Here is a 246,300-nt window from a genome sequence, read left to right on the forward strand (position 1 = left end):
TCGCTGGAGACGTCTGCTCCTCCCACTCAACCCTGTCCCCATCTGGGGCCTCTTTCCCTCTCCTCTGAGTTTCAGCTGAGCGGGACCAGCAAACATGCTGCTGCTGGCAGCACTTGTGGCCACTGCCGCTTGGTCTGGTAAGTCCTTCTTACTTCATCCACATTTTCCTCACAGGCACACATGGTTGTACTAACAGGTATTTTCGCCAGTCACTAATTACCACTGACTATCACTGACTTAATAACTAAATTAATTTCTCCTTTTCTCTCTCTCTTTTTTTTTTTTTCTTTTTTTAATTTTTTCCTAGATGCACTTACACAGGAAATTCCCATACAGACCCCTGTATCCATAACCAAATCTCAAGGCAGTACACGTGTGCTGTGTCATTTTAAACATGTCTCTGCAAATTTTGATAACACCATCATTCACTGGTACCAACAGAAGGGGAATAAAGCCCTAGAGTGGATGTTCTACGTTACAACAAGGATTACAAGAGCAGATAAGAGCTTCCAAGGGCGCAGGTATACAGTTGAAACAGTTTCTGACCAGAAAATGTGTACTCTCATAATAAAAAGTATAGTTCCAGATGACACAGCTACCTACTACTGTGCCTACTGGGACTCTCACTATGACAGAAACCCAGCGATCACCTCGACCAATACTCCCTCGGAGGCTCAACCACAAACGATTTGAAAGATCCCAAATCACTTCCCCCAGAGTGGATGAGCTGCCTGGCCTCAACACACAGGCTCTGCACAGCCAGGACTGGCTCGGCGCTGAGCCACTCCTTCGAGGGGGCAGCTGCCAAAAACTGGGGATTTCGACAACGCAAGTGGAACGTGCAAAGGGAACAGTGAAAGGTGAATGCGTAACCCAGCCTCAGCACCTCCTCTTCCCCTGGTTTTACTGAAGCAGGGAACTGGTTATAAGGATTTCTTTACTGGATAGGGGAAATCTTCCCTGCTGCTGTTCCTGGAAATAGCTCAGCATGTTGTTCTGGAGCTTTTCAAAGCCCGTGGTTTGACACAGAAAACTGAAAGAAAAATTTCCCTTGAAAGCTTGAGTGCTTTCAAAATCAAACTGAGATGAGGGGGAAGACTCCCTCTGTCTTGGAGTGAGAAAGTCCTGGGGGCATAGATCGGGGCACTTACTTGATAGGGCTGGGAAAATTACGTGTTGAGTAAGCAACTGGTTTGTACTTCAAGAAAGGAATGTGGCAGCAACAGCATCAGGAAACTGTCATTATAAAGCCTATTCTTGAGACATTCTTAATGGGGAAGCAGTGGAGATGGAGTCAAGCTGGGCAGAGGGCTGCTCATCAGCAGGTGTTCAGATCTCAGCACTGAATGTGTAATCACAAGATTCGGGCTTGCCAGATAAATGCCAGATGATAGAAAAATTCCTAAGCCCATGTGCAGCGTCAGATTTGGGAATCATACACTGCTTGATGAGAAAATTAGATACTAAATAAGCACAAGACATAGAAAGATGTTTATAAATATAAAGAGGAAACTAAAAATAGGAATGTGAGTGTATTGCTACCGATATCCAGAAGATGTCATGACTAGAAAGCATTTCTGTTTAAGCTAGTGAGCTAGACACATATCCCAGGTGCTCAGTTCTAGTGTGGCACCCGGACCGTGGGAGGTGGCTAAGTACAAAGACAGCTGCCCCTGATGGGTAGAGAGAAAGGCTGCTTTCTCAGGGATGTGGGAAATGGCAGGGGTAGGGCCAGGGACCAGAAGGCTTATTTGAGGGCTGGGCATGCTTTTGCTGCATATTTCTGACTTTTAAATTACTGCAGCTTTCAGTGACAGTTTGAAAGCATTGCCACATCATTTGCAGCATGGGGAAATTACTCTTCCCATGCCCACCACCACAGGAAGAGGGATTTCAGGTGGAAGCTCTCTTATCTCGTCTCTCCCTCCAAGAAGCAAAGATATACCCAGGTGGAGATGAAGCAAGAGGAACCCAGGCTAAAAGTGAGGCACAAATCCATAAGAGTGGGCAAGGAGCTGCTGCAGCAACCTACCTGTGACCGTGCTACAGTGCGTGCAGATGGCCACGAGGCAGCTGCCGTAAAGCCAAGCTGTGTCTGCTCACACCGGGCTGAATTCGGGGAGCTACAACGGGCAGTGGCATCCACCTGCAGGGCACCAGCACTTGCAGGGAGGTTCCCAGGGGCAAGGAGACCCCTGGCCCCCAGGAGCTGGAGCCACGCAGAGGAGCTGCCATTGGGTGTCGGGTGCCTGAGCCACTCCTTTCTGCCCCTCCAGCGCCTGCTCCTTCCCTCCCTCTCGCCAGGGACCAGGGACGGACGCACTCTGCCCGGGCCAGGTCACGGAGGCAGACTCCACCTCGTGCCATGCTCATGCTGCCGCTGCAGGTGCTTCTGGCTGCTGCAGCCCTTTGCTGCTGTAAGTCGTAGGTGCGAGCTGCGGGGTCGGGGAGCCCGCGGGGGTTGCCCCTGCTGTCACCACAGTGCTGTTCCTCTGCTTTCCCTTGCAGATGGAGCCGCGCAAAGCCTCTGGCAGCCAAAACCTTCCGTGCGCAAAGTGGCATACAGCACTGCGCGGATCGACTGCCACTTCTCGGGGTCAGACTTTCCCAATGCCTACATCCACTGGTACCAGCAGAAACCCGGGGAAGCCCCACAGCACCTTCTGTATGTGCAGACAGGGGCAGCTGCGTACTACAACCAATCCTACAGGGAAGCTTTTGGGGCCGAGAAGAAGAAGACGGAGCCCATCTGTACTCTCACAATAAAAAGAGTCACAAAGGAGCAGGAAGCCACCTATTACTGTGCTTACTGGGAGAGCACAGCCGTAGAAAACCCTCAGGCAGCCGGCACACAACCCAGGCTGTGCTCCCCACCACAGGCAGGCGAGGGCTGCAAACCTCACCTGGCTGCAGGCTCCTGCTGGCCTGGCTGGGCACACCTGCAGGAGCTCCCGAGGGTGGAAGACGTGGCAAAGAAAGGCCCCAACATACTTTATGTCCCGCCTGCATCTGGCACAGCCTCATTGCACGTCAACAAGACAAGTGGTTTTTCCTGCTCGGATCCACTTGGCCAGTGCTCGACACTGGCTCCGAGCCTGTCCCCGCATAGAAGCCCTACGGAGGTCAGCGACCATGTGGCTGCTGAGAGCTTTCGTCCTGGCAGCTGCTTTCTCTTGTACGTGCCCTGCTCACCCCACTGCCTGCACATCCCGGGGGAAGCTCTGCTGCTGCTTCAGCCTTGCATTCCCCATTTCCCTCTTGCTTTCCTACAGGCAGCCCTGCACGAGCCTTGCAGCAAAGCCCGGTATCTGTCACCAAGCCCGAAAGCAAAACGGTGCTCATCACCTGCCACGTCTCTGTCCCCGACTTTGACAAAGCTTTCATTCACTGGTACCGCACGAGGCCTGGGGCAGCTCCTGAGCGCGTTGCCTACATGGCATCCACGCTCTCCCTTGCGAGCCGGGAAGATGAGGGGAAATTCAGCATCGAGAAGGACGTGGGCAAATCTCTCTGCACCCTGACGGTGACCAAAGTCACCTCGCAAGATGCTGGTACCTACTACTGCGCCAGGTGGGATGCACAGCAGTAGAGAGTCATACGCAGCCTGCACAAAGATGTGCTCCGCTTCCTGGACCAGACCCTGAAACGCCCAAAACCTCAAGGAACATGCCCACCCTGCCTCCCCATCAGCCCCAAGCCCATCGAGCACACTTCTCAGGCAGCGGGGCATCAAAGGCGCTGCAGGGCTGGTGCAGGCTGTCCAGATGCTCTCTGTGGCTGGCACCAGCAGAGAAGTCATTTCACTTCAGCAACAAAAAGGGGATTTCCCCAGGTATGGCAGGAGAGAGAGAGAAAAGGAAGAAGAAAAACCTTACAGCACATGTAGCACTGAGGTATCAGTTGCACCTCGCAGAAGAGGGAAAGCTCAGACACCTGTCACAGCTGTACAAGAACAGAGTGCCCCTATTCAGCTGGGAAAGCCTCTGAGCCCAGGTACTGCGTAGCAGCTTCCAACTCCTCTGAATGCAGCAGTAGGTTGCTCCAGACTACAAACGACCGCTACCATTCAGCAGGGTTTGGCGGCGCTGCTTTCCTGCAGCATTACCTGCCTGCTTCCTGGGGCCCCTCTCCCCAAGGCCCCCAAGTGAGTCACATCCTCTCCTCAGGCTCAGCCCCCTGGCCCTGCTGCAGAGGCAGCATCTTTCTCCCACAGCCGGAGGTGAGCGAGCGCCATCGGGATGCTGCCGCTGCCAGTCCTGGCTCTGGCTGCAGCCTGGTCACACGCGTTCCCCCTCTCAGGAGGGCAGCGTGGGGAGCAGCAGCAAGTGGCTCTCATGCATATGACCATGTGCAGGTGGCTGGCAGTGCTCGTTGTATTACTTTCTCTCCTGTCCGCTGGGCAAGCACAAGTGCTGCTGCAACAGCGTCAGCCATCTCTCACCAAAAGGACGTCTTCGACTGCAGTGATCGATTGCAAAGTCGAGGGCATAGATGACTTCCAGGGTGCTTACATCCACTGGTACCGACACATACCCTCCAGGGCTCCCGAACGGCTTCTGTATGTGACCTCAACAGCACAGATTTCCTACGACAAGGATTCCTACAAGGACAAGTACCACTCTTCTAAAAGAGGCAAAAATACCTGCACCCTGTCAGTCAAAGACATACGTGAGGATGATGAAGGTACCTACTACTGTGCCTACTGGCAGTCTCACAGAGCGAGACAATCGTAGGCAGCCTGTGCAGAAAGGCGGCTGCAGCCTGAGTGGCAGGCGTCCTCTCAGATGCAGGGAACCAACGTTACCTTCCTGTAGCCACCTCTCAGCTCCTCAAACGTCCCTCCTGGGGCATCCCTTCCACTGAGGAAGGAAGTCTGAAGAGTTGACAAACAGAACAGGCAAGAAACGCAGTGCGCTGAAGCCTCTGCGGGCAATATGCACTGGGGTGGGGCAAAGGAGCACCCCTGTGGGTGATGACACAGAGAGGTCCATTTAGGCAGCACCGCTTACACAGTCTTTGCTGAAGGTGGATGCTTTCCCAACATGGTCTGAGCTAGCAAAAAAAAGAAACAACAACAAAGTAAAGGGCACAGGGAGGGAGCACAGAAGGGGCGTATTTCCACTGAAGGTCTATCCTGGGAGCCCTGGAGCCAGCCAGCTGGAAAGCAGCTTTGCAGAAAAGGACCTGCCTGGATGTCTAGTGAAGGAATGAGAGTAAACATTGTGCCCTTGCTGCCAAGATGGCTGTCAGTACCCTGAGCTGCATGAGGCAAAGTGCTGCAAGCAGGCTGGGGGAGGTGATCCTTTCCCTTTGCTTGGCATTGCATTGGCTCCACCTGGAGCGCTGAGTCCAGTTCTGGGCTCATGAAGGGACTGATGAAGCCAGGGATAAAAGAATGGGGGCTTGCTTAATCACATTAATGATTTCTAAAAAAAACAATCGTAATTATTAAAGCCAGGAATGAAAGAATGGGGGCTTGCTTAATCGCATTGAAGTAGATATTTCGGAGTGTCTTTTCTTACTAGCCAAAATAAGGAGTCTTGGGGCCCCTCACAGAAGATGTTTCCTGACAAAATGGGGAACCTGTCTCAAAAACCACCTGAGACCGAGCTTGTGGTTTGGACAAGAGCCAAGGAGCAGCTGAGTCTGTACAAAGGCAGGGGGTCAACCAGCGGTGATGAAGAGGAGTTATCGGCCTTCATCCCCACAACCCCTAACGACCACCACCAGAAGGCACTGCGCAGGTGCAGATGGGAGGAATTTATGGAAAAAACTCCTTGGAGCTAATTCTAATACAAAGCAGGGATAGGTTATGAATATGTATAGGCGTATTGGGAAACTTCATGCATATGTAGCTTTTGTCTGCATATAACCAAAGCAAGTTGCCGTGTTAAGGTGCACATGCCTTTGGGAGCTATCCCGCATGTGCCCGGCACCAAAAGAAACCACATACCTACTTTATAACTCGTTTGCTTTCAGTTACAGATTTCTTCCACAAGTCATTTTAGCGAGCCAGCCAGGAGGCTCTCTGCCTGCCCACAGGAGTGGCCACGCTGTGGACGTCCTAGCGCGCACTGGGTACAATTCCCTGGAGGAACTCCGTTCCTCGGCTGCTCACTGTGGGGGCAGACCATGACCTGCTGGACTGTGGACAAATGGTATGTGTAACAGTACAGGAAGGGCATGTAAGTTGTACACATGTCTGGGGCAGCTGGTAAATCACACGGAAACATCTGGCGTGCAGCATAGTCCCCGTAAGGGAGGAGGGTACCCTACAGCCTGACCAATAGACTAGTCAATGGGGATTTGCTGGCCGATGGAACAGCCGCTAGTGATCTTGGGAGTAGATTGAGCAAATCCGAGGTTACCGCTGCATCCTGGTTTTGGGAGCCAGGGCAGACCAGCTAATGACTATAAGACGCAGAAGGGTAAGCTGGCCTCTCACAATTGTGACAAGTTTACCTGGGTCATGTTTGCAGCTGCTGGAGGGATATTAATTGGAGTGTTACTAATTGTATGTATTATTTGTAGATGTCTGGGTGTCTCGTGTTGAAAGCATTTGTGTAAGTGTATGTGTTTGAGGCAAAGTATTGTTGTGAAGTGAGTTACTCCATGAGGAACACAGCCAGAGATGATACAAACAAGTTTACTTAAGTGATATATTCTTTTGGTATGACTGAGAAGTGCACGGGGCCTCTCTGTGTGATTGCATGATTGTGCTGAGTGAGTGAGACGCAGCATCGCTGGGAAGCGAGTGTGGAGTTCCGATCTGTGGTTCCATATTCTCCACGAGGGGAGCGTCCGGAGATGAATGAAGAGCGTGACAGACCGAAAAGAAGTGCTGTTTTATCCAAGTGTTGACTGGTGATGCCCAAAATTCGGGCCCAGCAGTGCATCTTGTAATCCTATTTTTTGTATTTAAATGTTTTGAGTGTGACAAGTAGTGGGAGCATTATCTGAGTAAAAGTTTAGAAGTTTTGGTATATTCAAGGTGGTGTTTGGTCAGTGTCCCAGGTATTAAGGGGGGGAGGGGGGGCTGATCATCAAAGCAGTAGAATGGAGAGTCACTTCTTTGGTGGTTCAGGCTTGAGTCCTGGGAATTTGGTAAGAAGGGGGAGAGTAAATTTATTTAGGCCTCAATACCTTTTTAAGCCCCCATACTGATGGATATGTAGGAGTGATTCCTTGGTTGGTGGGGGCTTACTAACAAAGTGCATGAGAAAAATTGGCATTCAGCTTGAAGTTCAGTCCTGCTGAAAGGTAAATTTTGTGAAAAAGGTGGTATTGTTTGTCTGGAAGACAGAGGGCTGAGTACTTCAGGTGTTCTCCCAAATCCCTGTGGATTTATGAGTGGAACGGGGCTCACTAAGAATCTGAAACAGTAAAATTTGTATGTGGAAGGAAGAGTTTAATCCCAGGCAACTGGGACGTTTGGGAAGAAGATTAGGAAAAGACAGTAAAAACCTGCAATAAAAAGGTTTGCGTGGAAATTGAAACAAGGGAAACCAACTAATAAGGAATAGTAATAAATAAATAAATAAAAGGGAATGGGAAATCAAGGAAATGGGTAATATCCAAAGCAAAGACTTTTTAAAGAAAGCCTCCTTGGGTGCCTATTGGCACACTGGACGGATATTGTTAGAAATGGGGGCACAGAAAGCAAGAGGACTTTCACCAAGTATTGCAATCTATGGTGGCCACTATATAAGCTAAATGGCCACTTTATGGATCAATTGACTGTAACGCTATCTGGCAGTTAATGTTGTTTTAGAGGAGAGAAGGAAAATAGGATGAAATGTTGCATACTGATATGTTGTTTCAACATCTTAGAGGGAATAGGTATGGAATTAGGTTGGCCCCTGACTGAGCCTTCAGTGTTGGTATGAGAGAAGTACAGGCTGGAGAAAGATAAAAGGAGTGTTAAAAGGGTTGTTGAAGGTGTTAAAAGGTGTGGCATGTAGTATTTGACAGAGCTGTTTGAAGTTGAATGAGCAGGGAAAGAGGATGGAGGAGTGTTAGTAGTTCTGCCTCAATCAGAGGCTGAGATCTCAAAATCATGGGTGTGAGCCCTCTGGGGTAGAGGGATCATGGTGGGTCCAAGAGAGATGTCATGGAAACAGGAAAAGGCATTTTTATTTGCAATGCTTGAAATTTAAATTGGGAAAAATGATTGGAATTCATCAATTTTTATACTTACCCAATTTGCCAAGGCCCTTCTTAGGAAGGGACTTGCTGGGAAAACTGGATGCAAAAATTTCTTTTGAACAAGGACAGTCAAGTTTGGTTCATGGTACTAGATTGAAAGGATGCGTTTTTCTGCCTTCCTGTGGCAACTGAAAGCCAGAAACTCTTTGCTTTTGAATGGGAAAATCCTAACAGAGGACGACAAACTCAGCTTACTTGGACTGTGCTACTACAGGGGTTCAAGAATAGCCCCACCATATTCAGGAAACAACCAGTCTGTGATCTTGAAGCGTGAAAGACCTCTTCAGGAAAAGGGGACACTGTTGCAATATGCAAATGATAGCGACTGAAGAAGAAAATGAATGGGTATAAAGGACTTACTGATGTTTTTCAGCACTTGTTCTGTGAACCCAGCCTCTTCCCCTACTCATGATTGCATGAAGACCATGGACACAATATACTCCAGCTGACCAGACTTAAAGGATACATCCCTAGAAGATGTGGAGGATTTGTATATAGATGGCAGCAGCTTCGTCCTCCAGGGATTTTGCCTCACAGGATATGCGGTAACAAACATCAGCCCCAAAGGTGGAAATCATCACCTTGATAAGAGCTTGGTCATTTGGACAGATTTGAAATATGCCTCTGGCGTGGTCTATGCGCACGGGGAAATTTGGAGGGAGAGAGGACTTTTATCTTCCTCAATTAAACGTGCAGAAGAGGCTGATAGCAGTTATTAGGGAAGAAGGAAAAAGGAGGCCTAGACAGGAACAGCCCTGGCTAGGCAAGGATCAATGTGTCTTATGCAAGACTTTTGGGCATTGGAAAAATGAATGCTTGGAATAGAAAAGAAATGGAAAAGAGAACCAGGGAAGGGAGGTGGTGTTTGCGCATGCAAAAGGTGACTGGAGAAGACCGGGGAAATCTAACCCAGCAGATCCACTGGTTATAAAAATGAAGGGGGGAAAGGAGGTGGAATGAATGGGAGATACAGGGGCAACTGATTCATTTTAAATAAAGCACTAGTACCTGTAGGAAATGATTATGTCATAGTAAATGTTATGTCATAGTAAAAGGAGCAACTGGCCAATCAGAAATGGCATACTTTTGTAAACCTGTAAAGTACAAACTTGGGAAACAGTGGGACAGTCAAATTTTATATATGCCCAACTCTCCGGAATCACTCCTGGGAAGGGACCTACTGGAAAAATTACAAGCAACCATATCATTTTAAAATGGGGAGATTGTTCTGGAGGTAGATGACCAGAGGTATGTGGAGGTATTAAGCCTAATGATATCGACAAACCCTAAAATGAAGGAAGAGGTTAATGAAGACATCTTGAGTCAGGTATTCCTGGGAATATGGGTAACTGAAGTACCAGGGAAGGCAAAAATGCTCCTCCAATACAAATCAAACTTAAGGAGAGGACAGCCACTACCTTTACACTGTCGTGGTGAACCCATATACTTTACTAACATGCTTAACACCAGAGCCAACCTGGTTTATCGTTTTAGATCTGAAGGATGCCTTCTTTTGCCTCCCTCTCCATGAGGCCAGACAGAAAATCTTTGCATTTGAGTGGGAAAGCCCTAAGAGTGGGTGCAAAACACAGCTCACATGGACAAGGTTGCCTCAGGACTTTAAGAACTCGTCTACCTTGTTCGCAGAAAAACTTGCAAAGGACTTGGGACCTGAGAAGCCCCACCAGAAGAAGGAAGGCTGTTGCAATACACAGATGACCTCCTAATAGCCACCCAGACAGAAGAAGCATGTGTGGCCTGGATGCTTCTTTCCTCAGAGTAAACCAAAGGGGAGCCAGTACACCACGACTGCCTGGAGACCATCGACCTACTCCAGCCGTTTGTGGAAATCTGGTTCACTGATGGGAGCAGCTACATCACCAGTGGAAAACGACATGCTGGGTATGCAGTTACCACTTGCAAAGAGGTAATAGAATCTGGACCTTTGCCAACAGATACCTCTGCACAAAAGGCTGAGATAATTGCTCTGACCCGTGCCTTAGAAATAGAAAAAGGAAAGAAAATAAACATCTATACGAACTCAAGATATGCACTTGGGGTTGTACATGCACATGGAGCCATCTGGAAAGAAAGAGGACTGTTGAACTCGCAAGGGAAAAACATCAAACATGCAAAAGAAATAATGCAATTACTGGAAGCAGTTCAGCTGCCTGAAATGGTAGCAATAAGGCATATTAAGGCACACCAGAAGGTGAGCTCAGAATTGGAGGAAGGAAATGATCTGGCGGACAGAGAGGCAAAAGAAGCAGCAAAAGGCAAGGTAACAACTGAGGGAGCCCTGATTCCAGACAGGGAAATTAGCCTAGAAAGTAAGCCAGTATATAAGAAAAAAGGACAGAAAATTAACCAAAAGTCAAAAGGGAGAGTATAACCACGAGGGATGGTCTATTACCGAAGAAGGGAAAGGGAAATTAGTCACCCCCTCTAATTTGCTATGGTCACTAGTAAGGGAAGAACACCGGAAAACTCACTGGGGAATAAATTCCCTATATAACTATCTGATTGGGAAAATTACGTCTAGGAATTTGTATGCTACTGTCACACTAGTAACCCGACAATGTGACCTCTGCCTCCAGACCAATCCCAAAAATACCACCAAACTGAAATTGGGCCAAATTGGGAAAGGCCATGGGCCTGGATAACAGTGGCAGATTGACTTTTCAGAACTTCCAAGAAAAGGGGGGTATCGATATTTGTTGGTATCAATGGATACCTTTTCAGGTTGGCCAGAAGCGGTACCCACTAGAACTGCCAAAGCCCGAGAAATAAGCAAGGTATTGCTACAAGAAATAATACTGCACTTCGGAGTTCCAGTTACCATATCCTCAGACCGGGGACCACATTTTATTTCAAATACAGTGCAGCAAATTAGTCGGTATTTGGGCATAGATTGGGAACTGCACACTCCATACCACCCTCAATCAAGTGGTCAAGTGCAGAAAATGAACCATTTGATCAAACAACAAATTGTAAGGTTAGGACAAGAAGCTAACTTGTCCCAGCCCCAAGCTCTCCCACTAGCATTGCTGCAGATTCAGACTAAGCCCCGAACTAAAGAAAAATTAAGTCCTTTTGAAACACTTTATGGGAAGCCATACAGGGTCCAGAAGGGAATGTCTGCGTAGGCTGGGGAAGAGATGCTGATTACCAGTATGGTAGCTTTGAGTAAACAACTTAGAGAAATAGAAAAACATGTGGCTGGAACTCAGAGTAGAGAGCTGGGTGGACTGGTGCATGACATACAGCCTGGAGATTATGTATATGTCAAGTCTCTTGCAGAGAAAACGTTGAAACCACAGTGGGAAGGGCCATACCAGGTGCTCCTTACTACCTTTACCGCAATTAAGATCATTAGGGAAGGAAGTGAAGGCATTTTCCTGGTTGAAGTCTGAAAGGCTGTTTGGGACAATGCTAACAATTTTGAAAGAAAATTTCAGTCCTGGTGGATGCTGGTAAACTTTACTTATGACCCTATCGCTCATACGGCTACTGCTTTTGTACTTACCATACGTAATGCCACGGTTTATGTTATTCACCCCATTATCGCACCAGGGTTAAATCATGAAGAAATGGTACTTTACTCCTTTGAAAATAGGACATAGGCAAGGATGGTAAGTGGGAAATGGCAGACTGTAGATCTGGAATCATGTGTTACCCGGGAACAACAAGGATTTCTCTGTGAAAGCAACACAATTGATGCTCAGGATGTGTGTCTTGACACTGAACAAGGTGTTTACCACTTTGAAATTCATCCAAATACTAGTCAAAAGACTGTGCTTATATATATTGGTCAAGGCTGTGTGTGTTTAAGGACTGCATGTACCTCTGTAGAAGCAGATAAAGAAAATACAACTCTCCCTAGAAAAAATCATTCTAACTTTTGTATTTGTAACTTTGTTAGAATTGTTGGATGTGACTTTTTATATCTAGCACCAGTAGTATCCCACCAGTTGATTAAATCTAATAACATGCTGTATAGTGCACTTTTACCCGCACCAACTAGAATGAACCTCACCTTCATAAGACAATTAACCAAACACCAAAATTTGGCCAGTATTCTGAGAAGTATCGAGGAAAGTGGCAAAAATACATTAATTACTGTCCATCACGACATCAAGAAAAGAAGCAAGGTTCTACAACAGGTGAAACAAGGTGCTAGTCATCACTGGTGGGATGCACTCTTAGGGTGATCACTAACAGCAAATGGTATTCTCAATATATTGTGTCACACGATCATATTCATATTGATCTTAGTTGGTATAAGTCTAGTATTGTCTGTAATTGTACTAATCTCGAAATTAAGAATGTTCTACTGGACAGCCACACTGATTTTTTGCTGCATGTCCATGGTATGGCATTAAGTGATCAGTACCAAGTTAGGAATATTTGCCACAAGTAAAAGAATTTGCTAATTTCTAAAAAAAGGGGGGACTGAAGCCAGGGATAAAAGAATGGGGGCTTGTTTAATAGTATTAATGATTTCTAACAAACAAACAAAAAAAATCGTAATTATTAAAGCCAGGAATGAAAGAATGGGGGCTGGATTTATCACATTAAAATAGCTATTTCGGAGTGTCTTTCCTTACTAGCCAAAATAAGGAGTCTTGGGGCCCCTCACAGAAGATGTTTCCTGACAAAATGGGGAACCTGTCTCAAAAACCACCTGAGACCGAGCTTGTGGTTTGGACAAGAGTCAAGGAGCAGCTGAGTCTGTACAAAGGCAGGGGGTCAACCAGCGGTGATGAAGAGGAGTTATCGGCCTTCATCCCCACAACCCCCGACGACCACCACCAGAAGGCACTGCGCAGGTGCAGATGGGAGGAGTTCATGGAAATGACTCCTTGGAGCTAATTTTAATACAAAACAAAGCAGGGATAGGTTATGAATATGTATAGGCGTATTGGGAAACTTCATGCATATGTAACTTTTGTCTGCATATAACCAAAGCAAGTTGCAGCGTTAAGGTGCACATGCCTTTGGGAGTTATCCCACATGTGTCTGGCGCCAAAATAAACCACATACCTACTTTATAACTTGTTTGCTTTGAGTTCTTCCATGAATCACTGGGGCACCTGTCTTAAGAGGAGATGCTGAGAGAGCTGGAACTCTTCAGACCGGAGAGCCCCTCAATGTCTATAAATCCCTGAAGGATATATCTCTGGGTAAAGGGCCAAGAGCCAGTCTCCATCACATGGTGCCCTGTGAGGCAATGGGCACCAACAGAAACTCAAATGAAATGAAAATCAATCTGAGCATAAGAAAACCCTTTCTGACCATGAGAGCAGTCCAACACTGGAATGGGTTGTCCCGAGAGGAGGTGGAGCCTCCATGGGGACCCACTGGAAACAGTCCTGGGCCACCTGCACTAGGCAACCCTGCTTAAACAAGAGATGCCCTTGGGGGCGTTAAGAGGCCCTTGACAACCTCAGCAGTTCTGATATTTTCTGAGCCTGGGGCCCATGGGTCAGCAAGAGACCTGCTATTGAATACTGCTGAAATGAACGACCTCCTCTGCAGCGTGGAGATCTGCTCCATGTGGGACCCATGGGCTGCAGGGGGACAGCCTGCTCCACCAGGGGCCTCTCCACAGCACACAGGGGAACAGCTGCTGCCTGTCTGGAGCACCTCCTGCCCTCCTGCTGCACTCACCTGGGGTCTGCAGGGCTGGTGCTCTCTCCTCGCTCTCCCAGCTGCTGTTGTGCAGGAGTTTCTTTTTTCCTTTCTTATGTCTGCTCTCACAGAGGCAGAAACAGTGGTGGGCCAGTGGCATGTCTCTGTCCTTATCACTTTGCAAACTTTCCTCAGAGGGTGGTTTTTCCTTCTAGATGGATTTTCACTGGAAATTCCCATACAGAATTCTATATCCATTAGCAAGTTCAATAAATTTTCATGACTGTCCTGTGAAATCAAAAGCTTACCAACAATATTTGATAGTACTGTCTTACACTGGCATAACTTGAAGGAGAATGAAGCTCCAGAGAGGCTACTGCTCTTTGCAGTAGGGAAAACTTCAGTGGAAAGTGGCTTTCAAAGAGACAGGTACCGAGCTAAAAGGGTTTCCGAGCAGAACTCGTTTGTCCTTATGACCAAGGATGTCATTCCAGATGACGCTTGCATGTACCACTGACAAACACTTTGGTGATGAGAACATTGTGCCTGCAATGCCCAAGCATTTCTAAGGAAAAACTCTTCCTCTTCCCCACTGCACTGCCCTTGCTCCCTCACTACCAGTGCTGCGAGAAGGAGCCTGGGGGACACATCCCTGTGGCTCGATGCAGGGGCTCTCCAGCTGCCACCCGAGGGAGGCACCTCCTCCTCCCACGTGGCACAGCTCAGCCTGACCTGGGGACAGTTTCCTTCTGTGAGTCTCAACTGGGAGAACAGAGAGCTCTGAGACATCTGCGTGGGACACGTCAACATGCTGCTGCTGGCAGCACTGGTGGCCACAACCACTTGGTCTTGTAAGTCCCTCCTAGTTTATCTTACTTTTCCTCTGTGCTAAGGAAAATGTTCCCAAATCCCAGATTGGCATTAATAGCATCATATCTCCTATCCTCTCCTCTCCTCTCCTCTCCTCTCCTCTCCTCTCCTCTCCTCTCCTCTCCTCTCCTCTCCTCTCCTCTCCTCTCCTCTCCTCTCCTCTCCTCTCCTCTCCTCTCCTCTCCTCTCCTCTCCTCTCCTCTCCTCTCCTCTCCTCTCCTCTCCTCTCCTCTCCTCTCCTCTCCTCTCCTCTCCTCTCCTCTCCACCCCTTCCATTCTGTTCTCCTGTAGATGGATTTGCACAGGAAATTCCCATACAGACCCCTGTATCCATCACCAAATATCAAGGCAGTACACGTCTGCGATGTCATTTTAAAGACATCTCTGCAAATTTTGATAGCACCATCATACACTGGTACCAACAGAAGGAGAATAAAGCTCCAGAGTGGATGTTCTACATTTCAATAGGGACAACGAAAGCAGATAAGAGCCTCCAAGGTCGCACGTATACAATTGAAAGGATTTCTAAACAGAAAATTTGTACTCTTACAATAAAAAACATAGCTCCAGATGCCGCTGCTACCTACTACTGTGCCTACTGGGACTCTCACTACAGCAGAAACCCAGCGATCACCTCGACCAATACTCCCTCGGTGGCTCAACCACAAACAATTTGAAAGATCCCAACTCACTTCCCCCGGCGTGGATGAGCCGCCTGGCCTCAACACGCAGGCTCTGCACAGCCGGGACTGGCTCGGCGCTGAGCCACTCCTTGGAGGGGGCAGCTGCCAAAAGCTGGGGATTTCGACGCAGCAAGTGGCACGTGCAAAGGGAACGGCGAAGGGTAAATGCCTAACCCAGCCTCGGCACTTCCTCCTCCACTGATTTTGCTCAAGCGTGGCATGGAACTGGTTGTAAGGAATTCTTTACTCAAAAGGGCAATTTTCCATGCTACTATTCCTGGAAATAACTGAGCTTGTTGACCTAGAGCCCATGGCTTGACACAGAAAACCAAAAAAGCGAGCCTTAAGCAGGAGGACAGTGCTTTTTCACATGTTAGTTTTACAAAGCAAAGATTAAGAAAATAAAAAAGGTCTCTTTTTGGGTCAGGGTTGGATATTTTTCAGCCTCCATGTTGTAAGAACTCCTTTGCCAAGTTTTTCCTGTGTTTACCATCTCCCTCTAACCAGAGCTGGATGGTGGACCTGACTCTATACAAGAGCTATCTTCCCTTTCCAGATGATGTTTTGCTGGTTGTAGTGGTTTTACCCAGCTGAGAAAATGAACTCCACCACAACCACTCTCTCACTGCCCCTTCTCAAAGGAAAGCGGGGGGAAAGTATGATGGAAAGGGCTCCAGGCTTGACTTAAGGACAAGGACATCACTCACCAATTATTGTTATGAGTAAAGGAGACTCAATGTAGAGAGACTAATAAAATATAATGCCTATCACTAGTAGTCTAGCACAGTGAGAATTAAAAGTAAACTCAAAACACTTTCCCCCTCTACACCACACCCATGCCCCATCTCCTGTGTTCTCCGCCCAAGAGTCAGTCACGTGGGAATCGGAAATGGGGGCCCAGATTCCCATTTTCTCACACTTTGTATTAGGAACAGGAGTTTGCAGCTGGTGGGAGCAAGAAGCCACCCTTGGACTGGCAGTCACTGTGAGGGCTCAGACCTTTGCAAGGCAGACCATGCAGTCAAAACACAGCTGAAATAAGAGAAAGAGCCCCGTTCCTTGCTAGGATTTTGCATAAACCAGGATATGGCCTCTCCCAAACTTGGTTTGTCTCCTGATGTGGGGGACATTACCATCTTTCCAGGCACATTGGGAGTTTTCAGATCACACAAAAGGATTTCACTGACTCTCCTGAGGTCAGTAGTAGCTTGGGTATGGACCTTTTTACATTTTTGTTGCAACGGTGTAGCCTTCCCCATCCCCACCCAGCAATGGTAAGGAGCGGAGACACCACCATTGGGTGTGCCAAATGAGTCATTTCCTCCCCAGAGCTGTTTGACTCCTTCTCCACCTGGAGGGCTTTATAACCTTCCTGCCCCTACTCCAGTTCCACACTTCACCCAAGTAGGCAGCATGCTGCTGCTGTCCATCCTGCTTGCAGCTTCTTGTTGGTCCCGTAAGCCCTGTTCCCTTTCTCCTCTCCTTCCCCTGTGCGGAGAACACAGCCCCTGCTCCAGACTGCAGACGTTTCGAGCCCTCACCAAGTTTTCACCCAATTTCACCCCATTCCCTTCCAGGTGGAGACACGCAGGCAGTGCCAGTGCAAACCCTGGTGATGCGGACTCTGGCAGAGGGAGGCTTGGCCAGCATGGCATGCTGGCTGATGAAAGAAGACACCGTGCACTGGTACAAGCAGCTTTCTGGGCAGCCACCCAAGAGGATACTGTACGTGCCAGGAAAAAAACCTATATTGTATGATGTAGCTGATGAAAAAAAGTATCAAGTGATGAAACATGCCTCTGAACCTCTCTATAGTCTCACAATATATCATGTAACCCAGAGGGATGCAGGCACCTACTATTGTGCATACTGGTATTTTGAACGCATCACAGCGTTAGATGGGCCAAGATAAACCATACAAAAAGGTACTTGGCACTCCGAACCACAAGCTCTGAGCTCTGCCCCAACACAGACACTTCCTCATTCAGCCCTGCTCTGATGATTTTCTGCCTCAGGGTAGGAAAAACAACTACACATGGCCCCATCAATTGAGGGTACAAATAGATGTACCCTGTCAAGATGGAGACTTGGGAAAAGTACTCACCTGGCAGTGAACACAGCCTGTCTGTGCCTCATGAACAAACATCAGCTGAAGATTTCTATTCTTTTTATTGAACCCGTGCAGCAAGAACAGCAATGTATCTCCATACCTCTGGTGCTCTCTCTTGAAATAAGGTATGCGGGTGTAACAAGAAGATTGCATGGTTTGGTAGACTTTCCTTCCCATTTTCCTGCTGTCTTCCTTGGCATTTCAGTCTCTACAAAGTCCTACAACAGACCAGAAACTCCACTTTTATCATCACAGTTTCTCCCCTGAGGTGTCCAGAAGAGAAGTGAAGTCCTCCGCCATGGGCTATGCCTCCAACAAACAGAGGGAGACGGCAAGGAGTTCATCAGCAGTAGTCAGCATGGATTCACCATGGAGAAGCCATGCTTAACCAATCTGATAGCCTTCTATGATGGGCTGACGAGCTGGTAGATGAGGGGAGAGCAGTGGATGTTGTCTACCTTGACTTCAGCAGAACTTTTGGCACTGTCTCCCATCACATCCTCATAGGCAAGCTCAGGAAGTGTGAGCAAGATGAGTAGGCATTGAGGTGGATTGATAATTGGCTGCGTGGCAGAGCTCAGGGGGTTGTGCTCAGTGATGTAGTCTAGTTGGAGGCCCGTAGCTAGCGGTGTCCCCCAGGGGTCAGTACTGGGTACTGTGTCATTCAACTTCTTCCTCAGTGATCTGGGTGATGGAACGGGGTGCACCCTCAGCAAGTTTGCTGAGGACACAAAGCTGGGAGGAGTGGCTGATACCCCAGAGGGCTGCGCTGCCATTCAGAAGGACCTCGGAAGGCTGGAGGGTTGGGCTGAGGAACCTCATGAACTTCAAGAAGGGCAAGTACGGGGTCCTGCACCTCGGGAGGAATAACCCCAAGCACCACCACAGGCTGGGGACTGACCTGCTGGAGAGCAGCTCTGCAGAGAGGGACCTGGGAGTCCTGGCAGACAGCAGGCTGACCACGACTCAGCAGTGTGCCCTGGTGGCCAAAAAGGCCAACGGTACCCTGGGCTGCATTTGGAAGAGTGTTGCCGGCAGGTCAAGGGAGGTGATCCTCCCTCTCTACTCAGCCCTGGTGAGGCCACACCTGGAGTTCTGTGCCCAGTTCTGGGCTCCCCAGTACAACAGGGACATGGAGCTACTGGAGCGAGTTCAGAGGAGGGCTACGAAGATGATGAGAGGACTGGAGCACCTGTCGTATGAGGACAGGCTGAGAGAGCTGGGCCTGTTTAGACTGGAAAAGAGAAGACTGAGGGGAGACCTCATTAATGTTTTTGTGTTAAGGGATGTAACTGATTAACCATTATGAGTCTGGTTGGGTTCAGGGCACTGAACTATCATGGTCACGGATTCACCAACAATATAGCACACCCTCACTCTGCTCACATTCATTGAGATCTATCACAGTTAGGAACAATGCAATTAAGTGCAATTTATTACACCAACAGGTACACAGGTTCTTTGGATTGCCAGTAATAAATTCACTGTCTGCAAAAGCAAGCTAGCATGCATTAAATACACAGGTACACAGCATAGCTATGAACGCGTTATAAGGCACAAAGACTCTAGAGATTTCTAAGTTTCCACAGAGACACCTGGTATATCCAGGTGTTCAAATCTTACCCCACGGTGTCCCAGTGTGGGAGGAAGAGAGGCTCAGCCTGTTGACTGATCCCAGAAGTCAGAAGGTATCCTTCATGATGGTATCTCCCCGAACGTCCCCTCTCTCTTATGCCAATTTATATCATTTTCTACCTTTTCGGTGGAGCTTGAATGACTCTAGTCAAGCATATCTTGGTTATGATTGGTAAAAAGCTTTCTCACTTTCGTTTACAGGTATAGGCTCCAAGAAATTCAGAGTGCATGCTCAGTGAGGGGTGGTCATACCTTGGAGGCGGGTATCTTTTGGGATGGAGGTGTGTTTTGGTATTATAATGATATTGTAATGGGCAAAATTCACTGGAGTACAGCATTTGAGTTGTTGTCTCAGGGTAACAAATGTGCAGCTTACTGGTCTCGGTGTGCACAAGAACAATCGAGTCCTCCTCTTGTCACAGAGCCCAGCCGTGGTGTCTCCACTCTGCACTACCGTCCGTACTGTTCCTTAGAGTCAGCACACCAGGTTGCCCCAGTGCGATAGCATCTAAGGTGGGAAGCCTAGGGAATGCTTAGGTAGTGCAGCCACGCTCCATGCTGAAAGCTTCTTCAATGCTGGACACTTTCCTTAAAATGTGAATATTAGTTTAATTTTCCTAGTCACTTTAGGCAATTACTCCACAAATGTCTATAAATATCTGAGGGGAGGGTGTCGAGAGGATGGATCCTTTCTCTTTTCAGTTGTGCCCAGCGACAGGACAAGAGGCAACGGGCACAAACTGAAGCACAGGAGGTTCCAGCTCTATATGAGAGGGCAATACTTTACTGTGAGGGTGACAGAGCACTGGCACAGGTTGCCCAGAGAGGTTGTGGAGTCTCCTTCTATGGAGATATGCAAACCTGCCTGGATGCCATCCTGCACACTGTGCTCCAGGTGATTCTGCTTGGTGGGGGGATCGGACTAGATGATCTTCAGAGGTCCCTTCCAAAACTGCCCATTCTATGATTCTCTGGTTCTGTGAAGAGAGGCACAGTTTCCAATCTGCTTCTCTTCCAGCTATTCTTTCCAAGAAGTGCTTGCAGCTCACCTCAGCTTCAAAACCCAAACCCTGCAGCTGTGCATTTCCTCCCCACACAAAACCACAGGCGAGGCGCCTGCTCCTGGGGATGCTGCTGTGGTTGCTGCAGGTTGATCCCCATGAGCTGCTGCAGTGGGGGCAGCACAGGCACAGGGGCATTTCAGCAGGCCGCAGCTGGGTGGCCAGGCTGAGGAAGCAAGACATGTTCCCTGACAGGGTGGGGACATGCCTCCTGCCACTGCGGGGGACTGCACACACTCAGTGCCCACCAGGGTGGACTCTTCTCACAGAGGCCACCTCTGCAGCCCCCTAACTAGCAAACCCTTGCCACGTAAGCCCAGTATACTCTCGCACCTCACATGGAGCAAGAGGTAAAGTCAAGAATCTCCAATGTGCATATTTCCAGGAGCAGTAAGGGATAAGTGCAGAGCCAGTGCAGCACCACTCTTGATTTTGTGGTTCTTTGCACCAAGTTCCCATCATATTTTATCCCACTCACATAGCCACAAACATCTTTTCCAATAGCGACAGGTTTTCAATTCAGACTGCTTTGCCATGAAGGCAGGAAACCAACAGCAAGCCGTTTAATGATCTAAGACCTACAGATGCCAAGTGCTTCAACAGAAAACGGTTAAAATTCTTGATGATGTGAAAGCAGCCCTTCCATCAGGCACTTTTCTCACACTTTGTATGAGGAACAGGATTTTGCAGCTGGTGGGAGCAAGAAACCACCCTTGGACTGGCAGTCACTGTGAGGGCTCAGACCTTTGCAAGGCAGACCATGCAGTCAAAACACAGCTGAAGTAAGAGAAAGAGCCCCATACCTTGTTGGGATTCCTCATAAGCCAGGAGTCGGTCTCTCCCACACTTGGTTTGTCTCCTGATGTGGGGGAAATGAAAATCTTTCCAGGCACCTTGGGTGTTTTCAGGTCCCACAAAAGGATTGCACTGACTCTGCTGATGTCAGTAGTAGCTTGGGTATGGACACTTTATACATTCTTATTGCTGTGGTGTAGTTTGCCAGAAAATTTAAGCAGCAGCAGCCTCCTGACCATCCACCTCAACCCTCCCAAACCAATGATAATGAGTGGAGACACCACCATTGGGTGTGCGAAACGAGTCATTTCCTCCCCAGAGCTGTTTGACTCCTTCTCCACCCGGAGGGCTTTATAACCTTCCTGCCCCTACTTCCGTTCCACACTTCACCCAAGTAGGCAGCATGCTGCTGCTGCCTGTCCTGCTGGCAGCTTCTTCTTGGTCCCGTAAGCCCCGTTCCCTTTCTCCTCTCCTTCCCCTGTGCAGAGAACACAGCCCCTGCTCCAGACTGCAGACGTTTTGAGCCCTCACCAAGTTTTCACCCAATTTCTCTCCATTCCCTTCCAGGTGGAGATGCGCAGGCAGTGCCGGAGCAAACCCCAGTGTCGTGGACTCAGGTAGAGGGCCGCTCAGCCAGCATGGAATGCCAGCTAACGAAAGATGACACCGTGCACTGGTACAAGCAGCTTCCTGGGCAGCCGATCAAGAGAATACTGTACGTGTCAGGACAGACACCTTCGTTTGATGACAGCTCTGACAGACAAAAGTATCAAGTGAGGAAGCGTGCCTCTGAACCTCACTATTTTCTCCAAATAAATAATGTAAACCAGAGGGACGCTGGCACTTACTACTGTGCATACTGGTATTCATATCAAGGCATCACAGCGTTAGATGGGCCAAGATAAACCATACAAAAAGGCACTTGGCACTCCAAACCGCAAGCTCTGAGCTCTGCCGAAACACAGATACTTCCTCATTCAGCCCTGCTCTGATGATTTTCTGCCACGGGGCAGGAAAAACAAAACATAGCATGACAACTGCTAAGTAGAGGATGTTAATAATCAGGATATTATTTCCAGACTTACACATCTCTGTAACATGCAGAAGCTGCAGGTCCCCGTCAGTCAAGAGTACAAGTAGGGAACATTGCTGACTTGAAGACTTGAATATATGGAAAGCACTCACCTGGCTGTGAACACAGCCTGTCTGTGCCTCATGAACAAACAGCTGCTGAAGATTTCTATTCTTTTTATTGAACCCGTGGAGCAAGAACAGCAATGTAGCTCTACATATTTGGTTCTCTCTCTTGAAACTAGGTGTTTGTCTGTAACAAGGAGAGAAGACAAATGATTTGGTAGACCTTCCTTCAACATTTTTCTCCTGTCTTCCTTGGCATTTCAGTCTCTACAAAGTCCTACAACAGACCAGAAATGCCACTTTATCATCACAGTTTCTCCCCGGAGGTGTCCAGAAGAGAAGTGAAGTCCTCAGCCATGGGCTATGCCTCCAACAAACAGAGACAGACAGCAAGGAGTTCATCAGCAGTAGTCAGCATGGATTCACCATGGAGAAGACGTGGTCCCTGGTGGGGTGGGGAAATGCCTTCTGCCACTGCAGGGGACCGCACACACTCAGCGCCCACCAGGGTGGCTTCTGGGCTGGGAGCTTCACGCCCTGATGTACGGCTGCAGCTGCTCTTACTCTCAACCCCTTCTCAGCAGCTCTGCCTCAAGTTTCCACATGCCACGCTCCTTGGACTTACCAGTCTTTCTGTAAAGCTGATGGGATGCCAACGTCCTCAGCAACGTGAGCATTCCCAGGTCTAAGTCTTTTCCCAGGCTGCGGTGGGTTCTCTGTAAACGTAGCCCCACACGGTTGCTCCCTGAAGAGCCATCGCTGGAGACGTCTGCTCCTCCCACTCAACCCTGTCCCCATCTGGGGCCTCTTTCCCTCTCCTCTGAGTCTCAGCTGAGCGGGACCAGCAAACATGATGCTGCTGGCAGCACTTGTGGCCACCACAGCTTGGTTTGGTAAGTGCTTTGTACTTTATCTTGCATTCCCTCACAGGCAATCATGGTTGCACTAACAGATATTTTCCCAAATCCTTGATTGCTGGTTAAAAACATTATTTCTCCTCTCCCTTCCCTTCCCTTCCCTTCCCTTCCCTTCCCTTCCCTTCCCTTCCCTTCCCTTCCCTTCCCTTCCCTTCCCTTCCCTTCCCTTCCCTTCCCTTCCCTTCCCTTCCCTTCCCTTCCCTTCCCTTCCCTTCCCTTCCCTTCCCTTCCCTTCCCTTCCCTTCCCTTCCCTTCCCTTCCCCTTCTCTTTCCTTCCGAATTCTCTTCAATTCTCTTCTCTTGTAGATGTATTTGCACAGGAAATTCCCATACAGACACCAATATCCATCACCAAATCTGGAGGAACAACACGCCTGCAATGTCATTTTAAAGACATCTCTGCAAATTTTGATAGCATCATCATTCACTGGTACCAAAAGAAGGAGAATGAAGCTCCAGAGTGGATGTTCTACATTTCAACAGGGACAACAGCAGTGGATGAGAGCTTCCAAGGCCGCACGTATACAATTGAAAGGGTTTCTAAACAGAAAATTTGTACTCTCATAATAAGAAGTATAGTTCCAGATGACACAGCTACCTACTACTGTGGCTATTGGTACACTCACTACGGCAGAAACCCAGCGATCACCTCGACCAATACTCCCTCGGAGGCTCAACCACAAACGATTTGAAAGATCCCAACTCACTTCCCCCGGCATGGATGAGCCGCCTGGCCTCAACACGCAGGCTCTGCACAGCCGGGACTGGCTCGGCACTGAGCCACTCCTTGGAGGGGGCAGCTGCCAAAAGCTGGGGATTTCAACGCAGCAAGTGGCACGTGCAAAGGGAACGGTAAATGGTAAATGCCTAACCCAGCCTCGGCACTTCCTCATCCACTGATTTTTCTCAAGTGTGGCATGGAACTGATTGTAAGGATTTCTTTAGTGGAAAGGTGCTTATTTCCATGCTGCTGTTCATGGAAATAACTCAGTATGTAGTCCTGAAGCTTTTGAAAGTAAACCAAACAGTAAACCAAAATACAAAACTTTAACCTGAAGATCACTGTTTTCTGAAGTATTAGTTTTACAAAGAGGAGATTAAGAAAATAAAAATGGTCTCTATTTGGGTAACAGGATTGTTAGAAACTGTATTAGCCTGTTTTCTATTGCATTGAGTCAATAAATTGCTTTCAATTTTCTTTTAGAATCCTGGTAGATACACGGTGCACTTTCAAAAAAATGTTTAAGTTTTACTTGGACTTATTACTCCCAGTGTTTTTAAAGTTAAAATTTTCTTTGCAATGTGTGAGTAGATGCTCCTTAAGGGCTGGCACTGGTGCAGGTTTGAGTGCGTCTCAGACTACCGTGGCTTTTCAGGAAGAGCTTGGGTAAATGTGAAATTTTAACATGCAGTTTGAGATATAAAACCTTTTGTCAGAGTATTAGATTTGTAAAATTTACAAAAGTAGGTGTAAATACCTGTTCCGACTATTTTTGGATTCTTTTATCCCCCTTCAGTGCAACCTCTGCTATCAAAGGAGAAGTGTTTTTTTCACACGGTGAAAATGGAACGCTTGGTTTCTAATTTTAAAATGTGTATAAACTGTAAAAAGCACAGGGCAAGGTAAAATAAAATATTATGCTAAAAAAAAGACGATGCTTGGCTAAGCGTGAGCCAGAAGCGTACAAGGTGGCCAAGAAGGGCAACGGCATCCTGGCCTAAATTAGAAATAGTGTAGCCAGCAGGAGCAGGGAGGTGATTGTCCCCTGTACTCAGCTCTGGTGAGGCCACACCTCGAGTGCTGTGTTCAGTTTGGGGCCCCTCACTACAAGAAGGACATCAAGGCCCTGGCGCATGTCCGGAGAAGGGCAACAAAACTGGTGAGGGATCTGGAACACAAGTCCTGTGAGGAGCGGCTGATGGAGCTGGGGTTGTTTAGTCTGGAGAAGAGGAGGCTCAGGGGAGACCTCATTGCACTCTACAACTTCCTGAAGGGAGGTTGTCATGAGGAGGGTGTCAGAAATGGCCACAAGTTGTACCTGGGGAGATTTAGATTAGATATCAGGAAAGACTTTTTCTCTCAAAGAGTGGTCAGGCACTGGAACGGCCTGCACAGGGAGGTGGTGGAGTCACTTTCCCTCATGGTGTACAAGAAGTGCCTGGAAAAGGTGCTACAAGATAACGATTTAGTAGCTTAGTGAGTAGTACCGGTGATAGGAGGACAGTTGGACTAGAAGATCTTGTAGGCCCTTTCCAAACTTGTGTTTCTGTCATTCCACGATTCTAAATTTTTCAGACTCTGAACTGTAAGAACTCCATTCCCAGGTTCAGCCTGGGTTTGTCTTCTCCTTCCAACCAGACCTGGATGGTGGACCCGAATCTATACGAGAGCAATCTTCCCTTTCCAGCTGATGTTTTGCTGGTTGTGCTGGTTTTTCCCAGCAGGGAAGATGAAATCCACCACAGCCGCTCTCACACCCCCTCCTCAAAGGAGAATGGGGAGAAGGTATGATGGAAAGGGCTCCAGGCTTGACTTAAGGACAAGGACATCACTCACCAATTATTGTTATGAGTAAAGGAGACTCAATGTAGAGAGACTAATAAAATTTATTGCCTATCACTAGTAGTCTAGCACAGTGAGAAATGAAAAGGAAGCTAAAAACACTTCCCTCTCTCACCACCTCCCCCATTCACCATCTTCTGTGTTCTCCACCCAAGAGTCAGGCACACGGGAACAAGGAATGGGGGCCCAGATTCCCACTTTTCTCACACTTCGTTTTAGGAACAGGATTTTGCAGCTGGTGGGAGCAAGAAGCCACCCTTGGACTGGCAGTCACTGTGAGGGCTCAGACCTTTGCAAGGCAGACCATGCAGTCAAAACACAGCTGAAATAAGAGAAAGAGTCCCATGCCTTGCTAGGAATTCTCAAAAGCCAGGATATGGCCTCCCTCACACTTGGTTTCTCTCGTGATGCGGGGGAAATTACCATCTTTCCGGGCACCTTGGGTTTTTTAAGGTCCCACAAAAGGATTGCACTGACTCTGCTGAGGTTGATAGTAGCTTGGGTGTGGACCTTACTGCATTTTTGTTGCAGTGGTGTATTTTCTCTACAAAAAATTAATCAGCAGTAACCCCCTGTTCCCTGCTCTCCCCATCCCCACCCAGCAATGGAAACGAGTTGAGGCACTTTCCTTGGGTGTACCAAACGAGTCGTTTCCTCCTCAGAGCTGATGGACCCTCATAACAGATGACGCTTGCATGTACCACTGACAAACACTTTGGTGATGAGAACATTGTGCCTGCAATGCCCAAGTATTTCTAAGGAAAAACTCTTCCTCTTCCCCACTGCACTGCCCTTGCTCCCTCACCACTAGTGCTGCCAGAAGGAGCTTGGGGGACACGTCCCTGTGGCTCAATGCAGGGGCTGTCCAGCTGCCACCCGAGGGAGGCACCTCCTCCTCCCACGTGGCACAGCTCAGCCTGACCTGGGGACAGTTTCCTTCTGCGAGTCTCAATTCGGAGAACAGAGAGCTCTGAGACAGCTGAGTGGGACACGCCAACATGCTGCTGCTGGCAGCGCTGGTGGCTGCAACCACTTGGTCTTGTAAGTCCCTCCTAGTTATCTTACTTTTCCTTGTTGATAAGGAATATCTTCCCAAATCCCCGATTGGCATTAATAACATGATATACACTCTCCTCTCCTCCCCTCCACTCCCCTCTCCTCCCCTCCCCTCTCCTCCCCTCCCCTCCCCTCCCCTCTCCTCTCCTCCCCTCCCCTCCCCTCTCCTCTCCTCCCCTCCCCTCTCCTTTCCTCTCCTCTCCTCTCCTCTCCTCTCCTCTCCTCTCCTCTCCTCTCCTCTCCTCTCCTCTCCTCTCCTCTCCTCTCCTCTCCTCTCCTCTCCTCTCCTCTCCTCTCCTCTCCTCTCCTCTCCTCTCCTCTCCTCTCCTCTCCTCTCCTCTCCTCTCCTCTCCTCTCCTCTCCTCTCCTCTCCTCTCCCATTCACTTCTCTCGTAGATGGATTTGCACTGGAAATTCCCATACAGACCCCTGTATCCATCACCAAATATCAAGGCAGTACACGTCTGCAGTGTCATTTTAAAGACATCTCTGCAAATTTTGATAGCACCACCATACACTGGTACCAACAGAAGGAGAATAAAACTCCAGAGTGGATGTTCTATATTACAACAGGGAAAACATCAGTTGAGGAAAAGGGCGCACATATACAACTGAAAGGGTTTCAAGAAAGAAAATTTGTACTCTTACAATAAGCAATAGAATTCCACATGACACAGCTACCTACTACTGTGCCTACTGGGACCCCCACTACAGCAGAAACCCAGCAATCACCTCGACCAATACTCCCTTGATGGCTCAACCACAAACGATTTGAAAGATCCCAAATCACTTCCCCCAGAGTGGATGAGCCGCCCAGCCTCAACACGCAGGCTCTGCACAGCCAGGACTGGCTCGGCACTGAGCCACTGGGGCACCTGCCAAAAAGGGGGATTTCAACGCAGCAAAAAACGGGCAGCTGCCAAAAGGTGGGGATTTCAACGGAGCAAGTGGCACATGCAAAGGAAACGGTGAAGGGCAAATGCCTAACTCAAACTCAGCACCTCCTCTTCCCCTGGTTTTACTCAAGTGAGGAAACTGGAATATTCAAGCAGGGAACTGATTGTAAGGATTTCTTTACTGGACAGGGGAAATCTTCCCTGATGCTGTTCCTGGAAATAGCTCAGCATGTTGTTCTGGAGCTTTTCAAAGCCCGTGGTTTGACACAGAAAACTGAAAGAAAAATTTCCCTTGAAAGCTTGAGTGCTTTCAAAATCAAACTGAGATGAGGGGGAAGACTCCCTCTGTCTTGGAGTGAGAAAGTCCTGGGGGCATAGATCGGGGCACTTACTTGATAGGGCTGGGAAAATTACGTGTTGAGTAAGCAACTGGTTTGTACTTCAAGAAAGGAATGTGGCAGCAACAGCATCAGGAAACTGTCATTATAAAGCCTATTCTTGAGACATTCTTAATGGGGAAGCAGTGGAGATGGAGTCAAGCTGGGCAGAGGGCTGCTCATCAGCAGGTGTTCAGATCTCAGCATTGAATGTGTAATCACAAGATTCGGGCTTGCCAGATAAATGCCAGATGATAGAAAAATTCCTAAGCCCATGTGCAGCGTCAGATTTGGGAATCATACACTGCTTGATGAGAAAATTAGATACTAAATAAGCACAAGACATAGAAAGATGTTTATAAATATAAAGAGGAAACTAAAAATAGGAATGTGAGTGTATTGCTACCGATATCCAGAAGATGTCATGACTAGAAAGCATTTCTGTTTAAGCTAGTGAGCTAGACACATATCCCAGGTGCTCAGTTCTAGTGTGGCACCCGGACCGTGGGAGGTGGCTAAGTACAAAGACAGCTGCCCCTGATGGGTAGAGAGAAAGGCTGCTTTCTCAGGGATGTGGGAAATGGCAGGGGTAGGGCCAGGGACCAGAAGGCTTATTTGAGGGCTGGGCATGCTTTTGCTGCATATTTCTGACTTTTAAATTACTGCAGCTTTCAGTGACAGTTTGAAAGCATTGCCACATCATTTGCAGCATGGGGAAACTACTCTTCCCATGCCCACCACCACAGGAAGAGGGATTTCAGGTGGAAGCTCTCTTATCTCGTCTCTCCCTCCAAGAAGCAAAGATATACCCAGGTGGAGATGAAGCAAGAGGAACCCAGGCTAAAAGTGAGGCACAAATCCATAAGAGTGGGCAAGGAGCTGCTGCAGCAACCTACCTGTGACCGTGCTACAGTGCGTGCAGATGGCCACGAGGCAGCTGCCGTAAAGCCAAGCTGTGTCTGCTCACACCGGGCTGAATTCGGGGAGCTACAACGGGCAGTGGCATCCACCTGCAGGGCACCAGCACTTGCAGGGAGGTTCCCAGGGGCAAGGAGACCCCTGGCCCCCAGGAGCTGGAGCCACGCAGAGGAGCTGCCATTGGGTGCCGGGTGCCTGAGCCACTCCTTTCTGCCCCTCCAGCGCCTGCTCCTTCCCTCCCTCTCGCCAGGGACCAGGGACGGACGCACTCTGCCCGGGCCAGGTCACGGAGGCAGACTCCACCTCGTGCCATGCTCATGCTGCCGCTGCAGGTGCTTCTGGCTGCTGCAGCCCTTTGCTGCTGTAAGTCGTAGGTGCGAGCTGCGGGGTCGGGGAGCCCGCGGGGGTTGCCCCTGCTGTCACCACAGTGCTGTTCCTCTGCTTTCCCTTGCAGATGGAGCCGCGCAAAGCCTCTGGCAGCCAAAACCTTCCGTGCGCAAAGTGGCATACAGCACTGCGCGGATCGACTGCCACTTCTCGGGGTCAGACTTTCCCAATGCCTACATCCACTGGTACCAGCAGAAACCCGGGGAAGCCCCACAGCACCTTCTGTATGTGCAGACAGGGGCAGCTGCGTACTACAACCAATCCTACAGGGAAGCTTTTGGGGCCGAGAAGAAGAAGACGGAGCCCATCTGTACTCTCACAATAAAAAGAGTCACAAAGGAGCAGGAAGCCACCTATTACTGTGCTTACTGGGAGAGCACAGCCGTAGAAAACCCTCAGGCAGCCGGCACACAACCCAGGCTGTGCTCCCCACCACAGGCAGGCGAGGGCTGCAAACCTCACCTGGCTGCAGGCTCCTGCTGGCCTGGCTGGGCACACCTGCAGGAGCTCCCGAGGGTGGAAGACGTGGCAAAGAAAGGCCCCAACATACTTTATGTCCCGCCTGCATCTGGCACAGCCTCATTGCACGTCAACAAGACAAGTGGTTTTTCCTGCTCGGATCCACTTGGCCAGTGCTCGACACTGGCTCCGAGCCTGTCCCCGCATGGAAGCCCTACGGAGGTCAGCGACCATGTGGCTGCTGAGAGCTTTCGTCCTGGCAGCTGCTTTCTCTTGTACGTGCCCTGCTCACCCCACTGCCTGCACATCCCGGGGGAAGCTCTGCTGCTGCTTCAGCCTTGCATTCCCCATTTCCCTCTTGCTTTCCTACAGGCAGCCCTGCACGAGCCTTGCAGCAAAGCCCGGTATCTGTCACCAAGCCCGAAAGCAAAACGGTGCTCATCACCTGCCACGTCTCTGTCCCCGACTTTGACAAAGCTTTCATTCACTGGTACCGCATGAGGCCTGGGGCAGCTCCTGAGCGCGTTGCCTACATGGCATCCACGCTCTTCCTTGCGAACCGGGAAGATGAGGGGAAATTCAGCATCGAGAAGGACGTGGGCAAATCTCTCTGCACCCTGACGGTGACCAAAGTCACCTCGCAAGATGCTGGTACCTACTACTGCGCCAGGTGGGATGCACAGCAGTAGAGAGTCATACGCAGCCTGCACAAAGATGTGCTCCGCTTCCTGGACCAGACCCTGAAACGCCCAAAACCTCAAGGAACATGCCCACCCTGCCTCCCCATCAGCCCCAAGCCCATCGAGCACACTTCTCAGGCAGCGGGGCATCAAAGGCGCTGCAGGGCTGGTGCAGGCTGTCCAGATGCTCTCTGTGGCTGGCACCAGCAGAGAAGTCATTTCACTTCAGCAACAAAAAGGGGATTTCCCCAGGTATGGCAGGAGAGAGAGAGAAAAGGAAGAAGAAAAACCTTACAGCACATGTAGCACTGAGGTATCAGTTGCACCTCGCAGAAGAGGGAAAGCTCAGACACCTGTCACAGCTGTACAAGAACAGAGTGCCCCTATTCAGCTGGGAAAGCCTCTGAGCCCAGGTACTGCGTAGCAGCTTCCAACTCCTCTGAATGCAGCAGTAGGTTGCTCCAGACTACAAACGACCGCTACCATTCAGCAGGGTTTGGCGGCGCTGCTTTCCTGCAGCATTACCTGCCTGCTTCCTGGGGCCCCTCTCCCCAAGGCCCCCAAGTGAGTCACATCCTCTCCTCAGGCTCAGCCCCCTGGCCCTGCTGCAGAGGCAGCATCTTTCTCCCACAGCCGGAGGTGAGCGAGCGCCATCGGGATGCTGCCGCTGCCAGTCCTGGCTCTGGCTGCAGCCTGGTCACACGCGTTCCCCCTCTCAGGAGGGCAGCGTGGGGAGCAGCAGCAAGTGGCTCTCATGCATATGACCATGTGCAGGTGGCTGGCAGTGCTCGTTGTATTACTTTCTCTCCTGTCCGCTGGGCAAGCACAAGTGCTGCTGCAACAGCGTCAGCCATCTCTCACCAAAAGGACGTCTTCGACTGCAGTGATCGATTGCAAAGTCGAGGGCATAGATGACTTCCAGGGTGCTTACATCCACTGGTACCGACACATACCCTCCAGGGCTCCCGAACGGCTTCTGTATGTGACCTCAACAGCACAGATTTCCTACGACAAGGATTCCTACAAGGACAAGTACCACTCTTCTAAAAGAGGCAAAAATACCTGCACCCTGTCAGTCAACGACATACGTGAGGATGATGAAGGTACCTACTACTGTGCCTACTGGCAGTCTCACAGAGCGAGACAATCGTAGGCAGCCTGTGCAGAAAGGCGGCTGCAGCCTGAGTGGCAGGCGTCCTCTCAGATGCAGGGAACCAACGTTACCTTCCTGTAGCCACCTCTCAGCTCCTCAAACGTCCCTCCTGGGGCATCCCTTCCACTGAGGAAGGAAGTCTGAAGAGTTGACAAACAGAACAGGCAAGAAACGCAGTGCGCTGAAGCCTCTGCGGGCAATATGCACTGGGGTGGGGCAAAGGAGCACCCCTGTGGGTGATGACACAGAGAGGTCCATTTAGGCAGCACCGCTTACACAGTCTTTGCTGAAGGTGGATGCTTTCCCAACATGGTCTGAGCTAGCAAAAAAAAGAAACAACAACAAAGTAAAGGGCACAGGGAGGGAGCACAGAAGGGGCGTATTTCCACTGAAGGTCTATCTTGGGAGCCCTGGAGCCAGCCAGCTGGAAAGCAGCTTTGCAGAAAAGGACCTGCCTGGATGTCTAGTGAAGGAATGAGAGTAAACATTGTGCCCTTGCTGCCAAGATGGCTGTCAGTACCCTGAGCTGCGTGAGGCAAAGTGCTGCCAGCAGGCTGGGGGAGGTGATCCTTTCCCTTTGCTTGGCATTGCATTGGCTCCACCTGGAGCGCTGAGTCCAGTTCTGGGCTCATGAAGGGACTGATGAAGCCAGGGATAAAAGAATGGGGGCTTGCTTAATCACATTAATGATTTCTAAAAAAAACAATCGTAATTATTAAAGCCAGGAATGAAAGAATGGGGGCTTGCTTAATCGCGTTGAAGTAGATATTTCGGAGTGTCTTTTCTTACTAGCCAAAATAAGGAGTCTTGGGGCCCCTCACAGAAGATGTTTCCTGACAAAATGGGGAACCTGTCTCAAAAACCACCTGAGACCGAGCTTGTGGTTTGGACAAGAGCCAAGGAGCAGCTGAGTCTGTACAAAGGCAGGGGGTCAACCAGCAGTGATGAAGAGGAGTTATCAGCCTTCATCCCCACAACCCCTAACGACCACCACCAGAAGGCACTGCGCAAGCGCAGATGGGAGGAGTTTATGGAAATGACTCCTTGGAGCTAATTTTAATACAAAGCGGGGATAGGTTATGAATATGTATAGGCATATTGGGAAATTTCATGCATATGTATCTTTTTGCTGCATATAACCAAAGCAAGTTGCCGCGTTAAGGTGCGCATGCCTTTGGGAACTATCCCACATGTGCCTGTGTTGCGGTTCCGCTCGAGTGGGCAGCCGAGCTCCACCACAGCCGCTCTCTCACTCCCCCTCCTCAAAGAGGAATGGGGAGAAAATATGTGAAAAGGGGTCAAGGGTTGAGATAAGGACGAGAAAATCACACAATAATTATTGTAACAGGCAAAACAGACTCAGCATAAGGAGATAGTAAGATTTATTGGTCATTACTAACAAGCTAGAGAAGTGAGAAACAAAGGAAAGAAACCAAAAGCACCTTCCCCCCCATCCACCCTCTTCCACCTCCTCCCCCCAAGCGGCGCAGGGGAACGGGGGAATGGGGGTTATGGTCAGTCTACAGCACTTCTTCTCTGCCGCTCCTTCTCGGTCACTCTCGTCCCCTCTGCTATGGGGTCCCACCCATGGGATGCAGTCCTTGATGAACTGATCCGGCGTGGGCTTCCCACAGGCAGCAGCTCTTCCAGAACTGCTCCAGATATGGGTCCGTACCACGGGGCCCATCCCTCAGGAGAAAAGTGCTCCAACCTGGCTCCCCTACGGGCAGCAGCTCCTGCCGGGTCACCTGCTCCTGCGTGGGCTCCTCTCCACGGGCTACAGGTCCGGCCCGGAATCTGCTCCGGCAGGGGTCTTCCACAGGCGGCAGCCTCCGTCGGTGCAGGGCCACCTGCTCCACCGTGGTCTCCTCCACGGGCTGCAGCATGGAACCCTGCACCACCGTGGTACTCCATGGGCTGCAGGGGGACATCCTGCTTCACCATGGTCCTCACCACAGGCCACAGGGGACTTCTGCTCCGGCGCCTGGAGCACCTCTCCCCCTCCTTCTACACTGACCTTGGCGCCTGCAAGACTGTTTCTCACTCCCTTCACTCTCCCGGCTGCTGTGTGGCGCAGCGTTTTTTTCCCTGTCTTAAATATGCTCTCACAGAGGTGCAAAACAACATCGCTTATTGGCTCAGCTCTGGAAAACAATGGGGCCCTTCCCAAACATGGGGCAGCTTCTAGATCTTTCTCACAGAAACCACCCCTATGGCCCCCTGCTACCAAAACCTTGCCACGTAAACCCACTACAGCCCGGCGCTGAAATAAACCACATACCTACTTTATAACTCGTTTGCTTTGAGTTCTTCCATGAATCACTGGGGCACCTGTCTTAAGAGGAGAGGCTGAGAGAGCTGGAACTCTTCAGACCGGAGAGCCCCTCAATGTCTATAAATCCCTGAAGGGGGTGTAAAGGGCCCAGAGCCAGGCTCCTTCACATGGTGCCCTGTGAGGCAATGGGCACCAACAGAAACTCAAATGCAATTAAAATCAATCTGAGCACAAGAAAACCCTTTCTGACCATGAGGGCAGTCCAACACTGGAATGGGTTGTTCCGAGAGGAGGTGGAGCCTCCTTGGGGACCCACTGGAAACAGTCCTGGGCAACCTGCTCTAGGCGACCCTGCTTGAACCAGGGTTGCACTTGGGGGCCTTAAGAGGCCCTTGAAAACCTCAGCAGTTCTGGTATTTTCTGAGCCTGTGGCCCAAGGATCAGCAAATGACCTGCTATTGAATACTGCTGAAATGAACGACCTCCTCTGCAGCGTGGAGATCTGCTCCATGTGGGACCCATGGGCTGCAGGGGGACAGCCTGCTCCACCAGGGGCCTCTCCACAGCCCGCAGGGGAACTGCTGCTGCCTGCCTGGAGCACCTCCTGCCCTCCTGCTGAACTCACCTGGGGTCTGCAGGGCTGGTGCCTCTCTCCTCGCCTCCTCCGCAGCTGCTGTTGTGCAGGAGTTTCTTTTCCCTTTCTTAAATCTGCTCTCACAGAGGCAGAAACAGTGGCAGGTCCCTGTCCTTCTCACTTGTAACCTTTCCTCAGGAGGGTGCCCATTGCTGCACTTATTCCTAAATTCCTGAATTCCAACTAACAAGATTATTCACCTCTTTTCTCCTTATAGATGGATTTGCACTGGAAAATTCCTGTACAGAATTCTATATCCATTAGCAAGTTCAATAAATTTTCATGACTGCCCCGTGAAATCAAAAGCTTACCAACAATATTTATAGTACTGTCTTACACTGGCATAACTTGAAGGAGAATGAAGCTCCAGAGAGGCTACTGCTCTTTGCAGTAGGGAAAACTTCAGTGGAAAGTGGCTTTCAAAGAGACAGGTACAAGCGCTAAAAGGGTTTCCGAGCAGAATCGGTGTGTCCTTATAACCAGGGATGTCACTCCAGATGACACTAGCATGTACCACTGACAAACACTTTGGTGATGAGAACATTGTGCCTGCAATGCCCAAGTATTTCTAAGGAAAAACTCTTCCCTCTTCCCCACTGCACTGCCCTTGCTCCCACACTACCAGATGCTGCCAGAAGGAGCCTGGGGGACACATCCCTGTGGCTCGATGCAGGGGCTCTCCAGCTGCCACCCGAGGGAGGCACCTCCTCCCTCCCACGTGGCACAGCTCAGCCTGACCTGGGGACAGTTTCCTTCTGCGAGTCTCAACTCGGAGAACAGAGAGCTCTGAGACAGCTGAGTGGGACATGCGAACATGCTGCTGCTGGCAGCGCTGGTGGCCACATCCACTTGGTCTTGTAAGTCCCTCCTAGTTTACCTTACTTTTCCTCATTGCTAAGGAAATCTTCCCAAATCCCAGATTGGCATTAATAGCATCATATCTCCTCTCCTCTCCTCTCCTCTCCTCTCCTCTCCTCTCCTCTCCTCTCCTCTCCTCTCCTCTCCTCACCTCTCCTCTCCTCTCCTCTCCTCTCCTCTCCTCTCCTCTCCTCTCCTCTCCTCTCCTCTCCTCTCCTCTCCTCCTCCCTCTCCTCTCCTCTCCTCTCCTCTCCTCTCCTCTCCTCTCCTCTCCTCTTCCTCTCCTCTCCTCTCCTCTCCTCTCCTCTCCTCTCCTCTCCTCTCCTCTCCTCTCCTCTCCTCTCCTCTCCTCTCCTCTCCTCTCCTCTCCTCTCCTCTCCTCTCCTCTCCTCTCCTCTCCTCTCCTCTCCTCTCCTCTCCTCTCCTCTCCTCTCCTCTCCTCTCCTCTCCTCTCCTCTCCTCTCCTCTCCTCTCCTCTCCTCTCCTCTCCTCTCCTCTCCTCTCCTCTCCTCTCCACCCCTTCCATTCTGTTCTCCTGTAGATGGATTTGCACAGGAAATTCCCATACAGACCCCTGTATCCATCACCAAATATCAAGGCAGTACACGTCTGCAATGTCATTTTAAAGGTGTCTCTGCAAATTTTGATAGCACCATCATACACTGGTACAACAGAAGGAGAATAAAGCTCCAGAGTGGATGTTCTACATTTTAACAGGGAAAACATCAGCGGAGGAAAACTTCCAAGGGCGCACGTATACAATTGAAAGGATTTCTAAACAGAAAATTTGTACTCTTACAATAAAAACATAGCTCCAGATGCTGCTGCTACCTACTACTGTGCCTACTGGTACTCTCACTATGACAGAAACCCAGCGATCACCTCGACCAATACTCCCTCAGAGGCTCAACCACAAACAATTTGAAAGATCCCAACTCACTTCCCCTGGCGTGGATGAGCCGCCTGGCCTCAACACGCAGGCTCTGCACAGCCAGGACTGGCTCGGCGCTGAGCCACTCCTTCGAGGGGGCAGTTGCCAAAAGATGGGGATTTCGACGCAGCAAGTGGCACGTGCAAAGGGAACGGCGAAGGGTAAATGCCTAACCCAGCCTCGGCACTTCCTCATCCACTGATTTTGCTCAAGCGTGGCATGGAACTGGTTGTAAGGAATTCTTTACTCAAAAGGGCAATTTTCCATGCTACTATTCCTGGAAATAACTGAGCTTGTTGACCTAGAGCCCATGGCTTGACACAGAAAACCAAAAAAAGCGAGCCTTAAGCAGGAGGACAGTGCTTTTTTCACGTGTTAGTTTTACAAAGCAAAGATTAAGAAAATAAAAAAGGTCTCTTTTTGGGTCAGGGTTGGATATTTTTCAGCCTCCATGTTGTAAGAACTCCTTTGCCAGTTTTTCCTGTGTTTACCATCTCCCTCTAACCAGAGCTGGATGGTGGACCTGACTCTATACAAGAGCTATCTTCCCTTTCCAGATGATGTTTTGCTGGTTGTGCTGGTTTTTCCCAGCAGGGAAGATGAAATCCACCACAACCACTCTCTCACTCCCCCTCCTCAAAGGAAAGCGGGGGGAAAGTATGATGGAAAGGGCTCCAGGCTTGACTTAAGGACAAGGACATCACTCACCAATTATTGTTATGAGTAAAAGAGACTCAATGTAGAGAGACTAATAAAATATAATGCCTATCACTAGTAGTCTAGCACAGTGAGAATTAAAAGTAAACTCAAAACACTTTCCCCCTCTACACCACACCCATGCCCCATCTCCTGTGTTCTCCGCCCAAGAGTCAGTCACGTGGGAATCGGAAATGGGGGCCCAGATTCCCACTTTTCTCACACTTTGTATTAGGAATAGGATTTTGCAGCTGGTGGGAGCAAGAAGCAACCCTTGGACTGGCAGTCACTGTGAGGGCTCAGACCTTTGCAAGGCAGATCATTCAGTCAAAACACAGCTGAAGTAAGAGAAAGAGCCCCGTTCCTTGCTAGGATTTTGCGTAAGTCAGGAGATGGCCTCTCCCACACTTGGTTTGTCTCCTGATGTGGGGGACATTACCATCTTTCCAAGCACCTTGGTGTTGAGGGATTTTTGAGACAGCAAGAATCCCATGGCTTGCTGTAGCTGAGACAAACCAAGCTACCAGGGCAAACTATGAGAAGTTCCCATGACAGTGTTCTCACATCACCCAATTGAGGAATTCAGGAAAATATTGTTACCAGTAGCTGGCCTCAAGGACAAGGTCTATGTGACTGCTAATCACAAGGGGGTTGTTTTCTTGCAGGTGGGGTTGTTTTCTTCTAGTTGTTTGTCTGAGTGCTTTTGACCAATAATCTTGTGTGAAACACTGTCCACCCCTGTTAAGTTCACTATAAAAGATAGGCTATTCGGGCAATAAAATGGAGCATGATCTGACTCTACTGGTGTCTGTCGTGCTTTCGGCCGTGCTTCCTGCAACACCTTGGGTGTTTTCAGGTCCCACAAAAGGATTGCACTGACTCTCCTGAGGTCAGTAGTAGTTTGGGTATGGACCTTTTTACATTTTTGTTGCAACTGTGTAGCCCGCCCCATCCCCCACCCAGCAATGGTAAGGAGCGGAGACACCACCATTGAGTGTGCCAAATGAGTCATTTCCTCCCCAGAGCTTTTTGACTCCTTCTCCACCTGGAGGGCTTTATAACCTTCCTGCCCCTACTTCCGTTCCACACTTCACCCAAGTAGGCAGCATGCTGCTGCTGCCTGTCCTGCTGGCAGCTTCTTCTTGGTCCCGTAAGCCCCGTTCCCTTTCTCCTCTCCTTCCCCTGTGCGGAGAACACAGCCCCTGCTCCAGACTGCAGACGTTTTGAGCCCTCACCAAGTTTTCACCCACTTTCTCTCCATTCCCTTCCAGGTGGAGATGCGCAGGCAGTGCCGGAGCAAACCTCAGTGTCGTGGACTCAGGTAGAGGGCCTCTCAGCCATCATGGAATGCCGGCTGACGAAAGAAGACACCGTGCACTGGTACAAGCAGCTTCCTGGGCAGCCGATCAAGAGAATACTGTACGTGTCGGGACAGACACCTTCGTTTGATGACAGCTCTGACAGACAAAAGTATCAAGTGAGGAAGCGTGCCTCTGCACCTCACTATTTTCTCCAAATAAATAATGTAAACCAGAGGGACGCTGGCACTTACTACTGTGCGTACTGGTATTCATATCAAGGCATCACAGCGTTAGATGGGCCAAGATAAACCATACAAAAAGGCACTTGGCACTCCAAACCGCAAGCTCTGAGCTCTGCCGAAACACAGATACTTCCTCATTCAGCCCTGCTCTGATGATTTTCTGCCACGGGGCAGGAAAAACAAAACATAGCATGACAACTGCTAAGTAGAGGATGTTAATAATCAGGATATTATTTCCAGACTTACACATCTCTGTAACATGCAGAAGCTGCAGGTCCCCGTCAGTCAAGAGTACAAATAGGGAACATTGCTGACTTGAAGACTTGAATATATGGAAAGCACTCACCTGGCTGTGAACACAGCCTGTCTGTGCCTCATGAACAAACAGCTGCTGAAGATTTCTATTCTTTTTATTGAACCCGTGGAGCAAGAACAGCAATGTAGCTCTACATATTTGGTTCTCTCTCTTGAAACTAGGTGTTTGTCTGTAACAAGGAGAGAAGACAAATGATTTGGTAGACCTTCCTTCAACATTTTTCTCCTGTCTTCCTTGGCATTTCAGTCTCTACAAAGTCCTACAACAGACCAGAAATGCCACTTTATCATCACAGTTTCTCCCCGGAGGTGTCCAGAAGAGAAGTGAAGTCCTCAGCCATGGGCTATGCCTCCAACAAACAGAGACAGACAGCAAGGAGTTCATCAGCAGTAGTCAGCATGGATTCACCATGGAGAAGACGTGGTCCCTGGTGGGGTGGGGAAATGCCTTCTGCCACTGCAGGGGACCGCACACACTCAGCGCCCACCAGGGTGGCTTCTGGGCTGGGAGCTTCACGCCCTGATGTACGGCTGCAGCTGCTCTTACTCTCAACCCCTTCTCAGCAGCTCTGCCTCAAGTTTCCACATGCCACGCTCCTTGGACTTACCAGTCTTTCTGTAAAGCTGATGGGATGCCAACGTCCTCAGCAACGTGAGCATTCCCAGGTCTAAGTCTTTTCCCAGGCTGCAGTGGGTTCTCTGCAAACGTAGCCCCACACGGTTGCTCCCTGAAGAGCCATCGCTGGAGACGTCTGCTCCTCCCACTCAACCCTGTCCCCATCTGGGGCCTCCTTCCCTCTCCTCTGAGTCTCAGCTGAGCGGGACCAGCAAACATGCTGCTGCTGGCAGCACTTGTGGCCACCGCAGCTTGGTTTGGTAAGTGCTTTGTACTTTATCTTGCATTCCCTCACAGGCAATCATGGTTGCACTAACAGATATTTTCCCAAATCCTTGATTGCTGGTTAAAAACATTATTTCTCCTCTGCCTTCCTTCCCTTCCCTTCCCTTCCCTTCCCTTCCCTTCCCTTCCCTTCCCTTCCCTTCCCTTCCCTTCCCTTCCCTTCCCTTCCCTTCCCTTCCCTTCCCTTCCCTTCCCTTCCCTTCCCTTCCCTTCCCTTCCCTTCCCTTCCCTTCCCTTCCCTTCCCTTCCCTTCTGAATTCTCTTCAATTCTCTTCTCTTGTAGATGTATTTGCACAGGAAATTCCCATACAGACACCAATATCCATCACCAAATCTGGAGGAACAACACGCCTGCAATGTCATTTTAAAGACATCTCTGCAAATTTTGATAGCATCATCATTCACTGGTACCAAAAGAAGGAGAATGAAGCTCCAGAGTGGATGTTCTACATTTCAACAGGGACAACAGCAGTGGATGAGAGCTTCCAAGGCCGCACGTATACAATTGAAAGGGTTTCTAAACAGAAAATTTGTACTCTCATAATAAGAAGTATAGTTCCAGATGACACAGCTACCTACTACTGTGGCTATTGGTACACTCACTACGGCAGAAACCCAGCGATCACCTCGACCAATACTCCCTCGGAGGCTCAACCACAAACAATTTGAAAGATCCCAACTCACTTCCCCCGGCATGGATGAGCCGCCTGGCCTCAACACGCAGGCTCTGCACAGCCGGGACTGGCTCGGCACTGAGCCACTCCTTGGAGGGGGCAGCTGCCAAAAGCTGGGGATTTCAACGCAGCAAGTGGCACGTGCAAAGGGAACGGTAAATGGTAAATGCCTAACCCAGCCTCGGCACTTCCTCATCCACTGATTTTTCTCAAGTGTGGCATGGAACTGATTGTAAGGATTTCTTTAGTGGAAAGGTGCTTATTTCCATGCTGCTGTTCATGGAAATAACTCAGTATGTAGTCCTGAAGCTTTTGAAAGTAAACCAAACAGTAAACCAAAATACAAAACTTTAACCTGAAGATCACTGTTTTCTGAAGTATTAGTTTTACAAAGAGGAGATTAAGAAAATAAAAATGGTCTCTATTTGGGTAACAGGATTGTTAGAAACTGTATTAGCCTGTTTTCTATTGCATTGAGTCAATAAATTGCTTTCAATTTTCTTTTAGAATCCTGGTAGATACACGGTGCACTTTCAAAAAAATGTTTAAGTTTTACTTGGACTTATTACTCCCAGTGTTTTTAAAGTTAAAATTTTCTTTGCAATGTGTGAGTAGATGCTCCTTAAGGGCTGGCACTGGTGCAGGTTTGAGTGCGTCTCAGACTACCGTGGCTTTTCAGGAAGAGCTTGGGTAAATGTGAAATTTTAACATGCAGTTTGAGATATAAAACCTTTTGTCAGAGTATTAGATTTGTAAAATTTACAAAAGTAGGTGTAAATACCTGTTCCGACTATTTTTGGATTCTTTTATCCCCCTTCAGTGCAACCTCTGCTATCAAAGGAGAAGTGTTTTTTTCACACGGTGAAAATGGAACGCTTGGTTTCTAATTTTAAAATGTGTATAAACTGTAAAAAGCACAGGGCAAGGTAAAATAAAATATTATGCTAAAAAAAAGACGATGCTTGGCTAAGCGTGAGCCAGAAGCGTACAAGGTGGCCAAGAAGGGCAACGGCATCCTGGCCTAAATTAGAAATAGTGTAGCCAGCAGGAGCAGGGAGGTGATCGTCCCCTGTACTCAGCTCTGGTGAGGCCACACCTCGAGTGCTGTGTTCAGTTTGGGGCCCCTCACTACAAGAAGGACATCAAGGCCCTGGCGCATGTCCGGAGAAGGGCAACAAAACTGGTGAGGGATCTGGAACACAAGTCCTGTGAGGAGCGGCTGATGGAGCTGGGGTTGTTTAGTCTGGAGAAGAGGAGGCTCAGGGGAGACCTCATTGCACTCTACAACTTCCTGAAGGGAGGTTGTCATGAGGAGGGTGTCAGAAATGGCCACAAGTTGTACCTGGGGAGATTTAGATTAGATATCAGGAAAGACTTTTTCTCTCAAAGAGTGGTCAGGCACTGGAACGGCCTGCACAGGGAGGTGGTGGAGTCACTTTCCCTCATGGTGTACAAGAAGTGCCTGGAAAAGGTGCTACAAGATAACGATTTAGTAGCTTAGTGAGTAGTACCGGTGATAGGAGGACAGTTGGACTAGAAGATCTTGTAGGCCCTTTCCAAACTTGTGTTTCTGTCATTCCACGATTCTAAATTTTTCAGACTCTGAACTGTAAGAACTCCATTCCCAGGTTCAGCCTGGGTTTGTCTTCTCCTTCCAACCAGACCTGGATGGTGGACCCGAATCTATACGAGAGCAATCTTCCCTTTCCAGCTGATGTTTTGCTGGTTGTGCTGGTTTTTCCCAGCAGGGAAGATGAAATCCACCACAGCCGCTCTCACACCCCCTCCTCAAAGGAGAATGGGGAGAAGGTATGATGGAAAGGGCTCCAGGCTTGACTTAAGGACAAGGACATCACTCACCAATTATTGTTATGAGTAAAGGAGACTCAATGTAGAGAGACTAATAAAATTTATTGCCTATCACTAGTAGTCTAGCACAGTGAGAAATGAAAAGGAAGCTAAAAACACTTCCCTCTCTCACCACCTCCCCCATTCACCATCTTCTGTGTTCTCCACCCAAGAGTCAGGCACACGGGAACAAGGAATGGGGGCCCAGATTCCCACTTTTCTCACACTTCGTTTTAGGAACAGGATTTTGCAGCTGGTGGGAGCAAGAAGCCACCCTTGGACTGGCAGTCACTGTGAGGGCTCAGACCTTTGCAAGGCAGACCATGCAGTCAAAACACAGCTGAAATAAGAGAAAGAGTCCCATGCCTTGCTAGGAATTCTCAAAAGCCAGGATATGGCCTCCCTCACACTTGGTTTCTCTCGTGATGCGGGGGAAATTACCATCTTTCCGGGCACCTTGGGTTTTTTAAGGTCCCACAAAAGGATTGCACTGACTCTGCTGAGGTTGATAGTAGCTTGGGTGTGGACCTTACTGCATTTTTGTTGCAGTGGTGTATTTTCTCTACAAAAAATTAATCAGCAGTAACCCCCTGTTCCCTGCTCTCCCCATCCCCACCCAGCAATGGAAACGAGTTGAGGCACTTTCCTTGGGTGTACCAAACGAGTCGTTTCCTCCTCAGAGCTGATGGACCCTCATAACAGATGACGCTTGCATGTACCACTGACAAACACTTTGGTGATGAGAACATTGTGCCTGCAATGCCCAAGTATTTCTAAGGAAAACTCTTCCTCTTCCCCACTGCACTGCCCTTGCTCCCTCACCACCAGTGCTGCCAGAAGGAGCTTGGGGGACACGTCCCTGTGGCTCGATGCAGGGGCTCTCCAGCAGCCACCCAAGGGAGGCACCTCCTCCTCCCACGTGGCACAGCTCAGCCTGACCTGGGGACAGTTTCCTTCTGCGAGTCTCAATTCGGAGAACAGAGAGCTCTGAGACAGCTGAGTGGGACACGCCAACATGCTGCTGCTGGCAGCGCTGGTGGCTGCAACCACTTGGTCTTGTAAGTCCCTCCTAGTTATCTTACTTTTCCTCGTTGATAAGGAATATCTTCCCAAATCCCCGATTGGCATTAATAACATGATATACACTCTCCTCTCCTCTCCTCTCCTCTCCTCTCCTCTCCTCTCCTCTCCTCTCCTCTCCTCTCCTCTCCTCTCCTCTCCTCTCCTCTCCTCTCCTCTCCTCTCCTCTCCTCTCCTCTCCTCTCCTCTCCTCTCCTCTCCTCTCCTCTCCTCTCCTCTCCTCTCCTCTCCTCTCCTCTCCTCTCCTCTCCTCTCCTCTCCTCTCCTCTCCTCTCCTCTCCCATTCACTTCTCTCGTAGATGGATTTGCACTGGAAATTCCCATACAGACCCCTGTATGCATCACCAAATATCAAGGCAGTACACGTCTGCAATGTCATTTTAAAGACATCTCTGCAAATTTTGATAGCACCGCCATACACTGGTACCAACAGAAGGAGAATAAAACTCCAGAGTGGATGTTCTATATTACAACAGGGAAAACATCAGTTGAGGAAAAGGGCGCACATATACAACTGAAAGGGTTTCAAGAAAGAAAATTTGTACTCTTACAATAAGCAATAGAATTCCACATGACACAGCTACCTACTACTGTGCCTACTGGGACCCCCACTACAGCAGAAACCCAGCAATCACCTCGACCAATACTCCCTTGATGGCTCAACCACAAACGATTTGAAAGATCCCAAATCACTTCCCCCAGAGTGGATGAGCCGCCCAGCCTCAACACGCAGGCTCTGCACAGCCAGGACTGGCTCGGCACTGAGCCACTGGGGCACCTGCCAAAAAGGGGGATTTCAACAGAGCAAGTGGCACATGCAAAGGAAACGGTGAAGGGCAAATGCCTAACTCAAACTCAGCACCTCCTCTTCCCCTGGTTTTACTCAAGTGAGGAAACTGGAATATTCAAGCAGGGAACTGATTGTAAGGATTTCTTTACTGGACAGGGGAAATCTTCCCTGCTGCTGTTCCTGGAAATAGCTCAGCATGTTGTTCTGGAGCTTTTCAAAGCCCGTGGTTTGACACAGAAAACTGAAAGAAAAATTTCCCTTGAAAGCTTGAGTGCTTTCAAAATCAAACTGAGATGAGGGGGAAGACTCCCTCTGTCTTGGAGTGAGAAAGTCCTGGGGGCATAGATCGGGGCACTTACTTGATAGGGCTGGGAAAATTACGTGTTGAGTAAGCAACTGGTTTGTACTTCAAGAAAGGAATGTGGCAGCAACAGCATCAGGAAACTGTCATTATAAAGCCTATTCTTGAGACATTCTTAATGGGGAAGCAGTGGAGATGGAGTCAAGCTGGGCAGAGGGCTGCTCATCAGCAGGTGTTCAGATCTCAGCATTGAATGTGTAATCACAAGATTCGGGCTTGCCAGATAAATGCCAGATGATAGAAAAATTCCTAAGCCCATGTGCAGCGTCAGATTTGGGAATCATACACTGCTTGATGAGAAAATTAGATACTAAATAAGCACAAGACATAGAAAGATGTTTATAAATATAAAGAGGAAACTAAAAATAGGAATGTGAGTGTATTGCTACCGATATCCAGAAGATGTCATGACTAGAAAGCATTTCTGTTTAAGCTAGTGAGCTAGACACATATCCCAGGTGCTCAGTTCTAGTGTGGCACCCGGACCGTGGGAGGTGGCTAAGTACAAAGACAGCTGCCCCTGATGGGTAGAGAGAAAGGCTGCTTTCTCAGGGATGTGGGAAATGGCAGGGGTAGGGCCAGGGACCAGAAGGCTTATTTGAGGGCTGGGCATGCTTTTGCTGCATATTTCTGACTTTTAAATTACTGCAGCTTTCAGTGACAGTTTGAAAGCATTGCCACATCATTTGCAGCATGGGGAAACTACTCTTCCCATGCCCACCACCACAGGAAGAGGGATTTCAGGTGGAAGCTCTCTTATCTCGTCTCTCCCTCCAAGAAGCAAAGATATACCCAGGTGGAGATGAAGCAAGAGGAACCCAGGCTAAAAGTGAGGCACAAATCCATAAGAGTGGGCAAGGAGCTGCTGCAGCAACCTACCTGTGACCGTGCTACAGTGCGTGCAGATGGCCACGAGGCAGCTGCCGTAAAGCCAAGCTGTGTCTGCTCACACCGGGCTGAATTCGGGGAGCTACAACGGGCAGTGGCATCCACCTGCAGGGCACCAGCACTTGCAGGGAGGTTCCCAGGGGCAAGGAGACCCCTGGCCCCCAGGAGCTGGAGCCACGCAGAGGAGCTGCCATTGGGTGCCGGGTGCCTGAGCCACTCCTTTCTGCCCCTCCAGCGCCTGCTCCTTCCCTCCCTCTCGCCAGGGACCAGGGACGGACGCACTCTGCCCGGGCCAGGTCACGGAGGCAGACTCCACCTCGTGCCATGCTCATGCTGCCGCTGCAGGTGCTTCTGGCTGCTGCAGCCCTTTGCTGCTGTAAGTCGTAGGTGCGAGCTGCGGGGTCGGGGAGCCCGCGGGGGTTGCCCCTGCTGTCACCACAGTGCTGTTCCTCTGCTTTCCCTTGCAGATGGAGCCGCGCAAAGCCTCTGGCAGCCAAAACCTTCCGTGCGCAAAGTGGCATACAGCACTGCGCGGATCGACTGCCACTTCTCGGGGTCAGACTTTCCCAATGCCTACATCCACTGGTACCAGCAGAAACCCGGGGAAGCCCCACAGCACCTTCTGTATGTGCAGACAGGGGCAGCTGCGTACTACAACCAATCCTACAGGGAAGCTTTTGGGGCCGAGAAGAAGAAGACGGAGCCCATCTGTACTCTCACAATAAAAAGAGTCACAAAGGAGCAGGAAGCCACCTATTACTGTGCTTACTGGGAGAGCACAGCCGTAGAAAACCCTCAGGCAGCCGGCACACAACCCAGGCTGTGCTCCCCACCACAGGCAGGCGAGGGCTGCAAACCTCACCTGGCTGCAGGCTCCTGCTGGCCTGGCTGGGCACACCTGCAGGAGCTCCCGAGGGTGGAAGACGTGGCAAAGAAAGGCCCCAACATACTTTATGTCCCGCCTGCATCTGGCACAGCCTCATTGCACGTCAACAAGACAAGTGGTTTTTCCTGCTCGGATCCACTTGGCCAGTGCTCGACACTGGCTCCGAGCCTGTCCCCGCATGGAAGCCCTACGGAGGTCAGCGACCATGTGGCTGCTGAGAGCTTTCGTCCTGGCAGCTGCTTTCTCTTGTACGTGCCCTGCTCACCCCACTGCCTGCACATCCCGGGGGAAGCTCTGCTGCTGCTTCAGCCTTGCATTCCCCATTTCCCTCTTGCTTTCCTACAGGCAGCCCTGCACGAGCCTTGCAGCAAAGCCCGGTATCTGTCACCAAGCCCGAAAGCAAAACGGTGCTCATCACCTGCCACGTCTCTGTCCCCGACTTTGACAAAGCTTTCATTCACTGGTACCGCATGAGGCCTGGGGCAGCTCCTGAGCGCGTTGCCTACATGGCATCCACGCTCTTCCTTGCGAACCGGGAAGATGAGGGGAAATTCAGCATCGAGAAGGACGTGGGCAAATCTCTCTGCACCCTGACGGTGACCAAAGTCACCTCGCAAGATGCTGGTACCTACTACTGCGCCAGGTGGGATGCACAGCAGTAGAGAGTCATACGCAGCCTGCACAAAGATGTGCTCCGCTTCCTGGACCAGACCCTGAAACGCCCAAAACCTCAAGGAACATGCCCACCCTGCCTCCCCATCAGCCCCAAGCCCATCGAGCACACTTCTCAGGCAGCGGGGCATCAAAGGCGCTGCAGGGCTGGTGCAGGCTGTCCAGATGCTCTCTGTGGCTGGCACCAGCAGAGAAGTCATTTCACTTCAGCAACAAAAAGGGGATTTCCCCAGGTATGGCAGGAGAGAGAGAGAAAAGGAAGAAGAAAAACCTTACAGCACATGTAGCACTGAGGTATCAGTTGCACCTCGCAGAAGAGGGAAAGCTCAGACACCTGTCACAGCTGTACAAGAACAGAGTGCCCCTATTCAGCTGGGAAAGCCTCTGAGCCCAGGTACTGCGTAGCAGCTTCCAACTCCTCTGAATGCAGCAGTAGGTTGCTCCAGACTACAAACGACCGCTACCATTCAGCAGGGTTTGGCGGCGCTGCTTTCCTGCAGCATTACCTGCCTGCTTCCTGGGGCCCCTCTCCCCAAGGCCCCCAAGTGAGTCACATCCTCTCCTCAGGCTCAGCCCCCTGGCCCTGCTGCAGAGGCAGCATCTTTCTCCCACAGCCGGAGGTGAGCGAGCGCCATCGGGATGCTGCCGCTGCCAGTCCTGGCTCTGGCTGCAGCCTGGTCACACGCGTTCCCCCTCTCAGGAGGGCAGCGTGGGGAGCAGCAGCAAGTGGCTCTCATGCATATGACCATGTGCAGGTGGCTGGCAGTGCTCGTTGTATTACTTTCTCTCCTGTCCGCTGGGCAAGCACAAGTGCTGCTGCAACAGCGTCAGCCATCTCTCACCAAAAGGACGTCTTCGACTGCAGTGATCGATTGCAAAGTCGAGGGCATAGATGACTTCCAGGGTGCTTACATCCACTGGTACCGACACATACCCTCCAGGGCTCCCGAACGGCTTCTGTATGTGACCTCAACAGCACAGATTTCCTACGACAAGGATTCCTACAAGGACAAGTACCACTCTTCTAAAAGAGGCAAAAATACCTGCACCCTGTCAGTCAAAGACATACGTGAGGATGATGAAGGTACCTACTACTGTGCCTACTGGCAGTCTCACAGAGCGAGACAATCGTAGGCAGCCTGTGCAGAAAGGCGGCTGCAGCCTGAGTGGCAGGCGTCCTCTCAGATGCAGGGAACCAACGTTACCTTCCTGTAGCCACCTCTCAGCTCCTCAAACGTCCCTCCTGGGGCATCCCTTCCACTGAGGAAGGAAGTCTGAAGAGTTGACAAACAGAACAGGCAAGAAACGCAGTGCGCTGAAGCCTCTGCGGGCAATATGCACTGGGGTGGGGCAAAGGAGCACCCCTGTGGGTGATGACACAGAGAGGTCCATTTAGGCAGCACCGCTTACACAGTCTTTGCTGAAGGTGGATGCTTTCCCAACATGATCTGAGCTAGCAAAAAAAAGAAACAACAACAAAGTAAAGGGCACAGGGAGGGAGCACAGAAGGGGCGTATTTCCACTGAAGGTCTATCCTGGGAGCCCTGGAGCCAGCCAGCTGGAAAGCAGCTTTGCAGAAAAGGACCTGCCCGGATGTCTAGTGAAGGAATGAGAGTAAACATTGTGCCCTTGCTGCCAAGATGGCTGTCAGTACCCTGAGCTGCGTGAGGCAAAGTGCTGCCAGCAGGCTGGGGGAGGTGATCCTTTCCCTTTGCTTGGCATTGCATTGGCTCCACCTGGAGCACTGAGTCCAGTTCTGGGCTCATGAAGGGACTGATGAAGCCAGGGATAAAAGAATGGGGGCTTGTTTAATCGCATTAATGATTTCTAACAAAAAACAATCGTAATTATTAAAGTCAGGAATGAAAGAATGGGGGCTTGCTTAATCGCATTGAAGTAGATATTTCGGAGTGTCTTTTCTTACTAGCCAAAATAAGGAGTCTTGGGGCCCCTCACAGAAGATGTTTCCTGACAAAATGGGGAACCTGTCTCAAAAACCACCTGAGACCGAGCTTGTGGTTTGGACAAGAGCCAAGGAGCAGCTGAGTCTGTACAAAGGCAGGGGGTCAACCAGCGGTGATGAAGAGGAGTTATCAGCCTTCATCCCCACAACCCCCGACGACCACCACCAGAAGGCACTGCGCAGGCGCAGATGGGAGGAGTTTATGGAAATGACTCCTTGGAGCTAATTCTAATACAAAGCGGGGATAGGTTATGAATATGTATAGGCGTATTGGGAAACTTCATGCATATGTAACTTTTTGCTGCATATAACCAAAGCAAGTTGCCGCGTTAAGGTGCACATGCCTTTGGGAGCTATCCCGCATGTGCCCGGCACCAAAATAAACCACATACCTACTTTATAACTCGTTTGCTTTCAGTTACGGATTTCTTCCACAAGTCATTTTGGCGAGCCAGCCAGGAGGCTGTCTGCCTGCCCACAGGAGTGGCTGCGCTGTGGATGTCCTAGCGCTCACTGGGTACAATTCCCTGGAAGAACTCCGCTCATCGGCTGCTCACTGTGGGGGCAGACCATGACCTGCTGGACTGTGGACAAATGGTATGTGTAACAGTACAGGAAGGGCATGTAAGTTGTACACATGTCTGGGGCAGCTGGTAAATCACACGGAAACATCTGGTGTGCAGCATAGTCCCCGTAAGGGAGGAGGGTACCCTACAGGTTGACCAATAGACTAGTCAATGGGGATTTGCTGGCCGATGGAACAGCCGCTAGTGATCTTGGGAGTAGATTGAGCAAATCCGAGGTTACCGCTGCATCCTGGTTTTGGGAGCCAGGGCAGACCAGCTAATGACTATAAGACGCAGAAGGGTAAGCTGGCCTCTCACAATTGTGACAAGTTTACCTGGGTCATGTTTGCAGCTGCTGGAGGGATATTAATTGGAGTGTTACTAATTGTATGTATTATTTGTAGATGTCTGGGTGTCTCGTGTTGAAAGCATTTGTGTAAGTGTATGTGTTTGAGGCAAAGTATTGTTGTGAAGTGAGTTACTCCATGAGGAACACAGCCAGAGATGATACAAACAAGTTTACTTAAGTGATATATTCTTTTGGTATGACTGAGAAGTGCACGGGGCCTCTCCGTGTGATTGCATGATTGTGCTGAGTGAGTGAGACGCAGCATCGCTGGGAAGCGAGTGTGGAGTTCCGATCTGTGGTTCCATATTCTCCACGAGGGGAGCGTCCGGAGATGAATGAAGAGCGTGACAGACCGAAAAGAAGTGCTGTTTTATCCAAGTGTTGACTGGTGATGCCCAAAATTCGGGCCCAGCAGTGCATCTTGTAATCCTATTTTTTGTATTTAAATGTTTTGAGTGTGACAAGTAGTGGGAGCATTATCTGAGTAAAAGTTTAGAAGTTTTGGTATATTCAAGGTGGTGTTTGGTCAGTGTCCCAGGTATTAAGGGGGGGAGGGGGGGCTGATCATCAAAGCGGTAGAATGGAGAGTCACTTCTTTGGTGGTTCAGGCTTGAGTCCTGGGAATTTGGTAAGAAGGGGGAGAGTAAATTTATTTAGGCCTCAATACCTTTTTAAGCCCCCATACTGATGGATATGTAGGAGTGATTCCTTGGTTGGTGGGGGCTTACTAACAAAGTGCATGAGAAAAATTGGCATTCAGCTTGAAGTTCAGTCCTGCTGAAAGGTAAATTTTGTGAAAAAGGTGGTATTGTTTGTCTGGAAGACAGAGGGCTGAGTACTTCAGGTGTTCTCCCAAATCCCTGTGGATTTATGAGTGGAACGGGGCTCACTAAGAATCTGAAACAGTAAAGTTTGTATGTGGAAGGAAGAGTTTAATTCCAGGCAACTGGGACGTTTGGGAAGAAGATTAGGAAAAGACAGTAAAAACCTGCAATTAAAAAGGTTTGCGTGGAAATTGAAACAAGGGACACCAACTAATAAGGAATAGTAATAAATAAATAAATAAAAGGGAATGGGAAATCAAGGAAATGGGTAATATCCAAAGCAAAGACTTTTTAAAGAAAGCCTCCTTGGGTGCCTATTGGCACACTGGACGGATATTGTTAGAAATGGGGGCACAGAAAGCAAGAGGACTTTCACCAAGTATTGCAATCTATGGTGGCCACTATATAAGCTAAATGGCCACTTTATGGATCAATTGACTGTAACGCTATCTGGCAGTTAATGTTGTTTTAGAGGAGAGAAGGAAAATAGGATGAAATGTTGCATACTGATATGTTGTTTCAACATCTTAGAGGGAATAGGTATGGAATTAGGTTGGCCCCTGACTGAGCCTTCAGTGTTGGTATGAGAGAAGTACAGGCTGGAGAAAGATAAAAGGAGTGTTAAAAGGGTTGTTGAAGGTGTTAAAAGGTGTGGCATGTAGTATTTGACAGAGCTGTTTGAAGTTGAATGAGCAGGGAAAGAGGATGGAGGAGTGTTAGTAGTTCTGCCTCAATCAGAGGCTGAGATCTCAAAATCACGGGTGTGAGCCCTCTGGGGTAGAGGGATCATGGTGGGTCCAAGGAAACAGGAAAAGGCATTTTTATTTGCAATGCTTGAAATTTAAATTGGGAAAAATGATTGGAATTCATCAATTTTTATACTTACCCAATTTGCCAAGGCCCTTCTTAGGAAGGGACTTGCTGGGAAAACTGGATGCAAAAATTTCTTTTGAACAAGGACAGTCAAGTTTGGTTCATGGTACTAGATTGAAAGGATGCATTTTTCTGCCTTCCTGTGGCAACTGAAAGCCAGAAACTCTTTGCTTTTGAATGGGAAAATCCTAACAGAGGACGACAAACTCAGCTTACTTGGACTGTGCTACCACAGGGGTTCAAGAATAGCCCCACCATATTCAGGAAACAACCAGTCTGTGATCTTGAAGCGTGAAAGACCTCTTCAGGAAAAGGGGACACTGTTGCAATATGCAAATGATAGCGACTGAAGAAGAAAATGAATGGGTATAAAGGACTTACTGATGTTTTTCAGCACTTGTTCTGTGAACCCAGCCTCTTCCCTTACTCATGATTGCATGAAGACCATGGACACAATATACTCCAGCTGACCAGACTTAAAGGATACATCCCTAGAAGATGTGGAGGATTTGTATATAGATGGCAGCAGCTTCGTCCTCCAGGGATTTTGCCTCACAGGATATGTGGTAACAAACATCAGCCCCAAAGGTGGAAATCATCACCTTGATAAGAGCTTTTGAGCTGGCAATCATTTGGACAGATTTGAAATATGCCTCTGGCGTGGTCTATGCGCACGGGGAAATTTGGAGGGAGAGAGGACTTTTATCTTCCTCAATTAAACGTGCAGAAGAGGCTGATAGCAGTTATTAGGGAAGAAGGAAAAAGGAGGCCTAGACAGGAACAGCCCTGGCTAGGCAAGGATCAATGTGTCTTATGCAAGACTTTTGGGCATTGGAAAAATGAATGCTTGGAATAGAAAAGAAATGGAAAAGAGAACCAGGGAAGGGAGGTGGTGTTTGCGCATGCAAAAGGTGACTGGAGAAGACCGGGGAAATCTAACCCAGCAGATCCACTGGTTATAAAAATGAAGGGGGGAAAGGAGGTGGAATGAATGGGAGATACAGGGGCAACTGATTCATTTTAAATAAAGCACTAGTACCTGTAGGAAATGATTATGTCATAGTAAATGTTATGTCATAGTAAAAGGAGCAACTGGCCAATCAGAAATGGCATACTTTTGTAAACCTGTAAAGTACAAACTTGGGAAACAGTGGGACAGTCAAATTTTATATATGCCCAACTCTCCGGAATCACTCCTGGGAAGGGACCTACTGGAAAAATTACAAGCAACCATATCATTTTAAAATGGGGAGATTGTTCTGGAGGTAGATGACCAGAGGTATGTGGAGGTATTAAGCCTAATGATATCGACAAACCCTAAAATGAAGGAAGAGGTTAATGAAGACATCTTGAGTCAGGTATTCCTGGGAATATGGGTAACTGAAGTACCAGGGAAGGCAAAAATGCTCCTCCAATACAAATCAAACTTAAGGAGAGGACAGCCACTACCTTTACACTGTCGTGGTGAACCCATATACTTTACTAACATGCTTAACACCAGAGCCAACCTGGTTTATCGTTTTAGATCTGAAGGATGCCTTCTTTTGCCTCCCTCTCCATGAGGCCAGACAGAAAATCTTTGCATTTGAGTGGGAAAGCCCTAAGAGTGGGTGCAAAACACAGCTCACATGGACAAGGTTGCCTCAGGACTTTAAGAACTCATCTACCTTGTTCGCAGAAAAACTTGCAAAGGACTTGGGACCTGAGAAGCCCCACCAGAAGAAGGAAGGCTGTTGCAATACACAGATGACCTCCTAATAGCCACCCAGACAGAAGAAGCATGTGTGGCCTGGATGCTTCTTTCCTCAGAGTAAACCAAAGGGGAGCCAGTACACCACGACTGCCTGGAGACCATTGACCTACTCCAGCCGTTTGTGGAAATCTGGTTCACTGATGGGAGCAGCTACATCACCAGTGGAAAACGACATGCTGGGTATGCAGTTACCACTTGCAAAGAGGTAATAGAATCTGGACCTTTGCCAACAGATACCTCTGCACAAAAGGCTGAGATAATTGCTCTGACCCGTGCCTTAGAAATAGAAAAAGGAAAGAAAATAAACATCTATACGAACTCAAGATATGCACTTGGGGTTGTACATGCACATGGAGCCATCTGGAAAGAAAGAGGACTGTTGAACTCGCAAGAGAAAAACATCAAACATGCAAAAGAAATAATGCAATTACTGGAAGCAGTTCAGCTGCCTGAAATGGTAGCAATAATGCATATTAAGGCACACCAGAAGGTGAGCTCAGAATTGGAGGAAGGAAATGATCTGGCGGACAGAGAGGCAAAAGAAGCAGCAAAAGGCAAGGTAACAACTGAGGGAACCCTGATTCCAGACAGGGAAATTAGCCTAGAAAGTAAGCCAGTATATAAGAAAAAAGGACAGAAAATTAACCAAAAGTCAAAAGGGAGAGTATAACCACGAGGGATGGTCTATTACCGAAGAAGGGAAAGGGAAATTAGTCACCCCCTCTAATTTGCTATGGTCACTAGTAAGGGAAGAACACCGGAAAACTCATTGGGGAATAAATTCCCTATATAACTATCTGATTGGGAAAATTACGTCTAGGAATTTGTATGCTACTGTCACACTAGTAACCCGACAATGTGACCTCTGCCTCCAGACCAATCCCAAAAATACCACCAAACTGAAATTGGGCCAAATTGGGAAAGGCCATGGGCCTGGATAACAGTGGCAGATTGACTTTTCAGAACTTCCAAGAAAAGGGGGGTATCGATATTTGTTGGTATCAATGGATACCTTTTCAGGTTGGCCAGAAGCGGTACCCACTAGAACTGCCAAAGCCCGAGAAATAAGCAAGGTATTGCTACAAGAAATAATACTGCACTTCGGAGTTCCAGTTACCGTATCCTCAGACCGGGGACCACGTTTTATTTCAAATACAGTGCAGCAAATTAGTCGGTATTTGGGCATAGATTGGGAACTGCACACTCCATACCACCCTCAATCAAGTGGTCAAGTGCAGAAAATGAACCATTTGATCAAACAACAAATTGTAAGGTTAGGGCAAGAAGCTAACTTGTCCCAGCCCCAAGCTCTCCCACTAGCATTGCTGCAGATTCAGACTAAGCCCCGAACTAAAGAAAAATTAAGTCCTTTTGAAACACTTTATGGGAAGCCATACAGGGTCCAGAAGGGAATGTCTGCGTAGGCTGGGGAAGAGATGCTGATTACCAGTATGGTAGCTTTGAGTAAACAACTTAGAGAAATAGAAAAACATGTGGCTGGAACTCAGAGTAGAGAGCTGGGTGGACTGGTGCATGACATACAGCCTGGAGATTATGTATATGTCAAGTCTCTTGCAGAGAAAACGTTGAAACCACAGTGGGAAGGGCCATACCAGGTGCTCCTTACTACCTTTACCGCAATTAAGATCATTAGGGAAGGAAGTGAAGGCATTTTCCTGGTTGAAGTCTGAAAGGCTGTTTGGGACAATGCTAACAATTTTGAAAGAAAATTTCAGTCCTGGTGGATGCTGGTAAACTTTACTTATGACCCTATCGCTCATACGGCTACTGCTTTTGTACTTACCATACGTAATGCCACGGTTTATGTTATTCACCCCATTATCGCACCAGGGTTAAATCATGAAGAAATGGTACTTTACTCCTCTGAAAATAGGACATAGGCAAGGATGGTAAGTGGGAAATGGCAGACTGTAGATCTGGAATCATGTGTTACCCGGGAACAACAAGGATTTCTCTGTGAAAGCAACACAATTGATGCTCAGGATGTGTGTCTTGACACTGAACAAGGTGTTTACCACTTTGAAATTCATCCAAATACTAGTCAAAAGACTGTGCTTATATATATTGGTCAAGGCTGTGTGTGTTTAAGGACTGCATGTACCTCTGTAGAAGCAGATAAAGAAAATATAACTCTCCCTAGAAAAAATCATTCTAACTTTTGTATTTGTAACTTTGTTAGAATTGTTGGATGTGACTTTTTATATCTAGCACCAGTAGTATCCCACCAGTTGATTAAATCTAATAACACGCTGTATAGTGCACTTTTACCCGCACCAACTAGAATGAACCTCACCTTCATAAGACAATTAACCAAACACCAAAATTTGGCCAGTATTCTGAGAAGTATCGAGGAAAGTGGCAAAAATACATTAATTACTGTCCATCACGACATCAAGAAAAGAAGCAAGGTTCTACAACAGGTGAAACAAGGTGCTAGTCATCACTGGTGGGATGCACTCTTAGGGTGGTCACTAACAGCAAATGGTATTCTCAATATATTGTGTCACACGATCATATTCATATTGATCTTAGTTGGTATAAGTCTAGTATTGTCTGTAATTGTACTAATCTCGAAATTAAGAATGTTCTACTGGACAGCCACACTGATTTTTTGCTGCATGTCCATGGTATGGCATTAAGTGATCAGTACCAAGTTAGGAATATTTGCCACAAGTAAAAGAATTTGCTAATTTCTAAAAAAAGGGGGGACTGAAGCCAGAGATAAAAGAATGGGGGCTTGTTTAATAGTATTAATGATTTCTAACAAACAAAAAAAAAATCGTAATTATTAAAGTCAGGAATGAAAGAATGGGGGCTGGATTTATCACATTAAAATAGATATTTCGGAGTGTCTTTCCTTACTAGCCAAAATAAGGAGTCTTGGGGCCCCTCACAGAAGATGTTTCCTGACAAAATGGGGAACCTGTCTCAAAAACCACCTGAGACCGAGCTTGTGGTTTGGACAAGAGTCAAGGAGCAGCGTAGTCTGTACAAAGGCAGGGGGTCAACCAGTGGTGATGAAGAGGAGTTATCGGCCTTCATCCCCACAACCCCCGACGACCACCACCAGAAGGCACTGCGCAGGCGCAGATGGGAGGAGTTCATGGAAATGACTCCTTGGAGCTAATTTTAATACAAAGCAGGGATAGGTTATGAATATGTATAGGCGTATTGGGAAACTTCATGCATATGTAACTTTTGTCTGCATATAACCAAAGCAAGTTGCCGCGTTAAGGTGCACATGCCTTTGGGAGTTATCCCACATGTGTCTGGCGCCAAAATAAACCACATACCTACTTTATAACTCGTTTGCTTTGAGTTCTTCCATGAATCACTGGGGCACCTGTCTTAAGAGGAGAGGCTGAGAGAGCTGGAACTCTTCAGACCGGAGAGCCCCTCAATGTCTATAAATCCCTGAAGGATATATCTCTGGGTAAAGGGCCAAGAGCCAGTCTCCATCACATGGTGCCCTGTGAGGCAATGGGCACCAACAGAAACTCAAATGAAATGAAAATCAATCTGAGCATAAGAAAACCCTTTCTGACCATGAGAGCAGTCCAACACTGGAATGGGTTGTCCCGAGAGGAGGTGGAGCCTCCATGGGGACCCACTGGAAACAGTCCTGGGCCACCTGCACTAGGCAACCCTGCTTAAACAAGAGATGCCCTTGGGGGCCTTGAGAGGCCCTTGACAACCTCAGCAGTTCTGATATTTTCTGAGCCTGGGGCCCATGGGTCAGCAAGAGACCTGCTATTGAATACTGCTGAAATGAACGACCTCCTCTGCAGCGTGGAGATCTGCTCCATGTGGGACCCATGGGCTGCAGGGGGACAGCCTGCTCCACCAGGGGCCTCTCCACAGCACGCAGGGGAACTGCTGCTGCCTGCCTGGAGCACCTCCTGCCCTCCTGCTGCACCCACCTGGGGTCTGCAGGGCTGGTGCTCTCTCCTCGCTCTCCCAGCTGCTGTTGTGCAGGAGTTTCTTTTTTCCTTTCTTATGTCTGCTCTCACAGAGGCAGAAACAGTGGTGGGCCAGTGGCATGTCTCTGTCCTTATCACTTTGCAAACTTTCCTCAGAGGGTGGTTTTTCCTTCTAGATGGATTTTCACTGGAAATTCCTGTACAGAATTCTATATCCATTAGCAAGTTCAAGAAATTTTCATGACTGTCCTGTGAAATCAAAAGCTTACCAACAATATTTGATAGTACTGTCTTACACTGGCATAACTTGAAGGAGAATGAAGCTCCAGAGAGGCTACTGCTCTTTGCAGTAGGGAAAACTTCAGTGGAAAGTGGCTTTCAAAGAGACAGGTACAGCGCTAAAAGGGTTTCCGAGCAGAACTCGTTTGTCCTTATGACCAAGGATGTCATTCCAGATGACACTGGCATGTACCACTGACAAACACTTTGGTGATGAGAACATTGTGCCTGCAATGCCCAAGTATTTCTAAGGAAAAACTCTTCCTCTTCCCCACTGCACTGCCCTTGCTCCCTCACTACCAGTGCTGCCAGAAGGAGCCTGGGGGACACATCCCTGTGGCTCGATGCAGGGGCTCTCCAGCTGCCACCCGAGGGAGGCACCTCCTCCTCCCACGTGGCACAGCTCAGCCTGACCTGGGGACAGTTTCCTTCTGCGAGTCTCAACTCGGAGAACAGAGAGCTCTGAGACATCTGCGTGGGACACGTCAACATGCTGCTGCTGGCAGCACTGGTGGCCACAACCACTTGGTCTTGTAAGTCCCTCCTAGTTTATCTTACTTTTCCTCTGTGCTAAGGAAAATGTTCCCAAATCCCAGATTGGCATTAATAGCATCATATGTCCTCTCCTCTCCTCTCCTCTCCTCTCCTCTCCTCTCCTCTCCTCTCCTCTCCTCTCCTCTCCTCTCCTCTCCTCTCCTCTCCTCTCCTCTCCTCTCCTCTCCTCTCCTCTCCTCTCCTCTCCTCTCCTCTCCTCTCCTCTCCTCTCCTCTCCTCTCCTCTCCTCTTCACCCCTTCCATTCTGTTCTCCTGTAGATGGATTTGCACAGGAAATTCCCATACAGACCCCTGTATCCATCACCAAATATCAAGGCAGTACACGTCTGCAATGTCATTTTAAAGGTGTCTCTGCAAATTTTGATAGCACCATCATACACTGGTACCAACAGAAGGAGAATAAAGCTCCAGAGTGGATGTTCTACATTTCAATAGGGACAACGAAAGCAGATAAGAGCCTCCAAGGTCGCACGTATACAATTGAAAGGATTTCTAAACAGAAAATTTGTACTCTTACAATAAAAAACATAGCTCCAGATGCTGCTGCTACCTACTACTGTGCCTACTGGGACTCTCACTATGACAGAAACCCAGCGATCACCTCGACCAATACTCCCTCGGAGGCTCAACCACAAACGATTTGAAAGATCCCAACTCACTTCCCCCGGCGTGGATGAGCCGCCTGGCCTCAACACGCAGGCTCTGCACAGCCGGGACTGGCTCGGCGCTGAGCCACTCCTTGGAGGGGGCAGCTGCCAAAAGCTGGGGATTTCGACGCAGCAAGTGGCACGTGCAAAGGGAACGGCGAAGGGTAAATGCCTAACCCAGCCTCGGCACTTCCTCCTCCACTGATTTTGCTCAAGCGTGGCATGGAACTGGTTGTAAGGAATTCTTTACTCAAAAGGGCAATTTTCCATGCTACTATTCCTGGAAATAACTGAGCTTGTTGACCTAGAGCCCATGGCTTGACACAGAAAACCAAAAAAGCGAGCCTTAAGCAGGAGGACAGTGCTTTTTCACGTGCTAGTTTTACAAAGCAAAGATTAAGAAAATAAAAAAGGTCTCTTTTTGGGTCAGGGTTGGATATTTTTCAGCCTCCATGTTGTAAGAACTCCTTTGCCAAGTTTTTCCTGCGTTTACCATCTCCCTCTAACCAGAGCTGGATGGTGGACCTGAATCTATACAAGAGCTATCTTCCCTTTCCAGATGATGTTTTGCTGGTTGTAGTGGTTTTACCCAGCTGAGAAAATGAACTCCACCACAACCACTCTCTCACTGCCCCTTCTCAAAGGAAAGCGGGGGGAAAGTATGATGGAAAGGGCTCCAGGCTTGACTTAAGGACAAGGACATCACTCACCAATTATTGTTATGAGTAAAGGAGACTCAATGTAGAGAGACTAATAAAATATAATGCCTATCACTAGTAGTCTAGCACAGTGAGAATTAAAAGTAAGCTCAAAACACTTTCCTCCTCTACACCACACCCATGCCCCATCTCCTGTGTTCTCCGCCCAAGAGTCAGTCACGTGGGAATCGGAAATGGGGGCCCAGATTCCCATTTTCTCACACTTTGTATTAGGAACAGGAGTTTGCAGCTGGTGGGAGCAAGAAGCCACCCTTGGAATGGCAGTCACTGTGAGGGCTCAGACCTTTGCAAGGCAGACCATTCGGTCAAAACACAGCTGAAATAAGAGAAAGAGCCCCGTTCCTTGCTAGGATTTTGCGTAAGTCAGGAGATGGCCTCTCCCACACTTGGTTTGTCTCCTGATGTGGGGGACATTACCATCTTTCCAGGCACATTGGGTGTTTTCAGATCACACAAAAGGATTTCACTGACTCTCCTGAGGTCAGTAGTAGCTTGGGTATGGACCTTTTTACATTTTTGTTGCAACGGTGTAGCCTTCCCCATCCGCACCCAGCAATGGTAAGGAGCGGAGACACCACCATTGGGTGTGCCAAATGAGTCATTTCCTCCCCAGAGCTGTTTCACTCCTTCTCCACCTGGAGGGCTTTATAACCTTCCTGCCCCTACTCCAGTTCCACACTTCACCCAAGTTGGCAGCATGCTGCTGCTGCCCATCCTGCTTGCAGCTTCTTCTTGGTCCCGTAAGCCCCGTTCCCTTTCTCCTCTCCTTCCCCTGTGCGGAGAACACAGCCCCTGCTCCAGACTGCAGACGTTTCGAGCCCTCACCAAGTTTTCACCCAATTTCACCCCATTCCCTTCCAGGTGGAGACGCGCAGGCAGTGCCAGTGCAAACCCCGGTGATGCGGACTCAGGCAGAGGGAGGCTTGGCCAGCATGGCATGCCGGCTGACGAAAGAAGACACCGTGCACTGGTACAAGCAGCTTCCTGGGCAGCCGCCCAAGAGGATACTGTACGTATCAGGAAAAAAAACTACGTTTGATGATGAAACTGATGAAAAAAAGTATCAAGTGATGAAACATGCCTCTGAACCTCTCTATAGTCTCACAATATATCATGTAACCCAGAGGGATGCAGGCACCTACTATTGTGCATACTGGTATTTTGAACGCATCACAGCGTTAGATGGGCCAAGATAAACCATACAAAAAGGTACTTGGCACTCCGAACCACAAGCTCTGAGCTCTGCCCCAACACAGACACTTCCTCATTCAGCCCTGCTCTGATGATTTTCTGCCTCAGGGTAGGAAAAACAACTACACATGGCCCCATCAATTGAGGGTACAAATAGATGTACCCTGTCAAGATGGAGACTTGGGAAAAGCACTCACCTGGCAGTGAACACAGCCTGTCTGTGCCTCATGAACAAACATCAGCTGAAGATTTCTATTCTTTTTATTGAACCCGTGCAGCAAGAACAGCAATGTATCTCCATACCTCTGGTGCTCTCTCTTGAAATAAGGTATGCGGGTGTAACAAGAAGATTGCATGGTTTGGTAGACTTTCCTTCCCATTTTCCTGCTGTCTTCCTTGGCATTTCAGTCTCTACAAAGTCCTACAACAGACCAGAAACTCCACTTTTATCATCACAGTTTCTCCCCTGAGGTGTCCAGAAGAGAAGTGAAGTCCTCCGCCATGGGCTATGCCTCCAACAAACAGAGGGAGACGGCAAGGAGTTCATCAGCAGTAGTCAGCATGGATTCACCATGGAGAAGCCATGCTTAACCAATCTGATAGCCTTCTATGATGGGCTGACGAGCTGGTAGATGAGGGGAGAGCAGTGGATGTTGTCTACCTTGACTTCAGCAGAACTTTTGGCACTGTCTCCCATCACATCCTCATAGGCAAGCTCAGGAAGTGTGAGCAAGATGAGTAGGCATTGAGGTGGATTGATAATTGGCTGCGTGGCAGAGCTCAGGGGGTTGTGCTCAGTGATGTAGTCTAGTTGGAGGCCTGTAGCTAGCGGTGTCCCCCAGGGGTCAGTACTGGGTACTGTGTCATTCAACTTCTTCCTCAGTGATCTGGGTGATGGAACGGGGTGCACCCTCAGCAAGTTTGCTGAGGACACAAAGCTGGGAGGAGTGGCTGATACCCCAGAGGGCTGCGCTGCCATTCAGAAGGACCTCAGAAGGCTGGAGGGTTGGGCTGAGGAACCTCATGAACTTCAAGAAGGGCAAGTACGGGGTCCTGCACCTCGGGAGGAATAACCCCAAGCACCACCACAGGCTGGGGACTGACCTGCTGGAGAGCAGCTCTGCAGAGAGGGACCTGGGAGTCCTGGCAGACAGCAGGCTGACCACGACTCAGCAGTGTGCCCTGGTGGCCAAAAAGGCCAATGGTACCCTGGGCTGCATTTGGAAGAGTGTTGCCGGCAGGTCAAGGGAGGTGATCCTCCCTCTCTACTCAGCCCTGGTGAGGCCACACCTGGAGTACTGTGCCCAGTTCTGGGCTCCCCAGTACCAGAGGGACATGGAGCTACTGGAGCGAGTTCAGAGGAGGGCTACGAAGATGATGAGAGGACTGGAGCACCTGTCGTATGAGGACAGGCTGAGAGAGCTGGGCCTGTTTAGACTGGAAAAGAGAAGACTGAGGGGAGACCTCATTAATGTTTTTGTGTTAAGGGATGTAACTGATTAACCATTATGAGTCTGGTTGGGTTCAGGGCACTGAACTATCATGGTCACGGATTCACCAACAATATAGCACACCCTCACTCTGCTCACATTCATTGAGATCTATCACAGTTAGGAACAATGCAATTAAGTGCAATTTATTACACCAACAGGTACACAGGTTCTTTGGATTGCCAGCAATAAATTCACTGTCTGCAAAAGCAAGCTAGCATGCATTAAATACACAGGTACACAGCATGGCTATGAACGCGTTATAAGGCACAAAGACTCTAGAGATTTCTAAGTTTCCACAGAGACACCTGGTATATCCAGGTGTTCAAATCTTACCCCACGGTGTCCCAGTGTGGGAGGAAGAGAGGCTCAGCCTGTTGACTGATCCCAGAAGTCAGAAGGTATCCTTCATGATGGTATCTCCCCGAACGTCCCCTCTCTCTTATGCCAATTTATATCATTTTCTACCTTTTCGGTGGAGCTTGAATGACTCTAGTCAAGCATATCTTGGTTATGATTGGTAAAAAGCTTTCTCACTTTCGTTTACAGGTATAGGCTCCAAGAAATTCAGAGTGCATGCTCAGTGAGGGGTGGTCATACCTTGGAGGCGGGTATCTTTTGGGATGGAGGTGTGTTTTGGTATTATAATGATATTGTAATGGGCAAAATTCACTGGAGTACAGCATTTGAGTTGTTGTCTCAGGGTAACAAATGTGCAGCTTACTGGTCTCGGTGTGCACAAGAACAATCGAGTCCTCCTCTTGTCACAGAGCCCAGCCGTGGTGTCTCCACTCTGCACTACCGTCCGTACTGTTCCTTAGAGTCAGCACACCAGGTTGCCCCAGTGCGATAGCATCTGAGGTGGGAAGCCTAGGGAATGCTTAGGTAGTGCAGCCACGCTCCATGCTGAAAGCTTCTTCAATGCTGGACACTTTCCTTAAAATGTGAATATTAGTTTAATTTTCCTAGTCACTTTAGGCAATTACTCCACAAATGTCTATAAATATCTGAGGGGAGGGTGTCGAGAGGATGGATCCTTTCTCTTTTCAGTTGTGCCCAGCGACAGGACAAGAGGCAACGGGCACAAACTGAAGCACAGGAGGTTCCAGCTCTATATGAGAGGGCAATACTTTACTGTGAGGGTGACAGAGCACTGGCACAGGTTGCCCAGAGAGGTTGTGGAGTCTCCTTCTATGGAGATATGCAAACCTGCCTGGATGCCATCCTGCACACTGTGCTCCAGGTGATTCTGCTTGGTGGGGGGATCGGACTAGATGATCTTCAGAGGTCCCTTCCAAAACTGCCCATTCTATGATTCTCTGGTTCTGTGAAGAGAGGCACAGTTTCCAATCTGCTTCTCTTCCAGCCATTCTTTCCAAGAAGTGCTTGCAGCTCACCTCAGCTTCAAAACCCAAACCCTGCAGCTGTGCATTTCCTCCCCACACAAAACCACAGGTGAGGTGCCTGCTCCTGGGGATGCTGCTGTGGTTGCTGCAGGTTGATCCCCATGAGCTGCTGCAGTGGGGGCAGCACAGGCACAGGGGCATTTCAGCAGGCCACAGCTGGGTTGCCAGGCTGAGGAAGCAAGACATGTTCCCTGACAGGGTGGGGACATGCCTCCTGCCACTGCGGGGGACTGCACACACTCAGTGCCCACCAGGGTGGACTCTTCTCACAGAGGCCACCTCTGCAGCCCCCTAACTAGCAAACCCTTGCCACGTAAGCCCAGTATACTCTCGCACCTCACATGGAGCAAGAGGTAAAGTCAAGAATCTCCAATGTGCATATTTCCAGGAGCAGTAAGGGATAAGTGCAGAGCCAGTGCAGCACCACTCTTGATTTTGTGGTTCTTCGCACCAAGTTCCCATCATATTTTATCCCACTCACATAGCCACAAACATCTTTTCCAAAAGCGACAGGTTTTCAATTCAGACTGCTTGCCATGAAGGCAGGAAACCAACAGCAAGCCATTTAATGATCTAAGACCTACAGATGCCAAGTGCTTCAACAGAAAACGGTTAAAATTCTTGATGATGTGAAAGCAGCCCTTCCATCAGGCACTTTTCTCACACTTTGTATGAGGAACAGGATTTTGCAGCTGGTGGGAGCAAGAGGACACCCTTGGACTGGCAGTCACTGTGAGGGCTCAGACCTTTGCAAGGCAGACCATGCAGTCAAAACACAGCTGAAGTAAGAGAAAGAGCCCCATACCTTGTTGGGATTCCTCATAAGCCAGGAGTCAGTCTCTCCCACACTTGGTTTGTCTCCTGATGTGGGGGAAATGAAAATCTTTCCAGGCACCTTGGGTGTTTTCAGGTCCCACAAAAGGATTGCACTGACTCTGCTGATGTCAGTAGTAGCTTGGGTATGGACACTTTATACATTCTTATTGCTGTGGTGTAGTTTGCCAGAAAATTTAAGCAGCAGCAGCCTCCTGACCATCCACCTCAGCCCTCCCAAACCAATGATAATGAGTGGAGACACCACCATTGGGTGTGCGAAACGAGTCATTTCCTCCCCAGAGCTGTTTGACTCCTTCTCCACCTGGGGAGCTTTATAACCTTCCTGCCCCTACTCCAGTTCCACACTTCACCCAAGTAGGCAGCATGCTGCTGCTGCCTGTCCTGCTGGCAGCTTCTTCTTGGTCCCGTAAGCCCCGTTCCCTTTCTCCTCTCCTTCCCCTGTGCAGAGAACACAGCCCCTGCTCCAGACTGCAGACGTTTTGAGCCCTCACCAAGTTTTCACCCAATTTCTCTCCATTCCCTTCCAGGTGGTGACGCGCAGGCAATGCCAGTGCAAACGCCAGCAATGCGGACTCAGGCAGAGGGCCGCTCAGCCAGCATGGAATGCCGGCTGACGAAAGAAGACACCGTGCACTGGTACAAGCAGCTTCCTGGGCAGCCGATCAAGAGAATACTGTACGTGTCGGGACAGAGTCCTACGTTTGATGACAGCTCTGACAGACAAAAGTATCAAGTGAGGAAGCGTGCCTCTGCACCTCACTATTTTCTCCAAATAAATAATGTAAACCAGAGGGACGCTGGCACTTACTACTGTGCATACTGGTATTCATATCAAGGCATCACAGCGTTAGATGGGCCAAGATAAACCATACAAAAAGGCACTTGGCACTCCAAACCGCAAGCTCTGAGCTCTGCCGAAACACAGATACTTCCTCATTCAGCCCTGCTCTGATGATTTTCTGCCACGGGGCAGGAAAAACAAAACATAGCATGACAACTGCTAAGTAGAGGATGTTAATAATCAGGATATTATTTCCAGATTCACACATCTCTGTAACATGCAGAAGCTGCAGGTCCCCGTCAGTCAAGAGTACAAATAGGGAACATCTCTGTTAAGTTGAAGACTTGGATATATGGAAAGCACTCACCTGGCTGTGAACACAACCTGTCTGTGCCTCATGAACAAACAGCAGCTGAAGATTTCTATTGTTTATTGAATCCGTGGAGCAAGAACAGCAATGTAGCTCTACATATTTGGTGCTCTCTCTTGAAACTAGGTGTTCGTCTGTAACAAGGAGAGAAGACAAATGATTTGGTAGACCTTCCTTCTCATTTTCCTACTGTCTTCCTTGGCATTTCAGTCTCTACAAAGTCCTACAACAGACCAGAAATGCCACTTTATCATCACAGTTTCTCCCCGGAGGTGTCCAGAAGAGAAGTGAAGTCCTCAGCCATGGGCTATGCCTCCAACAAACAGAGACAGACAGCAAGGAGTTCATCAGCAGTAGTCAGCATGGATTCACCATGGAGAAGACGTGGTCCCTGGTGGGGTGGGGAAATGCCTTCTGCCACTGCAGGGGACCGCACACACTCAGCGCCCACCAGGGTGGCTTCTGGGCTGGGAGCTTCACGCCCTGATGTACGGCTGCAGCTGCTCTTACTCTCAACCCCTTCTCAGCAGCTCTGCCTCAAGTTTCCACATGCCACGCTCCTTGGACTTACCAGTCTTTCTGTAAAGCTGATGGGATGCCAACGTCCTCACCAACGTGAGCATTCCCAGGTCTAAGTCCTTTCCCAGGCTGCAGTGGGTTCTCTGCAAATGTAGCCCCACACGGTTGCTCCCTGAAGAGCCATCGCTGGAGACGTCTGCTCCTCCCACTCAACCCTGTCCCCATCTGGGGCCTCCTTCCCTCTCCTCTGAGTCTCAGCTGAGCGGGACCAGCAAACATGATGCTGCTGGCAGCACTTGTGGCCACCACAGCTTGGTTTGGTAAGTGCTTTGTACTTTATCTTGCATTCCCTCACAGGCAAACATGGTTGCACTAACAGACATTTTCCCAAATCCTTGATTGCTGGTTAAAGACATTATTTCTCCTCTGCCTTCCTTTCCCTTCCCTTCCCTTCCCTTCCCTTCCCTTCCCTTCCCTTCCCTTCCCTTCCCTTCCCTTCCCTTCCCTTCCCTTCCCTTCCCTTCCCTTCCCTTCCCTTCCCTTCCCTTCCCTTCCCTTCCCTTCCCTTCCCTTCCCTTCCCTTCCCTTCCCTTCCCTTCCCTTCCCTTCCCTTCCCTTCCCTTCCCTTCCCTTCCCTTCCCTTCCCTTCCGAATTCTCTTCAGTTCTCTTCAATTCTCTTCTCTTGTAGATGTATTTGCACAGGAAATTCCCATACAGACACCAATATCCATCACCAAATCTGGAGGAACAACACGCCTGCAATGTCATTTTAAAGACATCTCTGCAAATTTTGATAGCATCATCATTCACTGGTACCAACAGAAGGAGAATAAAGCTCCAGAGTGGATGTTCTACATTTCAACAGGGAAAACATCAGTGGAGGAAAACTTCCAAGGGCGCACGTATACAATTGAAAGGGTTTCAAGAAAGAAAATTTGTACTCTTACAATAAGCAATATAATTCCAGATGACACAGCTATGTACTACTGTGCCTACTGGGACTCTCACTACAGCAGAAACCCAGCGATCACCTCGACCAATACTCCCTCGGAGGCTCAACCACAAACGATTTGAAAGATCCCAACTCACTTCCCCCGGCGTAGATGAGCCACCCGGCCTCAACACGCAGGCTCTGCACAGCCAGGACTGGCTCGGCGCTGAGCCACTCCTAGGAGGGGGCAGCTGCCAAAAGGTGGGGATTTCGATGCAGCAAGTGGCACGTGCAAAGGGAACGGTGAAGGGCAAATGCCTAACCCAACCTCAGCACCTTCTCTTCCCATTCCGTTGCTCAAGTGTAGCAGGGAATTGGTTGTAAGGAATTCTTTACCAGGAATGTGCCATTTTCCATGCTGCTGTTCCTGGAAATAACTCAGCATGTTTTCCTGGATCTTTTCAAAGCCCGTGGCTTGAGAAAGAAAAGTGAAATAAAGGAATTTAACCTGACAGTCAGTGCTTTATTATGTATTAGATTTATAAAGAAAAGATTAAGGAGAAAAAAAAAGTTCTCTTTTTGGGTCATTGGGTCAGGGGGTTGATATTTTTCAGACTCTGAACTATAAGAACTCCATTCCCAGGTTCAGCCTGGGTTTGTCTTCTCCTTCCAACCAGACCAGGATGGTAGACCTGAATCTATACAAGAACAATCTTCCCTTTCCAGATGATGTTTTGCTGGTTGTGCTGGTTTTTCCCAGCTGGGAAGATGAAATCCACCACAGCCGCTCTCTCACTCCCCCTCTTCAAAGGAAAGCGGGGAGAAAGTATGATGGAAAGGGCTCCAGGCTTGACTTAAGGACAAGGACATCACTCACCAATTATCGTCAAGGGTAAAGGAGACTCAAAGTAGAGAGGTTATTGAAATGTATTGCCTATATTGATCTTGTAGACTAGCACAGTGAGAAATAAAAAGGCAACTAAAAACACTTTCCTCCCCCACTCCCCACCACCATTCACCATCTTCTGTGTTCTCCCCCCAAGAGTCAGGCACACGGGAACGGGGAATGGGGGCCCAAACCCCTGCTCCTGTGTGGGCTCCTCTCCATGGGTGCACCTCCGGCCCAGGGCCTGCTCCTGCGGGGGCTCTCCATGGGCCGCAGCCTCCTCCAGGCCACATCCACCTGCTCCACTGGGGGCTCCTTCACCCATGGGGGGGCTGCAGCGTGGAGATCTGCTCCATGTGGGACCCATGGGCTGCAGGGGGACAGCCTGCTCCACCAGGGGCCTCTCCACAGCCCGCAGGAGAACTGCTGCTGCCTACCTGGAGCACCTCCTGCCCTCCTGCTGCACTCACCTGGGGGGCTGCAGGGCTGGTGCTCTCTCCTCGCTCTCCCAGCTGCTGTTGTGCAGCAGTATTGTTTCTCTTTTAGTTCTCTTTCTTGAATCTGCTCTCATGGAGATGCAGCCACTGGTGGGTCAGCAGTGGGTCCCTTTTGGAGCCTTCTGGAGCTAGCTTTTACCTGACATGGGGCAGCTCCTGGACTCTTCTCACAGAGGCCACCCCTGCAGCCACTCAGCTACCAAATCCACATTTTGCCCCCACTCACGTAGTCACAAACATCTTTTCCAATAGCAACAGGTTTTCACTTCAAACTGCTTTGCCATGAAGGCAGGAAACCAACAGCAAGCCATTTAGTGAACTAAGAGCTACAGATGCCAAGTGTTTCACCAGAAAATGATAAAAATTCTTTCTGATAATAAAGAAGCCCTTCCATTAGGCACTTTTCTCATCAGGCACTGTATTAGGAACAGAATTTTGCAGCTGGTGGGAGCAAGAAGCCACCCTTGGAATGGCAGTCACTGTGAGGGCTCAGACCTTTTGCAAGGCAGACCATTCGGTCAAAACACAGCTGAAATAAGAGAAAGAGCCCCGTTCCTTGCTAGGATTTTGCGTAAGTCAGGAGATGGCCTCTCCCACACTTGGTTTGTCTCCTGATGTGGGGGACATTACCATCTTTCCAGGCACATTGGGTGTTTTCAGATCACACAAAAGGATTGCACTGACTCTCCTGAGGTCAGTAGTAGCTTGGGTATGGACCTTTTTACATTTTTGTTGCAACGGCGTAGCCTTCCCCATCCCCACCCAGCAATGGTAAGGAGCGGAGACACCACCATTGGGTGTGCCAAATGAGTCATTTCCTCCCCAGAGCTGTTTCACTCCTTCTCCACCTGGAGGGCTTTATAACCTTCCTGCCCCTACTCCAGTTCCACACTTCACCCAAGTTGGCAGCATGCTGCTGCTGCCCATCCTGCTTGCAGCTTCTTGTTGGTCCCGTAAGCCCCGTTCCCTTTCTCCTCTCCTTCCCCTGTGCAGAGAACACAGCCCCTGCTCCAGACTGCAGACGTTTTGAGCCCTTACCAAGTTTTCACCCATTTTCTCTCCATTCCCTTCCAGGTGGTGACGCGCAGGCAATGCCAGTGCAAACGCCAGCAATGCGGACTCAGGCAGAGGGCCGCTCGGCCAGCATGGCATGCCGGCTGACGAAAGAAGACACCGTGCACTGGTACAAGCAGCTTCCTGGGCAGCCGATCAAGAGAATACTGTACGTGTCGGGACAGACACCTTCGTTTGATGACAGCTCTGACAGACAAAAGTATCAAGTGAGGAAGCATGCCTCTGAACCTCTCTGTAGTCTCCAAATAAATAATGTAAACCAGAGGGACGCTGGCACATACTACTGTGCGTACTGGTATTAATATCAAGGCATCACAGCGTTAGATGGGCCAAGATAAACCATACAAAAAGGCACTTGGCACTCCAAACCGCAAGCTCTGAGCTCTGCCGAAACACAGATATTTCCTCATTCAGCTCGGCTCTGATGATTTTCTGCCACAGGGTAGGCAAAACAACAACGTAACATGACAGCTGCTAAATAGAGGATATTAGTAATCAGGATATTATTTCCAGACTCACACATCTCTGTAACATGCAGAAGCTGCAGGTCCCTGTCAGTCGAGGGTACAAATAGGGAACATCGCTGTTAAGTTGAAGACTTGGGTGTACAGAAAGCACTCACTTGGCAGTGCACACAGCCTGTCTGTGCCTCATGAACGAACAGCAGCTGAAGATTTCTATTCTTTATTGAATCCATGGAGCAAAAACAGCAATGTATCTCTACATATTTGGTGCTCTCTCTTGAAACAAGGCGTGTGTCTGAAACAAGGATAAAGTCTACATGGTTTGGTAGACCTTCCTTCAACATTTTTCTGCTGTCTTCCATGCCATTTCAGTCCCTACAACATCTTACAACAGACCAGAAACTCCACTTTATCATCACAGTTTCTCCCCTGAGGTGTCCAGAAGAGAAGTGACGTCCTCAGCCATGGGCTATGCCTCCAACCAACAGACAGACGGCAAGGAGATCATCAGCAGTAGTCTGCATGGGTTCACCATGGAGAAATCATTCTTGACCAATCTCATACACTTCTACAATGAAATGCCCAGCCTGCTGGATGAGGGGAGAGCAGTGCAGATAGTCTGGGGACTTGATTAAAGCCCATGACACTGTCACCCCTAAGAGTCTTAGAGAAAGGCTGTTGATGTGAGGGGCTGGAGGAGGAGACAGAAAGATGGGCTGAGCAGCTGGGCCCCAAGGGTGGTGATCAGTGGCACAAAGGCCTCCTGGAGGCCACAAACTAGCAATGTAACCCAGGAGTCAGTTCTGGGTCCAGTCCTTTCTAACATCTTCCCTAATGCTTTGGATGACGGGACAGAGTATTCCCTCAGCAAGTTTGTAGACAACATCGACTTTGGAGGAGTGGGGGTCATGCTAGACTTCTACTGTCATCACCAGAGGGGCATGCTGCCATCCAGAGGCACCTTGTCAGGCTGGAGTAATGGGCTGACAGCAACCTCACCATGTCTGGAAAGGTGCCGTGCAGAGTTCTGCACCTGGAAAGGAACAACTCTGGGCAGCAGAGGGCCAGCCAGATGGCGATCAAATTGTAGAAAAGGCCTTAGGGTCCTGGGGGACACCAAGCTGACCAGGCGCCAGCGATGTGCCCTTGCTGCCAAGACGGCTGTCAGTACTCTGAGCTGCATGAGGCAAAGTGCTGCCAGCAGCTTAGGGAGGTGATCCTTTCCCTTTGCTTGGCACTGGGGAGGCCCCACCTGGAGTGCTGAGTCCACTTCTGGGCCCCACAGCACTGGAGAGACTTGGCACAAGTGCAGAGGAGAGCCATGAGGAGGATCAGAGGGCTGCAGCACCTCTCCTATGGAGAAAGGCCGAGAGAGTTGGGGTTGTTCAGCCTGGAGAAGAAAAGCCTCTGGGGAGACCTGACAACGGCCTTCCAGCACCTGAAGGGGGACTCACAAAAACTCTTTGTTGAGAAGAGTTGTAATGGGATAAGGAGAAATGGATTTAATCTAAAAGAGAGTAGATTTACATTCAGTCCTAGGAAGACTCTTTACTATGAGGGCGTTGAGGTAGTGCACCAAGCTGCCCAGAGAAATTGTGGATGCTCCGTAACTGGAAGGGTTCACGGGCAGGTTCGATAGGGCTTGGGGAAACCTGGTGTGATGGGAGGGGGTCCTACAGGACACCTCCTTATGAGGGAGCATGGCGATACGACAAGGGTAGTGATGGGAAAAGACATAACAGTGTTAAACTAAAAGAGTAGATTTAGACTTTGGGAGGAGTGGGGGAAACATGGGGAGGGTCGTGCTGCCATCCAGAGGCACCTCGTCAGGCTGGAGAAATGGACTGACAGCAGCCTCATGATGTGTAAGGGGGACATACAGGGCCCTGCACATGGCACATGTTTTCTGCTTTTCTTTTCCACTCTTTCTTTCCAGGAAGTGCTTGCTCCTCAGCTTCAAAACCTAAGCCCTGCAGCTGTGCATTTCCTTCCCACACAAAACCACAGGCAAGGCGCCTGCTCCTGGGGATGCTGCTATGGTTGCTGCAGGTTGATCCCCATGAGCTGCTGCAGTGGAGGCAGCACAGGCACAGGGACATTTTGGCAGGCCGCAGGTGGGTGGCCAGGCTGAGGCAGCAAGAGGAGGTCCCTGACAGGGTGGGGACATGCCTTCTGCCACTGCGGGGGACCGCACACACTCAGCGCCCACCAGGGTGGCTTCTGGGCTGGGAGCTTCACGCCCTGATGTACGGCTGCAGCTGCTCTCACTCTCAACCCCTTCTCAGCAGCTCTGCCTCAAGTTTCCACATGCCACGCTCCTTGGACTTACCAGTCTTTCTGAAAAGCTGATGGGATGACAATGTCCTCAGCAACGTGAGCATTCCCAGGTCTAAGTCCTTTCCCAGGCTGCAGTGGGTTCTCTGCAAACGTAGCCCCACACGGTTACGCCCACAAGAGCCATCGCTGGAGACGTCTGCTCCTCCCACTCAACCCTGTCCCCATCTGGGGCCTCCTTCCCTCTCCTCTGAGTCTCAGCTGAGCGGGACCAGCAAACATGATGCTGCTGGCAGCACTTGTGGCCACCGCTGCTTGGTATGGTATGTCCTACTTACTTTGCAATCTTTCCTCAGAGGGTACCCATTGCCGCACATCTTCCCAAGTCCCTGAATTCCAGGTAATAAGATTGTTCCACATTTTTTTTCTAGATGGATTTGCACAGGAAATTCCCATACAGACCCCTATATCCATCACTAAGTTCAAGAAAACTGCACGGATGTATTGTGAAATCAAAAACTTAAAAACAAGTTTTGATAGTACTGTCATACACTGGTATAAGCGGAAGGAGAATGAAGCTCCAGAGAGGCTACTGTTCTTTGCAGAAGGAAGAACTTCCGTGGAAAGTGGCTTTCAAAAAGACAGGTACAGAGCTGAAAGGGTTTCTGACCAGAATCGGTGTGTCCTCATGATAAAGGATGTCATTCCAGACGATGCTGGCATGTACTACTGTGCCTACTGGGACCCTCACAATGGTAGAATCTCATAGACCATCAAGGCACAAAACTCCCCCAATGTCTGAACCACAGGTTTGTAGCTTCCTCACTCCCCCAGTCTTCTCACTCCATCTGGTATCAGCTGCAGAAAGGCCAAACCCTTGTCTGCCTCCCAGAATGAGCAGCTAACACTGCACAACTGTCATTTTCGAAGTTTGAGCCATCATTAACACTGTGGTCTTCAGGCACACACATACCATTTTTAAGGGCAAGGTAACTCATCACTACCATAAGAATTAGCACATCTATACTGGAAACTCACCTGTTCTGTCAGTGTGGTTTGCCCAGCATGGCAGATATCTGGTGTTCCTTGAGGAAAGCAAATGTTTAATATTGATGTTCCACTCCAGCTGCTGTTCTCTGCTAGGAAAGCAAAGGCAGGAAAAGAGGAACAATGTTCCAAAGAAAAGACTTTGGAGACGGGCACATCATGCCTGTCACTCCCAAGTAATTCTAAGGACAAGATCTTCCTGTCCCCCTCTATAGTCTGTCCTCATCTGCATGTAAGTGACTACAAGTCCCTGGGAATATGGTTTACGTTGTTTGAGTACCACAAAATCCCACACAGATAAAACTTAAATCAGAGATTTACACTCTCTTATCTACGACAGATGAAGATGTGCCCTTTGTAAAGTTCCTTCTATGCTTGCTCCCTGACCACTGGTGCTGCCAGAAGAAGCCTGGGGGACACATCCCTGTGGCTCGATGCAGGGGCTCTCCAGCTGCCACCCAAGGGAGGCACCTCCTCCTCCCACGTGGCACAGCTCAGCCTGCCCTGGGGACAGTTTCCTTCTTCAAGTCTCAACTCGGAGAACAGAGAGCTCTGAGACAGCTGAGTGGGACACGCCAAAATGCTGCTGCTGGCAGCACTGGTGGCCACAACCACTTGGTCTTGTAAGTACTTCTTAATATACTTTGTGTTCCCTCATAGGCAAACATGGACACACTAATGAGTATCTTCACCAACCCCTGATTAATAGTTAATGACATAATTTCTCCTCTTTCTTTTTTTTTTTTTTTTTTCCCCAGATGGATTTTCACAGGAAATTCCCATACAGACCCCTGTGTCCATCACCATGTCTCAAGGAACTGCACGTCTGCAATGTCATTTTAAAGATGTCTCTGCAAATTTTGATAATACTGTCATACACTGGTATCAACAGAAGGAGAATAGAGAACCAGTGAGAATGCTCTACATTTCATCAGGGACGACAACAGTAGAAAACAGCTTCCAAAGAAACAGATATATAGTTCAAAATCTTTCTAACCAGAAAATTTGCATTCTTATAATAAAAAATATAGGTCCGGATGATGCAGCTACCTACTACTGTGCCTACTGGGACTCTCACTATGTCAGAAACCCGGCAATCACCTCGACCAATACTCCCTCGGAGGCTCAACCACAAACGATTTGAAAGATCCCAATTCACTTCCCCTGGCGTGGATGAGCTGCCTGGCCTCAACACGCAGGCTCTGCACAGCCGGGACTGGCTCGGCGCTGAGCCACTCCTTGGAGGGGGCAGCTGCCAAAAGCTGTGGATTTTGATGGAGTGAGTGGCACATGCAAAGTGAACAGTGAAGGGCAAATGCCTAATCCAACATTGGCACTTCCTCATCCCCTGATTTTGCTCAAGTGAGGCAGGGAACTGGTTGTAAGAATTTCTTTACTGGAAAAGGGCTTATTTCCATGCTGCTGTTCCAGGAAATAACTCGGGACATTGTCCTGGAGCTTTTCAAAGCCCGAGGTTTGAAATTAAATTTGAAAAATTAGTCTTCTTTTAGTTTAAAAGTTAGCAGCTCTGGAAACAAAATGATATTTGATTTATTCCTCAAGAGATATGGAGATGGGCATTATTGTTCTCCCTTTTTGAGATGTTTTTGTGTCTTTCCCCATCCTTGTTGCTTTCACTGTCTGTCTTTACTGCCTTTCAGCATAGTAGAGATGCATCTGAGTCACTCCACAAAGCTGTAGGCAGTGTTGCCAAAGCTAGTGCCAGAGATAAGAGATTTTTATTTGAAAACAGCTGTCCATATTTATGTCCCTTAAGCAATGCATCCCTCACAGAAACTGCTTCATCACTGATGTTGACCCTCATGCCTGACAAGTTTTTTCTTTGCCATCAAGCCTTTTTTTAGTATTTTCCTTTACTGCAGTGTGCTGAGACTCTCCACATTTAGTTCCTTGAAGTATAGCTCATTAAATATTAGTGTGATGGGATGAAAACATGATACGACAATTTCAAGTAGGTGGTAGTTCTCCAAAATGACTATGGTTCAGTTTTGTCCTACTCTTATTTACAAGCCTGACTCATGCAAGGGAGCTTGACGAACTATCTACAATGAACAGTCTTTTGTTGTCTGTGTTTCTTCTAGTGATACCTCACAGATACTCAGTGTTGTAGACACAGCCCACCCAGGGGATGCACCAGCAGCACCTTTCTCTGCCTGTGTCACTCTTGCCATTGCTTTGTGGTTGCAAATACAAACATAGAATAACAGAATTATTTAGGTTCAAAAAGACCCATAAGATCATCAGTTTCAACCATCCACCTAACACCGCCAAGTCCACCATTAAAACATGTCCCTAAGTACCACATCTATACATCTCTTAAATACCTCTAGGGATGACAACTCCAACACTTCCCCGGGCAGCCTATTCTATGTTCCTGCCCAGGAGAATTTAGCCTAGACAGCTGTTTTGTGCTACATCTGATTAAACCAAGTGACCTTCACCCTCAGTCTAGTTCCTCTCTGTAGGCACAGGCAGTAATTTCTTAATGTTGTTTTGTAGTCAGTATGGCACACAAGACGTACTCAAATTCAGTTTCTTGTAAATGGCAAACGAAACATGTGGGTGGTTTGATTGACAGTACCAGGGCTTTCTCAGATGTTATCTTGGGATGTTTTGTAAGAACCCAATGTGCAAAGGGAAAGCCCCCTTCTCTCTCCAGTTAGTAAATGAAAAGGTATCAGTGAACTGATATTTCAGAGTCTGGAGTGACTCCAGGAGATGGATGGATAACAACCGCATACTGGGAAGAGAAAATGCAAGGTGCAGCACATGGACACCTTCACAGTGGACTGCAGAGTGGTTTATAGAGCTGGCTCTCCCTTATTTCCTTCTGTTAAGTTTTATTAAGACAGATAAAACTGAAATGCATCCTAGTACTACCTGATTGTACTTAATGCCAGATGAGAGGTGGGGTATACCTGTGGGAATGAGTAGGATCATGACCTGAAGATACGTGTTTGGTTTTTTAATACAAACATCACTGTGGGCTTACTCGATCTAAAATTGAAGAGGAAAACTTCACCTAATTCTTAAGCATTAAATGGAAGAGTTGGCTAGCCTACTTGGAACACTTTTAGAAAGAGATTTGCTCTGCAGGTAATTAGATATCAGCAGAAAACTGGGCACAAGTCTGAAATTCCTGACATTCGCCCACCAGCCAATGCCTGGCCATCCTTCAAGCAGTCTCCCAGGTGCAGATTGGGAAAAAAAAAAAAAAAAAGAAAAAAAGGAAAAAAAAAGGAAAAAAAAGTTGTTTTTATTCAGCAATTGCACATCAGGAGAGTACTTTAGCTTATTGCAAAGTCAAAACATAGTGTGGACCACATGGATTAAATACTTCGGTACAGGAACTAAGCTAATTATCTCCGGTAAGTATTAACATTGATCTGATTTTCACAAAGTCACTTGGGTTCTCAGGTTGATAACTAAGAGTGTAAGGGTGTAGGGAAATTAATTTCTGCCTGATAGATCACATTTTTTTATGTGACCGGTGCATGGGGCTCAGGTTGGGTGGGTTGATGGGCAATAAATATATCAACCTAGGGGACAGAGAAATCACCTCCACATCAGTTACTGAACACTTATTAAGGATGGCAGAATGGAATAATGAGGTGAGGGGCTAAAAGTCGAAATATTGGGTTGGGTTCATTCCTCATTCTGTTCTGGGACAGAAAAATGAACTGTGTGAAAGTTTAAGAACTACTCTCAGTACAGCAAGACAGAAATGCAAAAACTTGCTTATTGATAGAGGTGGCTCAGCCTAAATTCATTGGGAAGGAAAGTTGCCTGGAATTTAGTAAATTTCTAGTTCCTGGCTCTACTGAAATTAACTGGCTTCCTTTTGTATTCATACTGCTGTTAATTGTGTTAAAGCTGTACAATCTATTGTATGAATGCCACTAGCAGTATAAAGCAGATAACAGTGCCTACAGTATGCTGCTCAGTTAATACATGAGAATACCAAGGTTAGTATAAATGAGTCAAACTGTAAAAGGCAGAGGAAACTTGCACATTTTACTACAGATTGCAATTAAATTATGCCTGTGTAGAGTCGGGCGTTTTTGCCAAAAGAAAACAGTGTAACTACTTTCAAGAAGCACAGACTTAGTAAAACACATCTTAAGTGTCAGTAAGTTTTGTTTAGAATATGGTTTTAGAATATGGGCATGTAAAATATGGGCTTCAAAGTAAGAATATGATGAAAACTAATCCAAGGTACTTTCACACAGCAAGTAATTTTCAGGATAGAACGCTTCTAGGAAATAAAAAATACCTATCTATCTAAACCAACAAATAACTAGTAATTATTTTTTATTTCCTTTAGGAATGATAATATAATCACATTTCTTCTTAAAGCAGGAAAAAGAGGTTACTTTATAGAAAAGGTAGCAGACTAGAAGCAGCAGATCTTTATTAGAGAAATCCCAGAACTAAAAGGATAGATATAAGTAGTTATAAGCATGACACAGCTTTCTTCTCAGAAAATGGTGTATTTAAAAACCCAGACTTTTTACTCATCACGAAAAAATAATAGCACTTCTAAATATTCCACTCCAGTCCATGTTAAAAATTAAGATATTACACTGGGCAAGATACTACCAACCTCTAAATTTGAAAGACATTTTCTGTAGCATGTGAAAGAAAAAAGAAGTGCAGTAGATATTGCTAAGCAGTATCAGACTGTGGGATGCTGATGTTAAAATATTTGGAAGTGGAACTAAGCTTATTGTTTCAGGTAAGTGTGAAACATAAAATTTACTTTTTCTGAAATGCATTTCAATAGTTAGATATTGTTTGTAAGCTGTGCTCTGGTTTCTTAGCTTCTGCTAGTTTTAACCCTACTGAATGCTTTGCAGAATTTCCCCCATAAAGAGCATTTCCAGATGCAGAACACAACATCATTTTTTTATTTATGTATGAAATTGGGAAAATGAAGCAATTATTGAAGTGTAGATGTATAACTAACCCTCTTATTATTTTCTTCTTAAATATGAATTTAAATATGGTAAATATAGCATTCAGAGAACTAAAAGATATTTTTGTCTTTAATGATGCATACTCAACTTCTGTGATATTTCTAACTCATTCTGAAAGAAAATGTCAATTTGGGGTTATGCAAATTACTTGAAGAGCAAGAAGCTTTCTTTTGGGATTATGTCTGACCATACCAAATGACAGGAGTTATCTCAAGTATGTCCAGAACTGTCTGAAGATATGCCTAATTGAAAGGATACTCTTTCTTACTACTTTTTGCAGAAACCTCTTGCTATCAGTTATGATTATTATTATTAAGAATGCCTACCTGTGGAGACACTTTCCTTCCCTCCCAAAATATTGGCATACTTAATCAAATTATCCTGCATCAAGTAAACTTCGGCCGCTTTGATACTTAGCATCTGAGATGAAAGCAGTTTGCCTAATTTTGTCCATCTGATAATGGTTTCTAGTTAGTGGGAATTTTGATGTTGATTTCAATCCAGTCAGGGTTTTGCTTAATATTTGCACAACAAAAACTTCGATCCGGAATTTTGTGCTGCAAAGATCTCATCATAACGTTCGCTAATTCTAGGACTGATTTTATGGAGCTTTAAAGGAGCATTTTACTTAGCTAATAGAACTAATACATCTTCTGCTGGTGCTGCCTCTCTCCATAGAGCAGATATGGAACCAAGGTGCTTAGTACTGTCCACCTAAACTTTCAGAAAACTAATTTTAGTTGAGATGAAGCCTGCCCATTTAAAAACATACCTGTCCTCAAAATCTCCACACACTTTTTTATTTTCTTTTTGGTAAAGTTTAGGTTGCTGCCCCTTTTCCATGACCTAAAAGTTGATTAAACAGCAAATCTGTTTGTCTTTAAAAAATTGTATTTACCCATGTAGTGCCATGTGTCCTTGCTGCTAAGATGGCTGTCAGTACCTTGAGCTGCATGAGGCAAAGTGCTGCCAGCAGCTGAGGGAGGTGATCCTTTCCCTTTGCTTGGAACTGGGGAGGCCCCACCTGAAGTGCTGTGTCCAGCTCTGGGCTCCACAGCACTAGAGAGACATGGACATACTAGACAGGGTCCAACATAGGGCCATAAAGATGATTAAGGGATTGGAGCATCTCTCATACACACAGCAGCTGAGAGAGCTGGGACTGTTCAGCACAGAGAAGAGGAAGCTCGGGGGATTCAATCATTGTCTAGAAATAACTGAAGGGAAGGTGCAAAGTGGACAGAGCCACGCTCTCTTCAGTGGTGTCCAGTGCCAGGACAAGAGGCAATAGGCACCAACTGAAACACAGGAGGTTCCCTCTAAACATCAGAAAACACTTTTCTGCTGTGAGGGTGAAGGAGCACTGGCACAGGTTGACCAGAGAGTTTGTGGAGTCTCCCTCTTGGAGATCTCCAAAAGCTGCCTGGACATGGTCCTGGAAAACCTGCACGAGGTATCCTTGCACAGGTATCCTACCTGGCCTGACAAGGGAGTCAGGCCAGATGACCTCCAGAGGTCCTTTCAAACTTCAGACATTCTTTGATTCTATTATATAAAGAATAATAGATCTGTAATGTTATTGCAAAGACTTTATGCACTGTGTCTGGTTATTACTACAAAGTGTTTGGCACTGGTACAAAGCTCATCGTGTCAGGTAAGTCACTTTCTTTAACGCTGAATCTGTATGACCACACCAAGCTTCTACATTTTATTTTAGTGTCCCAGAGGACACTCTGCTTGCTTAGAGCCTTGGTCAGTGCCATCCCTGCCTGGGTTTTTAAGCTTTTCATTCTGACCTTGAACCCTGTTGATTTGTAACGCAGTAGTCTAGGATCACAAATATACTGAGGAGCTAGTTTGTGTCACTTATGATCGTATTCCTCCTTAGAAATTTGGTGGAAAATGGCCTGGCGTAGTTTCCAGAGCCCTCATTCTTTCTTTCAGCTACTGAAGAATTAAGCATGGAATCAAGCAGCTGTGAATTAAACATTTAAAAAAAAATAAAAATTAAATCCTCTTCTCAATACAAATTCAAAGAGCAATTTGCAATGGCCATTGCTTTTTTAGTTAGACTAGTAGAAGTGAGATAATATGTGCCTAATTATTTCTGTCACGTACACAGCACTTTGGCAGTAGAAATAAACTTCTTTTTGTTTACTAAAACATACATGAAGAAGTGATCTGTTTTTTGTCTCTCCTGCAGAGACATGTATTTGGATGGTAAATTGAGGATAAAAATCTTCTTTTTCCCATTAAATGGTATTTTAAATGCTGTAACCCTGAGGTAGACTACTACAGAAACAGAAGGCAGAGGAACTATCACTACCAAATATTGTAAGCCTGATTAAATGCAACTTATATTAGCATGCCAAGAAAAGACTGTTTTTGATGATTCCTATCAGAAAGACTAATTGAATCAAAACTACAATTTAATAGAAATGTCCACGTCAGAACAAATGTGTTGTTTTAAGTGAAAGTCCTTACCTTGTTAAGCAGGTAGTGATCATTTATTTAGTATCTATATTTTAAAATAATTTATTTTCAAGCATTTATCTAATCCTGCAGGATTCTATTTCTTCTACAAGGGCCAAAGCTCTTAACTGATTGTTAATCAGAGTAAAAGGGGATGGATTTACGTTGTGCTTATGAACAGGCAATTCATCACAAATCGTCTTTTCAGTGATGAGTACCTAACATTAGCTCAATAATGAAAAGAAATGGAGAAGACCAAGACAGGATCTTCATGCAATTGAATCATCACACTTTGAGCTTGTGCAGAGTCTTTTTCCTTTGAAAGAGCCATATGTATCAAAAGCCAGTCTCAACAACATGTAATTAACTTGATTTTGTTCTTTTTGGTCTCTTATGATTAGCTGTGATCAACACAGAGTTGCTGTAGACTTACGATAATGCAAGTAAAAGAAGGGCTGGGGTTTGAGAGATGGGTTTGATGTTTGCATTTGGAGGAATAGATTAGTTTCTAAAAGCTTCCAACAGAATGTGAATATTAATCCAATGTCAACACTCAATGAAGGATTTTTGTGTAAGTGTCTTTTCAGAGAATTTAGACAAGGGAAGCCAAGACTGAACAGCAGAGTGACCCAAAAACCAAATCAATTTTTCCCTCAAGGACGCAAGTGGAGTAGCTACACTACTCAGCATGGGGATGTTCTCCCTGTCTCTCCTCTTCTGCTACATCTGCAGCTGTGGCTTTCTGGCACCTCACAAGCATACTGCCAACTTTTTCTAAAGTAACATGGAGAATAATCTACTAATATTTCTAGTAAATAAATTCACAGCAGAAATTACAGCAGAAATATTTTATGTTAACCTCTAAATATTACTGAGGTATCTACCTCGATTTCATCAAATGCATTGAAGTTCACTAGTTCAAAAAGCTACAATTATATTTTGCAACCATATATTATAAAATATTTCTTGCTTAGAGGTAGTTTATACTTACACTTATTTATATATAATCTAAGTTGGATCTAATATATCATCTAAGTTGGACTAAAGTGATTTTAACTCAACAAGGTGAAGACTAATGCATGCATTTGTAGGCTTTTATTTTATTTTATTTTATTTTATTTTATTTTATTTTATTTTATTTTATTTTATTTTATCTTATTTTATTTTATGGAGAAAGACATTAAATACTGAACCAAAATCCCTCAGACTTTAAAGTCCAAACCAGTATTATGGGGAAAGGACGGAGTGTTAAATAAATAAGGGAAAATGTCGCCATTCAAAGAAAACTGCAGAGCCAAAGTCTCTTTTCAGGATTACCATTACTACATACATTTGCTAAAGACTTTAGCAAAAATGTCAAGGATTTCGTGGGCAGGAAGACAAATTCACTATCCCTTTCTTTCAAGACAATCTAGAGGAGAGATTATGTGATATGCTATATTGAAAGTATAATAGCAATGACAAAAAAGTGATACGGAATTTGCAATAGCAGATTTCATCTCTTTAGCTCGGGGTAAACAGTAGGACTTCATATAAACCACGAATTTCTGACATTCTAACTTCTTTTGGATACACTGTGCCACATCCCTTGTGTTCCCTTGTGCAAGGCTAGGGAGCCCAGAGTGGAGGGGCTGGGGTAACTCAGAAACACGGCTGAAGATCACCCCTTAGCCTCAGAGCAGGTGGAACAGAAGAGATATATGGAAAAACATTGTGGATGTGAACAGATACCTTAAACTATGTCTGAAGTTCTGCATATCTCAATTTGTTTGAGGATACAGTCTTTCCCCATTAATTTGTTCTTAAAAAGCCTGTTTATTCCAGCAGAGGAGAACTGAGCTCTCTCTGATGCACCTCAGCACAGGTTAACTGCAGGCAGGCAATAAATAAATAAACAAAATATTAGCTTGTGGGGTGAAATCCTGGACCTTCAGAAATGTTGCCTTTGATTTCACCTTAACCAGGATTTCCTGTAAGATGCACGTGGTTTTCCCTGCGGATAAGCCAGTAGGTCCTGGAGACAGACGTGCATGGGAGTAATGCTGAAAAGTTGATGCTTCTCAGCAGCATGCATAGATGTATGTGTGATGTTGTCTTTTTGGCATTGACAACCTGTGGTATCATCAGTACTCTGTAGGCAAGTGTGCCAGGAGCTGAGGATGAACAGTCCCAATCCCACATACACTTAAACAGACTGCAGTGAGCTCAGCATGCAGAGGGTTGGGTCCAAAATGAGTAAGCATCTCTCCAACTAGGCTTGAGAAGAGTGGTGGCTGTTGACTGCCTGGCTCAGATTTTCTGCAGTGTCTTTCATTACTTCAATTAAGCAGTGGTCTAAGGTTTGTTCTTGCACACCATTTTCTGTAATAAGATTCATTTTTTCCTCTAAATTATTTAATAAGCAAGCATAATCCTTCTTAATTACAACAATGCCAGTGATACAAAAGGACTATCTAAACACCCCTTCCAGTTACCTCCATGAATCTTCTGCATGTACAATATTTCATCTTTATATTTGGTAACTCAAAACCATATTTATACTACATAGAAATTAGACATGGATTGCTGAGTAATAGTGTGTGATAAGTTCCTGCTTTTGTGTGTGAACAAATTGAGCTAGAGAAACAAACTGTAAAATTCCATATCATCAAAACAAGGACTGATTTTGCAAAAAGGTGATGAAAATATGCTTGATCAACCTCCAGGTCCTTTGGATCTTTAGAGACCTTTATGTTAGTGCACAGAGAAATATACATAAAATTCATATACATAAAATTCATTAAAAAGGAGAACTTTGGAGAGATTGAAAGAGACAAACAAGGGTCTTAAGGTGAGTGCTTAAGATTGTGCATTCAGTTTCATATCATACAGTCATTTAAATGAACAATTTTTAAATCATGTGGTCAAAAGCACTCACAATCCCAGAAGGAGAATTAATTTTCTTTAGAAAAATATCCAGAGGGTATATGGTATTTCAATCCATGCCACAGAAATGAACTTTTATTTGTTCTGATATTTTTTAAACAAGTGATAGCAAAGATTAGTTTGAAATGGAGTTTAATGTGCATAACAATAAAGGCTATTTGAGAGTAGCAGTATTAGCTGAAAATAAACTCTCATTTTCTAGCTTTGTAGCCAAATATGTAGACTCTTATTATTCAAATGTTGGTTCTTATAATCTAATATTAGTATGGCTAAAATGTCGCAAACGGTTTGTGTAAGGAAATATAGCAATGTGGGCAATCTGGTCTTTGGCACAGGCACTAAACTCATCGTTTCCAGTAAGTACTTTGAAAGACTGTTTTTGTACATTTTGTAATGGCAAAGCTGGGGAGTGAAGCTTGATAGCTATTTCTTTAAAATACCTGGGGAGGCTTGCACTAGGTGATGTTGTTATCAGTGATAATGTCTGCAGCCGCTGGCAGCAGGACCTGAACGCTGTCTGTGTGCTGAGTGCTCTCGGCTCCCCATGACTTGAAGGGGACCCAAGGAACTCTCGGTATCTGACGTGATTACTGCATTTTGTGGGATCATCCATCACTAGGCATCGTTGTTATCAGTGATAATGTCTGCAGCCGCTGGGACTCCAGAAGAGTCTGTATATTGTATAAGCAACTGTGAGTTTAGACTATTTGAAGCAATTCTCGTCTTTTGATGTTGAGTTTGATTTGCTGTACTATACTTATAAAAGCCTTTATTCATTTTAGTTCTCTATGAAATACCACATTTAAAACTAATGTTGAAAGTCACATTTTCTATTCCCAGTTATTCAAACGAGTCTTGTAACTGTTTTTGTTTGTAAATCATTACCTACTGCTTGGGTTCATCGAAATAACACTTGATAGAAAATGTGTTTGAATGCCAAGTACAGTCAGCTCAACCAAAAGCTTATTCTTACTTCAAGGACAGAAACAGCTGTAATTCACCCATCCTCTTACCTAAAATACCTTTTGTACATGAGATGTTTCTATCCCCATCCTACATATTCATAACTAACTTGAGAGCTAAAATTGTTTATTTATTTTACTGCTCTTAAGAAGTTAAGAATTTATATTTTGCAGTTGAGTATCCAGAATTTATTGCCATACACTACTGATATTCCAGCTCTTTATTTTGTTATTTATTTCCCACAAAATCCAAATCCAAACTAAAAAAAATCCTAAACAATTTGTGTAAGGAAATATAGCAATGTGGGCAATCTGGTCTTTGGCACAGGCACTAAACTCATCGTTTCCAGTAAGTACTTTGAAAGACTGTTTTTGTACATTTTGTAATGGCAAAGCTGGGGAGTGAAGCTTGATAGCTATTTCTTTAAAATACCTGGGGAGGCTTGCACTAGGTGATGTTGTTATCAGTGATAATGTCTGCAGCCACTGGCAGCAAGACCTGAACACTCTCTGTGTGCTGAGCACTCTCGGCTCCCCATGACTTGAAGGGGACCCAAGGAGCTCTCAGTATCCGACGTGATTACTGCATTTTGTGGGATCATCCAAGCAAGGAGAATTAAAATCTCAGCTTAAACTTGCTGCTCTAGAACAAGAACAGTCAGATTTTAGCTTAAGACGTATCTGCAAGTTATATATACTTGGTTATATGTTATTTTAAAAGACCTACACCTACTCAAATCTGTCTTAGGGAAGTGTTCAACAAAGTAAACACCAAAAATTTTGTAAAGCATAACTAAAAAAAAGAAAAAAAAAAAAAAGTCGAGTGGAAGGACTTCAATAACTTTACAGATCAGCCTAAGAATACATCAAAATCTAGAGAGTTGTGTGTTTTCATCCTTTTTTCCCCTAAACATACTTACAATTTATGTATGTATATATATTCACACAGAAACATACATATATTCATGAATAGAGGCAAAACATATATTGTTCAGTCCTCCTTTGTCACCCATTTACCTGTGTGTGCATATGAGACTCTCACATGCACACTTTTACAGTTAGTTATTCAAGCAGTGTGTTTCCTCAGTACTGTGATATAATTTCGGTGTTTCATTTAAGCCAGGTGCCTAGGGTCTTTTTATGGTAAATGGAAAGGCAGTGGCTATTCTAGAGGTGGAAAATATTGTGTATTAATACAAGTGTCTAAAACGGTCATAATGAAATAGGAAATGGGAGCATCTCTCTCTGTCTCTCTATTTAGATATACATAAAATTCATATATATAAAATATCAAACTAGCCAATTAAGACCACAAAATTATGCAGGGTACTTTTCTAAGCTTTGAAAATCTAAAAAAATATCTAAGACAGTCATGAAGCTTTGCAGAGCACAATGTCACTGAAACAAGAGCTACATCATGGTCTTCTGAATATATACAACTCTGGAACAAATAAATCGTTTTGAAAAAGAATTTAATCTTGTATTCCTGGAAGGTCTGATGAATAGAGATACAATTAACTCCTAAATCAACAAGTGCCATAAAATTGTTAGAAAGTTTATTTCTGGGTACAACAGAAAACTTGGTCCACATTTTCATTTCAATGACAGCTGTCCAAAATGAGGGAAATCCATAATGTGTTATCATTTTGAGGGCAGGCAGTCTTATGCTTTAGTCATCTTTGTTTTTAAAAACTAAATATGAAATACTCTAAGATTGTTATAGAATAGCTAGATCATTTAAAGAAAAGTAGAAGCATTTTGACAGAGGTAGAAGTTTATATTAATGTGTTTTCTCACAGGGCGTGAAAACTGCACCACTCAGACAGATCACTCTGTAAACTGTGTATCCCACTGTTGAAAGCCAGTACAAAGATATACTCAAGAATCTAGTGGGAGAGAGTGGTTTAAGGAGATGAACAATAAATCTGTTCACTGCCTTTAAAAAAATAAATAGCCATACCTTCAATACAACAAAAGTGAAGTTTGAAAACTGCATCTAGTTTTCACTTGCAGTTAAGCATAGACAAAAATGATCACCCATGAGGTCTGCCTATACGTGTATGGCAGAAGTTTGCATGTGTAACAAAAGCAGTCTTAATTTGCTATCCACTTTGATGATATCAAAAAGACTTCTTTGTATAGACAAAATGGGGCTGATTTGGACTTCTAACAACATAAGTTTTATTCCAGAGAGACAGGTGAAATGGAGATTAGCTACATTTAGTTTGTGGAAATGGCTCGCTTTTCATTTAAGATATATTCAGCTATGTTTGTACTAAACAAGTTTTACAAAGCACATCACCTACGAGAAGCCTGGTACAGGTAGATACGCTATTTGCATATAGAAATCTTATTTGGATATTGCATGTTCTTCTGCTTTTGTTTAGTTTAATTTTGTGTGTTTTTTTCTTCTTTTTCAGTCGTGTTAATTCAAACATTTACACAAACCTAGTATTAGAGGAACAACAACAGCCCCCCTAGATCCAAACCATTTTGTGATTTAATTTTCCTGCTTTTTTTTTTTTTATAAAAATAAAACATAAATGAAACACGTAATGAAACATAAATGAATCACGTAGAACTTCTAAATAAAAGACAAAATTTATTGCCACATGCTACTGACAGAATTTATTGTCACACACTATTGATACTCCTCTGTTTTGTTATTTCTTTCCCTCCAAATACAAATCCAGACAAAGTAAATTCTAAACCAGAGAACTCTGAAATCCTGCAGACGAAGCATAAAGATCAACTTCTGTATGTTTGTCTTATTGAGAATTTCTACCCAGAAGTTATTCGGGTGCAATGGGTTGATGAAGCAAATAAGGAGGTAACAAAAAATGTCATAAAAGGAGACGTCTGGAAATCTACAAATGATAAATACTCAGTCAGCACCTGGTTAACTTTACCAGGGAATACGACGAACAAGAACTATTATTGCAAATATGACCATGAAAGTCAAGAGAATTTTAAACTCCCCATTCAAGGTATATACTACTTTTTTATTATTTATTTTTCATTCTACATATTATTATGTCTTTTTGATTATTTATTTATTTTTATCGTTTGAATACAATTAGAGAAATAATGATGTATGATGTATATCCTTATTGCTGAAAGCTTCTGTGTTCCTAGGCACAACAATACTTAAAACACACCAGTAAAAACTACCAAAGCCCTCCCAGGAAAAGAAACCCAGTCTGTACTGTGAAGGTCCCTTTGTAACAGGAAAAGAGCAGTTCTTTAATGTCACCAGGTGTTAGTTAGAATTGCTCAAAAGGGTCTACACTGAGCCAGGTCAGTTACTTGACAGTACACAGAATTTCTTCAAAACAGCAGGTTCAGACTGCAGCTATCTGCTATCCAGGGCTTGCAGGCATAAATCCCTCTGACATTAATCACAGCTATAATAAATTAAGGAGTTAAAAATAAGGTTGATAGGCTTTTAAAACAATGTTTAAATATATTACTTTTTCATGGTCTGGTGGCAGTAAGGTAATAGCTTAAGAATAACGTAAGAAAAAAAAGACCGCATATAATTGTTAAAAGACTGATTGTGAAAAAGACTGTAAAATTTTAAAGAAAAGAAACAACCTATGATAAATTGTTTAAACCTGTGTTTAAATCAAGATAATAACTTTAGGACAAATGCTTATTCTAGTTAGGTGAATCTTTGCTAAGTACCTACCCTTTTCTAAGTACCTACCTCTGTTCAATTTACTATAAATGAGTACAGCTCCACCCCATGAGAACACAGCCATAAATATTACATTTCAACCTTCCAAATGTATTCTGACAAAAATATGTACTAAGATTATTTTGACAGAGGTATGTGCTTAAGCATATGTCTCAATGAATGTAAGTACCATAACCAAGAACAAACACAAAATTGCTGCTTTAAGCACAATATACATGTATTTTATTTTACAGAACAATCCATGGCCAAAATAGCAAATTCCAAAGAGGAAACATCAAATCATACTCTCTTCAAGACTTTTTTCAGTGTTGAGCAACAAATAAAATAATTGAGGTCTCTTCTGATCTGAATTATTCTGTGCTTCTGCTAATACTAAGTTCTGGGAAGAGACTCCAGCTACTTCAGTGACAATCAGGTGGTCAAACCGGTTTGGAAATAGTAGTTTGGAAATAAAACTGGTGCTGCCAACAGCCTTATGGACACATTCACTAAAGGGCACAGGCAAAGCTCCTAGTTAAGGCAACAAACACTTACTACTACACAAATATTTCCTGCCTTCAGTTCTCTCTGAAAATGAATCCTACTGGTGAACACCTGCTCTTCAGACAGATCTTGAATATCCTACTTTTTTTTTAATACTAACTTCACACTTCACTGTTTACATTAGCTCTTCTTTTCCCCATTTCTCTGTTAATGTTTATTAAACTCAAAGAAAAGCCTAGTTTGGACATTTAAACTCTTTCCATTAGATTCTTCAGAGACTCCTTCTCAGGAAGAGTACTGCAGCACATATTCTGGAAACAGCACCGTTTTTTACAAAGGTAATGAGAATTAATTAAATGGGGAAAGAAATGTGAGAGTTGCATATTGCTGTGTGCGCTCCTGAAAATTATATTTCTAAATAGTCTGCAGGAAATATCCAAAGTTCTGGGGCTTGCAATTTAGAAAGGCTTCTGTGCTACACTGCATTAACACATTGTGGGATATAAAAAGGTGCTCTAGGTCTTTGGGCTTTGTTAGCCCGATGCAGATGTTGTTTGCACTACAGTACTAGATCATTAGCCTGCATTAAGGGCCACTGCTTTAAATACCTGGTGCAGTTAAATGCTGAGTGCTTCACCTGACGCTCCTTCAGACTAGCAACTGCACAGCACTTGGGACAAAGTAATTTTCTTTTAGCTTGAATGGGGATTTAGGAAATATTGTTTAAAAAAAAAAAAACAACAACAACAAAAAAAAAAAAAAAAAAAAAAAAAAAAAAAAAAAAACAGATGTAAAAGAATTTAAGCAAAAGCTGTGCTACCAGTGGTGAAAGAGCTAGAGTCTTTCTTGCTCTGCAGGTTCTTGTACTGCAGGTAACAATAACATGGCAGTATTGTGAGATGGTCTAGTGCTCAGAAACCCTCTCCATCTAGAAGTTACGAGCAGTACAGACCCGCTCAGAGGACAGTCAGACATCGTATTTGTTTACATGCTGTCCACCGCAATCCTTGTAAACACACCACACGGCCTTGTTTTTTCCTGTCTTTTAGGAGGTTGTACGATACTGATGTTCAACAAGATTTTTCTGTCTTATGTTTGTTACAGATTACTTGATGTACAAGGCAGCACATCTAGTATACCTCATCCTTTTTCTGAAAAGCTCCATGTACTATGTCATCGTACTCTTCTTCATATACAGAATGAGGACTCCAGCTAAGCTCCCAGGAAAGAAAACATAAATGTTGGTGTTGGAAAGGTTTACAAAATCATCTTCAATTTGCTTTGCTATTTACTTGTTCACATAGGCTCCCCTGCCCTCAGTGCTAAACACACCCAAAAAAAAAAAAAAAAAAAAAAAAAAAAAGTCCAAAGAGAACTTACTGGCATTAGCGTACAGGGCTTGCTGCGGTTTACCGATAGTGTTTTCCTATCAGCCTGTTTTTTCTCACTTTTTCTGAGTAATGAACTGAGAGGGAGGTGGTCAATCGGAGTAAGGCTACATAGCTTGTGTTTTAATAGAAATTGTGTATTGCAAGATGAAGGTTCTAATACTAAAAGTGGTTTTGGATGCATAAGTTTAGAGCATATAAACATATAAAGCAGAGGTGCATTTTAAGATTGCTTTTAAGGCTTAATTAGGAGCATTTCAGTGCTGTAAACTCATAGATTCATTTTTGCATTCAATGCAAAATAGGTTCATAGGTTCAATGCAAAATAGGTCATAGGTTCATTTTTGCATTCAATGATTTATTGCAACCTGTATGTATCCACCAAATCAGGACCGGAATATTCTGTAATGATACATGCTTTAAGAGAATCAATTAAACGTGATTTTAAAAAGCAAGCATAGTATTTTGTAAGAGTTAGATGAGTAAAAAAGCAATTCGAAGTTGCACATCTACAGAAATTTAAGAAATTCACCAGGCCACAGGGCAGTACTGTAACACAAAATAAGAACCTGCACACCATATTTTTAAAGATGCAAAATGATTGCAATGATCATTTTGTTTAGAGAAACCTTTTCAGATTGAGCAAAACCTTAAATCTGATTCTTCAGTGGAGAAACTGTTTTCACAGTAGAGGAAAAATTCTCAGATGTTGGACTTCAAACTCTTCATCTCCAAGTTGTGCAAATTAGTCTCTTTCACAATCCCGTGGAAAAATTTGAAGTAGAATCGTTGGGGTAAAGTGCTTGTTCATTTTGGGGCTAACCATTTCCACAAGTTCGGAGATGAATGCCTGTACCGAATCTGTAATGATGAGAGCAATAAAAGCTTTTCTTCAGATGTATTCTTGAGACCTATGTTTGTTTTATGGCCTATAGTAAGGTGTTTCGAAAACTTGATTCTCCATCCTCATATGAATTCCTCAGGGAATGAAGGATCCTTAAAACCATCCATTTTTTGCTCTTTCAGATTATTAAATGGGAAAACTGTTTTACACGGAATAATAAAAGCTGACCCATTAAATATTTGCAATTGAACAGCTAAGCTGGGAGGAAACATCATGCTGTTACAACAGGTCCATTTTCTACAGCTCATGCCAGTGCAAGAAGAGGAAAACCTAAAAGAGACAGTTCTCACAATCAGAGAAAGCTATTTTACAAAGAACATATTGAAACCAATGCAGCTACTTAAGACCTTCAGTGTTACAGTCTTCAATTTGAAGAAAGTTTGGAAGTCTAAACTTTAGCCAAACTCTCCTTGAGAACTAGTTGATATCCTATGTTATTATTTGTTAAGGCTTGACTTTAATACAAGGGTGAGACAATAGCTGTAAAAGTATTTTGGTGAATGCAGTTACTGTAGATTTCAGTAGCATTGTTAATATCACTGTCACGGCCTCCCACTCTACTATCCCTGCTAGTCCATCAGGCTAGGCAAACACTTGATTGCTTTAATGAACCAAGATTACTTTTAATAAAATGATCCCCAGATCCCCTTGTCCCACCTCATACGCAAAACTCAAAGATGCTGTCCCTGTTGAACAAGCAAACAGAGAGAAAAACAGATATTTAAGCTCTTTGCACAAGGAATGCTGAACAACGTTGAGCATAGCTCTCACCTCACAGTTTATGGGGCTTCTCAAGTGCATGGATTGAGGTTTTTTATTTGCAACTGCTCCTGAAGTGTAGTTATACATGCATATACTGTTCACACCAAGCCTTTATTCTTATTTATTTAGCCCAAATAAGAGGCTAAGCTGATGTTTTAAGCCTTGGGGTGCTGGAGGGGGTTGTTTGCAGGAAGGTTTGGTTATTTAGTGGAAAAACCCTGTAAACTGAACCAGTCACAACTGGTTCAGAGGAGGTGGGCCACGATGAGAATGGGTGATAAGCTGAGGACAGTTAGACCACAGCCGTCCTGTCTTTTACCACAGTGTACTTCTAAACCATACTGATGGAAATACAGAGTGATAAAAACCACATGCCTAAGTTATATATATAAAAAATAAAGTGAAGCTTACCACTCATTACGCATGTTGGTCTAACTGCATGCTTATGATATGTACATGTAAGAGCTACTGCTGCTGCAAAAACATGGGTGTTGCAGGAAGTCTGCAGGATATGCATTTTTATTTATCATTAGTGAATGCCAGAGTTAGATAAGTTAGTTAGATCTAAGCATAAACTTTTGCTGTCAGGACTTTATTAACACTTGAAAGACATGTCTTCTAAAATACATCTTACCACTACTGATTTTCGGTGATTTCAAGCTTCTACAGGTATGAACTTCGCAGCTGCTCTACCTCTGTGACAGAGCTACAGAATTAATAAACATGCTAGGGAAATGGTTACAGGCAATTTGGTGCTTCTAATGAAAAGACAGAATGGAATCCACTCTTGGCTCTAAACCAAAAAGGATTAATGCACAGATGAATATATTTGTGGAAAGGGATTTTCAAGGTATTCTTTATCTTGCTAGAAACATTCTGTGTCCTACATTATACAATAACTTGCATGTTTGAGAATACTGATTTCTCAGCTATCAAAATGCCCTAGAATAGGTGATATGGAAAGTAACCCACGGATTCCTCTCACATGTAGTTGTAAAGGAGAAAGATCTGCATAAGGATTATAGCAGCCCAACAGATAACTTCTGTTGATGCTTGTTACCAACACTTAGAAATTTTAAAAAGAGATCCCAATAGTAGACTATTGAATTTGAGATTCTGAAACTGCTGGGGCACCAGCACATACTCTGAAGTGCTGAGCAGATCAAAAATCTCAGAGATATTGTTTGAGGATTTGTTCCTTTGCACCTGAAGACATTGAGAGGATAAAAGATCAAATGACAATAACAAATAACTTAGTTTTATAATGATTAGCTTTTACCTACTGCATCCCAACAATCATTAAATATAATTCCAACAGAAAGAAGTTTTACTTCATTATACTACCAATCTCTTAATTAGATGCACATGACAACACTTCCCACTAATTACCTATTCACTTGGAAGATCATTTCAGGTATGCATCATGAACAAATATTTTCATAACAGCTGGGAGGTAAACTAATATGCATATGTCAACAAGATACTTCTCCGTAAGATATTAGAATATATGGGAACCATTCCCTTTACTTTTTAATTAATAATTTCTCTCAGCAGTCCCTTCAGCAGGTCATCTGTAGACTCTGTTGCTGCAGTTTCCAATTCCCAACAACTTCCCCCACAGATTTTCTTTCTGTAACAGATTGAAAAAATCAGGATGAATGACAATGCAAGTCAAGGCAACAGATATTGAATATGGGGAGGCTCAAAGGAAGAAGCCATCTACTGTTCCCAAAGTGAACTAAAAGATTTCAAATCAGAACCTTCATCTTCTTGACAAGATTTAATTCCTCCCATATCTGGAGCTTTGCCACTTGTAAAGTGAACACATGGCAAGATAATCCTGAAAATAAGTCAATACCAAAATGAGGAAATAAATTTTCATATGTAACTGAAGTGTGCTACAAAAATCTTAAGACACACCTGGTAGAATGTTGCCCATTTGTGTTCAACAGAGTGAGAAGGGGAAATACTGGCATAGTTTTGTCCATGCAATGTTCAAGATGAGAGTATTTGTCCTAGACCTAAACTAAAAAGAAAATATCTTCCTAGCACTACTGCACTTCCATCTCCAGAGAAATTTCTTCCACCACTTCCAAAAGAAACACCAATACCCAAACAGTTCAAAGAGTTGATTCTCCCCCTATATTTAGCATTAGTGTAGTCTCACCTTGAATATTGTGTACAGTTCCGGTCTTCACAACATAAAAAGGATATTAAGGTCCTTGAAAACATCCATAGCATAGCCTCTCCTATGGAGGAGAGGCTAGGGGCACTGGGGTTGTCTAGTATGGAGAACAGAAGGCTGAAAAGACACCTCATAATCTCTTCACAACTTCCTGAGAAAAGAAAGTGGAGAGGGAGGTGCCAGTTTCTTCTCCATGATACCAATGACAGGACACATGGGAACAGCACAAAGCTGTGCCACGGGAAGTTCAGACTGGATATAAGGAACAATTACTGTGATGGAAGTCAAACACTGGAATGGACTTCCTAGAGATGGTTGATACCCCATACCTGTCAGTGTTCAAGAGACGTTTTGATGGTGCTTTCAATAATATGCTTAAATAATTGGTTAGTCCTGAAGTCAGTCGGTTGGAATAGATGAATCACCAGAAAACAGCTGTTACACATTAAAAAAAAAAAAAAACAATGAAATTATTAATACACTGTGTTTCATAACACTATGCTATGGGCCCAATAATGCCAGGGGACCCCTTTAGTCTGTACATACGATTCACAGAAAGAGGACGTCAGTGGAAACTATGGTTATGAGTTCCCAACAAAGTCCAACTGTCTCCCATTCAGTGGATCCATTCTGGATCAAAGGAGTGGCAAGATTCCCCAGCACAATGTTCACCTTGGTAACAATCACTTCTTAAAGCCTACACAGCTCATTTAGATACAGAACTTACTACATTAGACACACCTGCAGAAATACAAGACCCATTTCTGATTATTAAAAGAATTAGAGACTCTACTATTCTACAGGGAACTGCCTGTTCCAGCACAGCTCAGGAAATGGGAATGCATATAGCACACCGTGGTTGGGTTAAAGGGAAATTTGGGCTTAAAGTGAAATTAAGAAAGTATAGTTGTCAATGGCAAGGGGTGCTGCACCACTTCTTGACAGGCTGCCCTCACCTATTCATGATGCACCATCATGAGAAATGGCTGGACTTGTTCTAAGTACTATTTCATAAACACAAGGATTGTGTCAGGTCTAGTCATTACAGTAATGCTTGTTCCCTTTACCCAGGAATGGATTAACACTCATGTGGTGAGGTGAGGAGTGCTGGGTGTGGACACCTCCTCCAGCTGTACCAGCCCAGGACTGCTGCTGCCTGCCCAGTGCCCAGGGACCCTGTGTTTCTGCCTAGGCTGAGGGACATTGCTGCTTTCCCCTCCGTGGATTTCAATGGTAGCACTGCTGAGCATGCAGGCGTGCATCAAACACAGAACAGCAAGCCAGCCAAGGGATGTGATTCATCTCCCCTACTCTGCACTGGTGTGGCCTCACCTTGAGTAGTGTGTGCACTATTAAGCACCACTGTAAAAGAACATAAAAAAGAGAGGGACAGCCTTTGTAAAAGTCATGGGGAGAGGACACAGGGGGAGTGGCTGATGTCACATGGTTTAGAGAAGCACAGCTTCCAGAAAGCTCCACCTTCCTCCTTCACAAGGGGGAGGAGGTAGAAACATCTGCCTGTGGAGGTTGCAGGGACAAGATGTCTGCCAGGGCGTGCTGGCCACTGCAGGCGGCCTGACCCCTGTGGGCACACTTTCTGCATGGCATGCACCCAGCGCTGGGCTGCTGCCAGGGCCAACTGGCCACTCTGCCAGAGGCCCATCGTGGCCATCCTGTGCCTCTGCTGCACTCCCTGGGTGATGCCTCCACCCACAGGTCCCAGGGCAGGTTCCAGAAGTTTCCAACATGGAGCCAGGGCTGTGGCCTCGGGGCCAGTAGTGGTGGAGCCCTTCCAACTACCGCTCCCACAGTGTCTCGCCTGGGCACAGCAAGCGCAGCCCCTCCTGGCCCCGCCGGTGTGTCTGCAGCTTCTCATGGCACTGGGAGCAGGATGGGCGCAGATGGCCCCAGTCCCTGCAGGACATCAACCCCAAGGGCACATCATGGCTGTGAAGGGACAAGCAGGAGCCAGGGGCTGGCAACCACGCAGGCCACCAAGCCGGGCCCCACATTTGAGCCGGCAGTGGGGCCTGGCCTGGGGCCAGGCTGGTGGCAGCAGCCACAATTACTGTTTGATTAAATTACTCTTTTCCACTCTGCAAAGCATCTGCCTGCAGTTGTTCATGTGGCATCATGTGGAGGGGGCTGAACGCAGCCCAGCCCTGCTGCCTGAGCCCTCTCCACAAATTGGCTTGGGGATGTCGGCTGCAGATGGGATCAGATGGATGGGTGGGGAATGGCTGCAGGTGGTGGGCACCACTGGGGGTCTCAAGGATGGGAAGTCATTTGTGGGATGGGAAGTCATTCCTGGAGGCCCCCAGGGACAAGATGTGCCCCATCTGCCTGGGCCCACTAGCCTACGCAGCTCGCCTGAACCCCTGCAGACACTCCTGCAGAGCGTGCATCCAGTCGTGGGCCGCTCACAGAGCCACCTGCCCGCACTGCCACCAGCCCATCATTGACATTGTGTGGCTGGTGCTGCACTCCCTGAGGGACGCCTCAGCCCGCCAGCCCAGGGGCAGGTTCCGGCCCAGGGGCAGTTTCCAGCCCAGAGCAGGGCCAGGGCTGAGGCTTCAGGGGCAGCGACAGCGGAGCCCCTCCAGCTACCGGTCCCACAGCATCTCGCCCGGGTTTAGCCCCTCCATACTCCAGCAGCATATCCGCTACCTCTCCTGGTGCTGGGAGCAGGACAGGCGCAGATTGCCCCAATCCCCATGGGACACCAACCCCAAGGCTGTGCAGGAGGAGACGGGTGCTAATGACCATGTGTGCTGCTGGGCCAGGCCCCTCTTCTGAGCATTTTGGGGATGTGCACTGTGGATGGGAGAGGATAGACGGATGAGGAATGGCTGTGGATGGTGGGCACCTGTAGGAGTGAGGGAAGTCATTTGGGGGATGGAAGATTATCATGGGAATGGTAAACTGGGTGATGGGAGCAGCCATGAAGTGACCATGCTTTAATGGGACAAAGGCTGAGAGAAAATGTCTCCTAAAACACTGAGAGAAGAAAATGCCTGCCTGCTTGGGAACTGCCAGCCTGGGAACCATACAAAAGGGTGCAGTCCTTCAGGAATGGACTGCTCCAGCATGGGATGCTCTCCACAGGCTGCAGGGGAACTTCTGCTCCAGTGCTTGGAGCACTTCCTCCCTTCCATCTTCACTGACTGTGGTATCCGCAGGGTTGTTTCTCTCACGTTGCCTCATTCCTGTCTCTCAGATGCTGTTGCACAGCATTTTTCAGCCTTTCTTAAATACGTTATCATAGAAGTGCCACCAGTGTACACAGAAGTGCCAGCCTTGGCCAGTGGAGGAGGGTGGGTCTCTTTTGGAGCCATCTAGAACTGGCTCTTCTCTGACATAGGGCAGCTCCTGGTCTCTTCTTACAGAGGTCACTGCTGCAGTCCCGTGCTACCCAATCCTTGCCACATAAGCATAGTACAGATGCTGTGGGATGAGGTTGGGCCTTGATGCTGGGAAGTGGGCCTGGTGTGTGAGGCTGCGAGATGGGGCTAGGATGTCAGGCTGCAGCGTAAGGCTGAGATGTGAGGATGGGACATGAGGCTGCAAGCTGAATTAATATGTTCAGATGGCAGCAGCAGATGTTTTGTTGCTGGGCAGGGCCAAATGCAGGCACCTGTGGCATGGCCACGACTGCACCATTAAGCAAGTTCAATGGCTTGGGGAATCATTTAAGGCTGGAAAAGACCTCCCAGATTGTCATTGTGGGGCCCCAACACCAACCCCTGGGGGAACACCACTGGTGACCAGTTGCCCGCTGGATTTCACTCCATTCACCACCACTCTCTGGGCCAGACCAGCCACCCAGTTTTCAACCCAGCAGTGTTCCTGTCCAAGCCATGGGCTGCCAGCTTCTCCAGTAGAACACTGGGGGAGACTATGTAAAAGGCCTTGCTGAAGTCTAGTTAGACTATATCAACAGCCTTTCCCTCATCCACCAGGTGGGTCACCTGGTCCTAGGAGGAGATGAGGTTGGTAAGGCAGGACTTTCCTTTCATGAACCCATGCTGGCTGGGCCTGATCCCCCGGTTGTCCTGCATATGCTGTGTGATTGCATTCAAGATGACCTATTCCTTTGCCTTTCCTTGCACTGAAAAAACATGAAGAAAACCCTAATGAAAAGCTACGACCAAACCCCACAAAAATACAATGCAAAATGCAACATTGAATCTGAGGAGAAAAAAAAAAAAACACATAGAAAAACCACCCCAAATCCACTGCAAGATCAAAAAGAAAAAATAAAAAGATCAAACAGAAAAAATAAAAAGAGAAAAACAGAAAAAGAGAAAAACAGAAAAGCCACTACAAAGCCCCCAAAAATCAAATACAAAATCAAACAGAAATCTGAGAGAAAACCCTACCAAAAAAAAAAAAAAAAATCCACTACAAAATCCACTGCAAAATCAAAAAAAAAAAAAGAAAAAAAAAAAGAGAAAAAAATACAGAAAAGTCACCACCAAATACACATACACATACAAAAAAAAAAAAAAAATCAACTGCTAAAACCAACAAAAAATGACAGAAACCCTAATGATAAAAACACCACTAAAGCCCAAAAATCCAAGGGAATAACCTGGGGAAAATAATATAGAAAAGCCACCAACAACCTCCAAACAATATGGAGCAGAGATGCCTTGATCCCCTTCAGTCCCCTGAAAGCTTGCTGGTCTGGCCAAATTTGGCAGATCTGCACCCATCCTGCAGGTTTATCCCAGTGTCAAGAGTGGGTCATGTCCCATGTAAGAGCTTCGTGAGCTGTTCGAGGCAATGATGTGTTCTGCAGCAGTGTGGGTGATCGCACTGATGTTTGATGTCTGAGGGGTTTCTTGCATGGTATGCCCTGATTCCCCCTTGCCCCTGAAGTGTCCCTACACAACAGATAGGATACTCTGGGGCTCAAAAAAGGGAGGGTGTCAATAACAGATGGTCAAGACCCAGGAAATGGCAACCATGGTGGTCCAATGGTGGACCATCAAACCACTTGTGTAAGATCCAGTGCCACAAAAAAAGCACAGAGGGTGTTGGCAATTGGAGATGCCTCTCTGAGAGAGGAAAAAGTATAAATAAATAAATAAATAGTAAAAACAGCTTGATCTCTTCCCTTCAACCCAAGCCTACTAATTTCTTCCATTCTGTATACTCGAAGTTTGTTTCCTTCTCTTGTCTTGTGAAGCCACTTCAGCACAGAATGAGTTTTGGCAAACATCAACAGATGTCAAAGTCATCAAGATAAATTTTAACCACACGCCCAGAGGGCCAAGGCTTCAGTGCATTAGTCAAGTAACTACGAAAGCTGGGAGGTTTCCTTAGAAAGCATCATTTTATCCCACCCATGTCCCTGGGAAATCAGAGCAAACCAAAACAAAACCAAAGAGCAGACTTCAAACTATTTCCTTGGGTAAAGGGTCTCTAGATCTCTCTACATTAGAGCTCTCTATAGAGTTTCCTCAACTGATTTAAAAATTGAAGGGAAGAAAAAGACTCCAAAACCGGAGAGGTCTTCTCTGTCACATTGACTTGAGCTAACTTTTAATCCCGTGTTGAACTGGAGAGACATTTAGAGAGTAACTTGTGAAAGTACAGCAGGCGACTTTTATTTAACACAATTGATAAAATCACTAAGGTGGCCTCCTGTAAAACAGTTTGGGGGTTCATGAGACTAATGTAGGCCAGACTGAAAGCACAGAGCTACCAAAACACAACAGGGAAATGAGGAGGCTATTACATAAAATACAAGGAAAAAACACGTGTACAAAATGTAATGAAATAAAAATTCAGCCTTGTTGTGATTATCACAATTGTGACGTTTCCTTCAAAAAACATACGTGAGCAAGGGAAAAGGAACCTATCCATGTTGAAGGTAGAGCATGACCAGTCAAGCAAAGACCAGGGATTCTTCAGTCCAGAGGACTTCTGATGAAGCTGTGTAAGCATCTTGGCAGTGTGAACACTACACAAGACTATGAAGAAGACAGGAGTCCCACTTTTTTTTTTTTTTTTTTTTTTTTTTTTTTTTTTCGGGGGGGGGACCATTTTCCTGCAATTGACTTTGCCTTTGCAGACCTAAAGCAAACCAAACATTTTGAGCATTGCAACTGCAAGGTCAGTATCCAAGGGTGCTCAAGTTCATAACACTTAGATGGACTTTGTTGAGGGAAAAAAAAAAAAAAAAAGCAGAGTCCAAAGGAACAGTATCTGCAAGAGTGCAAGAGATACAGCTCCATGGCTTGAGCACAGCACCATGCTATCTGCTTTGCTTGCTGAACCTCAACTTTTCTACACAAATGCTAGTAATCACCATAGAAAGAAAGCATTTTATTTTATTTTATTTTATTTTATTTTATTTTATTTTATTTTATTTTATTTTATTTTATTTTATTTTATTTTATTTTTGTCAATTAGCTTCCAAAAGCTGTTACATTTGTAAATTCAGCCCAATAGGAGAACCCTTCTGAAAACAGCTGCAGCAAGCAGAAAAGGTAGCAATTTGTTAAATACATCTGGAAATCCGTTCTACTGTAAAACAGATGACTTAACTGGGCTACTAGCAAAACCTGTCAGCAATCTATCCCCGTCTTGGAAGTCTGGGATTGATAACAAAGATGTTTTGAATTCTGTCATGTCTTTTGAGCTGGAACTGTGGGCAGGACTGGAACTCTGACTCATCCTGGAACTCAGTACCACTCAGGCATGCCATCTGCAGTCCAAAAACACATAGAAAAGGCCTCGATGACCAGCATTATTACACAGGCACACATGAGATTTAAACACTGCAAGTAATCGCTTACTTGCATCATTTACAGAGGAACAAATTTAGCAGTCTTGCCTCACTTCTTCTAAAACTTTCATTACAGACAGCTCATCCTCTCTGTCAGTAAACTAGGAAACGTGTAGCACAGTGACTCAAACCCTGCCTATGAAGAAGCCAGGTTCTAAATTTTTAGCCCTCGCCAATTTGTAGTACCCACTGAAAAAGTTCTTGTTGCAGAAAGGCTGCTCTGTCCTGGCAGAGTTGGGAGGATGTCTCTGGAGAGACAGCAACTGCTTTTGCAACTGGCATTGTCAGCACCTTCCAGCTTTCCCTCCTGACACTGCTCTCTTCTTACCTGACAGCCTTTCACATACAGCTGCAGGCTCAGCATCTGAATTCAGCTGAGCAGCTGCAGAATCTATTTGCCTCAATTTAAGCTCCATTTCTCCCACTCTTGTATTTCTTGTTGAGAAACACTGGGATTTGTGTTTTCACAATATTATATTGTTCTAGGCTTTCCCCAAGCCTAACTTCCTGCTCTTTGAAAAGGCTCTTATGGAATGAGGTCTCATTTGCCTGTCTCTGGAAGGGAAAAATTGTACGGGCACACTGCACAAGTCTTCATTTCTAAATAGCTCTGCCTCAGCAACATACTTGTGTGGAACACCCTGCCAGAAAGCACATCCTCTTCGCTTGGAGAAACAGCTCCCAGCTCTGGCACTGTGTTACCAAGATAGAAGACAATTTCTTTTCCACGCAAAGAACAAAGAGTCCCACTGAACTACAGATTAACAGCCCAGAGATTATTTGTTCACTTTGTAAATCTATCAGTCAGACCAACAGCAGAGTTTTCTAAAATGACTCGCAAGTTCCAATCCATGGTCACCAACATAAGCTCAATTGCATGCAGTCTCCAAAAAGCATCTACATAAACACTGAGTTAGAGCCACAAGGGAGTGTATTTCTCTAGTCAGCTGTTCAGTAGGTGGGGTCACTAGGAGGCAGGGATACAAGTCAGACCCTTCAAATTCTTTTCCCATTCTGCCAGGCAATTTCCCTCAAAACAAACATGCAGCCTTTGCTGGTATCAGGATCTGCTCCTCATCACAGCTAGTACAACCACAGCTACAACCATACAGAATTTCTCAGTTCTCATATATTATCTCACTGTTCCTACAAGAAAGTATTCGTGACACAGTTACAGGCACAGTCCTGCTCCTTACTTCAGGACAGAGGATTGTCCAATACATTTCCTCACTGTACTCTGGGGTGTTGATCTGCTGGAGGGTAGGAAGACAGAAGGACCTGGACAGGATGGCTCGATGGGCAGAGGCCAATGGGATGAGGTTCAACATGGCAAAGTGCCAGGTCCTGCACTTTGGCCAAAACAACTCCATGCAGTGCTACAGGCTTGGGGCACACTAGCTGGAAAGCTGTGTAGAGGAAAAGGATCTGGGGGTGCTGATTGATGCTCACCTGAACATGAGCCAGCAGTGTGCCCAGGTGGCCAAGAAGGCCAACGGCATCCTTGCTTGTATCAGGAATAGCATAGCCAGCAGGACCAGGGGGGTGATTGTCCCCCTGTGCTCAGCTCTGGTGAGGCCACACCTCGAGTACTGCATTCAGTTTTGGGCCCCTCTACAACTCTACAACTACCTGAAGGGAAGGTGTGGGGAGCTGGGGGTCGGCCTCTTCTCACAGGTAGCTAGTCATAGCACTAGAGGGAATGGCCTCAAGTTGTGCCAGGGGTGGTTCGGGTTGGAAAAGAGGAGACGTTTCTGCTCAGAAAGAGCAGTCAGGCACTGGGGCGGGTTGCCCAGGGAGGTAATGGAGTCACTGTCCCCAGGGGTGTTCAAGGAAAGGCTGGATGTGGTGCTGAGGGACATGGTTTAGTGGGTGACATTGGTAGTAGGGTGATGGTTAGACAGATGATCTTGGGGGTCTTTTCCAACCCTAATGATTTATGACTTGCTCTGATTGAAGTTGTGTTGGTAAATAAACAACCTGGAGCTTCAGGTAGTGATTCTCTCCCCTTAAGCAGCAAAAGGCATCATAGGCTTTTCTCACTTATTGCTTTTCTTCTTTCTGCAAAGACAGAGCTAGAGCTCTGTTGTTGGCTTGGATGTTCTTCAGTCACATGTAGCTGCTGGCTGCAAGAAAACCACCCACCCTTACACACCAGAAATTAAAAAGAATAAGGACAGGGCAAATTAGGCCCATGCTGGGCCTGCCCAAGCCAGAGGCCCTGCTGCTGCTCGAGGCCTTGTAGCCAGCTCTGGCAGTGGCAGGAGGCAGGGAGCTACCACTGGGAGCAGGGGCAGGCCAAGGGAACAGCAGGTGGTGAACAGCAGGTTCTGACCCATAGCTGCAGCCTGGGCCTTGTTCCTAATGCTGGCCCTGGCCTGTCAGGAAGGAAGGAGCCCAGGCATCCAACACCTGGCACAGCTCTGGCACCTGCAGTGTCCCCAGCCCCATTGCCATCCTGGGGATATGCATTGCCCTGCCTGGGGTGAAGATCTGGTTTTTGCGCATGATATAAGGAACCTGGTGTAAAAAGTTGAGCAAGTAAGGTGCACCAGAGGCTGCTTTTTGCTGTGTGATATCCCACAGATGAGAACAACAACCAAAATAAACAACAGCAAATTTTTAGTTTCTCTTTACCTTTTTGGTGTTGTCATCTTCCAGCATTGTTCTTTGGAGCCCCTACAAAATGCTAACTGAATCTTTCCGCCCAGCCCCAACAACCCCCACCCGACCAAGCAAAGCCCCTCAAGCTTAGGGGGAAGAAGAGAGTCATGCTTGGTGTTAAAAATTACACGCTTAGTAACAATGCTGGTATTATACCACTTCACAATCATCCTTACACCGACTTTCCTCTAAATTTGCACCTTTACACGGAAATAATTAGGCATAATCCCCCATTTAAGAGACACTAGCAACCTTCTTTGCCCCCTTGCAAGTGAGTTTCTCTGAAATTATACAATATAATTAAATTCCACTGGCTTTTTTTTTTCCCAACCAAACCCCAGTCATTCCAACCAAAAATAATAACTTTATCGTTGTGAGTTGTCCATGATTATGGCTAATGCATTTGGCCAACAAGCAATTTGTGGCTTCCTGCAAAGCTGGTAAAGTCTTGTAGCCATTATTCATTTGTCTGTCAGATACACTCATTCTGATTAAATAAAGTCTGGTTACCTAAAAAAAAAAAAAGAAAAACAAACAAAAAAAAACACTTACAATGCTAAAAAAAAAAAAAAGCTAAAATGGCTTAAAAGCTATTGTTATCCAAGTGTCATTCCTGGTTTCTTGTACCTTTTCTTTTTCTTTTTTTTCTTTCTTTTTTTTTTTTTTCTTTTTTCTCTCCTGGATATGCTTGTACTAAAACAAAATAGCCCGTTTGTTTGTTTGTTTTCTCATTACTACTTTTCGTGGTCATCCCAGTGATCTCAGAAACTAGCTGCATCTCCACTGCCATTGGGGTTCATAGTTTTTCAAGCTGTTGCTTCTGATAAGTTCCTATTTCCTTAATCTGCTGTAATGCTGTGCAGCCTGCTGACATCTCCCGTGACACTTAGCAACACCATTCTTCACACCTAGCACCAGCAGCAAAACTAAGACTTTTCTGATCTTTCTGGACTTTGTTAACTTTATTTTAGGGAGATCATAAAAGCACAGAACGGTTTGGGTTGGAAAGGGCCCTAAGCACCATCTATCTAGTTCCAGTGCCCTGCCATGATCACAGGAAGGTGTCCCTGTCCAGTTTGCCCAAAACCCCATACAACCTGGCCTTGAACACTTCCAGGGATGGGGCATCCACCATTTCTCTGGGCAATCTGTGCCAGTGCCTCTCTACCCTTGACCAGATCACACTAGTCTGTCTCTAGTTGGAGGCCTCCCTTTTGGAGGAGGGAGGGTCAGAAAGATAGAGAACTTATCACTGAATTCTGCAGATGTTATCTTAGTGAAGATAAAAACACTCTTCCAATGAGTGGTTATGAGAGGCCAGTCTTTTCCAATGTATTTTTTTCTAGTACCACAGAAAGATTATAATCAAAAGTCACTTGAAATATCAATAATTTGAAGCGTGTTCTTGAATCCAATTGACTTTTAGCCAAAACAATAGATGCTTGATGTGATTAGTATGAAAGTTTTAAATTCCCCTATAAATTAACCTTTTCTAACAAATTATGCCTAGGAAGTAAAGCAGCTCTTTTCTGGAAACTTTGGGACACTTTCTGCTTGTCCTGCATTAAAGTAGAGCACACAAACCAAGTATGCCCTCTGCTGTGTGTGTTTTGCCTAAGCAACAGAAGAGAGCACTTCCTTGTTTCTACACTGCCGAAAGAGACCACACAAGGACACTAGAAATGGAGAAAAGATGACACCAGAAAGAAAGTGACTGCTGCCTGTACTCTTAGGAACTATCAGCACAACCAGCTTATCGACTTTTCAGGAGGAAGTCAGTAAATACCCACGTGCAAGTAAGCAAGCATGTTGATTCTCAAAATTATTATTCCACCAACTAAACGTGATTGCTTGGACTGCTGTGAGAGAAGAAGAAAAAACAAACAACAGACATGAAAGGCAGCACAAATCACCTCACTGCATTACTAAGTCACCTTTTAACAAAAAAAAAAAAAAAAAAAAAGTTTGTTAAATATCAATTGCCAAACTTAGTGCAGTTTCTAAGCAGCGTAAGCTATAGTGGAGGACCATTTTTAAAACTTTAGTGTACCACATTACTAGACAGCCCTTTTATAAATTCTAAGTCATTTGCGAACATTAACTTGCATGATAACTAATAGTACCATAATATCATAGCCTAAAAAAGCTAAGTCAGTTTTAATTTCCAAACAGAAATGTCAGTTACCATAAGGTCATAGCAAGAATTTTGCTGAGATGCATGATTCTGAAATATTTACAAGGAAAATTTAATAATGACACAGGCTCAATAACCATGTTTTGCTCAATAATTGTGTTTTTATTTACTGCTTTTCATTTTTATTTGTATCTGTCCCATATACAAAAGGAGTTCACATGGGACTAGTGAAACAATCTTCCAGGTAAGAACTGTTTTGGAAAAAGGTAGAAAGGTCTACAATTAATTCTTCCCAGAGCAGTTCCCTCAAAGTTCTTTTAATTGCTTTTTAAACTTTGTAATTAAAGAGTCATACTAAGTCACAATCCAGTATTATTCAGTTAGTCTAAACATTGGGAATGTCATGTTTTGCATTCTTTGTCCAAATTTATTTCAGTTCTCTGGTAGCAAGAACTGGGGAAGCACCACAGCTAAAATGGCTACCCTAATAGACCCCTGTAGTAAAAGGCTTTCCAAAAAACTAACAATCTTCATCTTTAAAAAGGATTTACTGATGCTTTGCTTGTGCTCCCAAGTTTCTCAGGATGCTGGTAATTCTGAGCTGATAATTCCTTATCCAACTGTCATAGTTCACTACTGAAGTCACACAGTTGTTTGAGTGCCATGAAATATCCAGCTTCAGAGTGGTTTAGAGGAAGCATACCAAAAGATGTGCTCCCCACCGTATATTAAATAAGGTTTAAGCAGAGGTTTGTTTGTACATGTGAACATCTTCAAAATCCCCAAAATATCGTTTTATCTTCAGAATACACATGGTAAGAACAACTAATCAAGACCAAGATGGTTTCTTCTGATCACATGCACAACATGAAAGCATGAGTTACCAGTACAGACCACTATCTACCTGATCACCAAAATCCAATGGTCTGTTAATGAGCAGGTCTCTGAAGATCTGCTACTTAAAAGGATGTTTCTCAACAGAGAAAGCTTTTCAAAAGCCCAAGAGGCATAACATACCAGCAAAAGGAAAGCAAACTACACTTTTGAAATGCAGAGATGGCTGTTCCTTTGTAAAGGAGCTCTGGTAAAGACAGAACCACTAAAACTCTGGATTACAAATGTCCTGAAATCTGCTTTGCTTTGAAAAATACTCCTGAATGGCAGCAATTTGCAACAGAAAAGGATCTGATATGAGTCCAAAAGAACGATCCTCTTAGGCCAAATGTTTGGCTCATGCTGGCCTCAAGCAAAGGCTAACAGTGGCTAATACCACTTCAAAACTTTTAGATTAAAAAGACAGAAGAATATTTTTATGAAGACCAAAATTTACTACCCTGAAGATTTTATCTTGTTGATATCTCAGTATTTAAAAGAAAACACAAACATCTGGTTTTGGTCAGTAAAGTGTCCATTTAATAAACTCCTTAGCCACATTTCCCATCTCTTCCTCCCACCCTAAAATTTCAATTCACACTTAAGCAGCAGATGACAAATTGATGGTGTACAAACAGAAGTTTAAAATCTGTACTCTTGTACTAAGAGCATCAGGGGCTATTATCTGAGAAAATCACCTAGAACTTGGATGTGCCCATGCAAACAAAGCAGATTTTTATATACAGTCCCTATTTTCTTATAAATTTAAATATTTTACAAAAATGCGTTTTCAAAATGTATAAAGTTTAGTGAACACCCCAAATGTATCTTAAAATAAAACGTTATCTGATTTCAAGGGTTATTTCAACAATGAAGTTTAAATTGCACCAGATAAAAGGCACTTGTGCTGTGTGATGTCTTGAGCAAATGTATGTTAGTTTATAATACAGTGTCTTCTTGGATTCATGCAGTTGTCTCCGAGCATCAAGCATTCATTAAAGCAGCCAAAAGAGATCGTGAGTAAACTTGATTCCACAGTTGTGAGAATATTTTCTATCACTAGGCCGAACATACGGCATTGTGCTCCAGCTCTGACTCTAGAATCAAATGCTACAGAAAAATTGCTGTCATTCACAGGGAAATTCAAACTACATTTCATTCTCTCATAAGTTACAAAAAGATGTATGCCATTTAATTATCAAACTAAAACAACGTTGAACAGCTCGGTGTTCAAGTAGCTTGTGCCAATGAAAGTCTGTATTTAAAAACGAGCTAGGGGCTAGTTATTCAAGGAGCAGTGCATTGTATTTTCCATTTCCACTTCACTGCTGAGATAAAAGCGCAGTCCTATTTGCCTTCATCTTCTCCAGCCTTTTCATTAAGTGGCTATTGGTCATCTCCATCTCTTCTATCTTATCCAGTGCTGTTCTCAACTATAAAACAAAAACAGAAGTTATCATCACTAAGTTTAATTGGACTTACTGCTGTTCATAAGCCTTAACAGAGGAAATCACATCAGGAATCTAATACAACAATTTTTTGTTTTTATTTCTTTTAATTGAAGTACCACATCAGTTAAGGTATGACATTTTAACAGTAGCCATGTCATTACTGCAGCCAGATGAACCAGAATTCAACCGTAAAAAAAAAAAAAACATGAAGCAATTTAAATATTTAACACATTATATATATATATATATATATATATATATATATAAACACATTATATATATACATACATATATATATATATATATATAAACACATTATATATATACATACATATATATATATATATAACACATTCATCCCCCGAACAGTTAGGTGCCTGCAACTTCCCATTGCATGCTATTTAAAGGGTAAGGCCCTCTCTACCACTGGTGGTAGTTGATGGATAGACGTATTCCCATAGGTAGCAGGCATTACACTAGTCATGCAGCAGCTCCTAAGCAAAGAAGATCAACAGTACAGTTCAATACAGCTTCTTCCTAGCTCCCTGTGAGGTGCATGCAGGAAACTTTCCAGGCTAACACTTGACATATGGAGGATTGGCTCCTCAATAATATTTAATGGAAGGATTAGTTTAAAATCATACAAGTTATCATATTGAGAAGAAAATGCAACTTTAGATCATTCCTTTCAAGGAAAAGACTACACTGAATTGTATTTAATACTATTTTTATGTGCTACAGCTGTCTTCTGAATGCAACACACTTGGAGGCCTTCTAAAAACACTTGACAGCAGTAACAGAAGATTTAAAAAGGAGAGCTTGGAGGCAACAACAGAGCAGTTCAAGACTGAAAGTATACAGCCGAAAAGGAAATCAAGTCAATTACCTCTCGCTGAAGCTTCCTCTTTTCAGCTTTGAGTTCATCTTCCACTTTTTCTGCATTTTCTGCTGCATTTTTGTATCTTGCAACCTGTCCCTCAAGTCGCCCAACCTGCAAACCCAAACAAGATAAAAGGAGTGGTTACTCTACCACTCACAGGACTTGCAATACACCCTTCACTGCTTGTGTCCTCCCTTTCAAGGGTTGCAAGAAACAGAGGAGAATAAAATGTAGCACAGGAAATATTTCAGAAGATACGAAAAGTTACAGAACTAAGCAGAGAGTTGATTTGGATAAAGAAAATCAAGAATTGGGGAATACATGGGATTAAAAACAACCCCTGAAAAATGGAAAAGCAGAGACCACATGAAAATGCAAAGGAGAGAGGAGACTGTATCATGACATGATGTGAGAGGTCTTAAGCTGAAGCACAGAGTCCAGTAACAAAGCAGGGACTCAAGACAAATTAACAAATCCTGGTTGGAAATTGCAAGTTTTAAAACCCACTTACTTTTATGTTGTTGTTGATGATTGATATTTTTTTTTCTAGCTCCTTGCTATCCCCCCCAAATCCATAGCACAGCAGCAGGCTACCAAAGACCAGCCATACATCTTCGATTTAAATTCTAGTCCTTTAAATGACTTTTAAGTGGTCTACAGAGAAACTGCTCTATAGTACTGTGTTGCTGATTTGCACTGATTTTCTCACTTTGCTAATGTTATATATGCACATGTACATATATGCATGTATATATATATGTTCTTGAATTTCTAAGAGCAGATCAATATAACCTTCTTACACTTAGGCTTACATATACAGATTTTCTTAAAATGAAGTCCCTCTTTATGTTCTTCAGTCCCTCTTTATGTTCTGCTGTATACATTCATATCTTAGTAACTTAACTCCAGATTTTCTCTTACGGTTAGAATATGCACAACTATTGATTTGCAGGAAATAGGAAAAAAACATATATGTAGTGTTATTCTGTGGAAATCTCAAGAACAAGCAATAAGTTATGAAATACATTTTCATAGTTTTTGTTGGAAAAAATATTGGTAAATGTCTGCAGAGAAAGTGTAATGATATAAACAAATCTAAAGAAGGACTTACATTTTGTTCCAAGGTAGTTATATCTTGTTCAGCTTTTGAAAGTTTAAATTTGTATTCACTAATTTGTCTGTTTGCATCTCCTTAAAAAAAAAAAAAAAAAAAAAAAGGAAAAAAAACATATTACTCAAAGCAACTCTCTGAACTGGCAGCTTTCCTTTTAATTCAAATTCATTAAAAGACCATTTTACTGTGAAGCTTATATTCAGGGTTATAAAGTGGTAAGTATTCTTTCTCAAATCTTTGAGTGTAAGAAAAGGAAACCATTATAACAGTAACCATTATACATACTCTGCATTTCAATTAGTTGCAAGTCAGAACCATTCTCTAAGCCTATTATATCCGGATTCATGCCATCACTTTTTGAATATTTCTGTCGTTCTTCTTCCAATTGCATCTTCAGCTTTCTAACCTGAAACAGAAGTTTCCTTTTGTAAAAAAATCAACTCCCAGAAATTCAGTATACCTAAACATTCAATAGGTCAACAAGTCCAAGTAGTCCTGAAATGCCTGAGATGGTTCTGTAAATGGGAGTAACAGAGCCATGAAGGAGAGGCAGGGAAGCCACTCCCAGGTCTGCGGAAGCAGTTCTTTCCCCATTGCTGGGTGACTGCCATCTGCACATCAGGTTTGCAATGGGAGTAGCAAAAGCTCCCATTCATGATATAAATCTTTTAACTGATTTTCATAATTACGTAGCTGTAGTTATACATGTTTGTATACATAAAAAAAATATTTAATAGTCTTGATTCAATAATAGGATTTACTACCATTTTAAACCAAATAGTCACAGTAAAATTAAAGGGTGTTCTCAGCAAAAATAGGCGTCAACAGCACCATTTTGAATTTGTAGTATGTTCAACTAGAGGCACAAAAATTAGTGTTCTTAACAAATGCCCACTTGATATGTTTTCTTGAATTCTCTATTCTCAATACTGACCTTCATTAAAAACACAGCGACTTGGATCATACTAATCTTTTATTTAAGTAACCGAAGTGATCGAAGAAATAGTACTGCTTGGTAACTTGCAAGAAAGATGCTTGAGCTTATGAGATTGTCATTTTATTGCATTTAGTATTTCTGAATAAGAGAGAAAAATAACCAAGTATGTATACTAAAAAAATTTTGTTGTAACACCAAATTTGTTCTGTAGCACCAGAAATGGCAGTCAGCAGCAAGTTAGTTTCCAGCTAGCTAGTTACTGAACTTAGGGTTCTCCTTAATAACTAAGATCAAAGTCACATGGATAGGGACACTACTGAGAGGAGCTGATAATTCCCAGTAGTCAGCCTGATTAGATGTTGAATATTTAGTTTGGTTAAGTAATTTGATTAAACACCAAAGGTACTTAGTATTTGTTTATTGCTACTATATTCATATTCTGTAAAAGGATATGCAAAGTTACGTTTCTAAAAATAATAGTTTATTTTACCTGGGACAATAGTTCTTCCTTTTCTCCAGCCAGTTTTCGTAGCCGGACATCTAAAACAAAAGAACTCAATTAAAGGAAAAAACAAACAACCCACAACCAGAAATATGTAACTAAGGATGTATTTTTCATAACTTTTAGTTCATTTTCAAAGTAAAACAAGCAAACAAAGCCTCAAAGCTAACAGCACTGTCAGAATAAAACTTCGTTATCTCCCTAACAACATAACACTTCATTAATACTGGAAAAATTAAAAAACTATTAATTCACTGTGTATTTGTATAACAGTTTTAAAAGTAAGGCCTGTGAGTTTAGTAATTCTTCAAAGTAAATTAACAACCAAATGGTCAAGAACAGCCACTTCCAAAACAATTTACTACTGGCTGTATATTCTTTTTCTTGTTTACTCTTCAAGACTGCTATCTCTTCAGGCAAAGCACCGCGCTTGTAAAAAGCATGCATTTCTAGGAAGTTCTATAATTCCTGTTCTCAGTCCACAGAAAAGTACTTGGGAAAGTGTCCACAGGAATGTTTCAATATCTCCAATCATCCAGACAATCAGTTATAGCTACAAAATACATGTACGCCGTCAAACAACACGATGCTAAAATTATAGCAGCTCACATGAAAATTACAACTCTGAGAGTAACAAAGTATAAAGACATTTGTATTTCACCATCATAGAATGACAACAGAAACACCTATCAGATTAATCTGTCTAAACATTTAACTATTATACATAATGTGCAAATATAATGCAAGTGCACAGATAATTTTTTTTTGCTTGTTAACAGTTTTACGTTGAATTGACTTATGCACACAATCCAAAAGCCTATAATTTGGGCAAGTCTTAGTTGTTGTTTTTCTTTTCCAACAGTAATAAAACAAACTGGACCAAAAAAATCTGATTGGTTACAAATGTCCATACATATTGTATTATATTTTTTTTTTTACTCAAAAAACACGTTTGCTTACTCAGGATAAAAAAAAAAAGTTTAAAAGTAGTGTAAGCCTAGAAGGTATCATTTTGTGGTTGCAAATAACAAAACACTGTGAACAAAATGCAAACGACTTAATAAACTCTCTGTATTTCAGGATATTTTTACCTAATGGTCCTTCTCCCGCAGATTCCAAGACTTGAGCAGCTTCCTGTGATACAACTGTTATTGCACCAACCGCTGATTCATGGTTTACATCACCATTTGGTGTGCCATCTGGAATTATAACTAATCCGTGTTTCTGAAAATACAAAAGAAAAACATTTTACTCATTCAAGACCAGTGCTAAAACATAACTGGACAGAAAAGTTTTGAAAAAGCTTTTAAAATTGATTGAAACAATTAAATGAAATGCTCCATTTGTTCCCTAAGGTCAGGTTTTGAGACCAAACAAGAACAGTAACCATTCTTCCTCTTTTTCATTGACCTTGATCTCACGCCCCATTACTGGATTTCTGTTACTGTAAGGTAACTACTACCGACATACCTCTCCTCTCTTCATTGCTTCCTTCAGGTCAGCCAACTCCTCTCTGAGCTCATCTCGCTCATTCTTAATGCAGTCAAAGTAATTTTTCTGTCTTTCTAGGGCCTGGGTTCAGGCAGATACCAAGAAAAAGAATGGCACAAAGGAGAAAGCAGATGACAGATAGCAGAGAGAATTTTTAAAAATAAAGAGCTTAACAAAAGTAAAGAAATTAAAAGGGGCTATTTTATATATAAAATATGCATCTCTGATAACTACCTTTTTACAATTCACATATCTAGCGTGATTGGTAGATGTGTCTCAGCACAATTTTTTTCTCCAAATAGGCCTTAGTAAACTCTACAATAAATATCTATTTAGTACATTTTTTTCATAGGTTTTGATAAACTAAACTGAATACCAAAAGAGTAAGTGATTCTTTTTAACATGGCCAGAAATAATTTTTGCTGGAACTCAATAGACAAAGATCCTAAACCACCATATTCACTGAGATAACCTTTGTAGGGCATAGAAATAGAAGTCTTACCTCATAAAAGACCATTGGACATACAATTCTGACATCCACTTAGAAATGCTAGGTTATAGTTTATTACTCACTTAAGTATACTAACTACTCTTTACTAAAAGCAAAACAATCACTTTTAGAGAAAAGCAAAAGCAAACACTAGCAGTACTACATTAGCACAAGAAAGAATCTCAGCTAAATGTACAATATGGACATCGATGAATTTGCCTACCTATAGTGCAGCTCTGTTACTTGGCAGTTAATCAGACATTTTCACTTGACTGGGCAGAATCCAAGTATTCCATTCAAATTCGGTATTGCATGCATTACAAATCATCCTGACCACTAAGCAGATGCAAGAGCACGCACACGTTTTGCAAAGAAAATTATTTAACTAAACTTTGTGTCATGCATGAATGTTTAGGAAGGAATGATACCATGAAAGAAATGAAGGTGAATACCACTGCATTGATTGCAATTGCTCCACATGGCAATTGCAGTATACTAAACTTTAATAATTATGGAGAATCTGTATATGAGAGCAAGATTTCAATGCATTATTCTATTAATTTCAACAGAAAATTTTTTAAAGTGCAGTTGTAATATTTACTATGTAAATATTAACACTGAATTACCTGTATTTTAAATGTGTGAAAGCATCAGTTGTCACCTGATAGTTTAAGGGTTTACAAGATGTCCTTTTACTTCCTAACACACACTGTATCTCCATAACTACATCATAAACAGGATGAAGAACCTTAATCAGTGCATCATTTTGTGTTCCACTTAAAGATAACGGAAGAGTGGACACAAAGGCCCAAAATCAAGCTCCAGATGTAAATCCTCTACACTTGCCCTATGCTGCTGCTGACCTTCCTAAAACAGCCTCTCTATCCTCCCCCAATAAACAAAAGGGCTGGCAATCAGAAAATGCTGATGGAGAGAGAAATGAAGTTTCTGTAACCATGCATCTCTACCTTCGGAGATATTAATTACTTAAGTTTTTCAACTTTGAATAAAGTTGATAGTTTTTGTATACAGAGAGGTGATAGTGACAGATTTTGTACCTACTCCACTGCTGGAATTCTTCTATAAGGAAGATTAAAAACCAAAAACAGATAAAATCAGGCCAATTAAAGTTCTGTGGGTATCTTTTAATATCAGTGTGACTAAAATATATCCACTCGGCAGAATGCACATTTATCTGAGGTTCTATTTACTAAATATTCCAAAAACCTTCACAAAATCTATACCAAACTCAGATACAGCATGGATAATTTCAACTTGGTCATACATGTACTAAAGAGTAAAATAGCTGTATATTTCAGGAATAATCTAACCTCGATGTTATAATTCAAAAACCTCAAATTGACCACATTTAAAATCAAGTACAATTGTAAATTTCAATCATTTTATAGAACTAGGATAACCTAAGGCGGAAAATGTAAAACTGAAGCTCATGCTATCTTTGTTCTGCTTGCCTCCCTTTCTTCCTCTGAGGTAGCAGTATTGCATACACTTTAACAGTAGGTTATAAATCTAGTCCAAGTACCCCTCTGTGAAGCTGAAATAGAGTAAAATTAGCAAAATAACTTGGGGAGAAAGACACAAAAACTGTAAGCTTTAAAAAAAAATATTAGATAATGTGAGCAAAAAAAGACAACAGCATTATTACATTTTAAGAATTAAGAGATTAAGTTTGAGATAATTAAAAAAATAAAATATATGGGAAAAAAAAAAAAACGAGCACAGACTTTGAGAAAAATTTTAGCTTCCAACTTAGCGAGTGTCCACATACACTAGAAGAAAAAAATCTTTGTCAAACTAGTTGATCGCTCTTTGAACATTATGTAGAGGATAGGCTCTGCACTAACTGTAGTGACATCTTTGGAAGAAAAAAAAAGGATTGCACAAACTGGGACAGTCCAGTACACAAAGACAATGAAGAGTAAACATGGAAGAAATATGGTCACATAATTTAAAATTAAAAAAAAAAAATCTGAAGAATATTCAGGGAAAAAAAAAACATTTAACAGTTGAAATGTCATGTTATGATGAAAGAGAGGATTGCAATATGGATTGAAGGACTAAAACATGAAATAAATACAGACTGAAGATAAGAGAGTATAACTTTTTTTTTTTTTTTTTTTTTTTTTTTTTTTTTTTTTTTAAATCAGGCACCACAAGCTAAAGTGTCTTGAGCTCCAGTGAATACAGCAATATTCAAAGAAATCTGAGTATGTGAAAATCCTGGTATAAAATTTTTTAGTTAAAGAGAGAAACAGCCCTAGAGTTACTAAAGGACACTTCCTTTCTGAAGACTATCCACAGTTAACTCCCTCTTACCAGCAGGTAGGTAATTTATTTGTGGCCCAGAACAGCTAAAAGTTCAGGGCCATATAATTATTGCCGAGAGTCAGCCTGACTCTGAAACAGTTTTACCAGTTTTGGACTGCACAGAAGCAAAACTGACAAACCCTGTCTGAACTAAATTAGCTGTACAGAAAATACCAACTCTGCTCTTCTACCTGTACCACCTTTTGACCTACACAGGAGCCCTACAGACACTCCTCAGAAGGGATGAGGCTGCCAGTGTTTTAGTTTCCAAGTCTTGGAGTTTAGAGTTGGAACCGTCTTAGCACACAACTAATGCACAGTGTCAGCCGGGTTCAGTGTTGCATCCAAACTAAGGCCCTGGAAGGATCAGGAATGTGATACAGAATTGCGCAAGTGTGGCTGCAGAGTCATTTCGTGGCTGGTCGTAGTCTTAGCACCAGGTATGTTAAATGGAAGCATGCTTAACAAGTATTTACTGAGACTTCCCTGCATTTTGACCCTTAATACCTGCAGCTCCCTGCGTTTTCCATTATTTTGGTTCTCTCTCTTATTCAAAATAGTGGAAGGCAAATCATATTAAAATTCACTGTGATTCCTGTGAAAACTGCTAAGACAATTATAAAGGTAGCAGCCAAATCACTAGCAAAGTCTGAAAGTCTTGATTACAGGTTAAAAAAATATACAATTGTATGCATAACAGTCGATGATGTTATAGATTTAGTATTATTCACCATTATACAAGTAAAGATAAAGTGGAGCTTTTTTTTTTTTTTTTCTCTAATAAGAAGACAGACTGAAAAAACATTGTGAATATTCAAACTGGGAATAGCCTTCATTTCTTTGGAGTACACAGCATTCCTTAGCGGGAAGAGGGATATCTGTCTACTTCTAGAATTAAAAAAAATACCTTTCCCCCCCCATATTTGTTTCATACCCCTATTTTTTTATCTTTCCAATTAATTGTCTCCTGGAGATCAAACACCTCTTTGGTTATGCAGTCTATATTCTGCTGCATGCGTTGATTCTCCTGTAATAAATAATATGAGGGAAGAATAAAAGAAGAAAGACAAGTGAAGAAATGGGGAAAAACATTCAAGTAGATAAAGGAAATAAAATAGTAAAAGCAAACCAAGGAGTTTATGAGCATGAGGTTAAAGAAAAAGGGTGTGACTGAGTGTAACATAGTATTTTATTTTCCCTTTAAATTCACGCAAGAAAACTGTGATTTTATTCCATCGTTTCATATTGATTGCAGAATTTAGTACAGCTAGGACTACTTTTCTTTCGTAACAGTTCCCACTGCAGACTGGCGATAACATCCTTTCTTTAGGAGAACAATTAACCTTGGGGTAGTTTTCATATACCTTTAAGTACTGCTTAGGACCAAACATCCTCACCCACCCACCAGCTGCCCCCAGCCCCTTCCCAACACATTCTGTTATTTAGAAAAACAACCTTGTTTATGGAATAAGACGAAAGGGGAACAGCGTACTAATAAAAAGCTTTCTACGTGCATGCTTATAAGTTACTTAAATACATTAGGAAGTTCACTGTCACAGAACAAAACTGTAATTACGTAATAATAATGTTAATGCAAGAAACTTTATTAATGGACTTCTAGCCTGTACTTCCATTCCATAAATTTGTCAGCAGGAAGGTACATAAATATCAAATAAATAAAGCTACCATTTAGCCAATAAGTTTAAAACATTGTATGTTTGCAAGATACTGTCCATTAACAACAAAAAAAAATTAGGAATAAACTGCTGAGAAGCATATTATGTGTATGATGAATTCTTTATCTAGTCTGCCTTCAAAGCACTGCAACTCCAGGCAAAACCAGCAAAAAATATCAGCAGTTTGTCCACAATTTGGAATAGTCAAGTTGCAGCATCTGTTCAAAGAACTTTAGAAATACAGCAAAAGCACAGGACACGTTAACAGAAGAACTAATCCAGGAATTTCATTATCAAATGATATTGATACTGAAATTGATCAATTGATACTGGTATTATCAAGGATAAAAATAAGCCCTTAAACAGTGCAATTATATCTAAGGAACTATTACCATTTTAGAAACTGGGGATGATGTTAAGCCTACGAAAAGGAATCTGGACTAATTAAGCTCATTTTGTATATGACTACTCCTGTTCAAATCTTACACTGTTCTTATTTGCACAGGTTCTATCATTCATTATTGCATATCAACATACCTCTATCAATTCATCTCTCTGTCGAAGGCCCTCTTTAAGTTCATCCAGCTTATGCTGTAGAACACTGCACGTGTGTTTCTGTCTTTCCAATTCCTATATCAAATAAGCAAATAAATCATGAATTTATTTGTGGTTTGTCATACATCTTAAATACAAAGTTAAAAAAAAATACTAATCTCCTTTAACATAACATTACCTAAGAAATTCCTGCAACAGCTTAAGAAATTCCTAGAAATACCTAGTGGCTAAAAATAACAAAGTAAGTTTTAGGTAAGTTTTCCAGATACTTACTATAGAGATTTCATTTAATAAAATTTGGAGGGGAGAGAAAAAATGCCATAAAAGTTTATATAAAAGATCAGTAAGAAAGACTCAGATACTGAATTTATCTCCATATTGTTGGAAAAAAAGCTGCCACATAGATTTTCCCTTTCCAAGAAAGTGTGACAGAACATGCTCTGTTCTGTTCAAATGAATATATTTAACATTAGTGTTTGTTATTAACTAACTTTTTTTTTTTTTAAACTTAAACTCCATAATATGTAAAAGATCTTTGGCCACTAAGATGGACATATTTTTCTGTGAATCCAAAGGTTTTTGACCATTTCTTATTAAAAAGTGCAGGCTTGCTATGATTTATCTTGTTAGTGACCAAAAAGAAAAAAAAAAATCAGTACCTTTGACTTCTCTTCATTTTCCCTGTAGAACTCAGCTATCTGTTCTTCTTTCTCCTCAATGACATCTTTTAGAGTATCCACTTGGTAAACCAAATTGTTTTTCTCATTGTCTAGTTGAGCATTGGAAACCATAGCTTTCTTGTATTTTTCTTCAACTTCAGCTAGTGAATCCTAGAGGCAGTAGAAAGGGTTATATTAGTCTAACTTTAAATATAAAATTATTTTAATTAATTTTTAATTTTATCATTAAAACTGAAGTGTTAGCTATTTCACAATCAAACTTTGCAAACATTTTTGTTTCTGAACAATTATTTGTGTCATGTTTTTAGAGATATGAAGTCACAGTTTGATTTCCATTGTTCAGGTTAAGTTATACCCATCAACCGATAGTTATCGTTACAAAACCATGAAAATTACAAGATAATATTCCACTTGCACTTTCTGCTCTGCCGACTTCATAACTTAACTTACAGGAACAAAGATGTATTATCACAGCTTTACTGCATTTTCAGTGTATGGACAGGAAACCACTTCAGAATTCAGCAACAAATCTGACAAAACTCAAACAGACGACTATAAAAGACTACATAAAAGTCTCTAAGAATATCTTTAACTTAATTTTCATTACTTAAGTAGTGGTGTATACTTCAGATTATATTGAAACTGTTTTATCTTCTGAAAAAAATAGAATAATATTTTCTAGGGAATAGTACGTCACACATTATCATAACATCCATGTTTAGTTATTATGACAGTGGACAGATTATGACATGACATCAGCAGAAGGGCACCAAGCCTGGGTTTTCCAGAAAACCTAACAGTAGAAGTAAGGACTAAGATTTTAGGGGAGAGGCTGGTAACGATCTGATTCCTAAAAATTAAAAATAAAGTTTAAGCACCGAACTCTATTCCATGTCATAATGAATCTTCATTTTGAAAAAGCTGTCTGTAAGGTGCATATTTTCCATTTTATAATTCTATCAATTACATACACTTATACCTCTGTTTAATTCATTGAATTCAGGAATTTTGTGCTGGAGAAATACAGTATTTCAGAAACCCCAGAAAAAATAATTCAGGAGTTGTACAGATCAGAAGAGAAAAGACAACATAAGAAGTAAAAAGATAAGAAAGGTACCATTATTATCTGGGAAATATTAAACTCCAAGTGGCAAAGAAGATTCAGGATAAGATGGAAGAAAATAATGAAAAACTAAAGATCATCTGAAAGTAGATTCAGGTAATTCAAGTTTTAGATTAAAATCACAGAAAACATTTTTTGATAACACAATCATGATAAATCCTGTAATAACTGGTGAAACAAAACATCAGAGACTGCAACCTTCCAATGACTTCCAAACAATAATTTAATATAGAGGTAAAGGAAAATAACATTTAAATGAATGATAGCATCCTTCTATGGGAATATACAGGAATAAAAAAAAACAACAAGAAAAGAGCTAGGAAACAGTGCCTGTCATTGATTGCTTCTGTGAGGGTCATGAGTAGAGTCATATAATGATTTAGGTTGGAAGAGACCTCTGGGTGCCATCTGGCCTAACCTCCTAATTGAAGCAGGGCCTACTGAAGTCAGGCTGCTCAGTGCTTTCTCCAGTTCATTCTGTATGTCTCCAGGGATGTAGACTGCCTTCCCTGTGGAAACTCTTTTTCTTGAAGACCAACTGGAATTTCTCTCCTTACAATGCAACTTTTTTTCTGTTACACCTTGCCCTATCATTGTGTGCCTCTGAAAGGAGCATGCACTCTCTCTTCCCTACCTCCACCCGTCAGGCAGCTGAAACAGCATCTTAATAAAAACCCATTTCTCCCTTACTGTATGCCACGTGCTGCAGGACTCAAGTCATCTACAAGCACTGTAAGAAAGACACCTGTCACTGTCAGTTTGCTTCTAACAGCCTAAAAAAAAATAAAAGAAAAATAAAAAAAGACTTGCTCGAAGCTTAAAAGATCAGATTAAAATGTAAATAATTACATTAATGGGGAAAAATATGCAGTTATGGAAGAAAAATAAGTTAATTTTGAGACAGATGAGTGACGATTGCTTCCAAGAAAAAAAAAAAAAAAAAACACGCTATTCTTAAGTCTCTGATCAATTTAAAAAAAAATGGTACATTGCTACTATTTATTTGGAACCATGCCTTTTTTTTGAGGGATGACTTGTACACATTCCCTATAGTATAAGAGTTACATACAGCTTCAGTAATCTGCCAGTCTTGCAAAAAAATAATACAAATTTAGAAGAATTTTTGAAACGCATGCATGAGGCAGTGGGATGCCTAAGGATGAAGCAGTGGGAATGGACTGGAATGAAAATGGATAATAAGATTCCACATGAAACCTGTATCTATGAAGATACCACTAATAATTCTACCAGCAATGACAAAAGGCTATGCAAATAAGCCTGTTTAGCTAGAATAAGACGATTAAACCTAACAGACATCAAGACAGCTCCATAAAATGCATAAAGAGAAAAATCTCGAGGAAAGAAAGAGTATTAATTTCTAGCTGACAAGGGAATATGGAGAGAGTAAGAAAACAGACATCAAAAAATTTGAAGAACTGACTAAATCAGAACTACACAGACTAGTTTACTGTGCTGATAACCCAGCAGATTTGGAGCCAGGTAGAAAGCACACTGTTAGTACTGCAGGGGTTGGGCAACCACAGTGATATGCTGGTAATGTTACTACAGCTCGCTGTTACTCAACTTCTGGAAAAACAACAACAACAGAACACTTAAAAGAGGTAGAAGCAGGCATCCTACTAGACCTTCAAACACACAAAAGACAAAACAGCTAAAGCAGAGGTTACGGAAAAGGCATTATCTTCTTAATTAGAAAGAAGGGTTCCTGAAAGAATGTCTCTGGATAGCAATATAGCTTAAGAACATATTATTCATTATTATTAATAATAATGTGAAACAATAGCATAAAATGAAATTTGATTTAGTAAGCTAAACATAGGTCAAGATCTCATTGTCTACTGTACTCCTGTGCTCTCTGGCAACTCTGATGGATTACATACAGTAAGTAACAGCACCTAGTGTTATGATTCAGAACTGCAGTCTTAAGACACTGGCAAACATGAGTGTTAGAGAAAGATCCATTCTGAAAATATGATGCAATCTCACATTTTATTCAAAGTTAGTACAATCATGGCTATGTCAAACAATCTTGCCATTCTTCAAATGTGTTAAGGAAAACATTTAGAGCACCAAGAAATTCAAAAAAAAAAAAAAAGGAGCTTTTTAACAACTTTGCTCTTTGAAGTCCTTTTTAATAGTCATATAGCAATATGTTTAAAACAGGATTAGAATGTCTGAGCCTCTCTATCAGTTTGAAAGAGGGTTACTTATCCTCTAAAATTCAAATAATTTTTGCTATGCTGAACAGCTCAAATTACCTATTTTCTCTTCACTATACCATCTAACATGCTTAATATGGAAATTCAAAGAGCAGTTAAATTGCTCTAGTAGCAAGCAGCACTCATTGAATTCTTTCTCTGTATGGATATAAAACAAGTATGTCAAGAGTTCTTTACTTTTATATAGAACCATTCACAATTAGATAACAGGAAAGAGAATAGAATAAATATATTGAAAAACGGTATTATAAGCCACGCAATTTGCTGTATTCAGTTTCCCTTCAGGGCAGAAGGGAGGAAACCAATCATACTTTAGATTAACTGTAAACTGTAAATAAACTGCAAATTTACATAAGAAAAACATACTTGCTTAAACAAGCCAAAATAGAGACAAATTTCATTAACCTAATACTGAAAATACCAACCTATTTGGAGAAAGATAACTGAAATTGCAAACCACAAGCATCAAAAACTTTATTTTTCTATATATAAATATAATTTCTTAATGGCACACTACAAATGATCTGATGAAAAATAACCTTCTTCTCCAAGCAATATGCCTGCACATCTTTCAAGAGTATTACCTCAGTTTTGCTTTATAAAATGTATTACTTACTGAATATTGGAAGACTAATTCTTAAGTTCTTTGTCGTAACTACATCTTTTTTCTATCTTCCACATTCAATATATACCAATTACTTGGAATAGGTATTTATTTACTAACAAAACACTTGAAAAAATAGATTAAACCTCTCATAACCTTGCCACAAAATACCTGCTAAAATATAGAAGTCAATACTATTTTTAACATAAATCAAATAATAATTTTGAACATATATTGAGATAGTATACTTAATATCTTTACCCATATGTCAAACTTAATCTGATGCTCTCTATGCATTAAATGTTAGGTACATGCTTTAAGGAAATTAAAATATCTTGTTAGTAAAGCCATATATAGTTAGTGGAACCAGTGATATCTCACTGGATATCCCATTACCCCAAAACACCCATACAGAATGCATGCTGGGGAAAAGCCCTGATACCTTTAGTTCTTTAAGTCCCTGCATGTATCTCCCTTCTACATCGTGTATCTGGTCCTTAAGATCATAGATATCCTGCAGGACATAGGAATGAACCATTGCATAAGAAGTATGGGGAAATAATTTACAGCTGAAAGAGCATTAAAGGGTTTATATGAATTTCTGTCAAATGCCAAAGCCTGCCATAATTTACAGAAACTATTTAATTCGCAAAATCTAGATGGAAATTAAGATTTTGTTTATGTCATTGAATCCAAGCCACAAGAATTAAAACAGATCTCAAATAGGACACAGTTATTTCAAATTGACATAAACAAATTCCTGTATTTAAAATAAGCTAAACTGTCAGCACCATAAATAATTAGAACATAACAAATGCAATTATCAAGGTAAATAAAAATGTTTTGTTGCGAAAGTTACATTCTCATAACTTTTTCTTACTATTAAGAAACACTTTTGTAACAAAGTGAATTCCTCATAACCCCAAATACAATCTTTAACTAGCTTCAAATTCTCTGAAAATGCTGTTTACCCGTAATTCACTGAGGGAGGCATCAGGATCCAGTAAACTGCTCGTATCTCCACTTCCTCTCCTAGAAGAGTTGCCACTCAGAGGAATCGAATTGCGAGATGATGGCTTAAAGAAGGGAAAACAACGTATCAGGTACAATACTGGGATTTCTGATATACTTGACATTACTCTTTTAAATTCCTTTACAATCATTAATAAATTTTCTCATTTCATCTGTTTCTTAATATTACATTAGAGACAGTATTTTCCTCTGAATATTTTCTAAAACTTATGCTACTTCCTGGTGAAACAAAGGTTTGTTTGCCATCACCTGGTATATGAGCAACTCACACAGAATAGGAACACAGAGATTATCACAGAATTATCTAGGTTGGAAGAGACCTCCAAGATCATCGAGTCCAACCTCAACATGAACAAAGTCATCCACTAAACCATATCACTAAGACATCTAAATGTGAAATGTCTTTTCAAGACCTCCAGGGATGGTGACTCAACCACTTCCCAGAATGTAGCAGCACAGAAAAAAAAACTAGAGGACTTACGAGTTATTTAAATATTTGAACTTAATTTCCAGTTTTCTGTTTGGAAAGTGTTCACAAGGAGGCTGTCAGTGCTGGGAAAACACTGCTAAAATTATTACTGCCAACAGGATTCAGAATGTTTCATAGCCCTAGTATCTTAAAATACTACCTCTCCCTCTGAATATTTCTCCCAGAAAAGGAATTCTGAAATAAACCAATACTTGCTAGAAGTAAGCAAAAGAATAAGAGTATTTTAGATTTTATTTTTAAAATTTTAATTTCAAACTTCTTACCCTTGAAAAAATTTCTGAATGTGATTTTTCACTCTTTTCTTCCAGCTGAAATAGAAAAGGGAAAAAGATTACAATGCACCTTTCACAATGACAGACTACAGAAGCACTATCTTCTTCTGTTCAGAGATATTGTGAAATATTTAAGAACATGAAGTGAAACAATAAAAGAAAAAAATTCCAGAAGTTAACATACATCAAAATATGGTGAAAAATATACAGCCTCAAAACAGTTTTTACCTTTATTGCAAAATAAATGAGTGCTTGTAAAGAAAAAGCCAGAAACTTTTTTTTACAACATCTTCCAGAAAGTCATTATTAAGGTTAAAGTACTGAACATCAGAACAAGTATCACTACTTTAAATTTGAACATAGTAGTGACTACAACACTTGGTGGCATAACAAACATGAAGTTTCATGCAAGTGCACTTCAGACAATCAGTGATACTAGCGTGAATAACCTAGTTATTAGAAAACACATTTCTTACTTCACACTCGTTGGTAAAACGACAAATTACATCAGGGCAACAACAATTCAGGTGAAAGCTCTGAATTATTAAATAATTTCAATTCATATTTTTTGAACTGAAGCCTGAGCAGAAGAATAAATTAAACCGAAATTTACATTTAGGAACCTTTGACAATCCGAATTTGCATTGCATATTTTTAACATTTCTATGAATCAAACTAGGTAAAACTAAATGAAGACCACAACATGTTGATATATTTCCTAGAAGCATGATCTTTCTTAAATCTTGTTTCTCCAAAAACATACGATAGTCCCAGACCCATGGCAACACATGTGGAAGTCTGCTATAATCACAGCAGAAACAAATAGTACTCTGTGAGATCTATTTCTTTCTGTTATGGTTTCTACAGGTCAACAATGCATTTCCATGGCAAATTCATCATCTCCAATGACACCTGCAATTTTTATTTGCAAACACTTGTCACCTGTGTTGGTAAAAATGACACAAAAAATCCAACTGATCTCAAGTATCCATTTGGAAAAACTTAGAACATTATCATATTCTACATTTACATTAAGAGTATGTAAATAACATTGAATATGCAAATTCTAAATTACATTTATGTTATAACAATGATAAAAAACAACTGAGAAGATAGCATAATTGCCAGTGTCTGCCTGCATATTTTCTCTCAGCAGAGTATTAGCTTGAGAGAAGAAGTTTTATTAGGAAGAAAATAAAAGCTCTAATTTAAATTGGAAAAATGGCTGGTCTGTCATACTTGGAGCATATATAGAGATACATTTTGCACATTACTGCAAGTTATCCAGCACTATAAGAATATTAAATCGTCTAAAAGTGGAATTAAGAAATAGTGATTTTAAGGGTACAGTAGCAGTTAACTGGTCCAGCCTCCCATTCAAAGCAGAATGGCTGTGGACATAAATCCAGGTGAGCCATGCTGTTACCTAGCTAGCTTCCGCTAGCTAGGAGTCTAGGAGGATGGAGTCTCCAGCCTTGGTGTCACCCGTGATAGCAGCAGTTACCTCCTTGTAGAGATTCTTCCAGTGTTTAGTGTGAACCTCCCAAGGAACAGCAACCTTGTGCAGCGCTGCTTGGCACAGCTCAGAAGCATTGGGAGCTGCTGTACATCACTACGTAGCCTCCCCTCTGCCCAGCTAAACAAGCCCAGTTCTCCCAGTCTTTCCTCTTACAGCATATGCTGGCCCTGACCACTATTTCGAAGACATGACGAAGAATAGAAATTCCCCTATTTTTTCCACTGTTAAGCACAAAAAATCCGACTACAAGTAACAAAAATTTTTAAAACTATTAGTTAAAATAAAGAAAAGGCAGCTAGGTTTGTCATTAATGATGCTCAGATTAAACAAATGCACGGGAAAATTGCCATCACAATTTTCCTGTGATGAAAAATCCCTCTCCCCCCCCGTGTTTTTTGTTTTTTTTTTTTTTTTTTTTTTTATTGGAGCATTGAGTGCTACATTAAGGAATCTTGACAAAGTTTCATCATGGATGATTGAATACTAAAACACAGTAACAACAGCACACCTCTAAGTATCTATTTTTGTCACCAAACCAAATAATACTATTCCAAAACACCATACGCGTCTAGACATTGTTAACTTTATATAGTGAATTTCCAGAAGAAAAAAAAATAATTCACAGTGAAGAGATGCTTAAGATTATCACACATGAAAAACGTGAAGCGTTAGCACTTGTCACATGCTTCTAGCAACAGGCAAAATCTCCTTAAGATAAAGCAGCATGCAAAGACAAAATACTTTTTAAAAATTCAGACTCCAGACATTTTTATACAAAAGACAGCCACTAGTTTGAAACAAGCCCCAGTCATTCAACAAACCTATGTGCCATTAAATATCTCCAAATTCTTTTACAGCATTTACTCATTTGGAGTACAAAAAGAAAATCCGTGGTTAGTAAGTTTGTTGTGTTCACCACAGTATAACAACAAGCATTGCACTCACACTATTCAAAACTTGGACATCATCTGCATCAGAAACAATGCTTCCCCTGCGGTTGGAACGACTAAAATAATCAGCAGCAGTTTCACTTTGATCAGAAAAATTAGAGGACTTCAAAAGATAAGGAGAAGGTTGAGAGAGAACTGAAGATGATATCACAGAATACAGAATGAACAAAAACATATTTAAAAAGATAGTAAATCAATGTAATTACTGCAATTTATTCCTGCAAAAAATATTTCTAACTGTTAAATATCCATTTCTTCTATATTTTTTTTTATCTAGAATGTTTCCATATGAATAAAGCACATGCCACACATTATGAATACTTTGGTCAGTATATACATAATTTTAAAACACCTGAAATTATCAAATAGTAAACATGAATGGTATGTAGAAGTAAGGCTAACGAGCATTTATTACCAATTCATTTTCCTTGTTTGGAGTCATAAAAAATACAATCAGATATACAAAAAGGTTTTGGATTAATAATGCCAAACAACCTATATAAATTACATTTATTTAAAAAATGAAGTTTGTACATGATAAAAGCAGGTGATATCATAAGAAATCAAGAAATAGAAAAACACTTTCCCAACAAATTATTTTTCTTTAAATCCCTGTCACCACACTACTAACAATCTAATCTGGGATTTCTCTCATTCATAACTTTAAGAGGCTTTACAAAGGGAGATAAACTTCTTCCCCAAAGCTGTATGTCAGGCACCTAAAAAAAGCAAGGAAAAAATTCTAATGCTACACAACACTTGTTGTAAAAAAGGCAAGATATACCTAAACATACTAAAATCATTACAATTGCCATAGGAATTAAAGCAAAATATCATACTAAAAGTATGTTACACGTGTTAAGCACATTACTGTGGACATTAAAGTATACACATGAAAGAAAATCTTTTAATGAACATCTTGAAAATAGTCTTCATCTCATTTCACCATTTAAAAAATAATTTGCAACTTTGTACTTCATATATGTAATTGATGTAGCCTCATCTCATTCTGATTAAAAGAAAGTGAGATGTCTTTTAAGCAAATGGGACCGGTTACATATGAAATAGTTGGTTGATCAACACCTACATCTCAAATTATGCCTACAGTAAATTCAGCAAACAGCTACCTTAAAATAATTAAGGAACTAGAAAAAAATTTGAAAGACAGTATGCAACCCAAATCACTATTCACACTTGCATGCCATGATCAGAGGATTCAGTTTTCTCTATTCCTTCATCTGTACACCACAAGGATTAAGATATATTTATGCATTTTAATAATAATAGCAATATTAAATCCATAATTTATATTATATAAAATAATTAATGTTTTACTAAAACAAGTGCTTGCCTATTTTGCATAAGGAACTTGTATAACATGAATGAAAAATCTGTTCAGTATGGGAAAAAAGTGAAGTTATAATTAAAGCATTAAAAAAAAAAAACAGGATAAAATGAATGACTTATACAAGCTTAAACAAACAGGTACTTCGGCACAATTTTTCTGAACAGAAATGAAGTTTTCTGAGGTTTCAGTTTTTGTTGTTGTTTGTTTTAAGGGGAACAGTTATACCAGAAGGCTGAAGCATCAAATATGGCTTACGTTAAAAAATAATAATGCAAAAAAAAAAAAAAAAAACACAAGACTAAAACCCTAATCAAGGGGCTAATACATTTATTTTCTATCATACAATCTGTAATAGAAGAATATAATGGAACAAAACACACTTAGATTTCTGATAAAATTGAGTGGGCAATGTTCAAATCTTCATGGCAGCCAATGCAAAAGGAAATTTGCAATTTGCTCAGATCCTCCTCAAATATTACCCTAAGAGTTTTGTTTTCGTTACAGATTTAATTCATTACCATTGACTGCCTAAAACATACCTTCAAAAGCCTTAGAGGAAACTACAGAAATTACCACCCCACGGGGTGAAGGTTTCTTTATTGATGTATCCCCTCTCAGAAGGGAGGCCAGTAATGTCAACTAGTAAACTGGTCTAAGAAGCAGGCACACCTCTCTCTTTCTTGACCAGTCTATCAAAACTAATACTCGTTTTAAGATGCAGAGGCACCATGGATTCGTAATTTTCCAACATTGTTTTCTACTCTGATTTCAAGTTATGTCCCATTTTCCTTTTTGATTTACAATGAGTAGTGTGTTGATTTCCAATGCAACACACAAATGAAACCAAAATATTAACAGAAGTACAGAAAATGATACTTACATTATGAATAACATTTTTACTTGGTCTGCTTAATATAGTCCTTTCAGAGTTATTTCATTCAATTGTTAAATAGATATTTTGGACCCTATTAAACCTTCACTAGTGTATCCTGGCATTAACAATATCACAAACGTACTGAGATCTGATAATATAAATTCCTACATATGTATAAAATATGTATTTTAATAAATTTATCTCAATAGGGACTAAGGAGTACTTGTCTTAAGAAATTTATCAGAAACTTAATTGGGACAAATACTATGTTCACAGTTCAAGAGACTTCAGAATTGGATGGTAACACCTCCTACATTTTGGAGCTCCATGAAGAAACGGCAAAATTCCCTTTCTCCCCATGCCTTTAAAAATTCACTCGGAGGTCTGTTGTAGCTGAAAAAACAGTTTCTGACAGATCTCTTTTTAGTCTTTCTCTGTAACATTGTTGAGAATATGTGAAAAATGAAAACAGGACTGAACATTTCAGCTTAACTCATAACTGAACACTTTTTTTTTTTTTTTTTTAAATGTAGCACAACAAATGAGCTGCTGCACTAACAAAACCAATACAGTTGTTCTGGTGCAGAAACATGGTGCAACTATTTACAATCAGTTTGCAGCATGAAAAAAAAGCATCTTTGGAATGACAGTATTAACACAAAACAGATCCAGAACAGTTTTTTCTCATTTTTGAGTACCAATCATCAGAAAAATCAAGCAGGTACTTCTTACATTTGCGAGAGATGATAAGAATGTGTTGTTTTTTTTATTGCTTCTATGCTTTACTATCTTACTGCTAAAAGTTCGTATCTTGCTAAAAATTACATCTGACACATGACATTTTTTGATGCAAAGTGAATATCAAGTCTATGTGTTCATCAATAAAAATGATCCACAGTGTAAATACCCAATCGTTGTGTGTTAGTATCAAGGCATTCAGCAAAACATGCAGAAGTAATGCTCACCACTGGACTACTTCGAATTGAGCTTGCTCTTGAAGAATACCAACTGTATTCAGATGGCTAAAGAGAAGTTATGATGGAAATGTTCATAATTTTCATTGATTTTTGTCTCCAGAAAACAAAGATTTTGAAAGGAAGGAACTAAAAGCCTGTAACACTTACAGTGTGAGAACTATATGAGCTATGCAATCCATCACCACACAAAGACGCCTGAGAAACAGAGGGAATGAAGCACCATTTACAGTCTGTCTGAGAAATAACTGTCACACACTTATGCACTGTAATATATTGAGCAATGAAACTTCATTCTTATTACCTTATCCCATCTACGCATTTTCCAGTTAACATTTTAACTTTTCAAAAGGATGAATAACAGTTTTTAAAATTTCCAGCAGTTTCCTCCCACTAACAGGGATGTCTGTTTCCCAACATAAATCTAAATTTCCCTGAAAAATGGCCAAACAATTTTTAAAGAAAGATATTTTCAGAAGAAAAATATTTAAAGTGAAATATGTTTCTCGTTATTCTGAAGCCTTTAGAAGTTGCCAACCACCCTGGGAATGGAAGTTTTATTGTACAGTCATCAATTTGACTTTGTTAACCCACACATGTTCTCCTGAGGAAAAAAAAAAAAAAGTTTCAAGGTGCAAGGCTGAAATCTGTTTACATAGGATATAATAAATATCCTACGTAAAGGAAAAAGGAAAACGTAAAAAAAAAAGGAAGCTCTGGGCACCAGATTAAATAAAAATTTATAGTCTCATGATGCTTTCTCCCTACCTTTGAAGGGATCTCCAACAGTAAAGAATTATACGCAACAGCAATTATAATGGTCTCATTCTCCCTCTGGATCCTCTAATGTTTTATCAAAAACATGCACAAAATCAAAATGTAAATGATCTCTACTTGCAATCTAAGTGCAAAGTAGGACCTAACTACATAAAAATATTATATAAAAATACTTGACTGTTTTCTTACACAGCTTTAGAATTTCTCTAGATGGCAGTATAAGTTAGATTTGAATTACTGTAGCAGCAAAAGGCATAAAGTTTCAAGCATACACATCAACTTTTCAATAGGGGTTTTATAAAGTTATCTTAGGCATTCTTACAGCATTTCTAGCTGCTGTAGGTTAGGTTTTCATCCTATTACATTTTTGTATGGTTATGAAATTTGAATATGGCATCTTATTTGAAAGTATGTGAAGTGTATTTACCACAAATTTCTGTAATTTCATGACTATGATTTTCCCCATTCAAATGCTAGATATTTTTTATTACACATGCAGTTGTTGTTTAGCATGCTTGGATTAACTTGCTCTAAGGCCAGTGTTCTTGAACACCACTATATTATTCATAAACTTTATGAACATCTGTAAAAAATACCATTAAAACATCAGTTACCAAAATAAAGAGGCAATCTAGCAATGTTAAGAATCTTAAACTTATGCCTCCCAAAAATGAGACACACAAGCTGCATGTATTTAAAAACATGAAATGAATGCACATTTAATATTGTCAAGCCACACAGCCATACAATACAAATTTAAGGCAACCATGCAAATGGCGCTTACGAACCAAACTGATACTTCTTATCAAACCAGTGTTTACAGAAGACACCTATAAAGAAAAGTGTTAATTTAAATTTCTGAGGGCCATTAAAATATCTGAAGAGAAGAAAAATATTCTATCGTGTTGTACTAACCCTGTAATTCCTAGTTGTTGCCACTGGATCACTGTACAGGGAAGATGACTGTAATGTGAAGAATAGAAAAAAAGAAACTTTTTCTCTGTACAGTAAATGTTTTTATCTATTGCTCTGCATTCACCAAAAGTTCTTAAGATTGAAGTATTAAATTTCATAGCTATAACAGAGAAAAGCTTTAAGAAAAGTGTAGAAAAAGATTCCAAGAAAATCCATTATCTTTGAAAGCATGATGTAAAACACTAATAAGAACAGGCTAGAATTTTTATCAAAAGATTTGAAGAAAGTTACATGAAATTCAGTAGCTTTCAAAAGACACATCAATTTCCTTTAGATACTTACTTAAACCTGACCATGAAAGTAGTTGCAGTTGCTGGGAGATGCTACCTATCTCACCAGACTGTTAATTTATCATTTACTGTAATGTAGAATGAAGTAGTACGGTGGTGCTAAATTTTTAATAGGCTTCATATATTTTATGTATTAACAAATGTATATAGGAAGATAAGACAGACCCAAGTATGATACGAAGGAACAGGTTTATTATATCTAAGGCTGCTATAATTTCTTTGATCGTGGTAAAGTCCACTCTGTGGAAGAAAAAATAAAAATAAAAAGAACAGAACAAAGGTCACATCTAAAGATCCTGTGAATTAAAATTCCATCTCAACATTCCCCAAACATTCCCGAGCCCAGAACTTGTACAGAACATTGTCATTTTTTTTTCTGTATGTCAGCATATTCTGTATTGTTAATGTCTTGCCTAAAGTAGTAGTCTTATTACCTCCCTAACAAATAAGAAAGCACTAAAACTTTGTCTACAACGTGCCAAGTACAGCATGAAATAATAATAAAAAAATACAGCTAACTCACTAATAATTAGTACAATTGTTTGCTTGATCTTCTTTCCATTAGATACCATCCTGAACAAGAATGTGGGGGGAAGAAAAATTCCTAAGAATCACATTTCATGATTCTTCAGCATTAGTCCGAATCCTAACACTTTTCTTGATACCAAGCACAAATTCTGAAGCCTAGCAGTCCTGGCTTATTTCTGTTAAACTGGCTTAAAAATTCTGGCTTATTTCTGTTGTTTTCAGACACTCCCCACACAGTCAGTATATATAAGTACATGCAAGGAGAAATTTGATAAAGAGATGTGGTACAACGTGGTGCTTTAAAAGCACTTCAAGAAAGTAGTGCTTTGTATCCCAAGGAGGCAGAAAGATTTATATTATACATTTATTTAAGAACTAAGAGTACAAGAAAAATATTTGTCTGAAATTGCACCTTAAAAGCACACAGAAAAATGCTGTAATACAAGTAACTAAAATGAAATATAAAAATTATTTCAGCCTTGTCTCAACGCAAGCATCCACTGCTGCTCTAACTCCCCTGACACCTGAAGCCAATACCACTTTTATCAGTGTCAATTCCCTCTGAAAAACAGTATCTAAAATATTTCATTTCTTGGCACTACATTAATTTATATTATATACTGTATTTTGTATAATAGCTTTCAGAAGATCACAATATTCCACGTCTTTCTTGTTCAAAACCTCACTGGGACAATGTCAAAGTTTAGGGGAAATACCACCTACTTTAATTCACATCTACATTTAAACTCCCTCTAGGTAGTAGTGGTCAAAGCGTAAACAGAATCACAGAATCACAGAATTTCTAGGTTGGAAGAGACCTCAAGATCATCGAGTCCAACCTCTGACCTAACACTAACAGTCCCCACTAAACCATATCCCTAAGCTCTACATTTAAATGTCTTTTAAAGACTTCCAGGGATGGTGACTCCACCACTTCCCTGGGCAGCCTGTTCCAATGTCTAACAACCCTTTCGGTAAAAAAACAAACAAAAAACACCTATCTTCATTGTGACTGAATAAACCATAATCCAAAGAGGTACGACTTCTAAATTTGAAAAGACCCTTCTACAGGCCCCTCGTAGAACAGTATTTATATTCAGCTGTAATTCCACTGACATGACCACAGCTTCAAACACTCAACTTCAGGTCAGAATCTGGTCAATACTACAGGTTTCTTTTTTTCCTGAAAAGCCATATGCATGCCAGCAAGCTAATAAAGTCATCCATGCCCTGTATTAGTACGGAACCCCACACAGTTAGTGTGTTGGTAATATTATAGCAGAAAACCAACCAAGAAATCATCACGGGAATAAGCAGATTTCTTCTTCGTACTATGACATTCACTGTAAGCATGACTCTAAGAATAAAATTTAGAGAATTAATACCACTAAATAACATCATCTTCAAACATAAAATCTTATGTTTGACTCTAAGATATTTATCACCTGCAATGAAAACACCGAAGAAAATTCTACCTACTTGACCAGAGTAACACACCTTACTTCTATCGCTGTATGAAAAGATGGTAAGTGAAATTACAACCATCCTTCATCTTTGAAGAAGACAGGCTTTGCTTAAGCCTTTCAGAAAAATGGTTAAGCATTTTTAGTCTATTGGTTTTACATTACAGACTATTTTAAGCATTGTACTGTTTGCTTCTTTGCAGCTAATTCAGATGACAATGCTGTTTAAGCAAATTCAGCTTTTTAAACTGCTTATGCACTCCTTTTAGTGGTACTTGGTGCTTGTCTTTGTTTAGAGATGCACACGAATCTTACTTGGCGTAATACCAACAAGAATGTGATGCACTGTACTACCACCTCCTAATGATAAGGAGTTTGTCTTGTTTTGTTTTAAAGTAAAGGTATACAAACTAGTTTTTCCCTAGACTGAAAAAAAGTTGTATTAAGTTTCTATGTGGAAACACAGGATACAAATATATACATAAACAGACATTTTTAGTTTTGTGTTTAAATTATCCACTGTATGTCACATGTAACTACACTTAATGTTTAACAATGACCAATAAATAACAGTGTTTACTGTAAACTGTTCTGTTTTCTGTGTGTTACTTTAGATTTTCTCTCAGGGAAAGTTTACACATGCACTCTATGGAAAGCATTAAGACAATATTGCTATTCTAGATCTGAAAATGATCGTATTAATCTTTTATATTTTTTTTTTAAATCTACTACTTTTAAAAGTAGTAGTTTGTCATTACACCTTTAAAAAAAACATACAAAAATAAATCACACAGCAGACTTCACTCATACAAAAACATGCAAAATGTTAACATACAGGGACCGAGTATCTTGTAGGTCTATCCTTAGCACTGTCATACTGAGATAAAAGAAAAAGAAATTAAAATACTGACGTTGAAGTACAAAAAAAAGTCAGATTTTGTTTTTTAAAAGACTAAGACTTAGCATTACAAGAAAACACTCTGCTAGCTATGAAAAATATATGCATGCAGGAATGCCATTTAACCAACATAAAGGGCATTTTGAGGCTGGAATACTGTTTAACAAAAATTTTTTAATTTCTTCCCCATAGCATACCAATTTGTGAAAAGTGAGATGATTTTGGACGGCAGTAAGTTGTCTGAAATACTTCATGTGGTTTTGGTAATGGCATTTTAAATAATTAAGCAAAATCTGATACAGTAGATTACATTAAACTGAGGCAGCATTTTTTGGGTGATGAAAGTCTCACATGCAAACAGGCAAAGAAGCCTCTAAGATCATCAGTCAGCCCCACAGTCCAAGTGGGGAACCCATGAGGATTTGGGGGCTCTCTGGAGCACCTCAAAGACCGAGGGAGGTTACAGCCCACAGGGCATGGAAAGCATTATGGGATGCACAGAAATATGACCTGGGGATCGGGTGAGGAAAGGGAAGGGTAAAGGTGTTTTCAGAAGGATCAAGTGTGAAGGAGGAGGATAGTGGGATAAAACAGGGATAAAAGGGTCTGCCTGTGCACAGAACACACTTGTGGCAACTGTCCTTGTCTAGCCATGCCCTCTGCATGATCATCAGGCCCATTTGGTCTGTCTTCTTCCATTTCCAACTCCCTTTCTGGGTGCACGGCTGTGTATGAAGGCCCAGGGCAGTTAGTGGACAGACAGAGTGAGGCCAGCCCACATTGCGTATATTTCTCACTAACAGACTTTCTTTCATCTTGGTCAGCCAGAAAAAGGGGAATGGGATGAGGCCTTTCATGGTCAGGTGAATGCTGAGTTATCCTGTCCTTGCTGATCTGTCATCAGCCTTTTAACAAGCAATGTAAATTAAACAGGCACATGTTGCACACCTGTTCTGTGTGTCTGCCTGTTAGGATTACATCCTCAGCATCACCACTACTAGCTGGATCTGGGAACATGGAACTCAAGGGTATTTCATGAAAACAGCTTTGTAATAATAAATTAGTCAGCGTCCCCATGTCTATTGTCACTCAGCAACATTTTAAAAACACGAAAGTAAAAAAATCCATAAACATTGCAAAGTAAGCTTGTTTTTTCCAGTTCAATCACAATTTCACAGGTATAACTCAGTTATTCTGACTGTAAGTAATGCACGAACCAGAGTATTATTATATATGTAATATTCACATACGTACATAACTTAGTATGACTTATTCATTCATACAATTTACAGCCAGTGGAACCTTCTGGGTTGCTGGAAGTATTACCATACAGGACCACAAGATTCTATATCCATTTTAACCAACTTCTTTTTAAAAAATTTGTAATTACTGCCTATAAATGAGTACCCTTGCTATCAGAGAATGGAGACAGATCATACTAATCTAATCATTATCATCACAACACTTAACTTACACCTTTACTTAACTGTAAAGCACTAACAGCCCAACAGTTTACTAACGAATATTTTAACTTGCATTTGAATATTCATTGATAAATTGCCTAAACTACCACAAAGTATACACAAATATAGATTTCTGAAAAAGTAGAATTTTTGGTCACATTTCAGTCTTAAAGATATAATTAGTATAGCAATATAATTTAGAAAAAAAGGCTTCCTGACAGAAATTTTAGCCACACCTTTATACCTACCAAGGCTGATGTTCAACCTTTGTCATTTCATTTTACTTCCCTTTTGGGAATATCAGAAGACGTTAACTCCCTGAAAATTTCAAGCTGAGGCTTTCTTTAAGCCCTTTCCTCTGCTATCACAGCAAAAGTGCTTGATTACATCAGTCATTGCAGCAGTCCGATAAATGCTGTTTTCCTTGTGAAAGCATGCTTTCACCAAACTATTGCTTTGGTAAGTACACACAGAAAATGTTAGAACATGAACACATCAAAGCATGCTCATTCCAGGCTACACACCACAAGATCTCTCCTTCTGGAGGTACTTGTCCTGCTCCTGTGAGACCCACTGATATCCAATGGACTCTTAAGAACAAAATCAAAATACATCAATACATAAAAAGATTAAAAGAAGCTCTAATGGTAACTGCTAATTACTCTCCATCTTCACATATTTTTAATGTTAACTGAACCAAGATAAGAGCAGATCTGAGTAAACCTGTAACATTTCAAAGTTTGTAAGCACCTTCACATTGTATAGACTATGTTATTTTTCCTGTAAATGAATCACTGCTTGCAAAGCGGTTTACACCAGATATTTTGGAAGATTTATCTGGTGAAAATACCTCTGTGAAAAATTGCAGAAGCACTTACTTAACATCAGGACACAGACGATATTATGAAAAATTTAGTTTATCAAAGAATACATTTAATTACACAAACCTATTAGTAAGTGGCTATTATTTTTCTTTTTGAATCAAACAGAAACAGATTATTCCACCTTCCAAAATACAGAAAACCAGCCTGTTTGTTTTAGTAATTTGTCCCCCTGCTGGGCCTCTATATGAAAATCAATGCCAACCTCATTCTAGGCAGATCAATTGAAAACAGGAAAACTTTTACGAAACCTTAATACAACCATTCTTTAGCACCATATAATGACCTAAAGAGGAAATAGGAAAGCCTATACAATACAATAAATATTTTTATTAGCAGCGATTGGGAATAACGTGCATCATTCAGGTAAGTTTTTGCAACTAACAAATTATAAATTCCCATATTCTCAAAGAAATAAACTCCTGCATCATTCTAAACTCTTCTTTAAACTGTATCTTAAGGTACTCCTTCTCTTTCTCCCACTAATACTATAGAAAAACAGTAATACTTGAAGTACAAATAAAACACTTCTGCTCACAAAACAGTGAGCAGATGGCCACAAGCATCATTTGGAATGAAAGCTGAAGCTACAAACTAGCATTACTCATCTTCAGTAAGTGGCACTAATTCTGCGTGGCACTAATACTGAGTCACCAGTAATAATATTTACTTTATTAAATAAAATTTGCCTGTTTGCAGAACTTCTGAGACAGGGAAAAGAGGAAAGATTTTTTCCTATTAGACCACCGTTATCTAAACTAGACTAGTGCTTTATTGTTAATAGCAGCTTCACATCCAACCATGAGATTTGATGTGTAGTAGTAACCTCAGAGATGATTAACAATTTCTGTAGGAATTTCAGAATTCTACCATGTAAGACAAGACAATCAATTCTTACTAACTGGTAATATATGAAGCCTAAGCGAATACAATTATACAGATTAACACAATGTAAAAAAAAAAAAAAAAAAAAAAAAAAGTAGACTAACACTAAAAGATGACAAAAACTGTCATTAAATATAAGTTATTCCAAATAACTCATTGTTGAGCCATGTGTATTTCTAAGCAGTTTCCAAAGCCTACTCAATTATTTTCAGCCATGAAAATATAATCATAAATAGAAAAACATCCAAGTTATTTATTGTATTAACATAGTTAAAGAATTGAAATGACTGAATAGAATGAATTGAAATTAAGATTCTTTTTAAATGCATGGATTTAAATGCATACAAATATGTAAACTGCCTTGTTGAAATTGATGGAGATAAAATGCCAAATGAAGTTTAACATTACACATAACTTAAAATACTGACCCCTAAAACTATTAATACTTAGAAGACAAAGCATCATCTGCTCCCTGGTAAAATTAACACAAAACCCAAATAAAACAGTTTTTAAAGGGCACAATGGAAAGGGAAAAATACACAGTTTGGACACAAACCAAATATGAATGTCGACTGGACCGGTGAGAATACCTGGCCCTCTCTGAATCTTCCTGAGAAAGAAGAAATGCAGAGTTATTTCATGGAAAAAGAAAAAAAAAGAAATCACCAAAGTAGTAGCAAGCAAAGGTGAGCAACATGCTGTTAGCACTTTTAATGCCATGTATTATTTTGAATAACACACTGTGTCAAGTGAACTCACTCAAGTCAGAGAAGTCAGAAGAACTGTGATTTCACCTAGTTTTGGTAAGTGTACCAACACAGTACATATGTTAGGAGGTGAAAATAAGGGAGGTTAATAAAATCAATTAATATTCAGTAGACAAACTTTCTTCTGAGTACTTTATTAACAAAGAAAAATAGTACAGGACTTTTAAGGAAGTTAAAGTCAAAATAATAATAAAAAACCCTATATATTAAAAGTCTTACATTACATTTGTTAACATTTTACAAAGGTATTTTAGCCCTAATAGAGATGATCCTTGTCAATTTCCTGATACATACTTCAGATATTCCTGATATCTGGGGGGTGGACCCGATGATCTCTTCAGGTCCCTTCCAACACCTACCATTCTGTGATATTCTCCTTTATTATCAGAACAAAGCTTCTTAAGCAAACTGATCAATTTTAAGTTCTGTATGTAGTCTATATACAACAGGGGAAAATGATGAACCAACTTTTAAAATTGGGGGGGTGAGAGGGGAGGACAGCAGCACCATGTACTTAAGGCACCTAAATCTCTCTTATTCTGGTTGAAGATCAGGAAATGTTAATTTTGTCTCAAACAAGGGAATACATGAGAAGTTGAACAAAAATAGAATGAATTTTAAAGTAAGCATTAAAATGCTTCAACTTCCATAAGCTTCTCAAATTTTTAGTTTCAATACATACACATTTTAAAAATAATTTTAAAGCATCACATTTGAAAACCAGAACAGGGCTCCGTAACTACGATCTTTCCTCAAACAACTCATTTTCTATCATTTTCAGTATGTCAACCTATTCTGAAGATTGAAAGTCGTTTATCTTCAGAGACAAAAAAAAATCAGCCCCCAAGCCAGCAATGGTCATCTAAGCCTGTAACTGGCTTTCACGCTACTTATGGTCACATGATTACTTCCTATCTTATTACTGAATATATTATCATGTTTAATGTTATTGTGGAACTACTCAAAAAGCCTAGCTAATTCTTGGCAATAAAAGAATTTTGCATCATTTTATTACTCCATCCTTGCACAAGGGGTGCATAAAGAAGAGGGGCATTTCATAATGATGTTTTAGTCCTCTATAAAGTGCATACTTTGAGGTTTAAAGTGAACATTTTTACTATGTAACTTTTGAATGCATCAGTCAGATCACTGTGAATGAACAAGTATACGTTACTAATTTTTACAGCTTGCAAGCAGACAGCTTGCTTCTTAGGTAAGATTATTCTTAGTTGCCTGTGTAACACTTGTCTTTCCCCCAGTTATATATAACTATATTTTGGTAATGTAAAACTTGAGATTTTGCTACAATTTTCTGTACACAGTTACCTAAGTTAGTGAAAAGTCTTCCTTTTCTGATAGACAATCAGAAAATAGAAAGCCAGTGTTAAGTGTTCAGCATATTGGAGCCAAAGGATAAAGTAGCACAGTATATATTGCAAACAACAGCATTTCTAAGCTAGATTTCTAAGAATTTAAGTTCGAAATATGCACTTCATTTAAGAGAGGCTAGGTCTCCTGATCTAGGAAAAGAATGCACATTTGCTTGGAATCTTCCAGTAGCAGAAGTACCTCCTCCAAGTGCAGGAAGAAGGTGGCATTAATTTTGAATTGAGATTGCTCACGGAGGAAATTTTGCTTTTCAGGGGTGGGGAGAGCATTCAAATGTGCATTCCACCAAGAGATATAAAGAACCACAAAGGTTTCTGTTAAGTGACATGAAAACTAATATATACAAATGTCAGCTATGCAAAGAGGCAATATCAGGTAAGCACAACTTTTGCAATTAAGATTGTAATGGCAGTTCCAGGATTTTTCAACAGAAGTGCCAATTAACTGTCATGGCAGCTTTAACTATTTGAACTTTACTTGTGGGATGTCTTAAATCTTCTTGATTTAAATCATTCACAGTGAGCACCACATTAGAAAACAACTAAATAAACACACAAGCTCCCAGCAAAACTCTTTTTTACAAGGCACATGAAGTCTTTGAAAAGAACTCTCTAAAGAGATATCAGATTAAATTAGTATAAACTGTTTTGTAAGACTGTAACTCAACTATTTATATACTTTCCGACTGAGAGGAAACAAAGGACAATGAGCAAAAGGATGAAAGTGATTAAAGGGGCTTTTTTTCGTTTTAAACAAATTGTTGAAAAACAGATTTTATAAGTCATAGAAGTGACTTATCAGTGAAAAAAACTAGCATTTGCAACGTTACTCAAAGAGAAACAAATAAATGCAAGTCTGCCAAGAAAAAGAAAAAAAGTAAAGAAAAAAAGCCACAAAGCCCCAAAATTATCTGTTTACATAGATTGAAACCGAAGTAATTTCATTTTAAATAAAGTAATTAATAAACTGAAGCCAGCACACGGTGGAAACAAGAAGCATTTCATTTCAAGTAAAACATCTCATTTCAGTTTGCCTTTTGCTTCCATAAAGCACCCTGCAAATCCACACCAATACTTAATTTGTGCATTTTTTTTCAGTAGTAAAAAGCAGTTTGAAATGACACACTGCAAACCATTAGTGAATTACGTCCTCCAAATCCTGTTAGTTCCTTGAGTGGCAAAAACATGCACAAGAGGTGGTTTTAGCCTACCATCCATTTCTGGATATGAGCCCATTTTCTATCATATGAATGCTGAGAAAACTACAGAATATAAAAAAAAAAAAAAAAAAAAAAAAAAGCCATTTACAAAATAGTTTAGTCACCACACGAGATTCCTAAATCAAAAATTCAGAAAAATATACATTAATTTCCATGTAATATTCACTATAGTATCAGATATCTATAGACATTAGAAAACAAGGTATAGAATAACCAAAGCAAAACATTTTATAAGTTGTATTTATTACCACAGGAAAAAAAAAAAAAAACAACAAGCATCATTTACACAATTTGAATAATTAGAATAACTAATAAATTCTGAATCTTCTGCACGCCACATAGAATCTGAATCAACTGCAAACACTGCTGAAAATCTGCTTTTTCAATTTTGTTCCCCCTCAAAAAATGCCTTTTTATTGAAAAACAAAAAACAAAACAAAACAAAAAAAGGAAAAAAATAAAATGTGTGGAGCAAAACAACTGTGTGTAAATATCCCAATTCTACTAAGTTGTTTTAAATGAAGGTCCTAACAAAAGCCGTTTATTGTGAATGTTCTGGGTATAATCAGAGGGAAAAAAATAGAAGGAAAACTGCATATCTAAAGTCACATGTTCAAATTATCCAATTACTAAATGTACCATAAATAACAAGCAACAAGCAAAAATAATTCTTTAACTCTTTTTCATGGTTCTTTACCCTATACGTTATTCAGTGTACATTTCAAGTACAGTCAGGTGTATTCATTATGCGCTACCTGTTACCCACACTTACAATGGATCTTTTGCATAGCAACAGATAAAAACTGCCAAAGCACATTAAGTAAAGGTCCTTATAAAAGCACAAAAATGTCACCGGTTGACTCAGACACAAATGTAGCAATTCAAATCCAGACAATAATAAACTTAACATTAGATATTAAACTTAGGAAAAACTATAGATATTGAGCTAAGAGCTGCCAGATGTTGAAAATCCCAGTACAAAGCTGAATTGTCCTGAAAGACAAAACTCAAGCAAGTAAAAAAAAAAATAAAATTAAAGAATTTTAGAACAGGTTTGTAGTAATTCCTGAGAATTTACACTACCTCTTTTTGCTGTCGCTCCAGCTCTCTCATACGTATATCTCTTGCTTCTGCTCGAGCTGCCCGTTTTGCTGCAAGTCTGGCTTCTGCCTACAGGTAAATTGGAATAATTCAAAGTTTGTAACACATTGTGTGTGTAAGTTTGAGCATTCAGTTTAACAACATCTTCACAAAAATACGTTAACATTGTAAAATCATAATACATTTGTAGTCGACAAAATAGAGTTCTCAGAATGATATTTCAGAAAGCACACATAACTAAATGTTTAAAAATGTAAAGTCTCACATCCATAAAGATGTAGTCAAGAGTTACACAACGGTAGAAGAACTAAGTTCAGAAATATTATCACCACTAAATCTAGAGAATTATGTAGGCCTTGCAGACTTGAAGAGATCTTTGCCTGTGCATCCTATTTAAGCAAGCACATAAGTATATGTAGTATCTGGAGCCACAGAAAGACATTCAAACAAAAAAAGGAAGAATGAAAACAGATTTTAAACAACCATTACTGTTCTTGTCGTATTTAAAAGCTCTACTCTCATGGGAATAATTTCAAAAGGCAAGCAGCAATTGGAGGTGGAATTACTTATAATAGCAATCATAAAACCAAATCATTTATTGGGCAACTTAAGACAGACAAATGCACGTTTACAATTTCTGCAGAACTGACTTAACCATTCACTGAAATGGAACTTCCCTAACTTTCCATTTAGGGGCTTACATTCCCCAACACCTTCCGCAGACAGCTCCACAACTTAAAATCCACAGTAAGCCAATTTAATTACCACAGCAGAAAACAAATGCATACCCACAACATTAGTTTTCAGCTGTGCTAGTGGACTGAATTGGCTTGCAGAAGGATCTTATGAACACCAGACTCCACAAATAGAAGGGCAAGATAAACAGCAGTGAATGCTCCCAATGTTCAGTGAAAAAGAGCTCTTAGATCTGATGAACTGCTTGTGAAACCTGGTTATTGGCAGATACAACAATGGATTTCCCCCCTCTCTATCCAGCCTCAACCAAAAAAACAAAACACATTGGTTTCAGACCCTAAATACTACTTCAAATGTAATTTCTTAATTACAAGATGCAAAAAAGATTTTGACATAAAGCTAGAAGTTGAGGAAAACACAAGCTCAAGTTTCTCAATTTTGAATTTTAGTGATCAAATAATGCATTGATGAAAATTTTCACTTTTTTTGAAACATTAAATCACTGACAACAGGTTTGCCACCAAAAATTTCAGTTGTCTATTTAGTGTTAATTACAAGCTTATGACAAACATCAATATTGAAATTCCTATAATCCAAAGCAATTTTATGCAACAAGATTTTGTATTACAAGCAGTTTTTTCTCCTTTTGCCATAGGTACAGCATAGGTTTATGTAAAACATTAAAAACCTATAATAATTGTGAAAACTGTAAATAACTATCGTGCTTCAGGAAAAAGGAAGAGGTATTTAACTTAGAGTTTAAGCTATACTATAGGGACAAAAAATATTTATTAAATAACAAGAAAGAAGGCAAACGCATTAGAACTTTGACACTTAAAATAGTTTGTCTTAACTTCAAGTGACTCGTCAAGAATGTTTTTCTATATTTTCCATACTCAGATGAAGTGATTCTAAGTCAGTGCTAGCACTATTGACTGCCACTATTTTATCATTTTTCACAGCAGAATAAAGCCGCTTCTCTTCCTGTCTGATCCACACAAGAAAGCAAGGGAATCCCCTGCAACAGGAAGTCTTTTCTCCCTTGCAACCCTACTTTGTGATCGTCTGTAATCATAGCTTATGCGGTACGTAAACTTTCACACAGACACGCATGCAGCACAAAGAGAAAGGACTCAAACAGCTGATACATCTGGTTTTAGTTCTGTCTATAGATCGGCAGACATATGCAGACAGCCTTTAGATCACAGCAGGGCTTTATGGTTAAAGATAGCAAGTTTGTTCATTTACTGACTCGTGCTAAAAAACAAGAGCCATTTCACGGCTCTCTCCTAGTCCTACAGCCTAAGTTCCACAGCCATGTTCTACAGTAGAGGGTAAAGTATTTCTTTTCCATTTTACTAAACCCTTCATATAATTCAGAAAAATTCTACAAGCATATTCATTGTAAAATACATGCCTGAAATGGATGAAAAATTTTTAGAGAATTTTTTTTAGCAAAAGCCAGTTCAGTACTACATTAACAATTAATCTGAGCAGCTAGATTCGTCCAACAAGTACACCATTTCAAGAAGACCAAAATGCAAGGCAAGAGACAAATCACATTGAATTCAAAAGGCCATCAAATAATTCTGTGTTTTCAGCAGATTTGTTAGAGAGCAAACTTCATGTTATTAAGAGCATTAATGCAAATCTTGATAACTATGTAACTGAAATTTAAAATTAACATTAATAAAGAAATAATCATTATTCAAAAGGACATCGCTTTCTTCCTAGGTGCTGCTATCTAGTCTGTTGAGTTATTTATTTAAATTATTTAGCTACATTGAAATAAATCCACTAAGTAGTTGTTAGGGGAAATAACTGTGCCACACCAGATTTGAAAAGATGGTTGAGTAGAAAAGGTGAAGCTGTCAGGACTATAAAAGTGGCACAGAAAGGGAATCAAGACTTTTTTGTTGTTGTTGTTACAGTCCTCGTCTCTGTTTCATCTGTTATTTTATATACAGGCTATAGACCAGACAGCAATACATTTTTTACTTATGAAAAATATATTACAATATCAGTTAATTGAGGATAACTTCTTAAGAAGTTATAATATATACCAAATTCCTATTTTCCTGAAGTAAAAAGTTAAACTCCGGACTGTCCATAACCTAGCAAATTTGACACTATTTTAAAAACTTCTTAAGGGGATTTCCACAGCTGCTACAAAGAAATGTGATAGCTGAGCTTTCTTAGTCACTTCAACTGCAAATGAGAGATGAGACAACCACACCTGTTTGATCCACACCAGCATACCTACATGTGTGGATAGAAAGAAAAAAAGTCCCTTGAATATAAATTATAAAAGGCAAATAGGACAAAAAAAGTAGACAATGATCTTGCATGAAATTTATTCAGAAAAACAACCAAGAAAGGAAGTACCAGAGTACAGATAAGATCTCTGTAAAACAAAGAGATTGGGTAGACAGAAGAGGCCCTCAAGACTTTATTTGAATAGGAGAAAAGGGTTAAAAAGTATTACTTAATAATTAAATCCATAATATTTTGCTTTATACATAAACACACAAACAATATTTCTTATCTTCTACCTTCTATCCTAATCACAAAGGTGCTTTCAAACAAAGTAGTTTATTTTATTGCATATATTATAGTAAAATATGCTGGAAAGAGAATGTTCTCTTTCCATTACAGGTGACATAGTCAGTTTCCTTGTTTTCATTAAAAATAATTGCTAACTACTACTTACAGCTATTTAGAAAATTGTCTCTGCTTACACCATTTTTTCTTTTTTTCTGATTTTTTTGTAATATATTCTCTGCCAAAATCTTTCGAAAAACTTTCAAGCTATTTTATCTTCCAGGGATAACAGCTAATTCTTCAGTTACAGACAAAATATTTTTGGCAAGAAAGGGAAGAAATAGAGAAAAAAAAAACAAACAAGAAAACAAAACAAAACAAAAAAACAGATTTGATTTTGAATGCCTTTGTACCGATACTCTAGAGTCTTTCCTTTCTGAAGTGTTTTTTATTTGTGTCTTCACAGCAATGACCAAGTTCTTCACAAACTGAAAAAGCTTACTATTACACTGAATCGGTATGGCAGAAGCTTTCCTCCCTGCTATGTTAAGCAAGCATAACATCTGCCTCCACAGTGTAGACAGGCATTCTTCCTCCTTCCCCTGGCTTGCAAGAAGACAATCACTAGAAAACAATAGTGTTTTGATTTTAGTTTCCATACCATACAGAAGGGGATTTAATCAGATTCAGGATAAAAGCTTCATACTGATAAAATATAGGCTATGCTAAAATATATTATTCACCTGTGGAAAAATATGAATGCTTTAATCAAAACAATTAAAATTGCTTTGTTATGGGCTACTCATTTTCTATTTTTATCAGGGTATATGCAGTGTTAATCCTGTACTTTCCAATGTTCTTGAGTCTCAGTCAAGGAAGTGATTTTTTTTTTTCTTCCACAAGATGGCAGTTGTGAGGGAACCAGCTACCTGTGCTTATTTACCATATTCAGTTTCTGCCATCAGGGTGTTTGAGAGAATACCCAAGACCATGTCAGCTGAAAATTAGGATGAGCATTTTAGAAACGTTCACCACATTTCTTAACATACTACTACACACTGTTACCTCACCAGCCTCATAAAAGCTTATTTCATCATTTCTTACAAAGTGAGCATGCTTTCTCTCTCCTGTTTCTCATGTCTTCTCCATTCCCATGCTCTTTTACCCTCATCTCCTTACTGTCTCCAGGACTCAAGACAGCATAATCATTCATGTGCCAAATGGATTTCTTATTCCTCCTCAGACACACCTTCTATTTCACACCTATTTCTCATGTGCATGCTGTCTCCAGTTGCCCACAAAGCAAATCATAGAATCACGGAATTGTAGGGGTTGGAAGGGACCTCGAGACATCATCGGGTCCAACCTCCCTGCCAAAGCAGGTTCCTTACAGCAAGTTGCCCAGGTAGGCGCCCAGACAGGGAAAGACTATAAACAGCAAAATCTTAATATTCACATGATTAAAGGTTTGGGATTTTTTTTCTGATATGACTTACTCTTCCATTGACTATACAAAGATTAAAAAAATCTCTAGAATACCTCATCAGTAAAGTATCTTTAACAGAACTACTGTTAAGTCAACACTTTGTTTGTCGCTATTCTTAACACTTAAGCTGAAATAGCCAACTTAAAACTATTTGAATGGTCTCTTATTAAAATAACACATTCAAAATTCATCTAGCTTCTACAAAAACAATCTCTGATTGGGGTGTTTTCTTTAAAAAAAAAAAAAAGTTGAAGTTACATGCAGAGAGAAACTGGTACAGACTGACCTTTGAATAGATTTAATATGATGAAGAATAAGTTAACTTGCTCAATTCATGATATAATCTCAAAACCAAAAATGTGACCAAAACATCTGCTCTTGCATGTAAGGCTAGTCTTGGAAAAAAGGTTTCAATGGTATTAGAAGCCTGTTGACAAGAAGTTACTACTGAATATTTAAAAGGAACGCAACAAATTATAAGAACAAATGAAAGTGATGCAGGTGGACAGACACTGTCCACAAGACAGCTTTATAAGCACAGAATCTACATAAAAACAGAAGAGAGAAGACTAAATTCAGCAGTATCTAATGTACATCCTATAAGATAGCCTTGAGAACCTGAACTTTTTAAAAAATTAGTTAATAAACAAAAAAAGGGATTCACATGGAAGAACCTAATCTGGACAGATGCCTGAAGTCACATTAGACAAGCAGTATCTGTTATTTGGAGAGGCAGAGCTTTGAGAGAAAAAGCTGTCTTCTACACATGCATTTATTCTTACATTCTTTGTCAATCTGAGAAAACCTACACCTCCAGAATCCGTTATGACAACTAGAAAACAAAGCCGAAAGTAGCATTAAAGGAACGCTTCATATTTTCCAGATGTGCATTCTTTTATAAAAGATTAGCTGACTTCAAATTAACTTTGCTATAATCCAAAGACATTTATCAATACTCAACTTTCAATGCAAACAAACTATGTTAAGCTTTTTCTTGCAGGGAACATCTGGACAATATATCTACCACCTGTTCCAACAGCTTTTGAAACAAATACAATAAACAGGTAATCCTCCCCGTTGTACCAAGACTTCCAAGCTTACCAACTGCAACTAATCTCTCCTAAAACACAGAATAATACAGAGAGTGGCAACTTGTCTCTCCTAAGACAGAGTGTGTTGGTTCTAGAAAAGTATGCATAGATCCCCATCTCTGGATAGGTGTATACACCCTTTATTCCCTTTGTTTTCATCTCTTTCCTCAATTTCAATGAGCACAGGGAATTTGATGCCAGGAAGAATCAGATGCACCAGGAGGTAGATCCCAGAGAAAGTGGTCTGATAACTCAGAAGTTCTTAGGATAAGTCAGGGATACACAATCATTTCAATGTTGATGTTTTAGCATATTCATGCCATGATTGGTTCAACAGCACGGAGGAAGAGCTTGTCTCAATGCAAATTCGCTCAGCAAGCAAAAGATACAAAAACTCCATACATAATGTTGCTTAAAGGCTAGTGCTACAAGAAGTGATGTGGAGGAGGCACTACCATAAGAGGAAGAGTTTTCTGATACAAAGAGAGAAAATGAAAAAATCTGACCACATCCCTCAAATCCATCAGTAGTGATCTCATCTGCCATTAAATATTTTCATACAAGACAACGTATCAGGTTCAATCAGTGCAGAAAGAAAGGACTCTACAGAAGTGAGTTTATTGGATCAGTTCCAAAGAATTTGTTACCCCAAATTTCCTGGCACACAAACGCTTGTTGGCACAGTCAGGCAGAAATCACTTTTTTGACACATGCCATAAAATGAAGAAATCTTGTCAGTTCAGAGTGGTGAGAAAGATTGAGATTAGTGTCTTCTTAAAGTCTGAAGTTTTGGAGAAAGAAAGGAGAAAAACCACCCCAAAACTTCATAGACTGCACTGGAAGCCTTTGCTAGTATTACAAACTCTGACAAATCCTAGTGGAATTTTGTGACTGCTCTGAATTCCAAAGCACTTCTATGGAGTTTTTCCAGGCAGGTCATCCTTGAGTGCTAGCCTTTTGTTTCAGCATGCTCTGTTTACTGTTTCTTGCTGCCCTGAACAACTTTGAGGAACGTTTTCCTCACAAGGCATCTGATTTGTAGATTAGAGGACTAAATTCAACTGTTCTGAGTAACATCTGCTAAAAAGGTAATTTCAGAAGAGGAAGTTGAAGAACAGGACACCATTTGACAATAAGAAGATAAACAAAACATGCTGCTGAGATAATGGGCTCAGAACAGTAGAGAACATCTACTTTATATATTCGTGCATGGAGAATTGGAATGCCCCATGTCATCAGCATGGAAAATGGAAACATTTCTGCAGCTCCAAATGAGATGTTATTTAAAGACAGGACTCATATTTACTAACTGACCTCTGCTGTTATATCCTGGGAAGTGAATTCTGTTCCTTTAAAGTAAAATACAATTTTTTGGTTTTTATTTTTTAAGAACAAGTTGGCTAATACTTGAATTATAGCAACCAATTCAATGACAACAGCTGCTGTCTGACATGGGATCTAATAGCTAGTTTGTCCAGACCAAGGGATTAACAACCTGACAGTAGTAAAAATTGTGCTAATAAATATTCATGATATCCAACTTTTCACACTGCTTCAAAATTGGACAGAAAGTAGAACTAAGACTCTCAAAATGAAAACTTGATGTGGCAAAACAAACAAAAAAAAGAGATGGTGCTATACACAGCCTCAAAAACATGCATGTAAAGGCAGCAAAACATTTTATTTTAAAATACGTCAAATTCTCTTCTCCCTAACAAGTCATGAAAGATGACCCTAGAAATACAGAAAAATGCCAGAATATTAGAAAGGAGAAAAATAATTCTAATCGGAAAGAACATTTGAACAATTCAAATAGGTTTTAAGATTTATTAATAGACATAAAACAGTTAAAGATATAATGAAATGCCTAACCACTTAAGTGGCAGGATGATAAGCATAAAAATTTTAGTTATATTCAGTATATTTAGATTAATCATGAATGCTGATTGTTACAAACTTTTTGATTGATTTATTTATTTATTAATAGAAGAGGAAGGAAGACTTCACATATTAATCCCTAGAATAGGCACATTTGACTCAGTTCATCCCTGTGACAGAATACCTCCCTCTGTGGGCCTAATATTAATTTAATTTGGCATTAAGAGGGGGATTTTTTCACTTTTGTTTAAATTAAACTCATGCACAAATTTCAGTTAAGGATAGTAGTGATCTAAGAGAACATAAAGCCCTGCAGTAATTTTAAGAAAGACAATATTCCTTATACCTTTCTACTGAGACCATTTTGACTAGACTAAGTTGCAAGCTGACGTTACTTCAATGGAACCATGCAGAGAACAGGTGAAAAGAACAATTAAAGCCAGATTCCTTCTCCTCCTTTAACTGTTTTGCCCAAAATGTAGGAGATGGACCATACAGGACTCAAAGCCCCTCAGAGAACATATGTGACACACTGTCAACTTCCATCAGATCTGGTATGAACACAGCTTTCAGAAAGTTCATAACTAAACAAAAATGACTTTTTCCCTACAGTCTATGATAACTCTGTTTGAAAACACATACAGTAGCTGTTTTCAGACACCTGTCACCTACATATTTTGTCCTACGATACGATGATTTTCTTTCATAGACACATACAGAACAGTGTACATTACAAGGTTGATTACAGTCCACTCTTTGCACTTATTTATGTCAACTACAGTTAGCACATTTGTAGATAACGTAGCTCAAAGCTTCTGTATCCACTTCAATACAAACAATACTAAGCATTTTGTTTCTAAATCCACAGTGTTTCTTCCCAGAAAAACTTAAGCCCAAACAGCAGACTGTAAAACTCTGAATTCAAGACATCTTACTATACAAAGAAGAATTTTATGCCTCTGGGTATCTGCTACTTCTCAATTGCTTTTTTGGCTGGTTACCTCCAGCTGTCTATTTTTAAGCTGCTGATCCTGTTAGAAAAGACCTGGTATAGTATGTATTAGGCTTATTTTGGCAGAAGAGTGACTTTACATTTGAAACAGAAAGCTTGTCAACTCTTCCAAATACATTAAACAACAACTACTACACCTTTAATACTAACAAACTACATTTACCATCTTGGGAATATTGCACACTGCACTGGGTAAGTGTTCAGCTTTCTAGTTTTTAGATTTAAGATAGCAACTAGATTTCTCATTTATCATAAACTAACAATCATTTAAAGCATATATCTGTAAAAATATTTGCTAAGCTTAAATGTGATCCTATGAAGTTACGTTAACCATACAAATAATAAATCATTATGGGAATATTCCAGTAAATGTTTTTTTATTATTATTATTATTATTTTATTTAAAGTATTTCTTATTTCTATTCATTCTCTTTTTTTTTTTTCTAATTATTGAATAATTAATTTGCTTTCATCCCTATTTCTGAATTTGAAACAATTTTAAGTTAACAAACCTCTCTGGCAATGCTGCTCAGAGCTTCATCTTCTGCAGAAAACCTGTCTTTCACTGGAGTTCTCTTCCGTCCTGATCCAGGAGTCCCCATCTTTATTCTCTGATTCTCTATTCAGAAAAAAACAAACAGGAAAAAGATAAGTTTTCAGATCTGGAATTAAAACAAATAAAGAAAGAATGCACACCCTACAAATGTAATAAATTTACAAATTTTTTTACTGTATAATACTCAAACTCACATGTCATTGATATAAACTTCTTCTGAGGTTGTATTTCTGGGAAGGTGTTACCAAAACCTTTTGGAAGCTCTATAACACCTCTTCACTCTACAAGGTGCACGCAGAAGTATTTCTACTGAACAGAAACCGTCAGTTTACCTACAGCTTCAAAGTCTTTGGTTATACACAACTGCCAACTGCTCCTAAGTCTCCTAGCTCAGTAAAGATACTTACATACCCTGTCATTCTTCACAACTCCTAAAAATAAGAACCCCATTTTAATTCATGGACTTGGGAGAACCCATAGTCAACAGCAGGTTCAAGCATTAGAATTACACAGTCATTGGAACTCTCTCCACAACAGAAAAGATTCAGAGACAGAACCTTTTCAAAGCATCCAAGCATTAGTAGGCGTTTATTTACACTTTAATGCAGCTGTTCTCATTCAGCTGCAACTGAATGAGAACTGCAGTTTATAACAGCAGAAGACATTTCTGGAGAAACAAACAAAAAAAAATATTATGTCGCCTAATTTGGCAAACGAAGAAATGAGAAACATTCTAGCATGATATATATCTGGTATAACACACAAAATATCTTCTTAGTCTTCTTCCGAAAACCTTTGCTATCAACCACAAGAACAAAAACGCCCAACATGCCAAAACACAGCATTTGTTTACATATACTGCATACACAGACAGCAAAACATTACTCAAAAATAAATTAACAATGTAAGTTAGGTTTTTTGGTTTTGTTTTTTCTTTCCAAGTATCTCAAAGAAACGCTACTTCCAGGCATCCAGGTCCTTACAAAGGCCAGATCAGAACTTGTTCTTAGTCCAGCTATTTGATACAAGGAAGATAAGCAATCTTTCCACACAGGGCTTGGGAAAACACCTTATTTAGAAAAAAAATCTCCATGCAAATAGAAAAGGTCTAGGAGGGAACTATTATTGGCTACACTTCTGAAAATGAACTTGTATAAAAACTATAGTTCGTACTCCATCTAACCAGGAAATACACAAAGATTCCTTAATAATTTAATCAAACATGAAAAAGCCAGCCATGACAAGAGCTCTTTTTGTGCATGAACATTTCTTTATTTCTTACTCCGTTATCTTTATACAGCAGTAACAAAGCCAAAACATATGGGCTATTTTCTGGCAAAGATATCAAGTAGCATCACAGCTCTTGTTTTTCCTTCTAATTTTAGCTTCTACACTTCTTGCCCCCACCATAATTTTACGCCGCAAGTCCTCTCTTTGCAGGCAGGCCTTTTTTTCTGCTTCAGATTCTGTGGGTATTTTACTATTCCTTGTGTGCTTGCAGGAGGGAAATACTCCGTTTGCTGAAAAGACAACAAAGACTTCAGACTGCACACCCCCCTTCTTAAAAGCTCATGCATAGGACCGACTACTATTATGCAATATAATCTTACTTGTTGCTGTTCTGAAACCAAACCTAAACATACACGATACTGCAGGTGCACAACGACTCCATTGTGTGAAAACCTTAAAGGAGAGTTTGCTGCCTTTGCGGCTGAATAGTTAGGAATAAAAAAAAACACAGTATTTGAAGGGGCCAGAGAAGATGTAGTTCTATAGTCCAGTAATGAGCACTCTCCTGACAGGGAGGAGGGTGAATAAGCACCCCCTGGATTCCATCTATTCCTCTATAGGCTGCTCTTTGAATCTGTAGTGCAGTGTTTGAATAAAACACAAGCATTTGGACTAAGACACAGGACTCATCAGGGACTGTTTTTACCATCTGCCTGTGGCTCATGGTTCGATTTATCTATTCCTCCCCCAAAACATGATTTTTTTGTTTGCTTTATCTGTGCTGTTAGGTAGCAGTGCACTTGCAAGAAGACATAAAAGGTTCCAGCCTCACTCTTACCAGAGGTTGGGATGGTTCCTAGAAGGATGACAGCTGAGCTGAAACTCAAAGCGAGTGGAGACTGAGCTAACACCTGGGACAAGCACCGCCACTGTCAGGCTACTCAGTACGACTGTCTTTTTAGTCTTAAAAAGAAGCAAGCAAACTCGGATTTTGCACTCAGATGAATTTAGATATTCACATCCAGAGAGCAATTTCAAGACGATGTCTCAGGCAACAATTCAAGCTCTGAACTACTGCCTGCTGACCTCGTTTGGGGGAAAGGTCTCCAAAAATCAACATCAACATTCAGTAATCATTCTAACTGGTTTCAAGTAAAAGATCAATTAGTATGAAGTTTTTAAATTTGCATGTTTAGAGTTGTATTACTTCACCAAATATCTACTGCATAAGTGAAAACTGCTGAATAATTGCACACACGATAGACTTGAACTGCATTTGTGGACATCATTTGAACAACATACCACTTCTAATAGACAACTAACTTGAGTTAGTGAATTCAGTGAGATTCTCTTAGCAGGCACGTTTCGGGAATTAAATATAGCAGGTTGTATAGCTATTTTTAGTATAATATGTTTGGACCAACAGTAAGTATTTAATGTATATATAAAGAGCAATGAATGGACAAAAGGAACTCAGGCTCACAGCAGCATGCAGGTGCAAAAGTCCCTGTGTAGCAGAGTGTGGCGTCCCCTCCAGCTATCTGCCAAACTTGCTCACCAAGGATAAGCACAAAACTCCTGACTGAGCTCAATCCTGGAAAAGAAAGCAGGGACTGGCTACCTAGAAGACATACAAATGTGTTGCCTTTGTATACAACAATGAGTTAGAAAAGGCAAAGTTCAGATGGAATCAAAACTAGCAAAGGCTACTAAAGACAACAAAAAAAGCTACCATAAAGACATAGGTACCAAAAGAAAGATGAAGAAAACAGTAGAGGCAGAGGACACATTGGGGGTGCTCACAAGCCCACCTTTAACAAAATTACCTAAATAATAAAAAATTTCAAGATACGAATTTGTGCACATGGTAATCAAATACAGGAGATTGTCTGAGATCGTATTTGCCCAAAACTGGTCAAAATGAAGAGCAAGAGGACCTTCAAGTTAAACAGTAACTAGAGAATTACAAAGAACCATTTGAAACAAAGAGTCAAACTCAAAAAAAAAAAAAAAAAAAGCATTAAAAAAGTGCAAAAATCTGTAGCAGTGAGAGAGGCCTTAGAGAGGAACCAGCAGCAGTGAAAGCCTGGTTTGATACTGCCTGAAGTCCCCCCGCTGACTCTGCATCATGACCTCTGTCCAGGACAGAGGGTGTCCCTCCTGGAGGCTGTGAGCTCCCCCCAGGAAACAGGTGGACAGCACAGGGTGCAAGAAGAAATCAGGCAAATTTAGAGCATCTCCAACAGGAAGGGTGTGTAAACAGAGGCCCCTGGACTTGAAGAACAGAGGACAGTTAAACATTGGCCTGGAGAGACTGAAACCTGCAGACCTGAAGAGATTTAAAACTTGACTGGACAAAGCCCCGACCAACCTGCTCTGACCAACCATGCTTTGAGCAAGGGGTGTCCTCCAGAGATTCCTTCCGAGATACACGATTTTATGATTGTATAATTATCATCACAGACAGCTTTGAAACTAACCTTCAGTACAAGCTTAAACAAGATGTTTTATAAACCCTTGAGAACCTTATCACAATTTCTTCCATTCCACTTAACTTTTAATCAAACTGATGCATCACAGAGTATTTCATGCCTTGTATGATCTGGTACTAACGAGATCTAGTTCTATTTCTATTAAATGTATCAAGATGTTACTTCTCAGAAAAAATTACGTGCCAAATATTTCACAGATGTGAGCAAAAATATTCCTTAGGCACTTCATTTCTGTGACTTGCAGGTTACAGGAAAAATTATTCTGCTGCACGATACAGAACATTGAAAATATGCTGTAGCAGTAGAATTTTCACCGAAAATAACCAAAGAGGACTCCAAAACAAAGCACAACCACACGAAGAACAGTTTTTTACACTGGCCATCTTGAACTGTAGAAGGGAAACTCCATTATAATTTGCTGCTCTCACAGCTCAGCATTCCCAAGTCATGCCTATTACATGTTTGGTTTCTTCACGTAGGCTGTTACCTGTTATATTACACAACTGATGAAGTGACATCCTGTTGTATTTCATTCCAAAAAAATAAAAATAAAAAATCTGAAGTCCCCAGACAAACCAGATCTGTGAGGAAATCTCTCAAGTTTCCTCTCTCATTTTTCTTCACTTCAGACATATATAAATTTTATCTCTTCACCAAGTTTAACATTTCTTCCTGGTCTTATTATTACCTTCTGACTAAACTAAAGGTAATCTGTTTCTCTTTCACTTCCTAAAAAAAAAAAAGTGACCTGTCTTATGTAAAACAAGCTACTCTACATTTTAAGGCCCTATCACTCACCACCTTCAGTGGCACCACCTGTCCTGATGCCTGGGTCTATGCCAGTGTATTTGGCATCGCATACACGCGAGGCATTCAGATACTACAGTGTGAACAGGCTATAAATAAACACCCTGAAACTCTCCTTTTCTCTTTCAAGTAACACCACAAAACACTTAAAAAAAAAAAAAAAAAAAAAAAAATCACCTGTGTAGAAACAATCTCTGTGTATCTGATCCAACAAGAGAAAAGCCCAGCCCTGCTCTAGAACCACTGGCTGCTCAAAGCAGCCTCGCAGTTTCCTAATGCCTGAGTCGGAGCTAGCAGCTCTTCTAATCTGGGGAAGGAAATGGACCTCTTGTCCATAACACCCAGTTTCTTGCACAAACGTAGTTGTCCACTTGCAAAGTCAGTCTTTTGTTCTACTTTAACTATCTGCAAGTGGACCGTAAAGGCGGTTCTGTGGAATACTGTGAGAGCACTGACTGCTCCTGCTTCCACAAATGGCTAACTGCCCCTGACATGTAACATGACAGAGAAATACTACCAGGAAGCTGTTCATTATAAAATATAAGCCAATTGTTATTTCACAGTATTAGAGTACATACATGTCTATGATACACCATTTTATCTGCCTTTTTTTAAGGAAAAAGACATAGCGCAGAGCATTTTCTCAACAAAATCCATGAATGCTAAATATGCTAAAGGAATAAACTCATGAAATACACTAAAAAGAGCAAAACCTTTTTCAAACACCTAACTAAAAAGAAAGAGCTAAGTAGCAGCACTACAATGCAATGATGGAATTGAAATTGAAGAACTTAAATATACTTCTTAAGTTAATTGAACACTTGCCCTTTACTTTAACAGATGAATGCTGGTTATTTTGTAGGTATGGATGGTATGGAAGCTACCATCCTGCAATTAAAGCAAAGCTTTAAAAGTTTACACACACAGCAGAACACTCCCAACCCAGCTATTTTGAAGAATTGTCTCATGAAACTGCAGCTCTAGCAACACAGCTCAATAAACAAATCTGAGGTATTATTATTGCAAACCAGCAGAAGTAGCATTTACATGAGAGGGAATGGAAAGAATCACACTGGAAATCACAAATCTTACACTCTTAGCCTTCAGTGCTTTGTGAGACCAAGCACAAATGGAGAAACATAAATAAAAAAAAAAACTGAATTTAATTATGCAAGACTAACATAAGAGTCTTCCCTAGAAGGACGCACCTATACAATTCCCCTATGCAAGGGCATGTTCCTTGTAATTAGAATTTCTGTTGATGGCATGGACATCAGGCTGATGACACCGACCAGGTGAGCACATGAGGAAGAAAAGGAGGAGCTGCACTTCCACAGGGTGACCATAACCTAATGAAGGGGTGAGCAGGAAAGGGAAACCAGCAGTTGTTCATGTAACGGATTTAAGGACTTACTCAGAGTTTTCATTCATAACAACCTTAATCAGAAAAAAGATTATCTGAAACTACAATCATAGCAAAAAGAAAAAAGAAAAAAAAAAAGATAAAAATACAAATAAAAGAGCCTAGCATTAAAGGAAAAAGCAAAGACAGAAAATTACCATCTGTCAAAAGATTACAGTGCTCACTGTTATGGCAGAGGTAGTTATTCCTGTTCATGAATAGTGTTCCCATTTAAAAAAAAATAAATAAAAAGACAAGAAAACCTGTTTGTCTCAAATCATGTCCCACCTCTGAATCCGTTGGCACAAAGCTTCTGCTCTGAATGAACAAGCTCATGTCAGCCTCTTCAGGAAATAAAAAAAAAGTTACCCTTTGTGCAGTTGTCAGCCTGCATTGGATTAACTGTCACCTTTCCAATCTACCCCTTTAGTGCAGTATATTCCCAGTTTATTTGCCATTTTAAAAGCTGAGAAATACAACTGTTTTCTCAGTTCACGGTATTTAACAACAGAATAGCAACTCCTTAGAGGGCGCTGAAATCCCGTAGTTCCTGAGTGTTATGAAGTTGTGAATAAACAGAAGGTCAGCAATTCAGACAACCAAAAAAAAAAACAACAACAACAACAAAACATTATGCAGTCAGGAAAAGCGCTGCCTGATGGAGCCATAATCTGTGATTATGCCTGGCTAGTGCTGGTGAACCTAAAGCAACGCAAGACAGTAGCTGCACCCATGCATCCTACAGGCCTGTAGGAGTACCAGGCACCTACAGACCCACCAACATACCTTGGTGACCTTCCTCTGTCTTTGCAGATTACTAAACTTCTGAGACAACATCATGCAGCGATACAACTTCAAGCAGTGACACTTATTTTATGAAGCACAAATTCTTTGCCAGTCAGCTGCTAACAGCTGCACTTATTGATAGCATTACCCCACAAGATAAAAAAAATATTATCATCAGTGACAAGAAGTCCTGGCAAAGCTCTCAGCTAAGTCTGTCTTAGGGCACAGGCACAACCTAAAGCATACGTAGGTTTCAGAGAAGCAGCGTAACACAGTTGGACATTTATAGAATCAGTGCTACCATAGATGCTGCAGGAACAAACTAAGAAAATCATATGTGATTTTAAAATATGAGGAAATGACAGTACTTTAATCAACACCATGAAAAAAATTATGGGAATGCACAATGAAAAACAGTCACATGAACCTCCCATGTTTATTCTAAAATGAAGCAACTGACATTTTTACACTGTCAGCTTTTTCAAAATAGGTACCCTTTCTGTCATTTTGCAGAATGATTCATTACTCACTGGGGAAAAAAAAAAAAAAAAAAAAAAAAAACAACAAAAAAAACCACTGCTACTATATGGAGACTCCATTTTTTAATGAATGAAACAAACAAAGAGCCCCACAGTAACAGCCCACGTTCAGTAACAAGCTGCAACTATTTAAGTTATTTTTCCATTAACAACTTAATATTAGAACACGCCCACGCTCTTGCTACAGTTACAGTGCAAGGAAGGGAAGCCACTGCCACAAGCTTCTCCCACCAGCTGGCATCTCCTGCAGAGGAGCCCCTGGTGGCAGCAGCTGTCAGGCCCTTCGGGAGGTGTCCCTTCACCTCCGCCAGCACAGCAGCTCAAACTCACCGTGCCTAATACAAAGGCACCAACTTGTCCACCCGCACAACCCCACACCACTACTCACTATTCAGAAGGACAAAGAACACACAAGGTTACGTAGAAACACAAACTGTCCGCTACATACATCTCCTTGGTAAGCAATTTCCAGATGCTTGCAATAAGAAATTTGGATTACTTTGTCAGAAAGCATCTCTGACAATTTTTATAATGCTACTGAGCCGTGCTGACCTGTAACTTACCACCATTCCCGTTCACATCAGGATTTTTCAAAGGCAACAACACAGCATCAAATCTGTTATCGGTTTCTCAACCTCTCTTGGCATTATGTACCAGAGGAACTCATTAATATATATATATATATATATATATATTATTTTTTTTTAATCATGATCAAAAGGTATATATACACTACAACTTGCTCACCATGTGAAAGCCTAATTTGTTTCCTATTTAAGCCTCTAGTGTGCCCTACGTAGCCTCCTGTGACCTGGAGTCCAATTTAACCAGCACTTTCTAAAACTTCATGTCATCCTCTGCAGAGTCTGAGTCACAACGCAAACGAGCTCCTCTGGAGTCAGTTCACAAGAAGTACTGACGTTTCGGTCAGCGAGCTGACACCTGACATTTCCCACAACAGTCTGATATGCAGAAGCTCTCTGCTACAGCCTTGAGTCGTGTCCAGGTAAAACTGACTTCACACTGGAAGGCAAACACCTCTAAACCTAGGTAATGTAGGACAATGGGAAAAGCACGTCAAGTATGACATACCGCCTTGTGCTGCCAGAGCACCTTTCACCTGCTCTTACATCGTCACTAAACAATTACATTAACCGAGGAAGGAAGTGTACATAAAGAAGATATCTGCTTCTGGGCCCCAATATATTTAAACACTTTAAAGTCAAGACACAATTAATGTTTATTAAACTCACCAGAGAAGCATTCATCTAATCCTACAGGAAGTTTGCTAAAAAAGAAAAAACAAACAAAAAAAGTTCCAGAGATGTTCAAGGCTACGTTGCCACTTTAAAGCAACGTAACTGATAGCACTTTGTGCTTCACGCTGAAGACAGCTGGAGGTCTCCCCGACACGAGGAGGCTGTGACAGTGCTGGTTTTACGCGATTTATCACCAGTGAGGTGCAAAACGCCGCCCTGCCAAGCAACACGCGAGGGATAAAGCTGGACGCCACTTAACAACACGGGGCGCAGATCACCGCCCAGAGCAGTCCCCAGGCTCCTTCCAAGCCCAGGAAGGTGCCCGTGCCCTTACCATCACTGCATTTGCATTAATAGCGGTAGAAGAGAAAAAAAAAAAAAAAATACAACACGGCGATGGGGAGCGAGCCCGAGGCGCCCCAAGGCCAGGCCGAGGGGGCACGCCCTGCGGAACGGCGCTGCGAAGGGGGACGGCGCCGGGACGCGGCCGGCAGTGATTGCGGGACTCCTTCCTCCTCCTCCTCCTCTTCTTCTTCCTCCTCCCTCCTCCTCCTCCTCCTCCTCCTCCTCCCAGGCACCCAGCGGCCAGGAGGCTCCGTGAGGGGCACCCTGCGCCCTGCCCGCTGCCTCGCGGCCTCCGAGCCGTGCCCAGAGCCGTGCCCGGAGCCGTGCCCGGAGCCCGGAGCCGAGCCTTACCTCGCCCCGCCTCGCCCCGCCGGGAAGGGCCCCGCAGCTCCCCGCGGGCCCTGGGCTGGCCGCACGCCGGCCGGCCGGAGGCTGGAGCCGCCCCAGGGCGGGCAGCGGCCGGCGGCCCGGGCCAGGCAGCCGCGCTCCGGCTCTCACGCTTCGCCTTCCCTCCTCCCCGCTTCTTCCCGGCCACGGGAAGCGCAGGAACCGGAGCTGGGGGCCGGGATGGGCCGCGCTCGGCTGCGGGCCGCCCTCCTCTCCCCGCCCCTGCGAGGCCGGGCGGTGGCGGCCAGCGGGGAGCGGCGCCGGGATTCGAACCGGCGGCAGGGAGGGGAGGGGGGAGAGAGGAGGAGACGGGGCCGGCGCTGAGGCGGAGTGCGCAGGCGCAATGCGATAGGCGAGGGGATGGCGGGGGGGCGGGGGCACGTGCGCAATGGCGACACCGCGCTGAGGGGAGCTGGGGGGTGTGGTTGGGGTTTTTGTCCTTTTTCTTCTCGGTTTGCTTTCTGGTTTCACCTCAGGCGCTGGTGTCGAGCGAAGACCAAACAGCCGGGTTCAGCCTCGCAGGCTCTCCGGGGGATGGTCCTGTTGGTTTTGTTCCCCCGCCAATTTCTGTCCTGCTTCTGCCCTCCCTACCTGACCCGCCGTGTGAGGGGTTGGGAGGTTTGCGTGGATGGTGCCAGGCAGGAGCTGTGAGCAAAAATCCTGTGGGAAGTGCTTAAACCCTGTCCCATGCTGCCCCACACGCTGCTGGGTTTACACACTTGCACATTTTACATACAAGCAAACAACAGAGTTCCTAAGGAAATGAAATAACACAGAAATATAGGACTGTACCCATACATTTTACATATAAGCAAACAACAGAGTTCCTAAGAATATGAAATAACACACGGAAATAAAGAACTGTACCATTACATGTATTTCAGTTCATACACAAGTTGTGTTTCTGCTGTGAAACAGACTTGGGATCAAATCTGTAGGCATTTTCTTTAACACTTCTGTCACCAAGTGTGGGTAACTGAGAACATAATGATGATCAGGGGTCTGCTGGAGATGGTATTTCGCATGTTTGAAACTGCATGAGAATGAAAAAGCGCTGTTCGATGACAAGCCGAGTGGCAAGACTCAAGAATATTCCCGAGAGCCCTTGGCAGAGGTCAAATGTCTTACTAAAATAAGCTCAAGTGGATGAACACGAAGGAGAGAAAACGGGACATGCAAGTGAATTAAATCTACTACAGCAGACATGAAGCTACTTCCTTGAGTTTCTTTAGTATTTTATAACTTTCTATTTGAGAAATGCTACAGTGTTTTAGTCTCCTTCCTCATACAGCATGTCCACACCATGCTTATTTTTAACATCGTATTAATTTGTGTTGTAATAGCTGATGATCTCACTGCAGAGAGATGAAGTAGAAAGGAAGTGCTGTTGCAGAGGGAGAAGTTAATCCTGGAACATCAGTAGGAAAGACATGAAAAAAAAAATACTAGCTTTAAAACTACATAGTTATTTGAGGTCGATTCTTACAGAAGGATTCACGTACCGACTTTCAGGGCTTATGGAGAGACTCTTCATTAGCGTCTCAGGTGGTTTTGTTTGGTCTAGCTAGTGGTAGAAATATTTTGTTCCCTCTTGAGTGGAGACTGTGTGTGGAGCCTTGTGAATTGTGTGATGTCCCAGGACTCCATAGGATGACTCTCTGTCAGTAGATTGCTATATAAAGGGGAAAAATGTTTTCAGTTGTTTGTACATTTTTTTCTGTTGAAGCATGGGGATTTGCATACGTTTGGTCTTTTGATATCATAGGCAGCACATTTTTCTTTAATGATGCAGCAAAAGACATGTCTCCTTGAGAGCAGACATGCATTTTTGTGGCTTGAAAGAGCAATTGTTTACTTTACTGAAAAGCAGTGCGCAGCGCAGTGTATACACAGAGCAGCTACTGCAGACAGTGGTACAAGATGTCACAGTAGCGATTCTGAGTTCAGCATCATTAATGAGTAGTTAAACAGTCAGGTTACCTACATTTTAATTATATTTAATTGTAACCCAGAAAATGAAATTACATTGAACTTTTGCTGTGGAATGGCTGCAGTTACAAAAATAAATAAAATAAAATAAAATAAAATAAAATAAAATAAAATAAAATAAAATAAAATAAAATAAAATAAAATAAAATAAAAGTTACAATTCTACCTTAAACAAAACCTTATTGAAGCTACTGTAAGTGTTGTTCTGTTAATAATGTGTTTCTACTAAAAATAAGTAAATGAAGCCCAGTAGAACTCCCTTTGAATGTATTTTGTCTGCACTACTGTCTTTTTATATGGTAGATTAGTATAGATTACTCCTAATATGTTATTTAACCTGCTGATTTACTCTCTCTCTTTTCCCTGGAAAGCTCTCTCTCAAAGTGTTTTGCTCTTTTGAGCCATTTTGTGGGTAAAATCTTAGCTCTAGTTAGAGTAATGATCACCTAAGAAAGTGTATCTGGGATGAATTTATAAGTCTGTTGTATGTTACCTCAATAATGGCAACTTCCTCCAATAATTTGGGTAAAGTTTTAAAGAGATTTTGTCACTGAAGCAGCTTTGATGGGAGAGAATTTACGGAAAAATGTATTTTCCTGCGTAATGTTTACTATTTATGAAGTTTTGAATGTCTTCTTTTCTGTCCTTCTCTTTAGCATTTCTTATCCTCCTGTGAAATTTTAGTTCTTTAAAATGATTCAGTACCAGTTCCACTGAAGCAGTCATCACTACTCAAAGTAATGTTGATTTTCAGTTACATTCAAAAGAATAGGTAAAGGGGTATATGGGTTTAATGTAAAGGGTGGGAAGTAATCTAAGACTTTTAGAATAATAACTGAAATAATTACAAAGGTAAATACATACAGACTGGATGCTGAACATAACCAGGACATTATTTAATAATCTCATATAGAATTCATTGGAGAAATAAAAGACTTATCAGATTTCTTCTGTAATGCTGTTGTATGCATAAGACATTTACCAAATAGTAGGAAAGACTAGAAGGTTTCAGGTAGTGCCAGTAACTGCAGAATCAGTGAGCTTTAGTCTTTCCACTTAACCTCATTTACTCTTAATAGTGCAAAAAATTGTGGGGCACAGTAAGAATTATACATATATGACGCACAAATCTTTTTGGTGCTCTCCGGCAGGAGAATTGTGTGAGGTCTTCTGGGTCAGATCCTTTGCATCCTCAACAGGGAAAGGGTTAGACTGTTTGTTGAGTAACTGTGGGTAGTGTTAACTGAAAATTTGGTATTCACATGTTTTCCCAGAAAAGTGGATTTCCAACTAAGTACAGTCTTTTGCAGAAAACATCTGTTTTCACTGTAGATTTCTTAACTGGGGGCTGACATGCTGGAGAGCAGCTCTGAAGAGAGGGACCTGGGAGTCCTGGTGGACAGCAGGCTGACCACAAGTCAGCAATGTGCCCTTGTGGCCAAGAATGCCAACGGTGTCCTGTGGTGTGTTTGGGAGAGTGTTGTCAGCAGGTCAAGGGAGGTGATCCTCCCCCTCTACTCAGCCCTGGTGAGGCCACACCTGGAGTACTGTGCCCAGTTCTGGGCTCCCCAGTACCAGAGGGACATGGAGCTACTGGAGCGAGTTCAGAGGAGGGCTGCACAGATGATGAGAGGACTGGAGCACCTGTTGTACAAGGACAGGCTGAGAGAGCTGGGCCTGTTTAACCTGGAAGAGAGAAGACTGAGGGAAGACCTCATTAATGTGTATAAATATCTGACGGGAGGGTGTCGAGAGGATGGATCAGGTCTCTTTTCAGTAGTGCCCAGCAACAGGACAAAAGTCAACGGACACAAACTGAAGCACAGGAGGTTCCAGCTGAATATGAGAGGGCACTTCTGTATTGTGAGGGTGACAGAGCACTGGCAGAGGTTGCCCAGAGACATTGTGAGTCTCCTTCTCTGGAGATATTCAAAACCTGCCTGGATGCCATCCTGCACAATGTGCTCCAGGTTATCCTGCTTGGCAGGGAGTTGGACCAGATTACCTCCAGAGGTCTCTTCCAACCTTGGCCATTCCGTGATTCTGTAATTTACCAAACAATTGAAAACAGAGCTCTCTCTGCTTCCTAGCTTTTATTGTCTTTTTGTCTCTAAATTCTTTGTAAAGTCTTTTAGAAATAAGGTAAGCACAGGAATGCTGTGTTTTATGTTTGGAATGTGTTTGTAGGATCACTATGGAATAGTATCCATTTTATACTTGAAAAATTTTAGCACTGGTTTCCAATGATCGGCTCCTTAAATAAAAAATAAGGAGAAGACAGGCATTACTTTGATGGATCCCATTTAGATAACGGTAAATTTCAAAATATCTTAACCGTGTTTGTGTACTGAGAGTTTGCTAGAAGCTTTTTTTTTTTTTTTTAATAGTGAAGCTATAGTGTGAAAAATAAATTTAGAAATTAAAGTCTTATTTTAAAATTTGCATTTATTTATATTTACATAGCACTACATTTAATTTTCATATAACGCTTTTCATTATTATGGCAGTGTAAAAAGTACTATAGATCTAGGTATTGTCATCCTTGTAGCCTTGGTAGATATACTCCTAAATGTATTCGGTTTGTTGGGTACATGTAGAAATACTAACAATTAACTTATGCCTGGTATCATTGTGGAAGACTCAGTCTGTATTACCAAAAAAAAAAGATTATGTAGTTGATTTTGGTGTTGACACACAAACCACAAAAAGGAAATCACCTCACTCATATAGCCGTAGTTAGCCTGAAAAACTAATGAGTAATGTCTAAATTATGCATAAGCAACTAAACATGTGGGTCTTTTAGTATGTGCTCATCTGTATTTTTAGTTGCTTTTTTGACCATTTGTGTGTTAAGTAGACAAGTCATTAGAACGTAAAGCTTAAACATGACTTCTCTCAATACATTTAGATGTTATAACACCTGGAAATCTAACAGGCATTTATCAAAAGTCCCCTATGCCTGATAGCACCACAAAAGAAATTACCTTGACTAACTACAGAGGTCCCTCTGGCTATGCCAAGCTGAACAAGTTATTAACATAACTAAGAGATACCTACTACGATTTTTCATTTCTATGGAAAATACAAAAAGAATTAAAATACTCTTTTTATCTTTGCTTCCTATGTGAAAGACTGACTCCTTTACAATTCTCTTCTAAATCTCAAGAGCACAGATTCCCCATATAACAAAAATAGCCTTCACTGAGCCTTCACCTCATATTCGCCAGCAGCAAAGCTGACCCTCAGCTTAACACATTTAAAAAGCAACCCAGCGGAGTAATTGAAAGGCAGCTTGAGAGAGGTGCTTCCTTTCCATTAGCATTGAGCCTGTGTGCTGCTTGCTGCTTCAGTGCACTTCTTTGTATGTCTGTCATTAATTTGTATCATGCTTTGAAGGTGAAGGTGGATGCTTCCTTCATACAAATAGTGTTAAATTAGAGAAGGAAGAGGAACCCGGAAACTGAAATTTTAAATTTGTCAGCCTCCCCCCCACCCCATTTTTTTTTTCAAAAGAGATTGTCAAATATATGTATTGCTTCTGGAAGCCAGTCAAAGGTATCTTGATATTTTCCTGTAGGCTTTATCACCATTGCCTTTGGCACATTTTTTTTCAGGTCCTGAGTAGATGCTGCCACTTTAGTCAATGGAAGCTATGAATGTTCAATACTCCTGAGAGGAAAAAGCCCAATCAAATTTAGCAGATTCGGAGATTGGGTTTACTTGCTGAACTGAAAATCAGCACATGTAGAAGGTTTGGAAGAGTGGGAATTAAGTAGTATTTGTGTATAACATATGTGCACCCAAGAACCCGACATCAAAAGCAAAAACAGCTTTGACAAATTATGATTAGAGCAATAACTCCAATGCTTGAAATTTTAGGACTATTAAATTTTTTGATTTATTATTATTATTATTTATTTGTATAGTAAGTTTGTTCTTTAGGTATCTTAAGATATCAGAGAAATACTATGTTAGTGGAATTCAAATACTAGAAAACAATGACAAAGGAAAATGTAAAAAGTTGAAAGAAATTTTCATAGTACTTCATTTAAATTCATAGTAATTAATTTAAATTCAATACAGTCTACACCCTGCCTTACTTGTCTGTAAAGTCTAACCAGTTGATTTGGCTTTCATTTAATCATTTACTCATTTACTTTGCTCAGGTTTATAAAATAAACCTGCCCTCTTTAGTCTTTCTTATGACAATATGTGGATCTTTTATTCAGTTACAGGTTGAAACTACTAGAAGACTATGGGTCTAGCTGAAGCAGTAGAAAACTTCCTGAACTGAAAAGTGGATATAATTTGAAAATGTTTCCATTTCCATTTTACATCAGCTGTTTGAATTTTATGGCAAATTTATCTCTGTGTACTTTGTTGTATTTGTCTGAGGGTTGTAGCCTTGATGACCCAGGAGTAAAAAGTAAATCTTTATGTTTCTGTATGTATTGTACAGTTCTGATCTAAAAAACCTTTGTATTCAGTATTTGTTAAAATAGTAATAATAAAACAAGATTATTTGTATTTTCTAAGTTTTTTTTTTTTTTTTTTTTTTTTTTTTTTTTTTTTTTAAGGAAAATCATGCAACTAACCATGATTGCTAAGGGACATCCTGAACTACACATACACATGATACATACACTACTCTGTGACACTTCTTGAATTATATTAGCAAAAGCGTGAAAGATTTAAACAAAGAAACTGCAGAAGTTTCAAGATTCAGAATCTGTCTTCTATTGTTTCTAGACTGAACAAGTATAAAAGCAGTGTAAAAGCAAGCAGATGTCACTGCAAATGTATATACAGCAATTCTGCTTCCAGGCATGATTTAATTCTGAAGAGTGACATGACAGTCTTGCTCAACATTTCTGTAGCATTAAAAAGGAGATCCAGTAAATTTTGTGATGATTCATATCTTAAATATCTTGTACTTTTATTAACTACTCAGACCAACTCAGCTAAAAAGAGAGAGAGAACATACAAACTGGTTTATATTTTCTTGTGCAGACTTGTTTATTAGCATCCAGCTAGGAGAGCCAGTTGGTTTCTTACACAACTTCAATTCAGTTTGTATAGGCATCACCAAGGGCATCACTTTTTTTTTTTTTTTTTTAAAAAAAAAAAAAAAAAAAGGATTACACAATTATGATGAGGACACTGTTTGGCAGAGAGAACTTCTGTTACAGGAAGTGAGGCATGAAGGAGAAATAGTGCTGGTTGACTACGAGAGCCAAGGTTGGGCATGGCAATTTGGTTAAAAACAAAAAATAACCTCTACATGACTACAGAAAGCACACTTGGTCTCAGAACAAAGACATAGAAACTATAATCTTGTTTATAATCAACATATAATCAATGTTTTAACAGTGATTTTTCAAAGCAAAATCATATTTTATATCATACCTTAAGTTTTTATGCAACAGGTCAGTTTTACTACTTTGTTACAAACACCAAATTCTTTTAAGACTGAAATAAATATTTTGAGGATTTACTAGTAAAAATAAAAAAGTTAATCAACCCATTTAAGAATTTTTCTAATCATCAATAGAAATCATAACTTTTATTTGTATGTATATATGTGCATGTACATGCATGTGATACATGTGTGTATATATACAAAAAACAGAACATCCAGCAAATATCAATACTAGGCTAAATGGAATCTCAAACAGGTTATGATGTCTTATGGCAAGCAGTTACTTAAACAACCATGTCATGTTGTTAGTTTGCTGCTTCACTGACAATGTCACAGCATTTTACTAACTCTCCATGTCTGCTTTACTTCAAAACCTTCGAGAAGAAATTTAAATAGCTACCAGACCAGCACAAGTAAAATGCATGCTGGCTTTTCAAGCTTTGCCTGTTTCCTGCGGGAGATACCACAGTTCTCAATTCCTGGTAAGAAAAACAGCTAGGTTCATTTTTAGAACAACCAGTTCTGCGTCTGCATTTATCTGCTTTTATGTTATGGAGAGGACATTTGGCTGGGTTGCCAGTAAAAAATGGTACCGGACATAACCAGTGGGATGATAACTGCTATTGAAACATAAGTTGTTTGATACAACTAAAATTTAGTTGCTGGAAACTATTTAATGGTTATTTTATCATCAAAGAGTATAGTAATATGTCTGGAATATAACCTAGCACAGAGAAGACAGAAGAGAAATGTGGCTTGCCAACTATATAATATGTTGTTATTGTTAAAATGTATACACCTTTTCCTCACACACACACACACACACACACAAAAAAAAAAAAAGCTCTATGAGAGCATTTCTCATGCTCTATGAGAAAAACTAATAAGAAACTCTTCTTTCAGGTTAGCTATTTGCAGGCTGTATTTGTTCATCCTTGTGAGACTTGGAGGAGTAGCATCCAGAAAGGCATCAAGGGATGTTTCCGAAAAAGTCACCTGAGAAATGCTTGAGATCAAGAAAAGAGTTTTAAAGAAGGTGTTTGATACTAGTGCAGTAATCAATATACTTATCCACTTATACAAACTGAAACTCACCTAGCCTTTTCTTAGATACAATTATTTTACTTGCTGCCTGGGTTTTTGGCAACTTTGTGTAAGATTCATGAACAAAACTGAACTAAACTATTTCACATCTGCCCTCACCATGCTACGTTAAGATATGAAGTGTGAGAGTTTGGCTTTACAAATTCTGTAAAATGCAAAATCCAGATGCTTTTAACTTGAAATTATTTCTTTGATAACAAATGAATTGCAAAAGAACAGTTTAGAGCACAACACACTGCCTGGAGAGTAACGCCAGCAGCTGCCTGAGCTGCTCTGCTGTCAGCCCCTGCTTGGCACTGTGCTAAATCTGCACAAGGTCAGGAGTTGGTGAGAGGCAGTGGGGCCTTCCAGGTGCCCCACAGGGAGCACAAGGGCACAACCTAACCTCATCTGGCTGGCCACCCCAGAAAGCTGCTGCTCTCACCATGCGCCAGGCAGCCGGGCGAAACCCCAGGAGTGAGAAGTCGGTGGTTTACCACAGAGAAGACAAAGGACTGGAGCTGGCAGAGGTTTAGTAAGGGTAAGATGAGAAAGAAGGTGCAAAAGTAGAAGCTGTTATCCCTGGGCAGCTGCTGTGAACTCCTGCTGTTTGCAGCCTCCCGCTGGCAGGGAGTAGACTTGCTGCAGTTTGCTATAACAAAAGCATTTGGAAGGGAATCATAGAATCACAGAATATCCTGACTATGAGAAGGATCATAAAGATGTGAGTGTCACTTCACTAGTGTGCTGAAGACCCAATACTTGTACCCTTAACATTAGGCAGTACCACTACTCTCACTGCTCAATACCATATTATCTCCACAGCAATGCCATTTTCAAATCCTTTTTTCATCTGTTCTGTATTTGCGCTGTGAGATCTGATTTTGAGTCCCATGTTTAGAATTCTGTTAATAGCTTCTGTTAATAGCAGTCAGTAACGTGATGGTAAAAAAGCAAACAATTCTTGGCTTTAATTTTAAAAGTAAGAATATCCTTTGTATTTTGCATTTTTTTTTTTTTGTATTCAAATTGTACAATTTGAATTTTGTGTTTCTAAAAATAGGACTATTTTTTACTGCATTGTATTGTACCCAATATCTTTCTCATTCTTAAAGGAAACATTTCATTTAGTAAGCAAGATATTAAAATACATTCAATATATTCATCTTCTCTGCATACATAGGATGCAAATCTCACTTTTCTGCGCTTTCAGTATTTCTATCTTTGAGTAGCCTTCACCTTTGAGAAGTCTTAGTGCTAGACTCAATTAACAAAACAGCAAATTCTCCCATTGCAGCAAAAAATGATTTTCACCGACCAGAAGTAAAATTACTAGTTGTTGTTAATAAAGTTTATTTCACAGGAGTTATTACTGGTTTGCAGTGTAATCTTCCCAAATACATATACAAGGACTCTTTCCCTGCCTCATTATTTCCTTTGCACCAAGTAACAAAGCTTTTGTCTTGATCCTTTCTACTTTTTTCATCTTAGGGTGTCTCTACACAAATGATACAACTGGATTTATGCATACTGAAATCAGTGGTAAGAAGAGACAAAACTGCATTCAAAAGGTGCAGACCTTTGAACTTGCAATTCAGAAGTTTTAGTCACATTTTGTCCAAGAGTGATTAGAAGGCTGGTCATGTCTCTCTGCTCCAGATTGTGTTTGTAGTCTACCACCTATCTGTTCTCTTTGCTCTGAGGCTTCTGTTGAGCAACCGCTGTGTTTACCTGGATGATGTTTGCTTTTCCAGTTTTGGTTTTAGAGACTAGGTATTATCCTGAAGCAGCAATTTCTCCTCTGATCTCCAGAGAAATATCACTTTGCTTCTGAAGATTGTCAGTCTGCTTAGGTAAGAGAAATCGCTTCCAAAACTGCTTGATACTCTAATGGCTGTTTTGCAAAGTGTAAGGCGATAGCAAATAGAATGTTTTATAAATACGCATTGTGTACTCTAGATTACCAACACCACAGAAGCTAAAGCAGCCTCATTCACAGTGGTTTGTTATTTCATAATATTCCACAGTTATCTCCCTACACTTAACCTTCCACTGTGACTCCTACTTGAGCACATGCTAAATAGACCACACCAGAAGACTCCACGCCCGATGTGGTTTGTGGGCAGTATATATTACCAATGAGACTTTCTGACATTGTAGCTATAAAAAATTAAAAGGTTGCAACAACAGAGGTTAGCAAGAACAATATTTAATCTTACCTGCAGTATGTTATTTGCTTTGTATTGTCCCTAATGGACTAGCAAACATTTGGACCGCTTAACTACACATAATTAAATTAACTTTCTTATTGTGCTTAGTTAAACTCATGAAAAGAAAGCAATTTTTAGTATACAGAGGAAGAGAGGAAAATACTGTATGAAACATTTTCAGCACAAAATTCTATGTGGTTTAGAGTACATGTTGAACAAGAATTATGTAATAGCATGACAGTGGTTAATGCATGACAGCAAGTGAAGTTATCTTTCTTACAGTATCTGAATGAAGCCAAAAGGAAGTTATGTCTTCCGTCTAAGTATTTTTGTTCATATTTACAGTATAATTACAATTTTTTAACAGTTTGTAACACTTTTTCTCTTCTCCCAGTATCTTAACTGCAAAAGTATCTTGGTATCGTAGCAGTTTATACTGAAGAAGGAGTTGAACAGATGTATAGGGAGCTACATGATATATAAATAACACTTCTTGCTATTTATGATATTTAGAGGAATGAACTGAATAAGGGCAAAATAATACAAGAACAATACATGGCACTTAACACTTGGAAATCAAAGACTAACTAACATGTATCTATTGTAGTTATTACTACTGGTATGAGAATTACATCTTGGTGCTTCCATGAGTTCTGTGTATTCTGACCCAAATACCCACAGCAGGTCCCGTTGCCTGACTGCAAGGTCTAGCCTTTATCTCCAGTAAATAAGTTAGTGTAGCCTTTCTGTGGATAAGTAGTATCACGTGTTTAATATAAAAGATTTAAACATTAAAAGTCATACTGCGAACTCTTTAATAAGCAGGGACTTACATCATAACTTAATTTCTTTGGTTGCGTTACTCATGCAAATTACTGGTAAATCGTAATAAGAAGCTCACAGTATGGCTTCTGGTTTCATAAGGAGGACCTGGCAGTGTTGAAAATAAAAATCAAGTTGCTTGAAATTCTTTAAATCTAGCCAGACATGGTTTTCTTGTTTTTTATTTATTTTTTAATATATATATATTTTATGCCAAGCTAGTTTGCTTAATGTTGTAGTCCCAAACAAAGTTGTAAAATTGCTAATAGTTTTCTAGGTCTGAACTTTCAGATTCTGACCTCTGACTGACCCAGTGACATTGAACACAGTTTAAAACTGGTGCGGTCCCTGTCAACTCAGCATCTCTTTTGTCAGGGAAAAATCTGATCTCCCACAAATATTTATTTCAAATAAAGTTTCAGGTGCTGGAGGACAAGTCAAGGCGAGCTTAGTTTTTCTTGCTATAACAATTTGAGTTCATACTGCATTTACTATAAATTGCACCATATAATTGCATAATAATTGATAGCTTTCTGAGGCAGTTTGTAACTCTGCAAATATAGCTTTGCAGTACTTTATTTACAAGCATTAAGTTTATTCCAGGTTGTTGGAAAATTCTGGTATTTTACCATTTAGAAAGTAAGTGGTGCATTTTAATAGATGCACTCATCAATAAAGTACATTTTATATTAATAATTAAGCATAACTGTGCTGTGAGCTGTAACTGGTATTTGTTAAGCCAAACCCTGTCTCTGTCTCTGGCCTTTTTGGAATAAGCAAGAACAAACTTCACCAAAGTGTTGAAATAAGGTGAACGAAGTCTGAGAGAGAACAATAGGATAATGATAATTTGAGTTTAATTTGAAATAGTGTATGTTAACAGATAAAGATGCAAAATCCTGTTACTTGGAACATTCTGAACAGTTTGGTGATAGCTTCTTTTTAAGTAATAGTTTTCTCAAATCAAAGAGATGCTTCATGTCTCAAGACTCTGCATTGGCTGTATTTCTTTGCTAAACAGGGGGGGATAACAAAAGGGGACATGGCAGTGGCTGTCATCCTTACGTGCAGGTGAGCTCCTAGAGACTATAAAATAGCATGAGAATACAGGAAGAGAAGGGACCTCTTTTCATTACGTGTATACACAATTCAGTAAAGATGTCTTCTAGACCACAGGGTTAAAACTGTTTTAAATTATAAATCTGGGAGCAGCATCAGACGGTTCATTCAATCCCGTATCTACTATAGAGTTACTGTAGAATTTGAGTCTTCCAGGACCCACTTTACTCTGCCGTAAAACAGCTTGAGTTTAATATAGGGGCACATCAGCAGACCTTCCTAGCACTTGTTTCTAAAGTGCTTCAAGAAAAGCAGATGTTATGCATTTACATTGAGACTGAATAATAACTCTGCTGTAGTAGTTCAGCAGAGGTGATAAAGTATTCACTGTCTTCACCAGCTAGGAAAGTAACTCTTCTCTATGTAGAAGTGCCCCATGGGCCTGTCATTGAGAATTAGATAAGACATTAAACCAATTTCAGGCCTGGTCTCTTCAGCCAGGTATTTCACCCTGCTCAGTGGGTGGCAAGGCTTGCAGTAAATCCTGGGAGCTAGAAAAAGGGGTAAAGGAGGCTAAGAAACATTTCCCTCTACAAGATTTGAGAACTAAGATTAGTAGGGAATTTAGAGTACGACAATACTCAAGCAACAATATGGCAGTACTAGGATATTAGCTTAATCTTAAATTGGTTGGTTGTATTTAGTTTTTTAGTTCTTTAACAACCTATCAAATTATACAGTACTGTAACTGGGAAAAATGCTTCCCGATGCTCTGAAATAGTTGCTTACCTTGATGGCTGCAAATGTTATTCAGGACACCCCTGTAAGAATCTGTCTTCTTATTACTGAGTGACTTTCCTCAGCAGTGAATTCTGCTTTGTGCGGCATCTCCAGTGATGTGGCTTTACAAGTATGATCACAGAATCAGAAAAACCCTAGCAGGGAAATAGTTGTGTTCTATGAATGTGCATATTGATATTCTTAAAGAGCATCTAAATAAGCAGTCATTCCTTTGACCTTTGTACCAGCTGCTGGGAAAGCAAAGAGGAAAACTAAACCATGTGTTTGCAAGAAATTGGGTAGCATCACTTTCTTGTTTAAAACACCAGCAGAAGCACAGAAATTCAAAATAGCTTGCCTAGGGTCAATGAGCAAGGCAGGGGGAGAGCTGGGAATCAAACTCAGGTCTCCTTGAAACCAGCCCACTGCTTTGCCATAAAGAAACTGCCTTCAGTAGCAAGTTCTTTTCTCTTTTGAGATACAAGGTCCCATATGGATTTTTTATATTGCAATTGCAAAAATAATAATGAAAGTAATCAAGTGAGAATCTGCTGCCCACTAATTTAAAACTGAACTCATGACTAGCATCACTGTTGGCATAAAGAGTCTGGTGTTTTATAGCATCATTGGCTCCCTTTCTATAGCATCAAGAGATTTTAAAAGCAAATAAAGTGAAATGGAAGCTAAGAGAAAAGTTTTGACAACCTAGACGAAGTAGACGGGGAATGCCACTTAACCAAGGTAGAAGTAAAATGATGGATTTTTTTTGGTTTTGTTTGTTTGTTTATTTTAGGAACGTAAGACTTTTGCAGGATCAAATCCTGGCCCCTGCTTTTAAATCTCTCTCTGTTTTCTATTCCTGTTCACAAAAAGATCACTTCTGGTCACTCAGTTGAATAAATCCAGATATTTTTCCTCATCTAGTCCTCACTAGTGAATCAGTTTACTGCAGTGGTTCTTAGCAGGCTTCAGCGCCTGAGCTTGCACTTTGTACTTCTGGAAAGAGAGGTGTGTGGCATGAAATGTGATCTCTGAACAACTTTCCCACTAGAGCAAAGAGCTTCTTTTCCCGCCCCAGGTACAGAGCAGCAATGCCTGTCAGCTTTTCCTCACTTTCAGAATTAGTTTCTTGTCTCATCGGTTTAAACAGCTGCAGCCTTCAGGCTGCCTTTCAGCTTTCTCAGACACAGATCTTTTCATAGCTTTATGTATTTTCAACATGCTCACAAATCTTTTTTCTTAAGTCACTCATTATCTTTAATCAAATGGCTATTGATGAACCTTTTTGCTCAGTTTTCCCTTCACTGAGATCAGACCAATAACAGGGCACCATAGGTGAACATGGAAATACACAGATAGAAAACAGACTGTTTGCTAAGCAGCCATCAAGTCAGCCACATGGTAAAGAAATGTAATATTTGATAGCCAGCAGATTACTTACAGCAGCCCATACTTGTACACATACGGATTATATGGTTGATGTAGAATTATTATTATTTTCAGTTTCCTGTTCTGGACATTTTAAAACTCTCATCCCGCCGTTGATATAATTCTGCATTTATAACACAACGACCCTACAGAGGCAGTCATAGTCTTCTGGAACACTGACATCTGCTGGTAGTTGCAAGTCACAACGTTTAGGTGCAAAAGAAAATGGCAATCAAATCAGGCTAGGCAAGCACTCTGAATTTCAAGTCCAGCTTTCATTTTAAGATTGGTAGGGCTCTAATCACAGTAATATAAGTAAAGGATGTACCTTGCATAACTATTTCTCTCCACTCTGTAGGTTGCCTGTACAATGAGTTGTCACTGTTTTCATTGCACTATCAGACCATGGGCTGTTGTTTGTAACCTTTGTGCTGAAGATCAAAATACTTCCTGACTAAAACTTATTACTTATGCACTGTATGTACTGTACACTGTATGAGTGCTTTAATAGCAACATTAATATTTTAAATTTTATATGTAGGAGTAAAACTGCTCCTATATTTATTGCAAAATGTGGCATTCCATAAGTTCACAGAATCACAGAATCACAGAATTTCTAGGTTGGAAGAGACCTCAAGATCATCGAGTCCAACCTCTGACCTATCTGATTACTGCTTCCTTCTGCTTAGGTTTACTTCATTATCAGTTCATATATATATATATATATATACTTTAAAGTAATGCCCTCAATGTCAAATATGATCCAGTAATAGTTATACTTTGTATCAGACACTATTTTAACAACATGATGCTGATGTAAAGAAAAATTGAAGCACTGCTGGTGGCAAACCTCCTTTCAAAAAATATGAATCAACATAAAAAAAAGTTGTAAGAAATGATGCGTTATGTTGCTTTATGTCTTCCCATATTTGAGATAGATGGCTGGATTGAAAAAAATAGCTTTTAGCAAATTCATACATTTTTCACAATGTAATTGGAACTGTGGGTGTGGAAAAGAGTATTGAAAAGCCACATTCATCATTTATGCCCGAGGCTTTCCTGTGACTTCCAGAAAGCTGCGATAACTTAAAGAGAGCGTTTTAAAAATCAGGTCAGACTGCCTAGAGGCCATATGCATGAATACTCCAACCATCATTAGCAGCCAAGATAGTTACTGACTGAGGTAGTATCAGTTCTTTCAGAAAAAGAGCTGCTTGTAAGCTGACTTTGAAATAGCACTTGGTGGGATGACTTCAGTTTAAGATGAAGCCAATTGCTCAACAAAGACCATACATGGGTTCCTGAGCGATCTGAAATAAGACCTCTGGCAATGCAAACCTAGCTAGCTTCTGGCTGCCTCCGTCTCTCCTGCAGCAGCTTCTGTACGTGGGGGACTCAGTACAGTAAGTCAGCAGAAAATTATTTGCTCTTTTGTCAGTTTAGTTTTCTGCAAGATCGACATGCAGCAGTAATGGAGGGAAAGGTCTGACAAGCACTGGCCTGAGCACAAGGTGAGGAACGGGACTTCAGGGATGTGCAGGCTACTGTCGCTGACAATTAGAGAAGTCTAGACTGCTATGAAAATGCAGAATTTTACTTTAATGCTTTGTTCCCATTCCCACGGAGATACATTTACAACTGCTACTGATTCAATTGGGAACAGACCCTTATTCTTAAATATCAACCATACCAGAAATGTTTGCAGAAATACATTTATCTTTCACAGACAGCTCAATGTCAAAGAACCGTTATTTGGTCTGTGTTAACTGGTGTACTGAAGGAAGATGAAAAAGGAAAGGCAAACCTTCACTTTCAATTATTATTGTTAACTTCACACTAGAAAGATCTATTAAAATCAGATCGCTCTTCTAGAAACAAAGTACTATTCAGTTAAATAAGGGACTTTGTCGCACAAAAGGAACAGGAATTAATGTGGTTTCAGACAGTTCCCGCAGGACTTCTGCTGAGTTCGGAGCAAATTCTTTATGTATTGCAATATGTTTTAATCAAACTTGTCCAGGCACTACAAAATTTGAAGGCTTAAAAAAGTGTCTTAGGAATTGTCATATATACCTTCAAAATTTGAAAGATGTATATTCAGAACATACTGACTTTACATATTCCAAGGAAACAATACAGAGCTTTCTTTTGTGTTGAAGATATTTTATGAAAGAATGAACAAAGCTATAAATGACTAAAAAAAAAATGTAAAGAAGAAACCTGACAAAAGTAAGGGAAAGCAGTGGCAGGAGTAGTAGAAGATGCAGTGGAAGGAACATTGAGAGAAAGGAAGAAATACTTTTCTTGCCCCATTGATATGACTTTTCAGATAATCCACTAGAATAATAATACTCTACAAGACAAAAAGCAGCTACAAGCTTTGCCTTTTTATCTGATAGCTGTAAGAACTAGCTTCCTTTTAACATGCATCTAGCTATGAAGTTCACACGCTGCATTTAGTGACTTGGATTTGAAATTAGAGTTTAATTACAGACGCTGTAGAGAATGTGAGCCAGCACAGAGCACCTAGGTATGAGAGACTCACAGATGTGCTGGGAGGGTCTCTCGCTTGCTAATCTGAGAATTGTCCAGCCATCCTGGACATGTCATATCTACATGGAACAGAGACTGACTGAAGTAGAGCGTTTTTGCTTTTTATAGCAGCAGTAAACTTAATCACCCACGTTATCTTATTTCCTTGTGGAATGCTCTTCAGGTATTTTTGCCCTCCTAGTCCTGGAGACTCTTCCTTATACCGCCCTTGCCAAGTCCACCCATAGAAAAGCATTGCAACCAGTCTCTGTTTATCTACAGCTAAACAGACTGAAAAGTAATTTTTCTTCTTACATGTAGCAAAAAATTATGAAAAAGTTTATTTTTATTTTCTTTTTCTTTCTTTCTTTCTTTCTTTCTTTCTTTCTTTCTTTCTTTCTTTCTTTCTTTCTTTCTTTCTTTCTTTCTTTCTTTCTTTCTTTCTTTCTTTCTTTTCTTTTCCTTTTATCTTTTCTTTTTTCTTTTTTTCCCTTATTTTCCTTTTTCTTCTTTCTTTCTTTTCTTTCTTTCCTTCTTTTCCTTCCTTCTTTTCCTTTCCTTTCCTTTCCTTTCCTTTCCTTTCCTTTCCTTTCCTTTCCTTTCCTTTCCTTTCCTTTCCTTTCCTTTCCTTTCCTTTCCTTTCCTTTCTTCCTTCCTTTCCTCTTACTTATTTTGGGGGATCAATGTACATATATATATATATATATATATATCTCAAATGATTTAAAGATGGCAGCAGTGTATTTCAGTGAAAACATTTCTGTAAGTCCGCGGCTACCAAATGCATTCCTCCCAGTACGTTGCCGTGCAGTACAGAAGCTCGCGGCTCAGCATTTCTCGCGAATACGATCGTGCATTTCCGGCCTCTGTGTGGTATCACGGGGATACACAGCAACCCTCATAATTCTCATAACTCTTATAACTGGGTTGATAATTGGGTTCATACACCAATTAGCAGCGCCGTGCCGACCCAGGCCTGCAGGGCGCAGCACCATGAGCCCCCCCCTCCACGGCGGGGCGGCGCCGTGAGGGCGAAGCCGCGAGGAGGGCGTTTTGTGCCTCGCCTCGCCCCGTAGCGAGCGGGCTGCCGGGGCTCCACGTCGGCCGCGCAGGCGCAGCAGCGCCGCCGCTCACCTGCTGCGGGGAGGGGGCCGGGAGGAGGAGGAGGAGGAGGGGGCGGCGGGGGGAGGAAGGCCGCGCCGCGCCGCCATGTTCAAGAAGCTGAAGCAGAAGATCAGCGAGGAGCAGGCGCCGCCGCGCCGCGCCGCCCCCCTGCAGCCGCAGGGCGCCGCGGAGGGGGTGCGTGGGGCTTTGTTTCCCCTCTGGGGCGCGGGGGGTGGGCGCTGGCAGGTGCCCGGCACCGGGGCTCGCCGTGTGCGACGCTGCCCAGGCCGCTGACGCTGGGGCGGAGCAAGGAAACGAGAGCAGGTTTTTGGCTTTTGGGTGGAATGCGGTGGTTTTCTGTCGCTTGGTGCTGCTTGGTGTCGTCTCGGTTGGTCTCCAGTGCTGTTAGGAGGAAAGTGGATTTGGGCTTACAAGCGAAACAGGGCACGCTGCTCGCTCCCCGTGTCGCGTTTCCAAATAGCTTCTGTAAACGAGGAAGGAGGGAGAGGGTTTTGAGGTCTAAAATGCATCGCTGTCCGCAAAGAGCGTGGAATATACTGAATAGACTTCTGTTCCCGTCCTCGTAGCGGACACGTAAATAAGCTGCGTTCAGTTTATTGGGTGCGCTGTCACCACCTGACCATCAGCTGCTTCCTATCAAAGCATTTTCAGCCCAAGTTTTACAGGCATTCGGCACTTATTAGCTCTGTGAGACTTTTACTTGCGTTCATTTTTGCTCTTTCCTATGCCCCGTCACAGGGGGGCTTTGCTTACCATACCCTCTCTCCGTTATTAATAACCTCTCTCTAGGACACAAAACTTGCCATTTGTACTCTGGCTTGCAGTGTCCGAGGCTAAATTTACCAGCCTAAGAGCGATAAATCCAGGGGTAGCATCTCTCCAAGCGTAACATGAAGGTAACACTCATTCTGAGGAGGCCTCTGTGGACCCCCCCCTTTCCGCATGGGCTGTTGGCGAACTGATGTCCCCTCTCTGACTCTGACAGCCTGCGCTCTCCCCCTGCCTGATGAAGGACAGACACAGCAGTTTGTAACTGCTGATGGGGAGAAAAAGCTGCCCCTGCAGTTCGGGGCGGCTGTGTGGGCTCCCCTGCCCTGCCCGCCTCCAGTTTTGGAACTGTGCTGGTCGTTACCCAGGAGCAATGACTGTGCCCGCTGCCCAGCACGGTGCCTCTGAAATGGCTCTGAAGCCTCTGGAGGCCTGAGTGCAGCGGTTAAGGGCATTAAGGGCAGAGTGAAGAGAGGCCTTCAAGCCCCATCTAGTATTGAAGTGTTGATGGACACTTGGAAACCTTTTTCGTTCTGTATGGTGAGGGCTAGAAGTCCCCCCACTGTAAATGGCTGACCTTAAGTTAGAGGGCGAGCAGAAAAGGAGAGCAGGCTACTGGGGCGAGCAGGGTGTTGTCGTTGTTCAGGCTGTACGGATACTTCTGGAGCAAAACTCTTCAGCAAGATACAGAGCTGGCCTGGTTATCCAGTACTAAGCTGGGTGTCTGACTTAAGAAGAGTCACGTTGTCAGGAAGAAACTTTCTCTCTGTTTGGTCTGGCCTGTAAACTGTCACTGACTTTGGTATAACCATGTATTTCCTATGATACCAGACTTAATTAATTACTATCCAAATCTGGCAAAACATACCTATAGGCTTTAGCTACGTCTTCTGTTCTTTCTCTAGAAGACTGACGTTTTTAGGGGTAATATCTCTTCAGTGGACTAATGCACTGTCATTTATGTTTTAGTCAGCTCAGTCATGGTCTTGAGACTAGTATTTTGTGAGGCAGAATTCACATACACAACCTAAATGATGGTACTGCAACAAAGTGCAGGAGATGTTCTGATTTTTATTTTTTATGGCAACACTTTATTAGTTCTGGTTATGTTGTAGCATATACTTAAGGAGAGGTCTTAATTTCTTTTTATGTAAAACTTGCTGATCTTTTAATGTTCACTACATGTGTACTGAAGTTTTATATGTGGATTTAGAAGCATGAGGCTGGCAAGCTACATTTGGATTGGGTCAGCTTGGCTTGTTGTAGCCTTGCTCAGTATGGGGTTGTGAAATTTCTTTGAATAGATGTTTAGTGTTAACAGGAACAACAAGTTTGTGTTGATGTTTTAAAATGTGTCATGTTCTTCTGCTGCCCTTTTGCTTCGCTTAAATTCTATTTTATTTTGACTATTGTTTTTTAAAATCAATTCCTTAAAGGAATGAGATGGTACTCCTTATTTAAATGATCAACTGCCTGTCAATTTGCAAAACTTTGAAGCCTTAATCTTTAATATTTAAAACAAGTATTAAAATGCTAAGGTATTATGAAGTTTGAGTTTCAAATTTGGACCAGGAGGATGACGGTCACAAGTGATCAAAATAGCTTAATAATATTATAAGATAATAGCATAATTTTGTTGCATGCTCTTGTGGCTGTTTCATGGTATTTTCTGCTCTGGAGACTTTGCATTGAGGTAGAACTCCTCACAGACAGTATGTGAAACTGATTGTGGCTTCTTTAAAAGGAAGATCTACCCCGGGCTTTACTGACAAGTTACAGTTAGTCAATGTTAAAATAAATTATGATATGGAAGAATTAGTTCTGAATATTGTTGGTATGTGATCTCTGTGTAGGCCCCTTCCAAGTCCCCTCCACCGACTGACAAAAGAAGCAGAACATCTTCGTTTACAGATCAGAATGACGAAAGCTCCTTAACACCAGACAAAGAGGTCAGCTGAAAACTCATTTTCTGTATTTTTAAGCTTTAACGCTTCATTAAGAAGAAAAATAATCTGACTTTGCTTCCTTGATTAATGCCTTTTTTTTTTTTTTTTTTTTGTTCCTCATTCTCTCTATTTCCTGTGCATTACACATAAGAATAGTCTAATCAGTCATATCACCAATGATAGGACCTGCAGGAATGGTGTCAAGCTGAGGCAGGAGAGGTTTAGGCTGGGCATCAGGAAGAGGTTCTTCACCGAGAGGGTGGTCATGCACTGGAACAGGCTCCCCAGGGAAGCAGTCACTGTACCAAGCCTGTCTGAATTTAAAAAGCGTTTGGACTGTGCACTTAGTCACATGGTCTCAAATTTGGGTAGACATGTGTGGTGCCAGCAGTTGGGCTCAGTGATCCTTATGGGTCCCTTCCAACTCAGGATATTCTATGATTCTAATTTGTAGGTGAAATCCTGGAGTGTTTCATATTAGTGAAACAGACCTTTAAAGCCCTACATTGACACCTTTTAAATCCTTCTCCAGGTTTAAAAATCTTTCTGCTGAACTAGATTCAGTAAACTACTGGGACAGAAGTTACATTCAGAGAGATTAACTTTGTTTTTCCTGCCTCTTTTGTTTGACAAGTTGGACGAGTCCTATTAGCTGTAGAGGTAAGTTGAGGCAGGCTATATATACATGTATATATAAAGTATTTGTTTTCTTGCAATGGGCCCATCCTTAGATTACTATGAACACTACCAGTGATTACAGCTTGGCAATTTTGATTCCTTCACTGGTGATAGAAACAAAAGGAAAGCTATCTTGTGTTGTGTTTTTTTTTTTTTTTTCTTTAGAAATGCAATATTCAGTTTTCTAATGAATTATTTTTTTTTGTTGTTGTTCATGTAGTGTTGTATAAAATGACTTCTTTTTGTCCCTGGAGAGAGGCTTTCTATTAACTGATGCTCTGTTAATGTTGGCAAGCAGCATCATCTGTGATAAATTAACTGCTTTAGAAAGGAGAGCTTGCATTGTCTTTTTTTTTTCCCCAGAGAAAGCAACTTGCATGTCTTTTCTAAATGCAGAAGTTATGTGCTGCCACATGAGAGCTACGTGAATGTGATAAAGGTTAAAAGAATGATTTAGCCAAGGTGTTCAGACGCTTCTAAGCAGCAGAAGCTTAGTGGAATATGAGATAATGTAGCTCTGAGACAGTGACGTTCGTCTGTGTGACTGGTTCATTGGTTTTAGTCTCATTGGCTTGACACTGCCTACGCCTCAATGAAGAAAATCTTCCTCTCTTCAGTGGGAAATGATTAAAGGAAAAGATTAATAAAAGGGATGAGGAGTATTACAACTTACACAAGTACCAACTGCTTTTCTGCTCAAATACAACTCCCACATTGAGTCAAACTCAGAATAGTTCTGTTTTGTTTTTTTGTTTTGTTTTGTTTTTAAAAAAAAAAGACTTGTATTTAATTTTAAGGATGGTTGCTTTTATTCCAGATTTGAAGATTTGTATCCCCGAAAGCTTACCTTATTTTTTAGTTGATTTAATAAAAAATGCTACCTCTCCTCACCGTTCTGCTAACATAATATTAAAAAAAAATAATTGTTGGGCTCTACTGATGTTACCTATATGTGTCAATGTTTCTGCAGTCGTCTTCATTTCTGTTGATTTTTATCTTTTAGTGCTTCATTAAATTTATACTGCCCCAATCTGTTTTTTCCAGTCTGCTTTTCCAGACAAATAGGAGAAGCAAAGAATTCCCCACAAGACATGCCAAGTAATGTTGGAAGAACATTATCATGCTCTAAATACAGTGGTTACACTTGGAATGATCAGAGAGAGAGAGAGATGGAGAAATAAGATTAAGAATGAAAACAGAGTGCTAAAGTGACCTCAGATTTACAGTTATCCCCTGGCATGGGGAACTGTTAGGAGAATTTTACTTACGAAACACATTCTGTAATTAAAATTCAGAAAGTAGCGAAGATGCGAAGGGAGTGAAAATCTCTGCTTTTTAGTAAGAGCTAGTTTCACGTCAAATGGAAAGTTTTACTAAAATAAAGATAAATTTACATCATCAAGACATGAAAGCTTCTTTCTCCAAATATTCCTCAAGTGTAAAGACTGGTTAAAAGCAAATCATCCTTGAAATGTAGTTGTTGGATTGTATTTCAGTAAAACTCAGTTTGGTGGCAGTATTTATGATACTTATAAAAGATATTATATACTATCTCTGAAAATACATGCCCCAATTATATGAAAGGGGAACACTTTTTAAAACATTGTTTTTGTTTGATCATACATATGTTTTTATGTACAGTTGGCAATGGTGTTACAACGAACTAAAGCTGGACAACGTTTAATGTACTGAGAATGAAGAATAACATATACTGAAATGTTTCTGTAGTACATGAATATTTGCTAACCATTTTGGTGTAGGAAACTTAAACAAATAGAACTGTACGGTATTTCATAATTCTTGTATACATCTTCTCCCTCTGGCTTATTACATTTTAGTGTGACTTTAATAAATCCATACTTTAATATTTTTCATGTTAATATTAAAATGTGCAAAAGCTTTGATTTAAACTCAACACTTTTACAATATTTTTTAGAATAAAAAATTACATTTGTAATAGACAATATTAATCTGATCAAAGAGTTATAATAAAACATGCAGGAAAACCTTTTTGCTTTATATTCTAAAAAATATATATTTTTTAACAGAATGTTTTGGGATTTTGAAAAACTTATGTGCTTCATTCATGAAACACTGGCATAAATTTCTTTTATTCCTGCCTGCTTTCTTCTTCAGCTTCTATTTTAATGAAGCTGTGGATCTCCAGGATCTCCACAGAAGCAGTGCTATGGAGAAGCTCATGTATTTATTTATTTTTTGTGTGTGTATAAGGAAAAAGCAGAATTCTGCCTAGTTCTGTATTCTGTTCTTGCAAGTAGCCTGTAAAATACGGCTTTAGTGTAAAATAAAATCATTGATACTTACATAAAAACTACTTCAAGCAGTTTGTGTATCAGATACCTTCTGAGTTGGCCTTGGTGTCATTTGAAACAGCCCTGGATGATTAAAACTTAATTGTTGTTACTTCTAGCCTTTTCCAGGGAAGAATAGTGTTTGGTTTTCAAATTTCAGTTTATTTCATTGACTCTTGAACAGAATTTGAGGGAAAATGTATCATATTCAGTATCATTCCTAGAAGTTCAAAATTTTCTTCTGGTTTAGTATAGTTATTTTTACAAGTCAGGACCACGTGCAGAAAATAACAAAGCTAGTTCTGAGCCATGAACTGAGAGGGAACAGCTGATATCTTGATGTGGATGACCTGGCACTTATTCAGGTCCAAATATCACTCACATCCTCACAAGTGTTATGGAAGTGTGTCAGAGCACTGTATATGTAGCTTTTCTTAGAGCTAAAGATAAACTAGCAATGTACTTTTTAGTCTTACTTCAATTAAATTTTAAACAGTCAATTTTCAGTACTAAAGTATCTTTCCAGCATTGGCTAATAAATCAGGACAAGCAAAGCTGGAAATAAGTTGTCTTCTACCTTTGTTAATGCTGCATCTTTGATTTATTCATCCACTCTGAGGTACTTCTAAATAGATACTCCCATCCAGGGGGTAGCAGTAATTCAGATGTATCTGATTTTTTATTTTTTTTTTTATTTCTGACATGCAAATTTAAAACTGAATTTTGGAGTCTGTCTAGTTCTTATCTAAAGCTTGACTTTTATAATTCTTGATGCATACACAAGTTTATTTAGGTTGCTTATCAAAATAACAAACCAGGAAAGAATCGTTGGATTTATGTATTAACTCATCCTGAAAATGCAGTTCTGTGCCCTCAGGTTCTGGAACTTTTTTTAATTGCAGAGAAAAGTCTTGAACTTTTGAGTTCTTTTGCCAGTATTTTAATACCATAAATGTAAGAGGGATGAAGCATGAAAAGATTGTTAAAGATTGCATGAACCTTCTATAAAATAGATCAGCAAATTACTGATTTTTTTTTTTTTATTTTACAGCTTTTCTGACGTTCCCCACAATCTGGCAAATTTGGGGGTGGGATGGACTTTTTTTTTTTTTTTTTTAAACTGTGGAGGAATGAGTTATCTTTCTTATTAGGAGATGAAACTAAACCATTAGCCTAATAGCTGACATCCTTAGCTCCTTGAACTAGGTCAATAAATAAATACTGGTTTACCTCTTCAACAAGCTTGTAGTATAATCCATTTCCTTCTGTTTTACTGTGCATGTACACAACATGGAAAAACGGTACACATACAATTAGAGAAGCATTTAAGCATTAACATTAGAAATGAACATGTGCCGTGATGCAAATTCATACAGTTAGTGAAGTACAAGTTTGTGTAATAACAGGATAATCTGAAACATGGAACCACTGGTTCTCTTCCTTTTTCTGAAAGGGAATAATTACTGCCACTGGTAATCAAGCAAGCGTTGTATATATGTAATATGCATTAAATCAACTAGTCCCCCCCCCTTCAGAGCAAGGGTACTTGTTAGCACTATAATCCCTGTTAAATTCTGCATTTATTTCACAGCCTGCTAAGGAAGTCATTTGATCCAGCATTCAGAACTACTTTGGCCTACATATCCCATTCATCAGAGTAAAGGAATATTTGAGCATGGTAATTCTTCAGAGAGGAATAGCAAAAACAGTACAAAAGCGTTTCATTCTGGGGTTCAGGAAGTTCATAAAGAACAAGTTAAGGCAACTTAACTGAGGCCAGACATGAGGGCTCCAGAGACTGTATTTCCAGAATTCTGAACAGAGATTATTTCAAAAGAACTATTGTTCTTTAAGAATACTTAAAGAAATGTATCGTCATCTGATCCCAGGTTTCATTATCTAATTTACCTTTTTGTAACTTTTTCTCAAAGGTGGAAATGTTTGTTGTTGGTGAGTAGGATTGTGTTTGCAAAAACAGAGTAATTCTATATTGCGCCAAAAGACCAGCAACATCACAGCTTTAATTTGGTGCCTGAGGTAAAGGTCAGTATGGGACAGAGTTAATTTACCCTAGAGCATGTCTGAAGCATAAAATTCTGCAAGATTTTAGTAGGATTTCTCTAAAAAGCTTTCAAATGTGATTTGATGGTGTTCAGAGGATTAGAGAAGGCTAGTTATAGCATTAATTACAGGTCTGCACATTCTGCCTGTTTGCAGGATGCTTCAGCCCAACTGGATTCCCAACTTGTCTAGTTACATTAAGCACATCAGCTGGTTCGCAACATTATGTGATTATTAATCATAAGTCATTCAGAGCGATCCCCTGAAGTACAAAAATCCATTGTGGCAATATTTACAAGTGTTTAATTTTGGAAGACTATTTTTTCTTGCCTTTTTTCCAGGCATAGGTGAATAATTTTCAGTGACTTCCACAAAAACAAAACAAAAGAAGAAGTCGACAGCTCATATTAAAGCCATGCTCAAGAGTTAATGAAAAAAAAAGAAAAAAAAGTGCAGATAAAAATGGGATATATATTTTTGGAAAGTACTAGGTGTTGTAATTATAAGACTTATTCAACAGCACTGCCTATAATATAGCTGTAAGAACAAAGCAGACAATGAGCTGCTGGAGTAACAAAAATGCTATGAGCAAGTACTTAAATGCTTTCACTGTTGGGCACCCAATATCTGAGAATGGAGGATGAGTTCTCTAATAAGAAGATACAGCCAGTTCTAAGGAAATAACATTCTTGGACCATGATTAAGTGTATTCTGCCTTTGATAGCTGTTTGAAGTGTGAAACTCAACTCTTGGGTAACTCTTAGCTACTGGTGCCTCGAACACTATTATTGTCTTCTACCTGTGTTTGCAGGGTTGCCTCTTTCCCTTTTATGCTACCGTTGTCTTTTTTGCAGTAGACTGAAACAACAGGGAGGTGAAGCTGAGATGATTTAGTGACATCCTTGCCTCAGGCTTCCGATTAACATTTGTGGAACGCAACAGTAGTGTTAATTGCTTTCTACTGTTTGTGTAAACTATTAGTTGCAATAGAGACCCTAGAGTGGTGTGCTTGCAAGCTCAATCAGTATGGCATAAATTCATATTTATAAGCTTTTTTATTTCTTAAAAACGTAATTATTGTGTGTTGAGGTATCATAGGCTTTACAGAAGCTGATAGCTTGGTTCTGCTGATCTTGCCACGGAGGAGTTGCATATGCTCCCTGTCAATTGTCTTCTGAGTAGTTGGAGTGAATTTAACTCCCTCCATTGCTTAAGCTTCTTTGTTGCCTTGCTGGTAAGGTTAGGGGGTTTTGCTTTTTATTTGGGGCAGGATGGTGTTAGGTGAGGCTTTTGTGTAAGTTTACTAGGTAAGCCTCCTGCTAGAACTTTGTTATGCTTATGTGGTCGTGGACTGGAGGGGATGATGGAAAACAACAATTCACAGAAGCTGAACATACTCACTGTCTGAATTTGTTTTTAATTTCAAATGTAGAATAATTTGTTGGAGATGAATAGGAAATCTTCTTAACGCAAGTTGTTTGGGTAATGCAAGGAGTTTGAATTAAGCAAAATAGTTTTATGATGAAATTTCAGTGCTTAATATTCTGAGAAGCAAACATTAGCCTACCATATGTATGAAGTGGTAATTTGAACTCTCTGTGGTTCCTGAAGTTCTATGCAGTCATGTTTTGAAAGTGACTCATCTAAGCTTAAGATAGGTTACATTTTGAAAATGTTTATAATCCTTTGGTTAATAGCATTTGCTTGGATACATGTAGGAGTGTTTTGGAAATGTTGTTTCATCATATTAACTGGTGTTGTCTAAACGTACAAGATATTCTTTGACTTAAAGATTTCATCATCATTTTATTTGTTCTTGAGAATGTACATACTTGTAATTCATGAGATTATCAGTCTTGCTTATAGCATTGCTGCTGTGTGATTACACATAGTATTCGCCATTTCTTTTTCTGGCATATATCTTTTCAGAAGTGTGTGTACAAAATGAAGCAGCTCTGCCCTCCAGGTCCAGGCATTCCACATTCTAACACATTTTCTAAAAGTTTTTGCTATACAAAAATTGCAAGTCATGTAGCATTCTGGATCTTACACGGGAAAATATATTTCCTCTGAATTTGAGGGCTTGTACTAGAGCACTGGAATTAATATAGCAGTTGAAAAAAAAAATCAAACCCTATCTTTTTAGTAATAGAATTGATTCCTAAAATACTATTAGTAACTTTAAATAAAACAAAATTGTTCTGAAATGATGTGAATGGAAAAAAACATATCATGTTTTGTTTCAGTCAACAAAAAACAAAATTCTGAGATCTCAGCTTGTAAGAAAGTTGAGCAGTAAACTTCTGTATGTATGTAGAATTATGGGAAAGGAATGCTTTTGAAACCTGTTACACCATTAAGTTGCATTACATTAAATGTATATGTCCTATTCCAGTATCTCTTTCTGTTCATGGAATTTAAATGTCTTCTCCTATACTGACATGATACAAATGGTTAAATCAGTTCAAGGTTGGTTTTGTTTTTTTGTAAAGCAGTAGTCTGCTAGTACTACAAATAATTCTGTAAGGAATGTGTTTTGTTTGTTTGTTTGTTTGTTTTTGTATGTGGTTAGGATTCCACTGTATAAGAGCAGTGGTAGAGAAAACAAATCATGAAATTTATATTGCTTGTAACTGAAATACTGATGGAATGAGCTTTTCATGCACAACTTTGTGAGCAAAGAGGACTAAGTGGTATCAGAAGACAAGTCATCCACGGAAGCTTAAAATCATCAGTGCCAGTGTCTGAAACACTCTGTTTTGGGCTTGACTAGGATACTTTTCAAAAATTGTATGTTTCTTATACTTCTAAATGATCAAAACTGTATTTTGGCTGTTCTGAAGTTAGTGATCTAATGCATATTTTCTGTTCATGTCCTGCCTTTACCAGTGTCTGTTGTCTCCTTTTTATGATGTTTTTAAATGTGTGGAAAAATTTAGTAGAATATTGCAACGTTTTTTACCTTGTTACTTGATTTATTTTTGTTTTCCTACTTTTTGCATTGAATGACAGCTGCTAGCCGGGATGATAGCAGAACCTGCTTTTCTCTCTGAGTATACTATCTTTGCTTTGGATCCCACCAAACAACCTAAGCCACAGAGTGACGGTGTGGTGAGTCCTCCCACCCCCCTTAGCGATGCCTTTAGCAGGGGGAGGAGAGTACTGTACTAGAAGGCAAACCTAGTGTTGCTTGTGGCTTGTTCTCACAAAGGCATCTTAACTACCCTGTTGCTAACACTGCACTAAATTTCACAGAGGTAGTTCCCGATAGCTCCTGGCTGGTGTGCTGTATGATGTGAATTTATTGTAACACAACAAATTAACACGTTTTCTGTTACACAGGTAACCCTACTTTACCCAAATTTCAAGTAATTGTTGCACAATTTTGTACACTTGTTGCTTAGAATTCATTAAAGCCATTGAAAGTCTTCCTCTTCATTTTATGTATGTCTGTGTCTATTTCAAGATAAATGGATATGACAAGCACTGAGATTAGTTTCTCTGCTTAAAAATTACGTGTCTTTTGCTGTTTACAGTGAAAGCCTCATGCCACTTACTACTAGTAGGTAGCAGGAAATTATTATCATACATAGGCACTGAAATTTGGCTACTTCTAATTGGTAACCTGTCTGCCCTTATTACAAGACTCGAATGTCTCTTCATTCTTGTTAGATTTCATTTTAAACATATATATTTCATTGTCTGGAAATGTTTGCATAGTCTACATGTGGAGAATCTCAGTGAGAAGAGAACAAGGGGAGTGGGGAAAAAGAAGCAGATATAGGGAGGAAAGCAGCCTTCCCATTTCTAGCATGCACATGCAAAGCTGTGTTATTCTGAGTATTGCCACAGAACTGGGATGGCATCTTTCATGTGCTTCTGAGCCATGGCATTCCTGAGCGCGTAATGATTCAAAACAGTATTTGAATTTTAGAGTCCCAAGTCATCCTCAACTCACGATTACCTTATTTTTTTAAAATTTAGCAAGTGCCTTTTTTGCTGGTCATGCAGAGGCTGAAAATGAAAAGACACTGAAAGCTATAACAGGATAGAAATTTGATAAGGAAATAGGCATAGTGTAACACATCATTCTGGGATTGTGTCTCAGGCTAAGCAAAATTGGGCTGAAACTGCTTAAAAAGGTGATCTGTGGAAAGTCTTCATATGTTGGGCTGTGCTTGCTACCTCCGAGCACAGATTCAGTACTAGTTCAGCCAGTCCTCCTGTTCTTGAGGTTGAGCTTTTTGATGAGGAGCAAAGTGGACATTCAGGCTGTGCTGACATCTGTAGTTTTGAAATAGTAGCTAGATTTATTTATCTTAGTTTAGGTATTTTTTATCATATTCAAGGTCCAGTAATAGTTGCTGTTCTACAGATAAGATGAAGCTTTTTCTGCATGAACAGCAGTAAGCGTTTATAGGCTGTTTTTCATGATAATGCAAAATACCACTATTACAGTCGCATTCTGGAAAAAAACACGTTTCTGTGAATGTTCTTATGTTGCCTTTGTATTCCCTTAGTATATACTTCAGTGACTGGAGTCGCTGTCTCGCATATTTTTATTAAAAAAAACCTGCATAAACTGCAAATAATTCTAATGCGAGAATTATAGTTAATGTGTTACCAGTGTGTATTTAATAATGTTACCTGTAAAACTGATTTTGTTCTCTGAACTTCTTCAAAACTCTAGAGCTGTCCTCTCACAGTAAGATTTGGGGGAGGCAGGAGGAAGAGAATAGTGAGACAGAAGTTTATAAGGAAGACAAGTGCTAATTATATACAAATATTAATAATAATAAACAAACAAAAAAACACAGGAAAGAAAATGTATACTAACCTCTTCCTCCTTCCAGAACTTACTCACAAATTTGCAGTACTTGAAGGAGGAGGGAGGAAGAGCAATAACGTGTTTTTAACTACAGACACTTTAGCTTTTGCTCTTTAGGCACATTAATTTATTTATTTTTTTTTACCTTAGAAAGAAATAAGAAGCTAAATTAGTTTTAATTTCAGCAATAGAGAAGTAAGGAAGCAGGAGTGTTGCTAGAATGCCATAATGTGTTCCTGTTAATTTTGAGCTCTGGTTTATACATTTTAATAACAGAAAGCAACCTTTTTATTAATACTTGTAGAAGTAGCTTCTCTCTGGATATAGATACAGTTGTTGTGTATGGTTAGTGGAGGAAAGACTTCTGTTTGTCTCCAGAAAGCCTGTTACTCTTCTGGTTTTAAGACTTTCAAGATGCCAGTGCTCTTTGCTCCTAGTTTCACTGAAACAACTCTTAGGGCTTATGAAAGGTTAGGGCTTTTAAGCTCCTCAAAGCTTCTTGAATCTATACTTATATATAGCAAGCTGTATTCATGCTTACCTTTCACTTTCTGGACACCAGCGTATGACCCTTTGCCCTAGAGCGCAGTGAGTTAGAATTGCAGGAGGCAGAGAAGTGTGATGGTCCAGGTTTTGTATTATATATAACCCCCATGTCCTTCGTATATTTGCTAATGCAATAAATTGTAATTCTAAATCTAGGCTCTACTTTTGTGTACATAGACTGAAAGCAAAGATGTCGGCACAATGAAGAGGAAAACTTTAAATGTGGTGGCATTAGTTTTAGTTTTGAGATGGCATTTTTTAATTTTTGGGGTTCTTAACAGTTGAAAAAAATAGGATCCATGCTTTATGTATTTATAAATACCTTATTAGATTTAATACATGTAATTAATCTTGTGTTCTAAAATGTCTTAAATATTATTAAATTATCCTTGTGAATTAGATATATAAACCCTAAACAGTTCCCTTTTGTTCTGTTTCTGGTAATCAGAATACATGATTGTTGAAAGATGTGCTTGTAGAAAGTCTGCAGTTCTTGGTCAAGTACATCTTTCTTTGTTAGCACTACTGTAATGCAGCAGGTGCCTTGTTACAAATTGTAAAGCAGAAAATAGTTTTTATTTGGATTACTGTTACAGTTAACTTCCCAGTTAAGAAATGAAAACAAATAATGCAGCCCAGAATAAAAGTGTAGGAGTGCTTTAGATTAAAAACCAGTAAGAGCTCTTAATCCACTAGAACTAAATCCACCACAACAATGTAGTGCAGAATGTAAACAGTATGCACAGTTTGCTCAAGCCAGGTGAAATGAAATTTCCAAATCCAAACAGACTCCTTATATGGTTCATAATTGCTCATTTTACCTAATCTGAGTCTGGATGGGTGACTGCTTGTTTCTCTGGCTTCCTTAACTGTCTGGATTTCTTTCTGTGTTATTTTAATACTTTCTTGAGTTTAGTCCATATCAAGCCTTCGATTTTACACATTGCATATGAATTTCAAGGTACATCTTGATTAAAAATAAAAACGTACATCACTTTTAACTGAATTCCTTAGTCTGTATCTCAGTGCTTTTCTTGGAAAAAAATGCATCCAAGATATTTTCTAGTGTTTTGCTACATCAGTCTGACCTGGCTTAAGCACTAGAAAACTGGATCTGTACAGGTTTGGAAGCACCTGAGCATAGGCAAAGCAGGACAGACAGACTGGGCACAGGAATGTCTGAAATCTATAATAAAAATAAAACTTATTTTCAGTTGACTTTTTTCCCTCCTTATTTGTGAGTGCAGAAAACTGTATGTGTCTAGTCTTGCACAGGATGTGTTTTCTGAAAGCCTAATGTTCTTCCTGTGAATGTTTGGAATCTTAAACAACAGGTTTTTATCTTTTTCATCTAAACCTCTTAAACAGTGTTTTTATCCAGGTAGTGTTTCTCCCCTCCCCCTGTTCTTAAATAGAGGGAGATAATGTGATTCCACTGATCCTCATGTCAGCTGTAAACAACACTGGTCATCAGTTTGTTGTTGGTGTTGTTTTTCCTGCTATCGTTTAGGCTTTTTCTGGTGTTCCTTTGATTTGTGCGTAAATGTTACACAAATAATCATTTTGAATAATTAAGTTGGAGATGTCTGTATTTGCAGATGTCTCATACTAATCCATGCACACATAGCTGCTTTGTAGATCTCTATATTGCAGCAGTCTGTTTTGAATTTAACAAACTAGCTTGTTTGCATGAACACATCATAATAAACTTTTTAAAGAAAGTACTAAAAACACAGGCAAGAAAAAAACACAGATGCTGTTTGTAGGAGTCAGTGACTGATAGTCATTATAGTCTCTTCCTTCTAACTGTTGTTTTTCCTCCTCTAGAATTTACCTAAGCAACCAATTCCCAGATCTGCAGAAAACAATGGAAGTGAACCAGCCTCCCCACAGGTACCTATGGGGTTTTCGTTTTGTATTTCACTGCCATGTTACTAATTTAGCGTAAATGCCCAGTGTGTGCCTTCTTCCTGGAGTAGGGATGGATGACAAGTACTTTGGTATGTTTTAAGATGGTACTAAGATTGAAAAAATAGTAATTTCTAACTGAAGGAAAAGAACTGATAATCTTAAAATAAAGTCATCACTTGTGATAATGGTGGAAGCTATTCTTTCATACGTCTCAGAAATAAGTCCAATTTGCCAGAGTGGGATTAGCAGCATTTCCCAGCACGCGAGTTCCAGCATGGGCTACATCATTGGGTAGTGCTTTAAAATCACTTCCATAGCACCAGCACTGTATGCTACCATAGCATGGGCCCTTCTGTTTTAGTACAGCACAGGGACTTTAGTTGCATAAATCAACAATTGCATTTTATGTAAAAACTGTAAAGCCATTTAAAATAAAAAAGGACTGTTTAAGAATACATGCTAGAACTATTGTACAAGGACTTTTACAATAAATTTATTCTCTCAATCATAGGAAAATATCTTTGTATCTTTGAGATAAATACAATCTTCTGTTTAATACATCAAGAAGTGAGTCACATTTATATCCTTTTTTTTTTTTTTTTAAATTTGGGACAAAAGTAAATACAACTATTTATTTCAGTTACATAGTCATTTTTTAACGGGGTTGCACAGGAGCAGATTCTTCCAGGAGCTTAAATCAGAGCTGTAGTCTGTTGAATTTAGTTGCCATCTGAAACTGCCCACACCTGGCAGCTGCATGTCTGTTTTTTCTGCACAGGGAGATGACTCTCCTAAGGGAGTGGTAGCTCTTTGGTGTCACCTCTGTGGTGCTGTTGGGTAACGGTGGTTCCTTGGCCATGGCCATGTCTCTGTTTCCCCAGCGTTAGTGTACCCGCCGGCCTCGAAGCAGCGCACAAGTAACTCCTTGCTTTGGGTTTTTGCAGCCAAGTGACACTCAGTCTTTCGCCCAGCGCCTTCAGCTCCGTGTGCCCTCCATGGAGTCATTGTTTCGAAGCCCAGTAAAAGAGTCCCTGTTCCGCTCTTCTTCTAAAGAGTCCCTGGTACGAACGCCCTCAAGAGATTCCCTGAATCGGCTGGACGTGGATGCAGCCGGTCCCACCTTCGATCCACCTTCTGACATCGAAAGCGAGACTGAGGAGGCCCCAGGAAATGCAGATAGCCTCAGCAAGGAACAGCTACTGCAGCGACTGCGCCGAATGGAGCGCAGCTTGGGCAACTACAGAGGAAAATATGCAGAGGTGGGTAATGTCACTGGATGGAGAGGGAGGGGAAAAATAAGACTAGTGTACTGCAGTAGTGGATAATCTTGTTTTCCTCTCTGGAACAAATGGGATCCTCTTATAGCTAGCAGGGACATTTAATTATAATTGTAAGTCTAGTTATTTTTGGCTTAGACAAGCCAAAGCTGTGCTGGTAATGCAGCACAGAAATGCTTCGCACAGAATTACAGAACGGTTGTGGTTGGAAGGGAGCTCTGGTGGCCATCTGGTCCAAACCCCTGCTCAAGTAGGAGACTATCTAGAGCAGCTTGCCTAGGACAACATCCAGATGGCTTCTGAAGATCTCCAAGGAGGGAGACTTCACAACCTTTTGGGGCAACCTGCAGCAGTTCTCCATCACCCACACAGCACAGAAGTGCTTCCTGATGTTCAGACAGAACCTCTGGTGCTCCTGTGTGTGCCCACTGCCTCTGGTCCTTGCACTGTGCACCTCTGAAAAGAGCCTGGCTCCAGCTTCTTTACACTCTCCCTTCAGGTGTTTGTAGACATTGATAATACACCCCCTGAGCCTTCTACAGGATGAACAATCCCAGTTTCCTCAGCCTTTCCTCATTGGAGAGGTGCTCCAGTCCCTTGATCATCTTGGTGGTCCTTCCTTGGACTCTTTCCAGTATGTCCACGTCTCAATGTACTGAGGGCCCAGAACTCCAAGGTGCAGCCTCACCAATGCTGAGTAGAGGGGAAGGATTGCCCTCACATGACCTGCTGGCAATGCTTTGCCTAATGCAGGCAAGACTACCCCTAGCCTTCTTAGCATTAAGGGCACATTGCTGACTCACGGGTCTGCTTTCCAGCTGGGTGGCCCCCAGCATGTACTGATGCCGAGGGTTGTTCCTACCTAAGTGCAGGACTTTGCATGTCCTCTTGTGGATTTTCATGAGTTTCTTGTCAGCCCACTTCTCCAGCCTGTCCAAGTCCTTCCTTTTGTTCTCTTGTTTGTAAATAATTCCATGCTGTCAGCAACAGAGATTAGCTGCAGGTTACTTGTGTGAGTGGTGTCCTCGGATATCAGTCCAGGAGGGTTTCTGCTGGAAGTCCTGTACTTGGGGCTGGAGTTTAGGACGGTGCTGAGTGTGACCTGTGCTGACGTGATGGCAAATTTACTTTGCTTCTCAAACTTGAAGTACATCTACACTGTGTATTTCACTGCATGCATGTGTCATAGACAGGTGTTTTGTTTTCAGTAATTCAGTTCTGCTCCCCTTAACTTCCAAGTATTCCTATTTATATTTGTCTACTTAACTTATCTGGAAAAGAAAAGCTTTTGAAGTTTATTGTATTTTATTGTATTTTGTTTTATTTTGTTTTATTTTGTTTTATTTTATTTTATTATTATTATTTTTTTTTAAGTATTTTGGCTATTGGTGTCAGAATCTATGGAATCTATGGCATGTATAAGTCAATTACATTGTTCAACATGTATTTAAAAAAAAACTCTTCCATTAATTCATTAATTTTTTACTCCCAGTAGTTTTTCACTATCTTCCTACTAGTATAATAAGGTATATTTTTTAAAAGTTTATATAAACTGTGTTGCTTAGTTGAACATTCTCCAGTTTGTAGATTAACTTTCTCCATCAAAAGGACTTTTTTATTTGTGAGTTTTTCCATTTCTTTGGATTCAGTTTAAAAACTTGTTTTGCTAGAGCTTGGAAGAAAGGTGTTTGAACATATAGTGAGAATTGAAGATTTAATTTTTTTCATTAAAAGAAGAATGCAGTTAGCATCTCAAGAATATGGTATAGGAAACCATCCATGGTAGTTTTAGTTTTCTTTTAAGTGTAAAGTAAGTATGATTCTGAAATGAAAAGTAGCCTTGAATTCTGAAAAATCTTAATTTATTTTCAATAACATTTTGAAGATATGTGGTAACTTAGAGATTTCTGGTTTTGGTGTTTTGCATTTGTTTTCCTTTTTTTTTCCCCAGTAATTAGAAAAGGGTGTATTCCAGTTCCAAGTGCCATTGTGCTACTTCAGCTTTGCACAACTTACGCAATTGTGATCAAATTTTTAATTAAACTAAATTGTGCAGTTACTCATGAAGTTCTTCTGTCAGCTTACAATGAGAAATATTGCTCATTCCCAGTCTTTCTTTGTCTACTGAGTATATGCAAAGCACATGGAATGAGAACATTCCATGTTACACAAACCTTTTATTTGCTAGAGTTGTAAATGTATTTTTTAATGTATAATCACTTTAAAATTAAATTTAAAGTCTCTGGGATGTATACCATTTAAAAACGTACATCCCTCTAGGGTAATTCTCTAGGTTGTAACTTTCTGATGTAGTTGTTTTTAGACTGCCTGTACTAAATCATGAGAGTTCTCAGAGGTACTTTCAGTGAAGGTAGAACTGTGCATGAATGCTGTGTTGCCTAATTATTTTGTCATGTTTATTTTATTTAGCACATTGGAGATATTTTATAAATGAAAAACAAAAGCACAAAAAACAATTGCACAAGACAGTTGCTTTCATATGCTTCTGTCGGAAGAGCTTTCTCAAGTGAAGTGAGGAGTTTAAAAAAGCAGATAGTGATACAACTAAGCAAATTTATTTTGACTGCTATAAGCGAATGCATTATCATCATTATATCTGATTTCTGTATTTTAGCTAGTGTCAGCTTATCAAGTTATCCAACGAGAGAAGAAGAAGCTACAGGTAAGCATTCCTATTCATTTTCTATTACCTGAATGCTTTTCTGAATCTTAAAATGTATAGTGCAATTACAGATTTAACTTTCAGTCTATTGTGTATGTACATATGTGTATGTGTGTAGGTATATGCTTATATGTTCTTGTATATTTTTTATCTAAACAAAAATAAACAAAAGACTCTCTCTTAGCTTGGCATCCTTAAAAATCCCAGATAATACTGGTTTGTCCAAACAACTGTGAAGCTATTGTACTCCTGCATTTTTGATTGCATCAGCTGAATTCAGGTGATGGATTGACATTCCACAGTTGGCAGTTTTGCTAATACTTACACATCAAGTTTGACTGTAAAGAGAAATACAAACATATTAATTCTTCTACTGAAACATAATTTTGTGAGTTTATTTACACTTTGTATCTAAAGCTATATTTAACACACATTATATTTATTCCTTTTTAAGGGCATTCTGAGTCAAAGTCAGGATAAAGCACTTCGCAGAATTGGAGAACTGAGAGAGGTAACTTCCTTTATTGGTTGAATGTTTACTTTCATAGCATACATACAGAGGATCTTTCTCTGCCTAGCTTTTGATTTTTAAATTCATTTTGCAAAATATTTTCTATTGCACAGCAGGGGGTTTTACCACTTGTTTCCATTACCTTACATGGGATTGTTTCTCTGGCTTGTTTCCCATTCAGCAGCTTATTGTCACAATCTAAGAGCAGTTCATAGTACCAACTGAACTGCCTTTCTGTTCACTGTGAAATAGATAGAAATGCGCGTGTTTTTTCCAGTGTTGTTGGGCCCAGCAGTTCAGTACTGTTCAGTAGAACAGTAGAACACTGAAGAAGACTGCAACTAGAATGCAACTTCTAGCTTTTCTGGTATTGAGAAATGCTAATGTTAGGCAAATACAAGTAACAAGCACTTTTTATAAGCTTTTGTGTCTGTCAGGTTCACTGGTTTCTTTGCTGGTTTGTTCTATTTCTTTTTTTTTTTTTTCCTTTTTTTTTTTTAGGATAAAAGTAATTTTAAAAATACCCACAGCATTAGTGACTTGTCAATATTTTTTTTCCAGTTTGCTACAAGTCAAATGTAAGAAATGCATTCTGCATTAAGTGTATGACTATATGTTCCACTAGATTTAGCTTTTCAGTGTTTTAGTACTTAGATATAGATCTTCCAAACTTTACTACAACAGAATTAAAGCATTTTTATGAGGAAAAGGGTTGCATGTGTGCGTACTTATCTTTTTACTCCTTTTGTCATAGCCTTTCGGATTAGAGAAAGATGTATTTGATGTAAATCTATATATATAAACAATACTTATAGAAGTTAAAAATATATATATGGTATAGAATTTATTTATTTTCCTTGTAATTCTTGTAGATTAAAAGATTCCTTCAAATTTAAGACTTAAATTCTTTTATATTGATTGAAAATCTTCAAAACCTAGTTCTTTGGTCTTCTGGAAGACCAAATATTACAACACTAAGTAAAACAGACTTAAAATTACAAATAAAGAAAAAAATTACAACTAAAATGGGAAGTTTCCACTGTGGAAGCTACAGTGTTATAAAATTCATTATTCATTGCTGTAACCACTCATTATCAGAGGCTACTGTATAAAAAAAATAGAAGTTTTCTTCATCATGCACTCTGTTCTTCCAATAAATGAGTTGAGTAAGACAAGATTCTTCTAAGAGGGTCGTGTTAGAATAAGTTAAGTTTCAATGTGAATAGTCTTTCGAAATAAATGTTTCTTCTGCTTACATTAGTATTTTCTTATTAAGAATAATTCTTCAGTGGCAGTCCTTGGTGTTTTGCATCTCTGACAGCAGTCAGAAAGGACTGTTGCATGTAAGGAGGACCTTTCCAGTGTTTTTTAGTGGTTTTTTTTGTTTTGTTTTGTTTTTGTTTTTTTCTCTCAGAAAATCTCTTTGGCTGTTGTTGCACTGAACTTCTTTGCTTTGGAAAGAATTGCTTCTAAAGCTCAGAAGCATGAGAAAGAAGTGTGATCATTAGCTATGGAGAACCAGATACAGTGCAGGGTTAAAAAGTGGACATAGTTACTTGAGAAGCAAGAGGAACAGTTTTCCCAGAAGATGCCTTGCAGCTCTGTCCCTCCAACGTGTGGCTGGGCTCTCAACGTGTGGTTAGCTCTCTCAGCTGCGGGACACAAAGCTGGGATTCGCTGCTGGAAGCAAGGCGTAGGGCGTAGGCAGCAGGAGATGATGAAAGTGGTATTCAAAGTTGGATGGAAGCAAAGCAGGAGGCATCCAGTGCCCCATGTTTTGTCTCTTGCTTGCTTTTTCATCCTTTCTTTGTGCTTTCTGTCATCCTTTGTGTTTGCCTGGCTAACAGAACCCATATGTAGAGGTGGCACTTGCCTTTATACAAGCAACCTTTGCAGAATAATCAATATGGAAGTGTTGGCTTTCTGGGGTAAATATTCCTGTGAAAGACACATGGATGAAGTAAATTAAAAAGTACAAATATGGAAAATGATTTACAGTGCATGCATAAAACATATGGTGCTGATTCTCTTACTAAGAAGTTGAATGTGAGTTAATTCAACATTTAAATATCTTTTTTTCTAACAACTAATTATTTAAATAAATAAGTAAACTTTAAAAGCATAGGAAGTAAACAGAAGAAACCCTTTTGATACAGTAATTTATAAAATCATGTAGATATTACCAATGCGTTTAGGTTACATCTATATGTTTCTAAAGGTGTTCAGCCAAATGAATGCAATGAAGTAGCAAGTAAAAAAATTTTTTTGAAGTTGTTTAGCATTCTCTATCTCATTTGAGACACCTTTCAGGAACAAAAAAACAACTTTCTGTTGTTACAAATGGCGTTTGTCACATTTAGAATACTAGCATATTGAATGAGCATAAAGAAAATTTACAGTTCTGCTGTTTATGTTGATTTAATCTGATGATGAAATAAAGAATCTAGTTTACCTAAGTGCAACTATCAATTTCCAATGTTTGTGTGGAAGACAGTTTTCAGAAACAAGCTTGAAGTGATCATGACACAAAGTTATTTTTAAGAAGGAGGAATCTTTGATAATGGATTAGATCTAGTCTCTTACTATTTTAATGCTGGTAATAGAATTAAATTGTTGTATAGTAAAAGAAATGATTATGATTGTGTTCCGGAGACATAATTGCAATGAAGTATTTTTAATATTTTATAATATATAGGTAAGCTTTTTAAATTCACATTTCAATTTTCATCTGAGACACATTTTTTAATGATTCTTAGGAGCTCCAGATGGATCAACAGGCTAAGAAACATCTTCAGGAGGAATTTGATGCTTCCTTGGAAGAAAAAGATCAACTTATTAGTGTCTTGCAAACTCAGGTAAAACACCTTACCGAAGAGATGTTTTTGAAAACTGCTCTTTCCAAATATTTTTTATGAATTACAGTATTTCCCGTATTTTGTGTCCATGCGTTATTATAAATGCTACTATGTTTTAAGGCTTCTTCAGAATTTATGATTTTCTAGAAATTAAGTGCATCTTTATAGTAGAGAATACCATTGTATAATCTTACTCTTACTAAATACAATTTTTTGATCTGCACCTAAATACCTTTTCAATGTCTTTGTTATCAAGAAATAACATGAGCAGATGTTTGAGCTAAAAATGCTTTTACAAAATTGGTTTTGTTTAAATGGTCTTCATTGTTTCTCCGCACATAATTGTGCTTTTTTTTTTTTTTTTTTTTTTTTTTTTAACTTGGAAACATAATTGTGATTTTAAAAAATGCTAAAAACATTCAGACAGATTTTTCCTTTACTTGCTGACAGGAATAGCTCTCGTTAGTGTTGAGGATGGAAGTACAATCTTAGAATCCTTACATTTTTAACAAAGAGTATTTTCTTTAGGTATCGTTGCTGAAACAGAGGTTACTGAATGGTCAGATGGGCACTGAATTACCTGATCCAAATATCCAGTCTGACCCACAAGTTCAAAGCCCAACAAAAGAAATCAGTACAGAAAATATTGCAGAACCAGGAAGCAATGGTAGGTATTGGGGCTGATTTTAAGAGATCTTGAATTCTGGGGAATAAGCCTACTATTATTTGTGATGGATATATATGGATATAATAGTGCTCAAGGCACGACACATTATAGTAATGATATGTTTTCTAGAAGGGGACAGTTTTTCTAGAAACAGAATGGCACCTGGTAGACATGATAACCTTTCAAAGATGATTAATTTCCATAAAAATTAAAATCTGGTCCATCTTGCCTTAATAGCAATAATTCTGTTTTAGGTATTGCTGTTGCCAGTAGAGGTTGTTACTGTCCCCACTTAATATTAAGTTTTTTTGTCTGGTAAGCAAGGAACTATCCCCAGAGTTTAGAGGATAGCAGTTGCCAGTATGTCTCTTTTTATGTGCTTTTTCCAGAGAAGGTAAAAGTAAAGATCAATTTTCATATTCATGCTATTGAATAATCTCTTTTAAGTGTTCCTCTCATAAGGAGGTTATCTGAGCAAGGGGAGTCCCAGTATTGTTTAAATTTGATTACTGAGCCTGGGATATTGTGCTGTTGGGATACAATGAAAGTACTGTTCATTGGTATCCTAAATAAAAGTTGGGGTTCAGACAGAGATATACATACATCTTGAAGTAATTGTTCAGGATCTGCTGTGATTTTTTTGCATTCGGACAATATGTGAGATTGGAGCGTAGATTCTTCTTATCCAATGTTGTGCCTTTTGTAGTGCTTATGAAATAATGTTAACTATCTAGTCTCCAGGAATCAGCATTCGGATGTGCTGGAATCTGCTTCAGGATTATAGTGTGTGAGACATACAGTCTAAAAATGAAAGTCTGTGAATGTGTGATCCTATTTTCAGATCATCAGGGCAGAACACACAGTAAGATACAGGGAAGGGTACAGCATAAAAAGACACTGAACTTGACCTTTTTCCTGCCTAATTCAGTATTGCCAACCTGAGTATATAAAAATTGTCATACCCAACACTGTGAAAAGAGGAGTCTGTTTGCCTCATAACTGGGAGATGTGATCTGTTTTGCTTAGCATTTTTCCCTCCACTTGTGAATATTCACCTAGTGGCAGCGGACAGGTTTATAAATCTTGGTAACTTTTCAGTCTCGTGGAAAACCTTGTTGAGTAATAGTTTGTTTTTTGCTGCTTGTATAATAGCTGGGGCTTTGTGAAATAATTTGGGATTAAAGACTGTATTTGCCATCCTGTGTGTGTGTGTGTGCACGTTTCTGTCTGGACCTGAAATGCAGTTGTAATAGTCACTAGGAAGTTCTGCAGACTTTGCACAACTTTAGAGAGCTGTCAGTCTCACACCGTGTGAATGATGAAAGCGGATCTGCATTTGGAAAAAGTGTGCACATGATAATGTTGGTATGTTGTCTGTAGAGGGTAATGAAGATTCTGTTAAAACACTGGAAACTCTTAATCAGAGGGTGAAGCGCCAAGAGAACTTGCTGCAGCGCTGTAAGGAGATGATTCGGTCACACAAAGAGCGCTGTGCCCAGCTAACCAACGAGAAGGAGGCGCTTCAGGAACAATTAGAAGAGAGACTTCAGGAGCTAGAGAAAATGAAGGTAAAATGCTCTTAACTTTATGGGTAGCTACCAGAACAGTGTAAGAATTCCAGTATTTGCAGAACGTATACGACAAGTCATTAAAGCACAAACCATCACAAGAAACCATAACTTCTTTGGTGCAAAGAAGGTGCAAAACCAGCCTGGAATGAACATGTAGATCAATTTTTCAAAAAGTTGTAGAGAAGAACATGAAATCTTACCATATGAATAACCACTAAAATGGTATCAGGAAAAAAAGTAAATGGGGGAAGGTGAGGGGGAAGGAAAGACTGTCTGGCAGAGAAGACAGGAAGTGAGAAAAGTGAGAGGCATCAGCTGTGTAAATGAATAGAAAACAGAAAGGAAGGATAGTGGAAAACACAATATAGTGAAGGTGAGGTACAAATTAAAGGTAAATGCAGTGCCAAAGCTAAATTAAGACTTTGCTCAGTTTTCCTTTTAAGGCCATTCACGCTGAGTTGTGAAGTAGAAGTAAGGTGGCTGATAGTAATGGAAGTATGAGAAGTACAGCTGTACTCGGCTTTAGTGCAGGAAAACAGTTGCTCTTCTCTTGGTCTATGAGCATTAGTCCAGTTTGAAAGAGCTCAAGTGCTTCAAGCACTTTTCAGAATTTTCAGAACAAGAACAGATAAAATGCTGCATTGCTGAGATTCCTTTGTAAGCCAAGATGGAGGTAGAAAAGCAGATACTTTATGCATGTTCTTGCCCAGTTTACTCTATCAACTCTGTTCACAAGAGAATCTGCGCCTTCAGATACCTGAATTGCAATGCAATCTATGGGGCAATCTAGCACTGGGAGATTTAGAAGTAATTTCAAGCTGCCTACTTTGATTTTGGTGGTCTTCCTCCTCACCTCTACCTCTGAGGCATAGTACAGGGTCTCATTCCTAGCCTGCTTCATGTTTTTAATGTAACAACAGCTTTGTTGGTCATGGACCAATAATCTATGATTCTTTTTTAAAGCAGAGCCTAAACTGCTTGTCAGAAGCTATTTTCTTACTCCTGGTGACATTTTAAACTCTTGTGATTGGTGGTTTGTTGTTTTTTTTTTTTAGGACCTCCACATGGCTGAGAAGACTAAACTGATTACACAGCTGCGTGATGCAAAGAACTTGATTGAGCAGCTAGAACAAGACAAGGTAAACTAGGAAGATTTTTTCTTTAAACTGTAGTTTTGGAAGAAGATTGGTTAAACTCTGAAAAATGTCTGACTTTCTGGTATTAGAAACTGTTCTCAGTTACCTAGTTTGGTTTAGTTTACATCCAGTTTCAACAAGCAAATAATTTAAGCTACTTGAGAATTCTATTATATAGATACTTTAGCATGTTCATCTCTTAGGTTGTACTTAATACTGCAAGAATATGTTATATAGGATGTAATTTGAAAAGGCATAATGATAAGTGGACTAGTGGTTACCTCAATGCAAGATTTTAAAAGTAAAACCTAATGAAGATGAGATAAAATGGAAGGGAATTAAATGCCCAGTTCCAGTTTGTCATTTTTTGTTGCTTACAAGATTTTTTGTCACAGTTGTTACTTAGAGTAACTTCTGGTAGTGTAACAAGCAACACGACTAACTCATCATCTGTGCATGCTCTCTGAGGAGAAGTAGACATGCAACAGTGCTTTCTTTTAGTTTGGGTTTGTTTATAGAATGCATATTTCAAATAAAAGAATCTGTTCCAGGAAAAGAAAATTTTCTGATGGTCCTTGTTCCTTGGAGGAGTTCTTTTCATCACTAGATAAACTTTGCTTATTCATCAAAATAGTCCCTATTCTTACCATCTTTTTATTATCACTTTGTGTTTTCTGACAGAAAAATACCATGATTTCCAACGTAGCAATAGTGGAGTAAAGTGTATTTCTGACAAGGAGTGTGTCCTGGCTTGAAGTTGTTTTTGATATGCATTTTATATGTTTGTTAGCTTTTTATCACAAGGACCTTTTCCACAGGGCATGGTAATTGCAGAGACAAAGCGACAAATGCACGAAACATTGGAAATGAAGGAAGAAGAGGTAGCTCAGTTGCGTGCTCGGATCAAACAAATAACTACAAAAGGCGAGGAATTAAAAGAACAGAAAGAAAAGTCTGAAAAAGCTGGTAAGAAATTCTGGAGATTATTAGCTTTCACATTGAACACGATGATGCTTCAGCATGGTCTTTATGCAGTTTTTCATCAGTTGTTGTTTGGAATGGATATTATAACATGCTTTTTTTCTGAATGTTCTGCCATATCACCCCTACTAACATTATTACTAACTTCATTTCCGACCACCAGTTTGAGTGTTTTGTGTGATACTCTGCTCTAAGTTCAACTGTAGCGAGGAGGGCAACCGCTGAAGAAGCTATACCCTCTTTGTGTAGGAGAAAATATTGATACAGTATTGTATTGGTGTAATTTCAGGAGGAAAACTTTGGAAAGACGATTTTTAAAAATGAATTATCATAATAATGCCATCTGTATTTGATACAAAAAGCAGCGATGAGTGCATAAGAGCTTGGGAAGAGCTAGAGACAGAAGGATGTGTTACAACCATAATAAACATTTTCTTTTGATAAGTGTAGTGGAAGCATTTCTGCCTTTTTTTTTCCTTAGTGAAACAGCAATGATGATACTTTTGTTTCAGGCTTGGAACCTAGTGTTTATACAGCTATTACATAATTAAGTTTGCTTTTGTTGGAAATTTGATAACATAAATGGTATGCTTGTAGTCAGCCCCCCACTTAGTTTTTTAAACATAATGAAAACTGTTCTGCACTGTGTCTATAAGTATTCTTATAGAAGCATTTAATTTGTTCTCATAAGCATTTAGGGTGAGTTCACTGTCTTGGCAGAAGCTAAGATGTGGTTAGTTTGCATAAAACATGCATTATGCTATTTTTTTCTATAAAAAGTATTGAGAAGCTCTAACCATACACTTCATAGCAGTTTATTTTGAATCTGTAAATTAGGCCAGAATGTCCAATTTTAGAGATTAGTTTGTCTGGTGAGTTCATTTTGCTGTAATGCAGAAGAACAAATTTAACTTCCAAAACCAGCAAAGGAAATACACAGTGTGTTCATAGAGAGGACACTTGAACACCCTATGAAAATAACAAACAATATAACAAAACAAATAAAAAAAATAACAAACAAAATAACAAACTCTTTTCCCTTCAGGTTGCATGTGCATTTTTAGCTTTGGAAAATGCATATTTCAGAAATCAGTAATTCTTTTGCTGAAGTTGGATTTTGTTCACTTCTTGGAGACTAGAAAGCTTTTCTTCAAGATATTGTCTTTAAAAATAAATTCTTCAGTATCATTGTAGTGCTTCTGTAGGTACAAAGTTACTGCTGTTGTTGTCTGAACTACAGCAGCTTTTGAAGTGGTAGAAACCTCTAATTAGGAAGTAATATCTACATGCACTTGTTAATAATGTAATTTCCTCTGGTTTACGTAGCTGGAAACTGAAAGTAGGTTAAAGATGATGCTCTGGCTACCTAGAAAACTTAGTTATTGTAGTGACAAGTAATTTCACTAATGAATAATGTATTAAATACTTTGCACTGTACAAAGAGGAGGTTTGTGTGTTAAACATTCTCTCGTTGTTATTTTAAGTGCTTCTGGTAATGTTTATGGTGCATAAGTGTCCACTTTACCTTTAATTCCTTATTTCAGCACTCTGTTAAGCATACATGTGTGGATATTGGAACCCTCGGAAAATTTGTTAATACAACTTCTAAGATAGGCAAAATTGTAAGGTGACCTGTTAGATTGTCTTATGTGTTCTAAAAAAGTTGTGGTACACAACTGAAATAGAACTTAGTACAGCTGAAACAGTTCTTCTGCCATCTGAGAAAACCACCATGAATATTGGGAGAGCTTGGAATTACTTCTGGGTCACAGCCCTTGATTTTCACCAGTCCTAAGAAATGATGGTTTCATGTATTTGAGTTCAGCATATCTCATGTTTCTTGGCTAGTTAATGTAAGTGATTTTTAATTCTAGACTTTTTTTTCTAGATTATGATTCAGTGAAGAATTTACCTTGTGGAATAAAGAGTTTATAGACATGTTAAATTTTACTAATGGCAAAATAAAGATAAGCATAATACCCTTATACTTGGCACTTACTTCATCATAGTGGCATAATTTGGCTAAAAAATTGTATATTTTGTGGCCACTTCATATTTTGAATTAGTGTTACATATCTGGCTTTTTTTTCTGTGTGATGAAGTGACTTTGCTGAAAAGCACCAGTGTTTGAATTATTACAAGTAGGAATTGTGACAGCTCAATGTTTCTGCATTTCTGTGTGCTGAAATAATAAAAAGATATGTATGCTTATTTTGTGCATGATATGTAAACTGTAACTGAGTCTCCCAGGTAATGTTGCAGTTCAGTTTTTTGTAGTTAGAGATGCATTATATTGAAATCTCACAGAGCATCTTGTTTTTGTGCATCCACACATGCCAATAAGTGAATCATGGTGCCTTTCCCAAGCCTTGTATGAACAGGACTGGGGTAAGGGCTCTTTTTTCTTACATCAAACATTGGGTGCTTGGGCTGGGCTCTAAAAAGTAAATTATGTGTTTCTCAGGCAATGGCAGTTCTTTTACTTGCAGCAACTGCAACTGATTTTTAATGCTTTGCAATGTACATAGATTTATATTTTCCTTCAACAAAATTAGTCATAGCATTTGTAAACTTACTGTTAGGATTCTGTTACTCCTGAATACTTGACATGTCTTTTCTGACTTCTCAGAATGCAGGTTATTGACCTATTTATGTTCTGTAAAGTAAAACAAAGTCCTTAGATAGCATACTGCTTTACTTGGCTGTTCTTTGCAGGTGCAATTTCCTTTGCAATCTTAATTAGTTTATGCTTAGCACCTTTAGCTTAGCACCTTTCTAGAAAGAACGAACAAGCCTCGATTATTCATTTATAAATCCTATCTAGATGTGCAAACCAACTATAGGAAATGGATCGAGCCTTTATTTCTCAAGTAGCTTTTTGACAAGATGCTGGCTCTTGGCTTTCAGTATGAAAGTATGCAAAGCCCTCCTTTGCCATTTCTGTTCAGTGCTTTCTTCACAGCTGCCAGCAGTAGATGGCACTAGAGCTGAAGATAATACATGTCTGCAGTACTGGTGAGAATAATCAAGAAGTCTTCGCAGTACAGACTGGGATTACTCTGGGTAGCAGAGGCAAGGTAGGGAGAACTGTGACTAATACCTTGGAGTAGCATATGTAAAACAGTCAACTTTCTAGTGCACATTTTATAAAAGTGAGTTTTGCAAACTTGACACTTTTCAAACTCTGCTCAGGCTCTTTTTAATTATATACACTGCACAGGAAAGCTTCCTGTTCGTTAGGTTTTGTCAGACGAATGAGATCTTGCAAGCCTTGCCCCAGGCCTTGTTGATGTGCTTGTTACTGTTTCTGTTTTGCCAGTGTGCCTTTGTGAGTTTTAACTTCATCCATACCTTAGATGGAAGGAGCTTTTCTCAACAGTAGCTGTGCTGGTTGGGTAATAACAAAGGCATTGTCTGCTTTTTGGGTTCAGAATAGATGTATTTGGATAAAAGTACAGACTTCTTATTCTAGGCTTTCATCCACAGTAGAACTAAAAGCTTCAGTAGATAAGGATGTAGTAATAATAATTTAGACCATGTTCTGTCTCCTTGGTGTTAGCCTTCTACTGGTTTGAAACTTGCTTGTGCCATGCTACACTAGAATTAACTACTTTGATGTCAAATGTTCTGTTTTGCTGAAGTGCTAAAAGGGCCTGAGATGCATATAATTTAACTTTTAGAGAACGAAGTGTGTGTTGCTCCTCTGTGCTTTCATGCTCTCTTGACGTTTTATCCACCAGCTTTTGTCTGGCGTTTGTCTTAGCATCCTGCTTGCAATTACGGCAATGCAGCTGTCATACTGCATGTGGCTCAGCTATCACAATCTCAGTAGTCAATCCTAGCATGATCCTGAATCATCTGTAGTGGATCTGTGGGCTGTGGCAAATGCAATATCCTTCCTTTCTCAGAAGGAATAGGTTTCTCTCAAATAAAATCAAGCTTATGTTGCGTAGAACAAGAATCAGAAAATGCTTATGAGAAAGTGAAGTAACTTAATATCCTTTCATCGCAGTTTTATTTGCAAAGCTATATTTGGTAAAAGTTGGTAGGGTTTTTTAGGCAGATTTAGCTGTCTCTGTGTGCTTTTGCTAGGGCTGAAGGGGAATGAGAGAAGTCCCTGCCAATCTCCAGACATAGTTGTGCAGCCTGCATTGGTAATGGGTTGGGGGGTGAGGGAGAAGGACTGGAACCCACCTGCCCCCAGGTGGTGATTGCCTTGTTGGGGACAGCAAAGAACCATGCTTGGAAACATGGTAGCTACCTCTCATAAGGAGCTATAAGTCTAGTGCATGCTGGCATTGTGCTTTAGACTGTTCTGCTCTTTGAAATAATCTCTAGAGTTCTTAGCTTTTTGTAAAGAGTTCTAGTATTGAAGTAGAATTGGGAATGAAAAAGTAGATACCGTGATGTGCTTCAGTATTGGCAGGGTCCATAGCAGCCCTGTTGCATCCTAAACCATAACTGTTGCTGTGAGTACTCATAGAAAGGCTTCGTCAGAAAACAGCTGGAAAAGGTCAGACTTTGGGTGAATGAAGTCTTACAGACTTAACTTACTTGAAAACATATTTGCCGCAGTGGCTCATAAAACGTAGATTGTAGTTAAAGGCTCCAGTTTCAAAGAAGTTATCTGAAGATTTTTAATTGAAAATTTCTCTTCTCAAATTCCTGCCTGAATGTTGTTAAAGATGGATAACTTTTTATGTTTGTTTCACAAAAAAAGGATTACAGGAATTGCTGTGAATGCCTACTAAGTAACGACGTATCAAAGAAATTAGAGATGTCTGTCTTGGGGTAGAGTGGAAGAAGGACTAGCGTACTAAATAACATCTTAAAAAAAGATTTGATGACTGTTCTCAGACTAATATCCAACCAGTCCAAGTTTTTCTGTGCTTTGATAAATTACAAATGTGATACTGGCACTATGATTTTGAATTTTACAGAGGTTTTTGGCCTAAGTTCTTTTCTGCAAAGAATTAACTGTATACTATGCTGTCTTGAGACTGCATTTTCTTTTGACATGCAGCAGGGGCTTTCCATATTCACACCCTGTTCAGGAAAAGGGACTTCCCTGATAGCAATGACATTCTAGTCTTGTGTAAATCTCTGCAGGTTCTGCCATCAGTTTCAGTGAGGAACTCAAATGCTGATATTGAAAAACAATAAGAAGAAAACAGCTCGTAATGCAGGAATTGATTTGCTTTTTGTCTACATCTAGATGGTCATCTATGGAGTGAATAAAGTATGATAAAATAGTGCTTATCGTAGGAAACAGCTGTGGATTTATTGCTTCTGATGCATAAATTAAAACGATTCAGCAGACTTATGCACTTCATGCAAAAGTAAATAACTTTTATTGCTCCTGCTTTAGAGTTCTTTTGTAACGTCTTATAGATATTCAAGCTTTTTGATAGCAAATGCTAATTATGTTTTCCATAGATCTTTTTGCAAAGATCAGAAGCATAAGACGGTCTTTGTAACACACACACGTTTTTCCAGTGTCCCTTTTAATTGTGTTGATAGTAGTCTATATTAAAAGTAAATAGTGAAATAATGAAACTGACAAAAGCCAATTGGCAAAAGTCATCTTTATAGACTCCACAAAAACACAAAGTTTAAAGAAAAGGTTATCAAGGTTGCACTGGTTGAAGGGAACAATTCTTTGGTAAATAAATTGCTCTGGTATAATACTTCAGTATTCTGTTCAGGAAGAGCTCTTTCATGAAAAGCTGACATTTATTCAGCACACATAGCCAGAGAAGGGGCCATAGTTTTTTTTTGTTGTTTTTTTTTTTTGTTTTTTTTTTTTTTAAATGTGTTTTTTATACGTTATAGTGATTTTAGGGAAAGAAATAGAAGCTATTGAACTCCAGAAACAACTAAGGCATTCGCAGCTATTTGTCGATTCTCTTTCCTTTTTAGATAATAAACCCATGTGAATTCTCGATGGATTCTTAAGCTCCTTCTTCTGTCACTTGTCTAATTTACAGTTACTGGGAAGCTGTTCTTCTGATAAGTGATATAGCTACTTCTTGACTGCCTTTGTTTTGTTTTGTTTTGTTTTGTTTTTATTTTTTCTTTGCAGCTTTTGAAGAGCTTGAGAAGGCTCTGAGTATTGCCCAAAAAACAGAGGAAGCCCGGAAAAAATTGCAGGCAGAAATGGATGAAAAAATCAAAGCAATAGAAAAGGCAAATGAGGAAGAAAGGGTAAATCTTCAACAGGAGTTAACCAGAGTGAAACAAGAGGTGGTTGAGATTATGAAGGTAAAAGCTGAAACTCCCTCTGTGTTGCTGTTTTAATCTAATAATGCAATTGCAAGTAAACTATAGTTGTAAAATGCATTGATATATCAGAACTTTGTTATAAAATTCTTGCTGTTTAATGTATTCTAGAAAAAATAACTTCTGGGATTGATGATTTATTTAAAACATAAGATAAACTAAAAAACTCTCCATATAGATGTTACTCACTAGAAGTTTAAAATCAATATGTTAGTCATTGTAAAATGAACAGTGTTTCTTTTACTAGAAGTATGAAAGACTTAAGAAGGAAGGTGGATAACTTCAATCTTGAAAATAACATCTGACAGGGCTTATTACTATTAAGTGACTCAAGTAATTGTTATTTATTCAAAGGAGGCGAATAGGTTTGGTTTCTTCTCTCTGCACTGCTTTTCTTATTGTGGAATAATGCAAAGTTTGTTATTTAATGTTTCAAAATAATTTTTTTCTGACTTGTAATTTGTAGAAGTCTTCAGAAGATCGTGTTGCTGAACTGGAAAAATTGCATAAAAAAGAAATGGCAACCAAAGATCGGGAGCTAAATGAGAGATTGCGGGTCCAAGAAAAGGAGTTCCATGAGAAGATGAAGGCAGCTCTTGTAAGGATTGCTAAAATGTCTAGAAAAGACATTTCTCTAAGCCTGAGGTGGAACTAGAGGTCTTAATCTGACCTAAGTCCACAGTGGGAGTCCTTGTGCATTCAGATATGGGTGCCCTCCCAAAGTCCAGGAGCTCAGAGACTTAAGAGCATGAAAGGAAAATAGCTGCAGTGATTCAGACTGAATAATGATAACGAATCACTATTGATGTTCACTGACAGCTGTATGTTCTGGGAAAGATTCTGTTTTTTAACACTTTGTTAGACATGTTTGGTTTTTTTTGAATTTCTACCTCTGGATCATTGGAGATTGGCCACAGAAACTAGAGAAAAAGAGGTACAAGGAATGAGGCTGTTAGTTGAAATGTATTAATATCCACTGTGTCTGTCTGTGTTATGTTGACAGAGTTATACATGCATAGTGGTTGATCTCTGGAAAAAAAAATCCTTTAAAGTCAGGCTGGCAGGGATCACTGGTTTCTTTGCTCTTGTCTGTAATCTATAGTCCACTTCAGGTCATTGTGCAATTTCATTTAATAAATGGACGCTCATTTATGCTCCTCTTTTGTGGCTGGAGACTAGGATGGCTGGAGTCTAGGACTGAAAGTGTGAAAATATATTAGCGGTAGAATCGAGTGATGACAGATCTTTCATTCTCTCATATGTTACTCTCCATTTGGCTGGTCTCCACTATTAAATGCTGAAGTCGCATTACATTTGTTAAACAAAGACAAATGGTTGCCAAGAAAAGAAAATTGAAATGATTTTATAACAACTTTCACAGATGAAATATACACTGTGTTTTGTATGTGGAAAAAATATGTATGATTATGTTAACTTGTTTATAAATGTCCTATTGTACTGTTTTTGAAGGTGTGGACCATCATTATAGTTTATTGTTTTGCTCATTTTTATACAGGAGAAAAATCAGAGTGAGTGTTTAAAAACCCTTCAGGAACAAGAGCAACAGGAATCCCTAGCCTTAGAAGAATTAGAGCTGCAGAAGAAAGCAATACAGGCAGAGTGTGACAAGAAACTTCAGGAGATGCATCAAGAAGTAGAGGCTTCTAGAACTGTGAGTAAATATTCCAGAAGAGAAAACACTTTAAAGAATTTATTTTGGTACACACACACACACACACATATATATATATCATATATACATATATATATATATATAACTGTGACAGGTTTACAGATGCTGTGGATTTATTGTCATCGGGTTTGTTTTAATTTCACAATGTAGGATATAAATTCATTCCCATGTACACCCATGTACATAGGTTTTATGTACGTTATACAGGAGATTAAAGCTTTAACCAATTTAATTTCTGGATACTACTACCATACAAACACTTTAAGGATGCTTAAGTAAGGATTTGTGTAATTTTTTAAAGTATCTTTTTCATTATGTCACAAGTAAGATTGTATTATTTGCTAAAACAAGTTTGTACATTATTCAACAAACACTCCAAACATTAAGTTGGAATTTTTGCCTTTAGAGGCGTTTTATCCTTACAGAAGCAATTCACTGAGAGGTGGAATTAAGATAAACTGGTGTGTATCTATACAGCCCAGTAGTCCACATGGACTCAGGATATGTTTAATCCTGTGTGTTTGTTCTTTAACAACAACAACAAAAGAACATTGTTCTCAGAAGTACTGAATGAATTATTTTGTTTGAATTAATTAAATGTTTTTTCAAAGTTTTTATTTTGTCTATTCACTGCAGTGGAATAGAACTTTATTTTTTCAATTAATTAACTTCATGGAAGCAATGGCAAAAACAAACTAAATTAATTAAAGGTTTATGTAAAAAATGATATTTGTTATAAACAATAGAATAAGTGACTTTTAACTATACTTGCAATTTTCCTGTGTATGTGTTTGTTTGTTTTTTTCTAATTTGATCATTTTGTTATATTTGGAATACTCATATTCTTTAAATCTATATTCTCTAACAGAAGATTCTTGAATTGGAGAGCTCTCTTGCAAAGTATTCACAAGATGACAGAGACCGATCAGAGGAATTGAGCACTCTGATGGAGTCTGAAAAAAAGCAACATAATAAGGAAATTAATGATATGGTTGAAAAACACAAGAAAGAATTGGAGAACATGCAACAGCAGCAAGAAAAGCTTTGGACGGAAAAATTTCAAATTCTAAAGCAACAACATGTAGTTGAAATAGAAAAAATGAGAGAAAAGCAAGAACAAGAAATAGATACAATATTGAAAGAGAAAGAAACAGTTTTCCATACACATATAGAAGAGATGAATGAAAAAACTTTAGAAAAACTTGATGTGAAACAAACTGAGTTAGAAGCACTGTCATCTGAGCTATCAGAAGCACTAAAAGTACGTCTTGATTTAGAAAAAGAACTCTCAGAATTGAAAAGTAAAGCAGGTGAAGCAAAGCAAGAATTGGAAGGAAAGTTGGAAGAAGAGAGGAATCAGCACAAAGAAGAGGTTGAAACTATGTTAAAAGAGCATGAGATCTCTATTCAAGGAGTCGAGAAGGTACTCAAAGAAGAACTGAATCAACTTAAGCAATTATTGGAGGAGAAGGACAGACATCTGGAGGAAATAAAAGCACATGAGCAGAAGCTAAAAGAATCTGCAGAAAGATCTGAAGCTGAACTTGTCCAAGTGTCTGCAAAACTAGAGGAGGTTTTGCAGTCTTATCAAAATACTTCTAATGAGCAGGCAAGGACATATGAAGAGGAATTAGCAAAGCTGCAGCACAAACTGACAGATCTGGAAGGAGAAAAATCACAGTTTAGGGAGCAGTTAGAAAGAACTGAATCCCAGCTGAGTGAAATCAAGAATGAATTAGAATCATACATGTCCCAGGTACATGACCTGAAGCAGCATTTGCAAGAGCAAAGCAATGAAAATACACAGAAAGTAACCTCTCTCACACAACAGTATGAATCCCAGCTAAAGGATCTGCAAAGAGAGGCTGATGAGACAAAGCGAAGTCTAACTGAGAAGGAAAAGGAAATTGAACACATGAAGAAGTTACAGAATGAACAAGTTGAAGAGCTTAAACAGAAATTGTTAGCCACAGAGGAAAGAACTAGTGCTCTACAAGGAGAATGTGAAAATAAACTGAAACGTCAGGAAAATAAAATGGAGAAAATGAAGCAGAAATCAAAAGATATGCAGGAAGCCTTTAAAAAGAAACTTGCCGAGCAGGAATCTAAACTAAAAAGAGAGCTTGAAAACAAGCAGTTGGAGTTCAATCAGAAAGAGAGCGAATTCAATGCTAAAATTCTAGAAATGGCACATGCCAGCTCAGCCGGAATCAATGATGCTGTGTCAAAACTGGAATCTAATCAGAAAGAGCAACTGGAGAGTCTCGCTGAGGCTCATAGGAGGGAGTTGGAAGAAGTTACCCAGAGCTGGGAAAAGAAACTCAATCAGCAGGTTGAAGAGCTCCAGGAAAAACATGAAATGGAACTGCAGGAGAAAGAGCAGGAAGTTGGAGACCTGAAACAGAAACTTGCCACCTTCAGTGCTGAGAAGGAGGGCTCCAGAACAGAAATAACCCGACTGAAGGAAGAACAGGTGAAGAGGGATGAGACCCTGAACCAGTTACAAGAACAGCTAAAGCAGTCATTGGCTCATGTGAATGCTTTGTCAAGTAGTGAAAGTGACCTGAAAACACAGCTCCAAAAGTTGGAAGGTGATCTTAGTCTGTCCCTGAAAGAGCAATCGGGGCTTCAGGAACAGCTCAGTAAACAGAAAGCAATTGAAGAAAAGGACAAAGCCAAAATTACTGAGCTGGCTGATATGCTGAAAACACTTGAGGAGAAACTCCAAACTGTGCAGTTTTCTCAAGACAAAGATCATGAAAATTATGAGAAAAAAATGGAGGCATTTCAACAACAAGAAACTGAGTTTAAGAGGTTGTCGGGAGACCTTATAGCACAATTGGATGCTCATTGGAAGAATGCTGGAGATATGTTGCAAACAAAAAGCAGTGAATTAATTGAAAAGTGTAATGAAAAAATTGGTGTAGTAACATGTAAAATTGCAGATTGTGAGCGCCAAACTATAAAAGTTAAAGAAGTGGTATTAGCTAAAATAAAAAAAATTCTTGAGCTAGAAGCTCAACTTAGAGTAGTAACAGAGAATCATTCTGCTGCCAGTAGTTCTTTACAAAAGTCAATGGAGCAGCTGCAAGAAAAGGACAACTTAATTAGGTCCATGAGAGCTGACATTGAAGGACTTGTAACAGAAAAAGAACAATTGCAAAAAGAAGGAGGGCACCAGCAGCAGGCAGCATCAGAAAAAGAAACTTGCATAACTCAGCTCAGGAAAGAGTTATCTGAAAATATCAACGCTGTCACCTCAATGAGAGAGGAACTCCAGGAAAAAGAATCAGAGATCTCTGCTCTCAACAGAACAATTAATGAGCTTAATGTTAAACTTGAAAGTATGGTAAGTTTAACAGAGAAGGAAGAAGCCATGTCTCTGTTAAGCAAGCAACATGAAAAGGATCGATTGCAGTTGTTAAACCAGGTACAGGAGTTATCGACCACTGTTGAGACGCTGAGTAAGGAAAAAGCATCAGCTCTCGAGCAGGTAGATCATTGCACAGCCAAGCTGTCAGAGTGGAAGATGAAAGCACAAACAAAGTTTACACAAAATCATGAAGCTATTAAAGATTTGCAGAGCAAACTTGAACTAAGCAATACCCAAGCCAATAGAAAAGATGAAGAGCTAAATAAGCTGAAAGAGGAGCTGGCTAAACAAGGCAAAAGTCTGGATAGCTTAAAAAGTGCATTGGAACAAAAGCAAAACAGGATAGAAAAACAAAAAAGTGAGTTAACTGCAGAGTTAAAAATCCAAGCTGTAAGAGTTGCTGAACTAGAAGAACGCATTGCTCAGAAAACTTCAGAAAATGATTCCTTGATGGAGGAACTTAAAAAGCATAATGAACAGAAAGAGACAGAGCAACAAGAGGTAGCTTGGCAACTCCAGCAGGCGGAGAAGGTGGCTTTTGAAAAAGACAATAGGTTTAAAGAGGCTGAAGAAAAGGTGCTTGATCTTGAAAAGAAAATAGATTCACTGAAAGCTGAATTTGAAGCGAAAGAGAGGGAATTTGTTCAAATGAAATCATCAATACTTAAAAGCAAGGAGGAAGAACTGAAAGAATTAGAAGAGAGACTGAATACGGAGAGTAGCACTAAGTTGGCAGATCTGAAAAAGAAGGCGGAGCAAAAAATCGGTTCTATTAAAAAGCAATTGATGACTCAGATGGAAGAAAGGGAGCGGCTAGAGAAATTTCAGCAAGATAGAGAAAATCAGTTAAGAGACTTAGAACAAAAAGTGCAGGAAAGAGAGGCCAAAATTGGATCCTTAGAAGAACAAATCCAGAAGTCAACAAGAGAGTCTACAGAATTAGAGAAAGAAATGCTGCAAAAAGTAGAGAGTGCAAAAGCTGCTGTAGAGCAGGAAAAAAATGAAATGCTTGAGAGTACCCAACGGATGTATGAAGAGAAAATTCATGTGTTACAGAAGGACCTGACAGAAAAAGATGAATTGTTGCAGAAGTATGAAAAGGAACAACGAGAAAGTAAAGACTCTCATCTAGAACTGCAAAACAAACTGGAGGAACTCCTTAAAAAATTAGAATGTGTTGAGAAGAGAAATCATGAGGAGCAGAGCGTGACTGAAAGCCTCAGGAAAGAACTTGAGGAGCAAACTAAAAAATACTCATTGTTAGTGGATGAGCATGCTCGGTGTGGTGGTGATTTAGCAAGCAGTAGGAAAGAACTGAAAGCTAAAGAACAAAAGCATTTGGATATGGAGAACATAATTAGAGATTTCCAGAAAAAGTTGCAGGAAAAAGAGTCAGTCAGTCAATTTTTAGAACAGAAGGTAAGAGAGTTGGAAAATAATCTGGTGAGGGTAAATGAAGTGCACAAGATGGAGATGGATGATGCGAGTTTGAAATACAAAGAAAAACTAGAAAGTTTACAGCAACAACTGGAGGAAAGAAATGACCACTTGAAAGCTTTTGAGGAAAATGTTGAAGAAAAGGCTAAATCTGGTTTGGAGATGCAGAAGTTACTAAGTGATATGCAGAACCAGCAGAAGGATTTGCAGGCTAAACTGGAAGAGACTGAAAGAGAGAAACAAAAACTACGTAAAGATGTAAACAGTCTTCAAAAAGACTTGCGTACTTTGCGAAAAGAGCATCAGCAGGAGCTTGACATAGTTAAGAAAGAGTCCTTAGAAGAAATGGAACAGAAAATCAGGTAAATTCTTTGTTCCTGGTCTGGAACATTTCTTTGCTTTATTTTTAACTAAAACCATAAGACCACTTTTTTATAGTTTGGTTTTTAACAATGACTGTTATTTTTCTGTGATTTTTCTAAATAGATTTAAAGAAACAGCAAGAAAAGAACAACTTGATAGTAGCACTTCATGAACACACAAAACATTGAGTCAACAGTTTAAAAGGTGGTTTGTCTTTTGACAAACTAATACCACTTTTGATCTGTTTCAGTGATGGTTATTTTCAGCATTAACAGAACATAAAGTACACTTTTAGTTCCCTGAGACGGGAAACAAAGTCTATTAAAGCTTAATTCTGAGGGCTTTGTATCCCTACTCTCTGAGGCATCTTAGCAGGCATTGAAAATTCAGATTGTGAACTTGGGAAGAGGAGGAGATGGTAGAAGGCAAATGATATCAAGAATTGTTCATATGTACTGCAGAAACTGTAGTATGCTCTTCAGTGCTCTAATAGTTTCCCAAGTAAAGAATTCCCTCAAAACTCTGCCTGTAAGGAACCCATTCTTTACTTCTGATTCTTCATCTTCCTCGGGGGGGAGGGGAGGGGGGGGGGGAAGGCCCACAAAAAAATCTTCTGGAGGAGGCGTGAGGGAGCCTGGTGGTTCAATTCTTTTCTTTTTAATGAAACACCTGTACCTTCCAGGTGAATTCAATGGGAAGGAGAATCCCACAGAATTCATCTAATTCAAAGCCAGCCCATTCTAAAATAGTTTTGGAGATATTCCCAGATTTCCTACCTTGCTAAGCTATTCTAACAGTCTCTTTAAAATTTTATTTCCTCAGTGTATTTTTTTGACTTCTTTGTACAGGTGGGAACAAGAAGATACTGAATTAAAGCACAACTCCACATTAAAGCAGTTAATGAGAGAGTTCAATACTCAGCTGGCTCAAAAAGAAATGGAATTTGAAACAGCCTTAAAAGAGACGATCAGTAAGTGGAGTACTAATGTAACTGTAATTAAGAGAAGCTAAAAAGTAGCCAGAAAATGGATCTTCAGATGTTTTGGGGAAGACATTTTACCTGGGATTCTGATAAAGACATATATTTTATGACTTAGTGCTGCCTAGAGAAATCAGGGAAAACCTCTCTTAGCAAAGCACATATGAATGTTAATTGTAGCACAATTAGGAAAACACATGTAGTTGTTCTTCCTTTGCCTATAGGCTCTTCAATCTTGCACTGTTTATGTTTTCATCTGTCATGGCAAGAGTTATCTATGGTAGCTATTGAAACTAAATATCTGTCACATGTACCAAAAAAACAGGTTCTTTTAGAGGTGAAAGCACATTGGTAAGTTTTCGTTGTAATACTACTTTGGCTTTAGCAAAACAAACCTGTTACACTCTGTTTTTGACTGAAGGATGCCTTTTAGTGAAATTTACAGAATAATGGAACATCCCGAGTTGGCAGGAATCTATAAGGATCATCAAGTCCAACTCCTGGCTCCACACAGGACCACCCAAAAATCAAACCCTTTGTCTGAGAGCATTGTCCAAACGCTTCTTGAACTCCAACAGACTTGCTGCCTTGACCACTGCCATAGGGAGCCTGTCCCAGTGCCCAACCACCCTCTGGGTGCAGAACCTTTCCCTAGCCCCCAACCTGACCCTCCCTTGTCCCAGCTCCATGGCATTCCCTCGACTCCTGTCGCTGTCCCCAGAGAGCAGAGCTCAGCGCCTGCCCCTCCACTCCCCTCCCCTCGTGAGGGAGCTGCAGGCCACCATGAGGCCTCCCCTCAGTCTGCTCTGCTCAAGGCTGAGCAAACCAAGGGACTTCATCTGCTCTTCATACGTCTTGCACTCTAGACCCTTTACCATCATTGTAACCCTACTTTTGACACTAATACTTTTATGTCCTTATATTGTGGTGCCCAAAACTGCACATGGTACTCAAGGTGAGGCCACACCAGCATAGAATCAGAAGTGTATTTTCTTAGCCGAGTCTTGCAGACTTCATTCACTATTACCAATAACAAGTACCAGATGCGTTTCATGTCTGATTGCTATGCCCATGTGGTTATAACTAGATTGCAGCATGTTTCAGATTTTTTTCTGAAAAAGCTGGAGGTTGAAAGAAGGTATCTCTTGACTCCACAGTTACTGAAAGTGCACCTCTAAGTGAGGTATTTCTGAAAATTCGTAGCTGTTTCAGATCCCTTCTATAGATAGAGTAGGAGATGGAATTACTTGATAAATATTGGTTGTGATGTTAACTTTTAGAGAAGTTCCAGCATCAGGCTGAAAAAACTGATCTGGATGCCAAACTGTAAACAATAAAATTCATACATATTAGAGTCAAGTGACATAATTGTCACTGTTATGGTGAAAAATGAATTCTCCTGGCAAGTATTCTTTATAGATGCCTTTCATGATTGTCTTTAACCTGTTCTGTAATACTGTTGCGACAATGATCTATCAAAATAAGTATGTTTTTTGATGTTGCCTGTTTTGTTGTTGTTGTTGCTGTTGTTGTTGTTTGTTTTTTACAGGTAAAGCCCAGGAAGTAGAATCTGAATTGATAGAAAACCATCACACAGAGACAACACAGTTGCATAAAAAAATCGCAGAAAAAGATGATGATCTAAAAAGAACTGTGGAAAAATATGAAGAAATGCTTGAGGTATGTTTCTGAAAAGTGATACGCCCACATACATTTCAAAAATAATTCTCCTTTTTTTCATTACAAAACTTGTCAGAAAATCAATGCATTCCAGTAAAGTTCTTCTGAATCTCACTGAATTATACTTTACATGTGTGGTGTCCTAGTTTCCAATTAAAATGTTTTATGGACATGTAAAAACACCAGAAACCAGGCCCTGTCTCTGATTCAGTAAAAACTATCTGGTTAGGTCTTTGTCCTCAAGCAGTTTTTTCTGTCCTCCAGATTGAAATGAATGTAAGCAAGTTACATGTAAGTCTTAAGTTCTACTAGATGGTGGTGTTGTTTCTTGTAAGTTTTTAAACAGTGTTTATATGTCATCCTCATGGTCTAGCTCCCTTCTGTGATACTATCTGCACTGGTACCATAGCCCTTAAAGTAAGGTTCTGTTCTGTGCAGGGTGCAGTCTGTTTGTGTAGTTTTCATGCTGGTAAAGCTCTTTTTTAGTTGTAAGTGAACAGTCTGTCTGCATGACATTTGCAGATAAGCAGAGTAACATTTCAACCAGAAGTTAGCAGCCAGGGATGCCTTCTATTTTAGCTGGATTAGGAGTTCACGTAGATCAAAAATGCCTGACTACAAAAGACTGAATGTTTTTTGTTGCTAGACTGTACGTTGTATTGGGATGCAGGATGTAATTTTGGTAACTTTAGTCCTGTTTGCACAAAGAAACATTAAAAAGATTGTTTCTTGAATAGTACTATTGGTAATAATTGTAAGAGAACTTGTGTTTATGTTCAGTTAACCAGTCCAAAGAGCATGTCTGAGTGCTTTATGCTAAAAATCCCTAACTTGTAGGTAGATTTTATATTTTGCTCCGTTTCTGGACATCTGGCAATTTGGGTGGGCGTGGCAGGCTTATTCAAGTCCTAACTTTAAAGGTCCAAATAGGTCTGTGATTGGAATTCATGCAAATATAATTCCTTTCTGTTTTCTCATACATTTAGTCTGTGTCAGAAACATACATGCTGTACATGGCGCATAATCTTGTTGGTGTAGGCTAATTTGACTTTTTTGATTGGAGGACATGAATGATAATGTTAAAACTGCAGTAAGCTGTAGTCCTGATATTTTATTTTTATTTTTTTTTACCTGATGGTGTATTTGTGTGTTTTTCTGTTATTTGGGGAGAGAAAAAAAACACAAAACAAAACAGAGAATTTGCCTTGTTTGCTGAAGTTATTGCAAGAATCTCAAAAGTGGAAAAATACTTATGTTAAATTGAGTGTGTGTCCTATTTGTTGAGATCCCTACTAAAAATAGGAACATATGCATGCACAGCTGTATGGATTTTCTCAATTTAATATGGAGTTACCAGTTACTACTCAAGGGATACCTGACTTGACTCGTGGTAGGGTTGAGAAACTTCGCATCAAGACATTTATGCAGAGAAGTTTCTCTGTCACATATGGTAAGAAGATGAAGCAAAAATAATGCCAGTTGCAAGAACGAAGCTTGCACGTGTAATTGTGGAGCTTTTTGCTGGTTTTTAAATGTGGTTAATGATGCTAAAAATTCGACTAAGTTGATGTGAATATATATTAAAGACTAGAAGGAATAATTCAGTCTGTTAATATGATTTATTTATGAAGTGCTCCCCTGGCACTTCTCTTGCTTTATTTGCTGTTTGCTCCCTAATTAAAGGACTTATAAAATCAGCATAGCCTGTAACTCGAGGGGTATGTCTTTTTTCTATAAGTAAACTAAAGTATATAATTAAATTGAATGTTGTACTCCAGCTAGTTTATCTTAAGTCTATCTTTGAGCTAAATATGCAATAACTAATTTCAGGCATGTATTCTTTCATTTGTCATAATGTCTTCCATGTGAATAGGGATAGGCTCTGTGGCTTATTGAAGTCTTAGTCTATAACTTCAATTAAATCCAAATAGTATGTAGTTCATGTGTTCTCAGAGTATGCCAGATGCTGCATAGAATAATAGGTTATTATTATAAACCCAGATGCTGTAGTATGTAAGAATCCCACATGATCTCTAAATGTTTCAAATTGAAAATCATAATCTCTATTCAGGGGATTATACAAATAACATCTTACAGGTAGGTCCCTTTTACAGAAGTATTATTTGAGTTGAGTTTCTTTTTTGCATTTCAGCTACCTTCTTTGACTAAGAATGGTGTGCATGCAATTTTGATTTATCTGAATGGACAGTAGTCTAGAAAATGTAAGAATTTAGGTTCTTATTTTTAAAAGAAATAGAAACAACTGAATATACTACATTTTGAGAATTTTTAACTAGAACAGTGTAACTATCTATAAAAGAAACTGTAGAAAAGTTTAATTGTTGATCTATTTTTGAGGACACAAGTCACATGAAGAGAAAATAATGGGGGGGGGTCATGATGTTTGAGCCATGTTTTTAAGGTGGATATTCTTAAAACTTCTAGGCTGTAAAACTGCCTCAGGTACCATGACTTCCCATTCACTACTTTTTTTTTTTTTTTTTTAATTTATCTTGTGGTGATGTGTGTTTTCAGCTTAGTCAATGTGGGGAGGATGCTTATTCTTAAGCAGGGTGCAGAGTGGCCTTACAAGGAAATAATTGGTTTTTTTACTTATGGCTTACCCTAAATCTGTTAAAGCTGGACCAGCGTGCTAGTTCTCCAGTTACTTTTCCAGTGAATATTTTGTATCAGTATAGTTTGTACTCCAGAGATTTTGCATGGAATGAAAAATTTTGATCAGCAGTGCTTAGTAACAGTTGATTAATTGCACAAATTTGGTCTGGTGCATATTGGAACAGGCAGCTCACTGCCATGCCTGATTTGTGTGAATGAAGCTGAAGCTTTAATTTAGGTCAGCAATGGAGATCTGCAGTTTGAGTAGGAATTCTATTTCTTAAGCTTCCTAACATGTTATCTCACAAAAAGGCCAGAGGGAACATATTTTTTAAAAAATACTTATTTTTGCAAAGTGCTAAATAGGTGGATTAAATCGCTAGGAATTAGATCATCCTATTTTTTCTCCTATAAATTTACTCTTCTAGCTGTCATAAAACAATACAGGAATGTTTGTTCCTTCTTTACTATTCTTGCCACTGCTTCTTACTTCCATGCTGCCGAGTGCCCCCTCCCCAACCTCCTCAGTGAACAGGAGATTGCTGTTTCTGTAAAACAAGTAAAATAAATAAAATGCTTTAGGAACATCCTTGGGAGAGTTGGTGAGAAAAGGATTCAAATTCTTGTCACTTCTAGAGTATGAGACAATTCTGTATCATTGTGTGTCCCATTTATAAAGGTCATATGAGCAAGCACAATCTCTCCAGCAGTACAGTGGATTACACTTGAACGCTGTTGTAGTGCCAGGGAAAAATTACTCTTTTTTGAAATTTTCAAACAGATATATGTAATCTAATGTTGTAGTCTAATTGTTGAAGGCCCGCAAAATCTTGTTAAGCTCTTGTGGGTTTTCCTTGCTCTTCTGTAGTCCTGTAGTAGTACTATCCCTTAGACTGAATTTCAGACATACTCTGTTCTGTGTATGGCATAACTCTTTGATTGCATTCACTCCGTTGACATTAGGTTTTGAGTGGTTAGCTGATAATTAATTATGTAACCAGTATTTTGTCCTGTATATTGAAGGCTCGTGAAGAAGAAATGACAGCAAAAGTTCATGAGTTGCAGGCACAGTTAGAAGAATTGCAAAAGGAATACAAGCAAAGGATGGCAGAAGAGGAGCATCGAAACCATGAAAACGTGAGCTGACATTAATGTTTACTGTTATATCTGTAGGTGTGAAATGTCTTCTTTTTTTGTGTTGATTTTACTGGACACACTTTTAGAACAAAAGGATATTGCATTATGTCATTTTTAATGAGACTTTTTTGAACTGAAATTCCAAACTGCATTGAAATAGTCCTTTGAGTACATCAGGTGTGAACAGAGAACCCTTTGTTGAAGGAAGAGTTGGGTGCATGGTTTTTTGTCCTTCTGAAAATCGATTTTAGTTTGAGGAATTCTTTGATGGATAAAAATACTTCTTGTTATTGCACTGAGAAGAAGAAAAGTATATGAGGTGTTGTCATTGATCAGAAAATTCATTATTATTAGTTTTAGCCTTATTATTAGTTTTCATTTTGATAACAAGTACAAAAATATTTATATTATTACATCATCGTACTATTGTGTTGTTATATATTTATAACAAGCACAAAAAGTATTTGACACTATTTGACACTACAAACTTACAGTACAGATAACCTCACTGTTCTTAGTTTTGACAGGAGATAATACAACTCCTAATGTTTGTCCCCTGTTGTATACTTACAACACCCTTTATATTACTAAGTATTCCATGACATGAGTGTTCTCATAGCAAAAGAAAATTTTAAAAAATTTAAAATTTAAAATTTAAAAATTTAAAATTTAAAAGCAAAAGAAATTTTAATCAACCATAGTCACCCTGCTGGTGATAATCTAGCATAATCTTGTATGGAGGAAGATTCTTAATGGACCTGTAAACCCTAACCATGATTCTGAGAAATACTTGCGTTTGAATCTTTTGCCTTTAGGACTTCTCCATTAACTGTGTTCCACTACTGACTTTGTTGTGGAAATCTACTATAAATACATGCAGTCATTTAAAATCATACATTAATCATCAGGATTACATATTCACTGATAGGACATGAAACTTACATCAAATCTATGTACCAGTGACGGTATTTGATACGTTTCTTAGTTCTACTCAGAAGTGCATTGAAATCAACAATTGTTGTTCATGTTATATTTCCTTGCCTTTCTTAATTTTTACATGACTTGTCCTTGATATGTTTGTCTGAAACAAATTTTGTCACATAATGAGTATTTACAGCTTTACAGAGCTAGATGAGAAATCTGGAGAGGGATGTGGACATACCTGAGCCTAAGTGATCGCACAAATCCATAGATGGATTTGTGCAATCCACACAGTACATGTGCAAATAATTCACCCCATAAATACTGTTTAACAATTATTTTTATAAATATATAATACAATTATTTTTATAAATATATGTATGATTGGGTAATTTCAGTTTTTATTATCATCAGTTAATCAGTGAGTTGATGTCTTTTATTTTTTTTTAGCCTGTATACAGTGAATGATATATTCTTTTTTTTTTTTTTCTTATATGCATTTTCATCTAATTTTGTTGTTGTTCTAGGTGACAATAGCAGAACTTAAGGTAAGTTGAATTTTATAGATTTTTGCTTTCTAAATAGTGCTGTGTCACAGCAACTTGAAACTAGGAATACTCTTAAGTTTCTGTGTATTAATTAAAAGGTAAAAGTTTATTGAAAAGTTACCTATCATATCTTCAGTAGTTTGTTTGTGTGGCTGTTCTTTCAGGCACAGCTGGCACAGAAGACAACACTAGTCAATGATTCAAAGTTGAAAGAGCAGGAGCTCAAAGAGCAGGTAAAGGTTTGAACGAGGGAAAAGTATTCTTTTTGACTTGTATTTGCAATATTAAATGTTTTGTTCCTTTCAAATGACGATGTATTACATCTCCACACAGGAAGTATAGAACTAGTATGCATGTAAAATAGTTTTGTGTTATACTATCAGAAGATCTTTTTGAAAGTATTCCTCTATCCTGTATCTATGAAAATACCAGATGTTTCTGATGCAAGTTATCAAAAATGTTTGCATGAATAAAAAATGTAACAAAATACTTCATAAAATTGTTTCTTCTCTTTTTATAAAGCAAATATTTTTTGATGTTAGGCAAAAAAAAACACAACCCTCTTATATGTTTATGTGTATAAAATGCATATATCATGTCTATATAGATATAGATGCATATATTCATAAAATTAGCTGTAGATACTCTCGTGTATATAAGTACATAAGTACACACTTTTTCTTAGCTAGTTAGGCACGGTTTTTAATAACACATGTTTTTTAATGCTTGCCTTCATTACAGAGCAAATGCTTTAACAGAATGTCATTATATTTAGCTGAAAATTCTTACGCTGAATTTTAGCTTCTTGAAAGCACCAGTTCTCATCTTGACTGTTCTCTGTTCAGATTCATGTACTGGAAGACCGGCTGAAAAATTATGAGAAGAAAGTTTATGTCACATCAGTTGGAACACCATATAGAGGTAATCTATACAATTTTCGTCGCATAAGTTTTTTCTTTGTTTGTAAAACACCCTTTGGTTTAGAGTACTTTTTAAAATGTTAGTCTTTTTGAAACAATCTTAAGATGTTTTTATGACTTCTTGTCCCTGTTTTCTTTTCTGTTGTAATAGAGTTGGTGTGTGATTTCAAAAGAGCAAATCATGTAGCATTTTGTTTGATGCCTGTTTCTATGTCTTACTGTTACAAGAGCACTTTATCAAAGTTCTTAAGCTTTCTGTATCCCCATCGGGAATGATATAGGCAGTGTCAGTAAAAATGGGATGGAGGGGAACTATTTGTCTTGTTGAATTAATATATATTTATGAGTCTTGAAGCATCTTAACAATACAAATACTAAACTTCACTGATCTTTCTTGTGATTTGTAGGATTTGTCCTGACGTCATGATCACAGTAATATTACCTCTCTTGTTTTAATAAGTGCTCTATTCATATTTCATAGAATCATTAAGTTTGGAAAAGACCTCCAAGATCATCTGGTCCAATCATCACCCAGTATTACCCACTAAACCATGTCCGTCAGCACCATGTCCAACCTTTCCTTAAATACCCCCAGGGATGGTGACGCCACCATTTCTCTGGGCAACCCATCCCAATGCCTGACTGCTCTTTCTGAGAAGAAATGTCTCCTCATTTCCAACCTAACCCTCCCCTGGTGCAACTTGAGGCCATTCCCTCTTGTCCTATCGCTAGTTATCTGCGAGAAGAGGCTGACCCCCAGCTCCCCACACCTTCCTTTCAGGTGGCTGTAGGGATCAATAAGGTCTTCCCTGAGCCTCCTCTTCTCCAGACTAAACAACCCCAGCTCCATCAGCCGCTTCTCATAGTACTTGTGTTCCAGAACACAAGTCGATATTTGTTCCATATTTGTTAAGAACACTCCTGTAAAGAGTCATGGTCATAGGTTGGTGTACTCCTTTTTGTTTCTTCATATGTGTCCTCTATTTCCTGTCTTATGTGTAGTTTGTGAGATAGCTAAAGTTTGTCTCATAGTCTAGTACTACAGGTCTAGTACTACAGTTCTACAGGTTCCTTGATAACCCTATAGCTAACACAGATCAAAAGTATTATACTGGAAAAAATATTAACACTTGAAATTATTTCAATTTTTCTTACATCTGCTTTTCCCCTATTTCTCCACTGCTGTTCTTCCATCCTTTTAAAGTAAGGCATTTTTACAAACAAACAAGAAAATCAGAAATTGAGGCCTGTCAGGACTAAGTAGACTTGTTTGACTATCTTAAATTCAGAATCTCTATTATATCAGTTCATCTTTTCTGCATTTACTCTGAAACCTAAATGCATGTAATGTCTGAATTCAGATGTGTTGACATAACATTGAAATTAACTCATAATCAAGAAAAACAACACAATCTAAGCAAAAACATTTTAAGTGCATCTGTTAGGAGTAAAGAAGTGAAGATCCACAGATTTTCATTTAAGAAACGAAATTTCAGGAGTAGCACATGGTAAAGTCTATTGAAGTAGATGTACTGATCCATTCTATTTTAAGCTTTGGTAAATTGCTCTCAGTAAGTTTTAGGCATTTGGCATAATTATGGTCACTACTATGGTGTTTCTTAGTTGATTACAATTTATTCCAGTCACTTTCTGGCTAAGAGTAACTTAGATTGTTGTCGGTGACTCTCAGTATAAATATACTCTTATTTTTTTGTTGACACAGATGGAAACCTTCACCATACTGACGTTTCTCTCTTTGGAGAGCCTACTGAGTTTGAATACTTGAGGAAAGTGCTCTTTGAGTATATGATGGGTCGTGAGACTAAGGTATGGAAACTTGTATACAGGGACATGTGATTTGGGTTAGAATGAAATTGAGCTCCCTTGCTGTACAGATTTGAAACACCATGTGTTTGTGATTCATCACATGTTGTCTGTTACTGTCACTGGATTCAACAAGCTTTTTTATTCCACCCAAAGAGGGATCGTCCATATCTTCACAAACTTCATCAGCATGCTGAGATGAAGCATAGGGGAAACAAAAGGGGAGAAGACTGGGGAGGGAAAAGGAGGGAGTATCAAATCTCTCACCAAGATAGTTATGGAGACTAATACTCAATAGGTAGGTATGGTTTTACTAGCAAAAGCCCTGTTGTCAGTCAAGCTTAGTGTACTTTGAGTGCTGGTATGCATTATATTAGCAGAAGTATTCTTTTGATGTCATCTTGACACAAACAGGTTAAGTAAGAGTTGCATTAAATAATAGGTTGTTAGTAGCTCTGAAGATAGTGAAATACTTCTTTAATTGTTCCTTAAAGATGTTTTATAAGGCTCCCAAATCTGTATACCTTCTCTAGAGAGTATTAATTTGCTTTTAAAAGCAGTGAAAAGCTGCACAGTAGGCTCTTGCTGGATGCTGACAAGCTTGTGAAATCATTCCTAAGTTGGGATTTTAATAGCTTATAACAATACTGATGCTTAGAGATTGACCAGGTTCAAAAGAGGTATGTCATAACACAAACATTGTTCTTGGATGATAGATGCTATGTGGATGAATATATTGTTTTCTTCCCTGCAGTTTTTCCATTCTTTGTAGTACTGCTTTCAATTTGGACTACTATTAAGCAGAGAGATTTTAGGCAGGTTTCTATGTTAATTAGGTTTGTTCTCATTGTGCTGTGTACAGAATAAAACTTGGTCTATTCAAGACTTCTTGTCCTTATGGGACAAGAAGTCCTTTTTTTGGTCCCTTTTTCTCTTTATTTTTATCCCTTTCCTTACTTTGATATTAACTCCATTTTTATTAAAAATATAAATGCCAGCTCAGAAAAAAAAAAGTATTATTAGTTAGCTTATCTCCACAAGCCTGTGGCTCATAGGATGGCTCTCTTACTTTAATAGCATCTGATTTAAATCATTAAAGAAAAATATGTACGTTGCTGGATGTTATGTTTTTGAATTGTGAATCACAGAATCACAGAATCACAGAATTTCTAGGTTGGAAGAGACCTCAAGATCATCAAGTCCAACCTCTGACCTAACGCTAGCAGTCCCCACTAAACCATATCCCTAAGCTCTACATCTAAACGTCTTTTGAAGACTTTGTGACTCCACCACTTCCCTGGGCAGCCTGTTCCAATGCCTAACAACCCTTTCAGTAAAGAAGTTCTTCCTAACATCTAACCTAAAACTCCCCTGACGCAACTTAAGCCCATTCCCCCTCGTCCTGTCACCAGGCACGTGGGAGAACAGGCCAACCCCTACCTCGCTACAGCCTCCCTTGAGGTACCCATAGAGGGCGATAAGGTCGCCCCTGAGCCTCCTCTTCTCCAGGCTGAACAAGCCCAGCTCCCTCAGCCGCTCCTCGTAGGACTTGTTCTCCAGGCCCCTCACCAGCTTCGTCGCCCTTCTCTGGACCCACTCAAGCACCTTGATGTCCTTCTTGTAGCGAGGGGCCCAAAACTGAACACAGTACTTGAGGTGCGGCCTCACCAGAGCTGAGTACAGGGGGACGATCACCTCCCTAGCCCTGCTGGTCACACTGTTCCTGATACAAGCCAGGATGCCGTTGGCCTTCTTGGCCACCTGAGCACACTGCTGGCTCATATTCAGCCGACTATCCACCATCACTCCCAGGTCCTTCTCTGCCTGGCAGCTCTCCAACCACTCCTCTCCCAGCCTGTAGCTCTGCTTGGGGTTATTGCGCCCCAGGTGGAGGACCCGGCACTTGGCCTTGTTGAACTTCATGCAGTTGACCTCAGCCCATTGGTGCAGCCTATCCAGATCCTCCTGCAGAGCTTTCCTACCCTCAAGCAGATCGACACATGTGCATAGCTTGGTGTCATCTGCGAACTTACTGAGGGTGCACTCGATGCCCTCGTCCAGATCATCGATGAAGATATTAAAGAGGACCGGCCCCAGCACCGAGCCCTGGGGGACGCCACTAGTGACTGGCCTCCAACTGGACTTGGCTCCATTCACCACGACTCTTTGGGCCCGGCTATCCAGCCAGTTTCTAACCCAACGAAGCGTGCGCCAGTCCAAGCCAAGAGCAGCCAGTTTCTTGAGGAGAATGCTGTGGGAGACGGTGTCAAAAGCCTTGCTGAAGTCAAGGTAGACCACATCCACAGCCTTTCCCTCATCCACCCAGCGCGTCACTTTGTCACAGAAGGAGATCAGGTTCGTCAAGCAGGACCTGCCTTTCATAAACCCATGCTGACTGGGCCTGATCGCCTGCTTGCCCTGCAAGTGCTGCATGATGACTCTCAGGAGGATCTGCTCCATGAGCTTCAAAGCTGAAGCTCATGAAGTGAAAGACATAGACAAGAGAGAATGTTTAAAAAGAATTTGTCAGCAATGCTTCAATTTCACCCAACCCTTGAGACATCAGTGGATGACTCTTGCAGATAGCTGATGCAAGTAGCAAAGTTGCATTCAAGGAAACCTATCTGAAACCTCTTCTGTCACTCATTAATGCTGTTTCTTATTGGTCTTCAAAATATTACTGTACATGCCTCAAAGGAAAATAGCACAAATGCCTTTGGAAAATAAAACTGATTTTATTTTCCTTTTCAACAAGGACATACTAAAATTTGCAGCTGACTTGTTCAATAACAGCAACAAACATGCTGAAGTAATTTGATTTTAGGTCTCTTCTGCCATTCTTTCAGTCGCTTAGATGAAAAGATATATCCATCTTATATGTATATCTTTCATATAAGAGTAAATACATAACATAAGCAAATATGAATAAATAAATATATATTTATTTGCCCTGGAGAATACACTGTACTGAACCAGAAGGTGCCATACAACATTTCTACACACAGGCTCCTAAAAGCAGATGAGTCCTGGGAGGGGAAAGAAATTTAGTTCCTGCAATAACTTGAGAAGGCATTGTTTTAGACTTGATATAATCGAATGGGGAGATGCATTTAATTCAAACAAGCAGAAGAACCTACTTTCAAAGCACTACAAATTTTAGCTTTGGGAAATTAGATTCAGATAAGTGATGGAGAATGACAAGCTTATTCAAACTGAATGTGATTGTATTCCTCTCTGTTGCGTGTTCATACTAATATGATTACCTCTTAGCAGTATTTATGTGAAGATAAATGTTCTTATGTATTACAAAAATGGGAAAAAAAATCTTGTATTGTCTAGTCCTGATCAAGACTGTAGTTGTACTGGCATTTGCTAATGGAAATTTTAAATGGAATGAAAGCTAAGATTTTACTAATTCAAATATGAAGGCATTTTGATGGTTTCTTCACTTTTGCCTTAAATGGTACTTACAAGCTGATACCATGTGCTTGTTGTTCAACCATTAGAAATGTGACTGGTAGAAGTGAGCTTAGTGTCTGTTCTCATGAGGATTGTGTTTTATCTTATTTACCGAACTATGTCTTGAAAGCTGTTTGGTTTCTTCCTGCTGTGCTAATTGGAGAACCATGAGCAATGGTGATGTGATTGATTAAATGTTTAAATACATAGTCTAAATGTGTTCATTAAGCATTGATAAGCATTTTTTTTTTTATTCCCAACAGAGTCCTTGAGTTAAAAGATCTCTACTGAGATACACCTCTTTGGTGCAGACATACCCTCCTCCTCGCTTTGGTTTTCCAGGACCAGGCGAGACAGTTTTTTCTAGTTTTCTCTTGTAAGATATGTGGTCTATTCCCCAGATCATTCTAGTGGCTCTCCTTTGTGCAGGGTATCCTTCTGGAGTACAAATAAATACTCCATGTCTCAAAGGTGGTTCAGCGGTGAAATCAGTGATCTCAATGGGCATGATTTGCTCTTCTTTGAGAGAAGTTCAGCAGAAGCTGTGTAACTATACAGGACACTTTGCCATCAGTGTGGCCTGATAAATGATTCTGGAATTGTATCGAGCAGAGCGATGAACGAGTGCATCACTTGTGTTGAAGTGCTGGAGACTAACAATAAGGAATTAGAATCATAATGTATAATCTATATAACCTGCAACCTGTCACAGTCGTCATAAACTGTTGGACCAATGTACACATGTGTCTTTGGGGTTTTTTGTTGTCCTTCCCTGCAGCCCATCTTGTTTGTTTGTTTGTTTCCCTCTTCCTTGGCAGGTCCAATGGAATGAAATAAGATGGCATGCTTAGAAAAAGCTGGCAACTTGTTGAGAATATCTGAATTTGGAGATGCATGGCACAAACCATTGGGTTCAATAAAACTATGTTTTCTACAGCCATGCGAACAGCTGAACTGTCCAGCTGTACTGCACACTTAATATTACGTCTTGCAGAATTCCTAGAGGACTGTTTTGGCAGGTTCTTCTACTTGTAACTTCATTATGCTGTTTGGAGTCTGTTATGAGGTCTCAAAGTCAGTCTGAGTATTGTATGTGTATAATAAATGTGTTTTGATCTGCTTGATACAGGGGAGAATGGAATAGAGTAGAAGTGTGTTCTGTCAGATTTGCTTTGGGCTTTGCTGCTCTCCGGCAGAGATGAAAAATTCATGCAGATCTTTTTTTGGCACCTGGACATGCTTTTGTGCATCGTGAAATAACAAGGGATATTTCTATAGAAGTCAATTTTGATTTTTGAAGAGTCTTCCTTTGACCAGTCCCTCTCAAATTATAGAGAGACTGATGGATATCATTGTAACAGTATTTTTTGTGGAGATCGCCTACCCAAATATATAGACCTCAGAAAAAGAAATGGGGATGCAAGGTAGAATCTCTTACAAGACTGGTTATTGTATTCCTTAAATAGTATTGAATAATTGTTTTAGAATCTCCCTCGTGGCTTCAAGAACTTGGAAAATTTCAAGTCATTGATAGTGGTGAATTACAAAACGCACATCTATAGGAAATAAGGTATTAGATAGCATCTAAAGCATCAGTGCTTTCATGCAGCATTTGCAGTGTTTGTAGATTTTTTCTTAATGTTTGCATGCCGTTGTGTCCTGTAGAAAACTGTTGAGAGGGCTTTCTCGGTAGCTCTGTTGTAAGATGTCGTAAGGAATAGATTCTAAGCTCGGAGCTTTCTTTCAGTCCGAGATAATTGTGATGATTTTTTTTTATAAATGAAGTCAGAAAAGCATGTTGTCAGTTTGTGACGCTGAGCATGTTCCTCTGTGCATCTGGGTACTGCCGTAGAGGCACTTCTAAATTACAGAAAATATTTATATGTCAAAATGAAGGTTTTTAAACTGAAAATGGTCAACAGGACTTTTTTTTTCTTTTCATTTTTATCCCTAGTTAACGATATACAGAAACGGTTGTTGCAAATCAGGGAGTTACCTATTGCTTTTAGCTGTGGTCATTTTTGTCATGCAGCTGCTTTGTTACTGCAGTCTCCCTCTTCACTCCATATGTGGTGCTGGTAATAAACAGTAGGCCTCCAGAGCAGCAATCTTATCTCACCCACATTCTTGAAGAGCAGCAGTTACTGCTTTCGTAGCAGTCACCTTCTGTTTGAGCTGCACTGCGGTTATTGCTTTGACCTTTCTTGCAAAAGTCAGCAGAACCTTGTTTTGTGCCTTTTGGAACTTTTTGTTCCCGCTAATCTGTTTTTAAAAGAGAAATAATCATTGCTTGTTTTGCACAAAGGTTTGACATTTTGACATACTCCATCTGAGGCTATCTAAATGGTTTGCTATTTAAATATGACATTCTGTGTACCCGCTAAAAATATTTAGACAACTGCTGTTCCATGTCTCACGTTTGGATCTGTTTTCTCAGTGTTTCATTTCTTTGTTTCTTTACAAAATATTTGAACTATAGGAATATAGTTGGATTCATAAGGACTCTTTCAGGTGTTGTGTGCCTCAAATGTGCTCCAGGAACACCATATAAAGTTGAAATGTGGTAGAAGCAGGATTTGCAACATTATGATTGTGATTTCTTCATTAATGGAGTTTAAGCAGATACAATGGAACTGACGTCATATTAAAGTAGCTGCAGTTTGTGACAACGTGAAATGAAGACTCTTCGTGGTTTTCATGTAATTCACATAATGTATGATGTCATGCAAATACATGTATGATGTGAATCTCATGGTTATATCTTATTCTTTTCAATATGTTTTCTGTTGACATTACTAAAAATAGCATCCAGTATTCTGAAGCGAAATGCATTTTAAAATACTGCAAAGCGTTTTAGGGCACATGAAATTGATTACAGATGATCTGTTTCGTTTTAGACAATGGCCAAGGTTATAACAACAGTTCTGAAGTTCCCAGCTGATCAAACTCAGAAGATACTAGAACGAGAAGATGCTCGACCATTGGTAAGTTGTGTAAGCAAAGTGAATTTATGCAAAAGAGATGAGGTAGCAAGAAGAAGAAGTTGGAAGCTTTCTTTAGTCTCCCTTTCTCCCTTTGCTTATTCAAGATAACTTATCTCCTCCTCTTTTTCTTGTTCAGTGGAATGTCAAATTCTGGCAGTAGGTTTGAGTTTATAGCAAAAAGGGAGGGAAAGGGGGTAAGACCAAGAATATTTTCTTGGCTAGAATTTCGTATCACTGGTTTAAACGTGTTTGTGAAAGCTGTGGTACAACAGAGCAAAGCAAGTTCAGTTACTGCTACTATTCTGCAGATCAATTTCCATACTGAAAAAGTAGTCTGAGAGAAAATTCATGTTTCTTAAACTCAGAAGTTTCTGTGGATTCATAGCAGTTTTCATGGAAAAAAAAGAGATTTTTTTTTTTTTTTTACGGCCCTAGGATAAAATTTCTGACAAAAGCAAGAGCAATGTTTGCTTGTAGAACAGAAAACTGATTAGCTCGCTCATCTGGGATATGCATGATTAAAGTGAAATATATACATTTAGGTTAGTTTTATGTCAGTATCCTAATAAGTTGTTTGTTGGTTTTTTTTTTTTGTTTTTTTTTTTTTTGTACTTAACATCAAAATATGTCAGGTTCACTCTTGGTAAGGACAGATCAAAATAACAATTTTAGGCACTTTGGTAACAGAGCACAGAAACCCTTTCTCCAATTCTGTCTTGCCATCAGTGCTGAGTAATACTCAGCAGTACTGTAGCAATATTGGATCTTGCACAACTGTGAGGGAAGAAGTAAAATGATGACAATTAATTTGCACAGATTCATGCAAGATACATGCATTAGAGAATAAAATTGGTTGAACACTGAATAGAGAATGATTCCTTTTAATTTACCTCCTCCCTTCCTCCCCCTCCCCCCCCCCCCCCCCACGGATTTTGTGAGGGTTAGAATGCAATGGTGTTTACCACAAAGGTGAATTTGGGATTGAGAAGCAGAGCACAAAGAGAAGAATATATGAGCATAAGCATTTCTTTGGTCTACTCTTACTACTTCATGTAGCGGAGGTATTTTTCATTAAGACAAAACCTGCAGTAATACTCTTTCTACATTGTATCTAAAGTCAACATTGTGATCCTCCTCTTTGTGGGTCACTGAGTAAAACATTTAGGAATTAAAGTGAGAGAATAAAATTCATTTTTTTCTTACAGGCGTTTTGTACATATTTAACACTTCTAGGAACAGAATTGAAAAAAAAAGTGAACATTTTCACTTGTAGTTGCAATTTACATAATGCTACTACTACATGTTGTAGTTGCATTAAAATTTGGATGTAAAAAAATACCATTTCATCTGCTTGAAGTATCAAATGAGTGAAGTGTTTGATACTTCAACATTTTCCTGTATACTTTGTAGCCTTGATTGTCTTCCTATCTTAAGCGTTCAATGTACTTTTGAAATGATGTAAATGCTGTTAATAGTACAGCTCTAGCAAGTCTTGTGCATCCCAAACATGGTCTCAGGAAGCTCTTGTTTAAACCACGTTCATCTCTGCCATGTTATTTGAAATTAACACTATTCTTGCTTCGGAAATAATACAACAAAATATACTTATTGCTTTCTTAAGACACACTTCTCTTTTGGCAAGCTCCAGTAATACTTTTCAGAAGTATTTCTGAGTTGGTTAAAAATGAAGTTAGAGAGATAGACCATATTTTTCAGTCCCTTCAGCTTTTTGGTATTTGAAACCTGGTCTTCCTAAAACAGATACTTGAAAGTTTTATTTAGTGTGAGAAGTTGCAACTTGAATTCATTCAACAAGTTTTGGTCCTTGGGTTTAAATTTTGGCTAGAACATGCTTTGAATTACTTTGCAGACTGCAAATGCTTTGATTGTTAAGGATATCGTAACTGAAAGAATGTAATGTCCTGATCAAAACTTCTTGGGTTTCACAGTCCCTTCTTGGCTCAGATCTAGCCTATCAATTTTTCTCCTTTCCAAGTCCACAAAGATAAAATTAGACATCTAATAGAAACTCAAATATTAGGGCATGTTTTGCATGCAACTGATGAAAGACTTAGTAATTTTTTTTTCAATTTCAATTTCAAAGTTAAGTGTTTACTGAAGGAAAAATTAATATTTGTGGCATGTCTTTTGTAATTCTGTTAAAGACTAAAAAGAGTGGAGCACTTGTCATAAATTATTCCGTTAAGAGATATGTTTGGGGTTGGTTTGCTTGCTGACATTTGCTAACACGATCATAGTGTTTCTCCACACAATACCAGAATGATATTGGTATTTGAAAATACCCAGTGTTTAGTTCTCATAAATGTCTAAGCTTACAACATGAACGTGTGTTTTTAACATAAAGCTTAGTTGGTTTTGTATGTTCATTTATAGCCAAAAGGTTTATAACAAATTTTAATGTGTAAATTGCTAATTATCTATGCTACTGAGAAAGAATAAACATGCATATGTTAGGAAGTTTCTACGAGTACTTACCCTTTTAACGTCTGGGTGGGTCTTTCTTAAACAGTGGGCATATGTTTAAGAGGTTTCTATTGAAAACTTTAACAAATTTCAAGGTAAATAAACATACGTTAGACCAATATATCTTTATCACTAATCTTCTTTTTTTTTTTTTTAACTACATAATATCATAGTCTAACTGCGACAATCTCATTTGTAAGCAGTAGATGTCCACAGAGTTCTTACCTACACTATTAACCACATAGTCCAATAAGCTGTTTTCTTCCTGGCTTTGTAGTTTGCCTCACCTCGCGGTGGTATCTTCTGAATATTCCATCAGTCTGTGCTTAGTTAGCATGTGGGTGAGTGAAGACTAATACATGCTTGTTTTATTTGGAGATGAAACCTGTAGTATGACAGTAGTAATCATTCTTCTCTTTTTTTTTCTTGCACGCTCGTGTTCATTAAAAACATTTTCAAACGTTTTTGTCCTGTAAGTGTATGATAAAATTTGTTCTACTTTTAATCATGTTTTGCTTTACAAAGCCAAGATTGAAAAGGGTGAATGCTGATTCAAAACCAATCTTTTTGAGGTATAAAAATAATATGAAATGTTGATTGAGGTTCAAAACTCTCGATTATAGGGGAAAAATCAGATTTTAAATTATATGTCATATTAAATTTTATTGTACTTGGCTTTGTTTTGTCTTTATTCACTTTCTGATTTCGTTTTTTTTTTTTTTTTTTTTTGAAAATAGGCAAATAGATAAGTCAGATTTTCAAAGAGCCTGTACTGCTTTAAATGACTTTTTACATCTTATGAGTACGAGAATTGATTATTTGAAAAAAGATAAGTGAAATATTCTTTGTAGAGGAATTAGGTATGATTACTTTTAAACATCAGTACCTTTCTGAATCAGAGCTTTGGCTTGGCATCAAGAGCAGATAGAGCAGCGAGATTAGGGAGAAAGATTTGTGGAACTTTATGCTTTCAGTTTATTGTCCTTTTTTTGGAAAGTTTCATTTACCTATTTTCATGATTAAACTGCGAAACTAACTGTAGTGTTACAGAAAAGCAACAGTTGATTTGTGTCTCAAGATAAAGGTTGCATCTGACAAGATTAATAAACAAGCAACATGAACACAGTAGTGGTTAAGAACATGCAAGTAACAGGTAGCGCTTTCTGCGCTGGCCAGGATTACATTTTGAGTTGTTTAGTGGTGCATGATCATAGAATCATTAAGGTTGGAAAAGACCTCCAAGATCATTTGGTCCAACCATCCCCCTATCACCAATGTCACCCACTAAACCATGTCCCTCAGCACCACATCCAACCTTTCTTTCAACACTTCCCTAGGCAATGTGTTCCAATGCCTGACTGCTCTTTCTGAGAAGAAATGTCTCCTGATTTCCAACCTGAACCTCCCCTGGCTCAGCTTGAGGCCATTCCCTCTAGTCCTACCACTACTTATCTGTGAGAAGAGGCTGACCCCTAGCTCCCCACAACATACTTTCAGGTAGCTGTAGAGAGCAATAAGGTCGCCCCTGAGCCTCCTTTTCTCCAGACTGAACAACCCCAGCTCCATCAGCTGCTTCTCATAGGACTTGTTCTCCAGACCCCTCACCAGCTTTGTTGCCCTTTTCTGGACTCGCTCAAGCACCTCCATGTCCTTCTTGTAGCAAGGGGCCCAAAACTGAATGCAGTACTCGAGGTGTGGCTTCACCAGAGCAGATTACAAGGGGACAATCACCTCCCTGGTCCTGCTGGCTATACTTAAGAAACTCTTCAGATGGATTTTGTAGGATGTGGCCAGTATAACTTTCCTTTTCATCCTTTGCGGCTGAAAAGCTTTGCAGAGGTGCCGGGAATTGGTTCAGTGCATCTGCAGAGCTGGCTGGCTGTTGGCTGACCCGCAGCGCTAGGCTCAGCGCATGCTCCTGGCCTGCCACAGGATGGACCAGCCTAGGCCTCCCCACTTCCAGGCATCCAACATTGCCTTTACAAGGCAGCCAACAGCCTTTCTTCCCCTCTTACAGTCATGTAAATAGAGCCTATAACACAAGCTAACCTTTGTTTTGAAGGCAAAAAAATTCTACTCAGCTAACACGGTCTCCACTTTTGTTTTTGTTTTGTGATGTCGTAAACTTTTCACTTTGAAAACAATAATGAGTGCACTTCATTGCACACAAAAAATGCATTTGGACTGTTTGCCTGTTAGCCTTGATCACTTCTTGACAATTTCAGCAACTGTTTTCATAGCCTGTTGAAAATATTTGAATTTTAAGTAATGATAGGACAAAGCTATTTACAGGACTATTGCAGAAAGCATGTCTGAAATTTAAATTCTTGACATGCAGTCTGTAATGCTGTATAAAAAGTTCTCGGCCATTTTTGATAGCTCTCACAGGAAGGCATAATTTTTGACTTACTGTCAGCAATTACCTATTACAGCTTCAAATCTTAAGCCAGTGTTTATGGAAGCCATTCAGCCCCCATTACTGGATTGTAGTTTCTTAGTTTATTTCAAATATTTTTGTGACATGTCAGTAGTTAGCCAGCAAATGGAATAATATTCTTGCATGTATAAAACTATGAAATTAAGGTGATTTTGGCTTCATTGTGAAAGTAATAGATCTTTCCTGGTAGATGAGGCCTTTTCCTAGCCCCAAAATTTTAGTTCATTTTGATTTTGATGACAGGCTTTATGCAGAGAGGACAGCTTTGTCCGAGTTTTTCATTGGATTGAAAAGCAACATTGTGGTAGACTTATCTATTTCCAGTGAGACTCCTTTTTTTTTTTTTTTGTTACGGGTCTTTCTGTTTTTTTTTTTGTTGTTGTTTGTTTGTTTGTTTTGTTTTGTTTTGTTTTGTTTTTTTAATCACACTTTCTCAACTGTTTTGAAAATATTGGAATTACTTGCTCAAAATCAGTTAATAATTTGGTCATCTGACTTACCTGATATTCTTGCATCTCCTATTCCTATCAATAACCAATGATTTCATTATTATTTTAGTGTTAAGCACTTGTAAGTTGCTTTCAGTGATGTAATATTTGTTCATTTCTTTTATCTTTTTATTCTTCTAGTCATGGCTACGACCATCTTGAAGAAATAGTGATGAGAATGTCTCATAACAGTGCTGCTTAGAAATACGTTCGTATCGCCGTTGTTGCCCCTTTTGAAGGGACAAGAAGAGAAGCTATTATTCAAGGTCACAAATGGAACAGCAAGAACCAAAGCTTAGCACCACCTTTGGACCATGGATATAGTTAAAACTGCCTTGACAAGAAACGCTAATCAGGGGTTATCTGGTGATGAGTCTTTTTTCTCTTCTATTGAATACTGTCTTCTATTTTGTGTTAAAGGTTATTTTTTTAAAAGAGAGAAAAGACTATCCTAGGAAGGAATTGCCCACTACTGTATCTCTATACAGATTTCACTGGGGGTTTTTTAAGAGTTGAACTAAATGCTTTGTCTCTTCTATTTATTTTTTTATTTTTTGAATGAATTGTGCAATACATTTTTGGATGGATAGCAGTTAAGGTGATTTTCCTGATGAACTGGGCACTTGTTTGACTACTCCTTTTCCGATTTGATCTTCTGATTGTTTGCTAAAGATCACTTCCTATATGCTTTTGCCTACAATAAATCCAGATTGCAGTACCTCATTTGTTTACTCCTAGCTTTTGTACTTATATTTTCTGGAGAAAAAGTACATTACTGTAAATTGTAAATAGTTAATACATAACTGTATCATATGCTGATCTGACTGTCGACAGCACTAATCTGACAGGAGCTGAGATTAAATAAAGTTTATTTACTGTATAATTTTGGAATTTCTTGTGGTATGATTTTTCTTTTGAAAGGATCCACCAGTTTTGTTCTTGCTCCTTTTCAAGACATCCTTAGCCGAGACATTTCCAGGCTGAAATCAAGACAAGAACCGTGTCTTCCAGCATGTTGCCTGATGCATCAGCAACCTGAACCAGACTTCACATGGGTACATTTGGTTCCAAAAAAATGCATGTTCCTTTCCTGGCTGGCCAAGGATTTGTAGGATTTTGCTATTGCTATCATTACAGCAATTTAAAATATAGATTTTGAGTTTCAGATTTCCATATAAGGTATAGGTTTTCTTAGGCTTTGGGAAATTGAATGCATGGATCTGTTACTCTGGCAGTATCATTATGATCACTTACCATTCTTTTCTTATCCTTACAAGTAAGCTATTTTTCATGTTTTCTCTTTTTGTTCTTTTTCCCTTTACATGAAAGATACTAGTTATGGGCTGTACTTTGTCAAACATGACCTAAGTACAGCAGACCAAACTGAAATAGTCTGTATAACATTCATACAACGTTGGATAGAACTAACCATTTTTTTCCTTAAAAAGTGACCTAAGTAAAGAACACAAAGGAGATAATAGTTATCCTTCATTCTTTTTTTTTTTAAGTCAAAAAAACACTTCCCAAATTTATTTTTTTTAATTTTTTTTCCTTTCTATAAATGACTCATAAACAATCACATCTTTTCCATTATGTTGATGAATAGTTAAGTGCAAGAGTTTTGTCAGACTGAAGTTTTAACTGCTTCTAGATTTATTTTAAGAGAATCTAAGGCATTGCTTTATATATATATATATACATAAAGGGCACAAAGAAAGCACAAAAATGAAACTTTATTTTGAGTAATGTTTTTTGTTTTGTTTTGTTTCTTGAAGTGTCATAAAATACCAATAGGAGTGCTAATGCAACCATAAACTAATATACTCTAGACCACAAATACATCTGATTATAAAATATCCTTGTTTGGACACACGTAGCTAAAAGCCAAAGACTGTATCAAAGTTTTGGCTGCCTTTTTAGCAAAGTTTAGAGGATCCAAGGCTTGTCCAAACTGGAATGTTAGAACATTGTGCTGTGAGAGAATATATTTGGTTGTTTTATGTTGAATTTTCCTTTAGTTTTACATGAAAAGTACGTTACATTTGTAACTTTGGGGACCCGTATACGTGTATAGAAAACCAAAAATGTGTAGCTCTATTTATAAAGATGACTATGTTTACCAAGCATCCTCCAGTGTCTTAAGGATTAATCATTGTTAATTTAAATGAAAAATGTGTTGCTTTCTTAGAATTTCTGTATTATTTCAGTGCCTAGGCTGATGTCTATTGGCAATGTACTATTTCAAATGTATTATAAATTATTATATAAAAATCCTTCCAACTTTTAGTTCTGCCATTTATAGTCCCTCTTTCCATGAGTTATACTAAAATGTTTTCTTTTCTACATAGTGCTTTGTATCTGGTTCTCTCCTCTAATTCCTCTATTCTCTGCATTCATAGCTTTGCTACAAAAACAAAACAAAAGAAAACAAACAAACAAAAAAAAAAACACTTAATAGAGTTTGCTAAATTGAGCAACTTTTTTTTTTTTTTAATTTGCCTTTTCAAGAAGTGATGACTCTTTCACAGTGTCATTACTGATTTGTTATGGATACCAAGATGAACAGAACCTGGCAGCCTCTCCCCTGCATGTTGGACATCCAGACCCAACAGCAGGAATGTATGTGGCTGTTCCTAGACACTGGTCCTCAAAAATGGTGGTAGCTTGGGATTTGCAAATTGTATTTGGTTGTGTACATTCATAGTATTGCAAACTAGAGATGCCAGAACACAAATAAGCATCAAGTTGTATGCTGTTCCATGTCTCTGATCTAGGAATTGTCACCTTTAAGTTTCTCTTCTCTTGTAGGCTGTCGTTTACACTGATTCTAGCCTTCCTCTGTAAACACTTATTTAGTTTCCTTTATGTATTAGATTAATTTTAAAGGCATGTTGACTCAAAATAAGCACATCTCTAGAGATTTACTTCATTGTAGAACAGTGACAACTATTATTTCATACAGTTGCCACTTAATACCATGTGACATTTCAGAGAAGCCATAATTAAGCCCATGGTAATTACGTGTTATCTTACAGCTGTGCTAGCACATCTTGGTACAGTTATGAGTGATGATAGAGGAGTTAATTGTGGTTCAGGCATCTGCTGTGGCACAGGACTTGCTCTTCTCAGCGGCAGCTTCTAAAGCAGCTCAGGTCACACTGCCATCTCATGGCTGTTGGGCAAATTAATAAGGTAGTTGCTTAGTTTATAATTAGACATGTCAACATAACTGAAGCCACTCTGGCTTGGCTGATAGCTCTTCTGAACAGATGCTGTTCCTGGGTCCTGACCAGCCTCGGGGTTCAGAGGCTACCCCTGGGGCTGATGCTGAAGCAGGTCAGGACACATTGGCTGGCTGAGCTGTACCAGCCTCTTTTTGTGGCTGGAGTGCTAGAGTCTCTAGTGCTTTCTGCAGGCATTTAAATTCACTGAAAGGAGAAGGGATGAATAACAGAGTGTATGCTGTAATCTTTGCCACTGTTTATATTTTGGAAACTTTATTGGTCCAAGAACATATTTAGCCTTGTTATTCAGATCAATGGTTCCTACTTGTTTTAGTGCTGATGTCTACAAGAAAAATTGCTGTTGCATTTAGTGGCAGTATGCATCATCCAGTTTTATTGGAGTAAGGGAAGCACTTAAAAGTCTTCTAACTTGGATCCGCTCATATATCTTTTACAAGTGAATCAAGATGATCAAACAAGCAGTATGTAAAATTTAGAAGAGGCATCTCTATACAGCCAACATGACATACCCTCTGTGGCTCCTGAACTGCAAGTTTTCTTCTGCTGCTGAGGCTTGCCTATCTTTTTCACTCAAGCCACAGGCTCTGGAGAAACAGCTGAGATAGTAAACTAAGAAAATGAGGGAGAGAGAAGTAGGTACCAAGTAAAGTTATCTGGGAAATACGATTCATCGTGCCACATGAGAAGTATTAAACATTGCTGGTTTTGTGGAGAAATTTTGAGTCAGCCATATTTGCTGTGTCTCTGACCTGCACCTCAGTTGTTCTAGCAGCTGATCAGCCCTTGGCAGAGGGGGTGAAAGTAATTTACAGCAAGCGGCGCAAGCTGCCCAGAAGTATACCTTTCCACTGCACGTGGGAATTACCGGCACGGCATATCCTGTGTTAATGTATGTGTGGATATTCTGTTTCACTTACACATCTATCTTTAAGAATGCTACCAAATGATTGTCCTTACTGATCTAACAAATTATTATGGAAGTGAACTGTGGGATTGAGTTACTTTATCCCTTAACAAAAAGGGCAGTACTTCCCCTCAGTAAGTACGTACTTCCCCTCAATGCACCCTCAGTAAGTTCGCAGATGACACCAAGTTAGGTGTGTGTGTCAATCTGCTCGAGGGTAGGAAGGCTCTGCAGGAAGATCTGGATAGGCTGGGACCAATGGGCTGAGGTCAACTGCATGAAGTTCAACAAGGCCAAGTGCCAGGTCCTGCACCTGG

The 246,300-nt window shown here is 40.7% G+C and overlaps 3 protein-coding genes across 13 annotated transcripts; 2 read left to right on the forward strand and 1 right to left on the reverse strand.

Annotated features, from left to right (window-relative positions):
• Window positions 1-73,702: 73,702 nt before the first annotated feature.
• TARP (TCR gamma alternate reading frame protein) lies at window positions 73,703-90,420 on the forward strand (the record flags this gene model as incomplete). The annotated part of the gene is made up of 6 exons (XM_084281283.1): window positions 73,703-73,745; window positions 73,881-74,203; window positions 79,734-79,773; window positions 87,172-87,465; window positions 88,925-88,996; window positions 89,763-90,420. 6 exons carry the CDS (start codon window positions 73,703-73,705, stop codon window positions 89,894-89,896), a joined length of 906 nt encoding a protein of 301 aa, XP_084137409.1. The 3' UTR covers window positions 89,897-90,420.
• Window positions 90,421-105,678: 15,258 nt separating this feature from the next.
• On the reverse strand, window positions 105,679-161,300 carry LRRFIP2 (LRR binding FLII interacting protein 2). Of its 7 annotated transcripts, none has more exons than XM_084306820.1 (27): window positions 160,999-161,300; window positions 151,744-151,850; window positions 142,510-142,596; window positions 141,418-141,468; window positions 138,608-138,661; window positions 136,810-136,875; window positions 134,760-134,801; window positions 133,753-133,818; window positions 132,099-132,173; window positions 131,584-131,631; window positions 131,457-131,498; window positions 130,042-130,089; window positions 129,883-129,939; window positions 126,691-126,798; window positions 124,218-124,262; window positions 123,404-123,508; window positions 122,875-122,946; window positions 118,445-118,615; window positions 117,768-117,860; window positions 116,489-116,581; window positions 112,716-112,817; window positions 112,337-112,469; window positions 111,234-111,283; window positions 110,092-110,212; window positions 109,804-109,883; window positions 108,699-108,803; window positions 105,680-107,794 (listed from the first exon to the last, which is right to left on the reverse strand). In XM_084306820.1, the coding sequence occupies exons 2-27, from the start codon at window positions 151,831-151,833 to the stop codon at window positions 107,684-107,686; spliced, it is 2,115 nt and encodes a 704-aa protein (XP_084162946.1). In that variant the 5' UTR covers window positions 151,834-151,850; window positions 160,999-161,300; the 3' UTR covers window positions 105,680-107,683. The 7 variants fall into 7 exon arrangements, with proteins under 7 accessions (XP_084162950.1, XP_084162951.1, XP_084162946.1 ...); XM_084306821.1 differs by lacking the exon at window positions 160,999-161,300 and adding an exon at window positions 160,297-160,314; XM_084306823.1 differs by lacking the exon at window positions 132,099-132,173.
• Window positions 161,301-179,536: 18,236 nt separating this feature from the next.
• On the forward strand, window positions 179,537-242,703 carry GOLGA4 (golgin A4). Of its 5 annotated transcripts, none has more exons than XM_084281246.1 (25): window positions 179,537-179,655; window positions 182,103-182,198; window positions 190,259-190,357; window positions 194,448-194,513; window positions 195,476-195,790; window positions 198,444-198,491; window positions 198,946-199,002; window positions 201,759-201,857; window positions 202,386-202,524; window positions 203,905-204,092; window positions 205,151-205,234; window positions 206,050-206,197; window positions 212,295-212,473; window positions 212,958-213,089; window positions 214,008-214,163; window positions 215,053-219,356; window positions 220,206-220,327; window positions 221,886-222,016; window positions 225,656-225,769; window positions 227,218-227,238; window positions 227,403-227,471; window positions 228,084-228,159; window positions 229,882-229,985; window positions 236,339-236,425; window positions 241,976-242,703. In XM_084281246.1, the coding sequence occupies exons 1-25, from the start codon at window positions 179,566-179,568 to the stop codon at window positions 241,994-241,996; spliced, it is 6,945 nt and encodes a 2,314-aa protein (XP_084137372.1). In that variant the 5' UTR covers window positions 179,537-179,565; the 3' UTR covers window positions 241,997-242,703. The 5 variants fall into 5 exon arrangements, with proteins under 5 accessions (XP_084137372.1, XP_084137373.1, XP_084137374.1 ...); XM_084281247.1 differs by having other exon boundaries at window positions 215,056-219,356; XM_084281248.1 differs by lacking the exon at window positions 227,218-227,238.
• Window positions 242,704-246,300: the final 3,597 nt, after the last annotated feature.

Source organism: Netta rufina, assembly GCF_964035555.1.
Source record: "Netta rufina genome assembly, chromosome: 2".
NCBI lineage: Eukaryota > Metazoa > Chordata > Aves > Anseriformes > Anatidae > Netta > Netta rufina.

Excerpts from the sequence above, each read along its gene's own strand:
- LRRFIP2 (XM_084306820.1), bottom strand. The coding sequence starts at position 151,833 with ATGGGGACTCCTGGATCAGGACGGAAGAGAACTCCAGTGAAAGACAGG. Across the intron at positions 123,509-124,217 it reads ATTCAGAAATTTTTTCAAGG|CCATCATCTCGCAATTCGAT; the intron begins GTAAGAAGTTTG and ends CCCTTCTTTAAG. Across the intron at positions 109,884-110,091 it reads GCAACTAATTGAAATGCAGA|GAGATGCAAACAGACAAATT; the intron begins GTATGTATAATG and ends TTTTTTTTTAAG.
- GOLGA4 (XM_084281246.1), top strand. The coding sequence starts at position 179,566 with ATGTTCAAGAAGCTGAAGCAGAAGATCAGCGAGGAGCAGGCGCCGCCG. Across the intron at positions 190,358-194,447 it reads AGCCACAGAGTGACGGTGTG|AATTTACCTAAGCAACCAAT; the intron begins GTGAGTCCTCCC and ends TTCCTCCTCTAG. Across the intron at positions 225,770-227,217 it reads AGCATCGAAACCATGAAAAC|GTGACAATAGCAGAACTTAA; the intron begins GTGAGCTGACAT and ends TTGTTGTTCTAG.